Below are 245,451 nucleotides of genomic sequence, written 5' to 3'. Positions count from 1 at the left end.
TGTGAGTGGTATCAGTGAAAAGCCACGTACATCCTAGAATATGGATTAAAGATTTTTTTTCGTATTTCGTTTTTTGCTTTTTTGGTCTACTTTGTTTAAGTTTGCCAAAAGTGGAAGCAATCTCTTTAAGACCGCGGCAACAATCTCTTGAAACTTTAAGAGAGAGCTAGTTTAAACTGGACGCCCTATAAAAGTCTTCCGGATTTATAATTTGCCGTTTTTTGCAAAATTAACTAGATAATTATACAAAATGCATCACTTTCTTGAAGTATTTCACTAAACAATTGGTCTAATTCGCAAATATGTGGAACATTTAGGTGTTTTGTTGGGCGCGCGGCAAAATCAGGGATAGGTTTGATACTGGAATGGAGTCTTAAAATCAGACATTTTTGAATTTTTGCAGCTGCCTTTTTTCAAAATATTTTGTTTTTTTTTTATGTTAATTACTGACAAAATTTTATTCACGGCTCAATTGATGACAGCTCATTTTTACGTAAAAATGAGGCCGAATGTAGATATAGTTTGTTTTCAGGGAACTTAATGGTTTTAATAGCTTTGATGACGAGTTTTCGTAAACCATAACTGAATTCTTATGTTCTGCCTTCATGTCGTTAGTCTTTTTGTAGTCTGAATACTAAGTCTAATTATTCAAGATCCAAATGGCTTCTTTAAATGGTGTAAGTGAACCTGCACATGCATTTGGTTGATACCTAATGTCTCTTATGTCATTTAATGTATTTGTTTTTAGGAAATTTTAATGACTTTTTGAACTTGTCTTTTTATTTATATCTCTCAACGTTTAGTTTGTCATCAGTAAATACAGGTCAAACTTTCTTTTATATAAAATTCAAATTAATCTTTGTGGCGGATTTTTTTAAAATCGTCTTCTTGGTTTTGGTACTACGAGTTTCCATACAAAATATTGTGATTTTTTGCATAATTGCCCATTTTTGCTTCATTTCTAAATTGTCACAATACTTCACAACCTAACTGAAAAAGCTCTGCAAATTTGAGAACATTGATGTTATTTATTCTTATGACTTGGTCTCACAAATAACAAGCGCAATTATTTTTCGACGAAGTTGCAAGATAAACAGTCTACTCTTTTCGTAGAAAGTTTATGTTGGCTATGACTTTTGAAATCATTTGTTTTAAAAAAGACAATGAATTTCTGAGATTGTGAATCTCATTTGTGTTAACTTGTAGCTTAGCATCTGTTTAGACAAGTCACATCCCTTATCTGTCGAACTAAAATGTGCTCTTTTTATCGGATTTTTTTGTCCTCAACTGGTCATTGTTCTTGGTACAACCAGTTTTCATAAAGTATTATTGATTTGGCATTCGCCCAGTTTTGTAGGTTTCCGTTTTCTTTGCAGTATCACAATAATGGGGGTTCCCCTGGTCTTTTGAAGAAAAGGTGATCAAAATTTTTTACTGTATTTAGTGAACAGCTGAATGCTTGATTGGTTGGGACATCGTGTTCGTGCAAATTTTTTTGTGCACATTTTTGCGTGCAATTTTTTCTTTTGCCTGTAGTTGTCGTTCTTTTTGTAGTCGTATGACATATCCTGGATAGTGGCAGGTCGCAATCGCTCTCTATCGAGGTTAAAGAATCTCTCAATGATTTCATTTGATGCATAATGTTTCGAATCAGTTTGACATCAAAAAGTAAAAAAGCAACGTTTTATTAAACTTTGCCCCTTTTGCTCATTTCTTGTCGACTTGTCACCAAATCGCAATGAGGAAAAGTCCCATATTTTTTCTAATAATGTACAGGTTAATCTTTTTGAGTTTTTTTTTCATGCCGTTTTGCTTTAGTTATTAATGGTTTTCAAAAAATGGTCAACGAGTTTTGGTCGTAATTAATGTTTGTAATTATTTGATGTTTGTCGCCTTTTGTTCTGGTATTCATATTATGGTAGTCACAGGTCTCATCGGCCCTCTTAAGTAGATTGTTTTATTCAATTAGTAGTTTTTTGAACGATATGTTGATATGTTAAATTTTTTTATCTCTTCCTCATTTGGTAGACAATTAAGTGAAAAATGTAGATGAGCGGGTCGGAACTTAATGTGCGAAAGCACATTATGGAGCCTCCTTGTTATAAAATATGATTAAACGGTTAGTTGTCTAAAACAATTTAGAATGAAAACCTCGGGTATTTTTTTGAAATAACTTGGTTAGTTTTTTGGGAAGTTCAAATTCCCGACGACAATGATTTAGTAGGATTTAGATCCCTTTTGATTAAGGAAAATCAAACTTTGTCCTTCGATTTTCTATGGTATATGTACCATAGACCTCGCAACAGATTAGCACAGAAACAGCAAATCTGGAATAATCCTGGCAGGGAAAGTGTACCCGCAAACAATACGAAATTGGTCCGAAATGGAATGAGTGTTTTGTAAAGAATTGCATCCCCACATTTATGAAATCGTTTTGTGTAGAAATTTTCATGAGCATTAGACAAAAGAGAACGCAGTTAATTTTCGCTCAAATTGTTAGGGAGTTATTGGGGTCGAAGGATGTGAGGAAGGAATGTTTTTGAGGAATGAAGGGAGATTCTGGCAATCCTGTGGTTTCACATCCGTGAATGAATTGAATTTGTTACAGCAAATTTCAAAATTTAATCACATAAAACAGCAAAGTTTTCCACTCTTTCTTTTCTCTCATACACACTAGATAAAGTTCAGTTAATTTTACCTGAAAGAAAAAAACACCTTAACATACAATAAACGTTCAAGTAGTTTTGCCTTACCGGAACGTGCCTTAATTTACCTCAAATTTAACTGAAATTTACTGACAATATTTGGCGCACCACCTGAAGTATAAATTTACCTGAACACAATCCTGAACAATGAAGGTAAAAATTATGAGTTGATTTTATATCGAAACGCTCCTTTGATCCAGTTTATCCTCACATATTTGATAATTGTTAAGAAAACGATTTTTCAATTTCGCCAACTACAACTGAGCGACTTCATATTTCAAAACTATCATAAGTTCTTCCATCGAAATTTTTACTATTGTCTTTTTCGGAATGAAGGTGCATTTGAACCTTTTGTTATAAAATATGATTAAAGGGTTAGTTGTCTAAAACAATTTTAAATGAAAAAATCGGGTATTTTTGAAAAACTCTGCTTAATTTTTGGGAAGTTTAAATTCCCGAGCTGACGACATTGATTTTGTAAGGTTTAAGATTACTTTTTATCACGGAAAATCAAACTATTTGATTTCCGATTTTTATAGTATGTACAATAGATTTCCGAGTAGACAGCATGGAGTGATCTCGGAACAAATACAGAGTAATACTAGTAGGATAAGTGTAACCCCAAAAACGAATTGGTCCAAAATTGAATGATTATATGTAAAGAATTGCAACTCCACATTTGGTCTGAGATCGTTTTGGGCAGAAAATCTCATCATTCTAACGCCAGTTTAACTTAGATAGTTGTTCATTTTCAAGCAATTATTGTAAACAAGTATCGTTTTTATGCAACATTTTTGCTTAACCGTTGCTAAAATTAAACTGATTGTGAGCGAAGAGCGTACATAGCCCCTGTAGGTCGAAATTCTCGCCGTAGTTTTTGCCCCATAGTCTCTCTAGCCTATACCTGTGCCGCCGCCGCCTTTGCCTCGCCACCCGTTCGAGAATAATTTGTCCGACATTAATCTGTTTTATGTATTTTCAAGGGTTTTTGAATTTTGTTTGATTTACAGAAACTGTGGGTCTTGAGTTTTGCTCGGTTTCGGCAACAATGAGCTATTTTGCTGCTATTTTCAGTCTGATTTGCGTTCTGGCTAATTTTTCAAAAACGACTTAGTTAGGCAATTAGTTTCACATTAATTATTGCAGTCAGTTGTTTAATGGGTTGCGCGAACATTTGGCATATTTTGTTGGCTTACTGCATTCACCTTCGGTCATGTTGCCTCCATACATAGCTTTTAGCTAATATGTAGTGTTTTTGGTGGTTATGGTGACCTTTTGCTTTGTTTGGCATCATTTTTAATTGGTTTTTAAAAAGAAAATTAAATAAATAATAATAAATTGTTTCCAGAGTATTGATTAGAAAAAAAGAAACTAGCTCTTTTACATTTAGAAGTTAATAACGAAATTCATTTATGCATTTAATACTCCAGGAGAACACTTTTAGGCCAAGGTTGGCCTGTTTTCAAGTGTCTCTAGCGAAAGAGATCGTAAACATCAAAGATTATATGTAAAGATTATAAAAAATTTTACTAGCTACATTAAAAAAAATTGTTGGGAGCTTGGAGTTTAGTACTCGGTTTTGGTCTCACATTTTAAACCAAGATAGCAACTCATCATTGTCAATAATATATAAGTCCAAAAACTTGTGACAAAAGTCCTTTACTTGCCGCTTTGAGAGATCAAAAATAAAGTTGACAAAATTGGGAAAAATGTTTAGCAAGCAATTAACCATTTCACCAACAATTTTTGGTTGCAGTGAGAAATTTTTAAACTTGTTCTTAAATAAACACAATTTGCGAGAACTGTTTCGCGCTTTTGCTATTTTGAGTAGCTCTTCCCTTAAGATACAGTTTTTTAAAACTGGGATTTCACATTCTTTTCGTATTATTTTTATTGCCATTTTGAGTATTTCATACAGCGCTGATACATTAAAGAGTAGCAGTTTTTTTCCGCTTACTTGTTATTGAGTCAAACTTTTTTTTGAATGTTATGATTCTGGCTATTCTTTTCACCATTTGATTCAAGGGGTTTGAGTACTTGATTGCTTGTGTTAGCGCAAACTAAGACTCCGTATTGAGTTACTGGTTGCACATATGTTCGATAGACTTGAACTAACTGATTTGTTGTTAGGACCGTCCTAACTCGGTAGAGAAGTGAGCAGAAACCTAACGTTCTTTTCGTTAAATTTTTAGCATGTTCTTGAAAACTTAATTTATGGTCTACCTGAATCCCTAGATACTTAAAAGTTTCAACATTTTGGATGGTTTTACTGTTAATATACACCCTTTTGGAATTCTTTTGCACTCTTTTCCAAAAATCGACGCATTTTGTTTTCTCAACGTTTAAAGTCAGTCGATTTTTATTCAACCAGGAGGCTGTTTTCTGAAGAATTACATTGATTTTAGTTTCATTTGTTTTGGGTTCACTTTTTGTATAAACTACAGTGTCATCTGCATAGAGGATGGATTTTATGTCAGATGTTTTGAGGGTCAGATCATTTATGTATATAATGAAAAGCAAAGGAGCCATTATTGAACCTTGTGGGACACCAATTTTTATGCTCTTTATAGATGACTTCTTCGAGCCTATTTCAGTGTATTGAAATCTTCTGCTCAAATATGACTTCAAAACTTTCAGAACATGTCCTCTTAGACCATAACTGGAGCACTTTGCTAGTAAGATTTGGTGGTCCACGGTGTCAAAGGCTTTTTTGAGATCCAAGAAAGTACTGATCGTATTTTGTTTACTATTTAGCCAATTTAATCGAACATTTTCGCTGAGTTCCACCAGTGCATCAATTGTGCTGCGGTATTGTCTAAAACCAAATTGATTTTCATTTAACACTTTCTTTATTAAGGAAAACAATAATTCTGTTGAAGATAATTTTTTCAAAAATTTTACCTACCACTGGTAGCAGTGATATCGGACGATAATTTGATGGATCACTTTCGTCCCCTTCCTTGAATATTGGGATTACTTTTGCAATTTTCAGGCAATAAGGAAACAAACCGAAATTTAGACAGGAGTTGAAGACTTCGCAGAGAAAAGGTGAAATTGATGGCGCAAGCAACCGTAAGCAATAATTATTCAAATTGAAAGCATTTACACTGCTTTTGTTCTTCATATCACTCAAAATTTTGCTTATCTCCCTTATTGTTGTTTTTGGAGAAATAGACTGCTGACAATTTTCTTTTTGTAGGACTCATTACGTTTAGCACTAAAGTTTTCTGTAAGTTTTTTACCTATGTCTGCAAAGAATTTATTAAACGATTCTAGTTTTGACCCTATTTCCTTGATCTCTGTTTTTGGATTCACCCATTATTTCTTTTACAGCATCAAAAAAATTTCGAGTGTTTTGACCAGCTTTTTTATTTATTTTTGTTTGATAGTATTGTCTCATCTTTTTCCTGACAAGTTTCTTAACTACTTTGGATTGATTTTCATATTTTGCTTTGGCTGATAAAGATCTTTCTTTTAAATACAATTGCCTTAAGTGATGTTTTTTTGTAGCAGCATTTTTACTTCGTTGTTGATCCAGTTTCTCTTGTTTCTAACAGATGGGTTTTTTCCGGAAGTATTTTGTTCAGTTCATTGTTTAAAAAGTCTTGGGATTTAATCATTGATTCTTTGCAATTGATGGAATTTAATTTTTTCTTGAGCAGAAAGTTGCTGTAAGACACAATTTTTGCTCTTATTTGATTCAGATTATCTGTGTTCTGTAATTTTGACCATACTCGTATCTTATTACTTTTTTGTTGGAAAATTTGGTATTTTCAGAAAATTGTAATTTAATGGTATAGTGATCGCTTACAGCTGTTTTCAGTACTTTTTCAGAGGATTTGAAATTTGTAAAAAACACATCAAGTAACGTTTTCGAGTAATTGGTTTCTCTTGTTGCATCTTGTGATGACACAAAAGAGAGCCCAATAGCGCTAAGTGTTGATATTAGCCGGTCATATTTTTTTCCTTTGTGAAAAAAATTAATATTCAGGTCTCCACAAAGTATATGTTTGGTATTTGGTTTGAGAACTATTTCATCTAATTAATTTCCTAAAGTTGAAAACGTATCTTCATTGGTGCAGTTTGGCGGTATATAAACAGGTTATAACTATTTCAGTCCCTCTATAATTTATCAGTACTGATATAGCCTGAATTGAGATTTTTTCCAGTTTTGCAAGCAATTTTGCATTAGCCGCGCAATTTACAAATATTCCAACGCCACCACCCCTTTTTTTCCGAACTAAATAAGCTACTGTAATTTGCTAGATTGAAAATTTGTTTGTTATCTGTTGGCTTTAGCCACGTTTCAGTTAAGCAAATCGCAATTGCCTGTTTCTCAATTTCTTGAAATATTTTGAATTCGTCAAAATTTTTTGACAGTGATCTTATATTTTGCTGAAGTATTGAGTTTTTTCATTGTTTTTAGCGGAGATTTGAGATGTCATTTTAAGAAATAAAAGAGCAGCGTGTTTTGGCAGCAATTTTGAGCCAATCAAAACCATCCCCCTCTTCGTTGTTTTATTTCAGATCTTCAATATTTTTAACAAATAAATTGTTTCAATTACAAGCAGTTTAAAAAAGAGAGAAAAAAAGTAATCATAAAAAGTTTCTTGTTTCTTTTCTTTTTTTGCTTCCTCTGCGGAAATCACAGAGTTTTTTAGTATAGTGTAACCATCTCTCGCCATCAGGAAAACTGCGTACATCACAGTTTGCTAATGACAACTTGCGGAAATCACAAGCAAGACAGTCACGCTTATAGAAGAGAAAACACACTAAGTTAACCTTAGCCTATCCTAATTGATCTCTTGCGCTGTTAATAAATTTAACCACACGTTAAGTTCTGTGTTAATAACAGTTCAGTTATTGCAATATGTTAACAAAAATTATTGAGTTTCACCAAGACTTCTGATATTGTTAAGTTTTTGTCATTGTCAGTATTGTCTTGTGTTCTGCTTTTTGTGAGCCGGCGAATAATGATATTCATGGTCATTGTTGTTTGACCTCGCTTTGTACGTATTTTTTTTCACAGCCAAAACTTTATCCAAGTCTTCAACATCATTGATTTTTTTGTATGTTTGTTTTTGGCTTCCTCGATCAACCATAACAGAGACAGTGCAGTTATGTGTACTGACTATCATATTTCTTTTTACTGCTTCAGCTTTTATCTGTGCCTCGATTTCGGGTAGTGAAGTCAACTTTTACCCATTTGGTGTAGGAAATCTAACTGCATACCAAGGTGTGTTAAAATACTTGTCTTGGAGATGCAACTCGCGTAGATTTCTCAAGAAATTTTTTGAATTTGATTTTTGAATCCTATTTTCTCGTCTTTGTTACAAAATGATTTTTTTGTGAATTAAATAGCTTATCCATTTTAGTGATTATCTGGCTGTTGCATTAGATGAGTCTCACTTAGATATCAGAGTCTTCCGGCTCTGGTTTTAATTCGTCTTCTGTCTCCTTCCAATCTTCTGAACACGCGCAGTGAAGTTAAAGAGCATCCTATGACTTTGAGTACATATTGTCATTGGATGAATCTTATTTGTATAATGAACCCATGTGATGGAATTGTTTCAATTCGTCGCTCTAAGTGGCCACTATAATTAGAAGTGTTTGCGTAAGATTCACAAAGAGCTCGACAATTTTTGGTTACTGTTGTTTTTGTTCATGTTCTCTGCTGTCCCTTTTCATCGAAAAGTTCATTAAAGGAGAGGTTTAAGAGACCCCCGCTAACTCAATCTTCAAGTTTTCTTTTAGTATTTTAGTATTTGACATGTATTAAGACTGAGGGCGGTGCATACAAGGGCGGTGATGAATCATTTTTGAGCTTTAATTGATTTTCTTAATTAAACCACAGTTTCCATTGTGCTGAAAAAATTAACTTTTCTTTTAAATAACACCACTCCTTGTGATAATAATTGATTGAAGTTTTGCGCAGAAAATTTTTAAGGTGTTGCTTTGCGAATGAGGGGGCTGTAATGACAAGTGCTTTACTTCGCTTCTTCAAACAATTAATTCCCGTACCGACAGCTGTTGAATGTCGCCTGTTTTTACTTAAATAGCAAAGTTTTATTGTCGCCGCTATGTATAGGGATGGTATGGTTATCTAATTTTGTTTGATATAAATAGAGATAAACCGGCTATGTTGAAGTTTCGCCTATTTTTGACTAAAATGTTATGTGCTGTATAGTATGGCCATTTGTTATTTTGGGGTCAGCCCTCAATTTTGTTCCTCCTTTTTTCCACTGTGTCTCGCTCCTACCACTCGTGGGATTGTCGCCTTTCTAAGAAACATCAAAGCAGTTGTTTCTTGGAACGCTTAAACCGCCGTCTCATTGTTCGTCGCCTAAGGAGTGTTTACTGATGATCAGCGTATTTTTGTGATAGCATGCTGAAGGTTTCTTGTTTTTAAGCTCTTTTAGCGTTGGTAAATGACAGGCGAAAATAGACCAACAAAAAAATGCAGAACGATGTTCAAATTTGCTTGAAATTTTGGAGGGAAAGTTGAGAAGGATAAAACACCTATGGCGAACGGCTTAATATGGGGGGGGGGGGGGGGGCAAAATAGAGATTCGTTCTATATTTTTACGAAATCGATTATCGTTCAAAGGGGCAAAATTATTTTTATCTTAATTTTTTCAACACGATAAATCGTGTTTATCTTGTTCTTAAAAAATGATAAATATAAACTGCCTACTTCTTCGTAATTTTTCTTTTACTTTCTTTTTATAGTACTTAATTTCAAAATAGTCTTATCGAGTTCAACAAAATTTGATTGTGCTGAAACAACGCTAACTGGTTCTTTTTAAAAATCAATTGTATCTCAATTAATTAACGCAAGAAGGATGCAGTTTTTGAGAGAAATAGTATAGAAAAAAGTACTTTTTCTGATTTTAATGAACATTGATACTAAGCTTCCCGAGTTTTTAGGGCCCAAATAAAAAATTTCGGGAATGTAACTTTCACAAAATATGAAGAAAGGTGATTTTGAGAGCAGACATGTATCAAGATAATTATTTGAGAGCTCGTAAAAGCTCTTTGTGCTGGACTGCTGCTTTTATTTGTCACCACCTTTCACCATCTTTAAAATTGATCTCTTTTGTTTCGCTGAAAGGGATGAAAACATAGCTTGAAGTTTCAAACCTTCTTCCAGTATTTGTATTACTTACAGGTGCTACTTTAGCGTCAGAATAAAAGTTCCAAACGTTGTTTCTACGGTTATCTTTTTCAAAATTCAAGCGAGTTGGAATTATGCTAGATTGTAATTTGGAAAATTTTATAAATAGTTTGTTTTCTAATTTTCTCTGCGTTTAGCCCGATGTAAGCTGTTTTGCGAAACCAATTGAAACTGACGCACTCCTTTCTTTTTTGTTCATGAACTGAGTGAAAGTTCACAAATAAAATCATGTTAATTAACTCAACCGTTAGGAAAAAAATCAGTTTTGTCCTCTTATTTAGTGATTGAACTTTGGTCAGAGTTCCGTTGCTTGAATTGGTTGTTGATTGGTTGTTGCTTGTTAGGAGGAAAGAGTTTAAAAGAAAAAAAACTTATTAGGTGGTTTACGATAGTCTAAAAAACGTAATCTCTGTTAGCATTTAAGACTTTTAGCAGGCTGGAGCTATATAGGAATATTCTGTTCTATACACAGACTCCAATGAGCTGTGATGTCAAATATGTATTAGACCTATTTCAATCTATTCAAAACGTGTTTTAAATTGCGGTAATAACATAAACCAGATTTATTACCTCTTACAGCGTAACCAGAAGACAGGAAGCAATAAATGAGCAAAAAAGGTTCTGTTTTTCATACGAATATTTCATGAAATGTGCTTGTATTCATCGCAAACAGGTGTCAGCGTAAATACTGCAAAGTTTTTGGTAGTGGTATTTAATTGAAGTAGTTTGAATGATATCCTTAGTTTTAATTATTATTACTGGAAATTTTAGCTGCTCAACTTATTGAGCCAACTGTTTTTCAATTCCTGAGAATGTTGGATGCTAATCAGGAATTTTGTTCATAATGCTAACTGCACGAGGAAAACAAGTTTTTGAGGCCTCATGTTGTCAGATACGTAAGTTACGATGTTTTAACAAAATTTTGTTGATTTAGCCATTAGTCAGCAAATAAATTAGTCATTTGTATCCAATTTTTTAAATTGCATCCTGATCTTTCCCAGCAGTGTTTTTGTTTTAACTTTAACTTTATCGGTTAAGATTTAATCTATTATTGTTTAATTTAGTAATAATGCGTTTGAAAGCATTTTGACCATAGCAGCATATATTACAAATTTATATTTTTTTATTTAGACAAAACATATAATAAAGGGCCGTGTACAGCATCCGGGAACCATAGGTCGGAAAATAGGGGATGATGAGTAGCACTTAGCCGGATGCTGCACTCCAAGCTGTTCCCCTCCAGACAGTGTACAGACGGCCCAGTCACAAAAATAACTAACACGAGGAGCGGAAAGCACCTATATAGCACACATAGGGAACTGGTTTGGAAGGATTAAAGTAAAAATGGAATATCAAGGAATAAGCAAAGGAATGAAGTTAGGCAGCCAAACACTGTGCAGCCTTCCCTCCTCCACGACGGCGCTAATTGAAGTCTCACTGAGAACACAAGGCTTGAGAGAGCGACATCCCCTCAGGCAGAGAACACAGCTCCTCAAGTGCGAAGCTAATTTTCGTTCGGATGTAGCTTATAGTGTCAGCGTACGGCTCTCCGCTGATTCGCTTTTTCGCTGATCTTGGTTGCGATTTGTTTAATAAAGCGCGATGCTGATGGCCCAGCACGGGTCGAGCAATCAAGAACAAGTGCGTTGAAGCTGCTGTGATCGGTTTCGCGCATTCGCTTTTCTTATTTGATTGATGCTCTCGTGATATTTTTATGCATCTTTTATGGTCTTCGGGCAGCTCTTCGCATGAGGGTTGAAAATCTTCACATCGAAGAAAGTGCGATTAAAGCGGGAGCCCTACAGACCGTTTGCCTTGATGTCCAGTTGAGCGTCATCATCAGTAGTGGTGAAATTACTCGAGAAAATTTCTCCATCGAGCGACTGAAGTTGCGACTCTATCTGGACATCGTGGCAAAGGTTTGCAAACACGTCTGATTCCGTTGTGTCGTAGGTCCGTATATCCGCCTTTGGCGCAATGTAGGGCATGGGTGAGGCTAATTTCTTTCCCGCATGGGCATATGGCTGGCGTGTTCTTCGCTTCCCAGGTGTAGCGAAGTGCTATTCCATCACGGAACTCTGTCTTCGTGAGGTCAAAACCATGTTTTGATAACGGAAGCGCGTTAAGCCAGCTGGATGCTCCTTTCTCCGAGGCCAGCTGGATGGTATACTTCACTTTTGGCTGATTGTTTTTGATTCTGGAGTTTTTCGAGATGAGTTCACGTTGCATGTCTGCTTTGTCTGAGACTGATCTTTTGTTCTAATTCACATTATTGAATTTTGAATGAATTATTATTGAATGACGCCAATGGACTTTAGAGTTCAATTGATTGCTCAAGATTTTTATGAAAATCTTGTGGGAGGGCGATGTTAAGCCCACCCATTCTGAGAGGAAGAGAAAAAAGTTCTTTCCTCTTGGATTATTTCTTTGCCGACAATGTTAGGTATGACTCGGCCAAGCTGCTCCTCCACCTTGTCCAAAACCCCCGTCCATGGAAGGTGTAGTACGCGAGAGGAATCTCAACTCCTGTTGAACCCCCTTCGTCAAATATGCATAGGCATTCTGGGGAGAGGTGAAAGCAAATAGACCAAGACTGTCCAAACTTTTTGTATTTAATTTCTGCATCTTTCAGGAAATTTCTACTGGCCTCAGAGCTTCCGATAACTGAGGATTGACAAGATATCCGTACTTTGACCAAGCTGAATGAGCTTGTCGAAGAGTGCCCTGATATCTTTCAACTTAGCGACGACGCTACCATCATCAGCATACCATTTTTGTGTCAAGGAGTCATTGTGAAGTCTTGTTATTAGGGGTAGGATTGCGATTCCATACATTGCCATCGCAAGGGGATCGCCTTGTGTCGTATCTACAGGAGACAGAATGGCCGACTTACCGATATAGAGATAAGACGGGTGGCTATAGGAATTCTGTAACGCAACATGCAAAGATGGGCATAAGGCTTTCACGTTCTCTAATGCTTTTCGTCTATTGAGCACATTAAATGCGTCATTGGCATCAACTAGTAGAATTGCTTCAGTTTTGGGGTCATCAAAACTGTGGCGAAGCGAATGTATGGCATGTTCTATGCCGCATTTCTGGCCCAGGCACAGCTGCATGTTTCAACCGAGGGATGTTAGATCATGCCTGATGCAGTCGACGATTATGCGTCCGGTGATGCGACGCATTACTTCACCAATACCAATAGGTCTCAAACCCGGACATTTATCCAGAGCTACTAGTCGACAACCATGTATGCAATCAAGTTATCCGGTGGTATTTTGGACGTGGCCAGCCTCTTAGTAAACTTGGCAACAAGCTTGCACAGGTTCGTGGAGGTTTGCCCGAAAGCAGAAAGTAGTCTACGCCAGTCATCGGCATCGAGACCTAAAGGTCCAGCACTGCCATGAGTCGTCATTTCATGCTTTCGGACGAGCCTGGCGCTGATTTTGTCGAAAGCAGCGGGGTGGTAGGGAAGCGTGCGTGGATGTTCGCTCTGAATGCAGTTGGGCTCCAAGGGTTGCCCTTCAGGATGTTTGTCGCGTAAAATCTCGGACCAGTCTACCGTTTATGAGATCGGTAGGTGCGAGCACGCCGCCTTTGTGCTCATCCGAAAGAACGCGAATAGCCTGACTGATCGTACCACGAGACATGAAACCGTTGAACATCTTGAGGTCAGAGTGCTGCTTTTTTGTTCCTTGAATTCACTCATTTGGATTGCCTTCGCTTCACAGAACAGTTCTGAGAAGTTGCAGCTGTGCCATGCACCCATTCGACGCTTCATGGTCTTATTGTTCGATCCATCGACCGTGTTCTTTGTTCGACTGAGGGTTGGGTGCGGAAGTAGCGTACAGAGGGTCAGAGATATATCGGATCTATCCGTGTTTAAGGCAATCCGGGAGAGGACACTGTGAAGTGCTTCGGCAAACTGTTCCCCTGTCTTGTTCTTACTGAGCGTGAAGGAAGAACGAGGGCTTCCATGTGATGACCTCGCGGTATATTTCTGGCACTGTTACGTCGTGATGAGGCTGGAGGTTGTCCCAAAAATTATCCGATAGTGCAGCGACAGAACGTTCCGGGGCGTGCGATGTTGTAGGATCTTTGAGTGGAGTGTCGGGAGCGGTCAAAGCATTGTGTGGTGCCGGCGTTGCGATTGCTTCTTCGGTGGCTGCGGTGACCTCAGAGTGGCTTTTGCAGCTGAAGTTCTCGGTCCAATCTTTCGCTGCGGCTAGACCACTGCATTTCACGTGAAAATATAACACGTATGACACCAGACGCCTCCTCTAAGTAGGGGACCCTTGCAGAGTGCACAATGGGTTTGATCAGGCTATGGGCTAGAAGTGGGGAGGGCTGCACTGAGGGGGATTAGATTAAGTTAATTACAGGAGCGTAATAAAAGCGACTATATTTAAAGTAATGAATGATGTTAAACAGAATAGTGAAGACATGGTTTCCATGAAAAGAGAAGTACACGATGTCTTTACAGAACAGGTTAGTTTCAAGAACATTTCTAATTGAGGGTGAAACAATAAACAACTTAAAGGCACAAGAGTCAATATGATTATACAAAGCGTAGTTAAGGGCACTGATTTTCTTTTTTATGAGGCGGTTACAGCTGGTGGGTATTACTTTGGGAACAATCGAATTTTTTGGGCTAAATTTAATGATAACGAGCTGAATGATGAATTTCCAATGCTCTTTAAAAGTTACAATACTACTACGGTGATCATTGAAGCCAGTAATTACTACAACAGTGTTCAGCTTCTGATTTGGGTATTGATTGATAACATCAGAGATCTAGCAGTTTGGCACCTCGATAGGAGTGAACACAACCCTTTACTTGACCCTCGTCTATATATTTGGTGCAAGAAGTACCCATGACCAAGTCCCAGCAGCCGGAGGGAAGAGGGTTGGCATCAAAACGTCTCATTCACGGAGCCTGCTAACATTCAAAACACAAGAAATTGTTCTAAAATTTAAATCAGGTAGAATGGTACGATCTGATGTGATGAAGGAAGATGGTTGGCATCAAAACATTCCATTCACGAAGCCTAGTAACATTCAAAAACACAAGAAATTGTTCGAAAAATGAAATCAGTTAGAATTATAAGAGGTTTCTCGGACGGCTAATGGGGCACTTTTCTTGATGCAATGTATCATAGTGAATGATACATTGTTCAATTTTTGTCAGTTTTTTTGTTCTGTTTCATTGCTGTTTGTCTCTGCCCTGTATAGGATAGTTGACTGATAGAACAGAAAAATTAGTAAAGGTTGTTTAGATTAATGATTGGGAAGTAGCATTTTATCTTTTTGTAGAGTTTTGTCGGAGAACTTTATTGAAAATATTTTTGATATTTCCTTCATTTCCTTTCCCATTCCTTGGATTTCTCCGTATGAACCAGTTTTGTTGCTTTTTCTGTCAATTATTGAACGACAACCTAAATTTACAAGGTCTTTCGCCAATAGTTGTTTTGGAGTCTCAACTTATAAAGAAGTTTTCTGTATCAGTGTCTGTGTTTGTTGTCAGTTGCTTCTCGCATGTTTTTTCCTGCTTTTCTTTCAAAATGATTGCATATTTAAACAGGAGAATCATTGTGCCAGTTAATGTGGTCCGTTTTCTACGTTTTAAGCGCAAAATTAACATTTTTTGAGCGCAATATTTTTGACTTTTCTCTAGCTTCTATTTTGGTCTTTAGAGATGACAACCGCTTGGAAGAAAACTTGATTTTCTCTGCGTTTTGGCTTTTACTGCTTATTAAAGTCAAAGTATTGCTATGCTAAATAAAAAACTTATTAATATTAATATTGTCACAAAATCAGCAATTGAATAAAACAGTTTTTTTTGTTCACTTCAGTTTGCAATACTGCTGCATAGGCAATGAAAAATTAAGTGTCTTTTTTGGCAAGCTGGTTGATAGTTATATTACGTTATTATTTTCCATGCACTGGCAAAAAAGTAACGCCCCAGTGTTAATAATATTAGTTGAAAGGTGTTACTAGCAAAATGCTCTCAATTAAATTTGACAGCTTTTGGTACAAATCGTTCTTTTCAAATTCCAATTTAATCTCTATAATTAAGATACCACTTTGTACTTAAAAAGTTAATTAAAATTGGAACGCAATGATCTATTTCAGTTCAAGAATGCATGAAGTTTTTTGGTAGTAAAATTGAGTTGCGCTTTGTACTCAACTGATCAAAGGATTAAACTTTGCATTCAAAGTACCGCCATTGGAGCTTTGCAGTCATTTGTTGTTGTTTGTCTTTTGATGTGAAGCTGCCTGTATTATGCCGACACACGATTGTTTGTTTTGATTTGGTTTATACCGATTCTTTTTGAAGATGCTGTCAAATTAAAATGGTAAATTGATGAGGCTGTTGAAGCTAATTGCAGGAATCATGTTTTGAGCTGCGTACCGATGGTGAACTGTGTTTTTTAAACTTTCAAATGGGAAGTTAAATCACTTTTCCATTAAAAATAATCCAAGACATAAATTTTGTTTTATCCGCACATTTTTGCCACGTGTATTATTGCTCTTGAGGCATTACACAGAGCAGTATAAATACAGAGAAAGATGAAAAAATACCTCACCAACAATTTTGTGAGAATCTAGTGTCATGCCTATACGCAAGAATGTTAAATGAAAAAATATTTCATCTTACCAAGGTCTTTTCAAACCTAACTGATGAAATAAAAGCCTCCAGGAAACTTGCTCAAAACCATGTGAAGTTGAGCAACCAATGGACAAAAGGTTTTAAGTTGAACATAAGATTGGCAAAAAAACGATTTTCTAGGGATAGCTGAACTTTGAAAATAAGCTAGCACCCCCCCCCCCCCTAGTTTTATAATAATTAAAAATTCATTTTGACGCAATTTTAATCCGTTTTGCGCTAAAATTTTGAGACGCCTAAATCCGCGCTCTGAGCTGCCTGTGATGCCCCAAGGTAAAGTTGAGAAATTCATCCGGGCTTTACAAGAAAAAGAACGTTCTCAAAAAATCTCAGTTTAACTTTTTTGTCTCATGTTTAGCGCAAGCGTTGAACAATAATCATTGAACAAACGTGAAAACATAGCACATTTTGAGATAACTCCTTTTTTCTTGAGACACTTGGATTGTGTTCGACAACTTTACTTTGAGTAACTGGCTTGTTGCTATTGTGTTTTACCTCAATTTCATAGTCAGCCTAAAGCACGAGTGTGGGGTAATTTCTAAATTTGAGGCAGGATAGAGTAGTATCGCAGCAAAAACTGAAATTGTTTCTTCGTCAAATTAGGAGTGTTCACTTACTCTTGACATTCGGTTTAAATTTAGTCATTCTGGCTATGTCTTTAACTTGAAATCTCGGTAATGTTTTAGTCCGTATATTTTTCATTTAGTTGTCTTCCTATCTGACGACAAACTCTTTTTATGCTCTTTCGAATGTCGATTTTTAGCGATTTCCCTCTTCATTCCGAGAGAGGAGAAATATAACATGAATGAAGTTTTTTGCTCCTGATTGTTCTGTAATTTGTTAACATTTTTGCATTATGCCTTGTTAGGGAAAAATTTTTGGGAAAAAGACCGCTGAACCGATTAAATAAATACGTTCATATTTGCATTGACAAATGAGATGGAGATCTACGATGAAGTTACTCCTGCTCTTTGTCATAATTGAATTTCCTCGCACATGACCATAAATTGAAAATATTAAAATTTTAAGGGTTTCAGTGGTGTAAAAGCTTGATTCCTTAGTGTTATTTTGCTCATACTTGGAACTAATTTAACCGAGTTCTTTTATAGAGAAACAGATAGCCAAGCTCCAGCTTATTCATAAAAAGAAACAGCAATGTTGCTTTGTCCCGTGTTAATGAAATGAAAAAATTGCAAATTTGTTCAGAAATGTTTGCTGAACAATCTTCTGCTTTCCTAGTATTGTATATAAAAATAGCCTTAGGTTGAGGCTCTCTAAGGTTTTTAATACTTATGGAGGATCCTAATCAATGCATTGAGAATTTTGGCCGTAAGTGTCTTTTGATTTATATTTCGATGAAATTTCGGTTATGATTGTGATAAAATTACCGACGTCTAAGCTGTGAGAGCTTTGATTTTTTTCACGTTATTGTTCCGACCCCTCTTGGGGGGGGGGGAGAAAATATATACTCAAATGGTTTTTTTTGTTCAGTCAATTTTGGCCGATCGATATATTCATCGTAGAGAGTTGAGACTGGTATCATTAGAAAGCTTGTACAGCGTAGAATATGACTAAAATTTTGCCAATTTTGCTTAAAGTTTAAATTTTTCAAGAAAATGTTGCTGATTTTAATTTGAAATACAAAATATATTGTCGGCTATTTTTATTGATTTTTTTTGTCACAAATTCCGGCTAAATATTTCTCAAAATTCAGACTTTCATCAAAAACAGCACGAAATAAGTTTTTTTTAGTCCACTCTGATTAAATTTGCAGGAAATGCACACCCAAACACAACAAATACAATCTTTGTAGACTGAAAAGGGGGCTAATTCTACTTCATATTCCGTTGAGAGTGCTCTGTAATTACAACTTTGCCGTTTTTTGCTAACTTTATTCGTTGATTATCAAAAACGCAGCATTGATTTTTTTAACTAACAAAATATCTATATCTATGACATTCGAAAAGTTAAATATTTCTAATGGACAATCAGCATTAGCAGGACTAGTTTTTTACCAATCTTGGACCGTTACAATCCCAAAATAATTTGGAATGTCATCAGTCGGTTTTTTATTAAAAAAATTCAATCTTTTTTTATTAATTAAACAACAGAACATTTCAAATCAAAGCTCACTGATAGGTCCTATTGGCTTCCTAATGACCTCTAAATTATTTATTCTAGTTGATTGCTTAAAGCCTTTTGTCGTTTTGACTTTTAAAATATTTGATTTTTAAATAAGAAATGGCTTATTGAACTTTGCCTCCATTTTTCTCTTAATTTGGTCAACTTGTAGCTTAGTGTCAGCAATCAAAGTGTGCTCCTTCTTTCTAATGAACTCAAGGTCAGTCTTTATTGCGGTTTTACGTTTTAAGTTATGGTCTTCTGGCTCTGTACTTCTAGATTTCACATTTATTTTTTAATTTTTAGGTATTTGCTCATTTTTCATTTTTTCTAGTTTTGTCAAATCATCACGTTATTGGCAGTTCATATATCTTCTTATTCGCGTTCAAAATAACACACAATTGACACACAATATTTAAATCCTTAAAGATATAGATTGCTGTTCTTAACCGCTTCGACAATACTTTCTCGAAGAATTTAATTGAATTTTTAATGTTCTCTTTTACTGTCGTTTTTACTTTGTCTTTTTAGTCGTATTAAATTTTCTGAACAATTAACCGGTTTGATTGGCTTTTCATGGAAGAGTAAATGAACCGATTTTCTGATAATAGTAGATAGCTGATTGCTTTCATGACTTTGAAAGCAATTGTTTTACAAAATGAAAAAAGAACACTTCAGTTCGCATTTTTGTTCCTTTCATTGTCTCTTTTTTACCTGGTCTCGTTAATTAAAGGTTAAAGATGAGATTATTTTTGTCAAGGGAAGGTGGCAAAAGGGATTGATGTCAGAAAATCTAATGTTCTTAAAGAATTCGTTATGAGTTTACTGGCTTCGACACTGGTTTTTTTTACAAAAAAGAACTAAATTAATTTTTGATTTTTATCATATTTGACGTTCTTTTTGTAGACGTAAGACATGTTCTGGATAATTGCAGGTCTCAAAAGCTTCCTTTGGAAGAATAATTGAACCTGTTCATTTTTTCATTTTGTAATTAATGGCTATCATGTCTTTGGAAAAAAATTTTTTTTGAAAAAAAAATCAAGTATTACATAATCTTGCCTTTTTTTGGTCTAATTGTTACCTAGTTTCATTAATGAGAGGCCACATAATACATTTTGAGGGAAGGTGTCAAAACAATTAATGTCACAAACTCTAATGTTATTAAAGAATTCGTTATGACTTTACTGGCTTCGACACTGGTTTTTTACAAAAAAAAGAACTAAATTAATTTTTGATTATCATATTTGACGTTCTTATTGTAGACGTAAGACATGTTCTGGGTAATTGCAGGTCTCAAAGGCTTCCCTTGGAAGAATAATCGAACCTGTTCATTTTCTCATTTTGTAATTAATGGCTATCATGTCTTTGGAAATAATTTTTTTTTGAAAAAAATCAAGTATTACATAATCTTGCCTTTTTTTGGTCTAATTGTTACCTAGTTTCATTAATGAGAGGCCACCTAATACATTTGAGGGAAGGTGTCAAAACGATTGGTGTCACAAAATCTAATGTTTTTAATGAATTCATTTTGACTTTACTGGCTTCCAAACGGGTTTTTCGCAAAAAAAACTGAATTATATTTTGATTTTTGTCATATTTGACGTTCTTTTTGTAGACTTAAGACATATTCTGGATAATTTCAGGTCTCAAGGGCTTCCTTTGGAAGAATGGACGAACCTATTCAAATTTGTCTTTTTGCAATTAATGGTTTTCATTTCATGTCTTTGGAAATAAATTTTTTTCGAAAAAAAATACAAGAATTACATAATTTTGCATGTTTTTCTTTTTTTGTGTAATTGTAATTTCATTAACGAGTGGTCACATAATACATTATCAGTGTTCGACGAGGGTGCAGTCGAACATATTTTGAGGGCCAAAGTATGGCTTTACGGCTTCCAAAGCATTTTCTGTCAAGTTTTAATTGATTTTTAGTTTGTCTATTTGTTGTTCTTTTTGTAACTGCATAAAAAATTGAATACCAAGAGTTCTTAATTCATTTCTATAGACGCATTAGTAATTGTAAACCTATGGGATATTTTAGTTGATTCTTAATGCGATATTAGTTGATGGGATATTTTAGTTGATTCTAACTCTGAAATTATTTTTTTTTTTTAAATTCAGCGAGTTTTCTAACTTTAAAATTTCTTTTTTTGTCTAATTGTTACCCAGCCTTATTATGAACTGGTGAATAGCCATTTGTTTCTGGTGAATTGCAATTTATTTTGTTTAGTTTCAGTTTTATCTGACGCTATTTTGACTTTGTTATTAAATTTTCTTTTTTAAAACGGACATAATTTTTTTGATGTAATTAATGTTTGTTGTTGTTGTTGTTTGATTTTGCCTTTCGTCTTCGCTCGCTTTCTTAATATCGGCATATCTCATTAATCTAAATCATCTTTTTTGTACTCCACTGAGTTATTTGCTTTGGTGGCTATCTTTTCGTTCATACACCAGTTTTTTTTCTTGAATTTTAAAATACTTGAATTTTTGTGTTTTTCTATCTGTTCCTCATTTGTTAGACAATTATGCCAAAATTGTGGATGAGCGGGGTCGGAACCCTATGTGCGATCGCACCTCGCCGGGCCTCCTTTTTTTCTGTATTCAACTGTTTAGTTTTGATAACGCTTTGCAGCTGCTGTGCTTAAGTCATTTTGTCCAGCATGTGATAAAACTAACCTCAGTTGACATTGGGACGTCGATTTCACGATTGATGTTTAATTGGGGGTATTTTGTCCTAGGTTATTTAGGAAAGGGCAGAATTCTGAACCTCAGTTGTACTTCGAGCTTTTGGTTGCTGGCTATATTTTCAACATGTGCCTCCAATTTTAACTGTTTGGCTTGATGAATTGTGTTATTCCTATAATATTTTTTAAATGCTCTGCAAGTTTCAAGCAATTATGATGAACGTGGCTTTATTTTTCAATGCAAAATTTTTGCCTGACCGTTTTTGCTTTTTTGTTCTAGAAAAGTCTTCGCTTTCAAGCGACTTTTTCACACCGGCTTCTAAATTTTTGCGTGATCTCAATTGCTCTCATTCCGAAATAAAGTTTGTCGCTAGAATAAAAGCGGTTGTGAGTGCTTGACTATCAAAGCCCTTATAGGTTAGTGGATAAGATGTCACACTGCAGTCCGAAAGGTGGAGGGGTTCGAAACCCTGAGGTCGGTGTTTTTTGCGCGCATATAAACTGTGTAAGCTAAATCCGCTAAATTAAAATTCCCCCAGCCTGTCGTTTGAGAGTAATTCATCTGATGTTAGCCGGTTTACGGTTTTGAGTATAAAATAGCATCTACAGAGTCGTTTTTATATTATTAAAAAGTTTTCAGTACGTTTTACACTCAAATTTAACGCGTATCAAATGGTTTCGATGAGATATCGACCGGCTGCAGAATTAGGATTTAATAAGAGTGGACTAGAAACGTTCAACAACCTATGCCTTGTTGTCGCATTCTACTTATTAATAATTGAGTTACACAATTGATCACTAATGTCTTGCGTATATATTTTTATTCTTTCTGGTGACTGGACGATATATCGAAAGCTATCACAACCAAACAATATCACATCCCATTTGTGAGTACTCAAGTTTGATTGGCCAATGCAAACTTCAACAATTTCATTTTCGATCTCTCCGAATTTTTGCTTTTGATCTATTGTCCTAGCGCTGTTTTTTTTATATAGTTACATCAAATTAGGTTGGCCTTGCGTCGCCGTTTTACGTCGAAAACCTTTCAATTCATCTGATCTTTCCAAATGTTAGAAATGACATCTATCTATCTCATATCGCGAAATGCTCTCTAACTGACCCAGTTTTTAGCACAATAGTTTGTTTTGGGTTTTGTAGTTGGTAATTTCTGTGTCAAAGTAATTAGTCAAAGTCTTCATGGGGACAACTTATGGCGTGTACAGTTTGTTCTGGTGTAAAGTAAGAATTTAGTTGATAATCGAATCCAAAATCTGTTTCAGAATTCTTTTGTTTTATTTTTCTGACATGCGGAAAAGCGGCAGATCAACGGCGAAGCCAGAATTGTTCCAGTCATCTGCAGTCGACCAGAAACAAAAAGAGCTACAAGCCAAGCAGCAACTGAAACAATCATCTGAGAGTAATTCAAGAGAACAGAATTCAGATGACTGTGAACAAGGTACGGTTACTGTGAAATGTTTCAAAGAAACAAATTCCAGCGCAATTTGTATCCTGTGCAAAATGGGGAACACAGATGAAATGCTATGGGGCGAATTACTCTCTTGTCACGACCCCGAGGATGTTCGGAAACTGGGCTTGAAAGAGGGTTATGAGAAAACTGCAGATGTGAACAAAGTACCAGCAACTTCAGTGCATTACGGGTGTCTGTTAAGTGCGTGCAATTTGTGGCAGAAAGGAGAATCTACGTTGCAACTAAAAGGATTTTTAGTTGGTGTAAGTGGAAGAAATTTGTTTCTTTGGGATTTGTTGGGATTTGTTTCTTTGAAACATTTTCATTTATCAACCAATCAGTCTTGGCATAATTTATAATTCAATAGCACTTGATTTGCTGGGATCACACCTTGAAAGATTAGATAACCCTAGTAGATTTCTCTGTTAATAAAATTTTGAACTACAATAAATATTTTTGGTTCAAAATTGTACGTTTACTGTTATAAACATAAATAATTTTTGCATATAAAATTTACAGTAATATACACTTCTGATATGCGGAATTTGAATGTGTTTTCCTATACTGATCAGAATTAAAGTGTTTCTTTTTTTGAAATTTTGTTTTTGATCGATGAACCGAGTTATGAAAGCGTCGAGATTTGAAAAGTAGTCTATAACAATAATGTTAAGGTACACAGCTAAAATCTTGAAGGGTGAATGTTGAACCACATATATCGTCTATTCGTTACTGAGTTATGGCTCTCAGTAAGTACTGAAGAGTTGCTGATATTTTAATTTCAGTCTTTTAAAGGACGCTTCGTTTGCGGTCCCGGACCTAACGCCGAGAAAACTTCTGCACGCGGCATTTGTTATATATCAATAATAATGCAGAACTGTGATCTTGTCACTTGTTGTTTTCGACACTTGGCAGTCGCGTGTACCGCTTATCTAGGACTTGACAGATTATCCCAGTGCTGATATAGATATGAGTTTGGGATGGGCTTGGTTTCTTTATGAGCAAAGATTTATGCATTTCAGGATCTGAAGCGCGAGTCACGCAGATGCAGCCGAGAAGTGTGTGTCTTCTGTGGTCAGAAGGGGGCAGTGGTGGGATGCTGTTTGAAAGCATGCAAGAGGATGTTTCACTTCCCCTGTGGACTCAAAAACAACTGCATCACTGAGTTCTTCGGCTGTTACAATTCCTACTGTGATTTGCATATGGTCAAGCAGGAGATACCTATACTGGGTAATTTTTAATGTTTTATATTGTTCAAACATGTAAATTACTCAGAATATAACCCTAAGGTTAGGTATATACATGCTTTAAAATGTTAAAATAAATTTTTCAGTATTGTTATTAATATAATAATCTTAAAATTGTGGCTGTTCATTCTCATAGGTAAAAATATGTGGATGTTTTGTTTCAGCTTGCAATAATTAAAGAAGGCTCAATTTAACTAGTTGTTATTTGAATTTGTAATAATTATAGCTGCGAAGCTGTAAGCTGAGCGTAGCTATATTGCGGTGCTCTTGGTTTTTTTTATATCGTCGTCTGACGCTCTTTTCTCGTTTTACATTTGTTCACACAGCAAAGCTGAAAAAGTCAAATTTTCTGAATGACTTCTTCCTCTCACTAACGGCATTTGCGCGCGTGACGTCATTTCTCACTCGCTTTAGCAAAATTTTTGCGTGATTAGATTTTGATCATACGTGACTTACCTCACTCAATAAAATGACTTTTGCACTTTAAAACTTAAGTTTAATTTGAATTAGGTTAAGGTCAAATGAACTCATATGTGTAATAACGGTCCCTAATGAAAAGGCTTCTGCGCAATGAATTTTTGACACGCTTTATTAGTTTATCGCTGAATTTTTTTACATGGTTTTTTTGAGCGGTGTCGATTGTTTTTCAATTTAGATCTGTATCTGTTTCTATCTCTATTATATGGCACGCAGGTCTATTCTTTTGCAGCTATTCCGGCAATCTGCCGGCTATGTTGTTTTATTTTTTCCCATTTTTGTATAATTTGTCAAATTCATTAAGAATTTTTTTTCACTATTGAGAGTGGCTTCGTGTTATTACAGAGCTCTGCGAAAACTTTAATTTTCCTTGATTTTTGCTCCCTGGTTGAAATTTCATATATTGATCTGTTTATTGTAGAAGCTTCAATTTACATTTGTAATTCAAGCCTCAATTTATATTTATCTTCATTACATGTATTCAAAAATTTATGGAGAGTGTGTTATGGACGTAGTATTTTTACAAAGCGCTATGTAGAGCTCAAATAGTCGTATGTGATCAGAGATATAGAATGTAGGGCTACTTAAGGTGTATTATTGCTACTTGTGTAAGGGTAAAAGTTTCATCTTAATTGATAACTATTCGTACTGCAGTTCCGTTGCACCTTGGAGTATTGATACTATTGTAATAATTGTGGTTCCTTGTCATGATAAGGATAATTTTGTCTCGTCTACTGGTACATTAGTTTTTATGGACTTAGTATTTTTTTCCTACTGTTTACTGTATACTACATAGCAACTGCAGTTTTTGGTTAATAATGTGATGGTTTGGATTCCCCTTCTTGATGAATGATGACATTTTGTTCGACTGAAATTGAAAATTTTTTCATTTTTTTAAATTTTTTGCGCGCTAAAACAGATTATTCATTGCTACTGATATTTTACTGTTAATTCAACTTCGTAGCTGACAACATGCTAAAGTATTGCTACTGCTAGTTGTTTTAAACATCGTGCGAGCATTTGATAGATGCTGTTCAGTGATCTCCTATTGTGATATCCTAGATTCCCCTTTATAAATGATGCAATTTTTCTTGACTTATGGATGATGTTATTTTATAATTTTTTTAAATTGGTAGTATTAGATTTCTCTTATTAGGGCTGCTTCAGGTGTATTTTTGCTACTTGCGTAATGGTTAAATTTGCATCTCACTTGATAACTCTTCATACTGCAGTTGCTTTGCATCCTTGTAGTGTTAATACTATCGTAATAATTGTGGTTCCATGTCATGATAAGGATAATTTTGTCTCGTCTACTGGTACATTAGTTTTTATGGACTTAGTATCTTTTTTCCTACGGTTAACTGTATACTACGTAGCACCTGCAGTTTTGGTTATTGTGATGGTTTGGATTCCCTTTCATGATGAATGATGACATTTTGTTTGACTGAAATTGAAGTTTTTTCAATTTTTTAAAATGATTTTTTGCGCGCGCTAAAAGAGATTAATCTTTGCTACTGATTTTTTTTGTACTGGTAATTCAACTTCGTATCTGACAACATGCTAAAGTATTCCTGCTGCTAATTACTGTTAACATCGTGCGCTCCTTTGATAGATGCTGTTCAGTGATCCCTTTCCTGTAGTCGTGTTTTAAAAAATATTGTGATGTCCTGGATTCCCTTCATAAATGATGCAATTTTCCTTGACTGAGGGATTAGGTTGTTTTCATAATTTTTTTTACGTTTGTTTAATAATAGATTTCTCTTCTTATTAGGGCTACTTCAGGTGTTTTATTGCTTCTTGTGTGATTGTAAATTTTTTGTCTCACTTCATAACTATTCATGCTGCAGTTGCTTTGCATCCTTGGAGTATTGATACTATCGTAATAATTGTGATTCCATTTCATTGTAAGGATGATCTTCTGTCGTCTACTGACACGTTATTTTTCGTGGATTGGTATGTTTTCCCACTGTTTACTGTATACTACGTAAGAGGTGCAGTTTTTGGTTACTGATGTGATTCTTTGGATTCCTCTTCTTGATGAATGGTGACATTTTGGTCGACTGAAATTGAAGGCTTTTGAATTCTTTGATATTTTTTGGCGCTCGCTAAATTAAATTAATCATTGCTACTGATATTTTATTGGTAGTTCAACTTCGTAACTGAAAACATGCCAAACTATTGCTGATGCTAATAACTTTAAACCTCGTGCGCTCCTTTATTAGTGGCAGTTCACTGATTTCTTTCCTGTCTTCGTAGTTATTTTTGGAATTTGATGTTCTGGATTCCCCTTCATGATAAATGATGCAATGTTTCTTGAATGATGGTCAGGTTGTTTTTCATCAACTTTGTTTACGTTCGCGATTTTTCCCCTTGTTTTTAGGGCTACTTCATTTGTGTTTTTGCTGCTTGTGTTTTGTTAAAATTTTCGTCCTTTTTGATAACTATTCGTACGGCAGTTACTTTGCATCCTTGGAGTATTGATACCTTCTAATTTATTTTGATTAGTTGCCATGAAAAGGATAATTGTATCTCGTCTACTAGAACATTATTTTTTATGGACTTAGTATCTTTCCCCCAGCGTTTACTGTATGCTACGTAGCAGATGTATTTTTTGGTTACTAATGTGATATTTTATATTCCCCTTCATGATAACTGATGACGTTTTCCTCGACCGAAATTTAGTTTTTAAATAATTTATTTGATTTTTTTCGGCGCTCGTTAAAACAGATGAATCATTGCTACTGATATTTCACTGGTAATTGAACTTGTTACTGCCAAAATGCTAAAGTATTGCTGCTTCTTATTACTATAAATCTCGTGCGCTCTCTTCACATATGCTCTTCAGTGATTTCGTTTCTGTCGTCGTAGTTTTTTAATATTGTGATGTCCTGGATTCTTCTTCATGATAAATGATGCAATTTTTCTTAACTGAGGTGGGGTTGTTTTCATCAACATATTACGTTTGTGATGTTTTGGATTTCCCTTGTTTTTACGGCTACTTCAGTGTATTATTGCTAACTGTGTACTCCTAAAATTTTCATTTCAATTGATGATTATTCATACTGCAGTTGCTTTGCATCCTTGGAGTATTGATTCTATCGTAATAACTGTGATTCCATGTTATGATAAGGTTTGTTTTGTATCGTCTACTGACACATTTTTTCTTGGATTTTGTATCTTTTTTCCCAGTAATTACTTTATACAACTTAAAAGGTGCACTTTTTGTTTGCTAATGTGATGCTTTGGATTCCCCTTCATGTTGAATGATGACTTTTTGCTCTACTGAAATTGAAGGTTTTTTCATTTCCTTTAAATCATTTTTGGCGTTTCCTCAAACAGGTTAATCATTGCTACTGATATTTTACTGGTAATTCAACTTCGTTACTGACAACATGCTACAGTATTGCTACTGTTAATTACTTTAAACCTCGTGCGCTCCTTTGATAGATGCAGTTCAGTGATTTCTTGCCTGTCCTCAAAGTTTTTTAATCATGATGTGTTGGATCCCCCTTCATGATAACTGATGCAATTTTTCTTGACGGAGGGATCAGGTTGTTTTCATCAACCTTGTTCACGTTTGTAAGACTTTTGATTCCCCTTGTTATTAGGGCTACTTCAGGTGTATTATTGCTACTTGTGTACTGGTAAAATTTTCATCTTACATGATAAATACTCGTTTTGCAGTTCCATTTATTTTTGGAAGCCCTTTTTATAATGGTGATTCCATTAATTTTTTCTATCAACTGACACATGAGTGTTTTAATGGATTTGGTATTTTTTCCCACTTTTTACTGTATCCTACATAGCAGGTTCAGTTTGGGTGACTAATGTGATGCTTTGGATTCTTTTCATGATAAATGATGACATTTGGCTGGACTGAAATTGGAGGTTTTTATTCAAATTCACAGTTTTTGGGCACTCGCTAAAACAGATGAATCCTTGCTACTGATATTTTTCTGGTTAGTCAAATGATGCAATTTTTCTTGAATGAGTGTCACTGTTTTTATCAACTTTGTTTACGTTTGCGATTTTTTATTCCCCTTGTTATTAGGGCTACTTCATGTGTGTTATTGCTACTTGCGTTTTGTTAAAAATCTAATTCAACTTGATAACTATTCGTACCGCAGTTGCTTTGCATCCTTGGAGTAATGTTACTATCGTAATAATTGTGATTCCATGTCATGATGAGGACAATTTAGTGTCGTTTTTGGTTACTAATGTGATGAATTGGATTCCCCTGAATGATGAATGATGACATTTTGCTAGACTGAAATTGAAGGTTTTTTCAAATTTTTATATAATTTTTGGCGCTCGTTAAAACAGATTAATCATTCTTACTGATATTTTACTTGTAATTCAGCTTCGTAACTGACAACATGTTAAAGTATTGCTACTGCTAGATTCTCTAAACATCGTGCGCCCCTTTGATAGATACTGTTCAGTGATCTCTTTCCTGTTGTCCTGTTTTTTGATATTGATGTCCTAGATTCCCCTTCATAAATGATGCAATTTTCCTTGACTGAGGGATAAGGTTGTTCTCATAAGTTTTTTAAGTTTGTGTAATATTAGATTTCACTTGTTATTAGGGCTACTTCAGGTATATTATTGCTACTTGTGTGATGGTAAAACTTATATATCTCATACTCAGTTCATAAAATGATGGTTTTGCATATATATTTCAGTTGCGGGTTCGATGCAGAGTCCCGATCAATTCAACTAATTTCTTCAGCTATATATTCAACATTCCAAATAATCCAACTGTTTCACAATCTTCCAAATAATTCAACTACAGTATTCAATAAACTTTTAAATACAACAATTCTACTACTTTTTCAGTAAGTTACTACATACAATTTTATCCAATGACAATCTAGCAATATGATCTCTTTCAAATTTAATGAAATATATTCAGGGAGAATTGGTGTAATAATTTATCCATGACACCGCCTCTAATAATTTCACTCCATCTTGATAGTGTATAAAATTTTATCTAAAGTCTCTAAGAATGCACTTTAGCAGCAACCGTTATAAGCATTTAATCAATTGTGAAAATGAATTGTATCATGTTTTTTTGTGCCTCTTTTTAGGTACTTTGAAAATAACATTGAAGCTGTAATAACACTTGTGTTTGTGTTTTATTACCTTGTGAAGGCATTTTTGTAAAAATTAAGCTTTTGGTTAATAATTGTACTTTCTTTGTATATTATCGCTGATTTATTTAGACTTGCTTAAGATTGTTCGTCAACTGTTGACAAAAAAGGTTCATGTTCATCGGAGAAGCAGAAGTTTGTTGAACAGTTCCACTGTATGAGAGGGCAGACATTAATTGAGTTCGATTAATTACAATATTCTCTTTCAACATTCTACACTCTGGGTGTATGTTGAGAATTTGATACTCATCATCGGTAACAATTGGTACTGGTTGTTGTAATGTTCCCTTTTCAGATCTCATCAGTTTCGCATAGCGTTTTCCATACTTGTGAACTAAGTAATTAATGAAAAAACGTAAAACCATTGATATTATGAATGACCCTATTCCAATAATGATTGGCATTTTCCGTGTATGAGCTTGTGTGAATTTATTACTTAGACTGGTACGAGCTGTATGCATATCACTCAATATCGGCTCTGCGACTTCATCAAGTTTATCGAACGAGAATCGTTGATACTCGGGCACATTTTCAATTGAATATCTTCAATGAATTGTTGGAGCGCTTGTGCTATTGTTGCCATGTGAAGCAAATTATCAACCGCTGGTATTTTTGCAAGCAAATGTTTGAGTGGATCAGTCAGACTTATGTCGAGGCGTGTAATTGTAACATTTTGTGACACGAAAACATGTCAGCTCTGATCTCAGGATAGGTTGTTTCAGTTTTCGTTCAGCACACTAATTGTATTATACATACTTGACATCTTGCGAGTTTTGTTCGAGTCAGTGTGTGATTGTTCCTCATTGTGCTCAAATACATATCACAATTAGAAGTTGCCGAGTTGATCTTCCACTTTCCATTGCCAATGTTTCGAGCTTTTTCCTTTACTGGCAGTTTTTTTATATCACATTTTTGTAAAGCAATAAAATGGTTGCCAATCAGAAGTAATCCTAGGCATGTTTCGTGAGTGGTTTCAGGCGAGAAGCCATTAATGCAAACAGAAAAACTGCTTGACCCTACGCACCTGCCAATTTCATCTTGCGATAGAAGAGCGATTTTATGAGTCGATTCAGCTATAGCAATAAAGTCCGATTCGATAGCATACGGCGATGCATATCCGTCAGTTCCTTTAATGGGCATCGGAACCGGTATAGCTCTGTAAAGGTTAAGAGCAGTTGCTCCTGTCACAAACGGAATCGCCAAAGTGAAGAACATTCCATCCTCCACTACGTCAACTTTTCTGAGAATTTTTGTTTCGCAATGCGTTAAGAGCTGATTTGTAGATATTGCCAAAGATAATCGTTCATTTGCTTTTGTCTGCCAAATTACCACTTCAAGAATTTCTTCAAGAGCTGTTCTTGGTAGTAAAGAAATTGGTATTAGTTTATTGACCATTGTCATAACTGAATTTAAAATTGTAAGCTTGTAGCTAAACACTGCTGTTCTGTATGATTTAATTTCACTCAAGAGAGCAGACAACGATCCAATTAAATTTGTCTGAACTTGTAACATTTGATCGCGTGCATAGAAAAGTCATCAAATTTCGAAACGAGTTATTACGAATTTATGAAACTGCTTTATTTAGAACTTCCGAGTGATTTTTCTGAGTTTCTATAATTTTGCGTTGACAATTATTCACGTCTTTTAATTTATCTGCAATTTTGAACTTTTTGTCTTCATTTTCCCTTTTATTTAAATCCATCGCTTGTTATTTTCCTCTATTTGAGTTAAAGCAAAGTCAATGTCTTCTCTGTTTTGATCTGTTCCTCCGCATGATCCACAAATGCTTCCCAGTGAGCAAGCAATGCCTGCACCAGCAGTCACTGCTGTTAGTGCTCCAAATGCAAGCTTAGCTGGTCCTCGTTTTTGTCTTGATAAAATTGTTTGTCCATAATCGTTTTTCTCTTTAAGTGTTTTGTAAATTTGGTCTTTGATATCTTCAACATCATTTTGAGCTGCAAGTAGGTGTTTTTCAACATGTTCAATCAAATTGGTGAAGGTCAAGTGTCTTTCTTTCGTTTTCATAAGTTTAAGATCACATCCAAATTCATATTGATGGCAAGAATTGTTGAAGAGAAGTGATAAGGTTTTCAATTGTTGATGTATTTTTGTGTCCAATCCAGGAAACGGTACCTGTTCAATGTTATCAAATTTCTCTGCCAGTAACAAATTTTGTTGATACATGATTTCTATACCTTTTTGTGAGTCATCGCTTTTGTTTTAGCATAATATAACGATTACTAATAGAACGAGAAGGTATTTCAAGGAAATCATTTTTGTTTGTTTTCTAATCAAAATGAGGTTTAACAGGGCTTACCTATGTTTACAGTTGGCCGATCTGAGAAGTCTTTGTTTGCCTGTAGGGTAAAATACATGATATTTTTTCTATTAAATGAATAACTGTCTGAGCGGCGAGGTAAGTTAGATAACTTTTTGTTGATTTTTCTCCGCAGACTTAAATATCCTGGAGATAAAGAAGTTATTTTTATTGTAAAAACCTTCAAGCTGTTTTATAAATTTGGTCTTTGATATCTTCAACATCATTTTGAGCTGCAAGTAGGTGTTTTTCAACATGTTCAATCAAATTAGTGAAGGTCAAGTCGCTTTCTTTCGTTTTCATAAGTTTAAGATCACATCCAAATTCATATTGATGGCAAGAATTGTTGAAGAGAAGTGATAAGGTTTTCAATTGTTGATGTATTTTTGTGTCGAATCCAGGAAACGGTACCTGGTCAATGTTATCAAATTTCTCTGCCAGTAACAAATTTTGTTGATACATGATTTCTATACCTTTTTGTGAGTCATCGCTTTTGATATAGCATAATATAACGATTACTAATAGAAAGAGAAGGTATTTCAAGGAAACCATTTTTGTTTGTTTTCTAATCAAAATGAGGTTTAACAGGGCTTACCTATGTTTACAGGTGGCCGATCTGAGAAGTCTTTGTTTGCCTGTAGGGTAAAATACATGATATTTTTTTCTATTAAATGAATAACTGTCTGAGCGGCGAGGTAAGTTAGATAACTTTTTGTTGATTTTTCTCCGCAGACTTAAATATCCTGGAGATAAAGAAGTTATTTTTATTGTAAAAACCTTCAAGCTGTTTTGATAAATCAAAATTGCTCAGTTGATCGAAGATTTGTGATTCCTTTTTCGGTAAATTTTGTCTCAACATAATCAAGCATAATAATTTTTCTATTCTCATCGCGCCTTTAAGGTTAAATTTTTTTACTTAATTTCAAATATTATCCTCAGGATACCGACAATGAAGATTTTTCCGGTGTTCTGATTCCGGGTGTTCTTCCAGTGTTTTTGGTCAGTGCTTGAGGCATAAAAATTTTTTGTCTGAAGTGTAAAACATGTATGACGATTTACGTCAACTCACTTTCTTTGATGTCAGTGTTTTCAATAAGAACTGGTTTTTGTATTTTGCAAAATATGGTAGGAATTCTTTAAAAAGGGGCGCAGTGCACATAAGATATATAATAATTATTGAAGTAATATAGTTCCGTTTGTCTGTTTAGGGTTCATGATAATGAATTAAATAATGTATTTCTCGTAATGTATAGTTTTAAACTCACGTGGAAAAAAGCAAGAATTTTTTCAGTTAAAATGAAATTCATCGTATACCGCATGCTTCTTTCCTTCTGTTTTGCTTGTATGCAAAAAGAAATATCATCTGGGTTAAGTGTGTTGTGCGTCCAAAATAAAATTATATTTTTGGAATCAGGTGTAGTTGTTTGTGGGTCAACTACTATTGAATATCCTTGTCCGGAAGTTAGCAACGACGCAATCAACAGTACATAGGTTGTCTGTGTGTCTCTGGGTTGTGTCCTCCGTGTCTGCTGCTGGCTGTGTCTGGTTGATCATAATGACCAGATGTTAAATAAAGTTTATTTATCTTGAATAGTTGTTTTAGATTAAGGTAAACAGAATTTTCACTTGATTTACACTGAAATTTTGCAATTTGGTTATCAATTTGTTAATGACGATTATTTATCTTCTCTTGGATGGAATGCAGTGCCAGTAATAGATGTTAAAAATAAGAATGATTGGGAAACTTTCTTGTAGTGAATCGAAGTTAAATTTGTATTCTTGTTGCATGAGTTTTTCAATGGAGTCTTTAGTAAATAAAATTCAAAGTTCCTGCCAATCTTACTTTTTCCGATTTTGATGCGCTCTTTCAATTTAACCCGTGGTTTACTGAGGCTCATGTGGAAACCGGTGGTAAAGATTCCATATCTTATACACCCATTGGAAGAAAACTGTTCATTATTCGTGAGCGTGGTATGAACTCTGTTATGTTGGAGAAACATATTCGTAATGTTTTTAACTTTATTCGCTCTGTTAAAGCTGGTCCGCCGTCTGCAACTTCGCAATCCAAAGATTGTATCAAATATTACATTCCGCATTCTTCACATTTCCTATGCCAACCCGCTTTTTGTCTGCACAGTGTTAGGACTTCTTCAACAGGACCGTCTTTGGTCTTGGGTTGGAAGGCATGTTGGGAGGGATTGATTAAATTTCCGCTCCTGGAATTTAAATTTGTACAATTCCACGCGATCTGCACTGAGATACCGAGACTCGAGACTTGCAAGCGCATTAGTTCGCGTGTTGCGTTCAGCATCAGTTAATTCTAGTAAATAATTTAGAGCACCGACTTGGAGGTGTAGTTTAAGGTAACCAACGCGTCCAATTGCTGGTACTTGTGCAAGTTCAATTGAGCTCTCTAATTGTTGTCGAAAAATTCGAAATCCTGAAGTGCGCCACCACTGAAAGGTTGAAGGTTAACTGTTTGTGGCGCTGAAGTAGGTGCTACACCCCGGATAGCCGCTGCTATTGCGGTTGTTGCTGCCGCAACGTCCGCTGCCATATATAATTAATTTTTATTTGGCTTTACTATGAGAAATCAAGTTGTTTCGACGAAGTGTTTATCACTGGTTCAAGTTTAATACAGGTATCTGTTGAGTGAATGAATAATTGTATTTGAGAAAATTGTTGAAAATCTGGGGTAATAATAAAAATATTTAGTTAATCTAAATTTTCAATGTGATATAGAATTTGAATCATATTTTGGCTTTCTGCAATAAATAGAACTTTGCCTCTACGTTTTGAAATTTGGCATTTAGTTTTTTATGGGAAAAATTGATAAATTGCATAACTATAGAAAATACACAAAGAAAATAAGAATTTTCTGCAATTTCAAAGAAATCGTGAAATATAAATATTCGTCTAGTTTGAAAGCCATTTGGGGCAATAATTGAATCGTTGTGTTTCCAAGATTGAGGCCAGATAAAATCGAATAAAAATCAGGGCAAGTTTCGTCTGTAAAATAGAAGCATTTTCTGTTATCTATGACATAAATCAAATGTAAGTTTGTTCTAATCGAATTTACAACGTAACTTTGCAAAGAACCTTCTTTATCACCGATTCTGATTCTTATTTTCCGTCTTCTAACATTAACAATTTTGAACATCTCTGCTGTTCCTGTCACCAACTTATATATCTCATACTCAGTTCAAAAAATGACTGTGTTGCATATATATTTCAGATGCGGGTTCGATGCAGAGTCCCAATCAATTCAACTAATTTCTTCAGCTATATATTCAACATTCCAAATAATCCAACTGTTTCTCAATCTTCCAAATAATCCAACTACAGTATTCAATCAACTTTTACAAACAACAATTCTACTACTTTTTTAGTAAGTTACTACATACAATTTTATCCAATGACAATCTAGCAATATGATCTCTTTCAATTTCAATCAAATATATTCAGGGAGAAATTGTGTAATAATTTATCTATGACACCGCCTCTAATAATTTTACTCCATCATGGTAGTGTATAAAATTTTATCTAAAATTTCTAAGAAATTTCAATTTGTTTTTCATGCACTTTAGCAGCAACCGTTATAAGCATTTAATCAATTGTGAAAATGAATTATATCAAGTTTTTTGTGCCTCTTTTTAGGTACTTTGAAAATCACATTGAAGTTGTAATAACACTTTAGCGTTTGTGTTTTATTATTTTGTGAAGGCATTTTTGTAAAAATTAAGCTTCTGGTTAATAATTGTACTTTCTTTGTATATTCTCGCTGATTCATTTAGACTTGCTTAAGATTGTTCGTCAACTGTTGACAAAAAAGGTTCATGTTCATCGGAGGAGCAGAAGTTTGTTGAACTGTTCCACTGTATGAGAGGGCAGACTTTAATTGAGTTCGATTAATTACAATATTCTCTTTCAACATTCTACACTCTGGGTGTGTGTTGAGAATTTGATACTCATCATCGGTAACAATTGGTACTGGTTGTTGTAATGTTCCCTTTTCAGATCTCATCAGTTTCGCATAGCGTTTTCCATACTTGTGAACTAAGTAATTAATGAGAAAACGTAAAACCATTGATATTATGAATGACCCTATTCCAATAATGATTGGCATTTTCCGTGTATGAGCTTGTGTGAATTTATTACTTAGACTGGTACGAGCTGTATGCATATCACGCAATATCGGCTCTGCGACTTCATCAAGTTTATCAAACGAGAATCGTTGATACTCGGGCACATTTTCAATTGAATATCTTCAATGAATTGTTGGCGCGCTTGTGCTATTGTTGCCATGTGAAGCAAATTATCAACCGCTGGTATTTTCGCAAGCAAATGTTTGAGTGGATCATTCAGGGAGAAATTGTTTAATAATTTATCCATTACAGTAAGTTGTTTGTCTCACTTGATAACTATTATACTGTAGTTGCTTTGCATCCTTGGAGTATTGATTCTATCGTAATAATTGTGAGTCCATCTCATGATAAGGATAATCGTGTGTCGTCTACTGACACATTATTTTTTCATGAAATTGTTATCTGTTTTCCCACTGTTTACTATGTAACAGGTACAGTTTTTGTTTACTAATGTGATGCTTTGGACTCCCCTTCATGATGAATGATGACATTTTCCTCGACTGAAATTGAAGGTTTTTTCAATTTTTTTAGTGTAGTTTTGGCGCTCCCTCGAACAGATTAAATGATGAAATTTTTCTTGAATGAGGGTCAGTTCGTTTTCATCAACTTTGTTTACGCATGAGATTTTTGATTCCCCTTGTTATTGGGGCTAATTCGAAATTTTTTAAGTCATGTGATGTTCTGGATTCACCATCATAATAAATAATGCAATTTTTCTTGAATGAGGGTCAGACTGTTTTCATCAACTTTGTTTACGTTTGAGATTTTTGATTCCCCTTGTTATTAGGGCCACTTCATGAATATTATTGCTACTTGCGTTTTGTTAAAATTCTCATCTCATTTGATAACTATTCGTACCGCAGTTGCTTTGCATCCTTGGAGTAATGTTACTATCGTAATAATTGTGATTCCATGTCATGATGAGGACAATTTAGTGTCGTTTTTGGTTACTAATGTGATGCTTTGGATTCCCCTTCATGATGAAAGATGACATTTTCCTCGACTGAAATTGAAGTTTTTTTAATTTTTTGAAAATCATTTTCGGCGCTCCCTCGAACAGATTAATCATTGCTTTTGATGTTTTACTGGTAATTAGAGTTCGTAACTGACAACATGCCAAAGTTTTGCTACTTCTAATTACTTTAACTCATGTGCGCTCCTTTGATAGATGCAAGTCCGTGATTTCTTCCATGTCTTCGTAGTTTTTTTAATGTAATTTTCTGGATTCCCTCGATGATAAATGATGAAATTTTTCTTGCATGAGGGTCAGACTGTTTTCATCAACTTTGTTTACGTTTGAGATTTTTGATTCCCCTTGTTATTAGGGCCACTTCATGAATATTATTGCTACTTGCGTTTTGTTAAAATTCTCATCTCATTTGATAACTATTCGTACCGCAGTTGCTTTGCATCCTTGGAGTAATGTTACTATCGTAATAATTGTGATTCCATGTCATGATGAGGACAATTTAGTGTCGTTTTTGGTTACTAATGTGATGCTTTGGATTCCCCTTCATGATGAAAGATGACATTTTCCTCGACTGAAATTGAAGTTTTTTAAATTTTTTAAAAATCATTTTCGGCGCTCCCTCGAACAGATTAATCATTGCTACTGATGTTTTACTGGTAATTAGAGTTCGTAACTGACAACATGCTAAAGTTTTGCTACTGCTAATTACTTTAGCCCTTGTGCGCTCCTTTGATAGATGCAAGTCAGTGATTTTTTTCATGTCTTCGTAGTTTTTTTGAATAATGTGATTTGCTGGATTCCCCTTCTTGATAAATGATGAAATTTTTTTGAATGAGGGTCAGGTTGTTTATATCAACTTTGTTTACGTTTGCGATTTTTATTCCCCTTGTTATTAGGTCTACTTCATGTGTAATATTGCTGCTTGTGTTTTGTTAGAATTTTCGTCTTACCTGATAACTATTTGTAATGCAGTTGCTTTGCATCCTTGGAGTATTGATACAATCGTAATAATTGTGCTTCCATCTCATAAGGATAATATTGTGTCGTCTACTGACATATGATTTTTTCATGGATTTATTATGTCTTCCCACTTTTTAATGTATGCTACGTAACAGGTACAGTTTTTGTTTACTAATGTGTTGCTTTGGATTCCCCTTCATGATGAATGGTGACATTTTGCTGGACTGAAATTGAAGGTTTTTCAATTTTTTAAACCGTTTTTGGCGCTCCCTCGAACCGATTAATCATTGCTACTGATATTTTACTGGTAATTCAAGTTCTAAACTGACAACATGCTAAAGTACTGCTAATTACTTTAACCCTTGTGCGCTCCTTTGATAGATGCAATTCAGTGATTTCCTTCATGTCGTAGTTTTTTTTTAATGTGATTTTCAGGATTCCCTTCATGATAAATGATGAAATTTTTCTTGAATGGGGGTCAGTTTGTTTTCATCAACTTTTTTTACGTATGAGATTTTTGATTCCCCTTGTAATTAGGACTAATTCGAAGTTTTTTTTTAAGTCATGTGATGTTCTGGATTCACCTTCATATTAATTGATGCAATTTTTCTTGGATGAGGGTCAGACTCTTCATCAACTTTGTTTACGTTTGTTTTTGATTCCCCTTGTTATTAGGGCCACTTCATGTGTATTATTGCTACTTGCGTTTTGTTAAAATTCTCATCTTACTTGATAACTGTTCATACCGCAGTTGCTTTTTATCCTTGGAGTAATGTTACTATCGTAATAATTGTAATTCCATGTCATGATGGGGACAATTTTGTGTCGTTTTTGATTACTAATGTGATGCATTGGATTCCCCTTCATGATGAATGATGACATTTTCCTCGACTGAAATTGAAGGTTTTAATTTTTTTAAATTATGTTCGGCGCTCCCTCGAACAGATTGATCATTGCTGCTGATATCTTACTGGTAATTCAAGTTCGTAACTGACAACTTGCTAAAGTATTGCTACTGCTAATTACTTTAACCCTTGTGCGCTCCTTTGATAGATGCAATTCAGTGATTTCTTTCATGTCTTCGTAGTTTTTGAATAATGTGATTTTCTGGATTTCGTTCATGATAAATGAAATTTTTCTTGAATGAGGGTCAGTTTGCTTTCATCAACTTTGTTTACGTATGCGATTTTAGATTCCCCTTGTTATTAGGACTAATTCGAAGTTTTTTTAAGTCGTGTGATGTTCTGGATTCACCTTCATAATAAATGATGCAATTTTTCTTGAATGAGGGTCAGACTCTTTTCGTCAACTTTGTTTAAGTTTGAGATTTGTGATTCCCCTTGTTATTAGGGCTACTTCATGTGTATTATTGCTACTTGTGTTTTGTTAAAATTCTCATCTTACTTGATAACTATTCGTACCGCAGTTGCTTTGCATCCTTGGAGTAATGTTACTATCGTAATAATTGTGATTCCATGTCATGATGAGGACGATTTAGTGTCGTTTTTGGTTACTAATGTGATGCATTGGATTCCCCTTCATGATGAATGATGACATTTTCCTCGACTAAAATTGAAGGTTTTTTCAATTTTTAATAATATTTTCGGCGCTCCCTCGAACAGATTAATCATTGCTACTGATATTTTACTGGTAATTCAAGTTCGTAACTGACAACATGCTAAAGTACTGCTAATTATTTAACCCTTGTGCGCTCCTTTGATAGATGCAATTCAGTGATTTCTTTCATGTGTTCGTAGTTTTTTTTTTGAATAATGTGATTTTCAGGATTCCCTTCATGATAAATGATGAAATTTTTCTTGAATGGGGTCAGTTTGTTTTCATCAACTTTTTTTTTACGTATGAGATTTTTGATTCCCCTTATTATTAGGACTAATTCGAAGTTTTTTTAAGTCATGTGATGTTCTGGACTCACCTTCATAATAATTGATGCAGTTTTTCTTGGATGAGGGTCAGACTCTTTTCATCAACTTTGTTTACGTGTGAGATTTCTGATTCCCCTTGTTATAAGGGTTACTTCATGTGTATTATTGCTACTTGCGTTTTGTTAAAATTCTCATCTTACTTGATAACTATTCGTACCGCAGTTGCTTTGCATCCTTGGAGTAATGTTACTATCGTAATAATTGTGATTCCATGTCATGATGAGGACGATTGTGTCGTTTTTGGTTACTAATGTGATGCAATGGATTCCCCTTCATGATGAATGATGACATTTTCCTCGGCTGAAACTGAAGGTTTTTTCAATTTTTTAAAATATTTTCGGCGCTTCATCGAAAAGATTAATCATTCCTACTGATATTTTACTGGTAATTCAAGTTCGTAACTGACATGCTAAAGTATTGCTAATTACTTTTACCCTTGTGCGCTCATTTGATAGATGCAATTCAGTGATTTGTTTCATGTCTTCGTAGTTTTTGAATAATGTGATTTTCTGGATTTCCTTCATGATAAATGAAATTTTTCTTGAATGAGGGTCAGTTTGCTTTCATCAACTTTGTTTACATATGAGATTTTAGATTCCCCTTGTTAGGAATAATTCGAAGTTTTTTAAGTCGTGTGATGTTCTGGATTCACCTTCATAATAAATGATGCAATTTTTCTTGAATGAGGTTCAGACTCTTTTCATCAACTTTGTTTACGTTTGAGATTTTTGATTCCCCTTGTTATAAGGGTTGCTTCATGTGTATTATTGCTACTTGCGTTTTGTTAAAATCCTCGTCTTATTTGATAACTATTCGTACCCCAGTTGCTTTGCATCCTTGGAGTAATGTTACTATCGTAATAATTGTGATTCCTTGTCATGATGAGGATAATTTAGTGTGGTTACTAATGTGATGCTATGGATTCCCCTTCATGATGAATGATGACATTTTCCTCGACTGAAATTGAAGGTTTTTTCAATTTTTTAAAAATTTTTCCGGCGCTCCCTCGAACAGATTGATCATTGCTACCGATATCTTACTGGTAATTCAAGTTCGTAACTGACAACATGCTAAAGTATTGCTACTGCTAATTACTTTTACCCTTGTGCGCTCATTTGATAGATGCAATTCAGTGATTTGTTTCATGTCTTCGTAGTTTTTGAATAATGTGATTTTATGAATTTCCTTCATGATAAATGAATTTTTTCTTGAATGAGGGTCAGTTTGCTTTCATCAACTTTTGTTTACATATGAGATTTTAGATTCCCCTTGTTATTAATTGTTGTATTAGGACTAATTCGAAGTTTTTTAAGTCGTGTGATGTTCTGGATTCACCTTCATAATAAATCATGCAATTTTTCTTGAATGAGGGTCAGACTCTTTTCATCAACTTTGTTTACGTTTGAGATTTTTGATTCCCCTTGTTATAAGGGTTACTTCATGTGTATTATTGCTACTTGCGTTTTGTTAAAATTCTCATCTTACTTGATAACTATTCGTACCGCAGTTGCTTTGCATCCTTGGAGTAATGTTACTATCGTAATAATTGTGATTCCATGTCATGATGAGGACGATTTAGTTTCGTTTTTGGTTACTAATGTGATGCATTGGATTCCCCTTCATGATGAATGATGACATTCTCCTCGACTGAAATTGAAGGTTTTTTCAATTTTTTAAAAATATTTCCGGCGCTCCCTCGAACAGATTGATCATTGCTACCGATATCTTACTGGTAATTCAAGTTCGTAGCTGACAACATGCTAAAGTATTGCTACTGCTAATTACTTTTACCCTTGTGCGCTCATTTGATAGATGCAATTCAGTGATTTGTTTCATGTCTTCGTAGTTTTTGAATAATGTGATTTTATGAATTTCCTTCATGATAAATGAATTTTTTCTTGAATGAGGGTCAGTTTGCTTTCATCAACTTTTGTTTACATATGAGATTTTAGATTCCCCTTGTTATTAATTGTTGTATTAGGACTAATTCGAAGTTTTTTAAGTCGTGTGATGTTCTGGATTCACCTTCATAATAAATCATGCAATTTTTCTTGAATGAGGGTCAGATTCTTTTCATCAACTTTGTTTACGTTTGAGATTTTTGATTCCCCTTGTTATAAGGGTTACTTCATGTGTTTTATTGCTACTTGCGTTTTGTTAAAATTCTCATCTTACTTGATAACTATTCGTACCGCAGTTGCTTTGCATCCTTGGAGTAATGTTACTATCGTAATAATTGTGATTCCATGTCATGATGAGGACGATTTATTTTCGTTTTTGGTTACTAATGTGATGCATTGGATTCCCCTTCATGATGAATGATGACATTCTCCTCGACTGAAATTGAAGGTTTTTTCAATTTTTTAAAATATTTTCGGCGCTCCCTCGAAAAGATTAATAATTCCTACTGATATTTTACTGGTAATTCAAGTTCGTAGCTGACAACATGCTAAAGTATTGCTACTGCTAATTACTTTTACCCTTGTGCGCTCATTTGATAGATGCAATTCAGTGATTTGTTTCATGTCTTCGTAGTTTTTGAATAATGTGATTTTCTGGATTTCCTTCATGATAAATGAAATTTTTCTTGAATGAGGGTCAGTTTGCTTTCATCAACTTTGTTTACATATGAGATTTTAGATTCCCCTTGTTAGGAATAATTCGAAGTTTTTTAAGTCGTGTGATGTTCTGGATTCACCTTCATAATAATTGATGCAATTTTTCTTGAATGAGGTTCAGACTCTTTTCATCAACTTTGTTTACGTTTGAGATTTTTGATTCCCCTTGTTATAAGCGTTACTTCATGTGTATTATTGCTACTTGCGTTTTGTTAAAATTCTCGTCTTACTTGATAACTATTCGTACCGCAGTTGCTTTGCATCCTTGGAGTAATGTTACTATCGTAATAATTGATTCCTTGTCATGATGAGGATAATTTAGTGTGGTTTTTTGTTACTAATGTGATGCTATGGATTCCCCTTCATGATGAATGATGACATTTTCCTCGACTGAAATTGAAGGTTTTTTCAATTTTAAAATATTTTCGGCGCTCCCTCGAACAGATTGATCATTGCTACTGATATCTTACTGGTAATTCAAGTTCGTAACTGACAACATGCTAAAGTATTGCTACTGCTAATTACTTTTACCCTTGTGCGCTCATTTGATAGATGCAATTCAGTGATTTGTTTCATGTCTTCCTTCGTAGTTTTTGAATAATGTGATTTTATGGATTTCCTTCATGATAAATGAATTTTTTCTTGAATGAGGGTCAGTTTGCTTTCATCAACTTTTGTTTACATATGAGATTTTAGATTCCCCTTGTTATTAGTTGTTGTATTAGGACTAATTCGAAGTTTTTTAAGTCTTGTGATGTTCTGGATTCACCTTCATAATAAATCATGCAATTTTTCTTGAATGAGGGTCAGACTCTTTTCATCAACTTTGTTTACGTTTGAGATTTTTGATTCCCCTTGTTATAAGGGTTACTTCATGTGTATTATTGCTACTTGCGTTTTGTTAAAATTCTCATCTTACTTGATAACTATTCGTACCGCAGTTGCTTTGCATCCTTGAAGTAATGTTACTATCGTAATAATTGTGATTCCATGTCATGATGAGGACGATTTAGTTTCGTTTTTGGTTACTAATGTGATGCATTGGATTCCCCTTCATGATGAATGATGACATTCTCCTCGACTGAAATTGAAGGTTTTTTCAATTTTTTAAAATATTTTCGGCGCTCCCTCGAAAAGATTAATAATTCCTACTGATATTTTACTGGTAATTCAAGTTCGTAACTGACAACATGCTAAAGTATTGCTACTGCTAATTACTTTTACCCTTGTGCGCTCATTTGATAGATGCAATTCAGTGATTTGTTTCATGTCTTCGTAGTTTTTGAATAATGTGTTTTTATGGATTTCCTTCATGATAAATGAAATTTTTCTTGAATGAGGGTCAGTTTGCTTTCATCAACTTTGTTTACATATGAGATTTTAGATTCCCCTTGTTAGGAATAATTCGAAGTTTTTTAAGTCGTGTGATGTTCTGGATTCACCTTCATAATAAATGATGCAATTTTTCTTGAATGAGGTTCAGACTCTTTTCATCAACTTTGTTTTTACGTTTGAGATTTTTGATTCCCCTTGTTATAAGGGTTACTTCATGTGTATTATTGCTACTTGCGTTTTGTTAAAATTCTCATCTTACTTGATAACTATTCGTACCGCAGTTGCTTTGCATCCTTGAAGTAATGTTACTATCGTAATAATTGTGATTCCATGTCATGATGAGGACGATTTGGTTTCGTTTTTGGTTACTAATGTGATGCATTGGATTCCCCTTCATGATGAATGATGACATTCTCCTCGACTGAAATTGAAGGTTTTTTCAATTTTTTAAAATATTTTCGGCGCTCCCTCGAAAAGATTAATAATTCCTACTGATATTTTACTGGTAATTCAAGTTCGTAACTGACAACATGCTAAAGTATTGCTACTGCTAATTACTTTTACCCTTGTGCGCTCATTTGATAGATGCAATTCAGTGATTTGTTTCATGTCTTCGTAGTTTTTGAATAATGTGATTTTATGGATTTCCTTCATGATAAATGAAATTTTTCTTGAATGAGGGTCAGTTTGCTTTCATCAACTTTGTTTACATATGAGATTTTAGATTCCCCTTGTTAGGAATAATTCGAAGTTTTTTAAGTCGTGTGATGTTCTGGATTCACCTTCATAATAAATGATGCAATTTTTCTTGAATGAGGTTCAGACTCTTTTCATCAACTTTGTTTTTACGTTTGAGATTTTTGATTCCCCTTGTTATAAGGGTTACTTCATGTGTATTATTGCTACTTGCGTTTTGTTAAAATTCTCGTCTTACTTGATAACTATTCGTACCGCAGTTGCTTTGCATCCTTGGAGTAATGTTACTATTGTAATAATTGTGATTCCATGTCATGATGAGGACGATTTAGTGTCGTTTTTTGTTACTAATGTGATGCTATGGTTTGCCCTTAATGATGAATGATGACATTTTCCTCGACTGAAATTGAAGGTTTTAATTTTTTTAAATTATGTTCGGCGCTCCCTCGAACAGATTGATCATTGCTACTGATATCTTACTGGTAATTCAAATTCGTAACTGACAACATGCTAAGGTATTGCTACTGCTAATTACTTTTACCCTTGTGCGCTCATTTGATAGATGCAATTCAGTGATTTGTTTCATGTCTTCGTAGTTTTTGAATAATGTGATTTTATGGATTTCCTTCATGATAAATGAAATTTTTCTTGAATGAGGGTCAGTTCGCTTTCATCAACTTTGTGTACATATGAGATTTTAGATTCCCCTTGTTTTTAGGACTAATTCGAAGTTTTTTAAGTCGTGTGATGTTCTGGATTCACCTTCATAGTAAATCATGCAATTTTTCTTGAATGAGGGTCAGACTCTTTTCATCAACTTTGTTTACGTTTGAGATTTTTGATTCCCTTTGTTATAAGGTTTACTTCATGTGTATTATTGCTACTTGCGTTTTGTTAAAATTCTCATCTTACTTGATAACTATTCGTACCGCAGTTGCTTTGCATCCTTCGAGTAATGTTACTATCGTAATAATTGTGATTCCTTGTCATGATGAGGACGATTTAGTGTCGTTTTTGGTTACTAATGTGATGTATTGGATTCCCCTTCATGATGAATGATTACATTTTCCTCGACTGAAATTGAAGGGTTTTTCAATTTTTTTAAAATATTTTCGGCGCTCCCTCGAACAGATTAATCATTGCTTCTGATATTTTACTGGTAATTCAAGTTCGTAACTGACAACATGCTAAAGTATTGCTACTGCTAATTACTTTTACCCTTGTGCGCTCCTTTGATAGATGCAATTCAGTGATTTGTTTCATGTCTTCGTAGTTTTTGAATAATGTGATTTTCTGGATTTCCTTCGTGATAAATGAAATTTTTCTTGAATGAGGGTCAGTTTGCTTTTATCAACTTTGTTTACGTATGAGATTCCCCTTGTTATTAGGACTTTTTTTAAGTCGTGTGATGTTCTGGATTCACCTTCATAATAAATGATGCAATTTTTCTTGAATGAGGTTCAGACTCTTTTCATCAACTTTGTTTTTACGTTTGAGATTTTTGATTCCCCTTGTTATAAGGGTTACTTCATGTGTATTATTGCTACTTGCGTTTTGTTAAAATTCTCGTCTTACTTGATAACTATTCGTACCGCAGTTGCTTTGCATCCTTGGAGTAATGTTACTATTGTAATAATTGTGATTCCATGTCATGATGAGGACGATTTAGTGTCGTTTTTTGTTACTAATGTGATGCTATGGTTTGCCCTTAATGATGAATGATGACATTTTCCTCGACTGAAATTGAAGGTTTTAATTTTTTTAAATTATGTTCGGCGCTCCCTCGAACAGATTGATCATTGCTACTGATATCTTACTGGTAATTCAAATTCGTAACTGACAACATGCTAAAGTATTGCTACTGCTAATTACTTTTACCCTTGTGCGCTCCTTTGATAGATGCAATTCAGTGATTTGTTTCATGTCTTCGTAGTTTTTGAATAATGTGATTTTCTGGATTTCCTTCGTGATAAATGAAATTTTTCTTGAATGAGGGTCAGTTTGCTTTTATCAACTTTGTTTACGTATGAGATTCCCCTTGTTATTAGGACTTTTTTTAAGTCGTGTGATGTTCTGGATTCACCTTCATAATAAATGATGCAATTTTTCTTGAATGAGGTTCAGACTCTTTTCATCAACTTTGTTTTTACGTTTGAGATTTTTGATTCCCCTTGTTATAAGGGTTACTTCATGTGTATTATTGCTACTTGCGTTTTGTTAAAATTCTCGTCTTACTTGATAACTATTCGTACCGCAGTTGCTTTGCATCCTTGGAGTAATGTTACTATTGTAATAATTGTGATTCCATGTCATGATGAGGACGATTTAGTGTCGTTTTTTGTTACTAATGTGATGCTATGGTTTGCCCTTAATGATGAATGATGACATTTTCCTCGACTGAAATTGAAGGTTTTAATTTTTTTAAATTATGTTCGGCGCTCCCTCGAACAGATTGATCATTGCTACTGATATCTTACTGGTAATTCAAATTCGTAACTGACAACATGCTAAAGTATTGCTACTGCTAATTACTTTTACCCTTGTGCGCTCATTTGATAGATGCAATTCAGTGATTTGTTTCATGTCTTCGTAGTTTTTGAATAATGTGATTTTATGGATTTCCTTCATGATAAATGAAATTTTTCTTGAATGAGGGTCAGTTCGCTTTCATCAACTTTGTGTACATATGAGATTTTAGATTCCCCTTGTTATTAGGACTAATTCGAAGTTTTTTAAGTCGTGTGATGTTCTGGATTCACCTTCATAGTAAATCATGCAATTTTTCTTGAATGAGGGTCAGACTCTTTTCATCAACTTTGTTTACGTTTGAGATTTTTGATTCCCTTTGTTATAAGGGTTACTTCATGTGTATTATTGCTACGTGCGTTTTGTTAAAATTCTCATCTTACTTGATAACTATTCGTACCGCAGTTGCTTTGCATCCTTGGAGTAATGTTACTATCGTAATAATTGTGATTCCATGTCATGATGAGGACGATTTAGTGTCGTTTTTTGTTACTAATGTGATGCTATGGATTCCCCTTATTGATGAATGTTGACATTTTCCTCGACTGAAATTGGAGGTTTTTTCAATTTTTTAAAATATTTTCGGCGCTCCCTCGAACAGATTAATCATTGCTACTGATATTTTACTGGTAATTCAAGTTCGTAACTGACAACATGCTAAAGTATTGCTACTGCTAATTACTTTAACCCTTGTGCGCTCCTTTGATAGATGCAATTCAGTGATTTCTTTCATGTCTTCGTAGTTTTTGAATAATGTGAGTTTCTGGATTTCCTTCATGATAAATGAAATTTCTGAATGAGGGTCAGTTTGCTTTCATCAACTTTGTTTACGTATGATATTTTAGATTCCCCTTGTTATTAGGACTAATTCGAAGTTTTTTTTAAGTCGTGTGATGTTCTGGGTTCACCTTCATAATAAATGATGCAATTTATCTTGAATGAGGGTCAGACTCTTTTCATTAACTTTGTTTAAGTTTGAGATTTTTGATTCCCCTTGTTATTAGGGCTACTTCATGTGTATTATTGCTACTTGCGTTTTGTTAGAATTCTCATCTTACTTGATAACTGTTCATACCGCAGTTGCTTTGCATCCTTGGAGTAATGTTACTATCGTAATAATTGTGATTCCATGTCATGATGAGGACGATTTAGTGTCGTTTTTGGTTACTAATGTGATGCATTGGATTCCCCTTCATGATGAATGATGACATTTTCCTCGACTGAAATTGAAGGTTTTTTCATTTTTTTAAAATTTTTTTCGGCGCTCCCTCGAACAGATTAATCATTGCTACTGATATTTTACTGGTAATTAAAGTTGGTAACTGACAACATGCTAAAGTTTTGCTACTGCTAATTACTTTTACCCTTGTGCGCTCCTTTGATAGATGCAATTCAGTGATTTGTTTCATATCTTCGTTGTTTTTGAATAATGTGATTTTATGGATTTCCTTCATAAATGAAATTTTTCTGGAATGAGGGTCAGTTTGCTTTCATCAACTTTGTTTACATATGAGATTTTAGATTCCCCTTGTTATTAGGACTAATTCGAAGTTTTTTAAAGTCGTGTGATGTTCTGGATTCACCTTCATAATAAATCATGCAATTTTTCTTGAATGAGGGTCAGACTCTTTTCATCAACTTTGTTTACGTTTGAGATTTTTGATTCCCCTTGTTTTTAGGGCTACTTCATGTGTATTATTGCTACTTGCGATTTGTTAAAATTCTCATCTTACTTGATAACTGTTCATACCGCAGTTGCTTTGCATCCTTGGAGTAATGTTACTATCGTAATAATTGTGATTCCATTTCATGATGAGGACGATTTAGTGTCGTTTTTGGTTACTAATGTGATGCATTGGATTCCCCTTCATGATGAATGATGACATTTTCCTCGACTGAAATTGAAGGTTTTTTCATTTTTAAATTTTTTTCGGCGCTCCCTCGAACAGATTAATCATTGCTACTGATATTTTACTGGTAATTCAAGTTCGTAACTGACAACATGCTAAAGTATTGCTACTGCTAATTACTTTAACCCTTGTGCGCTCCATTGATAGATGCAATTCAGTGATTTCTTTCATATCTTCGTAGTTTTTGAATAATGTGAGTTTCTGGATTTCCTTCACGATAAATGAAATTTTTGATTGAGGGTCAGTTTGGTTTCATCAACTTTGTTTACGTATGAGATTTTAGATTCCCCTTGTTATTAGGAATAATTCGAAGTCTTTTTAAGTCGTGTGATGTTCTGGATTCACCTTCATAATAAATGATGCAATTTATCTTGAATGAGGGTCAGACTCTTTTCATCAACTTTGTTTAAGTTTGAGATTTTTGATTCCCCTTGTAATTAGGGCTGCTTCATGTCTTTTATTGCTACTTGCGTCTTGTTAAAGTTATCATCTTACTTGATAACTGTTCCTACCGCAGTTGCTTTGCATCCTTGGAGTAATGTTACTATCGTAATAATTGTGATTCCATGTCATGATGAGGACGATTTAGTTTCGTTTTTGGTTACTAATGTGATGCATTGGATTCCCCTTCATGATGATTGATGACATTTTCCTCGACTGAAATTGAAGGTTTTTTCATTTTTTTTTAAAATATTTTCGGCGCTCCCTCGAACAGATTAATCATTGCTACTGATATTTTACTGGTAATTCAAGTTGGTAACTGACAACATGCTAAAGTATTGCTACTGCTAATTACTTTTACCCTTGTGCGCTCCTTTGATAGATGCAATTCAGTGATTTGTTTCATGTCTGCGTAGTTTTTGAATAATGTGATTTTCTGGATTTCCTTCGTGATAAATGAAATTTTTCTTGAATGAGGGTCAGTTTGCTTTTATCAACTTTGTTTACGTATGAGATTCCCCTTGTTATTAGGACTTTTTTTAAGTCGTGTGATGTTCTGGATTCACCTTCATAATAAATGATGCAAATTTTCTTGAATGAGGGTCAGACTCTTTTCATCAACTTTGTTTACGTTTGAGATTTTTGATTCCCCTTGTTATAAGGGTTACTTCATGTGTATTATTGCTACTTGCGTTTTGTTAAAATTCTCATCTTACTTGATAACTATTAGTACCGCAGTTGCTTTGCATCCTTGGAGTAATGTTACTATCGTAATAATTGTGATTCCATGTCATGATGAGGACGATTTAGTGTCGTTTTTTGTTACTAATGTCATGCATTGGATTCCCCTTCATGATGAATGATGACATTTTCCTCGACTGAAATTGAAGGTTTTTTCAATTTTTTTAAATATTTTCGGCGCTCCCTCGAACAGATTAATCATTGCTACTGATATTTTACTGGTAATTCAAGTTCGTAACTAACAACATGCTAAAGTTTTGCTACTGCTAATTACTTTTACCCTTGTGCGCTCCTATGATAGATGCATTTCAGTGATTTGTTTCATGTCTTCGTAGTTTTTTTAATGTGATTTTCTGGAGTCCCTTCTTGATAAATGATGAATTTTTTCTTGAATGAGGGTCAGACTCTTTGCATCAACTCTGTTTACGTTTGAGATTTTTGGTTCCCCTTGTTATTAGGGCTACTTCATGTGTATTATTGCTACTTGCGTTTTGTTAAAATTCTCATCTTACTTGATAACTATTCGTACCGCAGTTTCTTTGCATCCTTGGAGTAATGTTACTATCGTAATAATTGTGATTCCTTGTCATGATGAGGACGATTTAGTGTCGTTTTTGGTTACTAATGTGATGTATTGGATTCCCCTTCATGATGAATGATTACATTTTCCTCGACTGAAATTGAAGGGTTTTTCAATTTTTTTAAAATATTTTCGGCGCTCCCTCGAACAGATTAATCATTGCTTCTGATATTTTACTGGTAATTCAAGTTCGTAACTGACAACATGCTAAAGTATTGCTACTGCTAATTACTTTTACCCTTGTGCGCTCCTTTGATAGATGCAATTCAGTGATTTGTTTCATGTCTTCGTAGTTTTTGAATAATGTGATTTTCTGGATTTCCTTCGTGATAAATGAAATTTTTCTTAAATGAGGGTCAGTTTGCTTTTATCAACTTTGTTTACGTATGAGATTTTAGATTCCCCTTGTTATTAGGACTAATTCGAAGTTTTTTTAAGTCTTGTGATGCTCTGGATTCACCTTCATAATAAATGATGCAAATTTTCTTGAATGAGGGTCAGACTCTTTTCATCAACTTTGTTTACGTTTGAGATTTTTGATTCCCCTTGTTATAAGGGTTACTTCATGTGTATTATTGCTACTTTCGTTTTGTTAAAATTCTCATCTTACTTGATAACTATTAGTACCGCAGTTGCTTTGCATCCTTGGAGTAATGTTACTATCGTAATAATTGTGATTCCATGTCATGATGAGGACGATTTAGTGTCGTTTTTTGTTACTAATGTGATGCATTGGAGTCCCCTTCATGATGAATGATGACATTTTCCTCGACTGAAATTGAAGGTTTTTTCAATTTTTTTTAAAATATTTTCGGCGCTCCCTCGAACAGATTAATCACTGCTACTGATATTTTACTGGTAATTCAAGTTCGTAACTGACAACATGCTAAAGTATTGCTACTGCTAATTACTTTTACCCTTGTGCGCTCCTTTGATAGATGCATTTCAGTGATTTGTTTCATGTCTTCGTAGTTTTTTTTAATGTGATTTTCTGGATTCCCTTCTTGATAAATGATGAAATTTTTCTTGAATGAGGGTCAGACTCTTTTCATCAACTTTGTTTACGTTTGAGATTTTTGATTCCCTTTGTAATAAGGGCTACTTCATGTGTATTATTGCTACTTGCGTTTTGTTAAAATTCTCATCTTACTTGATAGCTATTCGTACCGCAGTTTCTTTGCATCCTTGGAGTAATGTTCCTATCGTAATAATTGTGATTCCATGTCATGATGAGGACGATTTAGTGTCGTTTTTGGTTACTAATGTGATGCATTGGATTCCCCTTCATGATGAATGATGACATTTTCCTCGACTGAAATTGAAGGTTTTTTCAATTTTTTTAAAAATATTTTCGGCGCTCCCTCGAACAGATTAATCATTGCTACTGATATTTTACTGGTAATTCAAGTTCGTAACTGACAACATGCTAAAGTATTGCTACTGCTAATTACTTTTACCCTTGTGCGCTCCTTTGATAGATGCATTTCAGTGATTTGTTTCATGTCTTCGTAGTTTTTTTTAATGTGATTTTCTGGATTCCCTTCTTGATAAATGATGAAATTTTTCTTGAATGAGGGTCAGACTCTTTTCATCAACTTTGTTTACGTTTGAGATTTTTGATTCCCTTTGTAATAAGGGCTACTTCATGTGTATTATTGCTACTTGCGTTTTGTTAAAATTCTCATCTTACTTGATAGCTATTCGTACCGCAGTTTCTTTGCATCCTTGGAGTAATGTTACTATCGTTATAATTGTGATTCCATGTCATGATGAGGACAATTTAGTGTCGTTTTTGGTTACTAATGTGATGCATTGGATTCCCCTTCATGATGAATGATGACATTTTCCTCGACTGAATTTGAAGGTTTTTTCAATTTTTTAATTCCTTTTTGGCGCTCCCTCGAACAGATTAATCATTGCTACTGATATTTTACTGGTAATTCAAGTTCGTAACTGACAATATGCTAAAGTATTGCTACTGCTAATTACTTTTACCCTTGTGCGCTCATTTGATAGATGCAATTCAGTGATTTGTTTCATGTCTTCGTAGTTTTTTTTAATGTGATTTTCTGGATTCCCTTCATGATGATGAAATTTTTCTTGAATGAGGGCCAGACTCTTTGCATCAACTCTGTTTACGTTTGAGATTTTTGGTTCCCCTTGTTATTAGGGCTACTTCATGTGTATTGTTGCTATTTGCGTTTTGTTAAAATTCTCATCTTACTTGATAACTATTCGTACCGCAGTTGCTTTGCATCCTTGGAGTAATTTTACTATCGTAATAATTGTGATTCCATGTCATGATGAGGACAATTTAGTGTCATTTTTGGTTACTAATGTGATGCATCGGATTCCCCCTCATGATGAATGCTGACATTTTCCTCGACTGAAATTGAAGGTTTTTTCAATTTTTTAAATCTTTTTTGGCGCTCCCTCGAACAGATTAATCATTACTACTGATATATTACTTGTAATTCAACGTCGTAACTATCCGCATGCTAACGTATTGCTACTACTAATTACTGCTAACCCTTGTGCGCTCCTTTGAGAGATGAAATTGAGTGATTTCTTTCATGTCTTCGTAGTTTTTTATTGTGATTTTCTGGATTCCCTTCATAAATGATGCATTTTTTTAATGAGGGTCAGACTCTTTTCATCAACTCTGTTTACGTTTGAGATTTTAGGTTCCCCTTTTTATTAGGGCTACTTCATGTGTATTATTGCTACTTGCGTTTTGTAAAAATTCTCATCTTACTTGATAACTATTAGTACCGCAGTTGCTTTGCATCCTTGGAGTAATGTTACTATCGTAATAATTGTGATTCCATGTCATGATGAGGACGATTTAGTGTCGTTTTTGGTTACTAATGTGATGCATTGGATTCCCCTTCATGATGAATGATTACATTTTCCTCGACTGAAATTGAAGGTTTTTTCAATTTTTTTAAAATATTTTCGGCGCTCCCTCGAACAGATTAATCATTGCTACTGATGTTTTACTGGTAATTCAAGTTCGTAACTGACAATATGCTAAAGTATTGCTACTGCTAATTACTTTTACCCTTGTGCGCTCATTTGATAGATGCAATTCAGTGATTTGTTTCATGTCTTCGTAGTTTTTTTTAATGTGATTTTCTGGATTCCCTTCATGATGATGAAATTTTTCTTGAATGAGGGCCAGACTCTTTGCATCAACTCTGTTTACGTTTGAGATTTTTTGTTCCCCTTGTTATTAGGGCTACTTCATGTGTATTATTGCTACTTGCGTTTTGTTAAAATTCTCATCTTACTTGATAACTATTCGTACCGCAGTTGCTTTGCATCCTTGGAGTAATGTTACTATCGTTATAATTGTGATTCCGTGCCATGATGAGGACAATTTAGTGTCGTTTCTGGTTTTTAATGTGATGCATTGGATTCCCCTTCATGATGAATGATGACATTTTCCTCGACTGAAATTGAAGGTTTTTTCAATTTTTTAAAATATTTTCGGCGCTCCCTCGAACAGATTAATTATTGCTACTGATATTTTACTGGTAATTCAAGTTCGTAACTGACAACATGCTAAAGCATTGCTACTGCTAATTACTTATAACCTTGTGCGCTCCTTTGATAGATGCAATTCAGTGATTTTTTTCATCTCTTCGTAGTTTTTTTTAATGTGATTTTCTGGATTCCCTTCATGATAAATGATGAATTTTTTCTTGAATGAGGGTCAGACTCTTTGCATCAACTCTGTTTACGTTTGAGATTTTTGGTTCCCCTTTTATTAGGGCTACTTCATGTGTATTATTGCTACTTGCGTTTTGTTAAAATTCTCATCTTACTTGATAACTATTCGTACCGCAGTTGCTTTGCATCCTTGGAGTAATGTTACTATCGTTATAATTGTGATTCCATGTCATGATGAGGACAATTTAGTGTCGTTTTTGGTTACGAATGTGATGTATTGGATTCCCCTTCATGATGAATGATGACATTTTCCTCGACTGAAATTGAAGGTTTTTTCAACTTTTTTAAGTATTTTCGGCGCTCCCTCGAACAGGTTAATCATTGCTACTGATATTTTACTGGTAATTCAAGTTCGTAACTGAACACATGCTAAAGTATTGCTACTGCTAATTACTTATAACCTTGTGCGCTCCTTTGATAGATGCAATTCAGTGATTTGTTTCATGTCTTCGTAGTTTTTTTAATGTGATTTTCTGGATTCCCTTCATGATAAATGATGAATTTTTTCTTGAAAGAGGGTCAGGCTCTTTTCATCAACTCTGTTTACGTTTGCGATTTTTGGTTCCCCTTTTTATTAGGGCTACTTCATGTGTATTATTGCTACTTGCGTTTTGTTAAAATTCTCATCTTACTTGATAACTATTCGTACCGCAGTTGCTTTGCATCCTTGGAGTAATGTTACTATCGTAATAATTGTGATTCCATGTCATGATGAGGACAATTTAGTGTCGTTTTTGGTTACTAATGTGATGCATTGGATTCCCCTTCATGATGAATGATGACATTCTCCTCGTCTGAATTTGAAGGTTTTTTCAATTTTTTAAAATATTTTCGGCGCTCCCTCGAACAGATTAATCATTGCTACTGATATTTTACTGGTAATTCAAGTTCGTAACTGACAACATGCTAAAGTATTGCTACTGCCAATTACTTATAACCTTGTGCGCTCCTTTGATAGATGCAATTCAGTGATTTGTTCCATGTCTTCGTAGTTTTTTTTAATGTGATTTTCTGGATTCCCTTCATGATAAATGATGAATTTTTTCTCGAAAGAGGGTCAGACTCTTTGCATCAACTCTGTTTACGTTTGAGATTTTTGGTTCCCCTTTTATTAGGGCTACTTCATGTGTATTATTGCTACTTGCGTTTTGTTAAAATTCTCGTCTTACTTGATAACTATTCGTACCGCGGTTGCTTTGCATCCTTGGAGTAATGTTACTATCGTTATAATTGTGATTCCATGTCATGATGAGGACAATTTAGTGTCGTTTTTGGTTACTAATGTGATGCATTGGATTCCCCTTCATGATGAATGATGACATTCTCCTCGTCTGAATTTGAAGGTTTTTTCAATTTTTTAAAATATTTTCGGCGCTCCCTCGAACAGATTAATCATTGCTACTGATATTTTACTGGTAATTCAAGTTCGTAACTTACAACATGCTAAAGTATTGCTACTGCCAATTACTTATAACCTTGTGCGCTCCTTTGATAGATGCAATTCAGTGATTTGTTTCATGTCTTCGTAGTTTTTTTTAATGTGATTTTCTGGATTCCCTTCATGATAAATGATGAATTTTTTCTTGAAAGAGGGTCAGACTCTTTGCATCAACTCTGTTTACGTTTGAGATTTTTGGTTCCCCTTTTATTAGGGCTACTTCATGTGTATTATTGCTACTTGCGTTTTGTTAAAATTCTCATCTTACTTGATAACTATTCGTACCGCGGTTGCTTTGCATCCTTGGAGTAATGTTACTATCGTTATAATTGTGATTCCTTGTCATGATGAGGACAATTTAGTGTCGTTTTTGGTTACTAATGTGATGCATTGGATTCCCCTTCATGATGAATGATGACATTTTCCTCGACTGAATTTCAAGGTTTTTTCAATTTTTTAAAATATTTTCGGCGCTCCCTCGAACAGATTAATCATTGCTACTGATATTTTACTGGTAATTCAAGTTCGTAACTGACAACATGCTAAAGTATTGCTACTGCTAATTACTTATAACCTTGTGCGCTCCTTTGATAGCTGCAATTCAGTGATTTGTTTCATGTCTTCGTAGTTTTTTTTAATGTGATATTCTGGATTCCCTTCATGATAAATGATGAATTTTTTCTTGAATGAGGGTCAGACTGTTTGCATCAAATCTGTTTACGTTTGAGATTTTTGGTTCCCCTTTTATTAGGGCTACTTCATGTGTATTATTGCTACTTGCGTTTTGTTAAAATTCTCATCTTACTTGATAACTATTCGTACCGCGGTTGTTTTGCATCCTTGGAGTAATGTTACTATCGTTATAATTGTGATTCCTTGTCATGATGAGGACAATTTAGTGTCGTTTTTGGTTACTAATGTGATGCATTGGATTCCCCTTCATGATGAATGATGACATTTTCCTCGACTGAATTTCAAGGTTTTTTCAATTTTTTAAAATATTTTCGGCGCTCCCTCGAACAGATTAATCATTGCTACTGATATTTTACTGGTAATTCAAGTTCGTAACTGACAACATGCTAAAGTATTGCTACTGCTAATTACTTATAACCTTGTGCGCTCCTTTGATAGCTGCAATTCAGTGATTTGTTTCATGTCTTCGTAGTTTTTTTTAATGTGATATTCTGGATTCCCTTCATGATAAATGATGAATTTTTTCTTGAATGAGGGTCAGACTGTTTGCATCAAATCTGTTTACGTTTGAGATTTTTGGTTCCCCTTTTATTAGGGCTACTTCATGTGTATTATTGCTACTTGCGTTTTGTTAAAATTCTCATCTTACTTGATAACTATTCGTACCGCAGTTGCTTTGCATCCTTGGAGTAATGTTAGTATCGTTATAATTGTGATTCCATGTCATGATGAGGACAATTTAGTGTCGTTTTTGGTTACTAATGTGATGCATTGGATTCCCCTTCATGATGAATGATGACATTTTCCTCGACTGAAATTGAAGGTTTTTAATTTTTTAAAATATTTTCGGCGCTCCCTCGAACAGATTAATCATTGCTACTGATATTTTACTGGTAATTCAAAATCGTAACTGACAACATGCTAAAGTATTGCTACTGCTAATTACTTATAACCTTGTGCGCTCCTTTGATAGATGCAATTCAGTGATTTGTTTCATGTCGTCGTAGTTTTTTTTAATGTGATTTTCTGGATTCCCTTCATGATAAATGATGAATTTCTTCTTGAAAGAGGGTCAGACTCTTTTCATCAACTCTGTTTACGTTTGAGATTTTTGGTTCCCCTTTTTATTAGGGCTACTTCATGTGTTTTATTGCTACTTGCGTTTTGTTAAAATTCTCATCTATCTTGATAACTATTCGTACCGCAGTTGCTTTGCATCCTTGCAGTAATGTTACTATCGTAATAATTGTGATTCCATGTCATGATGAGGACATTTTAGTGTCGTTTTCGTTTACTAATGTGATGCATTGGATTCCCCTTCATGATGAATGATGACATTTTCCTCGACTGAAATTGAAGGTTTTTTCAATTTTTTAAATCCTTTTTGGCGCTCCCTCGAACAGATTAATCATTACTACTGATATTTTACTTGTAATTCAACGTCGTAACTAACCGCATGCTAACGTATTGCTACTGCTAATTACTGCTAACCCTTGTGCGCTCCTTTGAGAGATGAAATTCAGTGATTTCTTTCATGTCTTCGTAGTTTTTTATTGTGATTTTCTGGATTCCCTTCATAAATGATGCAATTTTTCTTGAATGAGGGTCAGGTTGTTTATATCAACTTTGTTTACGTTTGAGATTTTTGATTCCCCTTGTTTTTAGGGCTACTTCGAAGGTTTTTTAAGTCATGTGATGTTCTGGATTCCCCTTCATAATAAGTGATGCAATTTTTCTTGAATGAAGGTCAGACTGTTTTCATCAACTTTGTTTACGTTTGAGATTTTTGATTCCCCTTGTTATTAGGGCTACTTCATGTGTATTATTGCTACTTGCGTTTTGCTAAAATTCTCATCTTACTTGATAACTATTCGTACCGCAGTTGCTTTGCACCCTTGGGGTAATCTTACTATCGTAATAATTGTGATTCCTTGTCATGATGTGTGATTTTTTGTTACTAATGTGGTGCTATGGATTCCCCTTAATGATGAATGATGACATTTCCTCGACTGAAATTGAAGGTTTTTTTAATTTTTAAAATCCTTTTTGGCGCTCCCTCGAACAGATTAATCATTGCTACTGATATTTTACTGGTAATTCAAGTTCGTAACTGACAATATGCTAAAGTATTGCTACTGCTAATTACTTTTACCCTTGTGCGCTCATTTGATAGATGCAATTCAGTGATTTGTTTCATGTCTTCGTATTTTTTTTAATGTGATTTTCTGGATTCCCTTCATGATGATGAAATTTTTCTTGAATGAGGGCCAGACTCTTTGCATCAACTCTGTTTACGTTTGAGATTTTTGGTTCCCCTTGTTATTAGGGCTACAATAAGGTTCTTTCAATTTTTTTAAAATATTTTTGGCCCTACCTTGAAAGATATCATTGCTACTGATATTTTACTGGTAATTCAAGTTCGTAACTGACAACATGCTAAGGTATTGCTATTGCTAATTACTTTAAGCCTTGTGCGCTCCTTTGATTCATGCAATTCAGTGATTTCTTTCCTTTCCTCGAAGTTTTTTAATCATTTGATATTCTGGATTCCCCTTCATGATAAATTATGCATTTTTTCTTGACGGAGGGATCAGGTTGTTTTCATCAACCTTGTTCACGTTTGTAAAACTCTTGATTCTCCTTGTTATTAGGGCTACTTCAGTTGTATTAATGCTACTTCTGTACTGGTAAAAATTTTCATCTTACTTGATAACTACTCGTTTTGCGGTTCCCTTTGTCTTTGGATTTGGGATTTTTTTTATAATGGTGATTCCATGTCATGATAAGGATAATTTTTTCCATCTACTGACACATAATTATTTTAATGGTTTTGGTTTTTTTCCCACTGTTTAATGTATCCTACATAGCAGTTGCAGATTGGGTGACTAATGTGATGCTTCGGATTCCCCTTCATGATGAATGATGACATTTTGCTTGACTGAATTTGAAGGTTTTTTTTCAAATTTTTAAATAATTTTTGGCGCTCGCTAAAACGATATCGTTGCTACTGATATTTTACTGGTGATACAACTTCGTAACTGACGACATGCTAAAGTATTGCTACTGCTAATTTTTTTTAAACCTCGTGCGCTCCTTTGATTCATGCAGTTCAGTGATTTGTTTGCTGTCCTCAAAGTTTTAAAATCATGTGATGTTCTGCATTCCCCTTCATGATAAATGATGCATTTTGTCTTAGCGGAGGGATCAGGTTGTTTTCGTCAACCTTCTTCACGTTTGTAAAACTTCTGATTCGCCTTGTTATTAGGGGGGCTATTTCAGTTGTATTATTGCTACTTGTGTTCTGGTAAAATTTTCATCTTACTTGATAACTACTCGTTTTGCAGTTCCATTTATCCTTGAAGTTGGGATGGTCTTTTCATAATGCTGATTCCATGTCATGATAAGGATAATTTTTTCCATCTAATGTATTTTAATGGATTTGGTATCTTTTCCCACTGTTTAATGTATCCTACATAGCAGGTGCAGTTTGGGTGACTAATGTGATGCTTTGGATTCCCCTTCATGATGAATGATGACATTTTGCTTGACTGAAATTGGAGGTTTTTTCAAGTTTTTAAATAATTTTTAGCGTTCGTTAAAACATTAATCATTGCTGCTGTTATTTTACTGGTAATTCAACTTCGTAATCGACAACATGCTAAATCATAGCTACTGCTTTTTGCTTTAAACTTCGTGCGCTCCTTTGATAGATGCAGTTCAGTGATTTCTTTCTTGTCCTCGAAGTTTTCATCATGTGATGTTCTGGATTCCCCTTCATAATAAGTGATGCATTTTTCCTTGAATGAGGGTCAGACTGTTTTCATCAACTTTGTTTACGTTTGAGATTTTTGATTCCCTTGTTATTAGGGCTACTTCATGTGTATGATTGCTACTTGCGTTTTGTTAAAATTCTCATCTTACTTGATAACTATTCGTACCGCAGTTGCTTTGCATCCTTGGGGTAATGTTACTATCGTAATAATTGTGATTCCTTGTCATGATGAGGATAATTTAGTGTGATTTTTTGCTACTAATGTGATGCTATGGATTCCCCTTCATGATGAATGATGACATTTTCCTCGACTGAAATTGAAGGTTTTTTCAATTTTTTAAAAATATTTTCGGCGCTCCCTCGAACAGATTAATCATTGCTACTGATATTTTACTGGTAATTCAAGTTCGTAACTGACAACATGCTAAGGTATTGCTATTGCTAATTACTTTAAGCCTCGTGTGCGCCTTTGATTCATGCAGTTCAGTGGTTTCTTTCCTGTCCTCGAAGTTTTGTAATCATGTTATTTTCTGGATTCTCCATGATAAATGACGCATTTTTTCTTAACGGAGGGATCAGGTGGTTTTCGTCAACCTTGTTCACGTTTGTAAAACTCTTGATTACCCTTGTTATTAGGGCTACTTCAGTTGTATTATTGCTACTTGTGTACTGGTAAAATTTCCATCTTAATTGATAACTACTCGTTTTGCAGTTTCATTTATCCTTGGATTTGGGATGTTCTTTTAATAATGCTGATTCGATGTCCTGATAAGGATAATTTTTTCCATCTACTGACACAAGTGTTTTAATGGATCTGGTGTCTTTTAGCACTATTTACTGTATCCTACATAGCAGGTTCAGTTTGGGTGACTAATGTGATGCTTTGGACTCTCCTTGATGATGAATGGTGACATTTTCCTTGACTGCAATTGATGGTATTTCAAATTTTTGAATAATTTTTTGCGCGCACTAAAACTGATTAATCATTGCTTCTGATACCTCATTGGTAATTCAAAATGTAACTGACAACATGCTAAGGTATTGCTACTGCTAATTACTTCAAACCTCGTGCGCTCCTTTGATAGATGCAGTTCAGTGGTTTCTTTCCTGTCCTCGAAGTTTTTTAATCATGTGATGTTCTGGATTCCCCTTCATGATAAATTATGCATTTTTTCTTGAAGGAGGGATCAGGTTGTTTTCATCAGCCTTGTTTACGTTTGTAAAACTCTTGATTACCCTTGTTATTAGGGCTACTTCAGTTGTATTATTGCTATTTGTGTACTGGTAAAATTTCCATCTTACTTGAAAACTATTCGTTTTGCAGTTCCATTTATCCTTGGATTTGGGATGGTGTTTTAATAATGCTGATTCCATGTCATGATAAGGATAATTTTTTCCATCTACTGACATATAAGTATTTTAATGGATTTGGTATCTTTTCCCACTGTTTAATGTATCCTACATACCAGGTGCAGTTTGGGTGACTAATGTGATGCTTTTGATACCCCTTCATGATGAATGATGACATTTTGCTTGAGTGAAATTGAAGCTTTTCAAATTTTTTAATAATTTTTGGCGCTCGTTAAAACAGATTAATCATTGCTGCTGTTATTTTACTGGGAATTCAACTTCGTAGCTGACAACTTGCTAAAGTATTGCTAATGCTAATTTCTTTAAACCTCGTGCGCTCCTTTGATAGATGCAGTTCAGTGATTTCTTTCCTTTCCTCGAAGTTTTTTAATCTTGTGATCTGGATTCCCCTTCATGATAAACTATGCATTTTTTCTTGAAGGAGGGATTAGGTTGTTTTCATCAGCCTTGTTTACGTTTGTAAAACTCTTGATTACCCTTGTTATTAGGGCTACTTCAGTTGTATTATTGCTACTTGTGTACTGGTAAAATTTCCATCTTACTTGATAACTATCCGTTTTGCAGTTTCATTTATCCTTGGATTTGAGATGTTCTTTTAATAATGCTGGTTCCATGTCATGATAAGGATAATTTTTCCTGCTAATGACACATAAGTATTCTAATGGATTTGGTATCTTTTCCCACTGTTTAATGTATCCTACATAGCAGGTGCAGTTTGGGTGACTAATGTGATGCTTTGGATTCCCCTTCATGATGACTGATGACATTTTGCTTGACTGAAATTGAAGGTTTTTTCAAGTTTTTAAATAATTTTTGGCGCTCGTTAAAAGATTAATCATTGCTGCTGATATTTTACTGGTAATTCAACTTCGTAGCTGACAACATGCTAAAGTATAGCTAGTGCTAATTGCTTTAAACCTCGTGCGCTTTTTTGATAGATGCGGTTCATTGATTTCTTTCCTGTCCTCGAAGTTTTTATGTGATGTTCTGGATTCCCCTTCATGATAAGTGATGCATTTTTTCTTGACTGAGGGATCAGGTTGCTTTCATCAACCTTGTTTACGTTTGTAAAACTCTTGATTACCCTTGTTATTAGGGCTACTTCAGTTGTATTATTGCTACTTGTGTGCTGGTAATATTTTCATCTTACTTGATAACTACTCGGTTTTGCAGGTCCATTTATCCTTGGATTTGGGATGGTGTTTTAATAATGCTGGTTCCATGTCATGATAAGGATAATTTTTCCTGCTAATGACACATAAGTTTTTTAATGGATTTGGTATCTTTTCCCACTGTTTAATGTATCCTACATAGCAGGTGCAGTTTGGGTGACTAATGAGATGCTTTGGATTCCCCTTCATGATGAATGATGACATTTTGCTTGACTGAAATTGGAGGTTCATTCAAATTTTTGAATAATTTTTTGCGCTCGCTAAAACTGATTAATCATTGCTTCTGATACCTCATTGGTAATTCAATTTATAACTGACAACATGCTAAAGTTTTGCTACTTCTAATTACTGTAAACCTCGTGCGCTCCTTTGACAGATGCAGTTCAGTGATTTCTTTCCTGTCCTCGAAGTTTTTTAATCATGTGATGTTCTGGATTCCCCTTCATGATAAATTATGCATTTTTCTTGACGGAGGGATCAGGTTGTTTTCATCAACCTTGTTCACGTTTGTAAAACTATTGATTACCCTTGTTATTAGGGCTACTTCAGTTGTATTATTGCTACTTGTGTACTGTAAAACTTCCATCTTAATTGATAACTACTCGTTTTGCAGTTTCATTTATCCTTGGATTTGGGATGGTGTTTTAATAATGCTGATTCCATGTCATGATAAGGATAACTTTTCCATCTAATGGCACATACGTATTTTAGTGGATTTCGTATCTTTTCCCATTGTTTAATTTATCCTACATAGCAGGTGCAGTTTGGGTGACTAATGTGATGCTTTGGATTCCCCTTTATGGTGAATGATGACATTTTGCTTGACTGAAATTGAAGGTTTTTTTCAATTTTTTAAATAATTTTTGGCGTTCGTTAAAAGATTAATCATTGCTGCTGATATTTTACTGGTAATTTAACTTCGTAGCTGACAACATGCTAAAGTATAGCTAGTGCTAATTGCTTTAAACCTCGTGCGCTCCTTTGATGGATGCAGTTCAGTGATTTCTTTCCTTTCCTCGAAGTTTTAATCATCTGATGTTCTGGATTCCCCTTCATGATAAGTGATGCATTTTTTCTTGACTGAGGGATCATGTTGCTTTCATCAACCTTGTTTACGTTTGTAAAACTCTTGATTACCCTTGTTATTAGGGCTACTTCAGTTGTATTATTGCTACTTGTGTACTGGTAAAATTTTCATCTTACTTGATAACTACTCGTTTTGCAGTTCCATTATCCTTGGATTTAGGATGGTCTTTTAATAATGCTGATTCCATGTCATGATAAGGATAACTTTTTCCATCTACTGACACAAGTTTTTTTATGTGTTTGGTATCTTTTACCACTGTTTAATGTATCCTACAAAGCAGGTGCAGTTTGGGTGACTAATGTGATGCTTTGGATTCCCCTTCATGATGAATGATGACAATTTGGTTGACTGAAATTGAAGGTTTTTTCAAATTTTTGAATAATTTTTTGCGCTCGCTAAAACTGATTAATCATTGCTTCTGATAGCTCATTGGTAATTCAACTTATAACTGACAACATGCTAAAGTTTTGCTACTTCTAATTACTGTAAACCTCGTGCGCTCCTTTGACAGATGCATTTCAGTGATTTCTTTCCTGTCCTCGAAGTTTTTTAATCATGTGATGTTCTTGATTCCCCTTCATGATAAATTATGCATCTTTTCTTGACGGAGGGATCAGGTTGTTTTCATCAACCTTGTTCACGTTTGTAAAACTCTTGATTACCCTTGTTATTAGGGCTACTTCAGTTGTATTATTGCTATTTGTGTAGTGGTAAAATTTCCATCTTACTTGATAAATACTCGGTTTTGCAGGTCCATTTATCCTTGGATTTGGGATGGTGTTTTAATAATGCTGATTCCATGTCATGATAAGGATAATTTTTTCCATCTACTGACATATAAGTATTTTAATGGATTTGGTATCTTTTCCCACTGTTTAATGTATCCTACATACCAGGTGCAGTTTGGGTAACTAATGTGTTGCTTTGGATTCCCCTTCATGATGAATGATGACATTTTGCTTGACTGAAATTGAAGGTTTTTTCAAGTTTTTAAATAATTTTTAGCGTTCGTTAAAACAGATTAATCATTGCTGCTGTTATTTTACTGGTAATTCAACTCCGTAACTGACAACATGCCAAAGTTTTGCTACTGCTAATTACTTTAAACCTCGTGCGCTCTTTTGATAGATGCAGTTCAGTGATTTCTTTTCTGTCCTCGAAGTTTTTATCATGTGATGTTCTGGATTCCCCTTCATGATAAGTGATGCATTTTTTCTTGACTGAGGGATCAGGTTGTTTTCATCAACCTTGTTCACGTTTGTAAAACTCTTGATTACCCTTGTTATTAGGGCTACTTCAGTTGTATTATTGCTATTTGTGTACTGGTAAAATTTCCATCTTACTTGATAACTACTCGGTTTTGCAGGTCCATTTATCCTTGGATTTGGGATGGTGTTTTAATAATGCTGATTCCATGTCATGATAAGGATAATTTTTTCCATCTACTGACATATAAGTATTTTAATGGATTTGGTATCTTTTCCCACTGTTTAATTTATCCTACATACCAGGTGCAGTTTGGGTGACTAATGTGTTGCTTTGGATTCCCCTTCATGATGAATGATGACATTTTGCTTGACTGAAATTGAAGGTTTTTTCAAGTTTTTAAATACTTTTTGGCGTTCGTTAAAACAGATTAATCATTGCTGCTGTTATTTTACTGGTAATTCAACTTCGTAACTGACAACATGCTAAAGTATTGCTACTGCTAATTACTTTAAACCTCGTGCGCTCTTTTGATAGATGCAGTTCAGTGATTTCTTTTCTGTCCTCGAAGTTTTTATCATGTGATGTTCTGGATTCCCCTTCATGATAAGTGATGCATTTTTTCTTGACTGAGGGATCATGTTGCTTTCATCAACCTTGTTTACGTTTGTAAAACTCTTGATTACCCTTGTTATTAGGGCTACTTCAGTTGTATTATTGCTATTTGTGTACTGGTAAAATTTCCATCTTACTTGATAACTACTCGGTTTTGCAGGTCCATTTATCCTTGGATTTGGGATGGTGTTTTAATAATGCTGATTCCATGTCATGATAAGGATAATTTTTCCATCTACTGACATATAAGTATTTTAATGGATTTCGTATCTTTTCCTATTGTTTAATTTATCCTACATAGCAGGTGCAGTTTGGGTGACTAATGTGATGCTTTGGATTCCCCTTTATGGTGAATGATGACATTTTGCTTAACTGAAATTGAAGTTTTTTTTCAGTTTTTTAAATAATTTTTGGCGTTCGTTAAAAGATTAATCATTGCTGCTGATATTTTACTGGTAATTTAACTTCGTAGCTGACAACATGCTAAAGTATAGCTAGTGCTAATTGCTTTAAACCTCGTGCGCTCCTTTGATAGATGCAGTTCAGTGATTTTCCTGTCCTCGAAGTTTTAATCATCTGATGTTCTGGATTCCCCTTCATGATAAGTGATGCATTTTTTCTTGACTGAGGGATCATGTTGCTTTCATCAACCTTGTTTACGTTTGTAAAACTCTTGATTACCCTTGTTATTAGGGCTACTTCAGTTGTATTATTGCTACTTGTGTACTGGTAAAATTTTCATCTTACTTGATAACTACTCGTTTTGCAGTTCCATTATCCTTGGATTTAGGATGGTCTTTTAATAATGCTGATTCCATGTCATGATAAGGATAACTTTTTCCATCTACAGACACAAGTTTTTTATGTGTTTGGTATCTTTTACCACTGTTTAATGTATCCTACAAAGCAGGTGCTGTTTGGGTGACTAATGTGATGCTTTGGATTCCCCTTCATGATGAATGATGACATTTTGCTTGACTGAAATTGAAGGTTTTTTCAAATTTTTGAATATTTTTTTGCGCTCGCTAAAACTGATTAATCGTTGCTTCTGATACCTCATTGGTAATTCAACTTATAACTGACAACATGCTAAAGTTTTGCTACTTCTAATTACTGTAAACCTCGTGCGCTCCTTTGACAGATGCATTTCAGTGATTTCTTTCCTGTCCTCGAAGTTTTTTAATCATGTGATGTTCTGGATTCCCCTTCATGATAAGTGATGCATTTTTTCTTGACTGAGGGATCCGGTTGTTTTCATCAACCTTGTTCACGTTTGTAAAACTCTTGATTACCCTTGTTATTAGGGCTACTTCAGTTGTATTATTGCTATTTGTGTACTGGTAAAATTTCCATCTTACTTGATAACTACTCGGTTTTGCAGGTCCATTTATCCTTGGATTTGGGATGGTGTTTTAATAATGCTGATTCCATGTCATGATAAGGATAATTTTTTCCATCTGCTGACATATAAGTATTTTAATGGATTTCGTATCTTTTCCCATTGTTTAATTTATCCTACATAGCAGGTGCAGTTTGGGTGACTAATGTGATGCTTTGGATTCCCCTTTATGGTGAATGATGACATTTTGCTTGACTGAAATTGAAGGTTTTTTTCAATTTTTTAAATAATTTTTGGCGTTCGTTAAAAGATTAATCATTGCTGCTGATATTTTACTGGTAATTTAACTTCGTAGCTGACAACATGCTAAAGTATAGCTAGTGCTAATTGCTTTAAACCTCGTGCGCTCCTTTGATAGATGCAGTTCAGTGATTTCTTTCCTGTCCTCGAAGTTTTAATCATCTGATGTTCTGGATTCCCCTTCATGATAAGTGATGCATTTTTTCTTGACTGAGGGATCATGTTGCTTTCATCAACCTTGTTTACGTTTGTAAAACTCTTGATTACCCTTGTTATTAGGGCTACTTCAGTTGTATTATTGCTACTTGTGTACTGGTAAAATTTTCATCTTACTTGATAACTACTCGTTTTGCAGTTCCATTATCCTTGGATTTAGGATGGTCTTTTAATAATGCTGATTCCATGTCATGGTAAGGATAACTTTTTCCATCTACAGACACAAGTTTTTTATGTGTTTGGTATCTTTTACCACTGTTTAATGTATCCTACAAAGCAGGTGCAGTTTGGGTGACTAATGTGATGCTTTGGATTCCCCTTCATGATGAATGATGACATTTTGCTTGACTGAAATTGAAGGTTTTTTCAAATTTTTGAATATTTTTTTGCGCTCGCTAAAACTGATTAATCGTTGCTTCTGATACCTCATTGGTAATTCAACTTATAACTGACAACATGCTAAAGTTTTGCTACTTCTAATTACTGTAAACCTCGTGCGCTCCTTTGACAGATGCATTTCAGTGATTTCTTTCCTGTCCTCGAAGTTTTTTAATCATGTGATGTTCTGGATTCCCCTTCATGATAAGTGATGCATTTTTTCTTGACTGAGGGATCAGGTTGTTTTCATCAACCTTGTTCACGTTTGTAAAACTCTTGATTACCCTTGTTATTAGGGCTACTTCAGTTGTATTATTGCTATTTGTGTACTGGTAAAATTTCCATCTTACTTGATAACTACTCGGTTTTGCAGGTCCATTTATCCTTGGATTTGGGATGGTGTTTTAATAATGCTGATTCCATGTCATGATAAGGATAATTTTTTCCATCTACTGACATATAAGTATTTTAATGGATTTCGTATCTTTTCCCATTGTTTAATTTATCCTACATAGCAGGTGCAGTTTGGGTGACTAATGTGATGCTTTGGATTCCCCTTTATGGTGAATGATGACATTTTGCTTGACTGAAATTGAAGGTTTTTTTTCAATTTTTTAAATAATTTTTGGCGTTCGTTAAAAGATTAATCATTGCTGCTGATATTTTACTGGTAATTTAACTTCGTAGCTGACAACATGCTAAAGTATAGCTAGTGCTAATTGCTTTAAACCTCGTGCGCTCCTTTGATAGATGCAGTTCAGTGATTTCTTTCCTGTCCTCGAAGTTTTAATCATCTGATGTTCTGGATTCCCCTTCATGATAAGTGATGCATTTTTTCTTGACTGAGGGATCATGTTGCTTTCATCAACCTTGTTTACGTTTGTAAAACTCTTGATTACCCTTGTTATTAGGGCTACTTCAGTTGTATTATTGCTATTTGTGTACTGGTAAAATTTCCATCTTACTTGATAACTACTCGGTTTTGCAGGTCCATTTATCCTTGGATTTGGGATGGTGTTTTAATAATGCTGATTCCATGTCATGATAAGGATAATTTTTTCCATCTACTGACATATAAGTATTTTAATGGATTTCGTATCTTTTCCCATTGTTTAATTTATCCTACATAGCAGGTGCAGTTTGGGTGACTAATGTGATGCTTTGGATTCCCCTTTATGGTGAATGATGACATTTTGCTTGACTGAAATTGAAGGTTTTTTTTCAATTTTTTAAATAATTTTTGGCGTTCGTTAAAAGATTAATCATTGCTGCTGATATTTTACTGGTAATTTAACTTCGTAGCTGACAACATGCTAAAGTATAGCTAGTGCTAATTGCTTTAAACCTCGTGCGCTCCTTTGATAGATGCAGTTCAGTGATTTCTTTCCTGTCCTCGAAGTTTTAATCATCTGATGTTCTGGATTCCCCTTCATGATAAGTGATGCATTTTTTCTTGACTGAGGGATCATGTTGCTTTCATCAACCTTGTTTACGTTTGTAAAACTCTTGATTACCCTTGTTATTAGGGCTACTTCAGTTGTATTATTGCTATTTGTGTACTGGTAAAATTTCCATCTTACTTGATAACTACTCGGTTTTGCAGGTCCATTTATCCTTGGATTTGGGATGGTGTTTTAATAATGCTGATTCCATGTCATGATAAGGATAATTTTTTCCATCTACTGACATATAAGTATTTTAATGGATTTCGTATCTTTTCCCATTGTTTAATTTATCCTACATAGCAGGTGCAGTTTGGGTGACTAATGTGATGCTTTGGATTCCCCTTTATGGTGAATGATGACATTTTGCTTGACTGAAATTGAAGGTTTTTTTTCAATTTTTTAAATAATTTTTGGCGTTCGTTAAAAGATTAATCATTGCTGCTGATATTTTACTGGTAATTTAACTTCGTAGCTGACAACATGCTAAAGTATGGCTAGTGCTAATTGCTTTAAACCTCGTGCGCTCCTTTGATAGATGCAGTTCAGTGATTTCTTTCCTGTCCTCGAAGTTTTTTAATCATGTGATGTTCTGGATTCCCCTTCATGATAAATTATGCATTTTTTCTTGACGGAGGGATCAGGTTGTTTTCATCAACCTTGTTCACGTTTGTAAAACTCGTGATTACCCTTGTTAGTAGGGCTACTTCAGTTGTATTATTGCTATTTGTGTACTGGTAAAATTTCCATCTTACTTGATAACTACTCGGTTTTGCAGGTCCATTTATCCTTGGATTTGGGATGGTATTTTAATAATGCTGATTCCATGTCATGATAAGGATAATTTTTTCCATCTACTGACATATAAGTATTTTAATGGATTTGGTATCTTTTCCCACTGTTTAATGTATCCTACATACCAGGTGCAGTTTGGGTGACTAATGTGATGCTTTTGATACCCCTTCATGATGAATGATGACATTTTGCTTGAGTGAAATTGAAGCTTTTCAAATTTTTTAATAATTTTTGCGCTCGTTAAAACAGATTAATCATTGCTGCTGTTATTTTACTGGGAATTCAACTTCGTAGCTGACAACATGCTAAAGTATTGCTAATGCTAATTTCTTTAAACCTCGTGCGCTCCTTTGATAGATGCATTTCAGTGATTTCTTTCCTGTCCTCGAAGGTTTTTAATCATGTGATGTTCTGGATTCCCCTTCATGATAAGTGATGCATTTTTTCTTGACTGAGGGATCAGGTTGTTTTCATCAACCTTGTTCACGTTTGTAAAACTCTTGATTACCCTTGTTATTCGGGCTACTTCAGTTGTATTATTGCTATTTGTGTACTGGTAAAATTTCCATCTTACTTGATAACTACTCGGTTTTGCAGGTCCATTTATCCTTGGATTTGGGATGGTGTTTTAATAATGCTGATTCCATGTCATGATAAGGATAATTTTTTCCATCTACTGACATATAAGTATTTTAATGGATTTCGTATCTTTTCCCATTGTTTAATTTATCCTACATAGCAGGTGCAGTTTGGGTGACTAATGTGACGCTTTGGATTCCCCTTTATGGTGAATGATGACATTTTGCTTGACTGAAATTGAAGGTTTTTTTTCAATTTTTTAAATAATTTTTGGCGTTCGTTAAAAGATTAATCATTGCTGCTGATATTTTACTGGTAATTTAACTTCGTAGCTGACAACATGCTAAAGTATAGCTAGTGCTAATTGCTTTAAACCTCGTGCGCTCCTTTGATAGATGCAGTTCAGTGATTTCTTTCCTGTCCTCGAAGTTTTTTAATCATGTGATGTTCTGGATTCCCCTTCATGATAAATTATGCATTTTTTCTTGACGGAGGGATCAGGTTGTTTTCATCAACCTTGTTCACGTTTGTAAAACTCGTGATTACCCTTGTTAGTAGGGCTACTTCAGTTGTATTATTGCTATTTGTGTACTGGTAAAATTTCCATCTTACTTGATAACTACTCGGTTTTGCAGGTCCATTTATCCTTGGATTTGGGATGGTATTTTAATAATGCTGATTCCATGTCATGATAAGGATAATTTTTTCCATCTACTGACATATAAGTATTTTAATGGATTTGGTATCTTTTCCCACTGTTTAATGTATCCTACATACCAGGTGCAGTTTGGGTGACTAATGTGATGCTTTTGATACCCCTTCATGATGAATGATGACATTTTGCTTGAGTGAAATTGAAGCTTTTCAAATTTTTTAATAATTTTTGCGCTCGTTAAAACAGATTAATCATTGCTGCTGTTATTTTACTGGGAATTCAACTTCGTAGCTGACAACATGCTAAAGTATTGCTAATGCTAATTTCTTTAAACCTCGTGCGCTCCTTTGATAGATGCATTTCAGTGATTTCTTTCCTGTCCTCGAAGTTTTTTAATCATGTGATGTTCTGGATTCCCCTTCATGATAAGTGATGCATTTTTTCTTGACTGAGGGATCAGGTTGTTTTCATCAACCTTGTTCACGTTTGTAAAACTCTTGATTACCCTTGTTATTCGGGCTACTTCAGTTGTATTATTGCTATTTGTGTACTGGTAAAATTTCCATCTTACTTGATAACTACTCGGTTTTGCAGGTCCATTTATCCTTGGATTTGGGATGGTGTTTTAATAATGCTGATTCCATGTCATGATAAGGATAATTTTTTCCATCTACTGACATATAAGTATTTTAATGGATTTCGTATCTTTTCCCATTGTTTAATTTATCCTACATAGCAGGTGCAGTTTGGGTGACTAATGTGATGCTTTGGATTCCCCTTTATGGTGAATGATGACATTTTGCTTGACTGAAATTGAAGGTTTTTTTTCAATTTTTTAAATAATTTTTGGCGTTCGTTAAAAGATTAATCATTGCTGCTGATATTTTACTGGTAATTTAACTTCGTAGCTGACAACATGCTAAAGTATAGCTAGTGCTAATTGCTTTAAACCTCGTGCGCTCCTTTGATAGATGCAGTTCAGTGATTTCTTTCCTGTCCTCGAAGTTTTTTGATCATGTGATGTTCTGGATTCCCCTTCATGATAAATTATGCATATTTTCTTGACGGAGGGATCAGGTTGTTTTCATCAACCTTGTTCACGTTTGTAAAACTCGTGATTACCCTTGTTAGTAGGGCTACTTCAGTTGTATTATTGCTATTTGTGTACTGGTAAAATTTCCATCTTACTTGATAACTACTCGGTTTTGCAGGTCCATTTATCCTTGGATTTGGGATGGTATTTTAATAATGCTGATTCCATGTCATGATAAGGATAATTTTTTCCATCTACTGACATATAAGTATTTTAATGGATTTGATATCTTTTCCCACTGTTTAATGTATCCTACATACCAGGTGCAGTTTGGGTGACTAATGTGATGCTTTTGATACCCCTTCATGATGAATGATGACATTTTGCTTGAGTGAAATTGAAGCTTTTCAAATTTTTTAATAATTTTTGCGCTCGTTAAAACAGATTAATCATTGCTGCTGTTATTTTACTGGGAATTCAACTTCGTAGCTGACAACATGCTAAAGTATTGCTAATGCTAATTTCTTTAAACCTCGTGCGCTCCTTTGATAGATGCATTTCAGTGATTTCTTTCCTGTCCTCGAAGTTTTTTAATCATGTGATGTTCTGGATTCCCCTTCATGATAAGTGATGCATTTTTTCTTGACTGAGGGATCAGGTTGTTTTCATCAACCTTGTTCACGTTTGTAAAACTCTTGATTACCCTTGTTATTCGGGCTACTTCAGTTGTATTATTGCTATTTGTGTACTGGTAAAATTTCCATCTTACTTGATAACTACTCGGTTTTGCAGGTCCATTTATCCTTGGATTTGGGATGGTGTTTTAATAATGCTGATTCCATGTCATGATAAGGATAATTTTTTCCATCTACTGACATATAAGTATTTTAATGGATTTCGTATCTTTTCCCATTGTTTAATTTATCCTACATAGCAGGTGCAGTTTGGGTGACTAATGTGATGCTTTGGATTCCCCTTTATGGTGAATGATGACATTTTGCTTGACTGAAATTGAAGGTTTTTTTTCAATTTTTTAAATAATTTTTGGCGTTCGTTAAAAGATTAATCATTGCTGCTGATATTTTACTGGTAATTTAACTTCGTAGCTGACAACATGCTAAAGTATAGCTAGTGCTAATTGCTTTAAACCTCGTGCGCTCCTTTGATAGATGCAGTTCAGTGATTTCTTTCCTGTCCTCGAAGTGTTAATCATCTGATGTTCTGGATTCCCCTTCATGATAAGTGATGCATTTTTTCTTGACTGAGGGATCAGGTTGTTTTCATCAACCTTGTTCACGTTTGTAAAACTCTTGATTACCCTTGTTATTCGGGCTACTTCAGTTGTATTATTGCTATTTGTGTACTGGTAAAATTTCCATCTTACTTGATAACTACTCGGTTTTGCAGGTCCATTTATCCTTGGATTTGGGATGGTGTTTTAATAATGCTGATTCCATGTCATAATAAGGATAATTTTTTCCATCTACTGACATATAAGTATTTTAATGGATTTCGTATCTTTTCCCATTGTTTAATTTATCCTACATAGCAGGTGCAGTTTGGGTGACTAATGTGATGCTTTGGATTCCCCTTTATGGTGAATGATGACATTTTGCTTGACTGAAATTGAAGGTTTTTTTTCAATTTTTTAAATAATTTTTGGCGTTCGTTAAAAGATTAATCATTGCTGCTGATATTTTACTGGTATTTTAACTTCGTAGCTGACAACATGCTAAAGTATAGCTAGTGCTAATTGCTTTAAACCTCGTGCGCTCCTTTGATAGATGCAGTTCAGTGATTTCTTTCCTGTCCTCGAAGTGTTAATCATCTGATGTTCTGGATTCCCCTTCATGATAAGTGATGCATTTTTTCTTGACTGAGGGATCATGTTGCTTTCATCAACCTTGTTTACGTTTGTAAAACTCTTGATTACCCTTGTTATTAGGGCTACTTCAGTTGTATTATTGCTACTTGTGTACTGGTAAAATTTTCATCTTACTTGATAACTACTCGTTTTGCAGTTCCATTATCCTTGGATTTAGGATGGTCTTATAATAATGCTGATTCCATGTCATGATAAGGATAACTTTTTCCATCTACAGACACAAGTTTTTTTTATGTGTTTGGTATCTTTTACCACTGTTTAATGTATCCTACAAAGCAGGTGCAGTTTGGGTGACTAATGTGATGCTTTGGATTCCCCTTCATGATGAATGATGACATTTTGCTTGACTGAAATCGAAGGTTTTTTCAAATTTTTGAATAATTTTTTGCGCTCGCTAAAACTGATTAATCATTGCTTCTGATACCTCATTCGTAATTCAACTTATAACTGACAACATGCTAAAGTTTTGCTACTTCTAATTACTGTAAACCTCGTGCGCTCCTTTGACAGATGCATTTCAGTGATTTCTTTCCTGTCCTCGAAGTTTTTTAATCATGTGATGTTCTGGATTCCCCTTCATGATAAATTATGCATTTTTTCTTGACGGAGGGATCAGGTTGTTTTCATCAACCTTGTTCACGTTTGTAAAACTCGTGATTACCCTTGTTATTAGGGCTACTTCAGTTGTATTATTGCTATTTGTGTACTGGTCAAATTTCCATCTTACTTGATAACTACTCGGTTTTGCAGGTCCATTTATCCTTGGATTTGGGATGGTGTTTTAATAATGCTGATTCCATGTCATGATATGGATAATTTTTTCCATCTACTGACATATAAGTATTTTAATGGATTTGGTATCTTTTCCCACTGTTTAATTTATCCTACATACCAGGTGCAGTTTGGGTGACTAATGTGTTGCTTTGGATTCCCCTTTATGGTGAATGATGACATTTTGCTTGACTGAAATTGAAGGTTTTTTTTTCAATTTTTTAAATAATTTTTGGCGTTCGTTAAAAGATTAATCATTGCTGCTGATATTTTACTGGTGTTTTAACTTCGTAGCTGACAACATGCTAAAGTATAGCTAGTGCTAATTGCTTTAAACCTCGTGCGCTCCTTTGATAGATGCAGTTCAGTGATTTCTTTCCTGTCCTCGAAGTGTTAATCATCTGATGTTCTGGATTCCCCTTCATGATAAGTGATGCATTTTTTCTTGACTGAGGGATCAGGTTGTTTTCATCAACCTTGTTCACGTTTGTAAAACTCTTGATTACCCTTGTTATTCGGGCTACTTCAGTTGTATTATTGCTATTTGTGTACTGGTAAAATTTCCATCTTACTTGATAACTACTCGGTTTTGCAGGTCCATTTATCCTTGGATTTGGGATGGTGTTTTAATAATGCTGATTCCATGTCATAATAAGGATAATTTTTTCCATCTACTGACATATAAGTATTTTAATGGATTTCGTATCTTTTCCCATTGTTTAATTTATCCTACATAGCAGGTGCAGTTTGGGTGACTAATGTGATGCTTTGGATTCCCCTTTATGGTGAATGATGACATTTTGCTTGACTGAAATTGAAGGTTTTTTTTTCAATTTTTTAAATAATTTTTGGCGTTCGTTAAAAGATTAATCATTGCTGCTGATATTTTACTGGTATTTTAACTTCGTAGCTGACAACATGCTAAAGTATAGCTAGTGCTAATTGCTTTAAACCTCGTGCGCTCCTTTGATAGATGCAGTTCAGTGATTTCTTTCCTGTCCTCGAAGTGTTAATCATCTGATGTTCAGGATTCCCTTCATGATAAGTGATGCATTTTTTCTTGACTGAGGGATCATGTTGCTTTCATCAACCTTGTTTACGTTTGTAAAACTCTTGATTACCCTTGTTATTAGGGCTACTTCAGTTGTATTATTGCTACTTGTGTACTGGTAAAATTTTCATCTTACTTGATAACTACTCGTTTTGCAGTTCCATTATCCTTGGATTTAGGATGGTCTTATAATAATGCTGATTCCATGTCATGATAAGGATAACTTTTTCCATCTACAGACACAAGTTTTTTTTATGTGTTTGGTATCTTTTACCACTGTTTAATGTATCCTACAAAGCAGGTGCAGTTTGGGTGACTAATGTGATGCTTTGGATTCCCCTTCATGATGAATGATGACATTTTGCTTGACTGAAATCGAAGGTTTTTTCAAATTTTTGAATAATTTTTTGCGCTCGCTAAAACTGATTAATCATTGCTTCTGATACCTCATTCGTAATTCAACTTATAACTGACAACATGCTAAAGTTTTGCTACTTCTAATTACTGTAAACCTCGTGCGCTCCTTTGACAGATGCATTTCAGTGATTTCTTTCCTGTCCTCGAAGTTTTTTAATCATGTGATGTTCTGGATTCCCCTTCATGATAAATTATGCATTTTTTCTTGACGGAGGGATCAGGTTGTTTTCATCAACCTTGTTCACGTTTGTAAAACTCGTGATTACCCTTGTTATTAGGGCTACTTCAGTTGTATTATTGCTATTTGTGTACTGGTCAAATTTCCATCTTACTTGATAACTACTCGGTTTTGCAGGTCCATTTATCCTTGGATTTGGGATGGTGTTTTAATAATACTGATTCCATGTCATGATAAGGATAATTTTTTCCATCTACTGACATATAAGTATTTTAATGGATTTGGTATCTTTTCCCACTGTTTAATTTATCCTACATACCAGGTGCAGTTTGGGTGACTAATGTGTTGCTTTGGATTCCCCTTCATGATGAATGATGACATTTTGCTTGACTGAAATTGAAGGTTTTTTCAAGTTTTTAAATACTTTTTGGCGTTCGTTAAAACAGATTAATCATTGCTGCTGTTATTTTACTGGTAATTCAACTTCGTAACTGACAACATGCTAAAGTATTGCTACTGCTAATTACTTTAAACCTCGTGCGCTCTTTTGATAGATGCAGTTCAGTGATTTCTTTTCTGTCCTCGAAGTTTTTATCATGTGATGTTCTGGATTCCCCTTCATGATAAGTGATGCATTTTTTCTTGACTGAGGGATCATGTTGCTTTCATCAACCTTGTTTACGTTTGTAAAACTCTTGATTACCCTTGTTATTAGGACTACTTCAGTTGTATTATTGCTACTTGTGTACTGGTAAAATTTTCATCTTACTTGATAACTACTCGTTTTGCAGTTCCATTATCCTTGGATTTAGGATGGTCTTTTAATAATGCTGATTCCATGTCATGATAAGGATAACTTTTTCCATCTACAGACACAAGTTTTTTTATGTGTTTGGTATCTTTTACCACTGTTTAATGTATCCTACAAAGCAGGTGCAGTTTGGGTGACTAATGTGATGCTTTGGATTCCCCTTCATGATGAATGATGACATTTTGCTTGACTGAAATTGAAGGTTTTTTCAAATTTTTGAGTAATTTTTTGCGCTCGCTAAAACTGATTAATCATTGCTTCTGATACCTCATTGGTAATTCAACTTATAACTGACAACATGCTAAAGTTTTGCTACTTCTAATTACTGTAAACCTCGTGCGCTCCTTTGACAGATGCATTTCAGTGATTTCTTTCCTGTCCTCGAAGTTTTTTAATCATGTTATGTTCTGGATTCCCCTTCATGATAAATTATGCATTTTTTCTTGACGGAGGGATCAGGTTGTTTTCATCAACCTTGTTCACGTTTGTAAAACTCGTGATTACCCTTGTTATTAGGGCTACTTCAGTTGTATTATTGCTATTTGTGTACTGGTCAAATTTCCATCTTACTTGATAACTACTCGGTTTTGCAGGTCCATTTATCCTTGGATTTGGGATGGTGTTTTAATAATGCTGATTCCATGTCACGATAAGGATAATTTTTTCCATCTACTGACATATAAGTATTTTAATGGATTTGGTATCTTTTCCCACTGTTTAATGTATCCCACATACCAGGTGCAGTTTGGGTGACTAATGTGTTGCTTTGGATTCCCCTTCATGATGAATGATGACATTTTGCTTGACTGAAATTGAAGGTTTTTTCAAGTTTTTAAATAATTTTTAGCGTTCGTTAAAACAGATTAATCATTGCTGCTGTTATTTTACTGGTAATTCAACTTCGTAACTGACAACATGCTAAAGTATTGCTACTGCTAATTACTGTAAACCTCGTGCGCTCCTTTGACAGATGCATTTCAGTGATTTCTTTCCTGTCCTCGAAGTTTTTTAATCATGTGATGTTCTGGATTCCCCTTCATGATAAATTATGCATTTTTTCTTGACGGAGGGATCAGGTTGTTTTCATCAACCTTGTTCACGTTTGTAAAACTCGTGATTACCCTTGTTATTAGGGCTACTTCAGTTGTATTATTGCTATTTGTGTACTGGTCAAATTTCCATCTTACTTGATAACTACTCGGTTTTGCAGGTCCATTTATCCTTGGATTTGGGATGGTGTTTTAATAATGCTGATTCCATGTCATGATAAGGATAATTTTTTCCATCTACTGACATATAAGTATTTTAATGGATTTGGTATCTTTTCCCACTGTTTAATGTATCCTACATACCAGGTGCAGTTTGGGTGACTAATGTGTTGCTTTGGATTCCCCTTCATGATGAATGATGACATTTTGCTTGACTGAAATTGAAGGTTTTTTCAAGTTTTTAAATAATTTTTAGCGTTCGTTAAAACAGATTAATCATTGCTGCTGTTATTTTACTGGTAATTCAACTTCGTAACTGACAACATGCTAAAGTATTGCTACTGCTAATTACTTTAAACCTCGTGCGCTCTGTTGATAGATGCAGTTCAGTGATTTCTTTTCTGTCCTCGAAGTTTTTATCATGTGATGTTCTGGATTCCCCTTCATGATAAGTGATGCATTTTTTCTTGACTGAGGGATCAGGTTGTTTTCATCAACCTGGTTCACGTTTGTAAAACTCTTGATTACCCTTGTTATTAGGGCTACTTCAGTTGTAATATTGCTAATTGTGTGCTGGTAAAATTTCCATCTTTTTTGATAACTACCCGTTTTGCAGTTCCATTTATCCTTGGATTTGGTATGGTGTTTTAATAATGCTGATTCCATGTCATGATAAGGATAGTTTTTTCCATCTACTGACATATAAGTATTTTAATGGATTTGGTATCTTTTCCCACTGTTTAATGTATCCTACATACCAGGTGCAGTTTGGGTGACTAATGTGTTGCTTTGGATTCCCCTTCATGATGAATGATTACAATTTGGTTGACTGAAATTGAAGGTTTTTTCAAATTTTTGAATAATTTTTTGCGCTCGCTAAAACTGATTAATCATTGCTTCTGATACCTCATTGGTAATTCAACTTATAACTGACAACATGCTAAAGTTTTGCTACTTCTAATTACTGTAAACCTCGTGCGCTCCTTTGACAGATGCATTTCAGTGATTTCTTTCCTGTCCTCGAAGTTTTTTAATCATGTGATGTTCTGGATTCCCCTTCATGATAAATTATGCATTTTTTCTTGACGGAGGGATCAGGTTGTTTTCATCAACCTTGTTCACGTTTGTAAAACTCGTGATTACCCTTGTTATTAGGGCTACTTCAGTTGTATTATTGCTATTTGTGTACTGGTCAAATTTCCATCTTACTTGATAACTACTCGGTTTTGCAGGTCCATTTATCCTTGGATTTGGGATGGTGTTTTAATAATGCTGATTCCATGTCATGATAAGGATAATTTTTTCCATCTACTGACATATAAGTATTTTAATGGATTTGGTATCTTTTCCCACTGTTTAATGTATCCTACATACCAGGTGCAGTTTGGGTGACTAATGTGTTGCTTTGGATTCCCCTTCATGATGAATGATGACATTTTGCTTGACTGAAATTGAAGGTTTTTTTCAAGTTTTTAAATAATTTTTAGCGTTCGTTAAAACAGATTAATCATTGCTGCTGTTATTTTACTGGTAATTCAACTTCGTAACTGACAACATGCTAAAGTATTGCTACTGCTAATTACTTTAAACCTCGTGCGCTCTTTTGATAGATGCAGTTCAGTGATTTCTTTTCTGTCCTCGAAGTTTTTATCATGTGATGTTCTGGATTCCCCTTCATGATAAGTGATGCATTTTTTCTTGACTGAGGGATCAGGTTGTTTTCATCAACCTGGTTCACGTTTGTAAAACTCTTGATTACCCTTGTTATTAGGGCTACTTCAGTTGTAATATTGCTAATTGTGTGCTGGTAAAATTTCCATCTTTTTTGATAACTACCCGTTTTGCAGTTCCATTTATCCTTGGATTTGGTATGGTGTTTTAATAATGCTGATTCCATGTCATGATAAGGATAGTTTTTTCCATCTACTGACATATAAGTATTTTAATGGATTTGGTATCTTTTCCCACTGTTTAATGTATCCTACATACCAGGTGCAGTTTGGGTGACTAATGTGTTGCTTTGGATTCCCCTTCATGATGAATGATAACATTTTGCTTGACTGAAATTGAAGGTTTTTTCAAATTTTTAAATAATTTTTAGCGTTCGTTGAAACAGATTAATCATTGTTGCTGTTATTTTACTGGTAATTCAACTTCGTAGCTGACAACATGCTAAAGTATTGCTAATGCTAATTTCTTTAAACCTCGTGCGCTCCTTTGATAGATGCAGTTCAGTGATTTCTTTCCTTTCCTCGAAGTTTTTTTAATCATGTGATGATCTGGGTTCCCCTTCATGATAAATTATGCATTTTTTCTTGACGGAGGGATCAGGTTGTTTTCATCAACCTTGTTCACGTTTGTAAAACTCGTGACTACCCTTGTTATTAGGGCTACTTCAGTTGTATTATTGCTATTTGTGTACTGGTCAAATTTCCATCTTACTTGATAAATACTCGGTTTTGCAGGTCCATTTATCCTTGGATTTGGGATGGTGTTTTAATAATGCTGATTCCATGTCATGATAAGGATAATTTTTTCCATCTACTGACATATAAGTATTTTAATGGATTTGGTATCTTTTCCCACTGTTTAATGTATCCTACATACCAGGTGCAGTTTGGGTGACTAATGTGTTGCTTTGGATTCCCCTTCATGATGAATGATGACATTTTGCTTGACTGAAATTGAAGGTTTTTTCAAGTTTTTAAATAATTTTTAGCGTTCGTTAAAACAGATTAATCATTGCTGCTGTTATTTTACTGGTAATTCAACTTCGTAACTGACAACATGCTAAAGTATTGCTACTGCTAATTACTTTAAACCTCGTGCGCTCTTTTGATAGATGCAGTTCAGTGATTTCTTCTGTCCTCGAAGTTTTTATCATGTGATGTTCTGGATTCCCCTTCATGATAAGTGATGCATTTTTTCTTGACTGAGGGATCAGGTTGTTTTCATCAACCTGGTTCACGTTTGTAAAACTCTTGATTACCCTTGTTATTAGGGCTACTTCAGTTGTAATATTGCTAATTGTGTGCTGGTAAAATTTCCATCTTTTTTGATAACTACCCGTTTTGCAGTTCCATTTATCCTTGGATTTGGTATGGTGTTTTAATAATGCTGATTCCATGTCATGATAAGGATAGTTTTTTCCATCTACTGACATATAAGTATTTTAATGGATTTGGTATCTTTTCCCACTGTTTAATGTATCCTACATACCAGGTGCAGTTTGGGTGACTAATGTGTTGCTTTGGATTCCCCTTCATGATGAATGATGACATTTTGCTTGACTGAAATTGAAGGTTTTTTCAAATTTTTAAATAATTTTTAGCGTTCGTTAAAACAGATTAATCATTGCTGCTGTTATTTTACTGGTAATTCAACTTCGTAGCTGACAACATGCTAAAGTATTGCTAATGCTAATTTCTTTAAACCTCGTGCGCTCCTTTGATAGATGCAGTTCAGTGATTTCTTTCCTTTCCTCGAAGTTTTTTTAATCATGTGATGATCTGGATTCCCCTTCATGATAAATTATGCATTTTTTCTTGAAGGAGGGATCAGGTTGGTTTCATCAACCTTGTTCACGTTTGTGAAACTCTTGATTAACCTTGTTATTAGGGCTACTTCAGTTGTATTATTGCTACATGTGTGCTGGTAAAATTTTCATCTTACTTGATAACTACTCGTTTTGCAGTTCCATTTATCCTTGGATTTAGGATGGTCTTTTAATAATGCTGATTCCATGTCATGATAAGGATATTTTTTCCATCTACTGACATATAAGTATTTTATTGGATTTGGTATCTTTTCCCACTGTTTAATGTATCCTACATAGCAGGTGCAGTTTGATTGATTAATGTGATGCTTTTGATACCCCTTCATGATGAATGATGACATTTTGCTTGACTGAAATTGAAGCTCTTCAAATTTTTTAATAATTTTTGGCGCTCGTTAAAACAGATTAATCATTGCTGCTGATATTTTACTGGTAATTCAACTTCGTAACTGACAACATGCTGAAGTATAGCTACTGCTAATTGCTTTAAACCTCCTGTGCTCCTTTGCTAGATGCAGTTCAGTGATTTCTTTCCTGTCCTCGAAGTTTTTATCATGTGATGTTCTGGTTTCCCCTTCATGTTAAGTGGTGCATTTTTTCTTGACTGAAGGATCAAGTTGTTTTCACCAACCTAATTCACGTTTTTAAAATTTTTGATTGCTACTTCAGTTGTATTTTTGCTACGTGTGTGCTGGTAATATTTTCATCTTACTCGATAACTACCCGTTTTGCAGTTCCATTTATCCTTGGATCTTGGATGCTCTTTTAATAATGATGATTCCAAGTCATGATAGGGATGATTTTTTCCATATAGTGACACAAGTGTTTTAATGGATTTGGTATCTTTTACCACTGTTTACTGTATCCTACACAGCAGGTGCAGTTTGGTTGACTAATCTGATGCTTTGGATTCCCCTTCGTGATGAATGATGACTTTTTGCCTGCAGTTGATGGTTTTTCAAGTTTGTGAATACTTTTTTGCGCTCGCTATAACAGATTAATCCTTGCTAGTGATGCCTCATTGGTAATTCAACTTGTTACTGACAACATGCTAAAGTATTGCTACTGCTAATTTCTTTAAACCTCGTGCGCTCTTTTGATAGATGCAGTTCAGTGATCTCTTTCCTGTCCTCAAAATTTTTTAATCATGTGATGTTCTGGATTCCCCTTCATGATAAGTGATGCATTTTTTCTTGACTGAGGGATCAGGTTGTTTTCATCAACCTTGTTCACGTTTGTAAAACTCGTGATTAACCTTGTTATTAGGGCTACTTCAGTTGTATTTTTGCTACTTGTGTACTGGTAAAATTTTCATTTTACTTGATAACTATTCGTACTGCAGTTTCGTTTATCCTTGGATTTGGGATAGTCTTTTAATAATGCTGATTCCATGTCATGATAAGGATAATTTTTTCCATCTACTGACATATAAGTATTTTAATGGATTTGGTATCTTTTCCCACTGTTTAATGTACCCTACATAGCAGGTGCAGTTTGGGTGACTAATGTGATGCTTTGGATTCCCCTTCATGATGAATGATGACATTTTCCTCGACTGAAATTGGAGGTTTTTTCAATTTTTTAAAATATTTTCGACGCTCCCTCGAACAGATTAATCACTGCTACTGATATTTTACTGGTAATTCAAGTTCGTAACTGACATTATGCTAAAGTATTGCTACTGCTAATTACTTTAACCCTTGTGCGCTCCTTTGATAGATGCAATTCAGTGATTTGTTTCATGTCTTCGTAGTTTTTTAATGTGATTTTCTGGATTCCCTTCATGATAAATGATGAATTTTTTCTTGAAAGAGGGTCAGATTCTTTCCATCAACTCTGTTTACGTTTGAGATTTTTTGTTCCCCTTTTTATTAGGGCTACTTCATGTGTTTTATTGCTACTTGCGTTTTGTTAAAATTCTCGTCTTACTTGATAACTATTCTTACTGCAGTCACTTTTTATCCTTGGAGTATTGATACCTTCCAATTAGTTTTGATTCCATGTCATGATAAGGATAATGTTGTCTTGTCTACTGTTAAATTTTTTAATGGACTTAGTGTGTTTTTCCCACTGTTTACTGTATGCTACATAGCAGCTGCTGTTTTTGGTTACTAGTTTGATGTATTATATTCTCCCTTTACAATAACTGATGACATTTTGTAGGTTTTTGTATTTCGACCGTATTTGTAGGTTTTTTTCAAATATTTTTTTTTTCGATTTTTTCGGCTCTCGTTAAAACAGATGAATCATTGCTACTGATATTCCATTGGTAACTCAAATTCTAACTGAAAGCATGCTTATGTGTTGCTACTGTCAATTAATATAAACCTCGTTCGCTCTTTTAACATATGCTCTTCAGTGACTTATTTCCTGTCGTAGTTTTTAATGTTGTGATGTCCTGGATTCTTCTTCATGATTATTGATGCAATTTTTCTTAACCTGTTCCCCGTGTTAATAGGGTTACTTCAGGCTTATTATTGCTACTTGTGTACTGGTAAAGATTTGATCTTACTTGATTACTATTCGTTCGGCAAATGCTTTGCATCCTTTGAGTTTTGGCAATATCAAAATAATTGTGATTCCATGTCGTGATAGTTTTGTGTCGTCTGCTGACACATTATTTGGTATCTTTTTTTCCCAATCTTTACTTTTTACTATACAGCTGGTGCAATTTTGGTTACTTATGTGATGCTTTGGATTCCCCTTCGTGATCAATGATGACATTTGCTCGACTGAAACTGGAGACATTTGAATTCTTTGATAATTTTTGGCGCTCGCTAAAATAGATTAATCATTGCTACTGATATTTTTCTGGTAGTTCAACTTCGAAACTGAAAACATGCTAAACTATTGCTGATGCTAATAACTTTAAACCTCGTGCGCTCCTTTAATAGTGGCAGTTGAGTGATTTCTTTGCTGTCTTGGTGGTTATTTTTGGAATGTGATGTTCTGGATTCCCCTTCATGATAAATGATGCAATACTTCTTGAATGATGGTCAGGTTGTTTTCATCAACTTTGTTTACGTTTGCGATTTCCCCCTGTTTTTCATGTGTGTTATTGCTGCTTGTGTTTTGTCTTACTTGAAAACTACTCGTTTTGCAGTTCCATTTATCCTTGGATGCCCTTTTTATAATGGTGATTCCATGTCATAATGATAATTTTTTCCATCTACTGACATAAGTGTTTCAATGGATTTGGTATCTTTTCCCACTGTTTACTGTATCCTACGTAGCAGGTGGAGTTTGGGTGACTAATGTGATGCTCTGGATTCCCCTTTATGATAAATGATGACATTTGGCTGGACTGAAATTGGAGGTTTTTATTCAAATTCAGTTTTTTGGCACTCGCTAAAACAGATGAATCCTTGCTACTGATATTTTTCTGGTAAGTCAAATGATGCAATTTTTCTTGAATGAGGGTCAGACAGTTTTTTATCAAATTTGTTTTTTGTGCGATTTTTTGTTCCCCTTGTTATTAGGGCTGCTTCATGTGTATTATTGCTGCTTGTGTTTTGTTGTCGTCTTACTTGATAACCAGCCGTAATGCGGTTGTAATTTTACTGGTGATTCAACTTCTTAACTGACATGCAGAAGTATTGCCACTGCTAATTACTTCAACCCTTGTGCGCCCCTTTGATAGATGCAATTTAGTGATTTCAATTCAGTGGTTTTTTTCCTGTCTTCGTAGTTTTTTAATCATGATGTTCTGGATTCGCCTGCTTGATAAATGATACATTTTTTTGAGGGATCAGGTTGTTCTCATCAACCTTGTTCACGTTTTCAAAATTTGTGATCCGCTTGTTTTTAGGGCTACTTCTGGTGTATTATTGCTACTTTTGTACTGGTAAAATTTTTATCCTACTCGATAACTATTCGTAATGCGGTTGCTTGTCACGATTTTTGACTCCATGTCATGATAAGGATAATTTTTCTTGTCTGCTGACTTTATTTTTTCGTGGAATTGGTATCTGTTTTCCCATTGCATACTTTATCCTACATAGCAGGTACAGTTTTTGGTTAGTAATGCGATGTTTTGGATTCCCCCTCTTAATATGTGATGAAATTTTGCTTGACTGAATTTTGCGTTTTTTTTCAATTTTAATGATATTTTTGACTCTCGCTAAAACAGATGAATCATTGCTACTGATATTTTACTGGTACTTTGTAACTAATATCATGGCAAAGTATTTCTACTGCTAATTACTATGAACCGTCTGCGCTCCTTTGATAGATGCTGTTCTTATTTTTGTTCTTGTAGTCATTGATTGTTTAATATGATAATCTGGATTCCCCTTCATGATAAATGATGCAATATTTCTTGAATGATGGTCAGGTTGTTTTCATCAACTTTGTTTACGTTTGCGATTTCCCCCTGTTTTTCATGTGTGTTATTGCTGCTTGTGTTTTGTCTTACTTGATAAATACTCGTTTTGCAGGTCATTTATCCTTGGATGCCATTTTTATAATGGTGATTCCATGTCATAAGGATAATTTTTTCCGTCTACTGACAAGTGTTTCAATGGATTTGATATCTTTTTCCCACTGTTTACTGTATCCTACATAGCAGGAGGAGGAGTTTGAGTGACTAATGTGATGCTTTGGATTCCCCTTCATGACAAATGATGACAATTGGCTGGACTGAAATTGGAGGTTTTTATTCAAATTAGTTTTTTGGCACTCGCTAAAACAGATGAATCCTTGCTACTGACATTTTTCTGGTAATTCAAATGATGCAATTTTTCTTCAATGAGGGTCAGACTGTTTTCATCAACTTTGTTTATGTTTGCGATTTTTTGTTCCCCCTTGTTATTAGGGCTGCTTCATGTGTATTATTGCTGCTTGTGTTTTGTTGTCTTCTTACTTGATAACCATCCGTAATGCAGTTGCTTTGAATCCTTGTCGTATTGATACTACCGTAATAATTGTGATTCCATCTCATCATAAGGATAATTTTTTGTCTTTTTAGGCTATTAGGCTACCTTATTCACTTTTTAAAATTTTTGATTGCTACTTCAGTTGTATTATTGCTACTTGAGTACTGGTAATATTTTCATCTTACTCGATAACTCCTCGTTTCGCAGTTCCATTTATCCTTGGATTTGGGATGGTGTTTTAATAATGGTGATTCCATGTCATGGTAAGGATAATTTTTTCCATCTACTGACACAGTGTTTTAATGGATTTGGTATCTTTTCCCACTGTTTAATGTATCCTACATAGCAGTTGCAGTTTAGGTGACTAATGTGATGCTTTCGATTCCCCCTCATAATGAAAGAGGACATTTTGCTGGACTGAGATTGAAGGTTTTTCAAATTTTTAAATTTGGGCGCTACCTAAAATGGAGTAACCCTTGCTACTGATATTTTACTGGTGATTCAACTTCTTAACTGACATGCTGAAGTATTGCCACCGCTAATTACTTCAACCCTTGTGCGCCCCTTTGATAGATGCAATTTAGTGATTCCAATTCAGTGGTTTTTTCCTGTCTTCGTAGTTTTTTAATCATGATGTTCTGGATTCGCCTGCTTGATAAATGATACATTTTTTTGAGGGATCAGGTTGTTCTCATCAACCTTGTTCACGTTTTCAAAATTTGTGATCCGCTTGTTTTTAGGGATACTTCTGGTGTATTATTGCTAATTGTGTACTGGTAAAATTTTTATCCTACTCGATAACTATTCGTAGTGCGGTTGCTTGTCACGATTTTTGACTCCATGTCATGATAAGGATAATTTTTCTTGTCTGCTGACTTTATTTTTTTTCGTGGAATTGGTATCTGTTTTCCCATTGCATACTTTATCCTACATAGCAGGTACAGTTTTTGGTTAGTAATGCGATGTTTTGGATTCCCCCTCTTGATATGTGATGAAATTTTGCTTGACTGAATTTTGCGTTTTTTTTTCAATTTTTAATGATGTTTTCGACTCTCGCTAAAACAGATGAATCATTGCTACTGATATTTTACTGCTACTTTGCAACAAATATCATGGCAAAGTATTGCTATTGCTAATTACTATAAACCGTCTGCCCTCCTTTGATAGATGCTGTTCTTATTTTTGTTCTTGTAGTCATTGATTGTTTAATATTATGATAATCTGGTTTCCTCTTCATGGAAAATGATGCATTTTATCTTGACTGAGTTATGTAGTTTTTATTAACTTTGTTTACATTTGTGATATTTTAGCTCCTCTTGTTATTAGGGTTACCTTAGGTGTATTATTGCTACTTGTGTGCTAGTTTTTGTCATCATATTTTTTCCACTTTACTGTATACTATATAGCAGGTGGAGTGTGTGATGTTCTGGATTCCCCCTTCATAATAAGTGACGCAATTGTTCTTGACTGAGGGATGAGGTTGTTATCACCACCTGTGTTTACGCTTGCTATATCTTTTTTCACTTCTGTTAACTATATGCTACATAACAGGTACAGCTTTTGGTTAGTAATGCGATGTTTTGGAATCCCCTTCTTGCTACTGATATTTTACTGCTACTTTGTAACTAATATCATGGCAAAGTATTGCTACTGCTAATTACTATAAACGATCCGCCCTCCTTTGATAGATGCTGTTCTTATTTTTGTTCTTGTAGTCATTGATTGTTTAATATTATGACAATCTGGTTTCCTCTTCATGGTAAATGATGCATTTTATCTTGACTGAGTTAGGTAGTTTTAATTAGCTTTGTTTACATTTGTGATATTTTAGCTCCTCTTGTTATTAGGGTTACCTTCTGTGTATTATTGCTACTTGTGTGCTAGTTTTTGTCATCATATTTTTTCCACTTTACTGTATACTAAATAGCAGGTGGAGTGTGTGATGTTCTGGATTCCCCCTTCATAATAAGTGACGCAATTGTTCTTGAGTGAGGGATGAGGTTGTTATCACCACCTGTGTTTACGCTTGCTATATCTTTTTTCACTTCTGTTAAATATATGCTACATAACAGGTACAGCTTTTGGTTAGTAATGCGATGTTTTGGAATCCCCTTCTTGATATATGATGAAATTTTGCTCGACTGAAATTGGGCAATCATACAATTTTTAATGATTTTTTGGGTGCTAGCTAAACATAAGAGTCATTCCTACTGGTATTTAACCGGTAATTCAACTTCATAACTGTTAACATGCTATTCCAAAATTGTTGTTTGATAAGTTTTGTTGATATTCTGATTTTTTTGGATTCCATTTCATTGTCACTGACGCAATTTTCTTCGAACGATTTGTGATGTTTTTTTGCGTTCATCGCACTGATTTAATTTTCATTTACTGTGGTGAGGTTCTCTATCCCTAATGGCAAATTATGCTTTTTGTCTGGACTGAATGAGGAAGCTGTTTTTTGATGTTTGTTTACTTTTGTGAGTTTTTGGATGCCCATTGTTTTTGAGGTTACTGGGGATTTATTTTTTCTACTAGTGTACTGTTAAATTTTTCATATTCCTTGATGACTAATTGTCCTGCAGTTGCTTTGGTTCCTTGTAGTTTTGATTCTATTGTATTAATTCTGATTCCATGTCATGATGGGCAATAATTTTTTCTCGTCTACTGAAACATGATTTTTTGTTTGTGGATTTGGTGTACCTTTGTTCTCACTGCTTACTGTATACTACATAGCAAAAGCAGTTTTTGGTTACTAGTGTCATATTTTGGATTTCTCTGTGTGATAACAGATGAAATTTTGATTGACTAAAATTGGAGGTTTTCAAATCCTTTATATGATTTGTTCGGTGCTCGCTAAGACAGATGAATCAATACTACTGATATTTTACTGGTAATTGAACTTCGTTTGTATCTAATAACATAATAACACGTATTGCTACTGCTAATTACTATAAACCACCTGCGCTCCTTTGATAGATGCTGTTCTGCGGTTTTTGTTACTGTCGTCATTGTTTTATAATATCGTGATATCCTGGATTCCCCTTCATGGTAAATGATGGAATTTACCTTGACTGAGGGATGTCGTTTTTATCAACTTTGTTTACGTTTGTGATAGCAGGTGCAGTTTTTGGTTAATAATGTGATGGTTTCGATTCCCCTTCTTGATGAATGATGACGTTTTTCTCGACTGAAATTCGAGGTTTTTGTTGACATTTCCTAAAGCATGAATCTTTTTTGATGTTTTACTGGTAATTCAACTTCGTAGCTGATAACATGCTCAATTATTGATGCTGTTAATAACTTTATGACTCGTGCGCTCCTTTGATGGATGCTGTTGAGGTACTTCATTCCTGAGTTTTAATAATGTGATGTTCTGGATTCCCCTTCATGATAAGTGATGCAAATTTTCTCGACTGAGGGATGAGGTTGTTTACGTTTGTGATTTTTTAGATTTCCGCTGTTATTAGGGTTATTTTAGGTGCATTACTGCTACTTGTGTACTGGTAAAAATTTCCTCTTACTTGATATCTTTTCTCCTGCTGTTGCTTTGCTTTCATGGAGTAATGACACTTTTCCATGTCATGATGAGCGATAATTTTGTCTCATCTTCTGATATATCGTTTTCATAGATTTGATAATTCTTTTTTCACCTCTGTTACTATATACTACATAACAGGTACAGTTTTTGGTTAGTAATGCGACGTTTTGAAATTTTGCTTGACTGGAATTGAGTTTTTCATTTTTTAATGATTTTTTTCGTTGCTCGCTAAACAGAAGAGTCATTGCTACTGATATCTAACTGGTAATTCAACGTCATCACAGTTTACATGCTAATTATGTTCAGCATCTTTGGTTACTTAAAGATTTGCTACAATTATTTTTTCCCGCTTCCTAAGTGATAACTTAGTCTCGATTAGAACAAGATTTTTCATCAAATTAAAGAATCCTTTGTATCTCACTGCTTGATAAATAGTAGGCTCCGTTTTTGGTCCAACATTTGATGTTTTTGATTCCCCTTCATCAGAACTGATGACATTTTGCTTGACTGAAATCGTAGGTTGGTTTCCAAAACTTCTTATATAATTTTTTGGGTGCTAATACAGATGAAACATCGCAGCTGATATTTTGCTGGTAATATGCCTTCGTAGCTGATAACATACTGTTCCACAGTTGGGTTTTCGTGAGTTTTGTTGCTTTTGTAATCTTTTTGAAGTTCCTTTCATTATAACTGACGCAATTATGCTCGACAGAATTGTGATGTTTTTGTTAACCAAATTGGCCTAATTTCGAGTTATTTGCGATTCCGCTACTAAATACAGATAACGTGTTGCTTCCGCTGATTACTTTAAACGTCGAGTGCCCGTTTGATAGATGCTGCTCCTTGATTGATTTCCTTTCATCGTAGTTTTCTTTACACGTTTGCCATGTTCTGGATTCCCCTTCTCGAACAATGATGCAATTTTTGTTGACTAAGAGATGAAGATTTTTATCAACTTTGGTTTCTTATGCGATGGTTTCATTTCCCGTTGTTACTAGGGTTACTTCAGGTGTATTTTTGCTACTTGTGTACTGTTTAATTTTTTCATTTCAATTGATAATTATGTTCAGTATTTTCCGTTACTTGGAGATTTTTACTCCCGCTGAGTGATAATTTTATATCGATTAGAACAGGATTTTTCATCAAATTAACAATTTTCCTCTATTCCACTCTTAACTAAATAGCAGGTGCCGATTTTGTTCAAATTTTGATGTTTTGGTTTCCCCTTCATGATAACTGCTGGCTGTTTCTTGACCGAAATGGCAGGTTTTTCAGTTTTTTGACCTCATGATTTTTGGATGCTCGCTAAAACATATGTATCATTGCTCCCGATATTTTGCTGGTAATTTAACTTCGTAACCTATAACATATGATGTTCCCCATTTGCTGCGGTTGTAATGTTTTTGGATTTCCTTTCATTATAACTGATGCAATTGTGCTCGATGGAATTGTGCTGTATTTGTTTAACAAATTGGCGTAATTCTGATTTATTTGGGATTCCTCTACTAAATTTAGATAAGGTGTTGCTTCTGCTGGTTATTTTACCTCCTGTGCCCGTTTGATAGATGTTTTTCAGTTACTTCTCGCCTCCGGTAGTAGTTTCTCTACTACTGTGATGTTCACATCAACTTTGTTTAAGATATTTGTTTGTGGTGATATTTTAGATTCCCTTGTTATTAGGGTTAATTCGTGTGTATAATTGCTGCTTTTGTACTGGTTATTTTATCTTAAATAATACTTATGTTCAGCACTATCTTTGGTTACTCGACGATTTATTACCACTTCGATAGCGAGCGTCCTGTTTTTTTTTATTTTTGGCAGTTTCGTTTTTAAAGGTAAAGTGTGAAAAAAACATTGGTTTTTAATAGGATCTATAGCTGAGTAAAGCAGCTATAATGGCCCTTGGATGGTTTTTTCTTAGTGAATTTTTTTGTTACGACGAGTTGACTTCACAATCACTGCGAGTCTGCTTTTGTTCATTGATTCTTGCAATTTTGACGGAATTGCGTGCGTAACGGTCGTTTTTCACTATAATTGCTCTTATTGCTCTTATTGGAGCAAGTTTTTTGTTCAATTGCGAGCTGAATTTTTTTTAAAGATTACCCTAGTCAAAAATGATTTCACTCTGATTTTTGCTAGCTTTAGTTAAAGGTAAGAGAGTTCAAGTAAGTATATCTAACTCTAAATGAAAGTTATTTTGCGCAGCTAATAGGAACAACACATAGGTTGAACAATTTCCTAAGAATTTGACTTCTCGTGGAACTTTTCTCTTCTTCGCTATCGTTTTTTCTAAGTCTTTTCGAGACTGCTGGTCTACGAAGCTATAGCAGCTCATTGCTGGAAATCTGCCGGATATGTTGAATCGTGAGAACTCTACACTAACAGGTGGTTTTGTTTTCGACTATAATATATTGCCTGTGAAAAACTTACTGTAAGAAAGTAGTTAGTTGTGAATTGGGAGTCAATCCAAAGGATCTCGTTTAAATTTTGTCAAAGTCATGTGAATGTAAAGACAAGATGAAATGATGAAGTAATGGTTAAGTGACTCTACTTGAAGTCACTGAGAACTTCTGGTGTTTATCGAGAACCGCCAAGCGGTTCGAGATATTAAGTCAGAATTTCGAAGTGACTTCTGCAAAGTCACTTAACCATGCTTAAAACACGAAACGCGCGCGTTTTAAAATGACGAAATTCAACTTCTGGCTAAGTAGCGACCTCTGGCATTTTAACTTCTGGCACTGCAGACTTTCGGCATGTTAAAATGTGCACGTGAGTGTTTTAAGTAAATTTAAAACTATCAACGATATAAATGAGTGGAATCGAAGTTATTTGTTTTGGCATCTTAGCTACACTAACAATGATATGCTGTCAGATGCCAATGTGTTAACATTGTGCGCCATTCACAGAATCATGCTAGCCGTCACATTGTTGCTAATTGCGAAGTTTTGGATTCCATTTAATCGTAATTGAGGCTATTTTTCTGATATAAGAGTTCTTCTACTTTTTGAGCGTCTTTTTTTTATCTCAATTGTTCATTTTTTTCGTTTTCCGGTGATTTTAATTTAGGCAGTGTCTTTCTCCTTTTTGTTTTCTTTTGGAGTTTGGCAGAATGTTTTCTGCCCTTTGTTCCTGTTTCAGTCCATGGAAATTTATTGGCTTTTTTGTATTTAGTGAACGGCAAATGCGGAGAAATGTTCCCCAAACAGCAGAGGTTTGAAATTTATACGTGCATATTAGTTTAATTGTGAATAGGAAAGTTTGTTGTTATTGCATTTTTTGGAGATACGATTTTCTTGAATATGGTTGTCAATCTATTAAAAAAAGCATTTTCAGGAGGGAGCCAACATTATTTTTGGGGTGCTTAACTTTCGTCTATATGGGACCGGGGGAGGTGTAGACGAAAAGAATCATATGCTAATAAAAATTAATTTTGTCGCTAAGTGCAGCACAGACAGACGGATTCTCTACTAGGTTGAAAGCATCCTAATCCTCTACTCTCATGACCAGTAACATGCTCCATAAAATTCTGTTCGAGCCTAGACCCCCTTTTTCAAAGGCAGGAATTGTTAAAAAAAATCCAGCTTCCTTTTTAATTATAGCTGATGATTCTTGTCCAATCTGTGTGGAACCATTTGGAAGTGAGCGCCTGTTTCACTCTGAATGTTGCAACAATGTCCTCCACACATCTTGCCTCAGACCGTACGTGTACAACGCGGGCACGTATTACCTCAAGTGTCCTTTCTGTCAAAACGTGAGGAAGTTCAAACAGCTGGTGGCCAAGTACGCAGGAATCCACATCCCAACGCGGGAGCCAACTTATGAAGACCATGACAGGATGGTGGTGGAATTGGTCTGTTGCTACGAAAATTGTCCGGATCCAGACTTGTAAGTCAGCCTTACTCACTTATTAAGAGATGTTGAAATATCTTATTTAACCTTTCTTTATTTTATTTCTTTATTTAGCCATGCAACCTTTTACATTTAAAATGAAGTGTTTGATTGATGAGGGGCATTGAGTTAGGGTTATTTTGATCACAGCACTGTTTTATCCAATGAAACAAAAGATGTCAAAATGAGTCAAATTTTCAAAATTATCTTGGAAGAGTGTTGCGTGCTTTGTATGCCGGTACGGTCAACAAATTTTAGTTCTCATGGTATATAAAAGGTCTCTTTTGTTTAGCTCGTTCTTTGCATCTGGAACTAGTCACTATAGCTCTATTCTATCATAGTTTGAATTTATGAGTTTACTCTATCGAATGAGTTCTAATCAACTGACAATAACTGTACCAACTTGACTACATTTATTGTGTCTTTATTAGTGTAATATATTCTATTCAGACTACATAATTTATCAGGGACAAGAGTTAACGGGAAAATATCAAGGCCGAAGTTTCGATTTTTCAAAGTAAAAATATGTATCTTATAAATATAAGTTACCCTTCTCAAGGAGGTAAAAAGTTTCTTCTTCTCTGCTTTGTAACCAATACACCAATGTAGGCAGAAGAGAGAAGTTTTTCAAAATTATACCTCTGGTCTCCCCGCATTTTTCGTGAAAAACTTTCGCCTTTTACTAAAGTTTTCCGTGTGGGGGGACAACTTGAGATTTGTCTCTTTTTCCGAACCTGCTCCGGTGGAGTGGGTAAACAAAATTTTGTAAGTTATTGAGTTGAAGATTTGAGGATTGCCCCGTACTACAACCATTTTTATTTGTCGATGAAACGTGTACGAACGACGGAAGCTGGGAAAAGCGTATTATGAAAAGTTCCGAGAAAATGGAAATAAGAAAACAGGATTTTGGTAAAATTACAAAATGGCTTTGGAGTCAAAATAAATTATCGGGCTTTGAGAAAAATATCTTTTTCAAATTGTTATACAATTGCATTCCGGATAAAGAAGTTCTTTGGAATCGGGGTTTGAAAAGCAATCCTATATGCTCTTTTTGCGATTCCGCTTTCGAAAACCTGTAACACTTATTTGACGATTGCCCCGTACTGCAACCATTTCTATACAGGCTGGGCGTTGAAAAAATGAGTGACCTCTTTACCGAGCTATCAACAAAGTAAGTTGAATCCGCAGCAATTGTTCTATATGACTCCTGGAAGTGTGAAGCTGATCAAACTGTATTCAAATTTAATTTACTGATGAGTGATTTTAAATAACGTTTTTTCTTAATCGGACAATTGTAGATCAATTCTATAGAAATTGAATTATTTGCATACTAAAGTTTTCCGTGTGGGGGGACAACTTGAGATTTGTCTCTTTTTCCGAACCTGCTCCGATGGAGTGGGTAAACAAAATTTTGGAAGTTATTGAGTTGAAGGTTTGAGGATTGCCCCGTACTACAACCATTTTTATATAGGCTTGGCGTTGAAAAACTGAGTGACCTCTTTACCGAGCTATCAACAAAGAAAGTTAAATCCGCAGCAATTTGTCTAAATGACTCCTGGACGTGTGAAGCTGATGAAACTTTATTCAAACTTAATTTTTTGATGAGTGATTTTAAATAAATTGGACAATTGTAGATCAATTCTATAGAAATTGAATTATTTGCATACAAAAGTTTTCCGTGTGGGAGACAACTTGAGATTTGTCCCTTTTTCCGAACCGGCTTCGATGGAGTGGGTCAACAAAACGTGAACAGTAATCAAAGTTTTGGAAGTTATTGAGTTGAAGGTTTGAGGATTGCCCTACAACCATTTTATTTTGAGGACTACAACCATTTTTATATAGGCTTGGCGTTGAAAAACTGAGTGACCTCTTTACCGAGCTATCAACAAAAAAGAACGTTGAATCCGCAACAATTGTTCTAAATGACTCCTGAACGTGTCAAGCTGATTAAACTTTATTCAAACCTAATTTACTGATGAGTGATTTTAATTAACGTTTTTTTAATCGGTCAATTGTAGATCAATTCTATATAAATTGAACTATTTGCATACTAAAGTTTTCCGTGAGGGAGACAAATTGAGATTTGTCCCTTTTCCGAACCTGCTACGATGGAGTGGGTAACCAAAAGGTGAACAGTAATCAAAATTTTGGATGTTATTGAGCTGAAGATTTGAGTCAATTGTTACCAGAAGCTAAATTTTTATTGATTTTAACGGGGAAAATTGTTGTTCAAAAATTTCATAAGTTGGTATTGGAGAAAGAGGAACGCCAGTTTTAGGTCTTAGATTCCAGTCTAGTTCATATACATGTAAGAATTCTAATTAAAAGAGTAGGAAAAAGGACAACTTTAAAAAATTGGAAATAAAATTATTTGGGAAGCAGTCGTTTGAGGGCAATTTCGAATTACCGAAGCGTTAACTTAGAATTTAAAAATATCCGACCACCATTGCAATTTATCTATTTGTAAACAAGCTTTGTAGCCATCAACGATTGTGGAAGCCGTGTCGACTCTCTTCATGGGTAAACAATGTTTGGTGCGCGTTGACTTCAAAAAAATTCGACCGTGTTTACAGGATTTGCTTAGTTCACATCTTAGGAAAGATGAGTTTCCCTGAAAATCTGCTCCGAACACTTGAACGTCTGTACTCAAAAATGCAAGCCAAATTTGAGTTTAAACCGGTACTTTACTGAACGTATAAAGCTTAGGAGCGTGATGGATGATTGCTGTCAGCGCAGAATTTCTCAAAAACCAGTACAATTCTTTCGTGCAAACGTTGCTTTTGCCGATGATCTAACTGTTTTAGCCTGTCAGACAAAACTGAAGAAGTTTTCAGTTTTATCGAGCGATTCTGTTGCGGAACACAGTTTAAAATTAACAGAGAGAAATAAAACATGGAGCTACAACACAATCGAAACTGCTTGAAGTTTGGCGGGGTGGTCCGGAGGCAGTATAGCTTAACTGAGCTTAACGAGAATGAAATTTTAAAACAGCTCCCGCAGGTGCAACCTTTTTCAATAAGTGCATGAGTCTGCGAGCCAAAGCAATTGAAATGCAATTGTTTTTCCAAAACTACTGCATATAGCCTGCCATTCTGAATTGTCTTAAAAGGTACTGAAGGCTTTCAGTAACTCGACAAAACGTATTTTGGGGCGACGGGCACAAAGTTGAGATTGCAACCCAATTTCTAGAACGTGAAGCAAGCAAGGGAGGGCGGATTGAGGGTATCCTAACCTGAAAGCAGCAATTGTGGCATAGAAAATAGTGGACTTGAAAAACGCCTGGTTGACAGCAAAAACTAATTTTTTTGGCAAAGATACGAGTTTTTTTTTTCAAAAATCGGTTGAACAAGGACATTAAAACAGGCTTACTAAAGTTGTTAAGATTGAATGCGAAAAATTGGTGATCGAAAACACGAAAGGCTGGCTAATACATGTGACCAGAAAAACATCATATCGGTCAATTTACGAAGCATGTCTTGGTAACATTTAATGACACAAGCCTGTTCGACAGCGGAATTTCGAAAAGTTGCGCTAATGTTAAAGTCACTAAACAATATATCCAACGAACCACACATTGGATGTGGAAGCAATTAAGGACGGATTTTGAATAAAAAACCTTTTCTACAGATTTCTTAAACTGCATTCCTGATGAACTTTTTGTGGAATACCGGTCTGAGCCAGCGTCCTCTTTGTGTTTTCTGCATTGAGAACTTCGAAAATGTCAAACATTTGTTCGAAGAATGCGACGTGCTTGGCATTGAAAATTAAATTTTACAGCATCATTGTAGAAAAATGAAAGCAACAACCCTAATATTATTTAGATCATGTAGCGATTTAAATGAAAAACTTACAGACTCCTTAAAAAGACTTTAATCTTTACAGACTCTGTGACTGTTGAATGAAAAAAAGAAAAAAATCGTTTTTTGAAGTTTCTCATTATGCATTTGTAGCTATACTGTGTTAAGTGACATGTTGCATTAGTAATGAAAATAATTGAATACTTAAGTTATCCGTGTAGGCGACAATTTGAGAATTGTTTTTAGTTGCAAAGCTGCTCTGATGCAATGGGGACATTAATCCAAATGTGGACATTAATCCAAATTTGGGAAGTTTGTGAGCTGGAGGTTTGAGCCAACTGTTATCGGAAGCTAAATTTCTATTGATTTTAACCGAGAGAATTTTTCAAATTTTTTTTCAAAAAAGGAAAGGAAAAAGGGGCAAGCCAGTTTTCGGTCCTAGAGTCTAGTCTAGTTTTTTCATACAAAATTTCTATTTAAAAGACTTGGAAAAGGAAGCGCTTTAAAAAATTGGAAGTGAAATTTTTCGGGAAGTGGTTGTTTGGGGGCAATTTTGATTTTCTCAATTGTTAACTTCGAATTTAAGAGTATCCGATCACCATTGCAATCTGCAGTCTATCTAATTGTAAACAAGCTTTGTAGCCATCAACGATTGACAACGCCGTGTCGATTCTTTTTATGGGTAAACAATGTTCGGCGAGGGTTGACTTATCAAAAGTATTCGAACGTGTTTACAGGTTTCAATTATTTCACATCTTAGGAAAGATGAACTTCCACTTGAACGTCTGTCCTCCAAAAACGGAAGCCAAATTTTAGTTTGAACGAGCACTTACCTGAAGGTATAAAGCCTGGGAGGGGCGTCCTGGACGCCCGCTGTCAGCGCTGCTTCTTATTGTTGCCGTAGAGCCCCTTCTTGATAATTTGCGGATCCAAAAGTGATTTGAATAATTTGTTCTCCAAAAAAGTTTTCTGTCGTGGAATACAATTCAAAAGTAAGTCTTGTACAAAAGTCATGTTTTATGTGCAGATGAATGAGTAGCGACCGCGACAAAAATCAATCTCAGATTTACGTTGCAGGCTTACTTTGAAGGCTTATGAAGAAAAAATCGAATTGATGGAGAAAATTTTATGTGATAGCGAAAGTACTTCAACAAGTTTTTGAAATTTTCAGTAAAACAAATGTCATCATTTTTCTCAAAGTCTCAAGAATTTTGACTTTGAAAAATTTCAATTTGGAAACCCTCTTGGGCAAAAGGAAGAAAACGAAAACCTCTCTGCGATCTCCAACGAAAAGTAAACCAACGTTGAATTGGTTGGTCAAACATAAGAGTGATAATTCTTGCAGCAAAATTAATTGATATTAAAAATTGTTTATTTGGGGTTGAGTTTCTAAAACAAAATTTTGTTAAGTGGAGAGGAGGAAGTCGGAAAATACCGCAACCTCTGAGTGAGGCAAAGAGTGTCAGGTTCATATTTTGGATTCAAAAATTTGGATCAAGCTCAGTGCAAAGATTTTTCAGGTAACACAATTTTACGGACAGAAAAACGTTAATCTATTTCTCGTTGAATTAATTCGGGCGGCCGGAAGCTTGAAAAACGCAGTACAGAAAATTCTCGAGAAACTGAATCTAAGCAAGCACGATTTTGGCAAAGGAAAGAAATGGCTTTTGAGTCAACGTTAATTATCGCGTTTTGAGAAGAACATCTTACTTTGCTACTTTTTTATTACAAGTCAAATTACACTATAGGGTTTTGAGAAAAACTTTTTACTTTAATGCTTCATTAGTACTACTTAGTTACTTTAACCGGTATTTCCGATTGGAAGTTCTTTGGTTTCGGGGACTGAAAAGTGTGAAAACTGAGTGACCTCTTCACAGATTTATCAACGAAGAAATTTAAATGAACAGCAATTCTTCTCTGACTCCTGGACATGTGAACACGATGAATTTGTTCAAACTTAAACTACTGATGAGTGATTTCAATTAACTTTTTTAAGAAGTTCGAGGGCGGTAGTGTATAAAAGCAATAGAACATAATTTTTTGGCGTACTTAAATTTTCTGTGTGGGGGACAGTTTATTTTTTCTTCTGCCAAACCTGCTCCGAAGGAGTGAATAGCCCAAATGTGAACCTTAATCCAAAATCTACAAGTTATTTAGCTGGAGGTCGAAGACAACTATTAGCGGAAGTTAATGTTTAATGGTATTAATGCATCGATTATTGTTCCTTTTTTTCAAAATTTGGCATAGGAAAAAGAGCAACAACGTTTTTAGTTCCTAGAGTCTAGTCTAGTTCCTATTCACATAAAAATGTATTTAAAGGAGTTGGAAAAGGGAGCACTTTCAAGTTGGAAATAAATTTGAAAAAAAAATCTTTTGGGAAACGGTAGTTTGAGGGCGAGTTCGGTTTTCTATAGCGCTATTGTTTTCTATAGCGCTATTTTTGATTTTAAGAATATCCGATCTACATTGCAATCTGCAGTTTATCGAATTGTAAGTAAACCCAAAAGCAAGCTGTCTCACGATTGTGATTTTTTGGCTTGGAAGATTACCATAAATCTGTCCTTTACCAGAAATGTTTGTTTTTGAGCTAGCTAAGATTTCTGTGGAATAAAGGATTATTAAACAAGGAATAAATTACGTTGAAAAATTTCTAAATTATTTTTTATTTTTAGAATTAACTTTGAAATTAATGGAAAGCTGTTTGATTATAAAGGTTCAACTTTTTATTACTGCAAACATGTGATTGAAAATGGAATTCGACATTGCCAACAAAAATGAAAATTAAGTTTTTAAAAAGATTACGAACAAAAATTTCTTAGTTTTATAGAGTATAATTTTTCGTTTCTAGTTTTTAAGGAGTATCATTTGTCCGAAGAATTGATGAATCAAGAGTCGAAATGAAAAGAGATGGGAAAAATTTGTTCGAAGTTTATCAACATAATGCCTGTTGTCAATTCATTTTGTGTAACAATCTAGAATCCAATTGTTGGCTTCTGGAATGGGATAGAAAACACTAAATAACGGAGTAAAAATCAGCAAAAAGTGAACGAGAAAAACAAATGTTGAATTGTTTTTGAGACAAAACAACTTCTACAAATTTTCTGTGCGGTGGATTGCTGTGCTTATTCGTCATAGTCCGTATCTTTGATCATCTTCTTTGATCGCAAAGGATGCAAACAAGATTTCGATAAATCTTTAAAGTGATTCCTTTTACATTTGAGGTTGCAGCTCGATTGGCATTAACATTAAAAGCGGTTTCGGTCATTTGGTTTTCGTTCTAAATGGTTAGTATTTTTTTTGCTTTTTGTGTTGGTAGCCTTATTTTCTCAAATTTTAACTTGAGTTAACATGTAGTTATGCGGTTGTTGCAAATGATGTCTTAATATATATGAATTGAGTTTTGTTATGAATTGTATATGATCATTGGCACTTGTATGATTAACAAAAATATGTTGATGTTCGTCAATTGCACATACGTACCGATTTTTCGGTAGACACATTTGACTTTTTGTCCTTAAAAACAGAATAAACAGGTAGCGCCAAATTAGTGACAGGATAAACACGTGCCTAGTGTTATGAAGCTATCGGGAAGGGCGTTGTTAAAGGTGATAGGTCATTTGTAAGAGTTTTTGAGCCCAAAATGTTGCAATTTTTCGTGTTTTTTCGCCATTTTTCAAATTTTTTTTTATACCAGTCTGACTTAAAGCTGTTTAAAGTTGATTAAGGTCTTTTGCAAGACATAAGTAATATTTTTGGCCATTTTAAGAGCTCTATGTTTTGATAATCCAAACAAAAACACGCTAATTTATACTTTTTCACAATTTTTTCAACCTTTTTGAAAATTTTGATTTTTTGAGATTTTTCAGCCCTAGGTGTCAAGGAAACTCCTTTAGGGTTTGATAATATGGTACTACATAGTTTCTAGTGGCATTGGAATGGTTTTCAACATTTTACCAACACGATTTTTTGCATTTTTTGACAAAACTTGCTATTTTTTTTAAAAAAATTTGACATTTATTGTCATCATTCAAGTGTTTCCAGACCCATGGGCCAGAGGACCTCCTTAAGGGTTTTATAATAAGTTACTGAAAAATTTTTTTGATCATGGAATAGTTTTTAACTTTTTATTATCGCAAGTGTTAGCAATTTTTTGATAAATCTTGCAGTATTTTTGAAATTGTCATTTTTTAGGTTTCTATAGTCTCAAGATCCACGGAACATCTAGTGTTTGATTATAGGTTAGTGCACAGTTTCTAGTTGTAATGGAATGTTTTTCAAGTTTTCAATATCAAAAATTTAAGCAATTTCTTAAAAAAAATTCATGATTTTGAATATTTTATTTTTTTTTTTGGATTTTTCCGGCACCAGGGGCCCCGGGACTTTCTTCGAGGTTTGATAATTAACTGTTGCATAGTTTCTAGTGTTAAAGAAATGGTTATCAATATTTTAATGCTCAAGTTTTGGCAATTTTTTGATAAAATTCAAATTTTTAAATTTTCGAAAAATTATTACTTTCCAAGTTTATGGATTTTTATGAGCCTGTGAACCTGTGAGTTTTACTAACAACCCTAGATAACTAGAAGTTGAAGTGTAAAATCTCATCCTGCATGTTCCTAGTCCTCTCTCTCTCTCTCTCTCTCTCTCTCTCTCTTTCTCTCTCTCTTTATCTACCTGTTTGTTGGGGCTTCATTCCTTCTCTTTTTCGTTAACGTTTTTTCTCTCGCTTACTCTAACTCTCTCTCTCTCTCTCGCTTTCTCCCTTAACTCTTTTGTTGATGCCGAACTTCAACTGCTGTTGTGGCGTGATGTCATCATCTATTACCCTCACCTCACCCCCTTCCAGTTAACCGTGGCTAGCTACTGACAAAGCCAACCGCTCGCCGGTCATTTGAGAGCTATTCGCCCGACGTTAGTCGGTTATGTTTTTCGTTTTACATGAATTACGTATTGTAGTGAATACGGTCAAAGTCAAAAGAGCAAAAAAAACGGGATAAACATATTAAGACCGTTCATTAAGCTCATAAGTTTTGTCCTTATAGTGAGAATGATTAAAATTGCCGCGTGAGCTAACTTTTTCTTGGCGAGAGGTTTTTGTTAAGGCGCTGCATTGAATGAATGAACGGTTGCCTTTGAAAAGTTTTGAGAGATTGGCGCATATAGACAACAGTTTTAAGCCGCCTTTTTGTCGATTGGGTCCAAGATTTTTTATGGTAACTTGTTTTTTTGTAGAAGTGTTCGATGTCGCATGAATATGCAAGCATATGAAACCGATAACACAATGCTTTTGAGAGCCTAATAATGCGTTTCAAGTTTGATGATGGCTCATATTCCTTATTTATATTGTCAATTGTTGGCTTTTTCTCATTAATTTCTTAATTTTTGGATTTTTGGATAGGCAATTTTTTGATTGTTTCTGAATTGGATGCCTCTTATTGAAGTGAGGTTTTTCGCTTTAATAAAATTTTACACGTACTAATCCGATTTCGACGGTTTTTGTCCAAGTATTCTAAGTTTTTTGTTTGTATTTTAAGTTTAATTACCATAAAAATTCTTTCGATGAACCTTCGCTGTTTTTGGTTTCGTTTTGTTGCTAATTGAATTGTTTTTGGCAATAAGTTTTTGAAGTTCAGTGAAAAGTTCCATATTTTGAACATCCTTTTTCGCATTGTTTTCATACTGTTTTGCAATTGAGCTGTTTACATTGTTTTCATATTAATCAATTTTCATACCTCGTTTTAAAATGCTCTCGTAGAGAAGCAATTATTGTAAACGTGTCTTTTTTCATGCAAAATTTTTGCTTGACAGTTTTGACTTTTCGAGTGACTTTTACGCCCTTGAATTTTTGCGTTTCGTGTGATCTGAAACTCTCTCTCAATCACAATTCAAGCAGCTGAACTCATTTGCCGGAAATTTGATGCTATATGTCAACTGAAAAATGCGCCGATTCTGCTGCCATTTTTCACTTTAAATATTAATAGTGTTATGTGTTAACCTATAATGTGGTTATTTGAATGCCACTATTGAACGTCTTAGTTCCATTTAGGCTCCCCTTCCCCCCTCCGATTGAAACAGGCTGCAACTGATAATAGCTGCCACTATTGTTCGAGAGCAATTCTTCCGACGTTTAGTCGGTTATGTTTTTAATTGGTAGCATTGATAAAAATTTTTGGACTGTGAGTGTAACGGGATGCACAATTACGTTTATGCAAGCCAAAATTTTTTGTATGCCCTTGCAATTGAGTTTTCAAGCAAAGTTTTAACGTTTGAAATTGAATTTCCTTAGCGTTTTCTGTGATGGTTTTAATTTTGAGTAGTTTGGATCTCCAACAAAAGAGAATTGTATCTTTTTTTCGAGCTCTGTGTTTTTCAGATCGTTGTCATGAGTTCGTGGCCCGTTCCGTTTTTTGAGCGTACTAGTATTTGTGTATCCAAAGGTTTCTGGACAGTTTTTACTGTTTTCAATATTTTTCTGAACATCATGTTTTGCCAAATCAAAGTTTTTTCTGTCAAAATTTCGTATTTTGTTTTAAACCTGTGCGGCTTTGTAAGGTTTCTGAATGATGTCGTAGTTGTTCTTTATTAGCTTGTTTCAATGAGGTCATTAATCAAACCTGGTGAGGTAAATAATAATAAAAGTCTTAACACAAAAGATAATGTGTCAGCTAAAGTGTAGGTTTTGTTTTTGAGGTTCCGACGCTTGGAGTCGCTTCCGGAATTCTTGCGGCTTTGTTTTTTGTCATCAAGGTTTTTGTCCTGACCATACGACGTCACTATCAATTCAAATTTCCAATTTGTTAATTCATTCATTCATAAAATTTCGTTATAAATGTGTACTTGGCGGCATTTTTCACTCTTAATGGAGCGAGTTTTATTCTTCTTTCGTTGGTTTTCTTTTTGATCACGATGACTTTCCTCACCATCAAAATGTCTTCTCTCTATTTCAATTCAAAGAGATAAGGTCAACTGAGTGTGTGTCAGTTTAATTGAAGATTATTTGGGAGCTGCTTATACCAGCAGCTATAAGTTGTACAGATTCTTGGAAATCAAACTATAACTTCTCGCCAAATAATATAGAGAAGAGATATTAAGAAATATATCGGAAAATATATAAATTCTCGGCAAATATATGAAGTTTATTTTGGTTCTGCTATTAATTTTTGAGACTGCAGATCTACGAAGTTGTCGGGTCTGTTTTTTTGGCAACTTGTGAGCTATGCTTTTTTCGCTTGACCGTTTTGGTTTTGGAGTGACTTTTACGCCCGTCACTTTTTGCGTTTCGTGTGATCCAAAATTCTCTCTCAATCACAATTCAAGCAGCTGAACTCATTTGGTGGAAATTTAATGCTAAAGTTAAAATGAAAAGTGCGCCGAATCTGCTGCCATTTTTCACTTTATATCTTCATAGTGGTATATATTAGCCTCTAATGTGGTTATTTGAAGCACACTATTGAATTTCTTTGTCCTATCTAGGCTCCCCGGCTGAAGCAGGCTGCAATTGATTAGAGTTATCACTAGTTTTTCCTTAGCAATTCTTCCGACGTTTAGTCGGTTATGTTTCGTACTTTCATCGTTTCATGTTCTGTTCAATTTCTTCCTTTTTTCGTATTGTTTCATATTGTTTTCATGCTGTTTTGAAATTGCGCTGTTTTCACGTCTTCCTGAGACAGGAAAAGAAGATGGCTCTGTAATTTGTTAAACATCCTTTGCTTAATAACAAAATCAACGTATTTTTACCTCATTTTTTTTCATTTTCCTTTTCCAGAAATTGCGATTTAATTTTTTATAAAAAATCTTTTTCACAATGTATGTACCTATATTTTTATTCGCCTTGCCTTTGATTTATTTATTGGAAGTCTTTGATTTGTACTAATAATTTTTGTCTTTTTCCTTTGAATTCTTCTGTCTCTAGTCTGTTCCATTATTATTTTCGATTTTTGGCCACTGTTTTGTGGCAATGCGTTAATTGTGACTTAAAGCGACAACTAATGTCCAAAGTTTATTTAATTACCAATTGATTACTGTTTTTGTTAAAAAATAGTGTTTCGATTTAGAGTACTTTCTGAAATTGATAAGTTTTGTAACGATTTTTGGCCATGTCTTGCTCTTTTTCGTTTTACATATGTTCACAAAGCAAAGCTGAAGAAAAATGAAATTTTATGATTGACTTCTTCCTCTCACCAACGGCAGTTGCGCGCGTGGCTTCATTTCTCAATCTTTTTAGCCAACGTTTTTAGCTCATTTGCGTGATTTTGATCATACGTGACTGACCTTACTCAATAAAATAATTTTTGAACTTTAAAACTGAAGTTTAATTTTAATTAGTTTAAGGTCAAAGGAACTCATATGTGTAATAAATGTTCTGCGCAATGAATTTTAACAAGCTTTGCTAATTTATCGCTGAATGTTTTTAGATAGCTTTTTGAGCGGCGTCGATAATTTTTTCAACTTTATCTGTATCTGTTTTTATCTCTATTATACGGCACGCAATTATATTCTTTCGCAGCTATTCCGCCAATCTGCCGGCTGTATCCTATTCCACCTTTTGTTTTAATTTTCTAACAAGAGCTCTACTGTTTCCGAATTATTGATGCTGGAAATGTAGAAAAGATTCTCAAATTATTTTAGATTGAAAACGACACCTTATCGAAAAATGCTGAATGTGATGATATCGTGTTGTATGTTTAGATGTATAGACAACGAGGACTGGCGACTAATCAAGTGCACAATCTGTGGGAGTAGAGCCATGCATGTCATGTGTGTAGCAAAGGCATTCTCACACAACAGGTAAGTAAAGTCATACTTTCTAGTCAAAACTAACTAGCCCTCTAACTATTCCATGATAGGAACAAAGCGGAGCCAACAGCCTTTCTTTCGCAGGGATTAGTTTTATGTTGCAAGTACTTGAAAGAAATGCGTGAATTCATCGTCCTCAATTGAGAGTACTCACAGAAAACAAAAAATTAAAAAAAAATCTGCGTAAAATTACAGTAAGCATCTTACTGGGTAAGTTTATTCATGGAGTTTTGCCATAGTCTTGCAAATTATTTCTTCCAAGGTTTGTTTGCCCTGACTGTGGAGACAATGATGCTTACGAGGCATGTCACAGGGTACAAGTGAGAGTGGGCAGTGGAACTACAGTGGGTAGAATGTTCCCATGGCAGTTCTATTCACTCAAACAAATGCTTCACTCTGTACAGATCCCATTCGGACATGACCCGCAACTGGACGTTAAGAATAAAGGTATATGCCCAATTAGGCTCAAGCACGGCTGTGATCGGACATCATCTCGTTAATGATAAACTCAAGGCCGACTTTGAGTCGTAAGCTCGTTCACATGCTCAAAACTCGCTACCAGAGTATGTTAATAAAGGTTTGATCATTAACAGCTTGCTGTCTAAAGTTTATGCTTTGCACAAAACGCGTAATGAGAATATTGTTTGTCGCACTTTTAGAAAAGGTCATAAGATCTTTGTCAAAAGTTTTGTCATAATGACGTCGATGTCTAATCCGCGTTTTTGGCACTTGTTTTAATTGCTCTCTAACGAAGATTGTAGGAATTATACGTATGCATACATATGCATGGTTTGAAGGGCGGCTTAGATTCTGAGTGTTTTTTTGTCATGTTAGTTTTTGAGAGCGAGAAAGTGAAGTGTGAAAAATGAAAAATGTTTGCTAAGGGAGAGAAAAATGTTCTTTCACTTGTGGCATTTCAGAGGCGTTTTGTTCAGTTTTAACGTAATTCTCCCTTATAATGGTTCAACTAGGCTACAGTTTGGAATTTCAAGATTTATTCTTGGTAAAAAGTTGGCGTTTCATGATTTAACTTTAAGTAATTTTAGACCCCCTTTTTAAACCGTTTACTGGTCTATAATTTTAATTTCCTGTCAAAATTGGATTAATTGGTGAACTATTTCACAAATTTGTCTACGTTTTTTTTTCCACGTCGCTCAGTTTTCTTTCTATGTCTTTACCTTTAGAAGATTTTCGCTACAATTGTCAATTTCTACATCCCTGTAGTTAACTGGAGCAAGTATTTAAATTGTTTGTTAGACTTAAGATATTATTAAAATTTTTGATCAATTCGACGTTTATGGTAGTTTGGAAATTCTTGTTAAAGTTGACTGGGTCTGCAAATGATCTCAAGTTCTGTTTAGTTTGTAATAATTTCTGCGTTTTTGGTTGTTTCATGTATTTTGTATCTCGTTCAGATCCCTTTCTCGAACTTTACATGCAAATGTTTTTTTTATCAGAGCGTTGAGTTGGACTTCTGATAGACGAAACTTGTAAAGTGGTTTTTTTGGGTAAATTTTTGACGGTTTCCTTAGAAAAAGTTTCTTTTAATTATTCAGTAATTTTCTACCGTTGGACAATGCATGTTCTCTTCTTTGGAAACACATCTTTGTTTGATAGTTAGTTTTGATATTTGCAGCATTTTCAAAAACTGTTCGATGAATAATAAATTTATATATTGCCTCAAAAGTCTAGAATACCCTAAATTTAATTAAGCGTCAAAAATTATTTTTGTTTTATTGTAATATTGTTTGTACTAATTTAGCATTTGAATTTTATTGCTGATTTTTTTATGCCTTTATGCAATTTTTTTGATTTTTAACATCAAAAATGTTGCCATTTTTATCGGTCTGTTATATAAGCAACTGTTAAAAATGTTTCTGTTATAATGACATCGGCATTCTGTGAAATTTAGTAACACTACTGACTGTACCAAACTGTAGATTTCTGCTGCTGCTTATTCTTTGGTGAATTATATCCTTAGCAGTCCTTGAGGTATTTTAATTAATTGTTCTCCTATGAAATTTGCATTAATTGTATTAGCATTTTTCGTTTTGTCTGGTCACTGTTTGGTCTGACCACCAAATTTTTGCGAATTTCGGTGTTGAGAAACGGAACAAGCAGGTAAAGCTCCAGGGCATTCACATGGTGAGCAGTATTATGCGATTCTCTAAAGAGACACAAAATCACTTTTTGCTGGGCGATTCTTCCAGTTTGACTCCAGATTGCCCCGTTCCCCTCCAGTTTATTAATTGCTCTCAAACGAAGTTTTTAGTTTTTTTTCACGTTTTTCGTCATTTTTCTGGGTTTTTAATTGCTTTCAAACGACGTTTGTAGCAATGGTTAGTCCTGTTTGTCCTTTTATGCGATTTTTCGCTCGACCAATTTTTCATCTGACCCATTTGACTTTTTGTCCTCAAAAACGGGATAAACAGGTAGCGCCCAGTAGGCATTAAGCTTTCTTAGAGCCTTTGCCTTTCAGCTCACTAGTCTCCAACAATGCGATTCACAAACTGTTTTGGAGACTTATACTTATGGTATGAAGAGCGGTTTTTAGAATTTGACCCTCCCACATCACCCCCCTCCCCCCAATTCACGCCAGGCCAATTCAGGCCATGAAAGCTACTATGGGGTTTGATAATAGGTTACTGCATAGTTTTTTGTGGCAATGGGATTGTTTTCAACATTTTATTATCACGAATTTTAGCATTTTTAAGTTTTCAAAAAAAAATTATTTTTCAGTTTTTTTTTTTCGTCAATGGCCAGGTAACCTCGCCTAGGGTGTGGATATATGATGCTGCTTATTTCCTGAGGGCATTTGAATGGGTTCCAATATCGCTAATTTTTATAGCTGCGAAGCTGTAAGCTGAGTGGATCTATATTGCGGTGCTCTTGGTTTTTTTTTCGTCGTCTGGCGCTCTTTTTCGTTTTACATTTTTTCATCAATTTTCTGAAATAATTTTCAAAATCAAATTTTCTGAATGACTTCTTTCTCTCCTTAACAGCGTTTGCGTGCGTGACGTCATTTCTCACTTTCTCTAGAAAAAGCTTTCAAGGCATCTGCGTTTTTAGATTTTGATCATACGTAACTTACCTCACTCAATAAACTGAATTTGCACTTTAAAACTGAGGTTCAATTTAATTAGTTTAAAGTCAAAAGAGCTCAAATGTGCAGTAAAGGTCCCTAAGAAATGGTTTCTGTGGAATGAATTTCAACAAGCTTTATTAATTTTATCGCTGAATGTTTTCACCTAGCTTTTTGAGCGGCGTCGATTTGTTTTTCAATTTAGATCTGTATTTTTTCTATCTCTTTTATACGACAAGCAAGTTTATTCTTTCGCAGATGTTCTGGTAATCTGCCGGCTATCTTTGCAATTTTTCGATAAAATTTGAATTTTCAAATTGTCTGAAAAATATTGACATGTTCCTGATTTGTCGATCTTTATGAGCCATTGAATTTTTAAGGCTTAAAATTGGGTTATTGGATAGCCTCTGAAGACAATGAAGATTTTAATAAAAACAAGTTTTTGCAACATTTCATTAAAATTTGCAATTGTGTTCGTTTAATTTGACTTAGTTCAAGGTCAAAGGAACTCGTATATGCAGTAAAAGCCCCAAATAAAAAGGATTTCCCCGGAGTGAATTTCAACAAACCTTATTTAATTTATCGCTTTGTGTTTGCATAATTTTTTGAGCGGAGTCGATAACTTATCCAACTTACATTTCTGTAACTTTGTATCTGCATTATATGGCACGCAAGTTCTACTCTTTTTGTGCTTTCAGGTAAGGGTGGAAATGGCCGGTCCAAGGGTCGACAGTCAGCATCAGCAGTGACTGAAAATGCTACAAGTGATTCATCAGCAGTTAAAGTTGGCAAGCAGAAGAAACAAAAGCGGACGGTTATTAATGAAGAAATTGACCCAATTGATTATGCGAAAAGGGGCACTAAAGAGTTGATTGGCGAAGTTGATCTTTCCTCAGATGAAGAAGACCAAGACGATGATTTTGAGGCTGCAAATGGACAAGTACAGATGGACGTTTCATATGATGACATTTCTGACTCTGATAATGCACCAGAAAACGAGACTGCAGATGTGTCGAAGGAGAGTTCGCCGAAGAAAGCAAGTGAAGAAAAACAGAGTGGTAAAAAGAGGGCGGGATATTCGAAATCTGAACGCCGTCGTGCGAGATTACAAAAGGCTGCTGAGAAACGGCAGGTGAAACCCGAACATAAGGCTTCTTCAAATGATATCCCGGAGGCTCCACGATCAAAAATTGCCAGGGAACAATCAAAGAATGCTGTTGACCAGGCAGCCGAAAGCTCACAAAATAAAATTAATGAAAACTTAGCCGAGAGTCCAGATACGAGCAGAGCTATGAGTGAAGAAAAGGCGAGTAAGGAAAATGTGGAGCCTGGAGCTTCACGAGGTAGAAAACCGTCAGGGTTTGCTGGCTTGAAAGCGTCCACTCTCAGGACAACAAATAATTCGCATCAAAAATCTCGCAAAGAATGGAGGACTGTCAAAAGGAGGAAAGTTAGCACGGGAAAGGAGGAAAGTATTGTGGATTTATGTCATTCGGATTCTGATTCGGAGGTTTTGTGCTTGGACGATGCTAATTTTCGATCAAAGTCGAGGAATAAATCGAAGTCCAAACAAGAGGCTGTTGCTAATTTAGTTTCGGCCGTGATAACATCTCCAGCAGAGGTTCCAAAACAGGCCACAGTTTTCAAGAGACCAATGAAAGATCCAAAGAACATGAGACAGGTTGTGGTGAATTGCAATCTAGGGAATCCTGATGTGAACATTCCCTCCTTTAGTGGAGGAAATGGGAAGTCACCCAAAGTATCTTCTGCGCAGTTCCTGGCGAAAAGATCACCTGGAGCTATTGGACATCGCGAGTTGACAGCTCTTACACAGCTTTTGAGACCCGTTGTGAGTTCTCCCAAGAGGACAAGGTTCCCGAGGTCTCCCTTGGGTGTGTATGTGAACAATTGGGAATCTGGAAACGTGTGTTTGGCAAGCACGGTAATTTATTTTAAAAAAAAAATGATTTCCTGCTTATTTAAGTAAATAAGAATGTTATTGTTCCTATATTTTCGAGAAGATACAAAAAGGTTTCTTGTTTGCGCCATACGCTTCTTTTGCCATTATAAAAAGAACAATAACAATCACGTATTGATATGGCTCATAAGTTAAGTAAAGTTTATATTTGTTATGCCTTGAGAGAATTTTTTAACAACGGACATCAAACCTCGCATCACATTTACAATCATGTTATGTTGTTTTAGGGTGATGCAAATCGACAGACGCGAAGCAGTCCTCATAAAAAGAGCCAACTTCACTCTTATTAAAGACTGACGTATTCGTTTTTGCTTAACCCCACCCTGGGTATGTTTTCAAAATTTTGTTTCCATTAGGCCATGAACAAGCAATCATTGATGAATTTGCATCGCCTATTCACGAAAGGGGTATAAACTAACGGTTTTAAAATTCCAACCGTACTTTTCCCGGTGAATTTAAAGCAGATCAACACGTCTCGGATTCAAACTGTCAATCTTTTTTTGTGATACATGAAAACTGTGCTTGAAAATAGCCAACGCTACATCTAATTGAATTGTGAATTTTGTTTTTGTTTACTTCAATGTTGCTTATCTATTTTCGTGTCTATTACTTATTCTAACGTTTTAATGTGAATACGTGCAATCAATCATAAGCTCTCCTAAACAATTTAATTTATAATAACGCGTTCTTCTCTGAGGCAAGTAGATGTACCAGAATTAGACTATAATTGAACTTAAAAATTGTTGGACTCCATTTTTGAGATCATACTTAGTAATTGCTAGGTAATTATTCTTACGCTTCAATGCGAATCTGAGTTGAAGAATTTCTTACCGTATCTATGTGGGATATGTTCAAGCAATTGAATAGTGGTCTCTAAATTGCCAAATTTTCCTAGCTTTTGAGCTGTCAGGTATTTTTTTGTCTATTTCACGATCTTATAGCTTGATAACAAAATTGAGAGCACTAGAAAAAGTACGCTCATTGGGCGCAAATTGGGATTGTTTTCGGCAAAGCCCAGGTGTCCTTTTTTAATAAAAAATTATTCTGTTTTTAATGAGTTGCTAAATAAGCAATTTTGCTGTTTTTTACTGATCAACTTCAATGACGCGAATTTGAGATATTACAGATATTTTCCCTTGAGCAGAGAAAATTTGATAATCCGATCACCTTTGAGCTAAGAAAATTTGATAATCCGATCATTAGGGTACCAGAAAGTTGCAGATAACCCGGGTAGTAAGCGATGTGGCTGCAAGCAGCGAAAAAGCGGATAAATTGGCGGGCCTTCTACACTATAACTACTAAGATTTGGATCTCTTGGCTTAAGAAATTTGGAAAATTGGAGACATTTTGAGGAAAATAGCTAATAAAATGACTATACAAGGGCTATTATACTTATTTGGCTGTCTAAAAATGGTTGCATATTTTGCCACAATTTGACCGAGATGGAGAAATGAGAGGTTGCTGAAGTAATTGTTTGTGCTAAAGATGTGTCGCCGAGTGAGCGCCAATTTGGTTTACAGCTTTTGAATTCTTGAAATCTTGACTTCTGAAGTAACTTTTTCACGCACTTCTTGATTTTTGAGTGATTTCAATTGAGATTTCAATCTCGCTCCGAAATAAAGTTTCTTGTTTACACAAAACGATTGTAAGAGAAACGATGACAAGGCCCTGATAGCCGAGCGGTTAATTCCACTGTTGAGATGAAGGAATAGGACTCAGGAGGTCAGGTTTCGAACCCTACGGTTGTCTGATGTTTTTTCATCCTCAAAAACGAGATAAACAGGTAGCTCTCGGAGGGCATTAAGTGGCCGAACAGCTTTCTTAGTGCCTCATGCCTTACTATTCTCTATGTATGCGATTCACCAAAACTGTTTGGAGGAGAAAGTTTCTGATCTTTTCAGTTTTGCCCCCCCCCCCCCCCCCAGTGTTTTTTACGCCCCCAGTAACAACTTATATATTGTTAAATAGCGCGTTACTATGCTCAAAAATAGAATGTGAGCTTGGGGACGTATAAAATATAAGCCCACTTAGCTGGGGGGGGCAGAATAGATCCAAATTTTCACGGTGTGAAAAGCGATTCTTAGTCTTAAAAGTTTGACCCAACCTCTGTCACCCTCCTTTCACCCTCCTCCAACCCGGTCGATTTGGACTAACCTCTCGTCCAGCTCTCCCCCAACCCTACTCCCAATCGCTTGACCCCCACTCCGCCAACATTCACCTGATTTATCCCTGAGCCCAAGTTGACAGGAAGCCACCGCTCGCCTGTCGTTTGAGAGCAATTCGCCCGACGTTAGTCGGTTTTGTTTTAGCACTTGAATTCGATTTGCGAAATTTCAAAATTTTCGATAGCCGTTGTCAGCCCCTCAACGACTATTATTTATAAGCTCTCCTTTTAAAATTCGTTTTAATTTTTAAACGTTTCAAGTTTTTCAATGTCTTTTGAGGGAAGCACTCTGGCTTCCACGAATTGTTTGAAATTCTGAGTTCTGTTTCTATTCCGTATTTGATGTTTTTGTCGTGTTATGATGTGGACTCACATTTAACAGGAACAACTATTTTCCTGAGCAATGGCAAGTTAATCTGTTGTTTTAGGTTGAGAGCTTACGGTTTGTTTGAATTTTTGAAAATGTTGAAAAAAATCCGTGGTTTTTGAGCTTTGTCATTATTATCATTTTCCTGTCAATTTTTTAGCTTGGTCGTTGTAACGGCAAGTCGACACCGCTTTCTAGTTAACCAATATCCAATCTTTATAGTTTTTATTTTCAACGAATGGTTTCTTGGCTTTGGTGCTACGCATTGTCATAAGAGAAGTGTGATTTCTGATATTTGCCCATTTCTTGAGTTTTTTTCTTGCCACATTATTTCACTAATAGAGTTGTCCAATTCGCGTTGAAAAAAATGCAATTTCAGATATTTATTTTTTTTTTTATGAATAGCTTATGTTTTTGAACGATTGCGATACCGCTTTCTTGTTAAATTCTTGTTTAATTTTTTTTTCGTTTTTGCCGCTCTTTTTGTCTTACTTATTATGAATGATGACAGGTCTCATTGCTTCCTATGAGGTATAATTTAACCTAGTTGATGAGTTGAATTGATACGTATTAGTTGTAATCAATTGGAATTTGATTGTTTCCAAAAATAAAAACGTTTTTTCTTAACTTTGCGCTTTCTGCTCCTCTTTGTCGACTTGTTACCGAGTCTCATTATTGACAGGTCTCATATCTTACTCAATGATGTACAGTTTAACGTGTTTATTTCAGGTTTTATCTGATTCAATTTTTTGTTATTGAGTGCTTTTTATAAATATAGACATCGAGTTTTGGTCGTAATTAATGTTTGCTATTGTTTTATTTTTATTTTTGTCTTGTCCAGTACTCTCATGAATGGCAAGTCTCATTGCCCCTCTAATCCAGTATTATTTTTTTCATTTCTTTGTTTGTTGAGCGATAGGTGAATTTTCGTAATGTTTTTTTTTATCTCTTCCTCATTTGGTAGACAATTAAATCAAAATGTGAATGAGCTGTGCCGGAACATTGTGCAAACGCACATTACCGAGCCTGCTTGTTTCTTAAGGGTTGTGTAATTTTTCCATTGAAAATTTTCTAAAATATTTAGATTCGGCAGGCTGGATTTAGACGTAGGTTAGAGTATTCCGCACCCAATAAGGATCCAAGAGAGAACTTTTGTCCAGATCTACGATACGCACTCGGAAATATAACGAAAACATGGCGCAGTGCCCCGAAGAAAGCGCCAAAATTCCCCGAACAGTCAGGTTTTGTGGTAGAATAGATAGTATCTGTTTTTGCTACCAACAAAAAGAAAAATAAACAGAAGAAATGTTACATGTACAATTACATTGAGTAACAGAATTAATGATTAACAATCAGCACAGTCAACCAATCCTGGAAATTCATGATCCGAGTAAAGAAGCTTCCCCCATTGCACATTTCGTAAGGCGTGTTTGTCATTGAAATCATGTAACTTGCAATTCCATACAAACATTCGGGCTCTACGGTTCCACATTTGAACTTAAAGAGAGGCCCACCGTCGTCTAGGTAGCAAGTGTTTCCTCCTTTGAATATGGGAAAAGTGCAGATGTTGTCTCTTCTGCATGGAATAAGTTCAAATGGGTCTAGGCTCTCAAACTCTGAATGGTGGAATGTCATTTCTCGCAGAGTAGGTGGGAAATTGGCACTCACTCGTGATTTGCTAGTCGAGGAAATGTTTCCTTTTTCTCGTTGTGAACATTTTTTTTGCATCTTTTGGGTCAAAGTTTTTTGGGTCTTCCCAAAGTGTTTTTGGTCTTTCCCATTATAGCCCAACCATAAAATTATAGCCCCCCATTATGATATAATTACCACGTTGAGGGGGGGGGGGGGTGGTTAGGTTATCTGACCGCTAAGCTGGAGGGGGGGTATAGTGGGAAAGACCCGTTTTTCTAATGCTAGCTAATTAGTTAAATTAATTTTGTAAGCTGAAAACATTTTTTTAAAAAACTTAATTAGCTCATTTGACCAGGGATCAATTTTAGGAAACACTTCCCTAGTGGTGCCCATTCCGCATGAACCAAACATGACCCCTTTCAGGTCCAGAGGCAGAAACCTCCGGGTGCAAATTGGCAGAATCACTCTGTCCGCATCCGCAATTGCACTTACAGTTCTCAATGCCGCCAAGTCGTTTTTGGGTTTCGGCCCCATCTCGAATCTAAATGTGAACATTGATTGGATTCTATCAATTTTTGAATTTTAGTTTTCAGCGGTGTTTATTGAGGCACGCGTCATGACAGTACAGACCAACCGGACCCTAGAGCGAATTATAGACCACCGTTTTCTAGCATGAACAGACTTATGTCAGATACAACAGTTTTGAGATTTCTGAAAATAAAGCTGCTAATATGAAGTTTGTGGTTCTGTTAGTTCATGGGTACATTGAAGAAGCGGGTTAAATTGGGCTGACGAACTTAATTTTTGCTTACAAAATTAAGCAAGCAATACAATTTATCAACAATATATTGATACAGAACATAAGCATTAATGAACGGGAACAAATGGAAAAGGAAAGTTACCCTGGTGCAATATGAATGGAGGCAACTCTATAGTGGACCTTGTACGGTTTTGGAATACTGAAATCTGCCACTTCTATCACGAAATGATAAGCTGAAACAATACCACACATCACTATAATAACCACGAACCCAATCCATTGAACACAGGCAACAACTAAAAATTTCCGAAAACGACTGGAGTCGGATCCCAAAAATCCGTTAGCTGTAAAAATCGGATCGGAACCATAAACAGATTAAATTTTTCTCATTAGAAGTCAAAGAGAACTATTGTTATTAAGACAGTACTAACACAACAAAAAAGAAAAAAGTGCAAAACAATAACCGAAAACAAGTCTGTAAAAAATTGCAGTTTTGGCTCTTTAGAAAGCCGATAAGATTGCTTTCTTCTGGGACTAAGTGACAGGAAACATCATTAAGTCGCCAATCCTACATTTTGAACAAGCAAATTTGTTTGCTGATGGCAGCATTGTCCGCTCCCCCATGGTTTAAGATCAGGCGTTTAGGCTTTTGCGGACAACAGTGACAGTGAGGTAAACCATTGCAAATTTATTCAAAATTGAGAAAATTTGCCACTGATTTCTGCAATTGCGGAAATTGATACGCGAGAAAGGCGAACAGATTTTGTCACTATTTTCCGGAAATTTACGTCACGAACATCTGCTCTAAGGTAACTACTTTCCGCGCAAGGCTTCTAAAACGGATTACAGGAGAAAAAGTGGGATATAATGCGTCCTTGTAATCAACATGAAGTGAGGGGTAATTATAAGTTCAATCCGTCAAAGTTTGAACATAAATTAATGGTTCAAAACTTAATTTAGAATGGGTTGAACTTAAAGTGTGGGATAATTATTTGTTAAATCCGTTAAGGCTTCTGAAATTGATTAAAAGAGAATAAGTGGAATCTAATCAGTACTTCTTAACAAAAGGGTAATTATAATACTAATCGGTCAAAATTTTGAATAAAAATAAAAGTTAAAGTGAAATAATGACGATGCCCTGATCACAAATTGCGGAGTTTGATGACATAAAAACGTGGTTTTTCAAGATCGGTGACGGAATTTTCTACCGATTGTCCGCAATTTATCGTTACTGTTGTCCACATGCCAACCATTTTTCTCCAACGCAAGAACGGGTGACAAAATTTTGTCACTCGTGTTTGCAAACGCGAACTCTGCTGAATTTATAGGGTTTGTCGACTTAATGATAAGGGTAACAAAAACGTGCACGAATAAAAACAATTTCACCAAAGCATTAGCTTTCAAACGGGTTTTACCAAAAAAGTTCAAACTGTTTAAATTAGAACTTGTTTAGATCTATAAATTTTTATTAAGTGAAGAAAATAGAAGAAAAGAAACACAGGCTAATTTAAAGATTGCTTGAGGTTTTTGAAAACAATTTAAATCGAAGTTGTTAAAAATGTCGAAAACGAAGTCAATTCTACAAAAAATGAATTTAGTTTTGATAGAGAGCCGAAAAAATGAGATATGACGAATAATAAATATCAGGACTATAGAAAACATATCAACTACAACCTAGACTATGAAAATCTATTTTTCATTTTATGAAAAAAGTAGTATTCAAATAAAAACTTTTGAAGAAACAATTAAGCCATATACACGAGCAAATAGACCATTCAGTAAAACTACGTCACCAAAGATTTTTCAAAAATGTTGCCTGAAGCGGACTTATCTTGCACTCTTTTTTTTGTACCATTATCCACATTTTGTCTGACGCATGAATTGTGATTAATAGCGACGGCGAGACGCGGACTCGTTTTAAAATTCCGCAGCAATTATAGCCATTTAACGTAAGCAATGTTTGCAAAAGAATAATGAGTGACTTTTATTCGATAACTTTTATTATAATTTGTATTACTATATCAATTTATCAATATATCAAAGTGTGCATCAGTAATTGTTAGTAAATTAAAAAGCGGATTAAGATCAAAAAATTTTACGAACGCAGAATTAGGTTCCGTTCGAATAAACTCACGTGTGAACAAATACGACCGCAACACGGTGACTACACTGAAAAATCCTGTTAAAATTATCCACGATTGCCAAAAAATTAAGCAATGTGCATAATTGTGACGGATCTATCCACTTCTGATCGAATTTGAAATAGTTTTTCCTAATGTCAGTGTTGTGGACACAGGCTTATAAACTAATCTTAAAACATGGGCGGGGATGATGGTTACAAAATTGCGTACATTTTCTCAACCAAATTGTACGTTTGGCGACGTAACGAACTATTGAATAAGCAATCAAAACAAAAGCAATAAAATGAAAAAAAAACTCATAAGTGGCTTTAACATCCTTGTATCCGATCAGATACAAAAGGAAGATTCCAGGTTGCTTCTTTCGAGATCATGTAAAACTGCCATTGACGCAGCTGATTGATAGAACAAAAGTGTTGCAAAAACGGATAAATTCCTTTTCTAATTGTTTGAAAAAAAAACATTTGAAGACAATTTTGTCATTTCATATCTATCTTATTTCATGTTTCATATCTAGTGGATTTAGTAACTAGAAAAATCAAAGAGAATCAAATATAGATCAAACGAGAGAAAATTGTTTTTGTTATCGTATTTGTTTGTTTGCCAAAATGGATCAAAGTAGGCATTTTAGCTGTTGAGTAGACTAGTCGGAAACATATAATGCAAGAAAAGTTTTAGTCTACAGATGTTTTTCTCACTTGTTGCTTAATCACGAAACACTGTATTTTAATATTTCTCATGAAAATATTGATGAACTGACAACGGAAACCAATAACTGTTGAGTTCATAGGATGAAAGTGTTGTTCGGTGTTAAGCGGGCTGAAGTCGTGTAAAAGGATGGGAACTTTTTGCTTGGATTTGTTTTCAATCAGAGTTTCAGGTGAGGCTTCTTCAAATATTAGTTAGTTTTTTAGGGATTCTAATCCTCTTCGCAAAAAATGCATTTTTAGCGCAGTATTTTGGAAGAAAAATTAAAACATTATAGGCAAAGTTCCTATTGAACTTTGAAAAGAGATATTCAAACTTCTTGAACGTCAGAAAATGTGAAAATTGAGGAAGTTTTTTGCCGGTAATTGATTTTTTGCACCGAACAAAAAAATATTTCTGCTCAATTTCTCCAAGTCTTGATTGTCTTCTGTCCCGAAGTTACGGAACCTGATGTCCTGTGGTTTCAGCTATCTTTATGTCTGTTTAATTTACTTTGAATGAAATTGGATGGTTGGAACAGAAAACTGAAATTTTTTAACAATTAATGTAATTGATAATAGAAAATAAGCTTCAAGAGCCCATGAACTTCTAGCTGTTACCTAACTTATCCTCCTGTTGTACATAATCATTTATTTGGTGCAGCAAAATTATTATACGATGTACTAATTTATTGATCATACATAATCCTGGGGGGCATGTGTTAAAGTCAAGTTTAGTTCACTTATTATTTCATGTGTTTGTCTGTTACCATAATTCCCGCATCGGGAAACTACTGTTCATGCTTGTTGTGATTTCTGAGGACCCACTTTGTACTCAGTTTCATTCTCTTAGTTTTGCTACTCGAATACAGTTGCTCAATTTACTTTATTTCTTGTCAGTCGTATTCGCTAGCTGAGTAATATAGACAAGAAATTGACAAGCGATTTGCTAAGCGAACTCATTTATAAACTGTGTTAAGTGCACTCGCCGCACAAGTAAGCAAAACAAAATTACTGACGTGATTCGCAGCCCAAGATCAAGTACACATTACTGATTGTGTACGACATGGCGCAGTCAGCAACGCAAAAGCGAACCCCACTTGGCCTCGAACCTTTCTGGGAAAAACCGTGTGCTTATCCTCCATTGAAGTGGGAGAAATGGCGGATGCAGGAAAAGTTGGCTCTTCTTGCGAAGGAAAACATTACATTAGACCTTTTGCTTGAACCAAAACCCAAAAACGTTCAACTACCGTTAAAACCAATTTGCGAGAACACAATAACAGGTTCCTCAGCTCAATCGGAACGAGAAAGGTTAGCAAGAAACGTGCAACTGAAAATGAATTGGGAAAATCGATGTCAGAAACAAATGGAGTTAGGAATTATGTGTGGAGACAAGCCATGGACACAGGCAGACCGAAAAACTGTATTAATGCTATACCTTAGTTTGGGCACCGAAGGAAGACGGATCATATGTAGCAGAAACCCGCATCTCAAAATGGACACAATGACAACGGTAGAGCTTTGGAATATCACGGAATCTACATTCATCCGTCAGCGTAACATTACCTTTAATAGGTACATGCTTCTCACGACCAAACAGTCGAAAGGAGAATCTATGGAACACTTCTTTGGCAAATTGAAGGAATTGTCGGAGAATTGTGACCTTGGAGATCAAGAGGATACATTGATAAGAGATCTTTTTATTGCGAATACGCAAGATCCGGAAATACAGAGAGAATTACATAGAGAAACTCTTGAAACGCCCCAAGCCTTACGCTTGGCCATAAACATGGAACTCGGACAACGATATCAACTACAGTTTTCTAATACACAACCCTCAATTGAGGAAACTACAACTAACCGGTCCGTGAATGCAATTCAAAATACTGATCCTCAATGTGCATCTGACTATGATAGTTCAGATGATAATATGGTGGCTAGCATTGCTAGTAACACAATCCAAATCGAACCCAAGAATACCACTTTACAGATCGGTAATACTCAAGTCGGACTTCTCATTTACTCCGGCAGTGTGTGTAGTATTTTGAATGAATCTCTCGCTACGGAAGTGGTCAACAACTCTACTCTTGCACGATGGCTGACGACAGCACCCACTCAAGAACTTAAGACATTTGCTAAGAACCAATAACTGTTATTGGAATGATGCAAGCACCGATAGAAAGTAATGGGTGGCGGATCGAGGATGCCGAATTTGTGGTGGTTAAAAATGGACTGAAATCACTGATTGGAATTTCAATCGCCCAAACTCTCAGTTCAAATGAAGGTAGTATGGTCAACACAACCACAAATCAGTGCCCATTCAAAACTCGCATAGCAAATCAATTTCCTCAACTTATTTCACGTATTGGCAGATCAAATCCACTTTGTCAAATCTAAGTTTCACAAAAATTTTCAACCCAAACATCAAAAGGTAGAAGAGTACCTATTAATTTACAAGACCGAGTCAATAGTGAAATTAAAAGACTTCTTGAAGAAGGACACATAGAAAAACTTAATTGCTCTGATCAATATTTTATTTCACCTATTGTAATTACAGTTAAAAGAGACCAAACAATAAAACTAGCATTGGATTCTAAAATTCTTAATAAGTCTATACAAAAAAATAAGTATCAAATGCCAAATATTGAAACACTTATGGACTCTGTATCACAAATAATAACAGATTATAAAACAGAACCAGCGGATAAAATCTATTTCTCTACTATAGATCTTAAGTACGAGTATAGTCAACTGAATCTTCATCCGGAGAAAGCTAAGCATTGTAACTTTAATATTGTGAGTGGTGATTTGACAGGCATGTACCGTTTTAAAACAGGGTTTTATGGACCTACTGACATGCCAGCCGAGTTTCAGAAGGCGATGGACTGTACGTTAATCGGCCTTAAAAACACATTTTTAGACGACATATTGATTGTAAGTAAAGGTTCAAAAGAAGATCATTTTAAACTCGTACTAGATTGCCTTCAGAGACTGGATGCGGATAACCTTCGGAACAATCTTCCAAAATGTCTTTTTGCGGAACAAGAAATTTCTTGGTTGGGCTATAACATACCCAATCAGGGACATCACCACTCGAAACTAAAACCTCGGCATTTCTGTCACTACAACCACCTAATACACTTAAAAAAATTACGTTCATTCTTAGGTTCGGTTCAATATATTAGTAAATTTATCCCCAACCTAGCCCAACTTTGTCATCCTCGCCCTTCTTCGTAAATCTACAAAATACATCTGGACTGACGAACACACTAAACATTTTGATGCTATAAAAACGCGAATCGCGCATCACGCAGAAATTATTCATTATAATCCGCAACTTGAAACACGTGTAAAATGCGATGCCCTTCGCTCCGGTCTTGGAACAGCATTAGAACAGTTGACGGTCAACGGTTGGAAACCAATTTCTTTCGCATCTAGATTTTTAAACAAAAATGAGAACGTTATAGTATAAACGAACTTGAGCTTCTTGGAGTGGTTTGGTCTATAGAATGTTTTAAAAATTACGTTTATGGCAAAGAATTTTCTGTCATAACTGATCATCGAGCACTCCCATCAATTTTAAAAGAACACGATGGAACAGTCGCGTATCAAGATGGGTTGATAGACTTTTACCTTATCAATTTAAAATTGAACATTTGCCAGGAGCAAGGATGGGACTTGTTGATTATATTTCCCGCAACTCTTATCAACCAGCAAAAATAATTTCTATATATGACGAGGAATTTTTAGTTGCGACGTTACCGCGCATACACACTGATGCAAAATTACTCCAACAAAAGCACAATATTTCTGCTATTACACTTAATAAACTTTATTACGAAAATTTGAAGTGCAAAATTCTAACAAGCAACATACTGAACAAATATCAAACATAGATTTCGCTGAGCCAAAATTACGATCAAAAGATAATATATCACTCGCACTGCAAAGTTATAGTTCAAAATCATCATTAAAACAAACCAACAATTTTGCTAGTGATCCCGCACAGCGCGTCCGCTTAACAACTAATAATTCAGCACTCGCTTTGCGATTGCATTGTGCTACTCAGCCTTCTTTTAAAACTAATAATTCAGATAGTGAACACGCACTGCGAGTATTCTTAACTCAAAATAAAGCATCCCTCGCCAAGCAAATACCTAATCAAAATTCCAACGACATTAATTGTCTAAAAGTTAATAGCACACTCGATCCGCGATTACATTTACCTCAAAATCCATTAGCACCTGCCCAACAATTTTATAATCTGAAATCTAATTATCCCAATTACTTTCTTTCTGATCATGATCTCGCTTCGCAATTTTGCTTTACTCCAAGTAAATTAACACTCGCTAAGCATAATACCCATTTAAATAACCAGCCGTATATTTCGCATACCTCAAATACCTTATTTGCAACTCGCACTAATAACCACTCATTTAATTCTAAACTCGCGTCGCATAGTACAAAAACTATTAATACATCACTACAAATTGAGCCTCAAATACCACTATTTGAGACGCATAATACCAGAAAGGCGCCACACGCTTACCAAAATCAACAACAATTCACTGAATTAAGCCACTTTAACTTTTCAATCAAAAATAAGCCTCAAATATCTTCCTTAATTAGCACTCAAAAGTCGCATACCTTAAATAATTCACGTGCACAATTGGTAAACAATAAAAAGTCGCTTTTTGCTCAAACTCAATCTGAAAATCAGTTGTCTTCTCTTTTCTCAATTAATTCAATTGAAAACTCAAAAAAATCATCAACAATGAGCCAACAAGTGTCATCAATGAAAGGCAAATCAGCCTGAACTAGATCAAGCCGAACTTCGCCTCGCGTTTCCTTCACGGACAACCCAACTCCAAACACGCCATGCCAATCCTCATCTCACTCTAACATCAGCACTCCGCTCACCGATAGCCCTCAGGTTCTCTCCTTCGACAAAGCGGTTGGCAAAGTGTTCAAAAAAGGACTCATCGCACCTCTAACGAGCAAAGATGCATTACTTAAAGAAATTAGAGACTGCATAATACGTTCCGATGAAAAACGCTTAAAAGCCCTAAACCCCTATCTACACAGCTACTGGCGGGATCTCCATGTAAGCAGTGGTTGTGTGCATGGACGAGAAGGTGGCCATACCAAACGCCCTTAAGGATGCACTCGTCGAGGACCTCCATACTAGTCACCCGGGTAGCTGGGGGATGATATGTATGGCCCAGCATTGCTGGTGGCCATACATTAACCGCGACCTCTTGGTCCGAGAAATAGAGTGCAAATCTTGCACTGCCATCGGTAAAAATTTAAAATCTATCATCCCTGCAAAACAATTCCAGGCACATAAACCATGTATAGTCCCAAATCAAGAAATATAAATAGGTTCCGCAGGACCTATAAATAATGAGAAAGGTCATGAAAATTACATTTTAACATGTATTGATAGATTTTCAAAATATCCTTCTGCGGAAATTTTTGATAACGCGAACACTTCTAATGTTATAAATTTTTTAGATAATTATATACATAGCCACGGAGTTCCTCGTTTATTACGAATAGATCAAGCTCGTTGCCTTATAGGTAATCAAGTAAAAAGTTTGTATGAAAAAAAATATCACTCTCATACCAGCTCCGGCAAACGACCATAGAGCAATAAATTTCGTAAGATTAATTAGTACAATTAAACAACGATTGGCATGTATAAAAGAAGCAAACAAAGAATTAAACTCGTTCACCATTATAGCAGCATTAAAATCAATCCTATACCAGCTCCGCATATGTAAATATAAGACTACTAAGCTTTCGCCATTTGAATCACACTTTGGACGAAAAGCAAATACCCCGCTTAGCAAAATAAGTATTCAACCACGTCATTTTGATTTAAGTTGTGACAAAATTTTAAATCATTATTTAGACGAAGAGACGGTCACACCTAATGAGTTGCTACCGGAAGAACATTGGGGGAACTATCGTAGCGACGATGAGATCGAAAAGAACATGTGCAAGGCTGTAAGAGACACTTCCACTCGCGAGCGACTTGCCAATGATAGTGAATCACGTTTCTTGAGCACAACAAAAGCACATCGTCCAATACCCCTCAAGGAACACGCAGTGCAAAACAACATTGCTCGGAAGAAAAGCTCTCATAGACAATCGAAAAAGAACCTCGACGGGCTTTATGAGGTATTATTTCCAGGGCCAGTATTGCAGAAAACTGACCAATACACATCTATAATTCGTGAGCCTGGGAAACTGGAAGTGACCCTCAGGAACAGTGACATCGCAAAAATTAGCACACGCGATGAACGAAAAACTAAATTAATGGACTATGTCAATCGTAGAGGGCCACGTGTGCACGAGAAAACAACAGAGGCTAAAATTTTGTACCATATAAAAGAGTCTACGCGTATTCAAAAAGGCGATCGAAAAATGAAGCATCGCAAACGTGAGACGGAAGGCGGAGTCTCTTCCAATAGATCAAACATTGCTCGTGCGATGCGGGTTCGTATGCCCAAAGTACTAGAAAATTTTGCACCGCCACAGACACCCTCTCAACAAGAAGTTAATCATGAGCCACAAATTATTACTTCTGAGGTAATAATTGCACCACCCCCAACAGGTCAACGATCAGAGTTAACCATACTCGCTACTGCAGCACCAGTCGAAGTTTTACAGCAAGTTCCGTCACGGGCAATTAAAAGAACACGCAAGAGTCCAAAATACTATGGGTAAGACAATGAAGATTCATCTGGCGAGTCGACTAATTCCTGCCCACAAATTTTCTCCAACCCCGCAGAAAGCGACGTGCAGGTGATATAGCATCTGTACAACCGTCAGTCGTTTAGACCATTGTGGATACCGCGACTCGAGTGGAACCTATTCCCAATCCATTCCGCTCGCCAATCATAGGAGAGGTATCGCCAACTGATCCACGCATTCGGCCAGCAGACCAGAGTCCTTCTCATGAGCTAATAATTGATGAGGAAGATATGTAGTCAAAACTCAGAATGTTTTAAAACTCGATATTTTAATACTTATGACTAGCTATGATATTCATTAAATATATTGTTGATAATTATGTAACCGGTGAATAAGTATTAATTTCTTATCAATATTGTTAATAAAATTTCATGTTATACAAATTTAACTTTCATCAAAAAGGGAGAAATGTTGTACATAATCCTTTATTTGGTGCAGTAAAATTATTAGACCATGTACTAATTTATTGATCAAACTTAATCCTGGGGGCATGTGTTAAAGTCAAGTTTAGTTCACTTATTTTTTCATGTGTTTGTCTGTTACCATAATTCCCGCATCGGGAAACTATTGTTCATGCTTGTTGTGATTTCTGAGGACCCACTTTATACTCAGTTTCTTAGTTTTGCACCTCGAGTACAGTTGCTCAATTTACTTTATTTCTTAACAGTCGTATTCACTAGCTGAGTAAAATAGACAAGTTATTGACAAGCGATTTGCTAAGCGAATTCGTTTATAAACTGTTAAGTGCACTCGCCGCACAAGTAAGAAAAACAAAATTACTGGCAAGATTCGCAGCCCAAGATCAAGTAAACATTACTGATTGTGTACGACACCTCCTAAAAAGAGCACAATTATCAAAAACTTTCAGGAAACTTGAACTGCGAATCTTAAAGTGTTCGCAAATTGAAATGATGTTTTTGAGTGTTTTTGAGTAGAAAAACTGATTTTCTGTGAAGTCGAAATTTGATGCATTGATTTTTTGCGGATGCAGATACTGGTTAACAGTTGTCATGAATTGTTTTTTTTTTCAGTTAGCTGTTAAAAAAATTAACCTAGATAAAAGGGAACTAGTTCATAAAATTTGTTTTTTTTTGTATGTTTTGCAAATAATCAAAAACAAAAGTAAAAGGCAATTGTTTTTAATGGAGTCCAGTAGTTGTTCCAAGCAAACGTCCGTTGAGTTGCTTAGTGGATATTTTATCTAGCAAAATTATTGGATCTAGTTTTTCTTAGAAATCAAAATTAGCTGTTTTGCTTTTTTTGTTAATAAGCGGTATAACATTTTGGCGAAGAAGAAAATTTCAATGGGGTAAAAGACTGTTTGATCAGTTGAAGATTAGGGCAATATTGATTCAAAAAAAAGACTCACTTTTTTCAACGTAATTGCTTAAAATTATTGATCGTAAATGGAAAATTCTTAAAAATAATAATTGTCTCAATTCGCGAGAAGGAATTTTTCAAATCCAATCGAGCTGTTTTTCAACTTCTAGTGTATTGATTTCCCGACACAGCAAGATTTTTGAGTTTGTTATTTTAGAAAATAAAGATAGGTATTTTGCTGTTTTTAATCAGAAGCAATTGGTGAGTGATTATTTAAAAAAAGGGTTCATTTAAATCAGTTCAAAGGTCAATTAGACAGTACAAATGATGATTTGATATGTTTTTCGCCAGCCTTTTGAGCCAATTGCAAAGATTTTTTTTTCAATAAATGTTTTTCAATTGCTTGCAATTGAAGAAGACAAAGTACCTGTTTTTTTTCTAAAAACTATCAAAATCTCGTAGTGTTCAAGACAATGTATAAACTAGAAGAAGCTGAAACACAGTTTGATAAGATTTGAAAAAAATTATTTACCCCATTTAACATCAAAAAAACTATAATCAATTAAATTGAATTAGTTTAGTCTTTTGGGTTCAGCTAAACCATATTTTTCGACATAAGCAAGAATTTAAAAATGATCAACAATCAAAATAAACGCTTGGAAAGGCTAAGAAATTATGTAAGATCTATGCTTAGAAATCCGAAGTTACAAAAGATCTCCATTTAGAAACGCAAAATTGCGAAAGATCTTAACTTAGAAATCTTTACTTAGATTTTCGCTTTCAGTTTTAATGGGAATTTTAAAACTTCCTCATATTGCATTTTTATTCTCCGGATTCAACGCGGAAGAAAAATTCAATCCAACACTCAGAGCTTGACTGTAAAAAGAGGTTAAACAAGAAATAGTTGAAAAAATCTATTAAATTTTATTTTTATTAGCAGCAAAAACAGCATTGTTAATCAATTAAAAATTAGAATATCACTCACTTGTGAGAAATATTCAAAATGTTCTTCTAAATGACCGATACCGTGAGACGATACCCAAGATACGTGATTCGCAGCCCAAGATCAAGTACACATTACTGATTGTGTACGACACCTCCTAAAAAGAGCACAATTATCAAAAACTTTCAGGAAACTTGAACTGCGAATCTTAAAGTGTTCGCAAATTGAAATGATGTTTTTGAGTGTTTTTGAGTAGAAAAACTGATTTTCTGTGAAGTCGAAATTTGATGCATTGATTTTTTGCGGATGCAGATACTGGTTAACAGTTGTCATGAATTGTTTTTTTTTTCAGTTAGCTGTTAAAAAAATTAACCTAGATAAAAGGGAACTAGTTCATAAAATTTGTTTTTTTTGTATGTTTTGCAAATAATCAAAAACAAAAGTAAAAGGCAATTGTTTTTAATGGAGTCCAGTAGTTGTTCCAAGCAAACGTCCGTTGAGTTGCTTAGTGGATATTTTATCTAGCAAAATTATTGGATCTAGTTTTTCTTAGAAATCAAAATTAGCTGTTTTGCTTTTTTTGTTAATAAGCGGTATAACATTTTGGCGAAGAAGAAAATTTCAATGGGGTAAAAGACTGTTTGATCAGTTGAAGATTAGGGCAATATTGATTCAAAAAAAAGACTCACTTTTTTCAACGTAATTGCTTAAAATTATTGATCGTAAATGGAAAACTCTTAAAAATAATAATTGTCTCAATTCAAGAGAAGGAATTTTTCAAATCCAATCGAACTGTTTTTCAACTTCTAGTGTATTGATTTCCCGACCCAGCAAGATTTTTGAGTTTGTTAATTTAGAAAATAAAGATAGGTACTTGGCTGTTTTTAATCAGAAGCAATTGGTGAGTGATTTTCGAAAAAATGGGTTCATTTAAATCAGTTCAAAGGTCAATTAGACAGTACAATTGCTGATTTGATATGTTTTTCGCCAGCCTTTTGAGCCAACTGCAAAGATTTTTTTTTCAATAAATGTTTTTCAATTGCTTGCGATTGAAGAACACAAAGTACCTGTTTTTTTCTAAAAACTATCAAAATCTCGTAATGTTCAAGACAATGTATAAACTAGAAGAAGCTGATACACAGTTTGATAAGATTTGAAAAAAATTATTTACCCCATTTAACATCAAAAAAACTATAATCAATTAAATTGAATTGGGTTAGTCTTTTGGGTTCAGTTAAACCATATTTTTCGACTTAAGCAAGAATTTAAAATTAATCAACAATCAAAATAAACGCTTGGAAAGGCTAAGAAATTATGTAAGATCTATGCTTAGAAATCCGAAGTTACAAATGATCTCCATTTAGAAACGCAAAATTGCGAAAGATCTTCACTTAGAAAACTTTACTTAGATTTTCGCTTTCAGTTTTAATGGAAATTTAAAAATTTCCTCATATTGCATTTTTATTCTCCGGATTCAACGCGGAAGAAAAATTCAATCCAACACTCAGAGCTTGACTGTAAGGAGAGGTTAAACAAGAAATAGTTGAAAAATCTATTAAATTTTATCTTTATTATCAGCAAAAACAGCATTGTTAATCAATTAAAATTAGAATATCACTCACTTGTGAGAAATAATCAAAATGTTCTTCTAAATGACCGATACCGTGAGACGATACCTCGCTTGCAGAATAATGCTAAAATCTGTTTGAAAGAGCTAAAATCTGTCTGAATTTTATTTAAGTGAATTTTATTTCGTGAATAAATTTATTTGAGGGTAACTGAATTTTATTTGCTCTTGGTGAAAATAACTGAGCGGCTGAACAGTTATAATTGTTAAAAAACAGAAGAACTGCTAAAAAATTTTGAGCCCGTGTTTTATTGCGAAATTCATACTCTTTAAGAAACGTTGTACGAATCGGTAATTAAGTTGACAAAAGGGTCTCTACTCGTATTGTTTTGATTGTTCCGACCCATTTTAGTGGGGAAGGAACTAAATACTCCACTGGTTTTTTCTTTAGTCAATTTTTGCCGATCGATATATTCATCGTACAGGATTGTGAGTTATATCATTAGAAAGCTTGTCAAGCGTAACAACTCAAACTGAATTTTTTTTTAAATTTTCGCGGAGGTTTTGTTCACATTTTCGCAAATTTTGCTAAAATACAAAATTGTTAACGACAGTCGTTCTGGTTTTACATTTTAATATAAAAGACGGCTGGTGGATTGTTTGAAGAAACTTTTGGCAAAATCGTCAGCTAATTTTTTTTTTGAAAGTTCAGCTTTTTTTTCAAAAAAAATGCTGACCCAAACTGCCTTTACTCAGAGACGGCCAATTGTAACTCTGGTTCCTAAGAGAGTTTTCTACAAATAACCTTTTGTAAATCCTATTGTCTTTCTGCAGATTTTGTCTGTGTCTTCAGAGTTCCGGGTGGTGGGTTACTCCTTATTTGGATGGTCGACATGATTAAACATTGGGTCATATATCGAGTTCTTCGAAATTATTTAAGGGTCCACCTAATGCGATTGTCATGTGATCTGTATCTCCGACCCACACAATCGGGTCCTCAAATGGTGTTTGATGAAAGATGCACACAATCTCGGATTCCCGTAGGAACACATTTTTTACTTGTCGATACACAAATGTATCTCAAAACTAGTCCGGCTCAGAATATTTTGGCAATATGTTCTTGCATAATGAGCTAAATTGGCAAATTTTCAGAACAAGAAAGCACCATCTGAAAATGGTAGAACTTAATTGACACAGATATTGTCAGGCAACCCTGATGCTATTTCAAAATTTTAAATGGTGTGTTTTCATAGAAATGATGACAACTTCCTAAATAGTCTTATTAGTTCAATGTCGGAACTAGCTACACGAAACCCGGGCTGAAGAATTTTGCCAAAATTATGTAAGATAAGCGGTAACTAGCGTTGCCAGGCCAAAAAAATCACCGCAATTTTCTTTCATAATTTTGCGGTGAATGCGTTAATGTGCGTGAATGTGCGTTTCTTAGCGTAGAAGTTTTAATTTTCCGTAGATTTTGCATAATGTTGCCTTAAATTCAGCGTACAGATCTTACAAAAAGTCAACGCTTGGTTCTCTTAAGCACATGTAGAAAACTCCTTTTTATGATTAATGAGAAATCTTACGTTGCAATAGATAGACACAATGAGCTGCAGTAAGTACGTAGTGTCGCTGGATTATTGTAGCACCACAATAACCCCCGTCGATACCAAACCTGACCCTGGCATAGAACAATCTTTTCCCACTCTCAATTCCATTAATGATCAAAGAAGTTGACGGGAAAGCTGAGTGATTGTTGACAGTTGATTTATAATCCAAGATATTACTACCATTTTTACTTTTGTTACGAAAAGGTATAGAATGAGTTAAAGGAAAGGAGGATAAGAGAAAAAGCAAAGTATATCTTAAGACGATTGCTACCATTTTGCGTCTTGATTTTAGACGAAATAATTGAGATGCGTTGTAATGTCGTGGAATCGATTGCACTTTTTTGGACAAATATATGACATTTTCTGGTCAAATTTCAATAGCAGAGGTATTTTGATTCTCTTTCAAAAGATAGGTCATCAATTAAATGACAGCAAGGTCGCGTCTCAATGTTATTGAAATGGTTTCCAACTCCGACAAAATGGTTTCTCGTTCTCTTATGTTTGTTGTATTATCATAAACTGACTATCCACTGTATAAAATAGTTGAGTTGATTTCAAAACTGACGTTTGCTACTTGTCTAAATATCCAACATTTTTTACGCGAGAACTTACACGTCAATGTGGCTTTTTGGAAATGATCGTTTTATGATTTGATGTTTGCGCAGTCCAAGCACCTGTTGAATGAATTTAATAAGAGAGAAAATATGAAACATTGGTGTTTCTGTTCGCTGAGAATCAAACGCAGTAACTTTTGCTGTACACGAATTGAAAACGGGAAAAACCGTTTGGTTTAAAACGTTGAGCAAAAAATTCCTTTTTGAAAAATTGCTCTATCCTTGAGTCATCACTTTCCTTCTGATTTAAACTTTTAATTCAGGGTCGCATAAAAGTCTCGAGTTTTTAATCAGTAGATGTCGATAACTACCCAGAACTATCAGCATATTTAAGTGAGCTTATGTCAATTTTTTTGGTAAATTCTAAAATTCTTTTCTATCTCACTGTGAAAACCCATGATTTTACGTATAATAAAACATAACCGACTAACGTCGGGCGAATTGCTCTCAAATCAAACGACCGGCGAGCGGTTGGCTTGGTCAGTAGCTAGCCACGGGGGGGGGGGTGCACCGGGGGCTGATGGGGGCAGCACTGGGTGGGGGGGGGGGGCAAAAGCGCGGTGGGTGGGGGGGGGGGGGTGGAGTCAATAGTGGGGGTGGGGGGTCAACAAAGGGGGGGGGGGTGTCAACCTCTAAGAACCGCCCCTCACACCATAAGTATAAGAATAAGTCTCCAAGACAGTTTGAGCTGAAACAGACCTGAAAGGCTCTAAGAGCACATAATGCCCGCTGGGCGCTACCTGTTTATCCCGTTTTTGAGGACGAAAAGTCAAAAGCGTCAGACGAAAAATTGGTCAAGCGAAAAATCGCATAAAAAAAGACCGACAGGACTAATATAATTGCTACAAACTTCGTTTGAGAGCAATTAATAAAACAATTTGAATGATTAAAGTTCGATTATCACACTATCAGCTTTATAAGTCTCGCCAATAAACTTCTCTGCTTGTAAAGATATAACAGGACCCTTTATTTGAATTTTATCTGATATGATTCCCCGCCTTCTCTGAGTTTCAATTTTCATTGAACTGAGTGCTATGTTAATTCACTCATGCCGGTGTCTTTTGAGAAATTCAGAACAAAAATTATCTACAAATAGAGGGGTAACAGATGACAATGAAACCGTACACATCACAGTTCGTTTAAGCGGCTTCAAATCTGTCCAAAAATTACCTTTTGCAATTAATTTCAGTGAACTGCATATCCGCTGTATTGTAGATTAACGTTGTATTACTTAAGGCTCAATTAGATTCGTTAACTAACCGTTCAGTGGGAATGGTCAACAAAATTGGCTCAATTCAGATCTCGAAACAATTCACAGTTAAAACAACCGCAATTATTCGCTCGAGTTTTTTTTCAAATAACTTAGGTTATATTTCGAAATTGCATAATTTCCAATGTCCAGAGTTCTGACATAGCGACTGGTTGGGGCAACTCATATGATCATCCAATTGGACCTCATATCAACCGGACTTTTTCCGCATTCGCATAGTAACACTATTTGCTACAATCTACTGTATGAATTAATTAACCTTGCACTAGGTGTTTCCACAAAAGGTTTTCTAATTTGATTGTTAGATTAATGTTGAGAGTTCAAAGTCTCTTCTTAAGTTTTCTTAATTTCATCAATTGATGTTTCCTTTATTGCTATACCAGTTAAAGCCCAGTGTAGCTATTTTATATTGATAACCCGCGTCATCCTCCATTTATTTTTGTGCTTCCATGCGGTTTGTAGGCTATCATTTTAACGCAATGTGTTATACATCATAAAATTTTGTATTATTGACCAAACTTTTAACAGATCTAAAGTTTTTAGCACATTAGGGGCTCAAGTAAAGTTCAGTTTTAGTAAGCAAGTCTGCAAATTTGCCAGTTGGAAATAAAGCCTTAACGAGGCGGCTCGTTAATGTGCGTTCGCACATGATGTTCCGACCCGAGATCATCTACATTTTTGACTTAATTGTCAAACAAATGAAGAGATAACAAAAATAGATGTTTGATTTAAAAAAAAATTGTTACAAAACCTAACTGCTAATTGAATTGCATAATGCCATGCCTCATTACAGCGCTCACGAGATCTGCCAATATAAATACCACGAGAAAAAACAATAAACAACAATATAAGCAAAAACAAAAATCTCACGGCAGAAACCCAATATATAAATTTAAAAGCACCTGGTAACAACGTCAAAATGCAAACAGATAAAACCTTAATTACACAAATTTAGTTTTTCCTAACTACACAGCAGATGGAAGTTTTCCTTAATGAGATTAGGTAAAAAGTTGAAAAATAGAAGAAAAAATGACGCTAAAGTCAAAGATCAATCAACATTTCTTAAGCCAAATAATTTCAAAAGTCTTTAGCTTATAAAGAAGTAATTCTTGATAAATTTAAAAAAAAAGTCATTATGAAACTAATGGAACCTGTCTTTGCTTAAGATAAGCCATATGAATATTCTAAACACGCAGAAAATCTCAAAAAATCGCTAGCGATTTACACAAAGACGCAGAAAATCTCAAAAAATTACGAACAAAAACACAAATTATTGAAACCATTAAAAAATCATTAGCTATTATCTGAGTTTTATGTTTTTTTTTAGTTTCGATTTATACTAATTCAGCTAAAATTATACTGAAAGAGAAAATAAGTTCGTTCATTTGGGCCAAATTTGAAAATCATTGGGATCTGTTATTACCTGATAAAGCCAAAAGAAGAGAAAAAAGAAACACAAATACACCACTCACAACTTTTTTAAATGAAAACGCATATTGTCTACCAAATAAAACATCAGTTACGACGTAATATCAATAGACAGGTTAATTTTTGGAATTCAAGGAATTGGATGGGACCTCTCAATGACGACAGTAAGTTACAAGTTGACGAAAAGAACAACAAAAACTGAAAAGTTTGAAAAATTTTTGAAGATGTATAATATCATAATTTATAAGACTATTGGCTATAAAGTGACTGCTTCAGGCAACATCACTCATTTAATCGTCAATTACAAGTTTATGAGACCGATCAGAATTTTACGGCTACCTAAAAATAAAAAAAATCAAAAACAGAAAACTCAAAAAATTTAAGCGAGAAAAGTTTCAACGCCATTAGAGAAAGAACTTTTCGGTATAAAATCTTCTATTTTCAAAATTTTTAACAGCTAATTGATTGTTCTTATTCTTACAAAATGACTTGAAAAACAACAAATATAAACAAATATATTAAAACCACGAAGTTTTCAAGAAAAGCCCTAGTATCAAAGACATTAAATTCAATAGTTTTCAACGGAATTAACTAAACACGCTAAATTCTGCCTCGATGGAATAGCAGTCATAGGTTTCATTCATAGATCATCGATAACTCATCACAATAGGTGGTATGGCAAAGAAAAATACATCAAAACCACGAAATTTTTGAGAAAACCCATAGTATCAACGTCATATAATTCAATAGCTTTCAATACGCTAAAGTATGCCTAGATAATGTGACGAAAAGGATGTTTGTCTTTCAAAAGTTATCAATAAGACGTTACAACATGTCATTGACTATGAAAACAACAACGAACACAGGCAAAATCCAAAAATTCAGTAGAAAAGTGCGAGAAGAAAGTATCGAAGCCATTTAAACCATAACCTTTTTTCTCTGAAAACTTTTTCTACGATGCATTGAACCTCTTTTTCAAGCCAATGGAAGCTATCAATATTAGGAAAATGAAGTGGGATTTCAAAAAGATGCAAAATTACTAAAAAGTACGCGAAAATTAAAATTTATGATAACTCGTGCACCGAAGTCAGAAAACCAATAGTTAGAAGACAAAACCGCTAACTAGATAAATTGTTGTTGATGTAGAACAAAACGCGGGTATGTCATTACTGAGACTGACTTACAATCCACGAAAATAAGCTTAAGATTGATTTATGTTGAAAAAAAATTAACAAAAAAAAACCTTTTTAAAGTTTTAACAGCCAATAAACTCAATAGCTTTCATAGGAAGTCAATGGATACGCTCTGCTATGCCACGATGTGAATACAAGGATGTTTTTATGCCTAGGTAATCAATAAGACATCACAATATGTCTTATGACTATGACAAAAAACAAACACAGGCAAAAAAAATTCTGTAGAAAAGTGCGAGAAGAAAGTGTCGAATTCATTTATACCCTTTTTTTCTCTGAAAGTTTTATCTATGATTTTTCGGACACATTCGCTAAAACAATGGTAGCTATCAATGTTAGGATGACGTGATAAGATTTCAAAAGGAACCAATAGAACGAAATGTCCAAAAATTAAAAAAAAAAATGAAATCTTGTGGCATTGAAGACGTATAACCAATAATTAATTGATAAAACCGCTAATCAGATTAATTTTGATTGCAGTAGAAAGTAGGAGGGTCCTGTTTTTACTGAGCCGAGCTTACAGTTCACAAAAATAAGTTTATGATTTACAAATATTAAAAAAAATTCGAAAATTTATTTTCAAAGTCTTAACAGCCATTAGCTGTCCACTCACAGCATTAGATAGGTTCACTTAATGCTCATTACAAAATCTATTACACCTTTAGTCAACAATTTTATGCCATAGGATTTTAAAATTTTAGTAAAACCTCAAAAATAAAATCAAAATTTCATTTGAAATTACGAAAACTGAGATACGAGTCCAAAAAAAAGCATGAGCGATCCCTGGGAAACGAATTTTTTGTTCATTGGGCTTCATTTGATTGTAAATGAGGTTTGCAATTAACGGAGCCTCGATATGAAAAGTGACTAGCCTCTAGGTGACTTGAAAAAACAAAAAAATGCAAAATTTTCTTAAAAAAAAGAGCCCCCCAAATAGAATTCGATTTTTTTTTGATATTAAACTTCCCTCTGAGACTAGAACTTGTCTTTTTTATCTCCTTTCGTCTATTAAGAACCGAATATTGATTGATTTTGTGGCGTGAAATCTAGTTTTGAATTAAATTTTTCGTAGAAAAAGCGTTAATTCGAACAAAAATTACTGTAAAAATGAACAAAAGTGAACCAAATATCCCATGTTCACATGAAACTTTAAACCTCTATAACTCCTCGAAAAAAAACGAAATTCAAAAAAATCCTTTTAATTCCGAATTCTACGCTGGACGAGCTTTTTAATGATACCACACACATTTCTCTACGATGAATATATCGGTCGGCCAAAATTCACGGAACAAAAAAAAACCCAGTTGAGTATATAGTTCCTCCCCCCCACAAGTGGGGTCGGAACAATTAGACATCTTTTCATTCAATTTTCCCAAGATTCTGAATCTTTTTCTTTAGCAACACTTGAGTATTTTAAGTCTCAATTGTTGAACACTTCTTCTACAGAAAGCAAAACAAAAATAGAAGGACATTACAAATATCTGAATTCTCTTTCGTGTAATCTCGAAAAAGCTGCCTTTTGTCGCCTCATTTTGTCCAGATATTGGTGGCTCGATTTAGCTTCAACTGTTTGAATTTTGTACACCCCATTTTCAAATCCCTCAATTTATGTTCAACAATCAAAAATGATGAAAACTATTTTCGGACAAATTAAAGCAAAAAGATCCAATTTTCCATGAAAAGGTTAGAATCTTTTTATTAAGCTTCGGTGGGAAACTTCCTGCAGCTACAAACAAGCCAAGTCGTGTTTTTGCTAATCCCAATGAGCGAGAAGAGGCTAATGGAAATATCATTTCAATCTAAGAAAAACTCAAAAAAAGTTTTTTTTATATAAGAAATTAATTTTTGTAGATCACGATGAACTAGTACGTACAAAAATTGATAATTGCCACACAATCATTAACTCTGACAATAACTAAATTGAACGGGTAAGTTTTTTAATCAAAACTGGAAAAAAGATTTTCAGCACGAAGTTCAAAAAGTGCACGCAGCTTTTGCAATTATAACTCGGGAACGCTGAAAACCAAAAATTGAATGTCGAGCATAGTAGTTATATCGAATACCAAGAAACAATCGATATGCTGTTGATTTTGATCTATTATCAGTTGAGACAAGGATTGAACGTTTTAAAAAGAGAGGTACTGATATTTTTTGAAACGGCCCAAATAACTGATTTGTAAACTTCTTTGCCTCGAGCAGCTGTTCAAGGGAAAATTCGAAGAAAACTGATTATTAACCAGGGATAAATTTTCATGTTGTCATATCTAAAGCAATGCAGTGAGCCCCAATTTTTTGCGCTAAGATTGTGCTCTTCAAATATCAATTGAAAGAAAAATCCCTCGGCGATTGGGATGAAAGATATTTGAAAAATGACCTGTTAACAAACTGGTGTAATAATGCAAAAATGAGGAAAAGGCCTTTTACAAGCCCATTTTGCATATTCGACTGCCGCTCGGCAAGATTTTCGCAATTGTGCCGTAAGTTTTTTTTTTCAAATTTGAGAACAAGTCTTCAAATTTAGTTGCTACTGTGATTAGCTGGCCCCATTTGAAAAAAAAGTGGATATAAATAATCTTTGAGGGATAAACTTTAAAATTGCCATGTTTATGTTTTTCTGCTAGGCGAGTAACAGCTCGCCATTTTTCGTATTTTCACTTAGTTTCTCGGTCTTTAAAAAGCGTCATGGTATTCTATGAGAAAATTCAACACCAATAATTCAAGCAATTCACAAATAAATAAACAAGCAAACAACTAACAACGCTCAAATATCTTGTAAAGTTGCGACAAGCTAGCAACCTGTGAGAAAGTTTGAGTATATTTTGAGTTCGGCTGCAGAAACAGTTTCATGGCGGGCAACAGCACATGTTGGTGAACATATTTCCAGTCTTTTTCGGGTTTGTGTACCCAAAATCTGGACGTCACTGCGTAGTATTTGGCAATTATACGGGCAAAACTGTCGAAACATTCCTGTTCTTTGTTCCAAACGCCTTTCAACCCCATGTCAGTAATTAGCTCGGGCAGAATTTCAAAAGAAGGCTCGAAGTTTCTTAGCAACATTGGAAATGATTTGATTTTTCCCGACTTTTTGTCAATATTCCACGAGAAATAATCCAACAACATTTCAGAACGCGACAAAAATTTTTCCGATATTTCTGAGACCGCATTTTTCAATTTTTCTTCATCATTGGAATACACGTCCTTATACTTTTTGCTTTTTCTCAACGCCAATTCAACCAAATTTGAAACGGTCATTGAATCAGACGAGAATGAAAACCGTCCAAAATTACCAAAATCGTAGATTATAACTTGGTAGAAAAGTTGTTCACAAAGACACTGAAAGTTCACCAACCACAGTTCTGTCGCGTGTTGGACAAAAACTATTTCAGGACTGGCCGAACCCACAAAAGTGCAGTTGGAGATAATCTCTCGCATTTTATCGCTCGAGCTATCTTCTATTAATTTGCGCAAATTAAGAAGGCTGTTGAGTTTGAACGTTCGTCGGGGCGGAAAGCTTGAATTATTTGCAGAAATTTCCGGAAAACTTTGATTAGTTTGGTCATTATCACTACCACCGTGAGCAGTAGTTTCGAAGTTTGCAGAATTTCTCAACGGACCATTTTGAGAATTGGGTTCTGAACAAAGACTGCCTAAGGACGGGCCACGTTTCTGCAAAAAAGGATCAAGCTTCTGCAAAGTAGGGTCAGTTCTAACCATGTGATACGGCAACTCAACGCTCTTAGAGCCAACACTTTCATTTAAAAGACTATCGCGCTGCTGGCCAATATGTTTTTCTTGTCTTGGAGGAGTCAAAACTGCCTGGGAAAGATTTCCAGCAATCGGAAAAGGGTTGATAGTCTTGACCAGGAACTGTTGATTCGAGTTAGAATTTATCAATAGTTGGTCAACTTTCTTACAAACTCTCTCAATTATTTCCGACTCGTGAAGCATTTTGACTTCTTCCTTTGTGGGGTGAACATTAACATCAATTTCATCGCCTTTTACAAGTACATTAAGGTAAATAAAGGGATTGTTACCTTTCAAAAGGTAAACAGAATAGATGTTTAACAGCGCTTTTTTCAAACTGGGAAACTCCACTAATCGGTTGTTGACAAACAAAATGAAGGTGTATTTTTTCGAAACATAACAAGGTCGAGAAACAAAACCTTTACAACTAAAGTTGAGTTCAGAACAGTTTGATATTTCAAAATCCATTGAATCTTTCGCAAGCGATGAACCAAAAATACTTCCTAATTTTTCCTTTTGCGTTGAAGTTCCGTTGCACCGAAAATCATTCGACGCGCTTTCTCCTTGTTTGTGTAAACAAAACGTGACAGAATAATAATGAAGAGCATATTTTGTAACTAGATTGCTGATTCTGTGAAACTCATCGTTATGATTTGATAAGGACTCTCTTCTTAAAGGCATGTTGAAAAAGATATTCTCAATGCTGATTTGAGTGCCTTTATTACCCGCAGTAGGTCGTATACTCTCGCATAGCTTGCCCTCCTTGTATGAAGCCTTATACGCCACATCCGAGTTAGCTACTTTAGTTATAATAGTTAGTAATGATGATACCAAACTAATACTTGCTAAAGCTTCGCCTCTAAAGCCGTGAGTTGTAAGACTTTGCAGATCTTTGTATTGTTCTAATTTACTTGTTGTGAATCGATCACAAATGATTTTCAAATCTTCCTTTTGAATTCCAGATCCGTTATCTTGGATCTGAAGTAACTTAAAGCCCGCATCTTGAACTGTGACGTTGATGACAGTTGATTTGGCATCGATTGAGTTTTCGACTAACTCCTTCACTGCAGAGCTAGGCCTCTGTAAGATTTCACCAGCTGCTATTTTGTTCACAACATGTTCAGGAAGTTGTTTTATTCGACGAGGCTTTTCACTTTCGTGCATCGTGCTTTGAGAATTTGACCTACAATTTAGGACAATGTCAATAATCTGAAATATTTAGAAAGTATGAAAATTTTAAATTGAAATAATTTAGAAAATAACAGAATATATTTGTAAGCGGCTAATAAATATTCGGCCAAATCTTTGACAAACGTTCCCATATCCTGCAAAGACTTCCACACTTTCTAGGAACAAAAGGAACGGATAAAATTGTGCGCAAAAACGCACTATCTTTTTGTTTTTAAATTATGTCGAAACGAAAAGTAACTATTGTATTCCATTGACCTGTTTTTCATTTCACCAGATCAACCATGTGATAGCGGTGATGTGCTCACATACGGTCCCAACCCCGCGCATTCACAGTTTGTTTGATCTAAATTGTCCACTAAATGAGGAAGAGATACCCTTTTTAAATTCAAACTATTTGAAATTATTTGGTTTTGAGTAAAAACCTATTATAAATTCACACCAATAAATTAATTAAACAATGCCCTAGTAGAGGGTGATGAACCTTTCCATTGAAGAGACTGCGAGACAAGACCAACAAATAAAACAAAAACCAAAAAAAAACATTATTCAAGCTCAAAACTTGAAAATCTATTTTTAGAAACACATAGTAACAAAGTCCTTAATCAAAATAGGTATTAGGCCGATAAAAGATAAAAATGCAAGGTTCAAAAAACAATTGAAATTTTTGAAAGCAAATAATTTCAAAAGTCATAACTAACAGCAGGCTTTCAATTTAAAAATACTAGATACATTCTGATACAATAGGACCTGTCAATAGACAAACAAAGTTATAATAAGATAAAATAACATTAAACCAAGCAGAACTCAAAAACTCAAACAATTTACAAAAAAGTAGTCTTGATGTCATGAAAACCCGATGCTATCAACAGTTTTAAAAGGACTATGACAAAAGAGAACAAAAAGAGTAACGAATATCCAAAACTCACAATTTTTATTAATGAAAACCCAGGCAATAAACGTACTCCAATCGGTCTTCGCCGTTTCTGAGACAAACCAACATCGGCAGCCCCACTTATATAGGGAAATAAAGGACAGTTCACACTAGCACTTTTGGCCACAGAGAACGTCATTCTCGACACCCTCCTTGGTCTCCAACCCAAAGTAGTACAATTGCACATCCAATTGATAAGATAAATTCCAAAACCCCCGAGGTAGAGAAAGAACTGCCCGAAAAAGCGCCAAAGCATAATAGAAATTGGAATTAGGTGTGGAGAAAAAAACATTGCCGCAAGCTCACCGAAGGACGGTTTCATCATTATACCTCACCATTGGTGCAGAAAGGAGAAAACAAAATATAAGCCAGAACCAGCAGAACAATTGACAACCTAATTAGAATTGATTATAGAAACGTCGTAGAAGAAAAGATCCACAACATTGTCGAAAGATACGTCTTTCTAACACGACAAAAATGTCAAAAGGCGAGTCTAAATGAACATGAAACTGGCTGAAAATTGTTACCTTGAAAACCAAGAGGCAACAAAAACCAGACATTTACGTGCGCGATAATGATATTCAAAGCCAACTGTGGAAAGAAACAGTCTACCCTCGCCGGGCAGTTGACTTAGCCATATTAAAATAGGAGCAAGAAAAGAGTAGAAAATTCAAACATTTTTGGCCGAGCACATACGCAGTCAAATTAAAAACTGTCCTTTGAAATAACTTTATCAAAGTTTGTCGAAAACCAAAAAAATAAACTCCAACACCAACAAGAAAACCTGTCAATTTCACAAAAGACGCACAGAATGAAAACGAAAAAATGGCTGCAGGCTGAAGACCAGATAAAAAAAATTAAATACCTGGATAGGTGAATCGGAACTGGAAAGGAAAAAATGAAGCTGGATTGTAGAAAAGTGTTGAGTACAAAAAACTCGCAACGCGAAGAGTTAAAAATTCAACACAGGTTACTTGGATAGACACCAACACAGGTATTCAAACAGAGGCAAGAATCGGAGCACTTGTAACAATCCACTTCTCGCAAGTGGACGATGCCGCTTTCACCGTTGTCCCGGATGGCTTGAAATCTCAAATTGATATACGTGTTTCAAATTAGAGCGGGCACTAAGACAATCATGCCTATTTATATCAGGCGACAGATTTAAAAACATCGCAATACTATGTCAAATAAAAATTCGCGCCACAAAATCGTTTACTGAATTTTTCACTCCCTTTGGACGACCAATGATTAATATAGCCAAGTTTAAATTTCACAAAAAGTTTCAACCTGAACATAAAACGAATACGAAATCTTGAAACCGGTGTTTTGAAACCGAAATATTGGTTGTTCTCAAGGCGACTCTGAAACAAATTGTTCCACAAGTTAACTTTAGCCAGCGAATGCAGAAGTCCTTTTCTTACAGTGTAGGTCAAGCACCATCAGAACTAAAAAGCACAATTTAACTCTAAAATTGAAGTTGCCGAGAAAAAGACGGCGAGCGGTCAAATTTTATATTTTTTATAAATGGAATCAGTCCTTGATGAAAACGTTTGAAGATTTTTATAGAGTGATCAAAGAGCTGAATTAAAGAAAAATCGGTCCAGTAGATAAATTAAAAGAACAACGCAAAAACAAACAAAATTCTGAATCAGCTGGAACCATAGAGAGAAGCTTTAAGAGTTAATTACTGGTTACTGAAACAAGTCTTCTGTTTTATTGATAGCATCCGAATATAATACTATTACTTTCGGAAATCAGATTTTCTCAAACAGTGATTTTCGGTCATATTGGTCGCCACTTCTTCAAAGAAACCGAGCAAGAGCAAACATTAAAAAAATGTTTAAAAATGTCGAGCAAACTCAGCTTGTCAGATGGAAAATTTATTAAAATCTTTATCTCAAAACACTTCGAAACTGCAGAGACGTCTAACTAATAAACTATATTTCCGCCGTTCTTCAGGTCTTCTTCAGGAACTTTCATCGTTCCAATTAGTTAAAAAGAAAACTCAAATTCGATTGCAGCTTTTAGGGATCAAATAAAAAACCCTCTTCATAAAAAACTCAAACGCAAAATCGATTATTGAACTATTCGTCCCTTCTAATTTTGAAACCAAACATTGCCTGTTAGTTACTCCTGGGGTTTTTCGATTTTTCCTAAAAAGGCTCGCTTACATTAAAAACATGCTAGATTGCAAAACAGCTGAGCTGTCAGTAAAGGAAAAGAAAAATTTTAGAAAACATTTTTTGCCATTGCATGAAATTCCATTAGGAACAATAGTATGCAGCCTATTCATTTTCTTATATTACATCAAAAATACTGAAACATTTTAGTTATAAAATCTATTAGCTCTAAAATTGTCTCATACCTTCAAGAAGTTATTCAATATTGATGACAATTTCCAACATTTTTCTGCTAGTTAATAGAACAGTGGAAAAATCAATTGAGCACGAAATTAAAATTGCAAAAAAATTGGTCATATCTAAACTAATACCGCTAGAAGGGTCAAAATTTCAGGCTTGGATCAGGTCTTTAAATTGAAGCGCCTTTCGCATGCAACCATGGGGGTTTTCAATTTTTAAAAACAAAAAAATTCTCATTAAGTGAGTATTTTACAAAAGGCAAAGTGAGTTCATGATGCAAGAGTGGAATTTGAGAAAAGTTTGCTTAAAGTAGATTTTTAGGCAAAACACTATTGAAACACAGGATGTTTTATACATAACTGCGCGATATCGAACAGAACGGCGCGCGCCATGGAGTTTAAAACGTGAAATTTTAAATAAACAAAGAAACTACTAACAAAGGAAGTGAGAGAAAATTTTATTCGAAATTGAAGTTAATATATCTAGTTTATTAATAACACCCTAATTACATAACCTCTTTTGGCTATCTATCTACCTAATTTTATACTATTTGTTGCTACTATTATATTTTTTTGCTGCTGTCTATATTAAAACTATCAGAAACCATATTTTCTCGAACAGTTAAAACCAGTAATATTGGCCGCCACTTTTTCAATGAAATCCAAATACAGGAGCAGTTGATAAGTTTTGAAAAATTGCTGGCAAACTGTCATGAAATGTACGCAATAGCTCCGTAGATCTGCTGTCTCAAAAAGATAGTTAAAGAAATACGCTGAAAAAGTAACTTCTTTTCATTAAACACTGAGATGTTATTTTGATTCAAAATCTGTTGCAATTTTTCCTGCTTCTAATAGCTTCTCTCTTATAACCTTCATTTGGAGTGACACACACACAGTCACTTGACCTCATCTCTTTGAATGAAAAAAGTCAATCTCAAGCGAGGAAGTCATTTCTGAGAGAGAAAGAGGTAAGTCACGTATAACCTAAAACTTAATTACGCGAACGAACAAAAAAACTAGCTCTATTAAAAATTAAAAACGACGTATGCACGCAATTTAGTTGAAAATGCATAAACGAGTGAGGAAAAAGCAGATTTGAAGAAATTGTGACGTTATATGCTCGTAACAACCTTGACGACGAATTAAAAACCAAGAGACCTTCGAAAAAAGCCCCATCTTTTGCTATTCGCCTATTGAAAGTCGTCACGCAAAATCAGCTTCTCAGATGATTAAATTTTTTTCAATTCTTTTATCAATCTCAAAACAATTCGAAACATCAGAGACATTTCCCATTAATAGAAAAATTTCATTGGTCTCCAGATCTTCTTCAAAAAAATCATAAGAATTAGTTAACAAAAAATTCAAAAGCAGTTGCAGCTTTTATGGATCTACTAAAACCCGTATCATTTTAAAATTCAAAATCAAATTAATTTGGATTTTTTGTCTTTCCGAACAAGACCTGTTCAATTCGTCCACGGTTCTAAAAAAAACTAGCTTTCACTAAAAGTGTTCCAAATTGTCAAAATGTCTTAGCTGACCTAACCTTAAACAAAAAATCTTGGAAACAGTTCATTATCTTAACTCTAAATTTGATTAAAAAGAAATTTTCAATTTTATTCATAGATATTCCTGATATTCACAACAAAGATACTGGAGAATTTAGGTAATAAAAATCTATCAATTGGAAAATTATCTCAAATCTTGAAAAAGATTTGAAGTTGAAATCACATTAAGAGCCAGCGCCCCTACTGATAGATAAAAATCTTGGAATTATTAGACAAGAGACACGTCATTATAAACTCTACAATACCAATTATAGCGTTTTATAGTATCATATACTCTTAGCTATTAATGGAAATGATATACCATATAATATAAACATTTTTGTCCACATATTTCACACTGTAAGTTTTATTAACATGAAATAAGATACGTTTTGTGGGAATTAAAAAAGTAAAATGGACCAAAATCTCCACTTTATCTGTTGGGGCGCTAGCATTTAATGACTTATCTTTAGCCACAAGATTTTTTATCTGACATGTTTTCACAATCGAAAGGTGGGTCAATGAATTTTTTTAAAAAAAAACTAGGCGCACCCTTGTCTTTCAGTTATCACCATTTATATCAGATGCTCGCAATTGGATCAGATATAAAAACTTACAAAACTTTTCTAGCAAGCAAAGAAAACTGCCATTCACCAAACAACAGCAGGTGATTGTCAAACGAAAAAGTTATTCAGCTAATCGTTCTCTTATTGAGCAATATTATCTCAGAATTTAGAACCCACACTGCTCAGGAATCAAAGTTTACGAGATGCTTATTTCAGGATGCTAATAGCAAATAAAATTGAGTAACCTTGAACATAAAAATACTCCTTCCTAAAGCCTCCACAGGATTTTTAAAGAGACTATAATTAAGCCTCGGAGACTGCTGTTAAAATGACACGACGCTCACATGTCATCAAAACATTTGAACTAACTTTGAGGCGTTTATTCTCAGAAACTTTCAGCAGCTATGATCCCTCGCCATACAGTCAGAACTATGTCAGATTAGGTTATTCCGGAATTAGCTAAAAAATGGAGAGAAATTTTGCCTTATGTAAACAACGATAGGAAATTTGACACCAGAAAAAAAAAGAAAAACATTGTTAATTCCTTTGAGTATGAACTATAAAATACAGAACATAGTTTAAAGGCAATGTAGTGTTAAGAAGAATAAATGAAACAAACGTCACATATTGTGAAAGTTTCAAATTGTATTAAATTTACAATGCGTTAAAACTATATCACACTTAGCAAAGTAAAATCGATGCTAAAAAGTCTAGAATAAAAAAGAGATGCCTTTAACTCAAAATTTAATGAAGGCAAATCTGATCCTTGCCAAAATGGCAAAAGGGGTCATGGCTCTGAACACCTCGCTTCTAAAAATCCGAACAGTGATTCCAATTGCTTCTCAATTGAAAAGAATTTCAAGATCAAAACTGAACTTCAAACATGCAAAGTATGATAAACAACATAAACAATAAACAGCAATCAACTTATAACATTATATACAACGTCATATCAGACCCAAAGTAGGTGCTCAATAATTGAATACGTGAACAAAGGAGCTCAGATTCGTTTACAGTTGGGCGAAAGTACTCATGAGCGTTTGTAATTGAACAGAAATCTTTCCATACAAATAAGTTTGAGATCTGTACGTTATCTTATCTTTCGTTTGAGTACCCTAGATTCATTAAATAGTTAACTTCCTGTGTTTCTTAAACCTTGAGCTGTTCGGCGCGGAGCTGTTATTTATAGAAAATTATTTGTAAGTTTTGAGTACAATGTAACAGTGTTTTATAAATGATTTGAAATTTTCAGTTGATCATTACCAATGCTTTGTACATCTTGATCGGTAAAGTTCGCATTTAAAAAAACTTCCCCTTTCATTGAATTCAGGTCTGCTCAGCTATAACCCCAGTGAGTGATGAAAGACTACCTGCAGTCAAAGGATACAAAGCGCATGTGAAACTCATACCGGGATCACAGCCAATGTTCTGCAAAGCCAGAAAGATACCTCTACCTCTCCAAGACAGGGTCAAAGAGAATCTTGAGATAATGGTACGACAGGGCATCCTGGAGCCAGTACAACCTGGTGGGGTCACAAATGCATCACCAGTAGTGTGGCAGCGGAAGAAAAATGGAGCTCTGAGACTATGCGTGGACCTGAAAGTTCACATCAATGGCAAAGTTATGGACGAGGAATATCCAACCCCAGACATGGAGACCATTTTCCATAATCTCCATTGGGCCTCTTACTTTGGAAAAATTGACTTATCAGACGCATACTATCAAATTGAGCTGGACGAGGATGCAAAAGAAATATGCACAATCAACACATCGCGAGGATTGTTCAAGATGTGCACGCTTCCTCAGGGCCTAAAGAACTCTTCATCAATCCTCCAGAATTGCATTGAGTCAACTCTCAAAGGAATCAAGGGTGTGGTCATCTTCCAAGACGACGTCCTGGTATATGGAACAACAACGGATCAATACGAGAAACGAATGCTTGCAGTCAAGAGTCGGCTACATGAGGAAAATTTCACCATCAATGAGAAGAAATCCAACTCAAAACCAGTTTCAAGCGTAAGTTTTCTAGGTTACTCTGTTTCCAAAGAAGGCATAGCACCCGAACCCAAACATGTTGACAAAATCACAAATGCAAAACCGCCACCAAATATGAAACAACTCGAGTCCTTCGTCGGCTTAGCAAATTTTTATGGTCGAATGATACCGGATTTTGCAACAACAATGCTACCCCTAAACGAAATTCGAAAAGAAGAATTCAGATGGGAAAAGGAAGAGCAAAATGATTTTGAAAACATCAAAAACGAGTTATGTGCTAACCCTCTTGTACAGCCTTACAGCTTGACAAAGGAAGCAACCGTGACAACAGACTCCTCAGAGAAAGCTATAGGCGGGGTACTCTCACAAGGACATCCTATGATCTACGTCTCGCGGAAGTTGTCACAAGCCGAACAAAATTACTCCAATATTGAGCGAGAGGCACTTGCAATCGTCTTTGTGGTCACAAGATTGAAAAAATTCCTACTCGGAAGAAGGTTCACTCTACAGACTGACCACAAACCTCTCAAATATCTCTTCGCCCCAGACGAAGAAATTCCAAAAACAGCATCAGCAAGAATTACGAGATGGGCAATAGCGCTGATGGGATATGACTTCGAAATGAAATATAGACCCGGAGAACAGATCCCCCACGCTGATGCTTTGAGCAGACTAGACTTTGACGACGACGAAGACAATGATGGAGTCTGCTTTGCTCTTGACAATATCTACTTCGTCCAATTCGACCTGGTGACCAAGTCAGACATCAAAACTGAGCTGGGATTGAATCAACTCTTTCAAGATGTCATCAAACGAATAAAAAGCGGCATCTGGAAACAGTGCTCAGAAGCAGAGAAAGGATTTTAACAACAGAAAGACGCCTTGACTAATCACAATGGAATCATCTTTCGAGGAGTTGTGCCTTTCATTCCACCCAAACTAAGACTCATGGTGATGGCCAAAGCTCATGAGACTCACCCAGGCAAAAATCCAACTGAAACAGCAGTTCGAATGATGGCTTGGTGGCCCGGCATCAGTCACGATGTTTTTCGTTATGTTAGTAAATGTCAGGAATGCCAAGAAAACAGGCCTAGCCTGGGGAAAACAGTATCTACTTGGCCGGAAGCTGAAGTTTGGGAAAGACTTCACAAGGACTGGGGCTACGTTAAGGATCAAGGTAATATCTTAGTGATAGTAGACGCGGGATCAGGTTGGATAGAAGCCTTCCCTGCGGGAAATAGAACCTCACAAACAGAGAAGGTGCACTTGAGTCAAATATTTGCAAGATTTGGGATACCAAGAATATTAGTATCAGACAACGGTTCTGAGTTTTTGAGCAGTGACCTAAAGCAACGGTGTGAATCACTGGGGATTAAAAAGATGGAATCTCCCATCTACCATCCAAGAGCAAATGGGATTGCTGAACGAGCGGTCCAAAGTGAAACGGGCTATTCAAGCCTGGAGTCCAAATCTAATGTGTCATTTGGCGCTTTGCTACAGCGGACTTTGATGACACATCGAAGCACTTTCAAGACGCGTAGCAAAACTGTAAAACTGCTACTGAGACGCAAAGTAAGACTTCCAGCAGTCACTGATTTTGATCTCTGTGAACGAGTCCTCTTCAAACCGACGAACAGTTCACCAACGGTTCCAGCTACTTTCATTATCCGCAAAAGAATGAACACTACGTTCATTCAGCCGGAGAATTCAAACAAGACAGTTCTTTTTAGTCACAACCAAATTGCACGGCTGGAACCTGACGACATCAAGACTGAATCTACTGACTCACAGTCAGAGCAGTAGGGACAACATAGACGTGGCATCAGCCAACTCTACTGAAGAAACCTTAGTAGTTGAAGGGGCACAACCTTCAGTGGCCAGAAGAACTTCAAGCAAAATAAAAAACAACCAGAAAGATTTGGAGAAGCTATTCCTACAAACTTGCTTAAAAAAGGTGGGAGGATGTGATATATCGAGAAGTGGCGAACTCAGCAACTTAAGTTAAAACTTCGATATATAAAGAAAACTTTCTTACCTGATGTTTGGTAAAGTGAAATTGAATAATGGCTTCTAAGCCATTATCTGAGCGAATCGTCGATTCAAATTTGTTCATACCACAAGTTTATCAGTGTACATAAAACCATAAATTTGTGTGATAGATTCGACCTTCCCACAACCCGATATGATCAGAAACCAACTCTCCGACCCTCCCAGTAGATAGAAACGACATGTTCTCAGGTAGGGAGAACAATGTGTTAAGTGCAAAAAAAACTGCACTAGTACTTGCCATATACGGCAAGGTGAAAAACTTGTTCACAACTCAGGTGTAAATTAACCCATATCAGTTTATCTATATCTAGACGGATCTGTAAATTTTCATACTGACACGGACTATAAATACCTGTGAAAATTTGTACATCGAGGCCATTTTTAATTCAATTGTTAAAATAATAAAATTCTTGTTACTCGTGCTTGAGACCACGACATTTTCAAAACATATTTTTTGTCAAACAACTGTTTTATTGGTTGCTAATTTTGTTGTTTATTTAGTTTTTTTTCAGAAAGTATCTTGATGACGAGCAAAACCAGTGCCATTACATTGCAGTTCACGAAGAGCTTGCAAATCAATGGTTGACGGTCAACTTTTGTTGAAGTCGATAGTTTGTTGAAAGGTTCTTTCGATATTCGCCAGACTTCTGGAAACTAGTCTCGAGAGAAAAGCTTTGCAAAGCTTCAAAGCTATGAGGATTTATAAGGGTTTACAAGGTTTTAGAGCAACCATTATATTGACGATCATGGACGCAGTAAACAATTTTTCATTTCGAAACGGGAAAAAAACGAGAAGCTTCTGAAGCTGGATCCTGCACCAATTGTAACCTAATCATTCAAACCAAATTGATATGAGAGACAAACTTTGAAGAGAAACGTCTCTATATTTGTGCACTAAAGCAAGCGAAAAATTACTGTTCTCTATAGAAAAGTATTTCCAGTATCCCTAATCAAATTAACGTACAAACAGTAAATTCGCACGTGGAGTAAGCGGCAATCAGTGCAGATCAAAGAAGTCCACAATATCAATTTTACTCAGTCCATAAAAATCTACCTGAGAAGCGTTCTCTATTTTGGTCGGATGAAAAAAAATGACGGAACAAAAGGGCTAATGGTTTTTCAGTTTCAATTTTTTGGTATATTGGTAATTTTGATAATTCAGTATATTGACCAAAATTTGTGAGGTGCGAAGCTGGTCAAATGTACCGGAGTTGTCATTGAACTATCCTCGTGAATGTGGGGTTAAGGCTCATCGCAAATGAATGCAAAACGGAAAATTTTGTAGGATTGGCTTTACTCTTTTCAGAGAAGGCTAAATATCAAGCTCTCCTTCAAACAGCGTTCCTTTTACGACGAAGTTGCAATTCTTTCTGTGGGACCATAAAGCTCGGTCAAAACATTATCAAAACAGGGCATGAATTTCTCTCCTGTTCTGTGCAATATATCGTCTTGCATTGATTGACTCACTGAGCAAAAAAACTACATCTAAAAGATGCAATGAAATAAAAAAAACGCGCACAATGGTGTGCTGTGAAAACTGTTAACAAATGTTGGCAAAGAAGCTGAATGTTTGTAATGTAGGTAAGATGAATGTTGAATAGTGGTTTGACTGCAGCTGTTTTAGACATTAATCAAAGAATTCTGCAAATATTTGGGTTGACGATATTAGCAAAAAATCTGGCCCATTGAAAAATTTACATATGATAGAAATGTTAAAGAGAAACGTCTCTATATTCGTGCACTTAGAAGTATCAAAGCTGACGAGGAAATTATTTTTTATCTTTAATGGGGGTTACTTTTGACCTAATAGAATTCAACCGGGAGGAAAATCAGAATTTTATGAAGAGGGATTATGTGTTTATTCAATCAGAGCCTGCGGACGTTTCTTTCCGCTGATATCCCCGATGAAAATGTTCCCAGTATCTTTAATCAAACCAACCTGCAAACAGTAAATCCGCATGTTGAGTTAACGGCATTCAGTGGAGATCAAAGAACCTTCCTGAAAAGCATTCTCTATTTTGGTTGAATGAAAAAAAAAACGACGGAACAAAAAGGCTTATGGTTTTTCTGCTAATGGCTTTTCCACAACTGCGCTTCTCAAAAACTAGTCTCTTGTGTTCCAAGCCTGACTTTTCAACGATTAAGTTCCGTAAGTCACTGTTTTCGAATCTTCAGTCTCACATTTTTGGAGCAAATTTTCAATCATTTTAGATCCTTGTCAGCTTATCACACTCTTCTCTAACAGTATCAATTCGTCTGCAATTGGGAACCAAAATTCAGCGTGTTTGTTTTTGTTTTAAGGTTAATTTTTTAAAACTGTTTGGGCTAATTTTGGGATTTCAAAATTGTGTACAATTTTTTTGCGAGTTTGCTGTCATCATTCGTCTTAGATGCGCCCTTCAATCGTCTGTTCTTATTAAGTGTTTTTCAAATAAGTTTTCACTACTGAGCTCGCAGAAAGAGAGCCTGTTGTGTTGTAAAACATGATTTAAAGATTAAGTTCCTTAAGTCATTGTTTTGAAGTTACCAGTTTTGCATTTTTGGAGCAAATTTTCATTCATTTTGTATCCCTATTAACCTATCAGCCTCTTATCTAGACATACGAACTAGGCTGCAATTCGAGGCCAAGTATCGTCGCGTTTATTTCGGTTTCGTGATATATATTTTTTACTGTTTGAGCTAATTTTGCGTTTTTGAGAACTGGACAACATTTTCAAGAGTTTGCTCCTGCCATCCGTTTTAAATGCATTCTTGAACCAAAACTTTCTTGTTAAGTGTCTTTTCCAAAAAAAATTTTCACTACCTCGCCTCCAGAAAAACCTGCCCATTTCTAAAAATTGATTTTTCAAAGATTAAATTCCGGAAGTCATTTTCAAAATTTTTGTTTCTTTCATTCGTTTCGGATCCCTGTAACAAAGTTTCAGCGTATCTTTCGGTCTTGGAGATTAAATTTTCAAATGGTTTTTAAGTTTCGCCTTCAGGCTGCAAAATTGTGTAAAAGTTTTTCACGAGTTTGCTGCCGTCATTCGTTTTAAGTGCTTCACTGAATCATGCTTTTCTGGTTTTCGTTTATATTTTCACTACTGTGAAAAAAGAGCCTGTTGATTAAATTTCTTAACTTTTTGTTTTTGCAATGAGATGCAAGAGAAAAAAATTGCATACATAATTTCCATTTGAAGTTGCTTGCTTCAATGGGTTCTTTTCCAGGACCAACAGCAACGGGTTTCCAGTATAAAAAGATTTTTCATCATTTTTTTTTTGCATTACCAACATAATGCACGATGTATAGAGGTTGTTCCTAATATTTCCGAAGAACCCACAGCATCCGCATCAAGATTTGAAAACTCGACTGCAAGGTTTCCAAGTTTCCGCAAGTTCCACAGGAATCGCGTCAAGTGACTCGTCAAGCCTTGGCGCGGAACTTGTGGAAAACCCGCAAAAACTTAACAAATATCCTGTCAAACTCTTTGACTGTGGATACAAAGATCATATTGATAATGTGACAGGGGTCGTAATGATGCTCAAATACCATTGTTCTTGTCCATACTCACTGCCTTGAAAGTTAATACATAATTTTTATAGAACAGCTGGAAAATTTGCTTTTCGATTGATTGATCGGTTTTTAACGTTTCAGGATCAAGAATATATCTGAGAACAGTGACAGTTCTTAAAACATGCGCTCTGCAATCAAACTCGAAAATTCAAAAACTCAAAGTCGAAGTGGAATGTTGATGGTTTGTACCAAAATATTAACACTACCTCTCGTTTAACTGGGGAATTCAAAGGGTGGGATTTTCATGAACAGAGCTAATGCCATTCGAGTCCACGACAAAAAATGTAGATGAATTTGGGCAAAAAGGTGATGAAATAACATGAAGTCTTCTCAAGGCCAGTTGAGATTGCTTGCCACCAGGAAGGGTGACTGGAATTGACATGGGATCACACTTTGAGACAAGAATTCGAGTTGTCACACAGTGTGACCACGACAGTCCAAGTGCTGGCTTCTTGTCTGTAACATCACAAGAAAACTTTTTCAAACTTGTGCTAAAAGCCCACAGAAAAGAAAGAATTTCGTGTTTAGATAGAAAAAAAGTAATTCTCAAATAATAATCTGAAATAATTTTAGTGAGCGTTGGAAAAACTAGAGAGACAAATAGCATCAGACTGATTAAATGGAGGTGTTATTAAAGGTACATTAATGTAAAAAGGCCGTTCGCAACCATCCCTCCATCTAGCACCACTCGAACTTATTTAGACAAAAAACATTCACGGTATCGCTACTCATTACGTAGTTGCGTACTGAGTGGCGAAATCTCAGCTGTTTCTTCTAAAACGGACAGGTAACATTGGCAGATAGCTAGCAACCGGTATTTTTAACATTACTAAAATAATCCATTCTATCCGTTCTCCCAGGTAGATTTTCCCTCGCATGATTGAAACACATACACGCAGCAGTGCAAAAACATTCGTAGGTTGTTTCACTCTCAGAGATTCTTGAAAGCGGATACGCAACTGCGAACACACACAAATTACTTCCATAGGCTCAAATTTGACTGTTGAGCAAACTCACCAGCTACTAAACGTTGATTGACATGAAACACGTCATTAGGAAAGATATCCGAGACTTGGTTTGTGACAATAACAGACATTCCTTTCTCAACTGATAGTCTTTTGAGAGCAGCCGCCATTTTGAAAAGGATCCGACTCCGTTCATCGTAAGGAATCTCACTCTTTCTCACACATCTGAACACAGCTGCAATTGAGTCCACTATCACACACTTGATGCCATCGCACTCAGATACCAGCTTCGGGATTCTAAACCAAAATCAGAACACATCACTTAACATCACGCAAATAGGTATATTGGTAAGGTCACTCGTTAGCATCAAATCTGTCACATAATGATAAGTGCTAGCAGTTTACAAATACACACCAAAGCTTATACTTCCGATTTTTACATGCTTCAGCGAGGAGTTTTACCAACTTTTTACCAGAATTTCGCAGAAAATAGTACAATAACGCTTTCGCTTTAGCGACAGGCAGATTTAATAACTAAAAAACATAACCGACTAACTTCGGGCGAATGGCGAGCGGTTGGCTTCGTCTGTAGCTAGCAACGGTTTAGTGAGACTTGATTTAGCTTAATTGAAGGGGCGTACGGTGAGCTCGGGGGGGGGGGGTGTGCTGGCTGATGGTGGGGGGCAACAGTGGGGGTGGGGTGGGGGCAGCGGTAAGCGGAAGTTTTTGGCTGCACGGGGCCCTTGCGGCCTTAACAATGTGCAGAAGTGGGGATTGGGGGCTTATGTGGGGGGAGATGGGGTCAACCTTTAAGAACCGCCCTTCACACCATAAGTCTCCAAAAACAGTTTCTGTGAATCGCATACTTGGAGACTAGTGAGCTGATAGGCTCTAAGAGCACTTAACACCCGATGGGCGCTACCTGTTTATCCCGTTATTGAGGACGATAAGTCAAATGGGTCAGACGATAAATCGCATAAAAAGACCGACAGGACAACTATAATTGCTACAACGTTTGAGAGCAATTAATCATCTTTATACACTATATATTGACAAGAAGTCAAAACAATCAATTTCAAGCCTTCGAACAGTAACAACATATTTATTTTTCATGCGATTAAGATAACATTCTTTATTGAAGTGTCAAGTCCTTTGGAACGCTGGCACACGTACATTATATTTATTTTTCATGCGATTAAGATAACAGTTTTTATTGAAGTGTCAAGTCCTTTGGAGCACTGCCATACGTAATTGCTTCAGAGATTTTTAGAAGCTGGTTTGCCTTTTCTGCAGATTTTGTGACTTTTCGCATAGTTTTATTAAATCGAAAATACCAGAAAACTGACTTCTTAAAAAAATCGAAAAGTAAGGACTTCTTTTTTGAATCACAGTTTTCAACATGAAAATCCAAGGAAAGTTATTTTTTGTTAGGAATATTTAAGGCTATCAGATAGACGGTAAATTATAAAAATGAGGACTTTAATTTTCATACTCTGCTCAGCTTAACTAAAACCACACAAAAGAGCAAACTCTTTTGTGACTTCACCAGTGAATTTTTTACGCTTAGTTCTTCATTTTTGAGTGATCTAGGTTGCTCTAGTTGAAATGAAAGTCGTTTATTAAAGCATGGGTGGAAAACAAAAAGCATGCTCTGGAAAACAACGATGCCAAAATTTTGCATAAAATTAAAAGGGACACACCTTTACTATAATTGCTTGAAACTTCGTTCGAGAGCAATTTAAAAAATATTTTCACATTTAGTTTTAGAATTAATTTCATTGCAAACTTTCAAAAAATGTAAAAAAGTTAACAACGTTATGTGGCATTCAACACTATACGCTGATGTAAAGTTTCTCTATGTTATTGTACGCAAAATAAAGATATATTGCAATTTCATACAAAATTTTGCATTTTTCAAAGTGCTAGGTACGGAAGCATTGATCAAAACGCTTGATTTTTCCTTACCTAAATTCTAAGATAATAGAGATATATAGAGCCAACTGAGGGATAGTGCAGCAGTATCTAGAAATGATTTGTATGAGATTTTATTGGGTGCAAATATTTTTCATTTTCTGTATCAGCCAATTGAAAGCCCCAAGCTTTATGTTCAATTGCAATAAACAAGCCCCTAAAAACTTAATAAACCAGTCCCAAAAATTCCTCAATTGAAGTTTGATGTATAAAGAGTAAACGAAGAATAGGAGCGACAATTATTAAACTTTAGGCCAATTAATTAATAGCTTGAAAATTGAACATTACCGACTAACGTCATAGCAATAGCTCTCAAACTGCAGTCGGCTCTCAACTCCATTCCTTTGTAGCATGTGGACCCGACACTGGTCTATCCGTGGTCGTATTCAGTCTTTTTTACCTTGTTTTCATGTTTATTTGTTTCCCATTTTTTTGTTTCAGGTTACATCAAAAACACAACATCACTTCCGTTGTACAAGACTTTACATTCATTTTTGGTTAGCAATCATTAAAACATGGCGCTTTACACAACTCAGTCAAATATGGCGACTAACATTGCTTAAATGAAGAAGTGAATGCTGGGCATTAACATCACGCTTTCACCGCTGGGGTGCAATAACTCCACTAAGGGGATTCGCTCCTTACGTTTGATTTGCACAATACTGTCGTCGACTTACTCCAGCTGCTTAGAATAGAATTGAGAATCAGAGAACTTAGATCACGAAAAAAGCCAGGGGCGGAAAAGTCCAGAGAAAGTTAAATTTATTCAGGGAAATTAATAATTCTATCGCTTGGCTTAATATGACTTACGGTAGACGGCGGCTCTATTTCTAGTACGCTTAGGGTTGGGAGAAAACGAAGCTTTTACGACACAATTAGTAAGATCAACCCGAACACTCACTTAGCGTTTTGTTACATTTCAAGTACAAACTGAAATCTGACTTTTGTTAAATTAATAAGTCCAAACTGAAATCTGTCATAGCATTTTGAGATTTAAAAATGTATTCTGATCAAACAGTTTTATGGGCACAAGCTTGGGCCTGAAAGAGAATTGATCTAAATTGGTTTGTACAAACGGTCAACCTAAGTTCAGCAAGATTCCGATTTCAAAAAACCTAAATAACAACTTTGCGGAGTTGAGCACTTAAACACCCAACCTGCAAACTGCTTACCCCAACACTTACAACAGACGACTAACCTGACAGTAAGACAATTCATGAGACTTTCAACGGACGGCTCGTGTGTCAACAATAGCCGATTCCCATATTCTTCCACTGTCTTGCTTTTGTCAGCGCTTTTTTCAGATCCATTCTCATAATCTCTCGTCAGCTTTTGCTGCAGAAGCTCTCGGAAGCGTTTAATGGGGAAAAAGCTCTCAGTGGATACATACACAACTCTGGGGTTATTACTGTGGGTTAAGAAAAATAAGGCAAGATGAAGGACAATTTGAGTTTTGCCAGATCCACTGGCTCCATAGAATTCCGTTATTCCTTGAGCCGGCATTGTTCGGTTTGACCCGAATAAGCCATCAAGTGTTTCATCTCCAATATTTGAGAACTCAGCGTTGTCTGAGGCAGTTAGCTCTATCTTTGCAAAAGTCATGCAACCCTTCAAAAGCCAATGCCATCCAACTTTTTGAAAGTAAACTCGAAGATCTTTTCTGTTACTGCTGCCCACAGAATTTTTAGCCATCTGGTCTTGTAAATTGAGAACAATTCCCTATTTACTTACTAGTTAGTATTTTGAAATCACATCAAAGCCAGATAGCAATTGCATTTGCGTTAGTATTCTAGCTCGTAGTGATCTTCACTTTAAGATATAAAATTACAGAAAACTAGACAAAAGTAGCGAGCATAGCTGGATCTATCCAGAACAAGACGCTGATGACGGAAATTTTTTACTGAATCTGAACGACAGTTGGCAATAAAAGATGTCGGAAGTTTTAATTTTAGAAACAAAGTATTTTAAGTCTTTCCTCGATAATGATGAATCAGAAACTGAACATTTTGATAATCGCCAAGCTGTAACCATTTCTGCAACTCACTAGAGAAAAAGGAAACCAAATGTTTGCAAACTCAAACAAGTTTCAAAAAGGGCAATTTCTATTTCGTAAACGTTGATCATTTTTTAATAATAAATTGAATGGTTGAAGAAATTGATTTAAGAAAATTGAAGTAATTAGGTCGCCAATATAATCCCACGAGCTTCTTCTGCAATCAGCGGCCCCCTTTCAAAATATATTCGAACTAATCTTTCCAGGTAAAACTTGCATAAATAACCAGTTTTCTGCGTTTTCTCTTGGTTGGAGTATGGTAATACCCCAAACTTTTGTTCCAACAATATTGATGTTTTAAAAATATCTTCTCTATCGGAAGAAAAATTTTGTACCCCGACGGTTGCTTTTTGAGTTTTCTGTTAAAAAACGTCAGGTATTACATTTTGAGTGCTTTCAAAATAAAAAATAAAACATAACCGATAACGTCGGGCGAATTGCTTTCAAACGACCGGCGAATCGAATGGTTGGCTTTGTCAGTAGCTAACCACAGTTTAGCGAGGCTAGCTTTAACTGGAAGGGGCGTGATCTGACCGCAGCGGGGGTGCACCACAGCGGGCGTGCAAAAGTGGATTGGGGGGACTGATGTGGGGGCGGTGGTATGTACACACCATAAGCGTAAGTCTCCAAAACAGTTCCTCTGAATCTTATACTAGAGACTAGTCAACTGAAAGGCTCTAAAAGAACTTAATACCCACTGTGCACGTCCTCTTTATTCCGTTACTGAGGACGAAAAGTCAAATGGGTCAGACGAAAAATTGGTCGAGCGAAAAATTGAGTAAAAAAGACAAACAGGATTAATAGATTTGCTAGAAACTGCGTTTGAGAGCTATTAACAATGACTTCCTAAAAAGTACTGGTTAGGTCATTAATGATAAATCATTTCTACTATAACTCAGCGTTAATGAGGATAACTGCTGAAATTACGCCACATAACAGCAGCTGAAGTGCTGCATCACCAAAGAGATAGTGTGAGAGAGATAAAATACGAACGATAAAGAGAAAGAAACTCCAACCGACAGAGAGAGAGAAAGCGCCAGTAATATTTTCAATGATGGTATTTGACTCCGCAACTTTTAGTTCTCTAGCGTTGTTAGTAAATAGATCAAAAAACTGATACATGCAAAGTTTAAAAAGTTTGCAGATTTCGCAGTGAAAAAAATGCGGAAAACCATTTTTTGTCTCTGAACTTCTGTTAAGTAACAAAATCTGCAAGACTTAAAAAGTTTCCTTTGCCAGTAATGATCGTTAAACTAAAAGACAACAATATTCACAAATTTTAAAAACAAGTGCAAATTTTATCAAAATCTTGCTAAAATTCAGAAAAATAATATCTACAAAACCGATTCATTGTCTCAAGAGTCTATCAGGTACCCCTGAGTCAAGGCTGAAAATTTGCACTGGCTCATAAAGATCCATAAACTTGAACATGACAAAAATTTTCCAAAAACTTGAAAAAAATTGGAAATTTACGAAAGAAAAATTGCAAAAAGTGGAGTCATTAAAATTTGATAACCATTCCATTAACTCTAAAAACTATGCAACAGCTTAATATCAAACCTTGGAGGAGGTCCCAGCGCTCTTGGTGCCGGAAAAAAATCAAAAACTCGAAAAACTTGAAAAAACTACAATTATTTTATTTAAAAAATGAGTTCGTTATATTAAAACCTTGAAAAACATTCTACTACCTCAAGAAACTATACAGTAGTTTTTTGCAGAAAAAATTTCAAAAACCGTGAAAAAAATGCAAGTATTATCAAAAAACTTAAATTTGTGATATTAAGTTGAAAACTATTCCATGGCCAAAACAATTCTTCAGTAACTTATTATCAAACCTTAAGGTTTTTTGCTCCTGGGAAAGCCTTGAATATTGAAATAAAAAAAAGATTTTGCCTTTGTGATGCAAAAAAGTTGAAACCATTCCATTACCACTAAAAACTATGCAGTAACCTATTATCAAATCCTAGAGGAGCTGCCTTGACACCTAAGGATGAAAAATCAGAAAAGGATTGCCGGAAAATAGCCGCGATAGACGCTTGTGGTCTTCCATGAAATAAGACAACTACAGAAATAAGATAGAAAGATCAACCACAAGTCCTTTAATAGACCACTAGACTTTTCGGGTTAGATCGGACAGCCAATTTTATGATACATACGGTCTATAAGGAAAAAGCCCTAAAAGAGCCTTTTCAAAATTGATATTCGAAATCAAAAACTAATACTAAAACTAATCAAAGACTAATTCTCAAGAATTAGGGCATATAAGTTTGGCAATACTTAGATGCACACTACTGATCTTCAACTAGTAAATGTCCATAAAATTGAAAGTTCCTTTAGTGAGTTCAGAAATGACGTCACGCACACAAATTGTACCTAAAAAGCAGTAGAAGTCACTGAACTCAATGAAAAAGTCAATTCAAAAAGTCAGGTCGCAAGAATCATCGATGGAGACAACCAATTAAAAAAACAACAATGTCCGAAAACATAGCTGGCAGATTGCCAGAAAATAGCCGCAATAGATTCGTAGACCGGCAGTCTAAAAAAACAGTAAAAAAGACAGACCAAAAAAATTCGTCTTTTCATTGAAGGCTGATCTGTTATATTTTGATTGAAAACCTGTATAAGTTATTGCTGCCTCTATTAGCTGATCTCAAATAACCTTCATTTAGAGTGACACATACCCATTTGACCTTATCTCTTTGAATTAAAGTAAATAAAAGTCAATTTCAAAGTGAGGAAGTCATTTTTGAGAGTGAGGTAAGTCAAGTGTGACCAAAAATTTAATCACGCAGATGAACAAAAAAACTCGCTCCACTAAGAGCGAAAAATGACGTCACACATGCAATTCAGTTGAAATTGCATGAACGAATGAACAAAAAGTGGCTGTGACGTCATATGGTCGTAACAAAAATTATGAGGACGAAATAAAAAAAACCAAGAGAAGGCCAATAATAGCCCCAGCTATCGCTGTGCGGCTATTAATAATGGCCGCTATCGCTTCGCGGCTATTAAAAATGATAAAAATTTTCATAAAGCTTAAAAACTGAAAATTTAAAAATTTGGGAGTTTTTACCGAGCAGTAGTTTGTCAGTAGCTAGACACGGGGGGTGCACCAGGGGGTTGTGGGGGCAACAGTGGGGTGCGGGCAACAGTGCGCGGGGGTGGGGAGACAATGATTCGGATTATTTTAATCAGATTGAGTTAATCTTATCGGGTTTTTCAATGTTAGATTGCTAAATGAATAGGAACAGCCATTACTGTAATATCGTGTCTCCATTTCAAAAACCTTAAGTGTAAATATTTATGTGGTATCAAAACCAGAAAAAAAATTCAAATTATTTTCCCATTGGAACAAAATTAAGATTAGAAAACTGACTGGAGATAATTTAATGACTCGAGCAAATTTGGTTTATAGGAGTTTCAAAGCGTTCAATTTCATTCTTTTCCACTACCAAATATCATGGCCTTAAATTTTTTCATGCACGTTTCTGAAAAGCGTATAATCAGAAAGATTCCCGATGACGAAAAAGCCATCATCATGCGATCAAATTCGTTTTGCGCTCCCTAAAGTCGAATAACTTAAGCTAAATTAAAAACATAGCCCGCAGATTGCCGGAATAGCTGCGATAGAATAGATCTGCGTGCCATATAATAGAGATGGAAACAGATACAGATCTAAATTGAAAAAAAATTGACGCCGCTCAAAAAACTAGGTAAAAAATATTCAGCGATAAATAAATAAAATTTGTTAAAATTCATTCCGCAGAAGCCTCTTATTAGGGACGTTTACTGCACATATGAGTTCCTTTGACCTTAAACAAATTCAAATTAAACTTAGGTTTTAAAGTGCAAAAGTCATTTAATCGAGTGAGGTAAGTCACGTATGATCAAAATCTAATCACGCAAATAACCCAAAAACTTTTGATATAAGCGAGTGAGAAATGATCTCACGTGCACAAATGCCGTTAGTGAGAGGAAGAAATCAGGAGGAGAGGAGTTCGTTATATTAAAACCTTGAAAAACATTCTACTACCTCAAGAAACTATACAGTAGTTTTTTGCAGAAAAAATTTCAAAAACCGTGAAAAAAATGCAAGTATTATCAAAAAACTTAAATTTGTGATATTAAGTTGAAAACTATTCCATGGCCAAAACAATTCTTCAGTAACTTATTATCAAACCTTAAGGTTTTTTTGCTCCTGGGAAAGCCTTGAATATTGAAATAAAAAAAAGATTTTGCCTTTGTGATGCAAAAAAGTTGAAACCATTCCATTACCACTAAAAACTATGCAGTAACCTATTATCAAATCCTAGAGGAGCTGCCTTGACACCTAAGGATGAAAAATCAGAAAAGGATTGCCGGAAAATAGCCGCGATAGACGCTTGTGGTCTTCCATGAAATAAGACAACTACAGAAATAAGATAGAAAGATCAACCACAAGTCCTTTAATAGACCACTAGACTTTTCGGGTTAGATCGGACAGCCAATTTTATGATACATACGGTCTATAAGGAAAAAGCCCTAAAAGAGCCTTTTCAAAATTGATATTCGAAATCAAAAACTAATACTAAAACTAATCAAAGACTAATTCTCAAGAATTAGGGCATATAAGTTTGGCAATACTTAGATGCACACTACTGATCTTCAACTAGTAAATGTCCATAAAATTGAAAGTTCCTTTAGTGAGTTCAGAAATGACGTCACGCACACAAATTGTACCTAAAAAGCAGTAGAAGTCACTGAACTCAATGAAAAAGTCAATTCAAAAAGTCAGGTCGCAAGAATCATCGATGGAGACAACCAATTAAAAAAACAACAATGTCCGAAAACATAGCTGGCAGATTGCCAGAAAATAGCCGCAATAGATTCGTAGACCGGCAGTCTAAAAAAACAGTAAAAAAGACAGACCAAAAAAATTCGTCTTTTCATTGAAGGCTGATCTGTTATATTTTGATTAAAAACCTGTATAAGTTATTGCTGCCTCTATTAGCTGATCTCAAATAACCTTCATTTAGAGTGACACATACCCATTTGACCTTATCTCTTTGAATTAAAGTAAATAAAAGTCAATTTCAAAGTGAGGAAGTCATTTTTGAGAGTGAGGTAAGTCAAGTGTGACCAAAAATTTAATCACGCAGATGAACAAAAAAACTCGCTCCACTAAGAGCGAAAAATGACGTCACACATGCAATTCAGTTGAAATTGCATGAACGAATGAACAAAAAGTGGCTGTGACGTCATATGGCCGTAACAAAAATTATGACGACGAAATAAAAAAAAACCAAGAGAAGGCCAATAATAGCCCCAGCTATCGCTGTGCGGCTATTAATAATGGCCGCTATCGCTTCGCGGCTATTAAAAATGATAAAAATTTTCATAAAGCTTAAAAACTGAAAATTTAAAAATTTGGGAGTTTTTACCGAGCAGTAGTTTGTCAGTAGCTAGACACGGGGGGTGCACCAGGGGGTTGTGGGGGCAACAGTGGGGTGCGGGCAACAGTGCGCGGGGGTGGGGAGACAATAGTTCGGATTATTTTAATCAGATTGAGTTAATCTTATCGGGTTTTTCAATGTTAGATTGCTAAATGAATAGGAACAGCCATTACTGTAATATCGTGTCTCCATTTCAAAAACCTTAGGTGTAAATATTTATGTGGTATCAAAACCAGAAAAAAAATTCAAATTATTTTCCCATTGGAACAAAATTAAGATTAGAAAACTGACTGGAGATAATTTAATGACTCGAGCAAATTTGGTTTATAGGAGTTTCAAAGCGTTCAATTTCATTCTTTTCCACTACCAAATATCATGGCCTTAAATTTTTTCATGCACGTTTCTGAAAAGCGTATAATCAGAAAGATTCCCGATGACGAAAAAGCCATCATCATGCGATCAAATTCGTTTTGCGCTCCCTAAAGTCGAATAACTTAAGCTAAATTAAAAACATAGCCCGCAGATTGCCGGAATAGCTGCGATAGAATAGATCTGCGTGCCATATAATAGAGATGGAAACAGATACAGATCTAAATTGAAAAAAAATTGACGCCGCTCAAAAAACTAGGTAAAAAATATTCAGCGATAAATAAATAAAATTTGTTAAAATTCATTCCGCAGAAGCCTCTTATTAGGGACGTTTACTGCACATATGAGTTCCTTTGACCTTAAACAAATTCAAATTAAACTTAGGTTTTAAAGTGCAAAAGTCATTTAATCGAGTGAGGTAAGTCACGTATGATCAAAATCTAATCACGCAAATAACCTAAAAACTTTTGATATAAGCGAGTGAGAAATGATCTCACGTGCACAAATGCCGTTAGTGAGAGGAAGAAATCATTCAGAAAATTTGACTTTTTTAGCTTTGCTGTGTGAACAAATGTAAAGCGAAAAAAGAGCGTCAGACGACGAAACAAAAAAACATAGGACAAGTCCTGACGTACAATTCAAAGAATTTTCATTGACTGAACAGAAAAACTACAGCTAGAATGGACTATGAATGAATTGAGAAAACAATTTAAAAAAATCAGATAAAAAAATAAGCAAAAAAAAAAACAGAAAATCAATGTCAAAATTCCGCATGTGAACAAAAGAACCACTAGCGAGAAATAAACATTTAATTCAAACAAAAAACTAGGCCTAGAATGAGTTGTGAATGGATTGGGAAAACCATTTAGAAAAAAATTCGATCCAAAAAATCGAAAAAACAGTAAAAATCAGAGTGAAGTTGCCGCATGTGAACAAAAAACCACTACCGAGAAACCGAATTTTTGTTCAAACACCGTTTTCTCACTCTACTTTAAAAATTAGAGCGAAAAAAATTCACGCCGCAAAACCACTCGCTTTTTCGCTCCATTTCCTGTTTCGGAATGACCAAAATCACTTCCAATTTGACTTCAAAAATCATGAAAATGTGTGAACAGATCTTAAAAAAAACATAGCCGGAAGAATTCCGGAAGCGACTCGAAGCGTCAAAACTTCGTAAACAAAACCGTAATTGCAGCGGAAGCCACTACCTTTTGTATTAAACCATTAACTCACTACCTCCCCAGGTATGCTCTAAAAATTGGTGAAACTTAAACAACCGTCAACAAGAAACAAAATGCATCAAAATTTTATATTACTGAAAACGTTTGGTAACGTTAAAAAATCCAAAACAATTAAGGTGGTCAAAAACCGGATGGTCTGAAAAAGCTGACAAGGTTATCAATAGCCACCAAATAATTCATGATTCTAATCTGGAAAAGATCGCGAAAGCAAACGGCAGATAATAATCTTAGTAACTAAGTTAAATCTTTTCAAAAAAGAAAGCTCAAATTTAAGAATCAAAAAACACCTATAATTATATTTCTAATCAATGCCATTAAGAGTAAAAACAACACACATCTGTTCCCTCTTGTACATAAGCTAGACAACATGATTTCATACTAAATCAAAAATAAAATTGATCATAGAAAAGACATAAGCAGCAGAAGAATATTCAAAGGCAAAAAACCGTTTAAATTATTACCAAGGTCGGAAGAAAGCTGTTAAAATTAGTCATAAGTAGAAATTTTGGAAGAAGCTAGGAATCAAACTCTCAGTACAGACTTATGTTGAATGAAATCAATGGAAATCAAAAAACATGACAAAAACCTAAGAAAAAGCTGATATCAATCATTTTTTACAACTGAAAAAATCAATATACCAAAAATAAATGTAGATGCCAGGACCTAACTAGAATGATACTAACTAGAATGTAAATATGGGCACAATATAAGGAACACCGTAACAAAAAGACAATCTTGATTTTTGAAAGTTAAAAATCAGTTTAAAAAATTCAAGAAAACCGATTACATTTCATTGTTCAGCATTCAAGACATAGAAAAGATAACTAGTCATCCGATACAAAGATCTATCTTCCTGAGGAGAACAAAAAAAGGAAAAAAGCAGAATTCATAAAAACGAAACATTGAAACATTTCGCAAAAAAAATGGTCAAAGAACTTTTAAGACTGCATTTATGAAAAATATTAAACTGTTTTTTTCAAAACTTAACGCCAAAAAATGATTGAATTTTTATTGAAACGAAATTAAAGTCCCTCACGTTGCACAAAAAACTATTTCAAGCAATTACAACCAAAATACAAACGAAAAACTGACGAAAATCGGAAAAAAACTACCAAAATCGGATTAGCATATATACAATTTTATGAAACAAAATTACATCGAGGTAGAAAGAGGCGCTGAGTATAAGAATTATCAAAGAGAAGTTGCCATATTAACTAATTTTTGACAAAAAGACGGTTAAAAGTTCCAAAAATGAAGAAATTAATATTAAAAAAGCCAAAAATTAACTAAATAATCAAGAATTATGTGCCAATTTTCAACTTGAAACGCATTTTCAGGCTCTGCAAAACACTGTGGCATCAATTTCCGAGGTTGACATTTGAATATAGTATCCAATAAACTTTATTTCTACAAGGAACAAAATTAAAAGCAAAAAAATTGGGCCATTTAGACGAAAAAACGGCTAAAAACGGTCATCTATATGTGCAATTCACTCAAAAACTACTTTTCAAAGTCAAAAAGTCATTCACTAAACGCAGCGCATGATCAAAAAACTTCTCTCGCGAAGCGAAAATCTGTTCACCAAGACAGCTTTTCTCACTTTTGCTTTGAAGTCAAAATGCCGCGTGAACAAATCTACTTCCTGTAAAAAAAAACATAGCCGGAAGAATTCCAGAAGCGACTCGAAGCATCAAAACTTCACTAACAAAACCGTAATGGCAGCAGAAGCCCCTACTTTTTGTATTAAACCATTAACTCACTACCTCTCCAGGTCTGCTCTAAAAATTGGTGAAATTAAACCACTGTCACCAAGAGCAAAATGCAGCAAAATTTTATATCATTGAAAACGTTCGGTAACGTTAAAAAACCGAAATAATTAAAGTGGTCAAACAAGTGATAGATTGAAAAAGCCGACAAGGTTATCAATTGCCCTCAAATAATTCATGATTTTAATCTGAAAAAGATCGCGAAAGCAAACGGCAGATAAAAATCTTAGTAATTTAAATCTTTTCAAAACAGAAAGCTCAAATTTAAGAATAAGAAAAAACCTATAATTAAACTTCTAATCACTGCAATTAAGATAAAAAAACAACACACACTTGTTCCTTGTTGTACATATGCTAGACAACATGATTTCATACTAATTCAAAAATTTAATTGATCATAGAAAAGACATAAGCAGCAGAATATTCAAAGGCAAAAAATCTTTTAATTTAAAACAAAGGCCAGAAGAAAGTTGCAGTAAATTGTCTTCAGTGGAAATTGCGGAAAAGCCTTGCAATCAAATTCTCAGTACTGCCTTATGTGGAATGAAATCAAATGCAAACCAAAATGACGAAAATCTAAGAAAAAGCTGAAATCATTAGTTTTATTAACTGAAAAAATCAATATACCGAAAATAAATGTAGGCTCGAGGACAAAGAAATATACTAACTAGAATAAGAAGAATACGGGCACAATGTAAGGAACACCGTAAGAAAAACACATACTTGATTTTTGAAAGTTAAAAATCAATAAAAAAAATCAAGAAAAACGAATACATTTCATTGTTCAGCTTTCAAGACATAAAAGATAACCAACCATCCGATACAAAGATCTATTCTCATGAAGAGAACAAAAAATAGGAAAAAGCAGAATTCATAAATACGAAAAATTGAAACACTTTGCAAAACAATGGTCAAAAAACATTTAAGACAGCATTTATGAAAAAGTTTTAATTAACTGTTTTTCAAAAACTTAAAGCCAAAAAATGATTGAATTTTTATTGAAACGAAACTAAAGCCCCTCATGTTGCACAAAAAGACTATTTCTACCAATTACAACGAAAATACAAACAAAAAAACTGACGAAAATCGGAAAAAATCTACCAAAATCGGATTAGCATATGTAAATTGTATAAAACAAAATTAGATCGAGGTAGAAAGAGGCGTTGAGTTTATGAATTATCAAAGATAAGTTGCCATATTAACTGATTTTTGACAAAAAGACGGTTAAAAGATCGAAAAATGAACAAATTAATAGAAAAAAGCCAAGAAATAACTAAAAAATCAAGAAATATGTACAATTTTCAAATTGAAACGCATTTTCAGGCTCTGCAAAACACTGTGGAATCAATTTCCGAGGCTGACATTTCAAACTAGTATCGAATAAACTTTACTTCTATAAGAAATCAAATTAAAAGCAAAAAAATTGGGCCACTTAGTCCAAAAAACAGCTAAAAACGGTTATCTATATGTGCCATTTAGTCAAAAACTACTTTTCAAAGTCAAAAAGTCATTCACTAAACGAAGCACATGATAAAAAAACTTCTCTCGCTAAGCGAAAATTTGTTCACCGAGACAGCTTTTCTCACTTTCGTTTTTAGGTCAAAATGCCGCGTGAACAAATCTACTTCCTGTAAAAAAAAGACCGAGAGAAAACCAATACTCCTCTTCGAGTCGTAAAAAAAACCGAGAGAAAACCAATACTCCTCTTCGAGTCGTAAAAAAAAGATAGCGCCCTAATACAATTCAAACTCTTTGAATTGTAAAAAAAACCAAGAGCAGCGCAATATAGCTACGCTCAGCTTACAGCTATAAAAAACTATCAACAGAACATGATTGTTCCCAAACTATGCTTGAAAAACGTCATTGAATAAACAAAAACCACGAAGTTGCTCATGGTTCTTAATAGCTATGCTTTTGCGAAGAATCTTTTGCCCTTTGTCGGTACTTAAAATCTACCATTCTATTATAACTAAACTAGAATGATGCAACTTGAACTATCAAGCTTTAACAATCTATTCAGCAGATGCTATACACATTTTTCCAATCAGAGATTTTTTTGTTAAAACTAAAATTTACCCTCAAATACATTCCGATGGCTCGTATTCGCTATGATTTTGGAATGAAACTACTTCTTAAGACAACCGGTATTAAAATTTTTTTTGGCTGTCATTCGTAAATCCTCTCAGTGAGTCAAGTTAAAAACATTTATTTACAGATGCCACTGATTGGTCGCAGGCTTAATTTACGTTGAACTGACTAAACCTCAGAGTCTCATTTATAGGTCACATAGGCATTGAAAGACATACCAAACAACTAAGGTCGGGAAAAGGCTACAGATTGGAGGACGCTTCAGATAGGTAATGACAAAAAATTAATTAGACTAAATCAGGATCAGAGCAACAATTGTATCACGTCATTGCCCAATGCACAACAATATCAAGTTATGAACAAATAATAACAACTTATATCCACTTTTGAACAAACTATCCATTCGAAACGTCGACTATCAACCACCCAATTTAAGTCTGTGTACACTTAATGCCTTCTACCCTCTTGGTAATCGGCGTAAGGTTTCCATACAATATCGACAGTCTGTTTCTCGGATTTGACAACTCCTTGGGCATCGCACTTGATGACCTCATACACTGGCCACGACCTAGCATCTCTGGCATAAAGTGTGGACATACTCACTCTCACTGCTTCGTATGCTTCCTCCATTGTTAGAGGCCTTTTCTTCTCATCAACCTAAACCAGGAGCTAACCTGAGACAATTCAACATTATGAGACCGTAATCAACATTATGACCCAGCGCACCTACCATTATTTAATAGTGCGCTAATTTGTCGACAACGGACAAAGACATTGTTTAATTACTAATTAGAATAATCAGATCTTTGTCGCCATGTACCACACTGCTAGGCCTTTTTTTACATGTATTAAGATACGTTTAGTAGAAGTAAAGAGGTAAAAATGGAGCAAATGGTCTACCTAATTTATTAGGAGCGCTGGCTCCTAATGAACCATTGAGAGTAAAAGCTCTCAAAATACAGCTGAGAGCATCTCCTGTAGATGATTCCTCAAAGCAGATACAACAGATCTGGTTTAACTAACGAAAAAAAGGGTAGCAACAAGTTCCTTGTAAATATTCAATTCTACACTTTGGTTCATTTTATTCACATCAATCGGGAAATGTTCAGAAACAATCATTTTAAGATCGCCACAGTAGAGCAACAAATCACTGTTGACAATTCAATATCATAATGAAACTTGTAATAATCATGGTGCAAAAGAATTCCGAAGGAATAATGAACCCCAAAATTTGGAAATTGGTATCTTTCAAGAAATGACCTTATACCTTTTGTCGAATGTATGGTAGAGCGAAATGAGCCCCCAATCCAGTTGCGACCACAGAGTCCTGCCATGAGTATCCCAACAGGTTTACACAGCCCAGAAGGGGCTGTCCAGTTTGTTTATCAAATCCAGCCACAACTACCTGATTCCATAAAGGATCAATTTTGGACCTGAAACAGTCTCAGATGCCCCAATAATTTAATGAACTGCGTGGACAAAATTTCATTCTCACAACTTTGTCACAGAAGATGTTGCTATTTCTTTCATGATGGTTTCTGGTGCGTAATAAAAGGAGGGACATTGAATACATACCATTATAGTTATAAAGATGCATAAACATCTAAACATAACCGACTAACGTCGGGCGAATTGCTCTGAAACGACCGGCGAGCGGTTGGCTTCATCAGTAGCTTGCCACGATTTAGTGAGGCTAGCTTTAGCTTAATTGAAAGGGCGTGAGGTGAGTGCAGCGGGGTGGGGGCAACGGTGGGAGGGTCTTTGGCTGCACGAGTCCCTTAGGGCTTGAACGATGTGCCGGGGGGGGGGGGGGCTGATGTGGGGTGAAGGTGTGGGATCAATTTCTAAGAACCATCCTTCACACCATAAGTAGAAGTCTCCAAAACAGTTTCTGTTAATCGCATACTTGTGGACTAGCGGGCTGAACGGCTCTAAGAGAACTTAATACAAACTGGGCGCTACCTCTTTATCCCGTTTCTGAAGACGAAAGTCAAATGGGTCAGACGAAAAAGAGTCCGAGCGAAAAATTGCATAAAAGAGACAAACAGGATTAATATATTTACTACAAATTGCTTTTGAGAGCAATTAACAATGATTTCATTAAAAGTGCCTGTTAAGTCATGTATGATAAAAACATTTCTACTATAACTCATTGTTAATGAGGAGCAGAGATGATTACATTACGCCAAATAACAGCAGCTGAAGTGCGGCATCAACAAAAAGAGACAGAAAGAGAGAGATAGTGAGAGATAAAACCTAAACGAAAAAGAGAAGGAAAGAAACCCTTACCGACAGAGAGAGAGAGAGAGAGAGAAAGAGAGATAGGAATATTTTCCATGATGGGATTCGACTCTGCAAGTTTTCTAGCCTTGTTAGCAAAATAAATCATATAGAAAAAAATCAGAAAAAAGCAAAAAATGAAAAAAAAAGTTTTCAACTTCGCAAAATTTTGGAAACAATTGCAAATTTTAACAAAATCTTGCTAAAATTCAAGATATTAATATCTGAAGAACCATTTCATTGTCTCAAGAGACTATCCAGTATCCCTGTTTCAAGCCTGAAATAGTCTCACTGGCTCAAAGATCTATACACCTGGAACATAAAAAATTCCAAACATTTGAAAATAATTTTAAATTTTATCAAAAAATTACTAAAACTCGAGTCATAAAAAATATTGATCAATATTCAATTAACTCTAGAAAATATGCAGCAGCTTATTATCTAACCTCGGAGGAGGTCCCATGGCCCCTGGTGCCGGAAAATAATTCAGAACATGAAAAAATCGCCAATATTTAAAAAAAATTGCTTAACTTCGTGATATTAAAATCTTGAAAAACATTCCATTACATCTATAAACTATGTAGCAACATATTATCAAACCCTAGAGGAATTTCGGAATTCCCATGGCTCTCGAGGCTAGATAAAACTAAAAATGACAAAAAACGACCTAAAATTAAAAAAAATTGCAAGTTTTATAAAAAAAAAATTGCTAAAACTTGTGATATTAAAAAGTTGAAAATTAATTTAAAAGTTGAAAATTAATCCATAAACAGAAAAAACCTGAATAATTACAATGTCACAATATTGAAAAAATAGCAAAAATTTTCAAAAAATGCAAAAATTTGTGATAAAATCTTGCCTTAGCTCTTCAGGCTGAAAATATCTAAAAAACGATAAAAAAATTTTCAAAATTGACAAAAAGCAAGTTTTATCAAAAATTGTTAAAATTTGTGACATTAAAAAAGTTGAAAAACTATTCAATGACCAAAAAAAAATGGTCAGTAACTTATTATCAAACCCATTAGGATGTTTTCTGGCCCCTGGGTCCGGAATGACCTGAATAAGGAAAAATAAACATCAAAAAATTTCACGTTTTGTCAAAAAAATGCTAAAATTCGTGATGTTAAAATGTTGAAACCATTCCATTACCACTAGAAGCTATGCAGTAACCTATTATTAACGCCTGCACGAGGTTCCTTGACATCTAGGGTTGATAAAAATCAAAAAATGTCAAATTTTCAAAAAGCTTGAAAAAAATTACAAAATAGAATGAATTTGCGTGTTTTTAGCAGTAGCAGTGTTCGTCAGTAGCTAGGAACGGGGGGGGGGGAGTGCACCGAGGGCTGATGGTAACAGCGCGGGGGGTGGGCAATAGTGGGGGGGGGGGGGTAAACAGTGGAGGGTGTTCAACTTCAAAGAACCACCCTTCACACAATACGTATAAGTTTCCAAAACAGTTTGAGCTGAAACAGAGCTGAAAGGCTCTTAGAGCACTTAATGACCGCTGGGCGCTACCTGTTTATCCAGTTTTTGAGGACGAAAAGTCAAAAGCGTGAGACGAAAAAAAGCGTGAGACGAAAAAGCGTGAGACGAAAAGACTGACAGGACTAATATAATTGCTACAAACTTCGTTTGCGAGCAATTAATATAGCAAGGGGCACTTTCAGAAAAGCGAACTTTAAGGTTTAGGAATAAATTTGTAATTAAAAGCCACAGCTCCCCCCCCCCCCCCCCCAATTAAAATCTTCAGATCAAAAAGTGATTCCGGCTTGAGGAGCTAACCAAACTTCAGCTAAAAGCGGGTTTCTGATCATTTTGGCACCGCAGACAAGAACATTTTTTCGTTACCAAATAATGAATTTGAAGACAGTCATATTCGTCCACAGGGTTTTGAAATTTGGAATCTACGCTGTCCCCCAATCAAAATTCTGATGATCTCATAAACCTGTGAGGACGAATGCACATTTCTTAGGTAATATTTTGACAGCCTAATAAGAAATTACTGCTAGTCATCACAATCAAAAGGCGGTCATATTCTATCCGGGGAATTAAAATAGATTGTAGTGTTGTACCTCCTGTTGTAGTACACTCTAGTGAGCCAATTGAGCATGGCTTTGGGAGACATTGAGGTGCCATCGGATGCTATCTGGTCATCCAATACCATACTGTTAATAATCTTCGTCACGAACTGCGCATCCGCCAAGTCACCCGCAAATCCAATTGCAACCTGAATATTGGCAAAATTGTGATCCTAATGACATACCAATTTATCGAAAGCGCTTAAAGAGTAGAATATATTGACATATTTTCTTTAATTTAGTTTCCCCGGGGATACCTTTTCAATCGAAGATTAAAAATTACGAAAGGCTGAAATTCATTACTTTCATAATATTTATAATATAATCATATATGAAAATATTCATGTATGAAAAATTTGATTTAATTCATGAGTGATTTCAATTTCATTGAAAATGGTTCAAGCCAATAAACTGTATGCGGTGCTTTTTTTTACAAGAAAATATTCTGGGTTAAATAAACAATTAAAAACAAACATTTTAAATTTCACATTTGTCTTCAGACGATCACATTTTTTTCTAATTTGCGTATACTGCATTGGTTAATGACTACTGTCAGAATTTGTAATATACACGTAGCTAACTTGCCGCCCCCGAGTTCACCGAGTACCCATCTAGGGGAGGGGCTTTCTTTTAATAGACCCTTTTTCATTCTAAACTAACTTTATTTGCAACCCAAAACTTTCGCATATTAAGCAATTAAAATTAGATCACGGGATTGCAAAATGCATCAAAAGCATTTACCATAAAAACAAATTACAGCTGGGACTGATCAAAATTCAAGATGTTGAATAAGAAAAAAAAATGGAAGCAAAAATGTCTATTTAGTTCAAAATTTTCCAAGAAACTCCCAAAAAATTAAAAACGCAAATTTAAGAGCACAAAGGTTTTGGAAAGCTTCGAACAAGTTGTACATTGCATCGAAAAGCTGATTTTTTTAAATAAAAAAAGGTGGAAAAATCAGTCCATTTGGCTCCATTTTGCAATATAAGTTTCCATAATTAAATCAATTCAAAAACATAAACCGACTAACGTCGGAATGACAGAAATTGAGATATTCAAAAATGAAAAGACAAGACTGAAAAATTCACTCGAGAAGTCAAAGAATATTCTAGAACAAAACCGCAAAAACGGTCAAGCCAAAACTTTACATAAATAAGACACACATGCTTACAATAATTGCTTCAAACTTTGTTCGAGTGCAATTAGACAATTGTAAAATTTAGGGCCTATGGATTGGGTCTTCCGTCCTTAAAACAATAACAATGATTGATCAATTTGGCAATACCAGTTTTATCTGAACCAAGATAGGTACGTTGTACAAATACTCTTTACTAACACCACATCGACCATTTCATATTACTTGTTCCGAAAAAGGAGGAACCATATACTCGACTAGTTTTTTTGTTCAGTCAATATTCACCGACCGATAAAATCGTCCTAGAGAATCGACTGTTACCATTAAAAAGCTCTTTTAGCATAGAGCTTGCAATTAAAAAGATTTTGAAATTTCTTTTATTCGAGGAGTTATCAAGGTTTAAAGTTTTAGTGACTATTTCCCATTTGCGTTTGATTTTGTTCACTTTTAGTGTCATTTTAGATCATTTTAACATTTTTGTGTATTACAGTTAAATGAAATTTTTCAAGATAAAATATGGACCAATTTTGTGCTCCTAAAAGACGAGCAGCCACAAAAAGCTAGTTGTAGTTTCACCCGGAAGTTCACAATCCAAAAGATTCGAGTTCAATGGGGGAGCTGCTTTTTTAAATTCTTTGCACAATTTTTTGGTTTTCCTCGTCATTCAAAAATCATTTTCACATTAAGGTTCCATTATTAACGAACCCTATTTAAGGCAAATGGGCAATAGTTTTATTTCCGGGAATGATCGCTCATGGTTCTTGTGACTCCGAAAAACTGTCTTCCAAGATTTTCTGTGTTGGGCCTGCATTTGTTGCCTTTTTGTAGTCCTATGACTTAATCTCGTTGACGAAAAATGCAATTGGTTTCCCAAAGAGGATTAAGTTAACCTATCTATTGCTTTGAATGCATACCTAATAGATGTTAGGACTTCGAAACAATTTTTAAAAACATAACCGGCAGATTGCCGGAAAATAGCCGCCGTTGATTCCAATAATAAAGATTGGGATTGAAAGAATAGAAGATATTGAAAAAAAAAGATTTTTGTACAAAAACAATTTTTAAGTCCGATTTATTTTGATGGCATTTCGTAGTTGAACATAACGTACTTCAGTTTCTTAGAGACAGGCTACAGGGGCTACTATCAATACCAATAAGCATTAGAGATGGTAACTAAGACTTATAGGAACGACGTTCAAATACCGGGCATCTAAAATTGGGCTTTATGGGTTTATCCCGTTTCTACTTCTGACTTCAATTTTTTTATACTGACTCTGTTCATTTTGAATTGCTTTGCTGAGCAACTGATGTTCAAAATCACTTTTAGCAGAATGAGAGAAGAGAGAATCTAGCCTAGAGAAGTCAAAAAGATATCACGCAAAATGTTGAAAAAGCGGCAAAATGAGGTAAAGCGAAACATTTTTTATTCGACGAAGTAAAAAAACATAGCAGGACAAGTCCTGACGAACAATTCAAAGAATTTTCATTGACTAAACAGAAAAACTAGACCTAGAATGGACTATGAGTGAATTGAGAAAACCATTTTTAAAAAATCAGATAAAAAAATAAGAAAAAAAAAACAAAATATCAATGTCAAAATGCCGCATGTGAACAAAAAAAACCACTAGCGAGAAATGAAAATTTCATTCAAACAAAAAACTAGGCCTTGAATGAGCTGTGAATGGATTGCAAAAACCATTTCGAAAAAAATCCGATCCAAAAAATCGAAAAAACAGTAAAAATCAGAGTGAAATTGCCGCATGTGAACAAAAAACCACTACCGAGAAACCGAATTTTTGTTCAAACACCATTTTCGCACTCTACTTTAAAATTAGAGCGAAAAAAATGCACGCCGCAAAACCACTCGCTTTTTCGCTCCATTTCCCGTTTCGGCGTGACCAAAATCACTTCTCCAATTTGACTTCAAACATCATGAAAATGTGTGAACAGATCTTTAAAAAAAAAGACAGCGCCCCAATACAATTCAAATTCTTTGAATTGTAAAAAATAGGAGCGCTATAATAGCTGGCTGAGAAGATGAGGGTGGCTATTAATAAAGAAATAAAATTTACCTTCGTTAAACTCAATTTTAAAAATTTGTAGGTCGGCCCCAGTTATGACAGGTGTAACTGCCTGTTATTAAATCAAAAACTAGACTGGTCGGCGGTATTAACAAATAACTAATAGACTTATGACCTTAACGTTATGAGTTTTGATAATTTTTGATACTTTTTTCAAAAAATTTGTTCTTTTTTGAAATCTTATTACGTTATCGCCATAATGAAAGTTCCCATTTGCGTTCGTAAGTCTTATTTGTACACAAAAGCTTATCAGCAAATTGCTTATTATGGCTTTAAAGGCTTTGACAGTTTTCTCTTGCAGTTTTCTTTTGAACACTCTATTTCTGCCAGTATTTGTTTGCCTTTATCTAGCCTCAAGACAATCTGATTAATGAGGAAACTCATTGCCTTTAAATTGAGATAATTTGGCATTTCCAAAAGTTTCCACTGATTGAAATTTTTAATTAATAACCTCGACGCTTCTCTTGCATTTTTTGATTTTCCGGTTTTCACCTGCAATTCTTTTTCTTTACACAGTCGTACGAAATATTCTGATTAATGACAGATTCTAATAGCTTCTCTGTAAGGAGGTAAAAAATTTTCAAGGCCGTTAGGTGATAGCCAATGGTCTTGATAATTTTGACATTTTCGAAGTTTCCAGATTTTTGAATTTTCAAATGAGACAGAAGTGCACATATACAACTTTTCATTTATATATTATCTGAAAAAGAAACAATTTAAAATTTAATTAATATGCATCATATTAAGATAATAGCTGATAAATTTATTGGCAAATTTCTCGAGAAATTTGCCAATTAAATTTCTCAAAGTTCCCGAGAAATTTGCCAATTAAATTTGAGACAATTGTAGTGTCTCGTAATTTTATCGATGGAAGTAACCATGAGCTCTCTAATGTGGCAGGACATGTTATAATTCATTTAGTAGCTTGGATTTTTAACACTTTTCAACTCAAACATCTATTTGTGTATATTTTTTTTCTAATCTCTTCATTTGGTAGACATTCAAGTCAAAAATGTGAATGAGCGGGGTCGGAACAATATGTGCAAACGCACATTACCGAGCCTCCTTATTCGTTCTATATGCTCTCATTACTTTTTAGAAATTTTAAACTTCAGTTTCGTTTCCGTCAATATCTTGAAAACAAAAAATCTCGAAGCAGTGCATGTCATTCAAAGATCCGTGATTACACGGAAAAATGGAAATTCTGAATGACGCACATTTAACATTGTCAAGGTTTCAGTCTAGAACAGCAGTTCCAAATTTCTTCAAATCATTCGTTTGCTTATTCATATTACTAAACGCTAAATCTTTCAAATGCAAAATGCTACGAATCCAAAACAAGAAAGGATTATCAACTTTCAATAAGTTCTGCGTCTATAACGCTAAACTCAAACAGCGACTCGGGTAACTGGACAGATTATTCAAGTGTATTCACATCGTCCTCAGGTTATAAAACATTTAGGATACCTTCTGTCACTGGAAGAGCAAGAAATGTATTTTTCATTGGAGGAAAGATGATTAAATTTTAACAGAACCACATTCTTTTCAGTTATTTGCAGGCCCCTGACAGCTTTTGCTGATATCGGTGCTGTTCTCGCAATTATTATGTCGGCTTAAGTTTCCTACCGCTGATAAAGGATCTGTTAAAAAATACATTGAAATCTAAACCAGAAAACATAGCTCCAGCTTTTTCTGAGAGCGCTGGTTTTATGAGATGGGGTTTAATGGCATTTAAGAACATTGAAGCCAGAATCCTATCGATGTTCATTGAGTTTAACTAAAACAACTTTCCCGTATTAAAGTGTACCAGCAGCATACCAATTATGGGTGAAGTCTTGATCCTCAAGCTGATCAATGAAAGAAACCACGGCTCGATACATTGGCATTGCAGATGGATTCATCACTGCTCATTTTACAAATTGAAGCAATATTATAGTAACACAAAACAACTAACACTACACTTCTTTAAAAGGACATTTTAATCTTTGTTGTTGTAGCTGTCGCAGAGAGCTGCGATTCGCAGGTAATTTTGGCGGGATACAGGCGCTTGTTGCCGTTGTTAACTGGTCCACATACAATAGTAGAATTGAATGACTGCCTATCCACAACTTTCTTGTGGTGCGGCGACTTTTCTGCATCTAAAAAATGGTGAATGACATACGATCCCCGTGTTAGGGGGACCAGGAGGGGTATCGTCAGCGTCAGAGGAAAGGGGCAAGGAATGCCTCTATTGGTCTTTCCCGCAAGTCAATCAAATTCAGGTCCGTGTTCTTACTGCAGTTGAAAATGTGATTTATGTGGTGCTACATCACATTTGGGACAGCGGTTAGCAACATTTCCACAGATCTTACTCAAGTACGAGTTTAGCATGGGACACTACCCAGTTATCAGTTGTGCTGATTAGATACGTGCAATTCGAGGCAGCGTTTGCTCTTCTTCTGCTACCTTTGATGGATGTGTACCTAGTTGCTTGCTGTCTTTGTTCAACTGAGTATGGACCGTGTGTCGATAAGTACTTTTGAGCGGATTTTTGTTCTCCTTGCAATTTAAATGCTCTTTATTATTTGTGTGTTGTTTCACGCGGTCCCTATAGGTTTCATTTAGTGTCAGTCTCATGGGACGAAAACTGGTTGCAAGAGGTTGTTTTATGATCAGGACGATGACGATGATAACTGCCGGCTAGAAATAGCTCTGCTAATATTTCTGTGTGAGCTTTGACAGTCGGCAATTCACCCTAATTGTGTACGTGATTGATGTCGGACATTTTTACACAGCCAGTAATTATGCGAAGAGCAATGTTTTGTTGCGTTTGCAGATGGCTCATGTTTGTATTGCTGATTGTGGAAGCCCAGACGGGAGCACCGTAGTTCAGGATGCTTTGACCGAGAGCTTTGTAAGTCACTGAGAGTGTCTCCTTTGTGCAGCCCCAGTCGTTACCAGCAATGTTTTTCAGTATGTTACTGCGCTTTTGTAATTTCTCTTTGTTGCTCCTTCATGTTATCCAGAATTGAGCATCCTATCAAAAGTAACACCGAGTACTTTGACTTTGGACTTTACTGGTATTGGTGAGTTGTTGATAGTGAGGTGTGGGTCAAAATTGGCCACCATATTTCGGGTTATGAACACAGTTGCACTTGATTTTTTCAGCTGATAACTTAAAATTTCTTGATTCTAGCCAGTCGTGTAAAGTATTTAAAAAAGGAGCAACCATGTCATAATTTTCAAACTATGGGTGAGATGTAGTTGAAGTGATATCAGCGTAAGACGTGATGTTTCTATCTTTCGGGGGTAGAGGCAGATTGCTCATGTAGATGTTGATCAGCATTGGCGATAATACACCTCCTTGGGGGACACCCTGTTCGACTTTTCTTCACTATGATTATTTTTAATGTTATGTTATACGTAAGAAAACCTAACCTATAAGAATGAAGCAACCCATCTTAGTGATATTTGGTAAAGGTGCCTCGATTATGTCTCTTAGTAGTAGATTGAGATCAACCATGTCGAAAGCGACGGTTAGGACTAAGGCTGCTAGTAGAGTACGGATGCAGGGTTTCTTTTGATTAAGGCCTTATGGTATATTGTTGGAGACAATATTAAGAGCCGTTGTTGTGGAATACTTAGGTCTAAAGCTATGCTGATGTTCTTTAAGTGCATAGCACTTAAACACTATTCATTCTATTTCCAGTTTCCTGATTGTTCTTAGTGTACTTCTTTTCTGTTTTTCATTTTTCCTGGGGTGTGGAGTGTATTGTTGGTTAAACTTGTTGGCGCATTTCCTTGGACCATGGTGAGGAGTAATTTTTAAGGGTCAAAGTACATGGCTCTGTTTGCATGTGGTTTAGCGTTACTTGACGAAGGTCCTTTTACTGCGCTTCGGAGTTTAGAGCTTTTGCGCTTTTTAACTTTGAACAATTTTGTTTATTTCATGGTTTAGTTGCGTTATTTTGGGGTCCCCTGGATACTTTCTTTGAATTTCGTCTCTTTTCAAAAAGCTTTTTTGCTTCGCTGGTAATATTGGCAACCACTCTCATAATTCTTTCTTGTGTGTTATAAAATATTTAGGATACCTTCTGTCACTGGAAGAGCAAAAATTGTATATTTTTCATTGAAGGAAAAATGATTAAAATTTAACAGAACCACATTCTTTTTAGTTATTTGCAGGTCCCTGACAGCTTTCGCTGATATCGGTGCTGTTCTCGCAATTATTATGTCGGCTTAAGTTTCCTACCGCTGATAAAGGATCTGTCAAAAATTACATTGAAATCTAAACCAGAAAACATAGCTCCAGCTTTTTCTGAGAGCGCTGGTTTTATGGTTTAATGGCATTTAAGAACATTGAAGCCAGAATCCTATCGATGTTCATTGAGTTTAACTAAAACAACTTTCCCGTATTAAAGTGTACCAGCAGCATACCAATTATGGGTGAAGTCTTGATCCTCAAGCTGATCAATGAAAGAAACCACGGCTCGATACATTGGCATTGCAGATGGATTCATCACTGCTCATTTTACAAATTGAAGCAATATTATAGTAACACAAAACAACTAACACTACACTTCTTTAAAAGGAATTTTTAATCTTTGTTGTAGCTGTCGCAGAGTTGCGATTCGCAGGTAATTTTGGCGGGATACAGGCGCTTGTTGCCGTTGTTAACTGGACCAGATACAGTAGTAGTATTGAATGACCGCCTATCCACAACTCTCTGGTGGTGCGGCTACTTTTCTGCATCTACAAAATTGTGAATGACATACGATCCCCGTGTTAGGGGGACCAGGAGGGGTATCGTCAGAGGAAAAGGAATGTGGATTATTCTGTGCAGTGTGGTCCTGTAAGACTGATGGTATTAAGTCCAGCCATTTGGCTACCTCTATTGGTCTTTCCCACAAGTCAATCACATTCAGGTCCGTGTTCTTACTGCAGTTGAAAATGTGATTTATGTGGTGCTACATCACATTTGGGACAGCGGTTAGCAACATTTCCACAGATCTTACTCAAGTACGAGTTTAGCATGGGACACTATCCAGTTATCAGTTGTGCTGATTAGATACGTGCAATTCGAGGCAGCGTTTGCTCTTCTTCTGCTACCTTTGATGGATGTGTACCTAGTTGCTTGCTGTCTTTGTTCAACTGAGTATGGACCGTGTGTCGATAAGTACTTTTGAGCGGATTTTTGTTCTCCTTGCAATTTAAATGCTCTTTATTATTTGTGTGTTGTTTCACGCGGTCCCTATAGGTTTCATTTAGTGTCAGTCTCATGGGACGAAAACTGGTTGCAAGAGGTTGTTTTATGATCAGGACGATGACAATGATAGTGAGTGTGGGTCAAACTTGGCCACTCGGCTCCAGGTTGCGAACACAGTTGCACTTGATTTTCAGCTGATAAAAAGCTTTCTTGATTCTAGCCAGTCGTGTAAATTATTTAAAGAGGGAGTTATGTCACGTAATTTTTCAACCTGTGGATGAGATGTAGTTGAAGTGATATCAGCGTAAGACGTGATGTTTATATCTTTCAAGGTTAGGGGCAGCTTGCTCGTGTAGATGTTGAGCATTGGCGATAATACACCTGCTTGCGGGAAACCCTTTTCTACTTTTCTTCACTATGATTATTTTTATTGTTATGTTATACAAAGGAAAACCTGCCCTGTAAGTATGAAGCGACCCATCTTAGTGCTATTCGGTATAGGCGCCTCGATTATGTCTCTTAGTAGTATGTTGTGATCAACCGTGTCGAAAGCGGCAGTTAGGTCTAAGGCTACTAGTAGAGTACGGATGCAGGGTTTCTTTTGATTAAGGCCTTATGGTATATTGTTGATCAATACAGACAATATTGAGAGCCGTTGTTGTGGATTAGGTTTAAAGCTATGCTGATGTTCTTTAAGTGCATAGCACTTAAACACTATTCACTCTATTTCCAGTTTCCTTATTGTTCTTAGTGTACTTCTTTTCTGTTTTTCATTTTTCTTGGGGTGTGGAGTGTATTGTTGGTTAAACTGTTTGACTCATTTCCTTGAATCGTGGTGAGGAGTAGTTTTCTTAGCGTCAAAGTATATGGCTCTGTTTTGAAGTGGTTTAAGGTCACTTGATCAAGGTCCTTTTATTGCGCTCCGGAGTTTAGAGCAGTTACCTTTGTGAGTAAGTGTTTGTACAAACTCGATCAACCTTTTGACTTTGAAGAAGTTTGTTTATTTCATGGTTTAGTTGCGTTATTTTAGGGTCTCCTGGATATTTTATTTGAATTTCGTCTCTTTTCAGAAAGCTTTACTGCTTCGCGGTTAATATTGGCAAGCACTCTTAATTCTTTCTTGTGGGATATGCCTGCCAGCCGCTGCATTTATGGCTTTCCTGAAGGTCTTTTCCGTGGGGCAGAGATTCATTGGCCTTTGTTGTTTCTTCAGTTTAGTTCAATGTCGTCTTTAAAACTAGCCCAGTCAGCTTTGCAAAAGTTGATGAAAATTTTTTGTGGTGTGTGTGATGAGGTCAAAGGTGATGGATAGAACTATTGATAGATGGTCTGAGCCTAATCCGTACTCCGTACGCCAGTCGATGATCACCGCTATGCTTGAGCTAGCGAGACTGATATCCGGGGCGCTTTTACAAGAATCGGTTACTCTAGTACTGGCCTTTTCGTTGAGTACTACATAATTAGAGAGGTCTATTTTACTTGCAATATTTTTTCCTCTGGTCTTCCGCTGGTTTCGAGTGCCAGACAGGGCTATGAAAATTGAAATCGCCGACAATAATGCATTCATCTAATTCAAATAGTTTACTGATTGATGTCTTGTATCCTGCATCACAGCTAGACGATGTTGGTTTGTAGGTGTTCACTAGTTTGATGTTATTACCACCTGCGGTGAGTTCTATAGCTTAGACTACAATGCGTTTGTAAGAAGTCTTAAGTTTAAAATCTTGAAGCAGAATTGTGTCCTTAATGATAAAAGCTACCATTCCACCTGTGCCTCTTTCTTTTGGCCTATTTTCTTGGATTATGCAGTAGCCAGGGGCTTTTGAGGGTAGATTTTTCATTCAGGTTGGTCTCCTGGATGGCAGCTATTTGGATTTTATTGCTCTGCATCAAGTCTATGATGTTGTCTAGCTTTTGTTTGAGACCATGACAATTCAGGTGAAGAATGTTGAGGTGTGTGTTGTCGTGAGTGGGAAAACTTTACCAAAGAACAGCGCTTACAGTCGAACTTGTTGTTCCATGGCTTTATGGAATGTAAGTTGGTGCAAATCAGGTGTACCCACCCTCCTCGGCCAAACCAGAAGCCGTAGATTCCAGTTGCTACGGTGAGAAATAGCACAAGGCGTTGAGCCGGGGTTTGTTTCAATGCCGCCGAGGATGAGAAGCAGAGCAAATATGTTTCCCAGTCAATAGCATACTAGGGACCAGAGAGACTGGGCTTGCCTAATCCCGCCGCAAAAACCCCTTTCCCGCAGTCTGTGACAATGTGTATGGATCCTTGGAGAGGTTCCTGCTGGTAGTTCTGCCGCGTAGAGACGTCCATACTTGAGAACCATTTTCAATCTTTAAAAGGTATATTTGAATTGTATTACCATAAAACAAAAATTCTGGTTCTTCATTTACAATTTAAAAAACATAACCGACTAAACGTCGGAAGAATTGCTCTTGAACGACTAGTGGGAGCTCTAATCAATTGCAGCCTGCTTCAGTCGGGGGGGGGGTTAGCCTAAATGGGACTAAGAAGTTCTATAGTGGGCTTCAAATAACCACATTAGAGGTTAACATATACCACTATTAAGATTTAAAGTTAAAAATGACACCTGTTTCGGCGCACTTTTTAGTTGACTTTTAGTATTAAATTGCCGCCAATTGAGTTCAGCTGCTTGAAATTGTGATTGAGAGAGAATTTTAGATCACGCGAAATGCAAAAAGTCAAGGGCGTAAAAGTCACTCGAAAAGTCAAAACCGTCAAGCGAAAATTTTGCATAAAAAAAGACACACACGTTTACAATAATTGCTATGAACTGCGTTCAAGAGCAATTAATCACTTCATGAACTTCGGTTTTATCTCTATTCAATGCAAACATATTTTTTCATACAATTACCGATTTTTTGGAAAATGCTGTTGGTTTTTGTTATAAGTTCCTTGTCTGTTTTGGAGTGAGATATATTACATGTCATTTGTGAATTGTAAAACTTTTTCGCTTTCACTTTTTCGGAATAGTTAAAACACTCAAGTGCACATTTTAAAATGCCGGAAGTCTGCAGTGCCAGAAGTTAAAATGCCAGAAGTTGCTACTTAGCTAAAGTTGAATTTCGTTGACGTTCGTCATTTTAAAACTTGCGCGTTTCGTGTTTTAAGCATGGTTAAGTGACTGCAGAAGTCACTTCGAAATTCTGACTTAATAAACGTCAGAAGTTCTCAGTGACTTCCAGCAGAGTCACTTAACCATTACATGGTATGCTGTAAAAAAATTGGAGCCCCAATGACTGTTCCGCGAGGCACTCCATGGATAATTATTTCTCAATCTGAATATATGATTCCGTTTTTAACGCATGGTTTTAGTAGTGGTAAACGCTTTGCAGACATCCCTATTGGTGTGCGCATATTAAACAAGATATCACATGCAAAAGCAAAATTGGGGCCGTCTTATTGTAGCAGATCAATTTTCTTACTTGCTCATTAATTTGGTGCAGCCGCGATACATCTCGTAGCTTTGCCATGCTTCCAAATGATCCAAGCGTATCCGCAGCAATTAGAACTCCACTGTCATACTTAACTGCTATCACTGACGCCCCCGTCACATCCGGGCTAAGTGTTTGTGTTCTAGGATTATCTGCATACGCCGAGGGAGGTTCAGAGGCATTCTTGAAATCCATCATTTTCAAACAAATCTGAAAGAGTAAAAAAACCGAGTGGAAATGTATTAGAAAAGTCGGATCTTTTCCGTTTGTGCCCCCCCCCCCAGCTTAGTGGGCGCATATTATTTGCACCCCCCGACGCACGTGCGATATTTTTACATAATGATTTACTATGTAATGGCACGTGCTCTGTAACTGGGGGGGCGCATAACGTACTGGGGGGGGGGGGGGGCACAAACGGAAGATCCAAAAAGTCTTTTAGATATAAAATAGATTTAAAAGAACCAAAATGTATCTTGAAAGTTTTTTTCAAATTGATACCTTCAGATATAAAATTAGATTCAAAAGAACACATATGTATCTGATGCGGTACTTGTTAATGCTAGATATAGAGAAAACATGGGTACATAAAATTTCATAATTGAATTAACTTTTTAAGAACTGGCATCTATTATTTTGCCCCCCACACTGTTTTTTACACCCTCCAGTTACAAATTATTTGTTATATCGCACGTTACTATGTAATAAAAAATCACGTGCTCCTGGGGGCGTAAAAATATAAGCTCACTTGGTAGTAGTAGTAGTAGGTCAGGTTTGCGGCTTCATGCCGGGGGTGTTGTTAGTACCCCGTTTGTATCTTCAGTGGACAATGAGTTTGTTATGCGGGTTGCAGTTTCTACAAAAACAGTATACTCCAGGTGCATAGTAGTAGTAGTAGTAAAAGACTTCAATTGACCAAATTATGGATTTTAATACAACACATCAGTATGCATAAGTTATGTTCATTGTATTGCTTTAGAAAGAAATTCCAGTAGGTTCTCGTGATTCTACCTTTTCTCCCGATTGGTTGTTGCAGGTTGACCGATTTCGATACAATGTTAAAAAGAAATGCTACTCTATGCCAAAAGTTTTCATCGGTTTTATGTAGTCTGTTCTTCTGTCTTACAATCTCGCTGTCCGTGCTTTGTCTTGTTCTCTCGTTTGCCTTGATATTGATGAAATTGCTTATTTCGATGTTCCATGTACATTAACAGACTTTGGAGTTCAGCGTAGAGTGACAATTGTAATCTGTTTCTGTGAGTCACTTTTTGTAATCAGGTTCAGACCAGCATATCCATTTCGTGGAGTTTTTTTGCAATTTTTCAATTAGCCTCAGGTCTGTTTTACTCGGATACCACACCTGACAACCATACATGATTATGGGCACAATTTAGCCGATGTAAGCGTTGAGCCTGGATTTAATGGGAGTGGACGATGACAGATTTAGATTTAAAAAAGGATTGTCAATTTAAAACTTTTTTACGAACGTTTTCGAACTCTGAGTTCGTCGAGATGTTATAAACAATACAAAATGCTAAAATGAAAAGCCAGAAAATAAAATGCCAATCACGAAAATCAATCATTCAGGAAAATTTAAAACGAATTTTTACATATCTACAATCGTATATACAAAAAATTTACATCTGAGTAAAAATAGATTTTCGACTTGATGTAGCAGATGCATATCGACATGTTTTTTAGTTAAAAAAACCTACATATATTGCTTTAAACTTACTTTGGTTTTTTAAAGTTGACATTTTTGTTTCTTATCGTGTCTTTCAAGTTGGATTTTTATCTCCAAACTAAGCTTTCAGTGTCAATTCTCGTGTCCGGTATTCGTCAAGCGTGTTAATGGCTGGTTTCAATGTTCTCATATAGAGCGCTTCTAGTGTCATTAACTAAGATTGGCTGCTGCATTGGTCTAATATCTTCCACTGGAAAGATGTTTTATAACCCCTGCGCTCGATTGCAAGTACTCCCATCGGTGAGTCCGCCTTGGCATGCTCGTAATGCTTTAGACTGACGCCTGTTAACATTTTCATTCCAGTTTAGAGTGTCTTTTACAATGATTCTCAAATTCTTTTGATTTCGTGAAACTTTCACATTTTTATGATTCATTTGGACACAGGAAGCTTTTTTGAAATTCAGTATGTTAAATTTGCTCTCGTGAAGATTCATCCCATTTACTTGACACCAGTTGAAAAGGCTCGCTATGTCATTTTCAAGCTCAGCAGAGTTGTTAGCATTCAGCTTGAAATCGTCTGCATACACGAAACAGGTACTGTGTTCAATTACTTCTGGCAAGTCGTTGATGTGGGCTAGAAAGAGCAGGGGCCCGAGAAACAAGCCTTGCGGTACTCCACTAGTGACATCCCGTTCATTCGATAAACACTCGTCGACTCGGACCTCTTGTCTTCTGTAATCGAGATAATCCGCAATTATCACTAGCGTTTTTCCCCTGATTCCCAGCAGTTCAAGTTTCATTATTACTCTGTCGTGTGGAACTTTGTCGGATGCTTTCTCAAAGTCTTAGTAGAATACAGTTAATTCCTCGGGCAATTTGGTGTCATTGTCTCTGTAAATTTTGTCGAGGAAGCAGATAATTCGGTCTATGCAAGATGGGAGTTGTCTGAAATCAAACTGGGAGTCATGGAGAAACTTGCGGATTGCATTGTGGAGGCAGTCAAAGACAATTTTCTCTAGAACCTTGGAGGGAAAGGACAAGCAATTTATCGGGCGGTAGAACATGATGGCAGCTTTATCACCTTCCTGGTGCAATGGAGCATTGACACTAGTTTTCCACTTTTCGGGGAACTTTCCCTTGTTCAAACTTGTCTTAGAGATGAGAAATTGCGATTTGCTTAGCGTCGGTGCCAGTTTTTTCAGGAGATTTTCTCCGATGCTATTGGCTTCTTTAGCTTTCTTTACATCTAATTTCGTCATTATTGCCTCGATTTGTACTACTGTTCAATCTATTTTGTTTAGTCCGTTGCCCGCGAAACCATTAACCGGCAACACTGCCTTGAGCAATGTCTTTGTTTTAATTTCCACTCGCTTAAAACCGATGACTGGCCTCACGCTTGTGAAACCTATCTTCCTGTTCGCTGCCAACGGAGCCGATACAAGGATTTGTATTGTGAAACCAATTACCGGCTACACTATCCGAACCACTGATCTTGCTCTCGTCAGCCTTGGGATTAAAAACACTTTGAAAAAATCATTTATAGAGTGCAGTTTTTTCAGTGTTGTTTGTAGATTTCTCTTTCGCCAGGTACATTTCATCATTTGTTAAGAAAATGTCAAGTTGCTTAACGCTCCTTATTTGATCTTTAAATCTGAAAGTTGGTTCGAAGTTATTGTTTTGGTTTAGGTGAAGCCATTCGTTCTCGTAATCGCATATAGATTACGTGTTGGAAAAATTTGTGCTTGGAAGGTTTATGTCACCAGTTAGTATTACAGACCGACTTTCAAATGATCCAAGGATTTGCCATGCTTCCAAATGATCCAAGCGTATCCGCAGCAATTAGAACTCCACTGTCATACTTAACTGCTATCACTGACGCCCCCGTCACATCCGGGCTAAGTGTTTGTGTTCTAGGATTATCTGCATACGCCGAGGGAGGTTCAGAGGCATTCATGAAATCCATCATTTTCAAACAAATCTGAAAGAGTAAAAAAACAGAGTGGAAATGTATTAGAAAAGTCGGATCTTTTCCGTTTGTGCCCCCCAGATTAGTGGGCGCATATTATTTGCACCCCCCCGACGCACTTGCAATATTTTTACATAATGATTTACTATGTAATGGCACGTGCTCTGTAACTGGGGGGCGCATAACGCACTGGGGGGGCACAAACGGAAAAGATCCAAAAAGTCTTTTAGATATAAAATAAGATTTAAAACAACCAAAAAGTATCTTGAAAGTTTTTTTCAAATTGATACCTTCAGATATAAAATTAGATTCAAAAGAACACATATGTATCTGATGCGGTACTTGTTAATGCTAGATATAGAGAAAACATGGGTACATAAAATTTCATAATTGAATTAACTTTTTAAGAACTGGCATCTATTATTTGCCCCACACTGTTTTTTACACCCTCCAGTCACAAATTATTTGTTATATCGCACGTTACTATGTAATAAAAGATCACGTGCTCATGGGGGCGTAAAAACATAAACTCATTTGATAGTAGTAGTAGGTCAGGTTTGTTGCTTGATGCCGGGGTGTTTTTAGTACCCCTTTTGTATCTTCAGTGGACAATGAGTTTGTTATGCGAGTTGAAGTATCTGCAAAAACGGAGTATTCTCCAGGTGCATAGTAGTAGTAGTAGTATTAGTAGTAGTAGTAGTATTAGAGGTAGTAGTAGTAGTAGTAGTAGTAGTAGTAGTAGTAGTAGTAGTAGTAGTAGCAGTAGTAGTAGTAGTAGTAGTAGTAGTAGTAGTAGTAGTAGTAGTAGTAGTAGTAGTAGTAGTGGGGGACAAAATCCAACCTCACCTCCACGTGGTGTCCCCTGGGGGTAGGTCATGTGCTGCGGCTCTCCGCTCACATGGTCGAGCTAACGAGGCACTGGTCTTCTAGTTTGTTGCGCAACTAGTTGTATCTCAGCCTTCAAACACCAAAGCAATGAGTACATTCAACCATGGCCCCGAGTCCCGGGTAAGGGGTGCTAAGAATCTCCCGAGGAACCAACTCAGAATTGCAACTTTAAACGTCAGAACACTGACCCAAGCCGGATCTTTAGAGGCTTTGAAAATGGATCTGGCGCAATACAAGTTGGATATTCTGGGAGTGCAGGAAACGAGGTTGCAGGAGCAAGAAATTGATCTCGGAGACCACAAGCTCTATCTGTCTGACTCGTGGTTGTCTGGTGTAAAGTTGAGACAAGGAGGAGTGGGAGTTGCTGTAAAGAAGTCATTGATAAACAACATCGTAGAACAAGTGGCTCTAAGTGAACGTATTTGCTACGTCAATTTCGCGGCTCGGAGGAGAGCCAATCTAGCTGTTGTTGTCTGCTACGCACCTACGAATGAAGCTAGTCTCCAAGAGAAGGATTTGTTTTGGAATCAACTTTCACACCTAGTTTCCAGCTTCAAACATAGGGAGCGTATTTGTGTCATCGGTGACCTCAATGCAGAGCCTGGACACCAGTTGAATGACATCAAGAGCTGCAGAGGCCCGTTTGGAATGGGTGAAGAAAATGAAAACTCGGAAAAGTTGTTATCATTTTGCACTTCACACAAATTGCTCGTAGGTGGTACATGGTTCCAGCATCGACAAGTGCATCGGTACACCTACAACCCTCCCGATCCGAGTTGTCGAAAAAAGATACTGGATCACATTCTGATTGCAGAGAGATACAGAGGATGTCTGACGAATGTGAGGACCAGAAGAGGGAAACCACAATTACCGATCATGAACTGGTCATTGCGGAAGTATCTATGAAACTTTTGTCTAAAAAGCCATGTTTCACGCCCAGAATCAGTTCTGCAAAGCTGCAAGATGAAACAACGCGCGACTTATTCACGCAGGAGGTCAAGTTACATCTTGATAAGAGCGGCGATTTCGAGAATACAGAGCAGTCTTGGGACAATTTTTGAAAAGCCCTGAACCAAGCAGCAGTGAAATGCCTCCTTCCGGACAAGCGAGTGAACAAACCTTGGATTTCTCCAGATTCTCTGGAACTTATCCGGAAACGAGCTGATCTACAGTTGAAGAAACACAGCAGCGCGGTGGCGTTGTTAGAGTTCACAAACTGCTGTAAGGAAGTCAGGAAAGCTCTACGTGCAGACAAACGGGCATGGCTTGAACGCAAAGGCCAAGAAGTGCAGAGCTTTTTGGACAGAGGCAACTTGAAGGAGGTTTTTGGGGCATCACAGCAGATTTGCCGAAACTGGAGTCCCCAGTTGACCAAATTAGTTTCAAGCACTGGCGTCAACTTACGGACGAAAGAGGAACGACTTGAACGCTGGACGGAACATTTTAGTCAACTCCTGAATCCCTCAACATCCAGTTGCAGTACGAGATTGGATCCCGAAGAAGCAGCTGAAAGCTTGTCGATTGACCTGAGCCCAATTCGATTTGAAGAAGTGCTTGAAGCTGTCCGCAGGTTGAAGAATGGCAAGGCAAGTGGACCCGATAACATTTCCTGTGAGATGTTGAAAGCACACAAGGGTATTGTCGAGTGGCTCTGGGACATCATAGATAAGTGTTGGTCGACGGAAGTTCTGCCCGATGACTGGAAGGTAGCAGAAATTGTCCCATTATACAAGAGTAAAGGAAAGAGGTCAGAGTGTTCGAACCACCGAGGGATCTCTCTATTGTCAGTACCAGGCAAAGTGTTCGCTTCCGTTATTCTCAATCGATGCAAAGATTCAGTGGATCGCGTCTTAAGGGAAGAGCAGTGCGGCTTCAGAAAAAGCAGAGGATGCGCCGATCAACTCTTTGCCCTGCGTCAAATAATAGAGAAATCAATGGCGTTTCAATTGGATATTAGCTTTTGTTTCATAGACTTTCGAGCGGCATTCGATTCTGTCGATCGTGAGCAGATGTACCAGATAATGAAACACTATGGTCTTCCGCAAAAAGTGATAAACATCATAAGAAACAGCTATGATGGATTCAAATGTCGAGTCAAAGCCGAAGGTGAGAAAGGACGCTTATTTGATGTCAGAACGGGCGTTAGGCAGGGTGATGTGTGGTCCCCAATCCTATTCGGCCTTGTCATCAACTACATTTTGGCTAACTCGGTGCATGGAGGATTAGACATTGGGAGATTGGTGGCTGACTTAGATTTTGCTGATAATGTTGCTCTCGTGGGGGTCTCAGACAGTGAGGTGCAAGAAAACCTACATCGAATCGAGGCCCTTGCGGAAGCCGCTGGTCTGAAGATTAATGTGGCCAAAACAAAGAATATGGGCGTAAAATGCGACAGCCCAAATGTTGTTGCAGTGCCTAGTATCCAACAGAACGTGGAGATACTCACTGGAACACATAAAGGCAAACTAGGACTCTGGCAGAGACATCTAGCCAGTCACGACTAACCATCAGCACGGAGGCGCTGCTTGGAACGAAAAAGAAAGCGGGCTGGTTCGAAACACAAGATGGCCGGAAGCTAAGATTGAAAAGCTTAGCGGTGGCTAAGCCAGCGTTGGTAGCTTCACAACAACAATCTGCGGTAGCAGATTCAGAGTCGCTAGAAAATGAGAGTCGGTCAGTGGTGGCTGACCAAGAGTCTTTAAGATGTCAGAATTGTCAGCGGCAATTCAGTACAGTTACCGGACGCAAAGTGCACCAAACACGATTCTGCAAAGCCGGTTTGTCAAAGAATGTCGTCGACAAGTCAAAGTTCGAGCAACTAGAGGCGAGCCTTACCTGTGACAAGTGTGAAAGAAAGTTCAAAACAGTCAATGGCCGAAAAGTTCACCAATCGAGATACTGTGGCAAACCTAAAGCAGTTGCCACACGCGTGTTTTCTTGCAAAGTACAAGATGTTCTCGGAAACGAGTTTGAAAACATAGAAGCGTTCAAGTATCTCGGATCATATGTCAGCCTCAAGCATGGAGACCTGCAGGAAGTCAATTGCAAACTTGCAGAAGGTAGACAACGGTTTGCTAACTTCCAAAATCTCTGGAAGAGCAAGCAGCTCAGCGTGCACCTCAAGTGCGATTTGTACAAAGCACTCGTTTGATCAGCCGTGTTGTACAGCTCAGAGACTTGGACTCTTTTGAAATTAATGGAGAGAAAACTTGAGAGTTTCCACTGTGGTTGTCTTCGGAGAATTCTACGTGTGTCATATCTGGAGAAAGCAACGAACGAAAAAATTATGTCAAGATCACGAATGCCCCAACTATCCACGATGATCATGCTCAAACGGATAAAATGGTACGGACACATCCAGAGAATGGAACCAGGAAGATTAGCCCGCAGTGCCTTCGGGGACCCGCCCGATCAATACGTCCATGCTAGACGCGCTCCTGGGGGGCAACGGAAAACGTGGATGAGTCAAATCGAAGGAGACTGTGTACGAAACAAAGTATCGTTCACCAGATTGCAGGAGAAAGCAGCAACCGGGTCAAAGAATGCCTTCAACAATTTCGTCGTACAGCACTTCACAGAATAACCAAACAAATAACTCTTCTTGTTTTGTTTGTATTTGTTGCCAACCGTGCCTTTATTTCATATTTGGAATTAAAGTGTTGAAACAGTAGTAGTAGTAGTAGTAGTAGTAGTAGTAGTAGTAGTAGTAGTAGTAGTAGTAGTCGTAGTAGTAGCAGTAGTAGTAGTAGTAGTAGTAGTAGTAGTAGTAGTAGTAGTAGTAGTAGTAGTAGTAGTAGTAGTAGTAGTAGTAGTAGTAGTAGTAGTAGTAGTAGTAGTAGTAGTAGTAGTAGTAGTAGTAGTAGTAGTAGTAGTAGTAGTAGACTTTGGAGTTCAGCATAGAGCGACAATTATAAAAATTCTGTTTCCGTGAGCCGCTGATCGTAATCAGGTTCAGACCAGCATGTCCATTTCGTGGCGTTTTTCTGCATTTTCTCAATTAGCCTCAGGTCTGTTTTACTCGGAGACTACACCTGACAACCATACATGATTATGGGAAAAATGTAGCCGATGTAAGCGTTGAGCCCGGATTTATTGGGAGTGGACAATGACAGATCTCTTTTAAGTGACAATAATGCTCGTAGTGCTTTGGATTGACGCCATTTTTATTCCAGTTTAGAGTGCCGGTTTTTTTAGGAGATCTTTTCCGATGCTATCGGCTCCTTTAGCTTTCTTTACATCTACTTTCGTCATTATTGCCTCGATTTGTACAACTGTGCAAGCTATTTTACACTGTCTTGAGAAACGTCTTTGTTTTCATTTCCACTCGCTTGAGACCGATGACCGGCTACACGCTTGTGAAAATTATCTTCCTGTTCGCTGCCAAAGGAGCCGAAACAGGGATTCGTATCGTGAAACCGATTACCGGCTACATTATCCGAACCACTGATCTTGCTATCGTCAGTCTTGGGATTAAAAACGCTTTGAAAAAAACATTTATAGAGTTCAGTTTTTTCATCGTCGTTTGTAGATTTCTCTTTCGCCAGGTATATTTCATCATTTGTTAAGAATATGTCTAGTTGCTTAACGCTCCCTATTTGATCTTTAAATCTGAAAATTTGTTTGAAGTTATTGTTTCGGATTAGGTGAAGCCATTCGTTCTCGTAATCGCAACTAGATTATATGTTGGACCAGTTTGTGCTTGGAAGGTTTATTTCACCAGTTATTACTAGAAACCGACATTTGCATGACTTTTTCTTGGCTAAGAGCAAGTCGAAAGAGTCACTTGTTTTCTGTAACGACTAGTTTTAGGGGCTGCTCTGGGCTGGGTTGTAGATACATGAAATTAAATATTTCTGGTTGGTAGAGGAAAGAAGAGTAATCAGACATTTGTCTCCTCCATTGTCTGCTAACATTTCTTTGGAGTTAAGATTCTCGTGTACTGCGACTGGAACACCACCATGTTTAGAGAAACCGCTACTATCAGCTTTGCGATCATTTCTATACACTGCAAATTTGCTGAGAAGAGAGAGATTCCCTTGGGATATGCTCAGTTAGCCATGTTTGTGTTAAACAATTTACTCCTAAATTATGCAGGAGGATTGAACTTGAGAAAAAAAACGACCTGAAGTGTCAACGAGACTATGAACATTAAATGTTAAATTTTTGATTTCTTGTTGTTTTTGATCGTTATCGGTGTTACGTAAAGAAAACAAGGTATCGAAGGAGACCTCACTCCATTCTTGTTCTCCCGGTTTACGTTGCAGTACTTTGTCATCTGCAATTTTAATATCTCGGCTAGCTCTACATCGATTGATTAGTTTTTTTCTGGCTTTCAGTGCAAGGTTTTTGCCTTTTGTTTTTCTGGAGAGATTTCTCGTCTTATGTATATTTTTTTAATCTAAATTTTTCAACCTAGCCAGCGAGAAGAGTAACAGTCTCTTGTCGAACACCGAGGGAATTGTTACAAGTAAGGGGCGATGTCTCTCAGGTTTTTAATTGCCTACGCGTTTGCAATCTGAAAATTTGGTGTTGACGTTTAGGAAATTGAAAACATGGTTGATTTCGGCTCTGTCATAATCGATGCGTACACGTAAGTCTTTATCATTCAACTCATCAATGCCCCGTCTTAAATTAATGAGTTCAATTTTAGGATCGCTTACTCCCTTATTGTTTTCATTTGTGCGTTTCTCTAATGCTGCTTTGTAGTTCGTTTTCGTTAAATCGATTTCGTTCGGTTATCTTGTTTTGCATTGTTTTTTTTTCTCAATCACAGTTTGGATAGACTCTTTTGTTTCCTCAACTTTCTCCGGTTTATCTTTCAGTCGATCAATTCCGAAAATGCGTTTGTTTTGGCTAAAATAAACGTTACAATGGGTGTAACGTCTGTGTTAGCCAATGGGTGTACCGTTAGCCAGTGGGTGTAACGTCTGTGTTGATCAAGAAAAAGTTTAGATTCACTTGTTGAATGGCGTTTATCACTTCGTTGCTGAATTTTGTTCTTTGGGGAGACATATGCATAACTGATTTGCAAGATATACAACGAAAAATTGCATCTTTTCTGTTAATCCGCCCTTGGCAGGTATCACAAGGGATTTTTATTCCAGCTGGTTTAAAAGTACTATTGTTCTTCATTGTCTTAGATGTTCAAAAATTTTACTACTTAGTGTGTAATAGTCAGTCAACCTGCAAAAACCGATAGCCGGCTACTACAAAGTTCTCACCTGAATTATTGGTTGAAGGCTCCACAGGTGCAGGTAACAGAGCACTCAATAAGTTCCAGATATCCTCGCCGATCAACTTCCACAGAGTACAGGTCGTGCCCTTCAATTATTCTCAGGATTGTACAGAGTCCGCCGGATCCTTTTGGTCCTAAATGAACAGGATCTGATCCTAGATCTGCACTGGAGACGATTTCGTTTGTGACTTCACGGTACACCCACTGTTAGTCGTCCTTGCCTTGCAACTTTATCAGATCGTTCGTTGGTTTTGCTTTTCGTTTAGTATTCGGATCGTTTCCTCCTCGCTGTGGCATGACAAAGTACGCTAGTTGGAGAAGCTTGTAGGCATTTTTTTCGATTTCGCCAGTTACTTCCTGCTGTTCTTTACTCGAGTTTTCAATGTTACCGAACAGGTCGTTCCCGCCGATGAATATCGCAATAGGTTTGAAGCGGCCGTTTTGGGGAGGAACTTGTGGAATTGGTGAAATTCTGCTGCGGGCAAGGAAAGAAAGAGAGAACGTCGAAGTTGGGAATCGCAGTTCTCTGCACTGGCTATCAGCAATCGGCAGATTTCTGGTGGATAAACGTTTGCATAAGTGGTACCACATGTGATGACTTCACCGGCCACGGCTAGGGTGCTTTGAACAAAGTAAAACGAGAGATTGAAACCGATAACCGGCTACTAAACATCTGTATAATTGATCAATGTCTCTAGAGCAAAACTATCTGAAGACATATAGTATGTGATCATGTTCAGAGTAAATCTATTTAATAAATTTATCACAACAATTAGGGGTGGAGCAAGACACAATAGATCCAAGAACTGTATCTTGAAAGTCTTTTAATATAAAACCTCTAGCACAATTCAATACACAATTAGAGTTCAAATCTCTCTCACGGGGGAAATTTATTCCAATTCTCATTAACTTAATTTCTCGCTTTTACTTCATTTTTATCTGTTTGCATATGAGCTGTATTCTTAGGCGGTTGTTCTGTTTAATTTTTTTTTGAATGTCTCAGTTGTTCTCCAACACTGCTTGCAGCTTTGCTAAGATCACTATTGAGATCAACAGTCCAGTTCAGGAGACCCGATCTTTCAAAAAATTACGACATCAGCGATACTTACTGCACAAATAGCAAAACTTTTTTTTACCCGGCTAATTACACAATTTGCAGTCTTGCAGCTTCATATAATGTATTCACAAATAGTTTCAACAAAAAATCAAAAGTTAACTCTAACAAGAAATCAATCAAACTTGGCCATTGCAAGAAAAGAGTTAAAGAAGATGATGATTCTGCAATTGGGCGTGTGATTGTCAACTTTGTTTCCATGATTTAAAAAACGATTGTCAATAAAAAAATTTCTTACGAACGTTTCCGAACTCTGGGTTCATCGTCAGGTTATAAAAAATTCAAAATGCTAAAAAACATGCAATCACTAAAATCCGCTCATTCAAGGAAATTAAAAACGAATTTTTAGTATCTACAGTCTCATTTACAAGTTTATACATCTGAGTTTATATATGTTTTCAATAGGATGTAGCAGATGCATTTCGACGTGCAACCTGTGCTGACTTCTCCGACGAAGAGGTTAAATGTCTTGGAACTCAAGCGGACCTGTGTATGGCTTTGTGACTCGTGTGTCACGCAGAATGACAATATCTTCAGTTCTTCAAAAACCAACGCAAGGTTGAACGACTTAGCTGATTCCTTAAATAACAAGTTTATATCGTCAATTGTGGATTTATTTCCTGAAACTGTTCATGAGTCTACCACTAGTCATTTAAACAATGATGTTAAAAAAGCTGTTAGTGACACCTTGCCATCGTGCACTGAAATTTTCTCCGGTTGTTAGAACTTTCAGAACAAAATCATGACGTTCAGTTTATTATAAATGGTGTAAGCGAATCTGAAAACAATTAATTGAAGCAAATTGAGAAGTACTGGATGGAGTTCAAAAACATAATGTAGCGATGACAATTTGACAGGTTTTAGACGACTTGTTCAAAAAGTCAATCCTCTGAAAAAACGATAGCGAAACAGCTGTCCTTTAAATATTGCAGCCCCCAAACTCCTTTTACTTCAGAACTGTTTCGCTAAACGTCACTATCTGCGGTATTTTGAAAACTTAGCGTAAATAAGGAAGTTTCTGGCTTTTCTTGAGCGACAGAAGTTGAAAAATCAAGAAATGAAAAGATTCGAATTGCCTTCATATGATCCATCAAGAAGAAAAAAGACATTCGGATAAAAAATTTACAGCTTTATTATTAAGGTTGTGAAGTTGAAACGAGCAGCAATTGACTATTACCAGCCAACTGCTTGCAATTTCAAATCATTTGAACGTTGAATAAACGTCAAGAACCAAATAGAGTAATGATCACAGAATCATTCTGTCTGAAATCATTCCTGATTAGAAAATTTTACGCTTTTCTAAATTTAACTGTTTGACGCGTTCAGTTGAAACAAATGGGAAGAAAAAGATGTTCTCTCTTTGGCTCCTAAGTTCTTTGAAGCCCAATTAATTGATGTTGAATTTCAACAGTCTTCTTTCTCTACTGCGTTTGCTCTTCCGGTTCGCATACCATCGTTTTTCTTTCTGAAATGCACACCCCAAGTTAAATTTCCCCTTCATTTTAACATTGAACTGCTAACTGATTGTCCAATTGAATACTCAGCGAATACTAATAGTGTGGTCAGACTTTAAGTGTTTACGACAACTGTTATTATTTTTTTATATGTTCGTTGGTTCTAGTCTCCCCGGTATCAATTGCGAAACACTCACATCGATTAAATCACTCGAAACTTTGGTTTTTAGGTTTATTTGAAAAAATTATATTGAATCAATTTGACAACAGTCCAACACGGTTACAACACTTTGGATCTTATCTTGTCCAAGACGGATCACTTGCCTGTAGTTATCGGAACTAAACTGTTTTTCCGATCCTTACACAATCGTTTTTGAGTGCAACTTCGATCTGACTGACGCTAACATTAAAGGAAGTTTTTCAAACTTGTAAAATAAGGTTCACACTCAATTTTTATCCTTCTGACTTGTTTGAATATCTAAGTATTAACGATTTCAAGACTATATCGAAGCGGAATCAGAGAACACAGCTGGAAGAGTATTTTATGCTCCACCGGGATCTAGCAGGTGAGATCAAGTTTCTTGTTAACCGCAAGACATTGTTCTCCGCCACCAAGGAAACCTGAAAGCTCTACCCGGGAAAGCAAATGAGAAGAACCTTGGGAAAAATCGAAAGCGAGACTAGTGAAAGGAGCACAAAAACTAGCGTGTAGCTCCTGAACAATCGGGTTTCATCCCTCCCAGTCCATGAGCAAGATTCCTTAATGTGCGGAGTTCTATCACAAACATGGCTGAGATACATTTTCAGACATAGCAAGCGCTTAAAATAGAACCACAAAATTTATGTCCATGTTGTTCCTTGAGCATTCCTCCTCAAGTTGATCAAGCCACGTCTTGCGTTGAACCGCTGGAGCTCCTTTAGCATAACTATATTTTATGTCGGTTCCCAGTGAAGACTCGGAGCGCTAGACAGTCGCCATTCATCCCCAGGATCATCCAAACCATTTCAACCGTTTAATCATGGTCATTGAAGAAATTGTCGACATACATGATCTAGCTAGTCCTTCTTCATTTGTCACCCTATTCAGGTATGATATACACAGTATCCGTTGCATACAACTGCGGTGAAAAGTTTCAAATTTCTGCTGCGTTGATTTATTCATGGTCCACGTTTGAGAGCTATATAGGACCACAGACAACACGAGAACTCTGTATAATTTGCATTTGAGGGGAATACTGAGTTGTTTGCTATTCCAAAGCTTTTCAACAATCGCAAATCGCTGTCTCCGCTTCCACCAACTTGACACTGATCTCCTTTAGGTCACCATGTTGCCAGCTTCAGGTAAATTGTCGAAGAGTGTCTAGGTCACCATGGTATCCAGGTGAGAGATACCCTGGTACCATGGTATCATGGTACCTTTCATGAGCTTGCAACATGGTGACTTAAAGGAGGTCAGTGTCAAGCTAGTACTTCTTCATTTTTCACCTTTTCCAGGTATGATAAACATGAGTTACAACATGGTGATCTAAAGGAGATCGGTGTCAAGCTATCATATACATAGTATCCGTAGCAGACAACTGCGGTAAAAACTTTCAAATTTCTGCTGCGTTGACATATTCATGGTCCACATTTCAGAGCTATATAGGACCCCAGACAACACGAGAGCTCTATGTGACCAACATTTGAGGGGAACACCGAATTGTTTGCTGTTCCACAGCTTCCAAAAACTCGCAAATCGCTCTCTTCCTTCCGCACAACTTGACACTGATCTCGTTTAGTTCACCACGTTGCAAACTCATGAAAGAAGTATGATACGTGAAAGCTTCCACATTTTCCAACTCCACTCCATCTCGATCGTGGACATTGCAGGAAAAAGTGCGAAATCTTCCAGCTTTTTCTCTGCCGCTGAATTGTGACTCGTGAACTCGTTGTTTCACAGTTGCAATTTTTTTGTTGCAGTTCTGACAAGTGAGGCTTTTCTCTAGCCCAACAAATTTTGACGCACTTTGAAGATCTTTGACGAGGTATATAGGTCGACAACATGGTATCATGAGCACCAAGCTCATGATATCTAGGTCATTGTGTTGAAAGCTAGTGCTTCTTCATTTGTCACCCTCTCCAGGTATGACATAAATGAGCTTGCAACATGGTGAAATAAAGCAGATCAGTGCAATCTATTACTTCTTAATTTGTCACACTCTCAAGGTATGAAATACATAGTATCCGTCGCAGACAACTGCAGTGAAAACTATCAAGTTTCCGCTGCGTCGATTTATTCATGGTCCACTTTTCAGAGCTATATAGGACCACAGACAACACGAGAGCTCTGAATAACTTGCATTTGAGGGGAATACCGAGTTGTTTGCTCTTTCGAAGCTTCTGAAAACTCGCAAATTGATCTCTCCCTTCCACCAACTTGACACTGGTCTCCTTAAGGTAACCATGTTGATAGTTCATGAAAGAACCCAGATACTTGAAAGCCTCTACATTTCCGAACTCCTCTCTATCTCGAATTTGGACCTTGCAGGAGAAAATGTGACACCTTCCAGCTTTTTTTTACCGCAGAAGTATTGTGACTCATGAACTCGTCCGCCTTTCAGAGTTGGGAATTTCTTAGTGCAGTTCTGACAAGTGAGGCTTTTGTCTAGCCCAACAAAATTAGACGGGCTGTCTTCCACACTCTTCGACTTTTCAGACTAGCAGAATCTGGCTTCATGCATTTTGCAGTGTCGAAGTGACGTTTACAACCTGAATATAAACAACTCTCATCATCCGCAATCGCAGATAATCTGTTATTCGCCGTAGAGACTAGGTCAGCAACGAATGACCTCTCTTCATTTTCGGAATCAGAGACACCCAATAAAACAATATCATCGGCGAAATCAAGATCAGCAACACATAGTTCGATATTGATTCCTCTTTGAACTTAATTAGCCAACACATAGATTATCACAAGACGAAAGAGAATACGCGACCATATATCACACTGGTGAAAACCAGTTTTTACGTCGAACGACTGACCTTTCCCGCCCTCTGCCTTGACGCAGCACTTGAAGCCTTCGTAGCTGTTGCTAATGACGTTCACATCTTTTTGCGGAAGCCCGTAATGCTTCATTATCTTGTACGTCATCTTGCGGTGCACCAAATCGAATGAAAACTTTTTCCTCGGGGATTCATTTAGCTGTGATTGCAAAGATTTGTTAAATTCTGTCGGGATATTTTAGAGAAACACGGATCAAAAGTCCCATAGTTGATTTAGAGTAGAGTTTGCATTTCAAATGCGCCTGCAAGTTTTTTTCAATATTACTCAATTACTCTTTTTAGCTTCTCAAAGTACTATTCTCAACTTTTGGTAGCAAAAAGCGTATCTGACTAATTAAAACAGCAACTGAGTTTTAACAGTTCAAACGAGAAGAAAGAAACTAATCTTAAAACAAAATACGAACATATATTCCTTCATAGTTCGACCATGTAAAAAAAAACGGAAACTAAAACGTATTTAACTGGACAACTGGGAAACTAATAAATGGTTTAATTAGTCTACATTTGAGCTTTCAAAGATGCTGACTTGCCACGTAGTTTAAGTACTCGTTGGTAACAGAAGCCAATCAATCTCTGCTGGCCGACATTATGCCTCAAGACTTATGGAGAATGTCAGGTAGAACAAAGTATGTGAAAGCACGCTTTCGAACGAAATTGGAGTATGGCAAATTTCCAGAGGAGAATGATAAACAAACTTTACCATCAGGCTAAGATAAGAAGACTTGAGACCTCTAATAGCTAAAAACAAAGGCCAACAATTAACGGGCGACGCAATACCCCGCCTGAGATACCCCACCCAATAAAAATGGACATTTTTGATAAAATTATTCAATAAAACGAAAGCTTTTGGAAAATATTTTCGTTTTTGATAGCAACAAAATTCTTCATGATTGGATTTGTCTTACACATTTAGGCATTTTAGGTACAACTCATCTGCCTGATAGATGCTGACTTGGAAGCCAGAAAACTTGCATTTTCGACTTGCGTTTTTGAGACACTTGGAAATTTATTTTAATAGGAAACTGGAAAAAAATTGTTGCGAGTTAGAAACTTGAAAAAAAGTGTGACTTGGAAACTCTGTTTGTAAGATTCATGAAATGTGTTGTAATGAATGTGTCACATCTATGATGACCTACTTCATAAATCACAACGAATTTTGGGTCACCATTAAATGACAAATAGCAGGTCTGTAGAAATGATCAAAATTTTCGCATAGAGATGATGAGATCAAAAGAGCCATTTTTCTCTATTTTGCGCTTATTCAAACCGCCTATAATATTTAGCTCTCCATTGTTTAAAACTTCCTGGCATTTGAATTTGCTGAAATTATCACGCATCGCCAACTGCATGACACACTTCTGATGATGCATTGGTGCAAACCTTCAAAAAACTATACAAAAATTTGGCATGATAAATGTTCGAAGGACAATTTTAGAGTAAATTTGTTTCCTTTCAGTATCACTTTTATAGTGAATCATTTTAAGTGTGAGATTCTGGATTTGTTACAGACAACAAAATCAAAATTTTCTTTTCTTTTTCTTTTTTTCAATTTTCTTTTTTTATTTTTCTTTTTTAATTTAAAAAATGTTTGATTAATTGGTCCTGATTTTGCTCCTGGCAGAGACCAATCCTTGTCTTGTACTTCAAAATTAAGAATCTGATGACAACTGTGAAGCAAGTGGCGGACAAAAAATGTAGCTGCAATAGTCAAACTCTATTCGACAATGCGATGCTCTTGCATTTACTCTTTTCACCGGCCTTGGAGTAATTTCCTAACCCGAGCATTGAGGACACAATCTTTTAAAGACTTTTTTCCGTGGAACCGTTAAAACTTATATTGTGTCCTGTAATTGTGTTTTCTGTTTCATAATAAATTTACCCTGGGTTAAAACGTCAAATACTTCATGCCAGCTTCTTTTTTTGGTTCACATTGAAATTAATTATCAATCGGTTTATGAGACTGAAAAAAATAGTGCTCAGCTCTATTAATAAATTATCGCGTAAATAGATGTTTCAACTCCGCTAACATGAACGTGGGATCATGAATTTTGATCATCCAGAGCAGATTTTTTCTCTATGGGATTCAATCTAAAAGCCTCAAGTTCTTTCCCTAACTTAGAAACTGAGTTTTGACTTTTCGTTTTTGGTGTTTTGGCGAAGATGCGTGTCAAAAATTTATTCATTTTTCGGTAACTCTCTTCTGGCAGTGACAGAGCAGGGCGCAGTGGTGTTGCGTTTTTGTAAATTTTTGCTAAACCGTTAAGTTTGGCTCGTTGTGCTAACGATAGGCAGTTTCTTATTTAACATGTCGCAGTTTTCAGAGCAATATTTTTCGTTTCGAATCAACCACGGAACTGTTTATAAATTTTTCGGTTTCCTGAAGAATTAAAGAGTGTGCAGCTTTTTGTCCTTGAAAGCAATTCAAATTATGGAGGCACTGCAACTGTAAGTTTGTTTTCAGACAGTTGTCAGTAAACAAAATGTGGGCCTTTATCGAAAGGAAACGCTAGCATGTGGTTTTTAAAGTTTTGAGAGTAGAAATAAACCACTTGCTAGCGTGGTTTATTTCTACTCTCAAAACTTTTCTATTTTCTATAAAAAATGGCATAACACCTTGCTGTGGCTTCGACTTTGCATACACTTTTGCATGAATCTAGTTTTCTGTCAAAAAGAGTAGAATTATTTAAGTATCCACATTTTGTTGTACCTTTATCTTTTATTATTTTCCTTATTCTATAGTGTTTGCTACTTGTAAATTGGCGCTGAAAAACTAATTTGGACAGCATGCCAATTGAAAAGTGAAACGGATGATTATATTGAAAATAATTGAAACTTGCACATTGAAAATATGTGCAAGTTTTTCATTTTACTAATTATAAAAAATCTAAAATTTCGTACAAAAGTAATTGAGAGCAAAGCTTTCAAATTTTTGGAGGTCCTATTGTGCAATTTTCAAAGCTGCTTTGAATATTTTTTGCGGTGAAATTATATGGTATTTGATAGCATAAGAAAAACGTGAAAAGTAAAAAAAATTAGCAAGGCACGTAGATGTTACAACTTTAAAGCCGCCGAAAGACGACCATCAGATGCTACAGTCATTTTTGTTCCGAACCCCAGTTTAGTGGGCGGGAAGGAACTATATACTCAAACGGGTTTTTTTAATCAGTCAATTTTGGCTGATCGACATATTCATTGTAGAGAGCTGTGAGTGGTATCGTTAGAGTGGTATCGTATGTTGACCGTTCTTTTTGTTGTCATTTTGAGATAGCCATGTCTCAAAATAAGCTGTCCATTTTTTTAATAAAGTTAACATTCGTTACGTTTATTATGCAAAATTGGTTTTTTGAGCACTGCCAATCTCATTTCTGTTAAATTGTAGCTTAGTTTCTCTATACACAATTTACAGCCATAATCTAGTGACCTAAAATGTGCTCTTCATAACAGTTTTAATTTCTTAAATTTTATTTTTTCTTGGTACGAAGTTTTTTCACAGTATTGCAATAATAGTGGTTCTGTTGCCATTTGAAACAAAAAGCAATTGAAAAATTTTTTATTGCTCTTAGTGAACATTTTAATGTTGAATTGGCTGGGACACCATTTTTGTGCGAGTTTTATTTTTGTTTTTGCCTTTATATTACGTTCTTTTTGTAGTCGTATAACATTTCCTGGATATTGAAAGGTCTGAATCACTTTCTATATTAGTGTAAATGAATGTTTCAATAATTTCAGTTGATATAATTTGTCTTTAATCAGTATGACATAAATTGTTTTCAAAAATAGGCAACGTTTTTTTAAACTTTGCACTTCTGCTCTTTTCTTTTCGACTTGTTATCAAATCGGATTGATGAAAAGTTCCATATTTTTTTCTAATGAAAGGTTTTATCTAATGTCACGTTTATTGAGTAAATATAATTTTTAAATGAACAACAAATTTGTTCGTAAATAATATTTGTAATTACTTGATTTTTATCGCAGTTTTTTTTTCTGGTAGGCACGTTAATGACAGGTCCTGTCGGCCCTCTAAAGTATACTTTTTTATTCATTTAATGTTTTTCTGAAAGATTTGTTATTTTTTATCTCTTCATTATTTGGTAGACAATTAAGTGAAAAATTTAGCTGAGCATGGTCGAAACATAATGTGCGAACGTACTTTAAGGAGCCTCCTTGTCTTTTTTTCGAATTGAAATTAAACAATACTCAGTCAAACTATGGGTCAGATTGTTTGAGCTCGTACGTAACACCTTTTTGAACCAATTGTAATTGCTGTGTCGTAGTTTTTTATTTCTGGGTTAAAAAAATCAATATTTTCAAGTTTTTTGCTAATTTCTTTATCGTTTTCTATCAATTTGCGATTGAACAGAGTGAACTCTTGGACATTTTTTGTCGATATAGATGCAACGAAATAGTGGCTTCAAATACCACATGCCTCAGCTTTATTCACTGACAAGTAGAAAAAAAATTATACGAAATCAAAGTTCAGTCTAATTTGCAATTGGATCTAAGCAAACACAACATAATTTTTCAAAATCTTCCCAAAAAAGTGATGATATACATTGAAAAATCAGGCAGGAGTACTCAGTAAGTTTAGCGCCAATTTTTTTGACGTTTGATGAACCGAAAGAGCAAAATGGTGAAGCATCAAACGTCAGCGTTAGATGAATATTTGCTACTTACTATATGCAAAGGCCAAATTCTATATTACACTTATAACACCGCATATTCAGCACCCAGACCCGAGTTTCTGGTTATCCACTCCTCAAATCATTGTTTGATAACACTGCTATGTCAACACTGACGTAATCAATCAATAGGAGAGATGTACGGTTCATCTCAAAATGACCATCTTGGCAACAGAGTGAATCTCAAAAGACAGTTGCCTCGCTGACCCACCCACTACAATTATGTGAACAGAGGATTGATTATATGTTTATTGAGGAACATGCAAATACCAACATAAAAGTTGACAGAGAGCAACAAGTTCACGACCAAGGGTCAAGAAATGCCTGAACAAACGAATGCCAAGTAGTATACACAGGGTTCATGTCTGACTTCTGCTATACTCGGACCGCCAAAAAGGTACAATTATTGGAGATGTCTTCGTTAAAATATGTTGGAAGAGGAAATAAGCATAAATTTAACAAAATTATTTCTATTTTATTTCAATTTTTGTCGGACGTTGTTTAACAAAAGCGTACGAGTAAACTAATAAACTAAGTCAATTTTACGAAAAAGGAGATAAACTAAATTAGAAATAAGTACCATATTGTAGACAAATTTAGATAAATAATTCATTTTTTCAAAAGGCACAATACTGATGACAAAAATTTTGCAAATATTAAGCAACTGATTTTCTGTCATGCTTAAAACTGTACGAAACCACAAATGTTGAAAAAGTTTTGAGAGTACAAACAATTATGAATAGAACGACATATTAGCGGTTTCTTTTGATAGAAGAACAGCTTGTTGCTCGCTGAGAAAACAAAAATAAATTCTGACAATTTTGATTTGCCTGAAGAAAATTGACAATTCTGGTAAAGTTTTTAAAGCTTGATAAAATATTAATAGTCCTTTGCCTGGTGTGAACACGAAAACGCTCCAAAATTGACAAGATATACTAAAAAAATGCGCTTTTATGGGGTAAGAAGAGGCCCATTTTATGATCTCAAAAATCTGCACTAAACTTTAATACCACCTTCAATATGATGAAGTAGCTGTCAAAATCTATATAGTTGCTTGACACCGATTTTTGTCAAAATACTGGAAACAAAAACTGAAACACGAGCTGTTAGAAAAGAAATAACTTAAAGTTGCAATTGTACATCTCATAGTAGATCTAAAAGAAAGCATTGCTTTTTAGGATGTTCTCCTTAGAGGGGCCAACAAGTTTTGGAAGAATGCATTCAAGTGGCAACACTTGATCACTTGATTAAGTATTTCCCTAATTTTTCCTAGATATTTTTTTTTACTTTTTCGAACAAGTAAAAATCTCTAAGAAATTTTCTAGAAAAATCTTAATCAATTGTTGCGACTTCAAAACATGTTCCAAAATTGTCTTTCCCGCTTATGAGAACATCCTATAGAATAATGCTTTCTTTTAGACTCTATAAGATGTACTTTTGAAAGTTTAAGTTAATTTTATTTCCAAAAACTCTTTTCGTTTTTTCTTTCCAATATTTTGAAAAAAATAGGTGTCAAGCAACGATGCAGATTATGGCAGCTCCCTGTTCGTATTGAAAGTGGAATTACTGTTTACTGCAGATTCATTAAATCAAAAAATCTGGCTAGTATTATCCCGAAAAAGCGCATTTTTTGACACATCATGTCAATTTTGGCGCGTTTTCGTTTTCACACCAGTCAAAGCACTGTTAATATTATATTTTCGATATTAAGGAACTTTACAAGAATTGACAATTTTCTTAAAGCAATTCAAAAGCAATTTAGTTCTGTTTTCTCAGCGAACAACACACTGTACTTTTATCAAAAGAAACCGCTAAGATGCCTTTCCCATTCACAGTTGTTTATTTTCTCGATAACTTTTTCCCAACTTCTGTGGTTTTGTAAAGCTTAAAGCATGACAGAAAAATAGTTGTTTGTTATTTACAAAATTCTTATCATCAGTAATTTATTTTTAAAAAAATGAATTAATTTATCAAAAATTGTCCTGATTATAGTACTTATTTCTAATTTAGCTTGTTTCTTTATTTCGTAAGATTGAATTAGTTTACTCTGATGTTTTAGTTAAACAACGTTCGACTCAATTATTCAAAGAAAAATGAAGTAGTTTTTTTTCAAAATTAGCGGTAGATTTCCACGTCCAAAATATTTGAACGAAGTCATCTCCAATAAATGTATCTTTTTTGCGGTCTGAGTATAGCAGAAGTGTTTCGTTTTTTCCAGCGTTTCTATTGGTTTTAAATGTGCCACTCTCGATTAATTGTAGGTTGTTATTTGCACTTTTCTCATTAAACACATTCTCCTCTGTTAGCGTGACTGTGAGGAAGAGTCAGCGATGAAACTGCCAATTGAGATGGTCCGTTTGAGATGAACCGTTTATCTCTCTTTTTTGAGTGCTTATTCCAGTGTTGACATAGCAGTGTTCACAAGAAATGGCTTGCCCGGGTCAAGAAAAAAATCGAAAAATATGTAAGATAAGTTGGTGAAAAGTTGGTCATAATTTTGCAGTGAAATGAGGTGAATGCGGTCAAATTATGTAAGTTCACCGCTAGAGTAAGCGGTTAACTTACAAAAATGCTCCAGATTTCAACGCTTACTTTAATTTTCTGTCCTTGCACGGATTCGAACCTCTCACCTTCTGCATGTCAACCACTTCTCCTTCCAATGCGCCGATTCTCACTAACATCTAGCATATTTGTTTTGAAATTAAATCAAATTCACTCTCCTTTAGGTAAAACATACGCGCTGAATTTTTGTAAGATAAGCGGTGAAATTGCAAATCTTAGCGGTGAAAGGTGGTGAATGCGGTGAAATTTTGTAAGTTCAACGCTTCCTCAAATGGTGAAATTACAAAAACTGGTGAAATAACATAAAAGTTGACAGAGAGCAACTAGTTCGCGACCAAGGGTTAAGAAATACCTGAAAAAACGAAAGCCAAGAAGTACACACAGGGTTTATGTCTGAATTCTGCTATACTCGGACAGCAAAAAGATACAATTATTGGAGATGTCTTCGTTAAAATATGTTGGAAGAGGAAATCAGGAAGAGCAGAACATCCTAAAGAGCAATGCTTTCTTTTAGATCTACTATGAGATGTACAATTGAAACTTCAAGTTATTTCATTTCTAACAGCTCGTGTTTCAGCTTTTGTCTCCAGTGTTTTGACAAAAATAGGTGTCAAGCAACTATATAGATTTTGACAGCTACTTCATCAAATTGAAGGTGGCATTAAAGTTTAGTGCAGATTTTTGAGAGCATAAAATGGGGCTCTTCTTACCCCATAAAAGAGCATTTTTTTAGTATATCTTGTCAATTTTGGAGCGTTTTTGTGTTTACACCAGTCAAAGCACTGTTAATCTATTTTCTTCAATATCAAGGAACTTTACCAGAATTGACATTTTTCTTAAAGCAATTCAAAAGCAATTTATTTCTGTTTTGTCAGCGAACAACACACTGTACTTTTATCAAAAGAAACCGCTAAGATGCCTTTTTTGCCTTTCCCATTCACAGTTGTTTATTTTCTCGATAACTTTTTCTCAACTTCTGTGGTTTTGTACAGCTTAAAGCAAGACAGAAAAATAGTTGTTTTTTTATTTACAAAATTCTTATCATCAGTATTGTATTTCTTAAAAAAATGAATTAATTTATCAGAAAATGTCCTGATTATAGTACTTATTTCTAATTTAGCTTGTTTCTTTCTTTCGTAAGATTGACTTAGTTTACTCTGATGTTTTAGTTAAACAACGTTTGACTCAAATATTGAAAGAAAAATGAAGTAGTTTTTTTTTCAAAATTCGCGTTAGATTTCCACGCCCAACATATTTTAACGAAGTCATCTCCAATAATTGTGTCTTTTTTGCGGTCAGAGTGTAGCAGAAGTCAGTCATGATCCCTGTGTTTACTTCTTGTCTTTCGTTTTTTTCCTTTCTATTAGTTTTAACGTTTCTTAACTATTGGTTTTAAACTTGCCACTCTCAATCAACTTGTAGGTTGTTATTTGCATTTTCCTCATTAAACACACTCTCCTCTGTTAGCTTGACTGCGAGGGTGAGTCAGCGATAAAACTGCCAATTGAGATGATCAGTTTGAGATGAACCGTTTATCTCTCTTTTTTGAGTGCTTATTCCAGTGTTGACATAGCAGTGTTCACAAGAAATGGCTTGCCCGGTTCGAAAAAAATTCGAAAAATATGTAAGATAAGTTATTGAAAAGTTGGTTATAATTTTGCAGTGAAAGGCGGTGAATGCGGTAAAATTATGTTAGTTCACCGCTAAAGTAAGCGGTGAACTTACAAAAATGCTCCAGATTTCACCGGTTACTTTAATTTTCCGTCCTTGCACGGATTTGAACCTCTCACCGTCTGCTTCTCAGCCATTTCTCCTTCCGATGCGCCAATTCAAACTAACTTCTTGCATATTTGTTTTGAAAATAAATCAAATTCACTCTCATTTATGTAAAACATACGCGTTGAATTTTTGTAAGATAAGCGGTGAAATTGCAAATTTTAGCGGTGAAAGGTGGTTAATGCGGTGAAATTATGTAAGTTCACCGCTTCCTCAATTGGTGAAATTACGTAAACTCAGCGATTAAAAAAGTTTCAAAAATATTTATGATTTTTCGTGGGTAAATTTTACGTGCGTGTTTTAAAAAATGTATTTTATGTAATTTCACCATGTTCACTGCTCTTCTCACAAAATTTTAACACTTTTTTTCTAAGCGTTGAATTTATGTAAGTTCACCACTAAGTGAAGCGGTGAATTTATGTAATTTAATCGTATTCACCGCTTATTTTACATAATTTGGACACTTCTTTTCGAAGCCGTAAATTTATGTAATTTCACCGCTAAAGTCAGCGGTGAAATTATGTAATTTCACCGCTACCAGGCGATAAAGATTTTTTCACCGCATTAACCCTCTGATTTATGAAATTTCACAGCATTCACCGCTTATCATACGAAATTTTGCGCTGAATGGCGGTGACACCTCGACCCGGGTGACAACCAATTTTGCAAAACCCGAATCTTGGTTACTGACTGCGCGATGTTATACTTGCAATATGGAAATATTGCTTCTAGTGAATACCAGATGTTTATCTAACGCTGAAGTTTAATGCTACACCATTTTGCTCATTCGGTTCATCAAACATGAAGTAAATCCACGCTAAACTTATTGAGTAATCCTGCCGAATTTTTTCATTTATTTTCATTACTTTTTGTGAGAATAATTTGAAAAATTGTGTTTGAGGAGATCCAATGGGAAATTAGACAGTTTTGAATAAATCTTTTCTGCTAACGACTGATTAATGATGATGCAAGCTTCATCTGATGATAACAGGCTCGAGCAAGACATATCTATGTTATTTAGTCGATTTATCAAACATTGTCAAGGACACGCTGACTTTTGCTCGATTTTAGAGACAAAAACCGGCAAAAATCGACACAACATAATAATCTCAAAACCGGACTCCCCTGGTCTAGGTACAGACTTATGAAAAGACAATGCTCGACCAAAATGCACTATGAAAAGACCATACTCAACTCATTTGAGCTATGAAAAGAGTTTAGCTGAACTTTAAGACGTTCTGGACTTTAGCTCGACTGAACTTTTTCGCAAAAGACTTTAGCTGGACCCAAATTTTTACAAAAAACTTTGGCTCGACTTACAATTTGAGCTGGACTTAAGCTCGACACAATGTTTGCATACAAAGTCAAGATAAAGTCTTTTCATGGGTCCATCGTTGGTCTTTCCAGAAGTCTGCTTTTTCGCCATTAAAATTTTCCGTGCAAAAGTGCACATAACGTAGTCAGCGTGTACACTACTTCGTTTTTTACGATTCAGAAGAACCACAAATCCCTCATAAAATAAACCTGCATTATTTTTTTTAAATAATGGTTCATAAATTTGGAAGGAAAACAAACTGAATAACGCCGAAAATTGGGACTTGGACCAATCCACTTAAGCTAGCTGGTTTCATTGAATCAAGTAATGTGGTAATATGCTCCAGCTGCAATATCTCTTTATCTTAAGATTTGCGGAAAATCTTAAGGCTTTTGCAAGTTTTCAAACTGTTTCTTAAGTTTGACTGCTCTGGTGCAAAGCTATTTAGTCTTTCTCCGGCTCTGCTTCTGTATGTACACAGGCAGAACAAAATGAAAAAAACTGGATTTTGAAAAAAATAGAATTATGAAAAGACTAATGGTGGACCCATGAAAAGGCCTTTACTCGACTTTGTTGGTTATGAAATGACTAATTGTCAACTTTAGCCGGATTTTCTTTGTTATGAAAAGACTTATGCTCGACCCATGAAAAGAAATTAGCTCGACTTTAACTAGGAAGCTACACCGTGTAATTATAGTCAATATTGGCCCCCCCACTAGACTTTTAAAGTCTTTTCATAAGTCGAGGTCTAGGCTTGGGTCAAGTAGTCAACTTCTTGAAACCCTTTTCATACCAACAAAACAAACGAACCAAAAGAATCATTTTTAGGTTTATGTTAATAGTACAAAATCCTAATCGTGTTAAGGACATTCCTCCTCCATCATAAGTTGTTCACATTCGTTGACAGTCAGCCCAAAAGCTTCGAAACACACGATTTAAGATGGATCCTTGAGGGCTTCTTCACCCGAAGTTTTTGGCTTGTTGCCAGATTAATCCAAGTTTTATCAGTAGATAATGCGATCGTTCGATCAATTTAACTGAAAACTTCAAGCAGTGAACCTATTAGGCCCGCCGTAAAGCTGACCAAGTTATGTCATGAATAATTTTTGATGAATTTTCTCTTGCGTTAGATGCCGACATTGAACGCTTCAGTATATTCCTCAAAACGCATTCGACACTCCGTATCAACAGCCCGCTTTAATCTATTATTGATTTTATATTGCAGAGTTTTGTCTCAAAACCCATTTGCCTTTTTACGCATTTGATTTTTTTCCATTGGTTATTTTAGTTTTTAAATTAGATATTTACCCTTATATTCCATTGACAGTTTTTTTGCATTTATTCCATTAGTGATCTGAATGGATGATTGAACATATTCTGCAAGTGGGGCCGCTGATGTCAAAAACACATTGACTTATGCTTGATTTTGGCTCATCACCTCAAGATTTTCTCCCCTCTCAAATTAAGTTGTTCACATTTTTTCGGCACCCATTCCAGGAGCTTCAAAACCACATCTAAAGCTAAGTATTGTTAAGAAAATAGATTTCGCACAGAGCTAAAGTGATGTGCACCATGTTTTTTTCCGACGTTTCAGAATGTTTTAAGATCCAGAATTAGACCTGCATGAAAACAGGTCTAATTAGACCTGTATGAAAACAGGTACAAAATCATGTCTGACTATGGTGCGGCAAAAACAGAGACCACAAAGGCAAAAAGTCAAAGAGAAAGATAGCAATATTAGAGACCTTTTGATATTGCTTAATTATTTGTATATTTTTCTGGTTATTTTGGGGTTATACCCACCCTGAGCAAACCCATTTGGTTCTTCAATCCTCTAACCTCCCACCTTCATTTGGGTTCGTCTGGAGATTTACCCACTCAAAGAATACCCTTCTCGTTGGTTGTCCTCCTCCTCCCAACCTGCTTTCTTTCACGTTCGTCTCAGGTTTTATCCACCCGGGGACCTGTTTCTGGTTGGTCGTTTCCTCAACCCGCACCTACTGTCCCGGATTTTTTGCAGCATTACCCATCCTATGGACCCCCTTCTGGTTGGACGTCCACCAAAACCGCACTTTCTTTTGGGTTCTTCTTGGGTTTCACCCGCTCCCTGGACCCGTTGTGGTTGATGGTTCCCCAACTTCACTTCTTCCCGGTTCTTCTGGGGTTTTACCGTTCGCAGAGACCCCAATTTATGTTGTTCTTTCACCCAACCCCCCATCTGTTTTCCTGTTCTGAGGTTTTACCAACCACTAGGTACGCCTTCTGCTTGGCCATTTGGCATTCCCATTCCTTCTTCGACTTTAACTAGGAAGCTACACCGTGTAATTATAGTCAATATTGGCCCCCCCACTAGACTTTTAAAGTCTTTTCATAAGTCGAGGTCTAGGCTTGGGTCAAGTAGTCAACTTCTTGAAACCCTTTTCATACCAACAAAACAAACGAACCAAAAGAATCATTTTTAGGTTTATGTTAATAGTACAAAATCCTAATCGTGTTAAGGACATTCCTCCTCCATCATAAGTTGTTCACATTCGTTGACAGTCAGCCCAAAAGCTTCGAAACACACGATTTAAGATGGATCCTTGAGGACTTCTTCACCCGAAGTTTTTGGCTTGTTGCCAGATTAATCCAAGTTTTATCAGTAGATAATGCGATCGTTCGATCAATTTAACTAAAAACTTCAAGCAGTGAACCTATTAGGCCCGCCGTAAAGCTGACCAAGTTATGTCATGAATAATTTTTGATGAATTTTCTCTTGCGTTAGATGCCGACATTGAACGCTTCAGTATATTCCTCAAAACGCATTCGACACTCCGTATCAACAGCCCGCTTTAATCTATTATTGATTTTATTTTGCAGAGTTTTGTCTCAAAACCCATTTGCCTTTTGACGCATTTGATTTTTTTCCATTGGTTATTTTAGTTTTTAAATTAGATTTTTACCCTTATTTTCCATTGACAGTTTTTTTGCATTTATTCAATTAGTGATCTGAATGGATGATTGAACATATTCTGCAAGTGGGGCCGCTGATATCAAAAACACATTGACTTATGCTTGATTTTGGCTCATCACCTCAAGATTTTCTCCTCTCTCAAATTAAGTTGTTCACATTTTTTCGGCACCCATTCCAGGAGCTTCAAAACCACATCTAAAGCTAAGTATTGTTAAAAAATAGATTTCGCACAGAGCTAAAGTGATGTGCACCATGTTTTTTTCCGACGTTTCAGAATGTTTTAAGATCCAGAATTAGACCTGCATGAAAACAGGTCTAATTAGACCTGTATGAAAACAGGTACAAAATCATGTCTGACTATGGTGCGGCAAAAACAGAGACCACAAAGGCAAAAAGTCAAAGAGAAAGATAGCAATATTAGAGACCTTTTGATATTGCTTAATTATTTGTATATTTTTCTGGTTATTTTGGGGTTATACCCACCCTGAGCAAACCCATTTGGTTCTTCAATCCTCTAACCTCCCACCTTCATTTGGGTTTGTCTGGAGATTTACCCACTCAAAGAATACCCTTCTCGTTGGTTGTCCTCCTCCTCCCAACCTGCTTTCTTTCACGTTCGTCTCAGGTTTTATCCACCCGGGGACCTGTTTCTGGTTGGTCGTTTCCTCAACCCGCACCTACTGTCCCGGATTTTTTGCAGCATTACCCATCCTATGGACCCCCTTCTGGTTGGACGTCCACCAAAACCGCACTTTCTTTTGGGTTCTTCTTGGGTTTCACCCGCTCCCTGGACCCGTTGTGGTTGATGGTTCCCCAACTTCACTTCTTCCCGGTTCTTCTGGGGTTTTACCGTTCGCAGAGACCCCAATTTATGTTGTTCTTTCACCCAACACCCCATCTGTTTTCCTGTTCTGAGGTTTTACCAACCACTAGGTACGCCTTCTGCTTGGCCATTTGGCATTCCCATGCCTTCTTCGACTTTAACTAGGAAGCTACACCGTGTAATTATAGTCAATATTGGCCCCCCCACTAGACTTTTAAAGTCTTTTCATAAGTCGAGGTCTAGGCTTGGGTCAAGTAGTCAACTTCTTGAAACCCTTTTCATACCAACAAAACAAACGAACCAAAAGAATCATTTTTAGGTTTATGTTAATAGTACAAAATCCTAATCGTGTTAAGGACATTCCTCCTCCATCATAAGTTGTTCACATTCGTTGACAGTCAGCCCAAAAGCTTCGAAACACACAATTTAAGATGGATCCTTGAGGACTTCTTCACCCGAAGTTTTTGGCTTGTTGCCAGATTAATCCAAGTTTTATCAGTAGATAATGCGATCGTTCGATCAATTTAACTGAAAACTTCAAGCAGTGAACCTATTAGGCCCGCCGTAAAGCTGACCAAGTTATGTCATGAATAATTGTTGATGAATTTTCTCTTGCGTTAGATGCCGACATTGAACGCTTCAGTATATTCCTCAAAACGCATTCGACACTCCGTATCAACAGCCCGCTTTAATCTATTATTGATTTTATTTTGCAGAGTTTTGTCTCAAAACCCATTTGCCTTTTGACGCATTTGATTTTTTTCCATTGGTTATTTTAGTTTTTAAATTAGATTTTTACCCTTATATTCCATTGACAGTTTTTTTGCATTTATTCCATTAGTGATCTGAATGGATGATTGAACATATTCTGCAAGTGGGGCCGCTGATATCAAAAACACATTGACTTATGCTTGATTTTGGCTCATCACCTCAAGATTTTCTCCTCTCTCAAATTAAGTTGTTCACATTTTTTCGGCACCCATTCCAGGAGCTTCAAAACCACATCTAAAGCTAAGTATTGTTAAAAAAATAGATTTCGCACAGAGCTAAAGTGATGTGCACCATGTTTTTTTCCGACGTTTCAGAATGTTTTAATATCCAGAATTAGACCTGCATGAAAACAGGTCTAATTAGACCTGTATGAAAACAGGTACAAAATCATGTCTGACTATGGTGCGGCAAAAACAGAGACCACAAAGGCAAAAAGTCAAAGAGAAAGATAGCAATATTAGAGACCTTTTGATATTGCTTAATTATTTGTATATTTTTCTGGTTATTTTGGGGTTATACCCACCCTGAGCAAACCCATTTGGTTCTTCAATCCTCTAACCTCCCACCTTCATTTGGGTTTGTCTGGAGATTTACCCACTCAAAGAATACCCTTCTCGTTGGTTGTCCTCCTCCTCCCAACCTGCTTTCTTTCACGTTCGTCTCAGGTTTTATCCACCCGGGGACCTGTTTCTGGTTGGTCGTTTCCTCAACCCGCACCTACTGTCCCGGATTTTTTGCAGCATTACCCATCCTATGGACCCCCTTCTGGTTGGACGTCCACCAAAACCGCACTTTCTTTTGGGTTCTTCTTGGGTTTCACCCGCTCCCTGGACCCGTTGTGGTTGATGGTTCCCCAACTTCACTTCTTCCCGGTTCTTCTGGGGTTTTACCGTTCGCAGAGACCCCAATTTATGTTGTTCTTTCACCCAACACCCCATCTGTTTTCCTGTTCTGAGGTTTTACCAACCACTAGGTACGCCTTCTGCTTGGCCATTTGGCATTCCCATGCCTTCTAGCACATTCTTGTGCCAAACGCAATACCTCACCTAACATGTGGTTGGATAGGCAGGCATAAGTGGGTTCTGGCATCTGGCTGAAGTCAGTACTGGGATTGGTAGGCTGTGCAGTTTGGTAGTTACTTGTATGAGTTTTGATAGGTATAGGTACCAAAAAAAACTAAGGTCATGCTGTTATCAAGATTCTATGAAGCAAACATATGTAAGACGTCCCTTCATAAGTGATGAGAAATTTTTGTTAGTAATTGCCAGCAATTGATTGGCGAGGACAAATACCGTTCAGTTTGGAAGTTTGTTGTTTCTTCGCTAAATCATTTTAGTCTACTGCAATGGGTGAAACTGGACCAATCACACACATCAGTGAGCCTGCCAGAAAATCCAGTACACTAGAGAGATCTGTAGATGTCCTCCCTTAACATTTAATTCAATAGGTTGGTACAGGTAGGTTCCGGCATCTGGCTGCTATGAGTACTATTATTAGAAGTTTGTGCCCTTTGTTAGGTTTTTGTATTGATATGTTCTGATAGGCTCTGGTTGTTGGTTGCTAAAGCCTAGGTAGGTAATGGTATAAGTTGTTATAGCTATGGTTAGGAAGGTAAGTAACGATAAGTTTTGGCCGTTGATATAGATAAAATAGGTTGTGGGTAAAGATAGGTTCTGGTCATTCTCATTGGAGCAACTATCCATGGCTGCAATGTCAAATTCTAAATCTCAGGAGAACAATTTGGAAATGTCAAAACCATTGATTGAAAACAACATGCAGACATAAAGCTTCATTTTTAATTTAATTTTTCTGAAAGGGAAGCTTCAGAAGATTAGGAATGTTCAGACGAAATATCCAAACAAATAAAAGCAATGCAACGTAGACTTAAGCCCACCTTTTTTGAACTGCATAGTTCGTATGATCCTGAAAAATGGGGTCGGATTTTCAATGAATGTAGTCCGCTAAAATCGGATTGTAAAAAACTTGTAAAAAATGTTAAAGAACTAAACAATAGGAAACAACAGAAACCAGATCCCAAGAAGAGCATCATCCAAGACCCCGACATAATTCCACACCAAAAACAACCGACTCGCCCTAATTTTGTTGTCGACGACTCCGTTACTGAACAAACTCAATAATCTTACACTAGGCTTCTGCGCTCGCTGCTAGCTTTTTTGCTGTTAAGTCCAGTTTTGTTGCAACCTGTAATTCAAGTAATAAAAACGATTGAACGTTTTCATCATTTTGGATATCGTCAACTGCCCCTTGCAGCACATCGCAATAATCCTACCTGAAATTTCTGGAGAGATATTTGCCAATAATTACATTATCTGTTGGTTTTTTGTACCATATCGCTGCGCAAATGTCAGAGACTTCTGATCAATCGGTATCGAAGTCCAAATCTTTTCAGAAATCTATAACGAAAATACATGCACATATTTTCAATAGGTTTTGCTTGAGATGCATGAAAAGGTTCAGCACATTTCTTTCTACTATTGACTGGATTCTGAGCTCCGATGACACCATCCGGAAAAAAAAATTCGTATACAGTAATTAGAAACGGGCAAAGTAGAAGCCATTGCGGCCGGTTATGATTGCAACGGTGACAAAACGTTTCTGCAATAAATGGCTTCCAAGATCATTTTGGTATACCAAACATATTAAAAATGTTTGAAAAAATCCTCGGATCTTGCCAATTCATACAATCAATTATCTTCTTTCCTTTTAAGAACAAACAAAATCTTCTTCTAATTAGGTTTCGTTCACGATCTACACTGAATGTTGCGCTTGCAAAACTACCCCAACTTGTACTGTTTGTGTAAAACAAATTTGTTTTGAAGAAAAATTAACAACAACCGTCTCTTAAAATACTTACTTATTGGCTTTTCTACTTCTGTAAGGCATGGAGAGGGTTGTGTGCTGAGAGTCAAATTACATAAAAACAATTCGAGAACAATCGGGAAACCACCCTCCTCTACCGGCTCCAATATTGCTTCCTATTTCCAAAAATATATCCCAGAGGCAACTTTAGAACAACGCAAGTGTTTTCTTGATGCTTGAAAACACATAATCAGCTGTCAAACCATGTCATAGCACTAACAATTGCCAGTTCTTGTATAAATGCGCTCATTCACAGTCAGTGTCTTCCACAAGGCGTTTTAAGAATTGATATGATGAAATTCAATGTGTGTTTTAATTGTTATTCAAGTCACAACGTTGACAAGGGTTCTTCAAAAAAGTTTGCCGTGGTATCAACTGTGGTAAAATTCTCAAAACTCTGCTCCACGGTTGTTTCAATATAAAACCTGGCTCTAAGAAGTCCAGTGTTGCGGTAGTTACAATGAAACTAAAAAATGGTGAGAATAACCTAACTACAAATGCTTATTTGGACAATGGTTGTTTTCAGAACGTATTGCTCAAAAAAGCAGCTAAACTTCGATATCATTTAATTGGAAAAACAGCATTCAGTGGGTACAGCATGACTAATAAAAAGACTACGCCCTTTCAAGATTTTATATTAAGACACTGCAGTCTCATTGGCAATCCTTTCTTCTGACAGAAGTAGTTGCAGTATCTGATTGGAATATGTCAACTGTTGAAACAGAAAAGTCTAGGTAACGCTCTGGATTGTTTGAACCTGTCGAATACTGTGTCAATATTTCTTTAAGTAAATAATCTTGATCTGATTCGATCCAACTAAAAAGTCAAAGCACCCAAGAAAGCTCCTTGGCGCGTGAAGACCCAGATTGGCTTACTTTGCTGTTAAAAGAGACTTGTTGCTATTCATATCTCACCATCTACAGTCCCCTCAACTGAACAGTCATCTTAATCCGAACTAGCAAATGTTCAAAATAATATCTGGTTGGAGGTCAGATACAAAGCAAAAACCAAATATGATTAAACATCCCCTGTGATATTGGACTACACAACGCAACTCATTGACAGACCGTATCAATTTAGTTTGCTCTGGAAACAACTGCAAATATTCGGAAAGACAGATGGCTCGCTGCAAAGCAATTCTTCCAAATTAATATTCAATTATCAGAAAAAGTACAAAGGTATGTACCAATAAACGAAAAGGATCTACTTAACAGATATGCCACTGAAGTTGATCCCGGAATCAATGACACGAATCTTGGTGTCTACCAATTTCATCAACATAAATTAACCAATGAGAACAAGACCGAGAAAATGAGGCGTGTAGCCAATGCGCCAAGTGCCTTTAGGTCAGTCCGTGAACTCTAAAGTTCTGAAAGGAATAGGTAAGCTTAGTATGCTTACCATTGTGATTTTGCGGTTCAGTGAAAACAGCTTTGCATTCTCAGAGGACATCGAACAGATGTTCATGCAGGTCAAAGCAATTTCTTAAGACCAACTAACTCTGAGTTTCTTGAGGCTTAATCATGGTCGCGTCAATACATGTAAGTATACCCGACAAATTTTTGGAGCTACTGCTTCCCTTTTTTCCATGATATGAACTTTGTAAAATGGCTTGCTACAAGGTTGAACAATTTTTAAATGTCATCAAATACATTGAACGCAACCTCTATATTTTTCTTGTCTCATTAGATATGGCGCAAAAAACTACTGGAAATGACAAATAGCTTATCAGGAGGATTTAACCATACCAAGTGGAACTCCAATGGTTTTGAGTTTCTTGAAACAGCAGAGCATGGCATAAAAAAAAATTGACCACCAAAAATTCAGCCCTAAAATCGAAACGTACTTCGTTTACCGTGCAGCCCAACAACTGATTGCTACTTGATCGAAACTACGTTCTTCCGAAAAAACAATTTAAATGAAATCATTACCCGAAAAAAGGCTTCGAAGATTCATAGCGTTCATGTTTGATCCACTTTGTTTCATTGCTTCTCTAAATATTCGACTTCGAAAAATTTTAAAAGCTGCATGGAATCAAGGACCCAACTGGGAAGGCTATATGTGGTTTAACGTTTTGAAGATTTTGTCAGTTTAGGGGAAGAAACCCCAACTTCAAGGATCTAAACTTCTACAAAAAAAGTTACTTTCTGAACAAACCCATCTGTTCAGTTCAACCTCATACTTTTACTGATGCTTCAGAGTTCGCGTTACCTACGGTATTTTATTCGTGCTATATTCTATTGCTATATTCGAAATAATAAATCTCGAGTACTTGTGCTAAAAAAGAAGATAAGATATAGAATTTCGCAAAATCAATTTTTTATTCTGACCGAACAACTATTCTCCATTAGTTGCAAACTCCTTAGATGCAACAGAAAAATTTTTACTAAAATCACTTGGCAAAAACATTTTTGAAAACAAATTTGATACAAATTTCATTGGCATCTATTTGAGCATACAATGGAATTGGGGGCTATAATAATGACAAAATGTCAACGGAATCTCCCTGAATTTCAGTACAGTTGTTTTTTTTAATAGAAAAAGACAAGATTGGCCAGGCAAAAAATTTCTGAATCTCAGTATGCGAACATAGTATTATTTTTTCTTCAGCAACACCTGTACCAGAAATTGCTGTCGATTTGAAAAGATTCAGCATTTGGAACACATTTTTACAAGCAGTCGCTTTCGGTTTTTTTTCTGCCAATAACTGCAGGAAGCGTTGCAGAGAAATCCGTTTAGGCCACTTCTGCATATCTTCCAAACAATTTAAACACAAGCTTTCAAAGCAGAATTTATCACTTTGAAAAGATTGACAATATTGGCAGCTCAGGTAGATTAAGTTCAGTGTCTCCTTTCATCTACAAAAAAACCATTTAGAGTACAGGGCCGTTTGTCAAGGAAATTTATGCTGACAATTGTTTTTATCCGCTGATACTTGACGTCAATATCGCTGCCCAAATGTTTTTCACGCAGTATACACATGTATTTAATAGTCACTGTGTTCCCAGGCAAACTGGGAATAGTCTAATGGAGAATTGTTTGATGCGGTAGTGAAACAGACTAATGGACACGCTCCTTCATAACACTGAATGCTCTATAGGACATTAGCATTTTTAAAATGTCAGCTTTGCCTCAGTATAAGTTTATCAAAAGTTATAATCTTCATTTGGTCACAAACATGAATTGAACTTATTTTGCATTGTTTGTAAATTTTTCTTTCAGTATGTATTAGTGTTCCACAAAGTTATTGCAGCAACAATTTATACATCATAGAATTATTTGAACTCCGTAGAAGTACCAAAAATAGGTTTCTGATGATTATAGGAAAATGAAAATTGCAACTGAAATTTCGTGTGAATGCACCGAAAAACCGTGTATTGCCACACAATTTTTTGGGGGGAAAATGACACATTAGAAAAAGCCCAGTTATATGATAAATCGTGCAATTATACACGATGCTCTTGATCTCATGGATTTAGCATAATAAATCCAATTTCACACAAAAAGTTAAAAATTACAAGAAATTATGTGAACTTCGTTCTATTTCTCTTGTGGTTCCACAGGAGAATATCGTGCTTTTCACGCAAAAAATGTATTTCTTGCACGAGAAGCGGAGTTTTTCTCACAATTTTTCGTGTGAATCACGCGAAAAACCATGAGATTAAGGCCGAGAGAATAGTGTAACAATTTATCATGTATTTGGGCAATTGTGTGGCAATACAGGATTTTTTGTGTGATTCACACGAGAAAAACTTAGAGTGAATCGTTGTCATGCGCCCCAAAGCACCTTTCCTTCAACCACGTTCAACCACGTAAACAAGTACTGAGAGGTGTATCTTAAAATCAATTTCAGTTTAATTCTATTCATACGTTTGAATCTCTGCATTGCCAGGTTGAGGTGCGCGACCCAGGTTATCTCAGAACAGCCAAATCAGGATACGCTTTGATCAGAATGCCTTCAGTCTCGCACTGGGGGTGCCAGACACTCTTGATTGCTCATTGCGGATTCAAGACCCACTTCTGTCGCGTACGGGGGTATCCAGACAAAAACTTTTAAAGAAGCAGAAATCATTACACCAAAGTATTCTTTCAAGCAAAATGAGCAGCACTCTCTATGGATATGGTTTCTGAGCTCTTCGGTAAAAATTACAAATTGTTCGACTGAATTGTTCGATTCAACAGAATTAAGCAAGACTTAGTCTTTAGCATAATTTGTATGCTCATCAACCAGCTTGGTGAAGTTCCCATCAAAATCGTCTCTTCGGGGATTATGATCAGACACTACAGTCTCCAGAAAAAACTCGACTCGCACCATCCAGACCAAGCAACCAGACTATCCAGATTCTAGAGCATGCTCTTATCAGACTATGCAAACTCTGGACCGGTCTCTGATCAGACTTTCCTGACCGTAGGCAATGCTGTCATACTCTGTTGAAGAATTGCACATCACCCCCCCCCGTGTTCAACCCTAATTGGTCTGGTCAGAGCTGCCTTGGGTCGCGCACCTCATCATGGGTTATTATACGTCGCCTTTGGCCGGCAATCTTATTGCTAAAAACAACAACATAGTATTTTCATAAGCAAAAACTGAAAACAGTATTTATTTTTGTGTGCGATTAATCTGATTTAGCATTTATGTGCACAGACAATTTTAATATGATGAGAAAAATTGAGTGAATTGAGTCGAAAAATCATGGTCTTTTTCGCCAAAAATTATCAACTACCCAGTCTGTTTACTCGGTTCAAACTTGCTTTTGCAGCTCTGATCTCAAAGATACACACAACTCAACAATTGAACTCACTCAACTACTTTGTGTGCTTTGTTATACTTAGTCCAGCAAAACAACTCAAACTAAGAATACAGTTCAACGTATAATCTTCTTGAGGTCATTTTGGATAAAAAAATAAATTGAGTTTAAGAAAGTTCTTATATTCAAACTTTGTTGAACTGAAATATAAAAACTACACGTAAAACATTCACAACAACCAATGAACAGAAAGCAACACCGTATAAAAACAAGAGACAATCAATTTTAAACATTATTCAAACGAATTTTGTTGAGTACTTCTGAAAAATTTGGATGAAATTAACAAACACCAGCTCAATAATTTGAAGTAAGTCATTTCAGTATAGAGTATTTTAAACAAGGTGGCTTGAAATGAGTGATTTCACATAATTTTCCAACCCCTCTTATCCACAATTTTGACGAAGTTTCCTACCAAATGAAGAAGAGATAGGAGACTTCATAAAAATTTTAACACTGTGTGGAAAATAAATACTAAAGAATCGAAAAATTGTTTTAAAATCTAATTTTTAAATGAAAAATGATAATAGAGGGCCAATGATACCAGCCATTATTGAGTCTAAGACGCAAACAGCAGAAACAAACATCATTTGCGATCAGAACTAAGTATTTTTTTGTTATAGGAAGTTAGAAAACAACAAAAATAACAAAAGTTGTTACCGGAACTGAAAAAGAAAACTTGCCCATTATGCAGATGAAATTTGTTTTTAATGTTACTAAAACAGGGTATGATTTCCAAAAGTCATTGATTTTTCGCAACCGAAGAATTTCAAAAATCATTATAATCCTTAGTCTTTCAAATTAGAAACAGGTAATAGAGTAACCTATAGCGCTTGAGGAAGCCAATGTGTACGACTAAGTCATAATACTGCAAAAAACAACGAATACCAACTGTCCACTGTTCACAAAAAGTTAAAGCCTCGATAGCTCCTCAAAAAAGTTTATGAAAACCTCAGATTGATAAAACATTCAGCGGTTTAACATTGACCTAGCGTTATTATTTGTCCTGATTGACCTGAAATTTTGGGATATATGCGAGGAATGGAAAAAAATGCAGAACAAAAATATGCGTCACTTCAAATATTATGACAAGCGCGTGGATTTATATAGCCAAAAAGGTATATGTCTTCCAAAATATTACATACAAACAATAAAATGACTCTGTTATAAATAAATTTGGTTAAATCTTTTTTGTTTTGTGACTGTTTGCTAAGTTGGGAATGCTTTGTTTTTTCTCGGAATTTAAGCTGGTCACCCGGGTCGAGACGTCAGCTCCGTTTCAGCGCATTAATTTGTAGGAAAGCGTTGAAATTATCAAATTATCTAAAAAATGCGCTGAATGCGCTGAAATGCGCTGACGTGTTTTGGAAGGCGCTGAAAAATCAAAAACACCAACGCATATTCAGCGCATTTCTTATATAAGTTTCAGTACTTTTTTCAGCGCATTTTTTGCAAAGTTTCTGCTCAAATTCAGATCATCCGTAAAAAAATTAGCGCTTTTGAGAAAACGTAGAAACAAAAAAATTTCAGCGCCAATGTGAAAACGTAGAAACAGTAAATTTGCAGCTCAATTTTTACAAAGTTTAAGCGCAAATTCAGCGCACCCATAAAAAAAGTTTCAGCACTTTTGAGAAAACATTAAAATTTCAGCGCTCTTATATACTTTCGTTACATTATTATGCAAGGTTTTTTGCGCTGATTTTTTTTGAAAATTTAGCCCAGGAAACCTTGCATAGTAATGTAATGAAAATTTAGAAGAAGTGCGCTGAAATTTTAATTTTTCTACTTTTCCACAAAAGCGCTGATTTTTTTTACGGATGAGCTGAATTTGAGCTGAAACTCTGCAAAAAAATGCGCTGAAAAATTCCTGAAACTTATGTAAGAAATGTGCTGACAATGCGCTGATGTTTTGATTTTTCAGCGCCTTCTAAATATTTCAGCGCATTTCTCAGATAATTTTTGGATCATTTTTGGAAAAATTTTTTGGGAAAATTTTTGGAAAAACTTTCGACCCGGGCAGACCAAAAAAAATACTACTGCTTGTTACCGGGCATACTGCATACTGATAAAAATTATTCATGAAGTAGACTGATGAATTATGTGAAGTTTTGTGGCATCTCGTTGTAGATCGCCTTAACTTCAATCAAGATGATTCGACAAGTTGCGCTAATTCTGCTTGTGGCTGGAATTGTTCAAGCAGATTTCTTCGACCGCCGCCAAGGCAGAGGATTTCTTCAAGATAGACAAGGACGGTTCCGCGAGCGAAACATGATCCGAGAGGAATTTGATAGGAGAGCCCCTGGCGATTTCTGCGAAAGTTTTATCGATTGTTATACGGGAGAAGTGTGTACTACTAACAATGAATGTGTTAAGGTGTAATTAAAACTCTAACACTCTCCGACACTATTTACATGCGCAACAGACTCATTACAAAAAATTCCTAGTCCCATATGAGCATTCTATCAATAAAAAAAATACAATTTAGTTGAAAGTATATTTTCAATTGGATAATCAGGATAATCATTACTTGAATGACACTTATTTCAATGCTTTCTTTTTGTTAATTGTGCAAAATTCAGTGATAAATTCAGAGAGAAAGATAATTGAGTTGTTCCATTACGTTGCAAAAAGTACATTTGCTTTAATAAATTTACTCGAATTTGTAACTGTTGTCCACAATTGCACTTAAGAACGAGCCACCTAGACACAAAACAAGAAAGCCTAAAATGTAAACAATCTTACTCGAGGCTTTCGCGTTATCAAAGGTGTATTAAGAAGAGAAATTTTAAGCTAAATTATGTCGATTGAATGCTCTTGGGAAAATTTGATATAGCTTTTTAAGTAATTACTAGAGAATTGAATATTTGGCTTACTGATGTTTTCTTTTCACTTTTGTGCACCAAAACCTCAAAGTGTACCTTTCGCGAAATAATGTTCAAACGTTTATAGACGGAAAGCATTGCTCTTTAATAATGTTAGGGGGGGGGGTCTAATCGACTAACCTAAAACAACTGTGACAATATAACAGTACTGAATGCCAACCAGCATCTCTTAATTGCACGCCTGTGCTGCCCATTTTACCTAGTGGTCTTAAGTACTGTAACAGATAACAAAATGACCAAATAGGTTACTCAGAGACGAAAAAAACTCATCAGGCACATGAATTTGTGCGCAACTTGAGAGCTTGGCAGACTTATCCCGTACTGTTAAGATGCGTTTTAGTAATTGTTTAGAAACACAGACAAAAACAAAAAACCAAAGAACCATTAAAAATAGGGAAATAGAAAAACTAGGGAGGCGTTAGTGCGACGTTACAAGTTAAATCCTGACAGATTTGTAATAAATTTGGTGATTTCCTTCATGAAGCCAGTTTTTCAAATCATGAACTTGTTTTTTTTTCTGGTAAAAAGTGGACAGAGATTACTCACAATCAACAGTGATTGAAATGACCGTTAGAAGGAGCGAAATGGGCGACATTCTTCGTTAATCATTACAAATCAAACTTTAATGACGTCATCGTTTAACTGCACAGAATGGTCAGCAGTTTTTTTGCTGTATTATAGATCTCAAAAGATATCAATTTCTGAGTGAGTTCATTTTTCTGTTGAAATTTAGATTTCATTACCAAAATAAAAAGATTGCACTCAGAAGGTTAGCTTAAATGACTGCAAGTTAACACAAATAACTGCAGAACGTACGAATTAGTTACAGATCTAAAAATTTTCCCAGGGTGCCCTAACAATTTTAATAGAATGGCTATTAAAAACTTTAAGTAAGTTTTTTTTTCTCTGAGAAATTAAAGTACCTATGTTAAATAAAAAGAAAAAGTGTTGTTGGAACTTAACAATGAAGTGTTTTCACTGATAAGAGTCGAGGTATCCAAACCTGAACAAATGCTAATCATTTAAACACGGAGTGATCTTTGAACTTTGGTCGAAATGTAGACTCTGTCACATAAACTTTAAAAGCATGCTCACTAAAAATGAATTGTCATGAAAAAGGAAGATCAAGAAATCAAAGCTTTTAAAAGGAGCTTGTCATGTATGCGCGTCATTATGTATAAATTTGCTATCTAACTTCCTTGAGCTGAAAATTCTGATGTCCAGTTATGTCAACTTTTAATGCAAACGAAATTTTGCTCTCTGCCAAAGTTTTTATAATAATTGGTTTCGACCTTGCTAAGAAAAAAGAGATTGCTGCTTCGATATTGAATAACGATAAAGCTGCCTTGGTTTAAAAAATACGTTCGGCCCGTTCAACAACAATGAAACAATTCTGACGTTCTGTTAGATACCTACGTCGGGTTTCTTTTGTTGGATAATAATTGTAATTTTCCAAGCTCACTTGGAAAGGCACACAAGTTTCTCTGGATCGGTTACAGGAAGGCAGCTATTACCCATTGACTCAATGAACTTAGTTTTTTTAATCGATAAGCGAAATATGAACAAATGTATTGTTTCCCAAATAGATTTGATTTTTTTGATTTTTTTATGTATTTTTTCTTCATTACAATCATTTCAATTTTACATGACTTGTTCACGAAGACTTTGGTTTTAAAAAATAATTGTCCTAGTTAGAAAACATTTGGGTAAAAACAAAAGAAAGACTTTTTTGAAGCTCTAATACCTCCTTCAAACATTTTTGATGTCAGAAGTTTATTTGACGCACAATTTTGAAAAACGACGATTTGCTCGTTTGGATTTCAAAAACATTACCCTTGTACCATTAGAGCATTTAGTTTTCAATAATTCGAAACTGGGCAGTTACTTCTATAACTAGTTGTACTTTGACTGTCTGGACGTTTTCCAGAGCAAGTAAATATATATGCGTAAAAGTGAAAGTAAGTGCGCAACACTTTGAAAAATTTGTCCGATAAAATCATTTTTTCAGCTTTGATTTAACCAGCTTTGATTTAACCGTTGAAATCATTTTTTTAACCAAACTTTTGCAATATTTGATCATTTTGCATTGAGGTATTATTATAACCATACTATTTCTCAAATAAAAGATCACATTACTTAAAACAAAAACTTCTTATAGTTGACTTTCAGGTACTTCAACCTGATATATTTTGTCAATTAGCTTTAAAATATGACTCTCTGATTCGGAAATAAAAATAGTCTGAGGTCTAATGTTGTTGGCGCTCATGATTAAAGGAGGAAAACTATTAGCTTATGATCTTTTGATAAATTATTTTTAAATATTATTTTTTTGTGTTATTTTATGTCCCCCTGTTTAACTCTCATTCCTTGCAGTTTAATTAGTTTTATATCATTGTATAGCCTGCAAATTTGCCTCTACACTGTTTTTTCTGGTTCCCCCAATTTTATATTTGTTATTGAGATAATCATATTTTTAATCAAAAAATTATTTTGCAAAGTTGAGATCAGTTGATTTCATAAAAATATTTGAGTTTTTATTTCAAAATGTTGAGCAGTAAAATTTTTATTTGAAATCAACGGATGCTAATGAAGCGCAATATTACTTTATATAGCCAATTGATACCTATATGGTGCCCGTATAGCCCTATAATAGCAAATATTTGTGGAAATTCACATATACAGGAACTTCACTGTTGTATAATTTTAATATACTTGTTTAGAGCTTATTCTCAACTGTTGTAGAGAATGGTAGCTTGAATTCTTCATTAGGTTCGACACAAGTTTTGCCATTTCATGAGCCTAGCATTAGCTCAGAGAATAAAACAGAAAACATAAAATTTGAATTTAAATCAGTCAAAGTTTCTGCAAGTTAAAATCGTCTAACCGTTCCCTAGCTTATTGTGCACTTTTACTTTTGTTCAGAAGCATCGCAATCGATAGTTAGCAGTATTAAAAAGTATTGAATTTTGAGAAAAATTAGGAGTTTAAGTCAATGTTCAAGTTATTACAAAATCAGTGGACGACCAGGTCCCGTTTAAAGGGTCAATAAATAACAGTTTTTGATCGGCCACTACATTTGATGCCACTACCTGCAAACATTATTGGTTCCCCAATTAGTATTGATTTCCTTAGTTTTGTTTGTTATCTTTAATTTCATTGAGTTTTATCAAGATGGTTAAAATCGATTATTCAAAAATGGAAAAACATCTTATCGATCCTGACACGAAATTCCAATAGGAAGTTTAGGTGAAACAGATTGCAGAAATCAAGAAGAAACGCAATGAGATGAACAGCGGACTGTCTTCAACTTTTGATGACAACAAGTAAAAAATTGCATAGATGTCAGCCAGAGGGTTAGCGAAAATTATTCTAAGATATCAAAACCTTTCGAAAGTGTTTAAACATGCATTAGCAGAGAGTACTAAACTCTTACAAAAAATATAGAAAAAAGAACAAGAAATTGTATGCTGGAGTAAATAGGACGCTTTCGAGATACTAATTGTGAAATGGAAAGCTTGGCACAAAATGATAGGAGTTCTCGAAATTAGGCAATGAGAGTTGAAAGCTTCAGCAAACATTTTTCAATTTGAAAAAAACAATGAGCGGACAGGCTGCTCAACAGGCGAATTACTACACGTTAACAGCTGAAAAAAGGCCATGGCTAAACAAAAAGGACGTGTAGCAAGTGTCAAAAGCGAGATTGAAATAATAGAAGAACTGATGGACAATTTTGAAGATATTTTATCTAAAAGATTCAGTTTGTTCACAACTTATATAAAAACAAAACTCCTTCACGACACTGCGCAACGGATTTGCAAAATGATCTCGCGTCCTCCCTAGTAATTTGGCTAAAGTACATTACTGAATCTGAAGCAGGCCCCTCAGTATGTTTTCAAGATGCAAGGTGAAGAAAACAAGAAAGTTAACCACAGCCACCATAGCAACCCAAATAGCTGCAACCAGTTTTCAAACTAAAATGTCGGAGAACAGGCGGAAATTGAAAATACTGAATTTAAATCTGATGCCGCAATTGAAGATGCAGAGAAGAGCACTCCAATGAATGCAGAATTCAGCGTAGACGAAACAAATCAAGAAACTGAAGACGAAAACTTGGGTCAACTTGTTTCAGCAAGGAGAGAGAAAACTGACAAATAGACCTCAGATACCCTAAAAGAAGCCTATTTCCTGACCAAAGGAGCAGAGCATCGATAATTTTTTCACAAAATAGCGAGAGAAGGTGCTAAGCGCAGGAGGCAGCTTCTTGAAAAGCGAGATTGAAAAAATAGAAGATCTGATGGACAATTTTGAAGATATTTTATCTAAAAGATTCAGTATGTTCACAACTTATATAAAAACAAAACTCCTTCACGACACTGCGCAACGGATTTGCAAAATGATCTCGCGTCCTCCCTAGTAATTTGGCTAAAGTACATTACTGAATCTGAAGCAGGCCCCTCAGTTTGTTTTCAAGATGCAAGGTGAAGAAAACAAGAAAGTTAACCACAGCCACCGCAGCAACCCAAATAGCTGTACCAGTTTTCAAACTAAAATGTCGGAGAACAGGCGGAAATTGAAAATACTGAAGTTAAATCTGATGCCGCAATTGAAGATGCAGAGAAGAGCACTCCAATGAATGCAGAATTCAGCGTAGACGAAACAAATCAAGAAACTGAAGACGAAAACTTGGGTCAACTTGTTTCAGCAAGGAGAGAGAAAACTGACAAATAGACCTCAGATACCCTAAAAGAGGCCTATTTCCTGACCAAAGGAGCAGAGCATCGATAATTTTTTCAAAAAATAGCGAGAGAAGGTGCTAAGCGCAGGAGGCAGCAATATTAAGGAAACGGGATGAAGTTAAAATTGAAAGTAGGAAACTCGAATTTTCTCGAGCCCGAAAGAAGAGAGAGTTAGAACCAAAACAAATTGAATTAAATGGGAAGCAGAACTTGAGCAGTTAATGCTGACAACAAAAATCTAATAAATTTCCAAGAAGACAACTCAGCCAAATCACAATCGAAATCGCAAAGCATTCGATCCTTTTCTTTCCATGAAGGCAGAGAATGCCTCGATGATTGGCTACATCGATTACCTCATAAAGAGAACAGAAGTGAAACAAAGTTTTCTATCAAATTGGAAGTAGATCAGATGACCCCTATAAAAGTGCACAGAACAACACCAAAGTTAATAATAGAAAACGAATCTGAAGCTGATAATTTGACTCTAAAGTTTAATCATGGAAGCTAAACAAAAAAATGACAACCAGCAGTGTTTAATAGTTCAAAAAAACAAAGACCCAAAAATGCAGTTCACACCGCAAGAATGTTATATACCTCAACATTAAGTTCAAAGCACATCAGCGATTAAGCTTGCAAGTTGGAACTTTCCTAAATTGGAAAGGCCCAAGTGGTCTAGTTTGTTTTTGACAATGGTAGACCGACAACAGTTGCCGGAAGGGGCAAATCAGACCAGATTTATGACTTGACTTGGAGCACACTGAAGTGCAATTTTGGACGACAGCAGATAATTGTGAATGCCCAGCTGAAGCAAATTCATTCATATTCGTATATCAAGCCTCATGGTTCTTCATTAATCATCAAGTATTCCCAACTGGTGACAAGCTGCGTTGTGACAAGCAATTTTCTAACAATGTACCCGTTTCAAGGTGATTTGTGTTCACACTAAGTCCACGAGAGCCCATTAAGAAAAATGCCACCAAAGTTGCGGTCAGATTTCAGTAACTGGCTAAGGACTAATGCTTTTTTGCACGACGAACAATCACTTCAGCTTTCGCAGAAAAGACTTCCAGTCAGTCCTTGATAGCGCAGTAAAAAAACTGCTAGCAGAGTTGCGGTCAAAATGGATCTTCCAAGTAACCAACTGAGGTATGCTGAACCAAGTTTTGACCTTCAACTCAGTAACTGGCTAAGAAATATTGCTTTTATGCACGGCAAACAATCACTTTAGTTTTCGGAGAAAAGATTGCCATTTAAAGACAAAGTAACAACAAAAGTTTCAACTTCAAACGTTAGCGCAAAGTTTTTAAACAGTGAAACAGAATGTTCTATGAAAGACCGATGTCATAAAATATCGAACAAGTTCAAGTCATTAGGAGTAGCAGAATGATACGAACCCATAAAAAACCTAAGTTATGTTTTTGCTGTTTGGATGGGCTTCATTTCATTAAGGAAAAAAAAACAAACAGAACAAGCGGAGTCAGCGGATGCTCCAAGAAAAACAAGAGGCTTTTGCACTCAGATGCTCAGAAACCAAGTACAGTACAAACCGGGAAGCCTACAGTTGAAGGGTCGACTAATTCTGTCGCTTCGAAAATTAGTGTTTTGTTACAAATTTTACAGATAAGAGTGGAAAACTGTGATAGAAATGAGAGCCAATAAATTACTACCCTTCCAAACAACTGATCAACTGCAACGTATGTCGATGAGCGGACTGGACAGTTGTGAGTTAAAAGCTGTACGATGTTATATATTGTCTTTGTCTGAATTTTTCAACCTGAGGAGCTTTATAAACAGAAATTAGAATTGAAAATCAGTCCCAGAAACCCTGATCAACAGTTTAGCAAAACGATACAAATCTTTATTCATCCCAATGTGGGAATTGGGTACTCAATCGTTGATTACAGGTCTTTCAAGGAAAAATACTCTCATCTTCATCCATTACCCGATCACAAACTTCATTTTGCCTATGTAGAAATGATAGTTGGCTAGCATGTTTACCATCTGTGAGACCAACTAAGGACAAATGTGGTCAGCGAAGCGAACCATGGGCTGTCAGAACAGCCTGAGCTTGGACGCTCAGCGGATCAATGCCAAAGGTCGTAGCAAAAACAATTAGTGTTGCGACACAGTTTTCGCAGTCTGATGAAAAGCTTAAAAAATAGGTCAGAAAATAATGGGAAATGCAAGCTTACGCTTCAAATTGCAAAACATCAGGTTGCTCAAAAGAAGGACGAAAACAAAGCTACCGAGACGCTACAAAGAACAGCAACCTTCGACAGCGAGCGTTACGAAGTTGGTATGTTATGGAACGATAATCCGAGACATTTGCCTAATAATTTTCTCTCAGCAATGGGTCAGTTGAAATTACTAGAAGAAGGATTCGAAAAAGACCCAGAATTAAAAGACAGATACGAGTAGACAATCGAGACGGGTCTTACAAAAAGATTTGTCAGAAAACTCAGAACTAGAAAGTACGACAACGTGTCCCCAGTGGTACTTGCCACTCCATCCAGTAGCAAACCATCACAAGCGAAAAAATTGAGAAAGGTTTGCAATGCTGATGCTAAGTATACCGGAGTTCCATTGAATGACACATTAATGCCAGGTCAGAACAGCGTACTCGGAATAATGTTCAGATTTCTACAAAATGGTATCGGGAAGACAGCCGATATCGAAACCACGTTTCTCCAGCTGGCTATTCGAAAGGCGATTGCTACTTCATCAGATTTCTCTGGTGACCTAACTCTTTTCAAACGGTTGATTTCTATGAGTCTATGAGTACAGGAGACAAGTATTCGGGGCGAGAAGTTCTCCTACCTCTGTGAACTATGCACAACGAAAGGCAGCAGATGATAGCAAAGACCATTACCCAAAAACGTTAGAATTTGTACAAAGAAATTTTTACGTGAACGATTTTATCAAGTCCATGCCCTCTTAGCCGGAAGCCATGAGTGTTCTTGAGGAGATAACTAGTTGCCTCACTGAAGAAGACTTCGAACTTAAGAAATGTTTGTGTATTTCTTAACGAAATATGAGTCAAATCACCATAGAATTCGTATCCGGCGCAAAAACGAAAACAATCAAAGTAGAACCTCTGAATTTGTCAATCCTGAGACTGGAGTGGCATGTGTAAAGCAATTCGCTGGAAAAATTCAGAAGAGCACAAAAGAAACTTAAAAGCGTTGTAGCCAAAGAGCTGTTCTGTCTCATGCATCAGCTATTTTTGATCCAATTCGCCTGTGTGCGTCTTGTACAATGCGAATGAAGATTCTTTTTAAAACATTTTTGAAGCAAACAGGACAAGAGTGGGACAAACCATTGCAAGAGGAAGATGTAGTTTTGATGCATGGGAAGAAGAACTGAAACTAGCCAAAGAATTTTCTTTGAAACATCAGTGCTTTGAAAAGAGCTGTTCCAATTACAATTTACATGTTTTCTCGGATGCCTCTTTGGAATCAATATGCAAGGTTGCCTACCTCAGAATTCAAATTGACAACGAAAATCAATTTTCTTTTGTCATCGGAAGAAACGAAACAGCCCCGATGAACAAACAGTCTATTTCCAGACTTGAGGTTCAAGCAGCGCTGTTTGCAGTGCGCTTAAGACAGCGTATCAGTTCTGACCATGACATCACAATTAAAAGTTTATTACACTGGACGGACTCAGTAACAGTGCTTCATTGTTTACATGCAGCAAATCAGAAGCAAAAGGGTTTTGTGAAGCAAATCGTGTTGCCGAAGTACTGGAAACGTCAACAAATAATGAGTGGAGATTGATAAACGAGAAATTGAATCCTGCAGTTATTGGCACACGTGGGATGAGGGTCAGTAAACTAAACGACTCCAAATGGATTACTGGCCGGCTTACTTGAAGTCAAATAGTTCAGAATGGCCAGAAAACGAAACAGAAGAAAATCTCTGTCGGCAGAGTCTAGTCAGCACAATACCACTCTACACGACTGGTCACGATACAGCAGTTTCAATCAATTAATGAATATAATAAGTTGATGGCTTAGCAACCAAAACTTTTTACTCAAGCTGAGCGACATAAATCGGCGGAAAATGAAGTTTTGAAATTGTTACAAACAGAAATTTTTCAGTCTGAACAAGTGGCAATTTAAATGAGTGAAACAGTTGTGACAAACTCCAAATTGAGAAAACTAGCTGCCTTTATAGTGACGGATTAATTCGAGCCAAAGGCAATTTGAGGCCGTCAGAAATATCTTCTTACCGAAAACACCCTATTATGTTGCCTGCTAATCACGTAGAAGTCCAAATTTTTGCTGAACGAGAACATCACGAGCGAATCACAAGCAAATAATCACGAAGAAACTGAGTACGTGAGAAGTGTGATTCAACTGAAGTACTGATTGTTTGGCCTAAGAAATCTGCTACGAAGAATTAAATCAAATTGTGTTCTAGGCTAGAGGTTTCCCGTTGGCTTTGATCTTTTGCGTTATGGATCAAAAAGTTATAGTAAGTACGTTTCAAGACTTATTTTTAGTCCATATGAATTTTGTCTCTTTTTGTTTTTTTTCACTATTTTGGAAGCTAATAATGATTTTAGACCATAAAAATAATTGACATAAAAATCATGAAGTGTAATGTGTAAAGAAATTCGCTGAAAAATTGCTGAGGACCACAGAAAAAATAAGCGTTGTAACCCAAGGAGCTGTTTTGTCTCATGTATCAGCTGTTTCTGATACACCACGCCTGTGTGAGCCTTGTACAATGCAAATGAAGATTCTTTTTAAAACATTTTTGAAGCAAACAGGACAAGAGTGGGACAAACCATTGCAAGAGGAATATATTTTTTTGATGCATGGGAAGAAGAACTGAAAGTAGCCAAAGAATTTTCTTTGAAACATCAGTGCTTTGAGAAGAGGTGTTTCAATTACAAGTTACATGTTTTCTCGGATGCCTCAATCAAATAATAAATATAAGAAGTGTATGGTCTAGCAAACCAAAACGTTTGACTCTAGCTGAGCGTCATAAATTGGCGGAAAGTAGAGTTTTGGAATTGTTACAATCAGACGCTTTTCAGTCTGAAGAAGTGGCAATTCAAATGAGTCAAACAGTAGTGACAAGTTCCAAATTGGGAAAACTAGCTCCATTTTTAGTGACGGATTAATTCGAGCCAAAGGGCAGATTGAAGCAGTCAGAACTACCTTCTGACCACAATTTCTCACCAAAACACCCAATTATCTTGCCATCTAATCACGTAGAAGTCCAAAATTTTGTTGAACGAGAACATAAAGCGAATAATAACGAAGAAATTGAGTACGTGAGAAGTACTGGTTTTTTGTCCTAAGAAATCTGCTAGGAAGAATTAAGTCAGATTGTGTTCTAGGCAAGTGGTTTCCCATTGGCTTTGAGTTTTTGTGTTGTGGACCAAAAATATTATAGTATGTAGGTGTTAAGACTTATTTAGTCTATATGAGTGTTGTCTTGTTTTGTTTTTTTTTCACTATTTTAGAAGATAACAATGATTTTAGACCATAAAAAGACACGAATTCATCAATCTTAAATCGCTAAATTCAACGAAAAATATGTAAGATCTACGCTAAATTCGTCGGAAAATATGTAAGATGTACCCTAAATTCAACGCAAAATATGTAAGAATGGCGTTGAATGCGTTGAATTTACGTAACATCTACGCTAATATCAACGCAAAATATGTAAGATCTACGCTAAGTTCAACGCAGAATATGTAAGATCTACACTAAATTCAACGCAAAATATGTAAGATTGGCGTTGAATGCGTTGAATTTATGTAAGATCAACGATAAATTCAACGCAAAATATGTAAGACCTACACTAAATTCAACGCAAAAAGATGTCAGATTGGCTTTGAAAGGGTTGAATTTATGAAAGATCTACGCTCAAGGGTTGATCTGAGATAAATTCAACGCATTTAACGCCAATCTTATATAATTTTGCTTTTTTCGCGTTTACACCTCGACCCGGGAAGTTATGCCTCATTATCATATTCAGTTGGGCCTTAAAATTCACAGGAGTTGATTTGAAAAACCGATGAATATCTCATCGGTATTATATGAACTCCCCTGAATCATTGTCGATTATTCTATGATTCCTCTATAATTTTCTCTGAGTCATGGTCAATTATGATAGAATTGTTCTACAATTTTTTCTGAATGATGGTAGATTAGTACAGAATACCCCAACGATTTCCCCAGAAGCAGTGTAGATTGAAGCAGGAACTGAGTACGTGAGAAGTACTGGTTTTTTGTCTTAAGAAATCTGCTACGAAGAATTAAGTCAAATTGTGTTCTAGGCTAGTGGTTTCCCATTGGCTCTGAGATTTTGTGTTCTGGACAAAAAATATTATATTAAGTACGTTTAAAGACTTATTTAGTCCATATGAGTTTTGTCTCTTTTTGTTTTGTTCAGTATTTTAGAGGATAATATTGATTTTAGACCAAAAAAGACACGAATTCGTCAATGTTGGGACTGATGTGGAATTTGTAAAGCCATTTGCTGTAAAATTGCAGAGGACCACAAAAGGCACGATTTTGTAGTTTCAATCAATTAATAAATATAAATTCAACACTAAACTCAACGCAAAATATGTGACATCTACGCTAAATTCAACGCAAACTATGTAAGATCTACGCTAAATTCAGCGCAATATATGTAAGATTGGCGTTGAATAATGTGAACTTATGTAAGATCTACGCCAACCTCATCGCAAAATATGTGAGATCTACGCTGATTTCAACGCAAATTTTGTAAGATATATGCTAAGTTCAACGCAAAATATGTAAAATTCAACGCAAAAAATGTAAGACCTACGCTATAATCAATGCAAAATATGTAAGATCTACGCTAAATTCAACGCAAAATATGTAAGATTGGCGTTGAATGCGTAGAATTTATGTAAGATCAACGTTAACTTCAACGCAAAATATGTAAGACCTACGCTAAATTCAACGCAAACTATGTAAGGTCTACACTAAATTCAACGCAAAATATGTAAGATTGGTGTTGAATGCGTTGAATTTATGAAAGATCGACGCTAAATTCAACACAAATTATGTGAGATCTACGCTAAATTCAGCGCAAAATATGTAAGACCTACACTAAATTCAACGCAAAAAGATGTCAGATTGGCTTTTAATGCGTTGAATTTATGTAAGATCTACGCTCAAGCGTTGATCTTACATAAATTCAACGCATTTAACGCCAATCTTATATAACTCTGCGTTTTTTTCGCGTTGACACCTCGACCCGGGAAGTTGTGCCCCATTATCATATTCAGTTGGGCCTTAAAAATTCACAGGAGTTGACTTGAAAAAACGGTGAATATCTCATCAGTATTATATGAACTCTGCTGAATCATTGTCGATTATTCTATGATTCCTCTATAATTTTTTCTGAGTCATGGTCAATTATGATATGATTGCTCTACAATTTTTTCTTAACCATGGTAGATTATTACTGAATTCCCCAGAGATTTCCCCAGAAGCAGTGTAGATCGTTCTGGGATTATTTTACGAATTCCCCTGAATCGTGGTCCATTACTTTAGGTTGCTCTACAATTTAGAGTTCTCTATGACTTCCTGCGAAGCCTAATCAATTATTCTATTTTGCCTCTACAATTTTCTCTGAATCATGGTAAATTATTTATGAATTCCATTACCATTCATTGATTGTTCCGGGACTCCTCTTCAATTTCCTTCGATTCATGATTCATTAATCTAGGATTCTTCAACGGCTTCCTCTATATCACGGTGCATTATTCTAGAATTCCTTTAAGAATATCATTGATAAACATAGGATTCCTTTAAGATTGCCTCTGAGTTACTGTAAATCATTCTAGGTTTCCCCTAAGCTTTCATCGGAATAATGTTCGATTGCATTAGCGTTCATCTACAATTTCTCTTGAAGCATGATCAGTTATTGTGGGTATCCTCTATGATATTTCCAGAAAAATGGTCAATTATTCTGGGATGGCTCCATGATTCTTGCTGAATTACAGTCAATTAATATAGGACTCCTCTACGATTTCCTCTTAATTTTGGTTCATTAGTTTGAGCTTTTCTATGATAGGCCCTGAATCACTGTCGATTATTTTAGGTTTCCTCAACCATTTCCCCTGTATGATGGTGCTTTAAATAGAACTCCTCTACGATTTCCTCGATTAATTTAGGATTCCTCAAAGATTGCCTCTGAGTCATTGTCGATCATTCTCCGATTCCTTGATAATCTCACCTGAATAATGGTCAATTTTTTCAGGATTCCTCTAAGATTTCCTCCGAATCATTGTTGAATGCTTTTGGGTTCCTCTATGATCTCCTCTGAATCTTTCTCAATTATTCTGGTATGGCTCCATAATCCCTTTTGAACCATAGTCGACTATTATAGGAGACCACTATGATTTTTTCTTAATCTTGGTTGATTATTTATCGGCTTCTCTATTATTTCCACTAAATCAATGTCGATTATTCTATGATTCTTCTATAGTTTTTCACTGAATCTTGTTCAATTTTTAAATGATTCCTGTACAATTTTCACTGAGCCATTATAGATTATTTTATAATTCTTTATAGATTTTCTTTGATGCATGGATGATTATTCTGGGGTTCCTCAACGATTTCATCTGAATCATGGTTGATTATGTAAGGGTCGCTCAACAATTTTCCCTGAATCACAATTAATTGTTGTAGGTCTCCTTTTTGATTTCCTCTGCATCTTTTTGTATTATTCTTGGATTCCTCTTTGTTATTAATTTGAATCAAGCTCAATTTTTATAGGATTCCTCTACTAATTCACCTGAACCATGGTAGTTTATTCTAGAATTCCTCAATGATTTTCCCTGAATCATGGTGCCTAATTCTAGAATTCTTCTAAGAATATCATCGATTAACTTAGTATTCCTTTAAGATTGCTTTTAAGTCACGGTCAATCATTCTGGGAATCCTTTATGATTTCAACTGAATCATTTTCTATTCTTACAGGATTCCCCTAAGATTTCCTCCCAATAAAGTTCGATTGCATTAGCGTTCATCTACAAATTCTCCGGATTCATGATCAGTTATTGTGGGTTTCCTCTATGATTTTTCGAGAATCATGGTCAATTATTCTGGGATGGTTCCATGATTTTTTCTGAATTACATTCAATTAATATAATACTCCTCTACAATTTTCTCCTAACTTTAGTTGATTTGTTTGGGCTTCTCTAAGATAGGCCCTGAATCATTGTCGATTATTATAGGTTTCCTCAACGATTTCGACTGTATCATGGTGCTTTAAATAGAACTCCTGTAAGATTTCCTCGGTTAATCTAGGATACCTCTAAGACTGCCTCTGAATCATAGTCGATCATTCTCCGATTCCTTGATAATCTCACCTGAATCATGCTTATTTACAAATACCCCTGAATCATTGTCGCTTATTTTGTGATCCCTCTCCGGTTTTTCACTGAATCTTGTCAAATTTTTTTTATTCTTGTTCAATTTTCTCTGAACCATGGTAGACTACTCTATAATTCCCTATTGATTTTTCTTGAATCATGAATGATTATTGTGGGGTTCCTCTACCATTCCACCTGAATCATAGTTGTTCATTTGAGGGTCGCTCTACAATTTTCCCTGAATCACGATTAATTTTTTTAGGTTTCCTCTTTGATTTCCTTTGAATCATTTTCTATTTTTCTTGGACACCTCTTTGGTATTAATTTGAATAATGCTCAAAATTATTAGGATTCCTCTATTATTTCCCCTGAACCATGGTAGTTTATTCTAGGAGTCCTCAATGATTTTCCCTGAATCATGGTGCCTTATTCTAGAAATCCCCCAAGAATATCATCCACTAACTTCGTATTCCTTTAAGATTGCCTCTGAGTCACGGTCAATCATTCTGGTAAACCTCTATGATTTCACGTTAATCATCGTCCATTTTTCTAGGATTCCCCCTAACATTTCCTCCGAATAATGGTCGATTGCATTGGCGTTCATCTACGAATTCTACTGAATCATGATCAGTTAATGTCGGTTTCCTCTATGATTTTTCCAGAATTATGGTCTATTATTCCTGGATTCCTCTAAAAATTCCTCCGAATCATAGTTAATTGCTTCTGGATTTCTCTATGATCTGGCCTGAATCATTCGCAATTATTCCAGGATTGCTCCATAATTTCATTGAATCATAGTCGATTATTATAGGAGACCACTATGATTTCTTCTTAATCTTGGTTGATTATTTATTGGCTTCTCTATAATTTCCCCTGAATCATTGTCGATTATTCTATGCTTCCTCTATGGTTTTTCACTGAATTTTACTTAATTTTTTATGCTTCCTGTACAATTTTCTCTGAACCATGTTAGATTATTCAATAATTCCTTATGAATTTTTCTTGAATCATGGATGATTATTCTGGGTTTCCTCTACGATTTCACCTGAATCATGGTTGTTTTTTTAAGGATTGCTCTACAATTTTCCTGAATCACGATTAATTACTGTAGGTTTCCTTTTGGATTTCCTGTGAATCATTTTCCATTATTATTGGATACCTCTTTGGTATTAATTTGAATCATGCTCAATTTTAATAGGGTTCCTCTACTATTTCCCCTGAACCATGGTAGTTCAATCAACAATTCCTCAAAGATTTTTCCTGATCGTGGTGCCTTATTCTAGAACTTCTCTAAGAATAACATCGATTAACTTAGTTTTCCTTTAAGATTGCCTCTGAGTCACGGTCATTCTGGGAATCCTCTATGATTTATACTGAATCATCGTCTATTTTTCTAGGATTCCCCTGAGATATCCTCCAAATCAGGGTTGGTTGTTTTTTGGGTTCCTCTGTGATCTCCCGTGAATCATTCTCAGATATTCTGGGATGGCTCCAAAATTTCTTTTGAATCATAGTCGATTACTATAGGAGACCACTATGATTTCTTCTTAATCTTGTTTGAATATTAATTGGCTTCTCTACAAATACCCCTGAATCATTGTCGCTTATTTTGTGATTCCTCTCTGGTTTTTCACTGAATCTTGTTCAATTTTTTTTATTCTTGTTCAATTTTCTCTGAACCATGGTAGACTACTCTATAATTCCCTATTGATTTTTCTTGAATCATGAATGATTATTGTGGGGTTCCTCTATCATTTCACCTGAATCATAGTTGTTCATTTGAGGGTCGCTCTACAATTTTCCATGAATCACGATTAATTTTTTAGGTTTCCTCTTTGGTTTCCTTTGAATCATTTTCTATTATTCTTGGACACCTCTTTGGTATTAATTTGAATCATGCTCAATTTTAATAGGGTTCCTCTTCTCTTTTCCCTGAACCATGGTAGTTCATTCAACAAATCCTCAAAGATTTTTCCTGAATCATGGTGCCTTATTCGAGAACTTCTCTAAGAATAACATCGATTAACTTAGTTTTTCTTTAAGATTGCCTCTGGGTCACGGTCATTCTGGGAATCCTCTATGATTTGGACTGAATCATTGTCTATTTTTCTAGGATTCCCCTGAGATTTCCTCCAAATCAGGGTTGGTTGTTTTTTGGTTTTCTCTGTGATCTCCCGTGAATCATTCTCAGATATTCTGGGATGGCTCCATAATTTCTTTTGAATCATAGTCGATTACTATAGGAGACCACTATGATATCTTCTTAATCTTGTTTGAATTTTAATTGGCTTCTCTACAAATTCCCCTGAATCATTGTCGCTTATTCTGTGATTCCTCTATGGTTTTTCACTGAATCTTGTTCAATTTTTTTATTCCTGTTCAATTTTCTCTGAACCATGGTAGATTACTCTATAATTCCCTATTGATTTTTCTTGAATCATGAATTATTATTGTGGGGTTCCTCTATCATTTCACCTGAATCATAGTTGTTCATTTTGA

General features: G+C 35.7%; 6 protein-coding genes and 1 non-coding gene across 7 annotated transcripts; 2 read left to right on the top strand and 5 right to left on the bottom strand.

Moving 5' to 3' along the window:
- Nucleotides 1–22,616: 22,616 nt before the first annotated feature.
- On the top strand, nucleotides 22,617–113,206 carry LOC142354772 (uncharacterized). Its single transcript, XM_075407155.1, has 7 exons — nucleotides 22,617–23,082; nucleotides 23,839–24,046; nucleotides 94,587–94,872; nucleotides 107,358–107,456; nucleotides 107,728–107,912; nucleotides 111,246–112,489; nucleotides 112,753–113,206. Exons 1-7 carry the CDS (start codon nucleotides 22,657–22,659, stop codon nucleotides 112,813–112,815), a joined length of 2,511 nt encoding a protein of 836 aa, XP_075263270.1. The 5' UTR covers nucleotides 22,617–22,656; the 3' UTR covers nucleotides 112,816–113,206.
- On the top strand, nucleotides 95,513–95,628 carry LOC142354783 (U5 spliceosomal RNA). The gene has a single exon (XR_012761117.1). It is a non-coding gene; the product is annotated as a U5 spliceosomal RNA (small nuclear RNA).
- A 3,188-nt stretch (nucleotides 113,207–116,394) lies between the features above and the next one.
- Nucleotides 116,395–132,742, bottom strand: LOC142354565 (venom serine protease-like). Its single transcript, XM_075406887.1, has 4 exons — nucleotides 132,445–132,742; nucleotides 117,591–117,681; nucleotides 117,041–117,229; nucleotides 116,395–116,734 (listed from the first exon to the last, which is right to left on the bottom strand). The coding sequence occupies exons 1-4, from the start codon at nucleotides 132,740–132,742 to the stop codon at nucleotides 116,395–116,397; spliced, it is 918 nt and encodes a 305-aa protein (XP_075263002.1).
- A 6,914-nt stretch (nucleotides 132,743–139,656) lies between these two features.
- Nucleotides 139,657–141,922, bottom strand: LOC142354513 (DNA mismatch repair protein Mlh1-like). The gene has a single exon (XM_075406836.1). The coding sequence runs from the start codon at nucleotides 141,879–141,881 to the stop codon at nucleotides 139,725–139,727; it is 2,157 nt and encodes a 718-aa protein (XP_075262951.1). The 5' UTR covers nucleotides 141,882–141,922; the 3' UTR covers nucleotides 139,657–139,724.
- Nucleotides 141,923–155,039: 13,117 nt separating this feature from the next.
- On the bottom strand, nucleotides 155,040–159,457 carry LOC142354316 (DNA repair protein XRCC3-like). The gene is made up of 3 exons (XM_075406584.1): nucleotides 159,044–159,457; nucleotides 155,927–156,171; nucleotides 155,040–155,365 (listed from the first exon to the last, which is right to left on the bottom strand). The coding sequence occupies exons 1-3, from the start codon at nucleotides 159,445–159,447 to the stop codon at nucleotides 155,136–155,138; spliced, it is 879 nt and encodes a 292-aa protein (XP_075262699.1). The 5' UTR covers nucleotides 159,448–159,457; the 3' UTR covers nucleotides 155,040–155,135.
- An 11,607-nt stretch (nucleotides 159,458–171,064) lies between these two features.
- On the bottom strand, nucleotides 171,065–187,260 carry LOC142354495 (proteasome subunit beta type-4-like). Its single transcript, XM_075406811.1, has 4 exons — nucleotides 187,010–187,260; nucleotides 175,147–175,301; nucleotides 172,062–172,227; nucleotides 171,065–171,451 (listed from the first exon to the last, which is right to left on the bottom strand). The coding sequence occupies exons 1-4, from the start codon at nucleotides 187,214–187,216 to the stop codon at nucleotides 171,242–171,244; spliced, it is 738 nt and encodes a 245-aa protein (XP_075262926.1). The 5' UTR covers nucleotides 187,217–187,260; the 3' UTR covers nucleotides 171,065–171,241.
- Nucleotides 187,261–189,544: 2,284 nt separating this feature from the next.
- Nucleotides 189,545–189,958, bottom strand: LOC142354563 (uncharacterized). The gene has a single exon (XM_075406885.1). It carries the CDS (start codon nucleotides 189,956–189,958, stop codon nucleotides 189,545–189,547), a length of 414 nt encoding a protein of 137 aa, XP_075263000.1.
- Between the last annotated feature and the right edge of the window lie 55,493 nt (nucleotides 189,959–245,451).

Source organism: Convolutriloba macropyga, chromosome 15 (genome assembly GCF_964194025.1).
Source record: "Convolutriloba macropyga chromosome 15, txConMacr16.3, whole genome shotgun sequence".
Classification (NCBI taxonomy): Eukaryota; Metazoa; Xenacoelomorpha; order Acoela; family Convolutidae; genus Convolutriloba; species Convolutriloba macropyga.
The sequence above is the reverse complement of the archived record's forward strand: the minus strand, read 5'-3'. Positions and strand labels throughout refer to the sequence as shown.

What these genes read in the sequence shown, in the direction of transcription:
- LOC142354495 (XM_075406811.1), bottom strand. Translation starts at nt 187,216, where the DNA reads ATGATGGATTTCAAGAATGCCTCTGAACCTCCCTCGGCGTATGCAGAT. An exon ending in TGCACCAAATTAATGAGCAA is followed by an intron (nt 175,302 to 187,009) that starts GTAAGAAAATTG and finishes GCCAATATTCAG; the next exon opens with GTTGCAATTGGATTTGCGGG. An exon ending in AGAGTGTACTACAACAGGAG is followed by an intron (nt 172,228 to 175,146) that starts GTACAACACTAC and finishes AGACTGTTTCAG; the next exon opens with GTCCAAAATTGATCCTTTAT.
- LOC142354563 (XM_075406885.1), bottom strand. Translation starts at nt 189,958, where the DNA reads ATGACGAAATTAGATGTAAAGAAAGCTAAAGAAGCCAATAGCATCGGA.
- LOC142354565 (XM_075406887.1), bottom strand. Translation starts at nt 132,742, where the DNA reads ATGGTAGCAATCGTCTTAAGATATACTTTGCTTTTTCTCTTATCCTCC. An exon ending in TTGTGTCTATCTATTGCAAC is followed by an intron (nt 117,682 to 132,444) that starts GTAAGATTTCTC and finishes GTATTGTTTCAG; the next exon opens with CTTATCATTTCGTGATAGAA. An exon ending in TTTCCTAAAATTGATCCCTG is followed by an intron (nt 116,735 to 117,040) that starts GTCAAATGAGCT and finishes TTCCTCGACTAG; the next exon opens with CAAATCACGAGTGAGTGCCA.
- LOC142354316 (XM_075406584.1), bottom strand. Translation starts at nt 159,447, where the DNA reads ATGACTTTTGCAAAGATAGAGCTAACTGCCTCAGACAACGCTGAGTTC. An exon ending in ATGAATTGTCTTACTGTCAG is followed by an intron (nt 156,172 to 159,043) that starts GTTAGTCGTCTG and finishes ATTTTGGTTTAG; the next exon opens with AATCCCGAAGCTGGTATCTG. An exon ending in CAATCAACGTTTAGTAGCTG is followed by an intron (nt 155,366 to 155,926) that starts GTGAGTTTGCTC and finishes GTGATGTTACAG; the next exon opens with ACAAGAAGCCAGCACTTGGA.
- LOC142354513 (XM_075406836.1), bottom strand. Translation starts at nt 141,881, where the DNA reads ATGCACGAAAGTGAAAAGCCTCGTCGAATAAAACAACTTCCTGAACAT.
- LOC142354772 (XM_075407155.1), top strand. Translation starts at nt 22,657, where the DNA reads ATGCGGAAAAGCGGCAGATCAACGGCGAAGCCAGAATTGTTCCAGTCA. An exon ending in AATTGTCCGGATCCAGACTT is followed by an intron (nt 94,873 to 107,357) that starts GTAAGTCAGCCT and finishes TTGTATGTTTAG; the next exon opens with ATGTATAGACAACGAGGACT. An exon ending in AAGGCATTCTCACACAACAG is followed by an intron (nt 107,457 to 107,727) that starts GTAAGTAAAGTC and finishes ATTTCTTCCAAG; the next exon opens with GTTTGTTTGCCCTGACTGTG.